At 37.1% G+C, this 229,974-nt stretch overlaps 16 protein-coding genes and 1 long non-coding RNA gene across 17 annotated transcripts in view; 14 read left to right on the plus strand and 3 right to left on the minus strand.

Annotated features, from left to right (window-relative positions):
• The window catches only part of LOC146139384 (cysteine-rich venom protein pseudechetoxin-like), an 18,503-nt gene extending 6,832 nt beyond the window's left edge, over positions 1-11,671 (minus strand). Inside the window, exons 1-2 of the mRNA XM_083392420.1 lie at positions 11,632-11,671; positions 11,401-11,587 (exon numbers count right to left, since the gene is read on the minus strand). Coding sequence (XP_083248546.1) covers positions 11,401-11,587; positions 11,632-11,671 — 227 coding nt within the window. The remainder of the gene's footprint in view (positions 1-11,400; positions 11,588-11,631) is intronic.
• A 9,943-nt stretch (positions 11,672-21,614) lies between these two features.
• Positions 21,615-27,061, minus strand: LOC146139385 (uncharacterized). Its single transcript, XM_083392421.1, has 6 exons — positions 26,980-27,061; positions 25,862-26,048; positions 24,994-25,114; positions 24,546-24,661; positions 22,590-23,519; positions 21,615-21,810 (listed from the first exon to the last, which is right to left on the minus strand). Exons 1-6 carry the CDS (start codon positions 27,059-27,061, stop codon positions 21,615-21,617), a joined length of 1,632 nt encoding a protein of 543 aa, XP_083248547.1.
• Positions 27,062-41,696: 14,635 nt separating this feature from the next.
• LOC146139386 (uncharacterized) lies at positions 41,697-44,630 on the plus strand. The gene is made up of 4 exons (XM_083392363.1): positions 41,697-41,798; positions 42,883-42,989; positions 43,597-43,737; positions 44,413-44,630. The coding sequence occupies exons 1-4, from the start codon at positions 41,744-41,746 to the stop codon at positions 44,512-44,514; spliced, it is 405 nt and encodes a 134-aa protein (XP_083248489.1). The 5' UTR covers positions 41,697-41,743; the 3' UTR covers positions 44,515-44,630.
• A 2,774-nt stretch (positions 44,631-47,404) lies between these two features.
• Positions 47,405-49,115, plus strand: LOC146139387 (gamma-interferon-inducible lysosomal thiol reductase-like). Its single transcript, XM_083392099.1, has 2 exons — positions 47,405-47,688; positions 48,102-49,115. Exons 1-2 carry the CDS (start codon positions 47,422-47,424, stop codon positions 48,609-48,611), a joined length of 777 nt encoding a protein of 258 aa, XP_083248225.1. The 5' UTR covers positions 47,405-47,421; the 3' UTR covers positions 48,612-49,115.
• Positions 49,116-57,260: 8,145 nt separating this feature from the next.
• LOC146139388 (uncharacterized) lies at positions 57,261-58,228 on the plus strand. Its single transcript, XM_083393029.1, has 3 exons — positions 57,261-57,466; positions 57,593-57,736; positions 57,926-58,228. The coding sequence occupies exons 1-3, from the start codon at positions 57,299-57,301 to the stop codon at positions 57,992-57,994; spliced, it is 381 nt and encodes a 126-aa protein (XP_083249155.1). The 5' UTR covers positions 57,261-57,298; the 3' UTR covers positions 57,995-58,228.
• A 648-nt stretch (positions 58,229-58,876) lies between these two features.
• On the plus strand, positions 58,877-60,262 carry LOC146139389 (uncharacterized). Its single transcript, XM_083392954.1, has 3 exons — positions 58,877-59,111; positions 59,556-59,699; positions 59,899-60,262. The coding sequence occupies exons 1-3, from the start codon at positions 58,944-58,946 to the stop codon at positions 59,965-59,967; spliced, it is 381 nt and encodes a 126-aa protein (XP_083249080.1). The 5' UTR covers positions 58,877-58,943; the 3' UTR covers positions 59,968-60,262.
• A 7,807-nt stretch (positions 60,263-68,069) lies between these two features.
• Positions 68,070-75,959, plus strand: LOC146139390 (cytochrome P450 2H2-like). The gene is made up of 9 exons (XM_083392187.1): positions 68,070-68,398; positions 69,819-69,964; positions 70,170-70,278; positions 71,925-72,034; positions 72,478-72,599; positions 73,262-73,374; positions 74,497-74,641; positions 74,787-74,950; positions 75,180-75,959. The coding sequence occupies exons 1-9, from the start codon at positions 68,078-68,080 to the stop codon at positions 75,492-75,494; spliced, it is 1,545 nt and encodes a 514-aa protein (XP_083248313.1). The 5' UTR covers positions 68,070-68,077; the 3' UTR covers positions 75,495-75,959.
• Positions 75,960-78,959: 3,000 nt separating this feature from the next.
• LOC146139391 (cytochrome P450 2C5-like) lies at positions 78,960-85,602 on the plus strand. The gene is made up of 9 exons (XM_083392422.1): positions 78,960-79,250; positions 79,586-79,731; positions 80,023-80,131; positions 80,658-80,767; positions 81,667-81,788; positions 82,973-83,085; positions 83,429-83,573; positions 84,359-84,522; positions 85,288-85,602. The coding sequence occupies exons 1-9, from the start codon at positions 78,960-78,962 to the stop codon at positions 85,600-85,602; spliced, it is 1,515 nt and encodes a 504-aa protein (XP_083248548.1).
• Positions 85,603-86,823: 1,221 nt separating this feature from the next.
• LOC146139392 (uncharacterized) lies at positions 86,824-97,538 on the plus strand. The gene is made up of 3 exons (XR_014501316.1): positions 86,824-87,035; positions 96,687-96,750; positions 97,237-97,538. It is a non-coding gene; the product is annotated as an uncharacterized LOC146139392 (long non-coding RNA).
• Positions 97,539-99,260: 1,722 nt separating this feature from the next.
• On the plus strand, positions 99,261-105,429 carry LOC146139393 (cytochrome P450 2C5-like). The gene is made up of 9 exons (XM_083392423.1): positions 99,261-99,470; positions 100,157-100,302; positions 100,729-100,831; positions 101,350-101,459; positions 102,137-102,258; positions 102,595-102,707; positions 104,128-104,272; positions 104,549-104,712; positions 105,108-105,429. The coding sequence occupies exons 1-9, from the start codon at positions 99,261-99,263 to the stop codon at positions 105,420-105,422; spliced, it is 1,428 nt and encodes a 475-aa protein (XP_083248549.1). The 3' UTR covers positions 105,423-105,429.
• A 5,922-nt stretch (positions 105,430-111,351) lies between these two features.
• On the plus strand, positions 111,352-114,908 carry LOC146139394 (cytochrome P450 2C44-like). The gene is made up of 5 exons (XM_083392424.1): positions 111,352-111,388; positions 111,830-111,942; positions 112,375-112,519; positions 113,373-113,536; positions 114,594-114,908. The coding sequence occupies exons 1-5, from the start codon at positions 111,352-111,354 to the stop codon at positions 114,906-114,908; spliced, it is 774 nt and encodes a 257-aa protein (XP_083248550.1).
• A 7,578-nt stretch (positions 114,909-122,486) lies between these two features.
• LOC146139395 (uncharacterized) lies at positions 122,487-124,761 on the plus strand. The gene is made up of 4 exons (XM_083392425.1): positions 122,487-122,535; positions 122,973-123,055; positions 123,561-123,716; positions 124,559-124,761. Exons 1-4 carry the CDS (start codon positions 122,487-122,489, stop codon positions 124,637-124,639), a joined length of 369 nt encoding a protein of 122 aa, XP_083248551.1. The 3' UTR covers positions 124,640-124,761.
• A 2,704-nt stretch (positions 124,762-127,465) lies between these two features.
• On the plus strand, positions 127,466-129,454 carry LOC146139396 (uncharacterized). The gene is made up of 4 exons (XM_083391135.1): positions 127,466-127,632; positions 127,696-127,784; positions 128,413-128,553; positions 128,724-129,454. Exons 1-4 carry the CDS (start codon positions 127,578-127,580, stop codon positions 128,865-128,867), a joined length of 429 nt encoding a protein of 142 aa, XP_083247261.1. The 5' UTR covers positions 127,466-127,577; the 3' UTR covers positions 128,868-129,454.
• LOC146139397 (uncharacterized) lies at positions 129,406-132,331 on the minus strand. Its single transcript, XM_083392426.1, is given in 5 exon segments — positions 129,406-129,420; positions 131,133-131,244; positions 131,593-131,698; positions 131,701-132,091; positions 132,326-132,331. Coding segments are annotated over 5 exon segments (630 nt in total).
• LOC146139398 (calcineurin B homologous protein 1-like) lies at positions 132,318-137,092 on the plus strand. Its single transcript, XM_083391136.1, has 7 exons — positions 132,318-132,625; positions 134,053-134,125; positions 134,207-134,287; positions 134,659-134,768; positions 134,914-134,975; positions 135,501-135,623; positions 136,151-137,092. The coding sequence occupies exons 1-7, from the start codon at positions 132,559-132,561 to the stop codon at positions 136,202-136,204; spliced, it is 570 nt and encodes a 189-aa protein (XP_083247262.1). The 5' UTR covers positions 132,318-132,558; the 3' UTR covers positions 136,205-137,092.
• Positions 137,093-140,592: 3,500 nt separating this feature from the next.
• On the plus strand, positions 140,593-152,789 carry LOC146139399 (uncharacterized). The gene is made up of 11 exons (XM_083391910.1): positions 140,593-140,715; positions 142,844-142,955; positions 143,217-143,323; positions 144,103-144,207; positions 144,869-145,085; positions 145,976-146,074; positions 146,974-147,499; positions 148,129-148,262; positions 148,862-149,074; positions 151,253-151,388; positions 152,049-152,789. The coding sequence occupies exons 1-11, from the start codon at positions 140,653-140,655 to the stop codon at positions 152,125-152,127; spliced, it is 1,791 nt and encodes a 596-aa protein (XP_083248036.1). The 5' UTR covers positions 140,593-140,652; the 3' UTR covers positions 152,128-152,789.
• A 2,015-nt stretch (positions 152,790-154,804) lies between these two features.
• On the plus strand, positions 154,805-223,352 carry LOC146139400 (low-density lipoprotein receptor-related protein 6-like). Its single transcript, XM_083392976.1, has 30 exons — positions 154,805-155,036; positions 155,421-155,584; positions 156,187-156,422; positions 156,822-157,019; positions 157,478-157,824; positions 184,241-184,372; positions 185,063-185,263; positions 186,591-186,759; positions 196,289-196,422; positions 198,519-198,654; positions 199,377-199,587; positions 205,304-205,567; positions 207,725-207,951; positions 209,048-209,238; positions 209,762-209,900; positions 210,540-210,733; positions 211,319-211,509; positions 211,959-212,057; positions 212,441-212,545; positions 212,708-212,835; positions 213,947-214,096; positions 214,726-214,864; positions 215,460-215,583; positions 216,074-216,193; positions 217,023-217,322; positions 217,930-218,071; positions 219,654-219,843; positions 220,323-220,742; positions 221,058-221,194; positions 221,752-223,352. Exons 1-30 carry the CDS (start codon positions 154,967-154,969, stop codon positions 222,599-222,601), a joined length of 6,108 nt encoding a protein of 2,035 aa, XP_083249102.1. The 5' UTR covers positions 154,805-154,966; the 3' UTR covers positions 222,602-223,352.
• Positions 223,353-229,974: the final 6,622 nt, after the last annotated feature.

A 229,974-nucleotide genomic window follows, 5' to 3' on the forward strand; every position in this document is an offset into this window, starting at 1 on the left:
GAAGCTTTATAGAAAAAGTAGACATCGTAGAACCTTCAAATTTTCAGACATGGCGTAGAGTGGTATGTAGGTGCTTTGTAAAAATTTATGAGGCTGCACTCCCGGGGGCCTTTGCTTGGGGGGTAAAAACCTGAAATATTGCGTTTTAGCACTTTTTAGCTAACGACAGCCATCTAGCAGCAGAAAAACTTTCATACAGAATTCGTTCATATTCGCTTGCTTTGTCCAGCTCGCGTCGCGACGAGGCGGCTGCTGGCATCCCTGCTGCGCCCTATTGTCCCGCGCGTGCAACATTTGTGTTGGAAGTGGCTTGCCTAGTAAAACTATGCACACGCGACTTGCCTTTCATAAAGAGGCCTCTCTAAGTAAAAAAACCTATTGCTCTTACAACACAAAATATTTTACCACCGCAAATTTAAATGCGAATCCTACAGGCAGTGTACACATCTCTGTTAGCACATGTTGTAATTGTTTCACCATTCAAACATATCAACACCAGGTCTAAGCAAATATAATTATACAAGGGCCGCAACAACAAAAAGCTTAAGTTTAACGCATTCTTAACGACGACGTTACAAAGCTACGTCATAACATGGCGTCATAAATAAATAAATCTTGCGTTTATTGGATTTAAATTGGCAAAACTTTCAATATAAAACGTGGCTTATTAGGCACATAAACGTGTTTGCATATTGCTCAAAACTACAGATTTAAACTCTGTTTCAACAGTGATTGCTCAGACCAAGGCATGGTAAAAATTTACACAGTAAAAGTTGGAAAAAGTATAGCAAACCATAGACGTTAAATCATTTAGAGAGAATGAAAATATTGACTTTTTAAACATGCTAGCTGACCAAAATGTGATAACATGGCCGTAAGCATTATCTACGTAAATTTTTATTGATCAAATGTATGTTTCGATCATTTGCCAAAATCTACGCCATATTTGAACCCCCTTCGCTTCAAAGCCATAAGTTATTATATTATTATACACAACTTATAATTGTGTGTAGATATGTTGGATTGGAGTAACATACAGAACAGGTGCAAATAGCAAATATTCTCCAAATACGATGTTTCCAATATTCTCCAAATCGTATTTCATCGTATTGTCGCGGTAATACACAAAGAGGTAAGGCCGTGAATAAAGTTTCACCCACCGTACAATTAACGGAAGGAAGCATTTCGAGTAGGGATGTTCAAGGCAGAATATCGGCGACACATTTATAATGCTTGCTTTAAATGCGGCGTCAGCATTTTTTGGGGCGACCAATTACTTCGCGATAAGCTTCGCCTAATAATTAAGTGTCAATAGGGTGTATTTACCGCCGCAAGTTTAAATGCGAAATCTTAAGGCAGTGTACGCCTCTCTGTTAGCACCTGTTGTGCATCTTGCTCCAACCAGCATACCAACATCAGGCCTTAACTTATCTAGCAAAACTTTCGATTTAATAGTTTGCGTATTAGGCACGTAATAGTGTTTTTCATATTGTTTGAAACGACAGATTTAAAGCCTGTTTTAACAGTGATTGCTCGGACCAAGCTATGGTAAAAAATTACCTAGTGAAAGTTTGCAAAAGTATAGCAAACCATAGGCGTTAAACCATTTTTAGTCTTTAAGAGAATGATAATATTTGATTTTCAAACACGTAAGCTGGTCAAAATTGAATAAAATAGCCATATGCATTATCTAAGTAAATTCTATTTATCAAATATATGTTTCGATCATTCCCCAAATTCTACGCCATATTTGAACCCCTTTCGCATCAAAGGCATATTTTAATTGGGGAAGTTTTCGGCCCATATCTGTTTTTGCTTGCAGAAACAAGTTAAGGAAAATGAAAAACAAAATATATAATATAAAGTACACAATACAAAATATTAAAAAAAAAATTAAAAAAAAAAAAAAATTAAAATAAAGTAAAAATTGAAAATAAACACTAAGCCCTGAAAATATATCCCCTGACAAAATATACAACAACCGCACCCCCGTCTAGTTCTTTTTTGGTTTCCTATGGTTTCCTATGGTTTCCTATGGTTTGTTTCAGACCGACTTTTGTCCGAAGCTTTATAGAAAAAGTAGACATCGCAGAACCTTCAAATTTTCAGACATGGCGTAGAGTGGTATGTAGGTGCTTTGTAAAAGTTTATGAGGCTGCACTCCCAGGGGCCTTTGCTTGGGGGGTAAACACCTGAAATATTGCGTTTTAGCACTTTGTAGCTAACGACAGCCATCTAGCAGCAGAAAAACTTTCATACAGAATTCGTTCATATTCGCTTGCTTTGTCCAGCTCGCGTCGCGACGAGGCGGCTGCTGGCATCCCCGCTGCGCCCTATTGTCCCGCGCGTGCAACATTTGTGTTGGAAGTGGCTTGCCTAGTAAAACTATGCACATGCGACTTGCCTTTCATAAAGAGGCCTCTCTAAGTAAAAAAAACTATTGCTCTTACAACACAAAATATTTTACCACCGCAAATTTAAATGCGAATCCTACAGGCAGTGCACACATCTCTGTTAGCACATGTTGTAATTGTTGCACCATTCAAACATATCAACACCAGGTCTAAGCAAATATAATTATACAAGGGCCGCAACAACAAAAAGCTTAAGTTTAACGCATTCTTAACGACGACGTTACAAAGCTACGTCATAACATGGCGTCATAAATAAATAAATCTTGCGTTTATTGGATTTAAATTGGCAAAACTTTCAATATAAAACGTGGCTTATTAGGCACATAAACGTGTTTGCATATTGCTCAAAACTACAGATTTAAAAAACTCTGTTTCAACAGTGATTGCTCAGACCAAGGCATGGTAAAAATTTACACAGTAAAAGTTGGAAAAAGTATAGCAAACCATAGACGTTAAATCATTTAGAGAGAATGAAAATATTGACTTTTTAAACATGCTAGCTGACCAAAATGTAATAACATGGCCGTAAGCATTATCTACGTAAATTTTTATTGATCAAATGTATGTTTCGATCATTTGCCAAAATCTACGCCATATTTGAACCCCCTTCGCTTCAAAGCCATAAGTTATTATATTATTATACACAACTTATAATTGTGTGTAGATATGTTGGATTGGAGTAACATACAGAACAGGTGCAAATAGCAAATATTCTCCAAATACGATGTTTCCAATATTCTCCAAATCGTATTTCATCGTATTGTCGCGGTAATACACAAAGAGGTAAGGCCGTGAATAAAGTTTCACCCACCGTACAATTAACGGAGGGAAGCATTTCGAGTAAGGATGTTCAAGGCAGAATATCGGCGACACATTTATAATGCTTGCTTTAAATGCGGCGTCAGCATTTTTTGGGGCGACCAATTACTTCGCGATAAGCTTCGCCTAATAATTAAGTGTCAATAGGGTGTATTTACCGCCGCAAGTTTAAATGCGAAATCTTAAGGCAGTCTACGCCTCTCTGTTAGCATCTGTTGTGTATCTTGCTACAACCAGCATACCAACATCAGGCCTAAACTTATCTAGCAAAACTTTCGATTTAATAGTTTGCGTATTAGGCACGTAATAGTGTTTTTCATATTGTTTGAAACGACAGATTTAAAGCCTGTTTTAACAGTGATTGCTCGGACCAAGCTATGGTAAAAAATTACCTAGTGAAAGTTTGCAAAAGTAGAGCAAACCATAGGCGTTAAAAACATATTTGATTTTCAAACGCGTAAGCTGGTCAAAATTTAATAAAATAGCCATATGCATTATCTAAGTAAATTCTATTTATCAAATATATGTTTCGATCATTCCCCAAATTCTACGCCATATTTGAACCACTTTCGCATCAAAGGCATATTTTAAGTGGGGAAGTTTTCGGCCCATATCTGTTTTTGCTTGCAGAAACAAGTTAAGGAAAATGAAAAACAAAATATATAATATAAAGTACACAATACAAAATATAAAAAAAAAAATTAAAAAAAAAAAATTAAAATAAAGTAAAAATTGAAAATAAACACTAAGCCCTGAAAATATATCCCCTGACAAAATATACAACAACCGCACCCCCGTCTAGTTATATGGGCCGAAAATTTATTTTCGGGACATATCTTGTTTTTGCCGTTATTCTTTTTTGGTTTCCTATGGTTTCCTATGGTTTCCTATGGTTTCCTATGGTTTGTTTCAGACCGACTTTTGTCCGAAGCTTTATAGAAAAAGTAGACATCGTAGAACCTTCAAATTTTCAGACATGGCGTAGAGTGGTATGTAGGTGCTTTGTAAAAGTTTATGAGGCTGCACTCCCAGGGGCCTTTGCTTGGGGGGTAAAAACCTGAAATATTGCGTTTTAGCACTTTGTAGCTAACGACAGCCATCTAGCAGCAGAAAAACTTTCATACAGAATTCGTTCATATTCGCTTGCTTTGTCCAGCTCGCGTCGCGACGAGGCGGCTGCTGGCATCCCTGCTGCGCCCTATTGTCCCTCGCGTGCAACATTTGTGTTGGAAGTGGCTTGCCTAGTAAAACTATGCACATGCGACTTGCCTTTCATAAAGAGGCCTCTCTAAGTAAAAAAACCTATTGCTCTTACAACACAAAATATTTTACCACCGCAAATTTAAATGCGAATCCTACAGGCAGTGTACACATCTCTGTTAGCACATGTTGTAATTGTTGCACCATTCAAACATATCAACACCAGGTCTAAGCAAATATAATTATACAAGGGCCGCAACAACAAAAAGCTTAAGTTTAACGCATTCTTAACGACGACGTTACAAAGCTACGTCATAACATGGCGTCATAAATAAATAAATCTTGCGTTTATTGGATTTAAATTGGCAAAACTTTCAATATAAAACGTGGCTTATTAGGCACATAAACGTGTTTGCATATTGCTCAAAACTACAGATTTAAACTCTGTTTCAACAGTGATTGCTCAGACCAAGGCATGGTAAAAATTTACACAGTAAAAGTTGGAAAAAGTATAGCAAACCATAGACGTTAAATCATTTAGAGAGAATGAAAATATTGACTTTTTAAACATGCTAGCTGACCAAAATGTAATAACATGGCCGTAAGCATTATCTACGTAAATTTTTATTGATCAAATGTATGTTTCGATCATTTGCCAAAATCTACGCCATATTTGAACCCCCTTCGCTTCAAAGCCATAATTTATTATATTATTATACACAACTTATAATTGTGTGTAGATATGTTGGATTGGAGTAACATACAGAACAGGTGCAAATAGCAAATATTCTCCAAATACGATGTTTCCAATATTCTCCAAATCGTATTTCATCGTATTGTCGCGGTAATACACAAAGAGGTAAGGCCGTGAATAAAGTTTCACCCACCGTACAATTAACGGAGGGAAGCATTTCGAGTAGGGATTTTCAAGGCAGAATATCGGCGACACATTTATAATGCTTGCTTTAAATGCGGCGTCAGCATTTTTTGGGGCGACCAATTACTTCGCGATAAGCTTCGCCTAATAATTAAGTGTCAATAGGGTGTATTTACCGTCGCAAGTTTAAATGCGAAATCTTAAGGCAGTCTACGCCTCTCTGTTAGCACCTGTTGTGCATCTTGCTCCAACCAGCATACCAACATCAGGCCTAAACTTATCTAGCAAAACTTTCGATTTAATAGTTTGCGTATTAGGCACGTAATAGTGTTTTTCATATTGTTTGAAACGACAGATTTAAAGCCTGTTTTAACAGTGATTGCTCGGACCAAGCTATGGTAAAAAATTACCTAGTGAAAGTTTGCAAAAGTATAGCAAACCATAGGCGTTAAACCATTTTTAGTCTTTAAGAGAATGATAATATTTGATTTTCAAACACGTAAGCTGGTCAAAATTTAATAAAATAGCCATATGCATTATCTAAGTAAATTCTATTTATCAAATATATGTTTCGATCATTCCCCAAATTCTACGCCATATTTGAACCCCTTTCGCATCAAAGGCATATTTTAAGTGGGGAAGTTTTCGGCCCATATCTGTTTTTGCTTGCAGAAACAAGTTAAGGAAAATGAAAAACAAAATATATAATATAAAGTACACAATACAAAATATTAAAAAAAAAATTTAAAAAAAAAAAATTAAAATAAAGTAAAAATTGAAAATAAACACTAAGCCCTGAAAATATATCCCCTGACAAAATATACAACAACCGCACCCCCGTCTAGTCTTTTTTGGTTTCCTATGGTATGTTTCAGACCGGTTTTTGTCCGAAGCTTTATAGAAAAAGTATACATCGTAGAACCTTCAAATTTTCAGACATGGCGTAGAGTGGTATGTAGGTGCTTTCTAAAAGTTTATGAGGCTGCACCCCCAGGGGCCTTTGCTTGGGGGGTAAAAACCTGAAATATTGCGTTTTAGCACTTTGTAGCTAACAACTGCCATCTAGCAGCAGAAAAACTTTCATACAGAATTCGTTCATATTCGCTTGCTTTGTCCAGCTTGTGAAGTGACGAAGCGACTTACCGCCTGCTGGGCTTTATTGTCCCGCGCGTGAGACTTTCATTGTGCGAAGTGTCACGTCTTAAACTGGGCTCGTGCGACTTGCATTTTAAAACGAGGCTTCTCTTTAGTAAAATTACTTAATGCTGTTAAGAAACAACTTATTTTACCGCCGCAAATTTAAATGCGAAATCTGGTGGCAACTCTAATCCAACATATCAACACCAGGCGTACACAACTTAAAATTGTGTGTTGATATGTTGGATTGGAGTAACATACCATACAGGTGCAAATAGCAAATATTCTCCAAATACGATTTTTCCAATATTCTCCAAATCGTATTTCATCGTATTGTCGCGGTAATACACAAAGAGGTAAGGCCGTGAATAAAGTTTCACCCACCGTACAATTAACGGAGGGAAGCATTGCGAGTAGAGATGTTCAAAGCAGAATATCGGCGACTCATTTATAATGCTTGCTTTCAATGCGGCGTTAGTTTTTTTTTCGGGCGACCAATTACTTCGCGATAATCATCGCCTAATAATTAAGTGTCAATAAGGTGTATTTACCGCCGCAAGTTTAAATGCGAAATCTTAAGGCAGTCTACGCCTCTCTGTTAGCACCTGTCGTGCATCTTGCTCCAACCAGCATACTACCAACATCAGGCCTAAACATCTAGCAAAACTTTCGATTTAATAGTTTGCGTATTGAGAACATAATAGTGTTTTTCATATTGTTTAAAACTACAGATCTAAAGCCTGTTTTAACAGTGATTGCTCGGCCCAAGCCATGGTAAAAAATTACCGAGTAAAAGTTTGCAAAAGTATAGCAAACCATAGGCGTTAAACCATTTTTAGTCTTTAAGAGAATAATAATATTTGCTTTTCAAACACGAAAGCTGGTCAAAATTTAACAAAATGACCATACGCATTATCTACGTAAATTCTATTTATGAAATGTATGTTTCGATCATTCCCCAAATTCTACGCCATATTTGAACCCCTTTCGCATCAAAGGCATAAGTTAAGTTGGGAGGTTTTCGGCCCATATCTGTTTTTGCTTGCAGAAACAAGTTAAGGAAAAGAAAAAAACAAAATATATAATATAAAGTACACAATACAAAATATTAAAAAAAAAATAAAATAAAATAAAATAAAATAAAAAAAATAAAATAAAGTAAAAATTGAAAATAAACACTAAGCCCTGAAAATATACCCCCTGACAAAATATACAACAACCGCACCCCCGTCTAGTTCTTTTTTGGTTTCCTATGGTATGTTTCAGACCGATTTTTGTCCGAAGCTTTATAGAAAAAGTATACATCGTAGAACCTTCAAATTTTCAGACATGGCGTAGAGTGGTATGTAGGTGCTTTGTAGAAGTTTATGAGGCTGCACCCCCAGGGGCCTTTGCTTGGGGGGCAAAAACCTGAAATATTGCGTTTTAGCTCTTTCTAGCTAACGACTGCCATCTAGCAGCAGATAAACTTTCATACAGAATTCGTTCATATTCGCTTGCTTTGTCCAGCTTGTGAAGTGACGAAGCGACTCACCGCCTGCTGCGCTTTATTGTCCCGCGCGTGAGACTTTCATTGTGCGAAGTGGCACGTCCGAAACTGGGCTCATGCGACTTGCATTTTAAAAAGAGGCTTCTCTTTAGTAAATTACTTAATGCTCTTAAGAACAACTTATTTTACCGCCGCAAATTTAAATGCGAAATCTGGTGGCAACTCTAATCCAACATATCAACACCAGGCCTACACAACTTAAAATTGTGTGTTGATATGTTGGATTGGAAAAATATTCTCCAAACCGTATTTCATCGTATTGTCGCGGTAATATACAAAGAGGTAAGGCAGTGAATAAAGTTTCACCCACCGTACAATTAACGGAGGGAAGCATTGCGAGTAGAGATGTTCAAGGCAGAATATCGGCGACATATTTATAATGCTTGCTTTAAATGCGGCGTCAGCATTTTTTCGGGCGACCAATTACTTTGCGATAAGCTTCGCCTAATAATCAAGTGTCAATAGGGTGTATTTACCGCCGCGAGTTTAAATGCGAAATCATAAGGCAGTGTACGCCTCTCTGTTAGCACCTGTTGTGCATGTTGCTCCAACCAACATACCAACATCAGGCCTAAACAACTAGCAAAACTTTCGATTTAATAGTTTGCGTATTAGGCACATAATAGTGTGTTTCATATTGTTTGAAACTACAGATTTAAAGTTTGTTTTAACAGTGATTGCTCGGACCAAGCCATGGTAAAAATTACCGAGTAAAAGTTTGCAAAAGTATAGCAAATCATAGGCGTTAAACCATTTTTAGTCTTTAAGACAGTGTTTCTCAACCTTTTTCATCCCAGGGCGCACTCGTAAACCTTTCAAAACGCGGCGGCGCACTTGACGAGCGAGTCGACTGCTAACTTTGTTGGGATATTTTGTTTTATGCTGGCAGTTGTTATTACATCAGGCTCCTAATTTTATTATCTATAAAGAAGCCTGCCGAGTCGGTTAAAAATAACCCGACTCCAACGCTCGAGTTCGACTTCGGCCAAATGTGCGATTTCGTCAAATTCTAAGTCCGGCTGCCACTCTACAGCCTTTATTTCACCCATGTACGCAACTAAATTAAAGTGGATTTTCAACTATGCCCTCATAGGGGTGTCATATATCCCATCCACCCACAAACCATTGCTGGAAAATATCCACCATATATGCTATTCCGCCTTTTCAATTTGCAGTTGGCCGCATTATCAGTTTTAAAATTGTTACTGCGCACGTCGGACTCGGGACTCAGGTAGTCCGACTTTAGAAAAACAAATCGACTACGGTACGTCGAGTCTCAAATATGACTCCCGACTCCACAGCCCTGCTTTAAAATACGATGTGCTTAATGAGACAGGCATACATAAAAAAAAATTGAAATAGGCCTTTTATGTTGTATATTATAAAAACACACAGTATGTTAGTTAGAGTTCGATGGAAACACAGAATAAGCCCCCAAAGCAACAACATCTAACTCGGAATAAATCCAAAATTTAACGGAATAAGACCTAAATGGACAAAATAACGCCCAAAATAGTAAAAACAGGGTATGGCCTGGGACGGTTAAGGGACATCTTCTTGGCATCGGCCGTTTTGGTGCCCTAGTTTAAAATGCCGTTAGGGCGCCGCTGTTTGGCACTGTATTGGTTGCCTCTGTTTGGGGTTAGGCGCGAGTAATGGGTAGAATAAGAATTTGGTTTATGGTTCAAATTATTAGGGGAGTTAGTGTTGAAGTCATGGGTGGGGTTTGGAGTTAAGTAAAAGGCTGTAAAGGCGTTATTCTTGCAGTTTAGGCCTTATTCGGACGAATTTAGGTCTTATTTTGATTTAAACGTTATTACGAGTATTAGGTATTATTAGTCCTATTTTGGTCTTATTCCGAACTGTTTTTTATGCCGAAATTGATGTTGTTTTAATTGCGGTCTTATGGCGAAAGCCCCACTAGATACATGTTACAAAGTTCCTCTTTCTTTGTTAGCGAAAAGCCCACATCAACCATTGGGACTTTAATAGGGGCTACGAATCCAGTCATATTGCTCAGTGTTTATTCACAGAAAATAGTGACTAGAGTTTATTTACAAACATAGTCCTTTATTAAAAAAGATAAATCTAAATGGTCATCTTTGATTAAAGTATCATTTCCAAATAGCCTAATTTAACTTTCCCTCTCTAGCTTTTTTAAGAAAAGCTTTAATTTTATCTGTGGATGAGTGTTTTCATTTTGATTCTGCATTGACAATTTTAAACTATTCAAATGTTGGAATATGTCATTTAAATTTTTAACTTTGAATTCCAAATTTGACCAACGCCATAATAAAACCCACGTTTTCGGCATAAAATCCAAGTGGCCTAAATAACATCCTCATCCGCAGGAAATGAATATAAAACGATTAGGCGCCGCCACCGCCTTATAAGGACCATGTTTTTTAAACGGCGGCGTTTGTAGACGCTGTTTTGACACTGGACTGTTGGTCCGATAGGGGTTTGGGTATGTTATCTATTGGTCCTTTTTCGATCTTATTCCGAACTGTGTTTTATTCCGATGTTGATGTTATTTTGGTCTTATTTCTGGAATCCACTTTTAGTCGAAAATTCTAAAATAATACAGAATTTTTGTAACATTTTTTCCCATTTTCTCGCGGCGCACCTGGCAACCTTCCGCTGCGCACCGGTTGAGAACCGCTGCTTTAAGAGAATGATAATATTTGATTTTCAAACACGTAATCTGGTCAAAATGTAATGAAATGTCCATACGCATTATCTACGTAAATTCTATTTATCAAATATATGTTTCGATCATTCCCCAAAATCTACGCCATATTTGAACCCCTTTCGCATCAAACGCATAAGTTAAGTGGGGAAGTTTTCGGCCCATATCTGTTTTTGCTTGCAGAAACAAGTTAAGGAAAATGAAAAACAAAATATATAATATAAAGTACACAATACAAAATATTAAAAAAAAAAAAAAAAAAATTAAAATAAAGTAAAAATTGAAAATAAACACTAAGCCCTGAAAATATACCCCCTGACAAAATATACAACAACCGCACCCCCGTCTAGTTAGCATAGTGTTTTTAACTATAGTGTCCCTTAGAAATTATACTCTTTTATTACTGATATAACGTTTTGACAAGCAGGCAAACTACATCTTGCTTGTTAAATTTCCACCTTTAATAATCAACCTTTCTTTTTAGCAAGCAAAACAAGGCAGTTTTACTACAATGCACACTATGACGCAATAATAGAGGTTCGGACAGTGTGACGTAATACAAATTGATAAATGCCAATGATTCCGTTACAAATAACTTCTGAAACAATTAAAAATTAAAAAAAACAATGGGCTACTTGATGTAGTCTGGGCCACATAAATAGGTCTCGCGGGCCGTATGTTGCACGCCTCTGCTTTAGGTCATTTATATACCTACTCTGCGTGTACGCTTGCCAGCTGAGCGAGCGCATTGTCCCAATACATCTGCCTCATGTTGCTGGCCATTGGATTGCTGACATTCCTGCGTAGGCTGTTGTGTTTGTTCACAATCTCTTGCTGCTGTTCGGCCGTGATGGGATAAACAAAAATTAGGTCACCTGGCACTCTCTTCTGCCGCTGGCGACCTGCGCATAAAAAATTAACAAGCCATCTGGTGGCGCTGGTTTACCTTTAATATTCTTTTCGCTCTGTGAGTGACTTGCTTTCATTTCGAAAGATGTCTTTATTTTGCTAGATATAAAGATTAAGCTAAATTCAACATGTTTTGTGTTTTGATTTAAATACCCGATTTTTTTAACTAGAAGTATTGCTGTTTAACCATTTACGATTCAATTTCTTACCGGGACGAAATTAAGCGGAACCAAATTGCTAAAGCAGCATAATTCAGACGTATAACCGCATAGTTCAGCAAACCAAAAATAGGTTTTTCTGGTATATATTTGTTTGTCCAACGTTTCGGCTAACTGTTCAGAAAACCTTCATCAGGGAATGACACACATGGGCAACAACATTTCCCTGATGAAGGCTTTCTGAATATAGTTAGCGGAACGTTTGACAAGCAAATGCATACCAGAAGAGCTTGGTTTTAGCATATTAAGCCTGGTAGCAACAACATGTTTATATTCAGTGTATAAATAAATTACAAAACCAGCATAACTTAGGCGCAAAAATCGTTTTTTAAAGGTAGTGATATTGGGTTTTAAAACATTAACAGCAACAAAAATACAATTCTCGCTATGACTTGTTGCGATGTATTGCGCGCTTACTGCGGCGACCAAGTTACACAATTTAAAACGTTATCAAAAAATTAAAGCATAAAAAAATACATGTTAAGCGCGTAAATTGTCGTTTGTGCAATTACAAAAGCAGGTAAGCCTGTGTCATACTTTCTACCACGTTTGGTTCGGCAAAACCTCGATGTACATTTCTCGAAGAAAACCAACACAGAAAAAATATTGCTGCAACAGCGTAATGCATCCTGTTCGGAATTGGGTTCAAACTATTGGAAGGTTTTTGCAAAATTACACATCCAACAGGCTAAAATTTAAAAATATTAAGTTGAGTTAGTTGTTAAGTATAAATAAAAATGTGGTTTATAAGTTCTTGTTTGATTGCACACCTTAAATCCAACAAAGCAATTCGATAATGGATCAAATTTTAGCAATATGCTATATAGTACAGCACTATGAAAAGCGCGAGTAATTTAATGACTAAATTGTTCTAATTTGTTGTAAAAAATGTTTTTAGTGCTACCACTATACTGATGTCAGGTTTTTGCTGATCTACCAGACTTCTTAATCTCACTAAAACAAGACCAACATAAATGTGAACGCCAAAGCTGAATATTTTCTAACTATACGGTCGACAGTAAACTGCATTAAAAGCATGTTGTAGAGTTGTAGACATATCGCTTATTAATACACCCACCGTTAGCCATTTTTAAATTAACATTGTCTTTTAGCTGTTTACACCAAACCTACACGTTTTTAAATCAGCGGCCAGTCAAGGACACATCCGCTACAAGCAATGTCACGTGACTCAGGTGTGTCAACGTCACTTCCGCTTGGAAAACGACTAACGATATAAGGTTTTATAAAAAACAGAATCATGTCCTCATATTCCCGCTTAACAGTGAAATCGCCTGATTTGATATATGACGTCAGCATACATAGCGGCCGACTGTAAAGTGGCCACAGGTAGACCTTTACTTAGATACAATTTACTCAAGGATATTTTCGCTCTTCATATTTACGTTGGTAAATCTTCCGGGGGGGGACAAAATATAATAATTTCAGTAAATCTTGCAGACAGGCTAAACTACTAAACAGAGGGGGGTGTAGACAAACACGTGTATATAAAAAGCAATAAATTGGTCAGGAACCACAACCAGAAAATTGGGTGCTATAATCTGTGTATCGCAGAAGGTATTGTACCATATGAAACATACAATCTAAAAGGAAATGCGATGTAGGTGCCTACAAATTTTATTTATCACTTGAATAACATTGTTTTTCGACTTGGTAATGGAGGCTACTCAGCATTATAGCCAGCCTTTATAAAATACAGCAAAATCAGAGCAAACTAAATGGTCGTTTAGAAAAGTTTACTGTTGCTACAGTTGAACAGCCCGAAACAAGTTGAACGTAATTTACCAAAGCTTTTGTTAATAGGAAAATGGGCTCCTAAATACGTCACTATAACGAAGGCTTCCGGTAGCTATTCAATTTAGCATGACCATTAGTGGTGACGCTTGATAATCACTCTTGCCAAATAAAGAACAAACCGATTTGCGGTGACTGCCATACACAAAAGAGTAGGCCCTTTTCTGACTATTTGCCAATGAAGGCAAACAAGGATTTGTCGGAACACACGATAAGATGTATAATGCAGCAATATCTAAATCGAAGTTGTCTATCATACAATGGCATTACGGCCAAAAACATAATAAAGCCGAAAGCGCAGTAATATCTAAGACAGAATAAGATCTAAAATCGTCTGAAACAAGACCTAAACTTGTATGAATAAGTCGCAAATTCATCGGAATAAGACTTAAATTTCTCAACACGATTAGAGTCAACTGGACTGAAAGCGACCGTTTGGTATCGACGTTAGGGGACCCAAATTTGAAGGGCGCCGTTGAAGGTTGTTTGCCCCTGTTAGCGGTCAGGGTGGATAATTGGTGGGGTTAGATTTGGGTTGGTGTTAAAGTAATTGGGGAGTTAGAACTCAACTGTGGGGTTAGGGTGGTGTTAGAGGCTATGTGAAAGGTTTTTAGAACCTAATCCGACTATAACAGTATTTAATTCCGACATTGTTGTTATTCTATTTTAGGTCTCACTGCTCAACCCCTTTTTTATTTGAATAAGAATATGTGTACTTCTACATACTACCCGAAATATCATTTATAACTATGTTCGCGTAGCCTTTGTAAATCACATGAATGCATAACAGCCGAGGGATATATTCGACAAAATCATTTATGTTTGCCTAATTTGTACATGGTAGGTTTCGCCAAATTTCGAAGGCAAAGTACAACCTGACAAATTTTTGTACCATACTTTGTAGGAGAGAAACTTTGAACGCTGGTTTTTTAAAATATCTATTGCATACCTTCACCCGCATCCATTTTTCCCATTGTAAGTGAAAACAGGACAATCGTCGCTGCCATTAAAAGCTGCATGATGGCCACCTTGCTTATGAACAAAACGAAATGGTTCAACTGTCCAAATCTATAACGGAAAAATCATAATAATCGTGTAAACAAACAATGTTTAGTAAAAGAGTAATACACAATCAAACATTCCCATTAAGAGAACTATGGTCAGCATGTTGGCTTTTTACGAAAACTGTCGCTCCAGACATTTGTTATTTCGTAACATTGTTTTATAAGATTATGATTTTGCGTCACAGGTCAGCTTAAATTATAAATAAACTAAAACGAAGTAACAACCAAATTATATCGTTAAGCTTTATTCCGAGTTAGCCACTATTTAGTTAAATAGTTATGATAAGAAATAAAGTTAAAAAATCAAATTGTAATCAACGCACCTGTATGAGAAGATTGTAATCTCAGAACAATTAACAGTTTTACGATACAGTTTCTTGCTGCAAGTAAATCGAAATCACACATAGTTTAAAATATTAAATAGTAAATTGCAACCAAAGCTTGAAGATGATTGGGGAGTTTATAACGTCCAACCGTAAAATACAACTAATTCTCTTAACTGGTGTATCCTACAATACGACTCATTCTAGAGTATCCTAAAATACGACTAATTCTAAAAAGTATCGTTTAGCCCTGTAAAGGGGAAACGGCCAAGCTTGGAAATCATTTAAGCAATTTGAGTCTCTCAATACAGCGGCTCTTACAAACACAAATGGTGACTTGCAAATGCACAACCTAAGATAGATTCAGTGCCAGGAGCAGTCTGCATGTAAAATGGCGCAATGCGGTTTAAAGTTTCGCAGAAATCCAACGGCAAGATGCATTAATTTAACCAAAACCAATTAGTTGTTAAATATACGCTTGATCAGTCCCATTAACAATGGCGAGAACCTGTACGACTTCTTATCTGTTTAACTAAAATCGGAACCCCTAATACATACTGTTTTCGGTCAAATATTATTTTTGCTATGCCTGACGCAACACTACTTTATTGGTATATCGTAGAATTTGACCCTTACGGGACAGTAAAATAACGTTTGAAATTTGTAAACCTTTGTGTTTCTTTTTGCATTTCAAAGTCTGGTTTGTTGAAAATCTACAGGGCCGAGGTAGTTTTGCGTATTTTTCTGGATTAAATAGACCCAGCGATTTGTTGTATACGTCGAAGGTAAATGATTCACGGAATTCAGAGTTGCAGGAGACAAAAAATTTCGCCCAAAAACGTAGTTCATTAAAGAGAGGTTAAGCATTGTTGCGAAACCAAGAAAGCTTAAAGTGAGGTCACATCCAATTTAACGTTCCGGTCTGTTGATTGAGTTGGAAAAACCCATGCCACGTTCAATTAACATCACGTATCAAAACAGCAACAAGTCGTAAACTTTACACGACTCAGCGTTGTTGACAAACCGGGTGCGAAGCGTAAAAAATAACCTTTTAACTGACTCATTTTACGGATTGATCTTTTATGTTCGTCAGTCGTGATATTATTTTGCACCTGGCGAATTTTCTCTTATGCGCATAGCGTTGTGAGTCACGTTTTTCTAAACCAGGGGATCTCAAACTTGGGTACCCGTAGCTTATCCCAGGGTGCGCGGGGTAAATTTCGGGGGTTCGCGAGCAAGTTCTTTTACTGAAGTGTTTCTTAACCTCTTTTCTCGACGACCCAAATTCTAAGCGTTGTATATAAGGCAAAGAGTCAGCGGCCAGATTTGCTTTACTAAACTTTTTAAAGCTTAAAGTGAAAAAAATAAAAATAAAGACAGTATAGAATTAATAAAGTAAATTTTAATAAACATATAGGATATATCTTCGTTTTGCTTCCGCAATTTTTCCGCAAATTTAGGCAAAATCTTGCTGAGAAACAATCACAATAAACCTATCCACATAAAACAACTTTAGTCGGCGACCCAACCAAATCAAACGGCACCCAAGTTTGCGTCGCGACCCATAGGTGAGCGGATGTAGGGCTTTTGTCTAAGGAGCTTGAAAAAGTTCAGCAATATAAGGAAGTCATACCGTGACGTCATAAAATAGTTCCTATTGAAAACGCCTGGTGTCCTCTACGAATTAAAATATGCTGGTATACATTACAGTCTAATCGCGCAAAATCAGTTTGTTTGGTGTAAATTGGGTAAACTAGTAAAAAATGTTGCAATTATAGGCCTATAGGGAAAGACCTCAATCACTTGGGTACGCCCTGGTTGCAGGTTAGTTTGCGAATAACATTTCCTTAATAGTTAAATTTTGGTTTTACTAACTTTATTTCCTATAGTTATTGCCCAACCTTGGCCAATTTGAATAATTTAAAAAAACGATCTGTAGCTTATTTAACTTTATTTTGGCGTTGTTATGTTTCGCTTTGCATGTGAGGCGTATCTACAAATCGACTTGCAAAACAACACGCGGGTCTCTATTGGAACACAAATTGGCCGCCATGTTTTGTTACGTCAGGGTTGCGATTGCCAGTCGAGCGAAAAGCGATAAAATCTTACGCATAGTTCTAGGTGCGGTTTTGCAGGAAGCGTCAAATAGAGTAGCAGTTTCAAAGGCAATTACCACGCCTGAGCGTGAAGCAATTTCCTGAAACCTAATACTGTCACTAAACGCCTCATGTTGTCGAATATCACTTTTTTTGCCAAGGGGACTTTTCCGTGTATCCAGTGACGCGTCTATACGTCAAAATTTTTTTTGACTTTTAAAAAGACCACTGGTTGTCATGCGAAATGTCAAGCTTTTAAATGTATTTTTAGCGGCAGATGTTTTCGCCTTGCCTTTTACACTGGACGACTTTTGAAAGTTAAAAATATGTCCCTTTGAACATAAAGTGCTTGGCATCCTATATGTGTGCATTTACAAACCCCCACGAAAACACGATTATTACAGCTTAACAGGGTCTAAAACTGATAGCTATATTCTTAGTCAGTAAAAACATTATAGGAAAAACGAAATTTCGGCGCGATGCTTAGAACTGCATAGAGCTTATTTTTCCTTCAAGCGGGATAGGCGAACTTTTTAAGACGCCGAGATGAGCGGCCAGATAAGCTCATAAACGCAAGTTTCATAGGTTATTTTTAAAACTCTCTTTTGTACTGTTCACTCCTTTCGAAATTAAAGTACTACAGAGTCTGTAACTGTAATTTACCTTACACTTCTGAAACTACACGAGCAAATATTTGTTAAAATGTTTTGATTTAATGCTAAAACCTATAAGCAAACACATGTTTACTTGATTTTTCCTATTCCTTATGTATTTAAGGCAATTCTATAATTAAAACAACGTTTATAAAACTTACTATAGAAAAGATAAGTTTAAAAAAATATCGGGCTACGAAGAAACGCTTACAACTTAAATTTTACTTCAACAATCGTCACACCCAAGCATTTTTTAATGTTACTTGCGGCATCACGTATATACTTCACTGTTAAAAGCCTCTACTTTCGTATTTTGCACAAGACTATCTTTGAAGTGAATAAAAAGCGTTTTAACACCAATACACTATGCACATACACCACAGGTAATGTATACTGCGTAGCAGTAATGGAGCTTGGTGACTCTGTTGTATTAGGCCCACTTACAGGAAAACCACTAAAAGTTCACCCACGTACATTTACAATTGTTCTATTATATGATTGCGCTTACTCAAAATAGTATGACAAAACGGCCATACCGTTTGACCCAAAGTATCTTCCCGACGAAACGCGCGCTAGTATTTTTTTTACAGTTTAGCAACCTTGAATCAATACGAATCAGTTGGACACGATAATTAATTACTAAACGTTTTTGTTAGTCGCAGAACAACTATCAATACCCTTAAACATGTAAGTATGGCCTAAAATAACACATTTCACTAAAGACTTATTTGAATGTCAAAATAGTGAAAAATTCCAGCAGGCTTTAATATGTGTATACGTGACCTTGACCAAATATAATTTCTGAACGAATAACCTCTAATAATCAATCAAGCAGTCCATAACAATATTTAACCAAGCAGTCCAAACTGGGTTTGGTGCCTTTCAACCTTTCACTGAGTTTTATACGCTAAGTTTACACAATGTGTTTCGTCTGTTTATATGAACTGTATTCGATATGTAAATTTCAAAACTATAATGCAAACACAATCCCCGGCTGAGTTTCACATTACCTCAGAGAACACGCGTGAAACAGAAAAAAATGAAACATTCTGTTTATCATTGTCAAACCAGAGGGGTGATGAAAGTTTTATTAAACTGCACGCGTCGCGCCACTGAAAATGCAGAGAATCCCTGTTGGAATGACGGTTCCCCCGACTATGTCTGTTAGCGATTTACATCACTACACTAGGTTGAAACGAGATCATCGATGCGCATATCCGCCGCAGACATGTAACACGCCTTCGATTTGCCAGCATAACATCCGTTTAAAAACTGGCGCAGATACCAAACCGAGTGACTTTAAAAGGGTAAACTTGCTTGGGGGTATAGTGTTGCCGGTATAGCATTCAATGTTGGCTTGAATTTGTAAACGCGACTTCATATCATGACGGGATGAAAATGTTTAGGGATGACGTCATCGAGTTACGTCACGACGTGACTTAACAAAACAATTAATCCTAAAACATTTGTTGTTGTTGTGCCTTAAATCAGACAAAAAGGTAGTACAAACAGATAAAAGTTTACGTGATTCCACCCCTCCCCCCCCTAAATGGGGTTTACATATGGATTTTTATTGCAACTTTCAGGTTGGTTTGTTTACAGTTATTTAGATGGCGTGATTTTGTGACGCAAAGTTAAAAACAAATCCTACTCAACAGGAGGAAATGGTAATTTGAAGTCGGCTGGTGTCAGTTGACCTGTTTTCAAAACACGTGGTAATGTGCAGGCGCGGATCTAGTATTTCAGTTTGGGTAGGGCCATGAAATTTTTTCAGATATGACGTCACAATTTTTTCAGATATGACGTCACAAAAGTATACCATTGCGTGACGTCATAATTCAGGTAAAAATAACATCGGCTGGCCGAATAAACTAACTCCTGCAAAATAACGCGAAAAACAGACCTTTTGAAAGCACAAAAAAGTAATAAGGTTAGCCTCTACAGTGGGCCGGTTTCCTAGTTTGACCCGGTATGAAGCATATCGCTGAAAGACGCTACCATGTCTATTCACTCTATTGTCTACACATCTTGCTTTTTCCCGAAAAGGCGAGAGCAACCGCACATGCTTCCGAAAAAGCGCCGAGGTCACGTCGCAATTAAACCATAGCGTTGTCTGCTGCGGTCAGCTGTGGTTCTTTCATGACACTTCTCTCAATTTTTAATTTACTGTAGTTGGTTTTTGCCAAATAAGGTTGCTGAAATGAGCAAAATTCGCTAAAAACAATTTGCTGAAAAGAGCGTATACTTGGTTTAAAATTCGAGTCCACACGTCGCCATCCCCCTACTACTATTAAAAAAGTGTAATAAAACTACTTTGAGAAAACGCGATAAAGTTTGATAGTTAATCTATTTTAGTGTTTGTTAACCATTTGGGGCACACCTGGCGAGCGAACCGAGCGCGATTTTTTTGGTATACCGGTATTTCTCTTGAGTTTTGTGTTTTTGTTATACATTTAAAAACAAATGGTTAAAAAATGTTTGTTGATTATGTTTGAATACGTTTTTTGTTTGTCCGCAACGCACTTGGCAGCTTTCCACGACGCAACAGTAAAGAAGCGCTGATCTAGTTCAAAAAGAGCATCAAAACGTAAACACACTGGATGTATAAAGATCATTAGCGCGAAGCGCGAAAATTTTTTGCATTTACACACTTAAAATAGTCAAAAAGTATTTAAAATGGACTCGTGTCTAATTTGTCAAAGAGGCGGCGGGCCGGATGAAGTATATTGGCAGGCTGGTTCTGATACAGATTTGCATTAACAACAAAAAAGCTTTTAATTGTACTTGGATATAAGTTAGTTATTATATAGTCGAGGTCAGCGTACGGTCACTTAAGCCGTCTCTGCAAATCTGAAAAACGCCGCTTTGCGCGAGTGCGCGAAACGAATTTTAACATTTTTTTGAAATATTCATTATATGGCGCCATAAGCTCGTACACCACTACTAGGCTTAAAAATGTGTCTAATTTTGGCGAAAATAGGCCATACTACCTAGGGAACCGCGAAAATAAGCTGCCTATTAAGTAAAACAAAATGTACATATTTTTTAGTTTTGGGGGCCATATCGCCCCCCCCCCTAGATCCGCCCCTGGTAATGTGTACGCGGTAGTTATGTAACAGCACGGCAAAACATTTCACGCAGTAGTTGGAAGCAGATTGCAACTATATATATAGACTTGTAATGTATTCACTTTAGCGTTTAATTTCGCGGATTCCATGGGCCTTATGATCTGTTAAAGTTTACCCACACACTTAAAGCATAATGGCTGGACGTTGAAGTAAGACGTAACAAGAATATGAAAGCCCATGCAGAAGTAGGTATCATTTTAAACGTTTCGATTAACTCTTCATTCATCTTCAGCACAGAAAATGACTATGTCGAAAAATAGGTGAATATCTACCTCTGTATGGACTTTAATATTCTTACTATACGTTTGTCCGTACAGCATAAGCTTCGCCCCGAATGCTCGTTGAAATAATGAAACGTAAAGGCGACTTATTTCTTTTTATATACACGTTGGTGGCTTTCTTACTGTCAATTAAGGCACCAATGCGTTTGTTTAGTGAATTTCGTTTCAAAACGCTTAGAAATAACAATAGTTTCTGAAGCTTATTTGAATATTGGTAACACTTGCTTTTCTGGGAAATTACATAAATGTAGATAGAAACTTAAATCACTCGATTGTATTTTTTTTCTGCCCAGGCTACATTTAAAATCTAGTTCTTCCTATATGTAAATGTGGTTTTATACCTATATCATGTTATCATTTTGAAACCACTCTTAAGCAGCGGACTAGCGGCCAAGCAGAAAAAAAATAGTTTTTGTTGAAAAGCTTGTTGAGACCTGAGCTAAATTTAATAAATATCGTTAACATTCGCCTTGTTTCGTATATTTGAAGTATAATGGAGCGAAAAGTTACAGCAAACAGCGCCTAGCATCAAGCAGGGCATACAATTTTCGTGACTATAACTACGATGATTACGATGCCAGTTAAAACCAGCGTAACAGCAACAACTGGTCCGCTGTCGTCTGCAGAGCTTGTGGTCGTAGCTAAACAAATAAGAAAAAAGTATTTAAACGCTCAAATATACATACAAAGGAACAATGCAAATAAACTCTTGTAACGCGCTATAGATCTTAACGCTTATCTATAGAATCTAGTTTGGTTGACCAAGTACAAAAACAAGTGTAGCGGAAAAACGAAATAACAAATAGTGAGAATAAATTAGAGCAAAAGTTAGAAAACCCAAAATAATTTGACATATCTAAAAAATATCAAGTGATAGAAACGGTAGCCGTTCGATACTAGGGTTGTATTGGTGTCGGTCAAATAATAAATTAATATAGAAAGTTTAGCCTCGATTTCCGATTAACCCTGAGAATCTACCTTGAAGGTTAGTTTAAGAAAATAGTGGTTGAACAACTAAAGGTAACTAAACTGACTGTTAAAGCAAATTTTGCCAAATTTCGTGATAACACAGGTTTAAAATATTAACCCAATCGTTTTGGCCGTATAATGACGTCATATTGTACTTTTTATTCAAAATTTGGGGGATCAGTATCGAAATAAAATATCAAGTAACGGACAACCCGAGTTAAGGGAACTGCAAAACCTTTTTCTGGTTATTTGTTCCTTTAGATTAAGTAAGAAGGCACACACGGATAATTAGAGCCGAAAAACAAAACGTGTCAAACTATGCAACACGTAAAGGAACGCACATTTTGACAAGTAATTAAGAAGACTTAAGGAATTGTGAATAAAAATAAAAAAAAATTTATAAAACTGAAATAATTAAAAAAGGCGTTAACGTTTTCTTCACTCAACTTACCCACGATACCCGTTGTAACTGTGGTTGTTGCTTCTTTCGTTGTTGCTGCTGGAATTGTTGTTGTTGGCATAGTTGTTGTTGGCGTGGTTGTTGGCGTGGTTGTTGTTGGTGTGATTGTTGTTTGAGTTGTTGTTGTTTGTGTGGTTGTTGGTGGTGTTGTGGTTGTTGTTTGAATTGTTGTTGTTTGTGTGGTTGTTGGTGGTGTTGTGCTTGTTGGTGTGGTTGTTGGAGTTGTTGTTGGTGTGGTTGTTGTTGTTGGCGTGGTTGTTGGTATGGTTGTTGTTGTTGGTGTTGTTGTTGTTTGTGTGGTTGTTGTTGGTGTTGTTGTTGTTTGTGTGGTTGTTGTTGGTATGGTTGTTGTTGTTTGTGTGGTTGTTGTTGGTATGGTTGTTGTTGTTGGTGTGGTTGTTGTTTGAGTTGTTGTTGTTTGTGTGGTTGTTGTTGGTATGGTTGTTGTTGGTGTTGTTGTTGTTGTTGGAGTTGTTGTTGTTGGCGTGGTTGTTGTTGGTGTTGTAGTTGTTGGGGTTGTTGTTGTTGGTGGTGTGGTTGTTGTTTGAGTTGTTGTTGTTTGTGTGGTTGTTGTTGGTATGGTTGTTGTTGGTGTTGTTGTTGGTGCTGTTGTTGTTGTTGTTGGAGTTGTTGTTGTTGGCGTGGTTGTTGTTGGCGTTGTAGTTGTTGGGGTTGTTGTTGGTGTGGTTGTTGTTTGAGTTGTTGTTGTTTGTGTGGTTGTTGTTGGTACGGTTGTTGTTGGTGTTGTTGTTGTTGGTGTGGTTGTTGTTTGAGTTGTTGTTGTTTGTGTGGTTGTTGGCGTGGTTGTTGGTATGGTTGTTGGTGTTGTTGTTGTTGGTGCTGTTGTTGTTGTTGGAGTTGTTGTTGTTGGCGTGGTTGTTGTTGGCGTTGTAGTTGTTGGAGGTGTAGTTGTTGTTGTAACTAAGTAAAAAAAGTTACATAAATGTAAAACGGGGTAACTGTAAACGTTTTATTTTGATATATAGGCAACAATCGCTCACCTGGCGCTGCTGTTCCGGAGCAAAGCTGGTCAACACAAGTCAGTCCGATTTGACATTCGGAACACGTGGTGCCGTTCTTGTACGGATTCGCCACGATCGTAAGGCTGCCATGCCGTCTGTAAAGCATGGAGTACACAGGTTTTTTTTTAAGGTTTGGTTTGGGTAACCGCTAAGTAGTTTTAAAAGACCGCAAGTGTTTCATTTAAATACCAAAAAGTTGCAAGTCCAAAATTTGGGAAACCGCTGGAGAAATTTGGTTGACCGTTTCGGTCCCCCAAAACACCTTAAAAAAACACTGGGAGTACATACTAATATTTCCTTAATTTTGATAACGGCTTGATAGATTGTGAAACACAATAATGTTAGCGCTATATTGGTTGTATAGAGTCATTTTTGTGTTATACTCTTAAGTTAAGGAAAAGTCAACAATTCTACCTAATTCTGTTTTAAATTTTTGAAATTGGAAATAGACAAATTTGCTAACGATTAAATAAATGTTCGTCTTAAGCAAATTTGTCTTATCAAACATAACGTTGACTTAAACTTACAATATATTTCCCGCCGGCCCATAGTGGCATACAATGATGAAGCCTTGTCCATTACTCAGAAGATTGCTAATAAAACAAAAACACGTTTTGACCGTTTTGGAAGGCCAGTAATAAATTTAGATATTGCAAAACAGGTTCAAGAGAATACAAGTTGATTTTTTTAATTTAGCGTTTATTGAAGATTTCTAAACACGCAAACACACATTGTCACAAGTGTCAGTAACCGCATTTTTTTAATAAAAATACATTGCAGAAAGCCAACCTATCCTAGCCGAACACAAAATAGGATGCTTCGTTAAATAAACGCTCATAATCTTTTTTAAATAAACGCTTATATTCGTTTTTTAAATAAACCCTCATATATTGTCATTTCGACTAAAGTACTTATGCAAACTTACTTGCAGAGGGCATAGGCGCACCCAATCTTGTACGAAGTGGCCCACACAACCTGTGTGTAATGACCGCACTTTTGACCAGCAACACATAGGCCGGTGAAGTAATTGTAATAGGACACCTTAAAGAAAAAGACAAGGTCAAGTTGTATCGTATATTGTAGAATAAATATCATGAAGAAAAGTCTTTATGTTTTCAGTTACGTCCACATCCAAATTTGAACCAACACTCTTCATCGATTGATAGTTTTTTTTAAGCTAACGAGATATGATAAATTTTGTTCAGACCCAATGTTAATATTCAAAATGTCGTGTATTGAGTTTCTGGTTTCCATGTTGCCTTATAAGTTACATCGACGGTTATAAAAATGTTGCCGGTGAAAGTGAAATATGTCAATGTCTATTTTCGAGTGCTGCCATCCACAAAAACAAAGCCAAAGAAATGACTACAAACCTCATTGAACCAGTCTTGGACTATATTGCTTGGGTTGACAATTCCTGATTTCGCTATGTTTTCGCCAACTGACGAGAACTCCGCTGTGCTCAGACCAGAGCTGTGATCGAAACTACATTCTCTGTAAAATCAAAGCCCGTAAGAAATATAGTTTCTGTATAGCAGTCGGTTTGGTAGCCTGTATAGGAAGGTCTTGGTATCATTCCTATGCCGATACCCCATATTTTATGCAAACTAAACGCGAAAATTACTATGGTCACGAAAGACCATTTGATCAATTTGAAACGAGGATACGAAATAATTTCATGTTGTTTTAACTAAATTTAAAAATTACTTTTTAACGTTGAAAACGCAGAATTAGTTTGCAAACTATAGCTGAAATGTTTTGGTCTGCACTAATGCCACCCTATAGTATCGGACGGGTACCGGTAATATAACTATAGGAATGAGTTATCGGTTCCGATCATATTTTTGTGAAACTATACTCTAAATAGAAAAGCACGCCATGTCTTATGCTGTATTAATTATAAAGGTAAAGTTACACCGAGCACTGTTAATTAGGGGTTTCTTTAATGTCATAAAGCTAGGTAAACCCAGATGCGTATTAAAAAACAATTCAAAATAGCGAGAAACCAATATCGTCGAACAAGATTTAAACGAAGGCAAGAAAGAAGAACTTGTAATATTGTTTTAAAATATTTTAATACTGTCTGACCTAAATTGCTAGCTTTGTTAGAGTATTCTGCTGTTATACTGACCAGAAATTAAGTTCGACATTTATCTTGCAAGGGCCAAGGTGATTTCCATTATCACATATTCAGTGCAACGAGGGCAAGAAGGCAATTTAGGTGCATCAATTTTAACCGACCTGGTATAGTTGCTTGCAAGATCAGCGAGGGCTGTGTCCCAATACATCTGCCTCATGTTGCTGGCTGTTGGATTGCTGACAGTCCTGCGTAGGCTGTTGTGTTTGTTCACAATTTCCTGCTGCTGTTCGGCCGTGAAGGGAAGAGCAAAGATAAGGTCACCTGGCGCTCTCTTTTGTCGTCTCCGGCCTGCATAAATTACCCAGAACCAAATAATAAAATTCAAAGTTCAAAACCAGACAAAAAATTTTTTTGACTTTTTTATCATTTTTAATTTTTGTTTTAATTTTTATTTATTTTATTATTACTTTGCCATGTATATTTATTTTCGTTTACTTATAGAACGAATATATTCCTTTAAAAAATACCTGATCCTGGTTCTAATCGGATTTTAAACTTTTAATTTTATTTGTTTCTATACGCGTCAGCTGAATAACGATCAACAAGTAGAAATCTGCTGTCAATGGAGTTACAGTCAATACAGATACGCCATTTTATAGCCAGGGATAGTTACTTTTCGTTGTCAGTTAAAGTGGCCTTTCGACTGCTTTGTGCCGCAATTTGGTTGCATAGGGTTCGTCGTGGCCCTTTTACAGACGAGTTCTAAGCAAATAAAAGTTGTTCTGGCTACCTTTTTAAGAGTGTTTTTTTTGTAATAAATCACTAAAAGCAACTCTAAGGGGTTAACTCGTGCCTAGTGACTCGCTACTCGGGTTGACGGAGTTGGTTTGTTTAACTAAAGTCGGAATGGAAATTCGAGACTCGAGTAAGACCCTCAAAATTACTCGCGAGTCCGACGTGCGCTTGCGTTTCGGAGTCAATTAGGGACCACTTAAGCCTCACATTGTAAATCGCAAAAGTAGAAGAGCATAGAGAGTATAATATTTTTTACCCGACAGGGATTGTTATATAAAAGGAATATAAAAAATATTGCTAAATTTCTATCCCAGTTTACCCAAAAGAATTCGTCGAACTCGACACAGAATTGTTTTATTTGGCAAGAGTCATGACGCGAGAGGCAAACTCGCCCTATTTTTTCCTTGTGTTATACGAAGGCGGGCACATGTTTCGTATTCGGGTTATTTTTAACCGACTCTGTAGCCCTGCTGAAAGTACTGACCTTTAGATTGAATTACACCGCCATTCAGATTTTGGAAATTCCATGTGAACAGAATGATCGTTGCTATAAGAGTTAGACGCATCGTAGACTGGAAAAACATAAAATAGGTTATTTAACACAATGTATACGCAATAAGTTGGTATTAAGTTAGTTGGGTGGTTGTTTGCTTTAAATTTCGTACCTACCTTTTGTCGATGATCCCTTATCCACGTATTAGGCTAAACACGTTCTAATATTGATTTCTGAGTAAAAGAAAGTACAATTATTGATTGCCGTTGACTGAAACGTAAAGATACACAATATGCATTTCTGTGAAGGCCTTTCTGAAATCGTACTGGCCAACGGTAGCGCCTTATATAAAACACCTTCGTGGCAGAACGATGATCCCGGTGTAACCGGAGGTCGTGAGTTCAAACCTCACCGCGGGACAGTTGTTTTTCTAGCCTGGCCTTGCTTGCGCTATGATCCTGTTTAGGCTGATTAATTTTGGAAAAGCCTTTCCGACTGCTTTCTGTCGTCTGAAATCGGTTACTTTGTTCTGTAATGTTGGATTAGCAAATTTTTAAACAACGAAATATTGTCATTAGAAAAATGTTATCCGTTCGTAATTATCCCGCAAAAACAAAATCCTTTGAACGTGCTATAAACATTACAGTTGCTTTGGGTGCATTTGCAACTATAAATGGTCCACATGTTTTGTACCACAATGCAGCATAAATTAAACAGATAGGCATTTAAAGGATAATTGGCTTATCACATATCAGAAAATTTTAAACCTTACTGATCATGTATATCATTCCAAATAAATACCAAGTTTATACTAATATTTTATCCAAGAACCAACTGCAGATCGTTCCAAACGAGTTACTTTTCAATCGATTTAATTAATATTATTATAATTGCCAAGGCAAAGAGTTCCAAGTCTTTTGGAAAGCTCTTGTTTTAAAATTCTGCACGACAATTTCTCTAAAGCTATTGTTTTCTTTTTCAGAGCAAGGCAACTTAAAAACGTACGGGCTTCGTTAAAAGAAAAAATGCACTTTTAAACCTCGATTTGATTTTTTCCCCCGAAACCGGACAAGCGCCAACCTTTACTCTGAACTTAAAACCTTTTGTTTCGCGAAGTTTTTTGTGTCCAAAACGTTTCGCCTCAACAGTTGCCCAAAATATCAGCCTTTGTCGTGTGAAATGCAGTTCAGATAGGTGGAACCGTTGCGACATTTAAAGCCACCGGTTTCAGGTCTGCTGGCTAGCGTTTGCAATTAGCTAACCTGAGCCGAACAAGGGCATCGATCACCGTTTCCGCACGAATAACCACGCTCCAGTGCAACTAGCTATTACCCGGCGTTCGGTCTGCGAAGCGTAACCGACCACAGTTGTAACAAATAATGGTCTTGAGGCTAAAATGCCGGGGTGTATAGTTCTAGCCTAAAACCCCAGATGAATCTCTAAATGGGAAATAGATCAGGCCTATACAACGTAAGGCCCGTGGGAATGATTTACCCGCATATGGATGCGGTACACGAAATAATGTGAAATAGCATAGACTTGGTTGTGTATTGCGTGATCATACTTTATAGTTGCTGTAATGTACAGTATGGCGCAAAAACAAAGTGCTCAGTTTGGTCATGCGTATAACACTTGTATTGTTCTTTACTTTTTTCTACATACTGATGATGCCTCATTTTGCGGACAAAAATAGTTGTCTTATAAATGACTGTCTTTGATCAAGACAGGAAAGTCTAAAGAAAATTTGCTCCCATTTGAAGTCATTGTCGTCATTTAGATGTAAGGGTTTGGTTATATCTTCTTGTTTTAAACATTCAGTTTGCTCGGTAAATTAGTTTAGTAGTAGGCCAATTAAGAAGTGAGCAAATCTTTCAGTTCCGGGTTGAATTGCAAGATTCGCTATATATAGTTATATACGTATACTCACTTAACGTGTGGAGAATTTTTGCGTAGCGATAGTACGCGGAGTATAGTCTGTTGTTGGGGCTACAACACAGCAAGAATATGTAAAAGCGTGGTTAGATCAACTATCATTTCTTATTCCGTTTCCAATATCTTTTCCGTCGTTTGGGGGAAATCTGTTCAGGTCGAAAGCGCTATGCATCACATGGCTTGTGGCTTATAAACTCTAGAAAAGCAATTCGATAAAATTAGACTGTGAATGAGTCAAGTATCCTTTCAATTAGAAAGTTTTACCAATTCAAATCAAATAAAACATTTTTGTTTCGCTTCGTGCAATTATGCTGTGTTTGAGCTGAATACTTAAGCACGAGCTCGATCGACAACATCATATGTTAGTTACAATAAATATTATATCAGTATACTGATATAATCATTATACATACTGATATAACCCTCAGTATGCGGTCTGCAAAGTTTTTCTTAGCTTTTACGGCCTTTCTATTATTTTAAGTTCTACAGGCCTGGTTTAAATCGTGGCTTTTAGATCCAATTCCCAAATATTATTTGTTAAACGAATGGCGTAATTAAATAAGAAAGGGCTAATACATTTTTCGTTGCTTACTGCAAATTTCGTGTGTCGGTTTTCTCTTTCACAAAATGGCAATGACGAAGGAAAACTCGAAACCAAAAAAAATGTTATAGCAATGGAGCATGAATACATTTTGCCGTTCAAGCCGTCGCACAACCGAACGTTTGTAATTGTAGCACGCCGTGAAACGCAAATCAAATCGGCGGCTTTTGTTGTGGAGTTTCGTCAAATCGGGGAGCTCTTACCAGCTGTAAGCCAAGGAGCAGCATACAACGCACAAGCCCAGGTGCTGTGCAGACCGCGGCTATAAAGAAGGCAATTTCAAGGGTCTTTAGCACACGCTTGGATAGAGCCGTTTACCGAGGACTCAAAAGCTGAAGGCCGCTAAAGGTTGCCTTGTTTTATGTTCAACAGCTTGGGGTATCGCGTTTTTTCGCTTTTGCGGTTGTCGCGACTTACCTGCGGTTTTTGCTGGGGCAGATAGACCTTGTCGCCTTCTTTCGCGCGATAAGGTTAACTCAATCAACCTGCGACCCTTACTAAAACACGGCGCTTTACATCAAAACCGTGGCTCACTGATTTGTTTGTGTGATTTTAAGTGACATATTTCACAGTGCACGCTGACTATGAATTTTCTTAAAATTGAAAAAAGCTTTCAATGCAATCAAGTGAAAAGTCTCCTTTAAAATGCTTCTAATGTCTTGTTTAATGTGCGTCATTAGCTTTATTTAAATACATTTAGGGGTATTCATCACTGTATTACGATTACCATCCAAATTTTTCGCCAAAGATCTTTGACTTACAACACTTTCTCATAACCTCGTTAATTAAGTCATCTAACGCGAAATATTGACGGCCCAGATACTTGTGTGAAAATATAGTGAAAATATCCTTTTCCTAGTCGTATACATTCTGGAAATTGGCGTAATTTAGAACTGTTGGCGTGATTCTTTGGCGGCCACAAGCACCTGAAGGAAATTAAATGACTCTTTTAGTACAAGTTTGCCGAACAGCTTGTATTAATTTATGTATATACGTCAATGGTTTATGAACTATGTGGTATCCGCGAAAACCTAGAAAGTATATTCAGAGCTTTGCGAAACACTTTTTATCGTTATACCAATCGACAACTTATGTGCACAATAAATATAGTTTCTCTATCGCTACTGGTTCGAAATTTGTGACAAATGCTTGACTTCTTTTTTAACTTATTTTAAATCTTTTAAGGGGCCGCCATATCCATGGAGTCGAACCGGTACTAAACCGTATATTTTGGAAGAACCTGAACCTTAACCGAACCCAACCTGTGAAAAATATCTGTTCACTCCAGCATGACGTCACAACTTGTATTATACTAAGTCGAGTTATGCTATATTCGAAATTTTATGAAAAAAAATATTTATTGAATAAAATGTCCAAAGAGTTGCTTGTTTTAAATACGTCATAAAAAATTAAATTAATTACGAGTGCTAATTTTATAAGTTTTCTCTACATTTGTCAACGCAACAAGTGTATTCAAACCGAAACTTTATGAACCGGTTTTAAAAATAAATTTAGTTAAAGCGGATTTGAACCGGAACTTTGAATTGCTTAGAACCAAAACTAAACCAGATTCCGAAAAACATCTTGAACCCGAACGGAAGTTACACCGGAATTGGCAAAAAGTTCGACTCTCTGATTCTTATATTCAAAAATAATATAAACTATGTTGTATTTAATGTTTTTATTTATTTAAGATAATTGGTTTGTTGTAATACCGGATTGTTAGTGTATCACCAGTGGTGTGTATCACGTTACGGCGTTTTAGTCTATCAAAGGTCTTATAACATGCTAAAATTTTAAAGCGATCCTACGTTATTATAACAGTGCTATTTTTTCGCAACCACTTCTCGCGAATCAGATTTCGAATAGGGCCAGCGATAACACACTCTGATGCAGCTTGACACTAAACGCATCAATCTTTCGACAATTTGTCGTTAATTTGCGCAAACTGCATCTCGGCGAACTAACCGACACTAAAGATAAGACAGAACGGTAATGTTCCACTTTTGAGCCAGTATATGTGGTTGAAAAAGGCAATTTACCCAGTTGTTGGCTGTCATTTGAGTATGGGCATCCAAGAGTCAACGTTCGCAGTTGTGACGAGCTAAATTCGCAATCCAGGTGCTTAGTGCGTAGGCTTTCGGTGTAATAACTTTCTCTAATTATGACTTGACTTATAATTTATTGAAAAAGACTTAACAAATGACTTAACTGCCTTTGCACAAACGCAATACATGAGTTGCTTATGTTCCTATATCCCCTTTCCTTAGCATTCTCACGAGACAAGGAGAATCCTAAGAGAAGGGGATATAGGTTTAGTTTTGAACACATTCGTATTATAGCGCCTAATTTTAAGTATAATACCTCTCCTAATTAAACTTTAATAAAATAAACGAACTGTCTATCGTGTTCTTAAAATTACTTATTTATAGCGTCAGTTTAGACCAGCGCTTCTCAACCGGTGCGCCGTGGAAGGCTACCAGGTGTGCCGCGAGCAAAAAGAAGAAAAAATAATATGTTTAACATATATATATATATAGAAATGTATATATATATTACTTTTCCATTTTGCTTAGCTCATTGATTTCACAGTACTTCCAAGTAGAAAACATAATAAGACGTACAAAGTAGCAATATCTTAATTAGATAATCTATAATACCATAATATTAAGACCACCGACATAATAACGCCAAATTCGCAGTAATCACGACAGAATAATTCGCAGTAATCACGACTAAAATATCGCGCCAAATTCGCAGTAATCACGACTAAAATAGTCTAGATAAGGCCTTAACATGTCAAAATAAGTCCCAAATTAATCTCAATAAGACTTAAATAGACAAAATAACGCTAAGAGTGTAGGGAAAGGGTATGGGATATTTTGGGGCCATTTGGCTGGCATTGGCCGTTTGTTGTCGCCATTTGGGCGCCGCTATTTTGGCCCCGGATTTTTTGCCCCTGTTTTGGCTTCAATTGGGTTAGGGTTGAAATTATCAGGGAAGTTGGTTGCAGTTATGGGTGGGGTTTGGGGTTAGATAAAAGGTGGCATAAACCTTATTTTTGCAATTTAGGTCTGATTCCGATTTCGTCATTATTACGACTATTAGGTATTAGTCTATTTACGCCTTATTCCTAACTGTATTTTGTTCCGAAGTTGATGTTGTTTCAATTTTGGTCGCAAGGCTGGAGATCCTTTAAAGATTTGCAATTATAAAACCTATATAATGAAAATTGACACCAATTTAAAACAAATGCCGGTACACCTCAAAAATTTCGCGCTCGCTACGCTCGCAAGCTGCGCCGACAGGTTTTTATATGTCTCTAGATGCGCCCCCAAGTAAAAAAGGTTGAGAAACACTGGTTTAGACGTTTCTTTATGATGACACATTTTGACGTAAGTTTGTGACGTCATTTTACGACGTAGCTTTGTGACGTCATCTCGGATAAAAATTTATGACCCCAAACCAAAATCTTTGGACCCGCGATTGGGGAAAATTTTTAAGTAAGCAATAAATACATTTCTTGGCGTTTTCGTTCTTAAGCGTACAAATGTTTATATTGCTAAAATTAAACAGCGTTACACGGTTTAGTTGTAATGAGATCCTGTCGCAAAAGGGTTTTTGTGTGCGGCGAAATAGACACTGCTGTTATATGGATTTGACAAGGGCATTTTAACTGGCATGGTGTTGACCCCTTGATTCAGGCTCGGTACCACAGCATAATGTTAAGTTTTACATATTTGGCTAAAACATAAAACCAGGGCTGCGGAGTCGATTTAAACTAACCCGAGTCCGACTCCCGAGTCCCGAGTCGGGGTCCGACTCCGGTCAAATGTGCGATTTCGCCCAGGCCCGTATTCAACCCTGACTCTACAGCCTGTATGCCGCCGATTTACGTAATTCAAATAACGTGGATATTCAGCAATCGACTTATCAGGATGTCGTATAGTTCATACACTCACAATACATGGTTGGAAAATATTCCACCAAATGCTTATCCACCTTTACAACTACCAATTGGCGGCTATATTACTTTTAAAATTTGGTAATGCGCATGCGCATGTCGGATTCGGTACTCGGGTAGTTTTACGAGGTCTTACTCGAGTTCCGAGACCGAATCCAGCAAAACAAACCGACTCCGACACCCGTCGAGTCCCGAGTCAGACTCCGACACCGCAGCCCTGCAAAAAAACACAGTGGTCTCCGAACGCTAGATTTGGCAATCTTTTCACTGGACCGCAAGCTTAAATGCCTGAATATTTGTCCCAATGCGCAAATTACCGCAATTCAACAAATATACACCGAGAAAAAAAGTAATTTGTAAATTTTAAAACGAGTAACAGCTCATGGTGACGTTATACAGCTTATGGATGGACACGTAATAAACTCATTTTGACGTCATTAGACAGCCTCGTCGATTAAGGGGCGAAGGAAAACCCCCCACAACCTCTGTTGCAAGATATGCGCTGTTTTACATATGGCCATTACAACTGCACAACCCGGAACACGTCGAAAGTCGTCGTACGATTTGCTGGAAAAAAGAGCAGAGCTTTTCACTTTTCAGTACTTGCGATTGGTCCACGTAACACGCTGAGCAAGTGGTTTCATAAATACAACAGTCGGGTGTGAATCAGCTAATCCGCATTTTAAACGGCAAGCTTGTCAAAAACTGGGCGACGTCATTCGTTATCTGTGCGACGAATTTGTAAAATAGCTGATGCTATCAAAATTCGTCGATTCATCGTTTTTGAAAGGTCGGTTGCGTTTGGGATAATTACTTCCACATTCAGTCTATGGAGATGTCATATATTTGACCTTCAAATCCGATACCGATAACCGTTATTGTGACGAAAAAATCCAAAACCAAATGACGTCATTATACCGTCTTCCTGAAGTAGATTCGGCCCAAATGAAAACTTTAAAAGAAAATTATTTTCAGCTTATTAGGCCGAAATTTGCTTTGGCGTAAAAAAGTCATTATCTGTAGTTGTTTGGAGCTAAGCTGCATTAAAAGTCATGAATTTAAAAAGTTATGGCGAAGTTAACAAAAAAACTCTCAGAAACGCTTGTGTCGTCGTTGTGAAACATACTGTTTAGTCCGCACACAGATTTACTTAATTTTTCATTTTAATAAAAATAATACTTACAAGAGTGGGAATTACACTTTTTCGGTTTACGGAACAACTGCTTTCTCATCACGCATTAGGTTAATAAAACCGAAATAAAAAAGAAGTTTTGCTATTTCATGTATTTTACAATTATGATGCATTACTTTAAAAATATTTTGTAATTGTCCTGCTAAGACTAATTTTTTTATATACAGACTTCAAAATGCACTTGAAATGTAAGGCTAAACACTTAGATGTAGCACGGTAAAAACAGGTCACGCTGGTGCCGATCTAGCGTTTAAATTGCAAAATAGGATGCCGTATTCTGACACTACTCCTTATTTTTCTCCAATGGAAAGTTATATAGAAAGGTGAATTTTGGTTATTTGAACAACTAGCACAAACAATGTTGAAATTGTTTTAAATATCGGTATTAAACTTTTGTTTTGATGACAATACAATATATGGTACAGCATTATCTAAGTATTTGAAATATAATTTTTTGTCTTGAGTGATTATTCGTTTACAGGTAAACAAGGAAAATCTACGTTATAAAGTTAGAAGACAGCAGACACAAAAATACTGAAAATAAAAAAAAATAAAAGCATCGCAATAACTTGTAGATAATGCGTTCACAATTGGAAGATAGCGTTGAAAATTTAATTTTCCACCCACGCTGGTAGGCTGTTACCCGGGAGAAGCATGTTTAAAATATTTTGAGCCTTGAGCCTTCTAAAACCAGTTCTGGACACCATTGAAGTCTGACATACGTTGGTAAAGGCATCGAAGGGTGTTAAACTGACAAGCATTCAGCCTCGGGCAGCAGACAGTTGTTTTGCACAAAATAAACATGCAGGTAACTTCGTCGTATATGCTAATGGAAAGGGGCCAAAGCCTATCTCGAACAATTTTAAACTGTGTGCAACTTAACACACAGAAGAATGCTGCGTACAAAATTGGGCTAGCGGTTGAATTACAGTGCTGTGAAACCGGCTCAATTTGCAGGAAATTTGCTTATCGTTATCGATCCAATCACACAAACGTCCTGCCGAGATCTTGACTCTTTGGAAACAAATTGCTGACTTTAAGAAAAGGTCGAACCGTTTGACTTTTTCCGGTCAGGTTCGGTTACGATTGCGGAAAAATTAACCAAAACCGGTTCCTAATCTTCCGGTTCGGGTTTGGTTTGACTCCCTGCTTTAATACGAGCCAGTGATCTACTTTCAGAAGCTCACGTCAAACTCGAAGCAAAAGTTACACGTAATGCGTTCTTTGCGTGACCACGTTGCCAATAGATACTGCGGTTTCTAATAGATTGAGATCGTATCTTGGTCAAGTTTGTACATACTGTATATAAGCATGTCTGGACAAGACAGGCAACAATTTTTGGCGAGTTTGCGAAAAAGTCGTGCAGTCTACGGCTTGTAATGTGTGCTAATGCGGTTTGGTATTTACTGGCCATTAAGTTATTCTTCGTTAACTTGAGGGCGTATAGCATAGGTTATACCTTATGACGCCTGGTCATTTGCTAAGAATAAAAGAATATGGTTTAAATTAATGTCTAATAGAAACTTGCAATAGATTTTAATTCCAAAGTTATTCTTCGTAATTTTTGGTTAACTGCGAATAAATTTGTTGGATTGAACTAGAAAATCCCAGTATTTGAACTCATAAGATTCATAGCCATAAAATATCAATTAATTGAGAAAAACATAGTTCATATGTTAAATTTTACTTTATAGTTTATTTAAATGGTTTGGTATAGCAGTGTTAGACAAGTTTTCCACGCCCAAATTAAATATTTTTTAAAGTAAACCGAAGATTGTAGCTGCACATCTAAAAGTTGTTTAACTAGTTCTGGTCCTGAGTTTGAGTGAGACCGTTCGCGTATAAATGTCGTTCAAATCACTTAAATTCACTTAAGTTAGTTTACAACTGACTTTACATGGACTTAGGTTATTTTAAAAATGACTTGACTGGGACTTACGTCATTTCAAAATGACTTGTTACAACACTGCCATGAATACAGAGCTTTCCAAACTGGGATGGCCAATCTGTCCAGGATTGTTTCTTAGAGATCGTGCTGGTGAGCGTTTTTAATTCTTTGTTAGTACAAAACTTCCTTTTTATTTAGATCAATAAAGGAATACCTCAACAACATCCTTGAAAACAATGAAGATTCTCTTTGTTCTCGGTTTAGTTGCATTGTCTTACGCTCAAGTGCAGAGTAAGTTAATTACCTTTTCAGTATATGTTGGTGTTTTTCGCCTAATAATTCTGTTGCTGTTATTCGTAGTTGAAGTCCTTTCGCCAAGTGTTTTATGTGCAGTGTACAACCATAGCCTGTATTTTCAAGTTAGTTTAGTATTCGCTGTTCCTAAAATATGGCTTGCTTTGTTAAACTGTTGAAATTGGTGTGTTGCGCCTGCCAGCATTTTGTGTCATACGATTAGGCCTCTTATAAATAGAGTAGTACCCACCATTTGGGCTTACTGCACTTTATAGTAAAGCTTAACCTGTAATATAGCATTGTTTTGAGTGGTTTACTGTAATGTCACAATCCATTACATTAAAAGAACAACACGCTGACTCTGGACAATTGAGAAACGTTTTCGTTAATAATTGCACTATAACTATACAAAACGAGATGGTATAAGAGGGTTATAGAACAATCCAAGAGTTAAAATAATCAAAGATGAACATATTCCCAGTATCTCTGGACATTATAAAGCGCTTCTCGGATTGCCGACAAACAAGATGGTTACCGCATAGCTTTTAGTATTCTGCCGTTCGCACAAAACAGTGCTGGGCTGCTATTTTTTGACACAATCTGTTTTCTTAAGATATCTTCGTGTTGGACGCAACCTCGGAATCAGAACTACCGCCAATACCGAAACTTTCGGCAGGACCAAACACTTGCTTCGCCGGCGAAGAACGAAACGGGGTGGTGACCAGCTTCTCAGTGGTGAATTGCAGCTTCTCAGACGTAAGTTGAACGTATAGGGAACCTCGTGTTCGCTCCAATCGGACTTTGCGGAAGACTCGGCGAGATTCGAACTGGCGACCCCGGACAAACAGGATTGTTATTCTACTAATTAAGCTATATCCACGCTTTGTAATTTGCCAAAACGAATAAATGGTGACCCATGCTGCGTGCAGCAGATTAGCTCGCCTGTATAGCTTTATTTAATTAGATTAACAGTGCGTATAGTCGAGAAAATGTTATCTATATTCCGAGAACTTTTTGTGGGATATTACAAGGATATTTTGTGAAAAAAGGTAATTTAAAAATACCTCATAATTTATTTGTAAATTAGTGACAACATATTTTTATGCTATTGATCCAAATTTTAGTTTCGGTATAAGGTCAAGCCTAATATTTCCTTTCAATATAAAACGATATAATAAAAGCGGATTCAAGCTTTACGCAAGATGATACCTAACTTTTTGTTAGAATTCGACGTGCCAGACAAAGATCGAGTTAAACAACGGCAATGTGATCATCAACCGGCAGTGCAAACAGGCTGAAGCTTGTGAAAACAACAAGAAGAACAACATCCAACAGTGCTACTCGGAAGACGCCATCGCAAAGAACGTAAGTTGGAACCAATATATAACACCTTTAACTACTCAAAGTGTATCCTGTGATTCGATTGTTGAAAAAATTACAACGACATAACAAAAATTAGGATTTTTCAACTTAAATGTTTTTTTGATAAAAACTATTGTGGGCATATTGTTTTTATGCTTCCATGTTTGCCTTTTTTGTGGCAATTATGGTACTGGTACCATAATCATAACGACGAAAACGTTTAATTTAGGTGCGGATTTTTTTTAAACTTGCAGTATTGATATCGAAACGAACTAGGTGCACTTTTATTCGACATTCGAAAAAAAAATTGTTTTCAGGTGCGCGTGTGCTTCCACTGCTGCGCCCAAGCGCAATGCAACAACTTTAAAGATATTCCGAAGCAGAACGGCGACGAGGAAGTGAACGTGGTTTAGGATGGAAGGGATGAGAAATTGCTCCGGCGAGAAAACGGAGTTGACGAACATCTCGGCCTTAAAGCGTCAGTTTGATCGCGGTGTAATAAACACATTATAAACTTAAAGCAGTTCGACTGGTTTGCAGACAAAATAAAATAAATGATCAAATATAATAAAATAAAAAATTGATCAAATAAAAAACACATGAATAATAAAATCCATTTCTCCGAAAATACAGCAAGCCGTTTTAAAATTAAAAGTTTGCCGCCGGATTTATTTTTCATAATGAATCAAAGTTTTTAGGAAATTAAAAAAATGATTTTTCCACTTAAAACATGTTTTTGTTTAATTTAACCTTAATGAAACAAATGTTAGATAAACAACGTTATAGTTGCTACAATGCTAACTTTCAAGATAACTAAGAATTATGTTTGCTAGCAATCCTCGATTGACTTCATATAACTGGGTTCAGCAACAATGTATAAAAAGTTGCGACAATTTGATAATGGTTTGCAATTACAGTTAGGGATTGTTAAGAATCACACATAATAAGGACATAAGTCACAAAGAAGACATTTCACAAAAATTAAACAAAACAATATGTCAAAGATTTACACCTTGAAAATAAGGACAAATCTTAGACTTAAAGACGGTAGTGTTGTAAATAAATCATTTTGAAATGACTTGAGTCCCAGTCAAGTCATTTGTAAATTAACTAAATTTGCGTTAATTCATTTATAAAAAAACTTTTGAGCTATTAAAAATGTTAAATTCGTCCGGTGAGCAATAACTCAAGTAAAAATCATCCGAAACGTAACATTGAACAAGCATATAGTTTTGTGTGCAAAACTTAAGATAAATCAAATTTTATGCAATATATGCTTAATGCAAACACTTTATTTCAAGTCATTTGTCTAAGTCAAGGAAGGTCATTAAAAACAGTGAAGTCAGTAAACTTGAGTCCATAAAAGTCATTAAAGTCGTATACTACTTGAACATAAGTAGGAGTGGTAGCTAGTATACCTCATCAATTAAGTTGATCTCCATGTCGGCCGTTATTACGTAATTGCTTTTCTCTCAAATGCACCTGGCAAATTCGAACGATCTGAAAGTAACACGTTTGCGAATTCGCGTTGTTATCTAGTCTTTTGATCTTGCAATTAAGCTTCCAGCAATCGGCGCTTAATCTGCAGAAATTGTTTCAGGACCAACCTTTATAAGAACGTGCGTACACAACTTTCGGCGGCATATTCAGAATTATTTGGCGAGATTGCGAAAAAAGGCTATGCCGGCTGACAATCACTAACGTTTACATCGTCGTTCAGCCTTAACTTGTAAACTTGTAGGTGTTTCTTGAGACAGGTGGCTTTCAATTAGGGTCTTAGGAAACCTATATATCCGAGTTAGACTTTTAAAGTTTATTTTTTTAATTTTCGTTGTTTATTGTTATTTGAAAGTAATTAGTAAGATGAAATTGGAAGTCTAGCAGCAACTCCGCTTACAGATGTGCTTGTTTCAAATGAGAAACATGACAAATCAATTATCTGTAACAAATGTCCTATATTGGATGCTAAAAAATAAAAAAATGTACAGCTGTTTTATGCAATCATTAGGCCATGTGCTGTATCCCATAAATCTTCAGTTCTTTGATCCCTGAAGTAAAGCACGCAAGATTTGTAGCTGTGTGATAATGAGTTGTTTTGCCGGTTTTACATTTAATCCGAAGGCAAAACGAATGTATGGGAATAATCGCCCATACATTCGCAAAAAGCACGTTTTTTATTTTTATATTTTTTGGTTAGGATCTGATGATATAGAATATAATTTTATTAAATTTTAAGTGGTTTTAGGATTAAAGAAAATTAGCACCTGGACCCAGACTTTTTGTTACACTTGAGGTAGATCTTGAAAATTAAGCAAAAGTAGAAACATATTTATAGTTGCGTACATATATAGCCTAAATATAGTTAAATATGCATAAAAATTGGCAAAATTCGCTTCAGTTTGTTCAATACCATCTGGGAACACCGCCTAAACTAAAATCCACAAGTTGAATGCAAAGCACAATGGGCGTCCCAACACCCATATCAAGCATTTTTTTCGCTGTACGCTCGATTAGTCGGCCAAATTTATTTGATTCGAGTTGAAGGACACACCTGTTTATCTGGTTCGACTGCAATCGTCTTTCAAAAACACTATGAATTTGAGGCGCTAACCGGCACTTGAAGGACACTTGTTTAAAGTATTTAAGAACAACTCGGTCAAGATGTTGCGGTCTTATGTTCAAAAGTTTAAAATGGAAAATAGGATAAATTAAATGGGTTACCTTATTCCCTTGTTTTTCTTACGTTTTATTGAAAACATGGCATCTTGCATAACCGCAGCAAATACACGATCCATAAAAAAATAAAAGCGTTCAAGGTACGTCAAACTGGCGAGAATTGAGCCTCGGGCACCGGATTGGCTAGTTGCCGCTACCTTTGCTTTGCACAAAATAAACTTGCCGCTAAATTTTTGCATGCTAATGGAAAGACGTCGTATGCATTAACGTTGGGTGCTGCGAAAATGGCGCAATTTGTAGGAAATTTTTTCTTATCGTTATCCCACCAATCATAAACAAGATTCTGCACAGACATGGCTTCGCACAAAAGGCGCTTTAAAAGGTTCACCACTGACTGAAAAGTCGTTTGAGTGCAACGGAGTAAAGATGTGCACAAGAAGTTGTAAAGTGAAAATGTAAACTAGGTTCGGATACTCTTTGTCGTTAAAGTTGATATAATTAAACTGTGAAATCAGGTGGCACTGTCTAACGACAAATTGTATTAAAATCTTGACAAGCTATCGCACAGCCGTGCTTAATTAGGTCAAAGTAGAAACTCTTTTTTGAAGGTATAGTTGCGCAATCGCAATGTGTTTACTTATATAGTTTTTAATTTCATGGCTTTTACCGAGCGTAAGGTTAGAAGCACTCTTGTGTACATTCCTCAGCAAAGGACTTCCAAACCTTGCTGAGAGATGACATAGATTTGCCTGTAAGAAGACATTTTATTTGTTTGCCATTATTAATATTTTGGTACATTTTTGTTTAGGTTAATATAGTATATATATCAACGACACTCTTGAAAAAATGAAGATCCTTTTTGTTCTCGGCTTAGTTGCATTATCCTACGCCCAAGTGCAAAGTAAGCTAGTTAATTTTCTGTAATATAATTTCCGCCTAGACAACACAGAGGTAATTTTTTTAGAGAGTGTATTATTTGCACTCTTTTAAATCCATCGTGTTTATAAAATATGACTTTCGTTTGAGCATTGTTGAAATTGTTGAGTGTAATTTTATTTTTGTCCCGAGACATGCGGTTGGGATTTTAAATTCAATGGTTGTAGCCCAGCGGTTCTTAACCACTGGGCCATGGCTTACTAGTGGGCCATGGGAACATTTTGAGTGGGCAACCAGACCAATTTTTAAAGCTAGATTTAATGAAGAATTAAGTTTTATTTGTGTCACTACACTTAATTTTACAGAAATAATGGATTGGGAAGGAATTTAGAAGGAATGGTAATTTATTGTTTAGCCGCAAGTATCTCACTAATACGGTTCAAGACATAATCTGTTTTGAAACATGTTCTGCTGTTTTTTGGTTTAAACCTATTTTATAGTTGTTTTTTTCATAAACATTTATTGGGCCACAGATTTTTTGTGCAACAAAAATAGGCCACGAAATAAAAAAGGTTGAGAACCACTGTTCTAGCCATTACTGCATTACAGAAAAGTCTACCATTAACTATTGTAATTTTTGCTGTGCGGTTTACTGTAATATCAAACTAAAGACGTTAAAACAAAACAGGTCTATGGTGCACCATGTATGAATATATTTTCTAAATTATTGCACTCTAACCGTTAACGGACACATATTTTAAAAAGCTTACAATAGAGCAAAGGTTAAAGTAATAATAAAAAACGAAAATATTCCTCGGTATACATTTTTCGTTTGGGCATCAAAAATCGCACCCCGTATTGCAATGGCATAAGGTGGAGTACCACCGGCTTGGGACAGCAAGATTAGAAAAGTGCGCCCATTGTGAAAAATTGTATATTTTATCATATGCACATCACGAAAATATGCTCGCATTATAAGGTGCATTTTGTCATGTGCACATTTTGAAGTAATGCGCGAACGTTTCAACTTGTTCGGCTTGATATTCTGTCGTTGGATGAGAATAATAGTACGCTTTGCTTTAATTTTGACGAAATCTTTTCCTTTGAAGACATCATCGTGTTGGAACCTGGCCCGGGAAGACCAAACACTTGTCTCGAGGGCGAACAACGCAATGGGGTTGGAGACTTCGAAGTCGTGAACTGCACCTTCTCAGATGTGAGTTAATCCTTTAGGTCGAAAATATAACGCGTACTCGCCACTGTGGGACTTAGGATGATGTGGCAAGTTTCGAACTGATGACCTCGGTCAAACTGGGACGGTCGGCAGTTTAGGAGTATTCCATGACGACCCAATCTTGGTCAAGTTGCATTTGGCATATTAAAATATTAAAATAATTTTACTAAACTGAATTAATCCCGATCATTCGAGAACGGTTAACACATATAGTCATATATCTATATGCTCTTTGGAGCATGATGGTTGGAGGTTTTAGTAAGACGTAATAAGAATATCAAAGCCCATACAGAAGGTATCATTTTTGAACGTTTTGATTATCTTTTATATCATTTCCAAAATCTATATGCTTTTGTAATTTTTTTTGTTGGCTATTGCAAGAATGTTTTTTTTTAAGTTTATTTTAAAGTATATATCTAATAACTTATTTCTATACAAGCGTCAACATATTTTGTAACGTAAATCATGCATAAATTCGTATTCCAGGTGGACAGATTGAGGTCAAACATATAGTTTACTGTAAGAACAACAATATAATATGGCTGAAAAAACATATAGACAAGGGTTTTGAACCTTGATTTTTTGTCAGAATTTGGCTTGCCAGACCAAGATCGAAGTAAACAACGGCAATGTGATCATCAACCGACAGTGCAAACAGGCTGAAGCTTGCGAGAACAACAAGAAGAACAACATCCAGCAGTGCTACTCGGCAGACGCCATCGCAAAGAACGTATGTTCTGTAGAGTAATGGTGGCTTATGCATGGTGTAATGCACGAAGTTCGATTGATTGATTACCAATGTACAAAAAAGGACCCTAAAATTGGATCATTTTTAGCCTTATTAAATTTCCCTAGTCGTCGAAATTCAACAGGACACAATTTTGATCTAAACACTTATTCCCTACAATTTGAGTTAAATTTTTTTAAATAGTTGTCTAAAAAAGTTAATCGTAAAAAACGTTGCACAGCAGTTGTTATGAGTGTGTGAATATTCAAAAAATAAATATATATTCGAAAGGGCTATATTTTGCATTTAAAGAAGCGATTTTCTCACTAAGAGAACTTTAAGAAAAAATGAATTTTCAAGTTAAGGTAGCTTAGTGCATTTTAAAGCCAACTTTACCCATTAAAAACATCCTTAACCAAATGTGTATATATACGCATATATACACATATATATATATAGAACTATTTTTTAGTTGCGAGTGCTTTACCTCGATGAAATTACCTGTACAGGCCATCGAAACGTCGGCGTGTATAATAAAAATCTTGTCAAAACAACCATGTATAAGCTATACAAACCCCAGGAGCCACAATACAGTGCATTCTCTTATACATAAGTATTCCTAACGATTCCATTGAAAAGCCTTCTCAAAAATATAATTAATGTTCTTTCTTCTGCTAGGTGCGCGTGTGCTTCCACTGCTGTACCGAGGGGCAATGCAACAACTTCGAAGAAATCCCGGAGCAGAGCAACGGGGAGGAGGAAGTGATCGAGGTGGTGTAGTGGGAGCAGAAGTTCCTCCTGCGAAAAAACGGAGTTGGCCAACATCTAGGTCTTTAAGCGTCCGTTTTATCGCAATGAATAAACTTAATATAGACTCAAACCAGCTCGTGTCGTTTGCAGCTCAAATAAAATGAGATAATAAAATACCTTTTTCCGGCAATACAGCAACGCGTAATAAAGTTAAACATTTACCAACGGAATATTTCTTATATCGTACACTCAGCTTTATAATAACTTGAAAAGCTAAAACATTTTGCAAGCTTTTTTTATTTGAATTTAGCGGTTATGCAATCCTTGCTACAAGCATATATAAATCGTTATAGCATCTCCTAGCTGTCTAAGCATTTTGTTTGTTAACCATTCGTAATTGACGTTTTAAAAAGTTTTCAGTGCGAACTATGAATTCAGAGTTATAAGGCAGTTTGTATATATAGTTTGCATTTTCAGTAGATAGTGAAAACCCAATATTTTATAAACAGCAACATTTCATTTAAAAAATAACAACAACAACTGAATAATTTAGACCTTAAAAATAGAGACAAGCGGAAAGCATAAAGAACATTACCATACGATCAGTTTCCCTAGACGTTTTCATCGCAGTAGCCCGAACATCAGAATTCAAGATTAAACATATCTTGCAAATGTTTCATTTTATTTCTAGGAAATTAAATTTATACTTAAACAATAAGCACGTCTTATAACATTGGCCAGTGGTCAATACGTGACAACAGGTTGCATAGTTTTTGCACTTGTCAGGCACGAACCATTTGTTCTCTATATACATTGTTTTGGGAGGAGGTTAGTAGCCTATAGTTGCCATTTTCACGTTGTGAATTATGAGTTCCACTTAGTTCTATTAAATTTCGGAAAAGGTGAACAAAGTGAACAATCATTTTGTGGAGCTTGACCTTGTAAAAAAACGCTTGACCTTGTTACTTAATCTTGATAGATTTAGCTTCTGCAAAAGCAAGCAATTTTAACTGCTCAAATAATCTGGCGGTTGCACACCCTGAAGCAGTGATATTAAACACGGAAGCCCGGCTAGTGGGAACATTTTGTGCAGTGCGCAGCAGGTCATTGCCACCTTAACAAAATTTTAGCCAAATTAGCTGTGCGAACTTAGCGCTTCGTTAAAATCATTTCAGCCCAATTCATGCCAGGTTTATTTGTTAAGTTTAACTGGATAAACCATAAATTATTCCCAGCATTTTTATTGCACCTATACTGTGTGACCAGAGGCTATGGTTGTGTAGGCTACCTACAAAATGCAATTTATGTCCATATTTAATTATGCAACTTTTGCATATTTGCGAGAATCCATTAGGTCTCGAATACAACCTTCACAATTGGATAAAGGATTGCTATTTTTAACGGTTTCTGTGCAGCCTTGCAGCTGTGAAGAGCTAAATTTCTGACGCAATCAACAGTTTTAGTAATGCACAAAAAAATCGTATTGTCTGACATTTTATGTGCGCGTGGTTCTGGTTTTCTAGTCTGACAAAACGAAATGTTTTTAATACTACATTAGGTGCAACAACTGGCATAAGTAAAATGACACGCTGTTTACAGCGTTATGCCTGCCTGAAAACGAAAGTACGCGTCGCCATTAGGGCAGCAATTAACTAAAATCAGCGATTTTATGCTTTGGGCATGTCAGCATCGAACATACTACTAAAACTGTCGCGTCTACAATTAGTCAGGCAAGGCAAATAAATTATTATTATTCAATTACCATGCTGAAGAGTAGAAAGGCTGACAGTAGACTTTCTACTGTACACATGCGTCATGCGCCGAGGATACAGATTTCCAGTAGTATGAATGCGACATACTCAAACCATCGTCACGCTTTTACATAATTTTATAACTTGATTACTTGCCTAGCTGTGCGCACATAGAGGGCCAATAATGTAGAGAATATTTTTAGCAGAAACGGTTACATTAGGCAGAAGCGAAGTGCTAGCACTACCAGAATGGAAATAACTAACGCAAACTATTACGCAACATGATTTATCTCATGCGTGACGACAATCACTGTCTTGCTCAGCACACACAATAACAATCAGTCGAGCTGAACACAATTCATGTTTGCCTTTGATCAGTAAGCCTACAGCTGAAGTCTGCAAGTAAAAAGGCTAGAGGGCCGACACGGTTGCAGCACAGCGGCCTAATAGAAAAGGAAGTGATTAAAGTCATATAGTATGTGACTATTTCCTTGAACGTTTTCATTTTAAGTAGGGGCTGTACTTATTGCTGAAATACATGCAATATAACAGCATGCAGAATAGTGTACTAAGATGACCTGAATATATATTTAGTTGTATTTATGTAAAATGTAACAGGTAAGGTTGAACATAGGGACAATTGTCAGCTTATGATGTATCTAGTAGTCGCATTATGAAAGATAAACGCAATTAGAGTGTGTTCTTGAACGCTTTTGTTGGCGATAAACAATTGAAAAGCGCGATGGGCTTCGTTTAAAAGACTGCACTGTGTTTATCATATTTTTCTTTCGGTTAATCACTTGAAAGCCTGTAGGCGAATTTTTATATCGCTATGTGTTAAATCTACAACGTAGTTATTTAATTAGCACGATACGAAAAGGCAGTATTCGCTAATAAAGCACTAACTTTAATTTTGAAAGAAATGACATTGTTTTACAGTTGGTAAACAACTATATATACTAAATAACAATGCTTGTCACTTCAGTATTTTTCTTTCTGTGTTATTTTCTCCAAAAACGTTACGATGGGTTTTTAAATTGCTGTTAGACTGTTATAGTATAGCTTATAATTAGCAAAACATACGCCAAACAAAAACAAAACAAAAGCCTTGATTCGACGTCAACGTAACAAAAACACAACCTCCGTTTTCACAGTTGTTCTTAGTTTTTTCAGCCAAACAAATAAAATGAGACAAGTACTGATTCTGCTGGCCTTGGCCGCTTACGCTAGCGCCTCCTGCGAAGTCCACCCGGAGTTCTGGTGCAGCTCAAGAAGCGTTGCAAGATCTTGCGGGGTTGAAACAGCCTGTGACCAGTGGTGGGAATCTCAGGCCGAGGCCAAACCGGTCGAGATCAGCCTCTACTTTGAGTCTCTTTGCCCTGGATGCCGCGAATTTATCACCACAATGCTCTGGCCCACTTGGGAGACCTTTATGTCGACCGGCATCATGAAGGTCATTACAATGTCTAGCTATTTCGTGAACTTAAATGGACTGAAGTTCTTGTATTCTTTACATTGTATTGATTTAGAATTGGAAAAAAGGCTTTTCGTGCTTTTCACATGCCATTGTTTTTAGATTTTAGTCTACTTAACTTTTGTTTTTAAGTGAATCACTTAAGTTTCATGTCACTTAACGGGCGGAATGACTTGAAATGACTTTAGTTATTTGGGTATATGATTTGATTTCGACTGAAGTGTAAACTTTTACGTTGTTAAACAAACTTTTATCATCTTTAGTAAATGCGTTAACTGTCCATCTGCTCGAACTTCTGGGCTGTGTAATTCATTACCAAGCTACATTACGGATCCGTCCATAATGTACCTACGGCAGGCTTATTTAAACAATTCTGTTCCCCATTTTCACAGGCAGACATGGTGCCCTACGGTAACGCGCACGAGACGCCGGGCAAGGGCGAAAACTGGCAGTACACCTGTCAGCACGGCGCTGAAGAATGCACCGGCAACCTGATCGAGAACTGCCTGCAGAAGTACACCGGGCACAAGTTCGCCGTCTACTTTCCGATCATTCACTGTATGGAGAGCGCCAAGGACCCGATACAGGCTGCGGAGAGGTGCATACGCGATGGCAAGCAGGATTGGGCGGCCATTAGCAAGTGCGCAAACGGTACGGAGGGTAACGCTCTCATGCACCAGTCCGGTTTGAAGACCGAGGCGCTTGAGCCCAAGCACACTTACGTGCCTTGGATCCTGGTGAACGGCCAGCACTCTGAGGAATTACAGCAGCAAGCGCAGACTGATCTGCCTAAGCTACTGTGTGCTACTTATGGCGGCGAGAAACCTAAGGAATGTAGCATGCTGTCCGAGCAGAGCTCCGAAGAAATTCTCGCCAGAGAGCGCAAAATTGTCTTGATTTAATGTGACTGTTGAGAACCACAAATCAATTAATTTTGATCAAATTATTGGGAATCATTTTCAACATATTGTCACCTTCTTTCGTTTGATCAGATATAAATTGCGAACTGTTGGCCTATCGAATGCTACTTTATTTTCACCTTGTTGTCACTTGGTCGAATAAGACTCTGCATGTGTGTTGCCTACTTATTTTTTTTCACTTTACACTTCGTTGGACAAAGTAGCAAACCAACCACTTAACCATGAATGTTTTACAAACTATTCTTGTATTGATTAAACTTAGGCCTTCGTTTTACTGCGCTTCTTTCTATATGCGTTACAACCCCGAAATTATTATTGTGTGAATTAGCATAGCCACTGTTTGACTGCATTTTATGTGGCAATTTGAAGCTCAGGTTGTGTACGCATTTTGACCAGTTTACATATCAGTGTTACTTATTGTTTTGTGCGATATCTTTTCGATTACATTGCCGTTCGTAATTCCAGTATCGTCCACATTGTAGTACAATTTACCACCCATTTTTCGCTACGTGAGTCGAAAACTAATAAAGTTCGATCAAATCGTGTACTAATGTAGGTTAAACTCTGGAACCCATTCAGGCCTTCGAACTGTACGACCTTAAAACGCTTTGTATTGACACACTTTGGCAGGCTATTGTCACGCATTGTGACGTCAAAATAACCAGTGTTTCCGCGCTGCACTGCAAAGCGGAAAAAGTAATTGTGATTCAGCAAATTTGGCGACGCGTCACCGTTTGGTCTTGTGACTGACTCGGGCGAGTTTACAAAGGCCCTTTGTGCGACGCTCGGCTTTTTTGACCAATCTTTTCACCAGCATTTCCTATCCCTGTTGGTACTTCGATAGTTTCACAATGTTGTAATGTCTTAAGTCAATGGGTGGCTGATGAATAATACTTAAGTCATAGTTTTTATCTCACTTAATTTGACTTAAGTATTTCATCGACTTTGACCTAACAGTGCAGTTGCACTATTCTGAACCGCTTCCAGCGAGAAATGCAATATGGTAGTTATCTATTGAAGTTAATTCATCACTAACACCATGCCGAGAAAAACTAAAATATAGCATAAATGCACTTGGCTCCGGAGCACGTATGGTAAAATAAAAATTATTTATTCAACATGTTTTATTGCATTTCATAATTAGGTCGATTATCTTAGTCAAAAACATTTACACGTTAGGTCAAAACTTGTCACAATTATTTGGTCGAAATCTGTTAGAAATGCACATAAATCGTTTACAAAATTAAAAACGAACGTAAACGTTTGAAATTGTTGCGCAGGTAAAATTTTATTATAAACATTTAGTTTTAAAGGTGTTGTGAAAAGGCCTATTTTGTCTTATGACTGCAGCGTTCCATTTTGTATTGCGAATCGTTAATGGTTAACGCGTCGCAATCCATTGCATACGCACCGCATTCTCTAAAATCAACAATTTCTGCGTGAACAATGCAGTTGCACCATGCAGTAGGTACATAGAAAAAATCGGGTGGTATTTGCACTCCACTGTTTGCCATTGTCAAATGATTGTGCGCTACCTTATAGTTTGCAATCTGTAGGTAAATCTATTACTTAGGTGCTTAATTTGCCAGCTTCAGAAACAATCGTTTTCTATTTTAAATCATAACTCAAGTTCTCGACAAGTTTACCAAGATTTTTAATTATGTCGTCTTTAAAATAGTTAACTATATGTTTCGATTAACAATGGCGTTGTAGACCAGTGGTTCTCAACCTTTTTGGTTCAATAGACCGTATTTTTATGGTTTGGCTAACAGCTGTCGACTCCACCAACTATTTCGTCCTAGAGACCAAGTCACCAACTGTTAGATTCCACTTCCATTCCAAACTTTTCCTATTATACAATAGTTCTGCGGCCTATGATAACCACCAGAACCTACAGCAATCAAGCAAGCAAATTTCGCTCTTTTCGTCTTTTTGATTTGTTTTCATTTTCAGTAAAGCTTTAGACTGGTTTAACTGTAAACTCGTTTTAATTTTAGCCTCTTTCTAGTCGAGCAAACTTTTGTGCTGAATCAGCATATCTAGCTAGTTTTACTGTGCTCTTTTCGAGAACTAATTTTGTTAAAAGGATAATGTCAGGTTTTACAATTTTTCGAAAATTATGGTGATTTTACGTGAGTTGGAAAGGAGTGATTCTTGGCGATAAAATAAATCAAATAATGCCGGGTTCCCTTCGTATTGTTGACCGACGCTTTGCTAATTTTATTTTTAAAGGACATGAGAACAAAAGGCAAACAAATAAATCGACGAGAAAACAAAGTCATTGCCCCAGTGCCAAGTAAAGACAGAACAGCAAATCGGCCCATTAAAACTTATAGTGCAGTCTGATCGTCCTTATTCGTTTGTTGAGGAACCGAACATTTTGTTATGTTGAGTAAATAAACTGTCTACTACCAAACTTGGTTTCTTTTTGTGGTAAGCACTTGCTTATTGACTTGATTAAAGCGAAAAGAGAAATACTTGTGGAATTCATAACACGGTATTTTGAGTATAGTTAGGAATACGTTTAAGAAGATTCCATCTTTGATAAAGCAAGATTATAAAGCGAATTAGACATATTCTAGTTATTTTATCTATTTTGTACTTTGTAGTGCTTTAAATATTACCACCTAAAATCGAAGGTCGTGAGTTCGAACCTCTCTGCAGGCTAGTATACTATAATGACACGGAAGTCGTAATCATTGGTCAAAAATAAGCTTCATAAGGGCTAGATCGCAGTTGTTAACACACATATGTGTACAAGTTTCATTTTTTATCGAGTTCAAAAAAATCTCGACCTTAAAAATGCAAAAGGAAAAAGCAAGATTAGCCGGTCTGGAATTTACCACAAAATTACTTCAAATCATGCTCGCGGCTATATGTCAATTTACAAGTGGCGCTGACATGTAGAATGCTTCGGCTTTTGTTTATGAATATGAATAGCATCTTTTAAGAACATGAATCACACCGAACGTATATTTTTAGTGAAGCTTATGTACCAAAAAACACCAGATATACAGACGATTATAGCAGTATTTTAGAACTAATTGCAGCAGTATTATAGAACTAAAATATATTTATATTTACTTGGTCTTAACATGTATTGCTTGAGCTGAAATTGCAGATAAAAGTGTTTGTTTGAGCGGTTCAGTGCGAAAAACTAGTCGGATTGAAAATATTCATTTAAAGAAACAGGCGTTTATTGTTAAATCTTTTTGTAGCAACAGTAACTCACAGAATGGAAGCAATCAAGTTTTCATTTTGAAGTTCGAAAACATTTTTTATAATAACAATATTTGTTTGCTTGCTTGAGATCGGCTTAGCGCAAGAGATATTTCCAACAGAAGAAGACAATGATAATCCACATACACATTGCATAATTGGAAAAGAGGGAGTTGACGGTTGGAACATGAGAATTAAATATGTCGGTGGACTTGGTCGCGGAGAGGTTGGGAGATTTTTGTGTGTTGATTCGGCGTATTAACCACTATTAAAATTTTACTGCGTTTCGAATTTGTTTTTAATAATACGCAAATAAATTTTATAATTTTGGAGCATATTGGTTGGAGGTTGTAGTAAGACGTTGTAGTAAGAATAACTCTTTATTCATTTCCACAATTATTCGAAACGTTCAAAATGATACCTACTTCTGTATGGGCTTTGATATTCTTATTACGAAATTATATAATGAAAATCGAACAGTTTTTGTGTGAATCTTTAATACTAGAACGGCAAAGCTTGTCAGACACGGTTCGAAATAAACTGAGACAAGACAACAATCTTTCGCAGCGCCAAATCGTCAAATGCCTGCTTGAACGAAGCTAAAGACAATTTTAACAGATGTTATTCCAAAGAAGCCTTTAACAAAAGGGTAATTCAAAGTGTTATGGACCATGAGATTGATTTTGTCTATTATTGATAACCAGATAAGAAAAAGCTCTCGGAAATGATAAACTAAATTGTACTACTCAACAGGGCTGCGGGGTCGATTAAAATAATATAACCCGAGTCTTACTCAGGCCAAAAATATAACCCGAGTCCGACGTCGAGTCCGACGTCGAGTCCCCAACTGGGCTCCGACTGTACAGCCTGTGTTTCACCCAGTTCCATAGCTAATTTGGGTTGATTGTCAGCAATCCTTTTATTGGGATGTCATATCATTCATTCACTTACAATGCATAGTTGGAAATATCCACAATATGCTATTCCACCTTTACAATCTACAATTGGCGACTATATCAGTTTCAAAGTTTCGAACTGCGCATGCGCATGTGGACTCGGGACTCGGGTAGTTTTACGTGGTCTTACTCGAGTCCCGAGTCCGACTCCAGCATAACAAACCGACTCCGTCGAGTCCCGAGTCCCGAGTCCGACTCCACAGCCCATCTACATTAATGGACATTTATGTTTGTAAAATGTTTTTACTTAAGGATTTAAAACCAATGCAATCTTGAATCAATAAATCTGTTCTTATGCAACATGTATGTCATGCAGTTATCTAAGTGTACATATTTATAAGTAGGGGTGATATTAAAGCAGATTTAAAACAAATAGAAACATGATTAAATGCTGAAAGACACACACATATGTGTTTAATAACAACTGTAATTTAAACCCTCGGAAGCTGCTTTTTGACCAACGATTACGGCTTCCGTATCATTATAGTACACCGAAAAGCCATTGCAGACTCGCCGAATCTGTCGATCGAGATCGACTACTGTGACTAAATGCTGTTCTTTATTTCAAATCACTCGGCCTAAAAACACGTATTTGATCTAATGTTTTTTTCTGCAGGTTCCTGTCTGCGTATTTTGCTGTTTTACAACAGAATGCAGCGTTCTTGTACCGCCCATGTAAACTTTGAGGTTACTGTGACATGCAAAGAGTTTAAAATTATAATGCTGTTACACTACATGCTATGACCATTTCGTTACTAAACTGTTACGATACTTGATATAAATGATGACACAAGAAAAGGTGGTATTCTTTAGTCGTAATAAACCACCTGACGGTCGTTAAATCAATAAAAAAGTGTAACTCTGCCATTTACACCTTTGGCCAACGTTATACACAAAATTAACAATCAAACCAAGCAAACAAATAAGTTTTTGGTTACGCTGGCTTTTGACTGCAGGTCGTTGTATACAGCATTGTTCTTATGATTATATTTTCGTTTTCTGTTGGCCACCAAATAAACATGCTTTGTTAACCTTAAAGAAACGCGTGCACGTGTGTACACCAGCGCAATTGGGTATAGTAGCCAAGACACGTTGATGAAAAACATATAAACCTACAAGAGTGAACTCGGGTAAAGTAGGTTGCAAGCCTACCACTGTGTTTATCGATTTCATCTATTCATCCTGCCCAATACAAAACAAGGAACCCAACAAAGAACAGTTTTAGAGGGAGGTTAGTACGAGACCTTAAATATAGAAAATTGTATTTTGTTAACTAATTTGTTGTAAACAAGTCATTTTCAAATGACTCACGTCCCAGTCAGGTCATTTGAAAAATAAGTTAATCCAAGTCAAGTCAGTTGCAAAAATAACAAATCAAGGTCATTCCGAGTATTTTGAACTATACGAAAATTAAAAAAAAAATTACCGCTCCGCAATTCTAATTCATTTTTTCGCATATGTATTCCGGCTTTTTACGATACCGGTACACATTTCAAACAAGAATATACCAATTATTTGAATAAATTTTGTTCGCGTTGCTACCTGAGTAGGCTATAGTTGAACTCAATTTGAATTGCACAAATATGTAGCCTACGCGTTATTAGGAGTTATTCTACTAAAATGCCTAAAAGCTACACATTTGTTAACAAAATTGTGAGGGGAATATATTACAGTCCGCCGAGAACTTGCTGAGTTTGGTTTGGCTCACCAATAGTATAGTGCACAGCCACACCAAACAAATTGCGCAGTAAAACTTGCTTTTGCGCAACGTAAAATGAAAATATGTTCACTGCCACAGCAGTTTGAGCTTTTCGCGTTGGCCTTTTTTCGTTGAAGTTTGTAGCTAAAAGCATTTAAATAATTAAATCCGCATTGACGATTGTGACGTAATAAATTACTTTGTGTAATCGGTTTTCATCATCCATGCTGTCTATGTTTTTTTATCTAACGTGGAATTAAATGTATACTCAGTAACATCAAGCTTAAAGAAAAAAAAAAGTTTAGAACAGTGCCGAACACAGCAGTCGGGTGTTTGACAATAATTCGGGCAAGATTTTAACACAATTGCCGTTTTTACTTGATTTCTGTGCAGCTGTGGGGTCAATAATGGCCCTCACAAATTAACCAAATCATCTTGATGAATGCGAACGAGCGAATAGTTCGTGATTATTGATTGTGCGCTAAAGGCATCACGCATTCTATTTATTTAAGGTAAACATTTTGTCAATTTAACGACCGCTTTGTTGCGATATCTTTGAACATATTTAACTGGATTGCAGTTGCTAGTACAAGCTTATTGAGAATATTTGTTTCATGATGTCACGCTTTGTGACGTCATCTTTAAAATTTTCACGCCTCGCCTCAATACAAAAAACATTGATCCGCCGAGGGCCAATGCCAACACGGCCTTAAAATGTTGTTGCGCACTACACACAATAGCCGCGCAGTAGAAAATTTTCTTAAAGGGAACACTGGTTGCTGCCCCTGTTTTAGACAGACAACGTGAAGAATTAAACACACAAAAAATTTGCACATTTCAGATTCCTAAACAATGTTGGGCATAGGTCTTTACGAATTCAACAATATGGCCTTTGAAAACAAAGTTTTTTGCAATGTCAAGTTTAAAAATATTATATTTGAAAACGAGTTTGGATTCTACAACATAAATGATTACTAATCGATCTATATCAAATTTTCAAATCTTTTCCGAAATTGGCATTGCAAAAAGTAATCCAATGAATGTGACGCCTTTCTCAGTCGCTTAAGTTTTATGATTAGCGCTGCCTGTTTTAGCGGTTGTTCTACTAAAATGCCCACAGCCTTGAAACAAAACATTGATTTTTAATAAATCGACCCAAATTAAAAGACACATACAATTTCCTTTAAAAACGCATCTACTTCAAGCTTACAAAAATATTACCTCACCTAGGGCTGGCCAAGCATTCTTTCTAAAGGAAAACCACATTTAAATCATTTTTTCTTTCAGACTTTTAATTTTCACCTAACAGAGTCGACCGTTTCTGGCGTTGTTTTACATACCGGCCAGCATTGGTTGGTGTTTGAAAATGCTGACAGATTTAAGAGCTTAAATTGTTGTTAGTGCTTGAATCAGTATGTTAACAAGCCTTATTTTATAGCAAGTAAATGCCATTTAATAAAAACTTGAAAATTCATAAAATGTTCATAAAAGCTAACTGTTTAAGCTTCTTTACACAATATGTTGTTGTCTGATAAATTTTTAATCCCTTTTCCCGGCTACAAACGGTTTTTTGTGGCGAAATAAAACAGCGTTTCTTAACCGGTGCGCCATGGAAGGCTGTCAGGTGCGCCGCGAGCAAAAGGAAAAACAATGTAGGCCCTATTATGGAAAACACATGTTTTTCACTTTCCTATTGAGCTTAGCTCATTGATTCCACAAGCCTTTAAAGTAGAAAACGCAATGAAACCTACAAAGCAACGATATCTAAATCAGATAATTAATCTATAATAGGCTACCATAGTAGGCCTATTAATACCACCTATATAATAACGCCAAATTCGCAGTCATAACCACGACAGAATTAGATCTATAACAGTCTAGATAAGACCTAAACATTTCCAATTAAAGTCCAAAATAAATCATACAAGACTTTATGCGCAATGCGCACTGCTTGCTGAACAACTTTGCAACGAAAACATCCTACCTGCAGCCCTAAAGGTCATCAAATCATCTTGATTCATATTAACTTAAAAAAACATTCTTGTTTTAGGTTCGTGTCTGCATTTTCTGCTGTTTGACAGATCAATGCAACGATTTGGATTCAATACCAGCGATGTAAATGCTGCAGTTGCTGTTAAACTGAAAGATTGCAAAGAATTGTCGCCCTGCTTAATAAACGCCAGTAGATTTGCCAAATAAGCTGTTTAATAAAACCAATCTTTGTTGAACATCCAAACATCAACAACGCTTGTAGGGAAATGCCGATTTAACACAATCATTACTGATTGAAATTGAATATACTTGTGGTTTTCAGTCGAAATCTGAAGAATGTGCTTGGTGCAAATATACGGTTTTGTTTTAAAGTACGTAATATATTATTTTATGAGATTTATGTCAATAGTGTGCACGGAAACACTGCAGCTGGTAGCATCAAAATTATTTGTCGCAAAAATTGAATCAAAACCAAATATTACAAGTAAATGTTTGACCACACCTTAGACAGGACAAAAATAAATAATTTGAAGTGATCAATTTTGATTGAACAATAAATATGCCAGACTTGTATGTTCTTCTGTTTATACAAAACAGCAACGGGCCACAACAATTATTATCTGTTGATTTGCTCTGTTTTCATTTACCGTGTAAAGCTTTCCTCGAAGTAAGTTGCCTAAGGCAAATAAGAATAGAATCAAACACGTAATGAACTCTCGTGTGGGATACAAGTAAACGTTGATCATTAGACTCTATACAGCCGAAGTTACAGACGTTTTCAGATAACACACCTGGAACAAATTATGCACATTTCAATATTTGCTTGGTTGATTGCCTTTGGTTTGGGACAAGCAATGATTCGCAATAAAAGGGGTTTTCATCATCCACATAACTACTGCATAATCGGCAAAGCTGGAAGCGACGGATGGAACCTAACAGTTGGATATGTCGGTGGACTTGGAACCGCAGAGGTAGGAAATTTAAGTAGAAAGATTGGCTGCAAGATTTGACACCAACTCTTTTTATAATGTCAAAACAGCGAACCAAATAACTCAATAAAGGTTAAATTTTGTTTAGATTTTGTTTATATTTTCTAGAACGACAAGGCTTGTCAGACAAGATTCGAAATAAACGGTGACAAGACTATTATTTATCGCAGCGGCAAACGAACAAAGGCTTGTTACAATGAAGCTAAAAGCAACCCGATCAGATGCTATTCCGATGATGCTTTTACAAAAAAGGTAAATAAAGATTTGTTAAATATTTGTATTTTTACATAATATTTACAAGCTGTAATTGAGTTAAAGGCATAATTGATACATGCTATCTGAACAACTTCGCAACCAAAATATCCTGCTTACGACATGTCAGATGAAAGATCATCAAATCAATGTGATTCAGATTTAACTTTAAAAAAAATATTGTTTCAGGTTCGTGTCTGCATTTTTTGCTGTTTGACAGATCAATGCAACGATTTCGATTCAATACCACCGATGTAAATGCTGCAGTTGCTGTAAAACTGAAAGATTTCAAAGAATTGACGCCTTGCTTTATAAACGTCTGTATATTTGCCATGGAAGATTTTCAGAAAAGACAATCTTTCTTGACCCTCTAAAGCAGGGTTTCCTAGCCAGAGGTGCGAGAAGAGTTTCAAGGGGTGTTGGGAATCTCAATCAGACACAGAAAATATATTACTGTAATTTATTTCTTTGTTGAATTAAATGGAAAACTTTCTCACATTTTGGCATTGTGTTATTGTGTTATCAGTAACTTGTAAAAAAATAAATTTATAATGGTTTTGCTATTTAAGCAATTCTAGAAAGGGGTGCGAAAACTGGTTGTTGATTTAAAAGAGGTGCAGCAAGAAAAGGTTAAGGAACCACTGCTATAAAGAAACATTAAACAACGTTTGCAGGGAAATACAGATTTAAAACAATCATTACTGACTGAAATCGAAAATACTTCTGATTTTCAGTCGAAATCTGAAGAATGCTTAGTGCACATTGTGTTTTAATTTAAAATACGTAGCATCTTATTTTTTTGCAAGATTTGTGTCAAATATTGTGCACGAAAAACACTGCAGCAGACTGTAGCATCAAAATTATTTTATCGCAAACATTGAAGCAAAACCAAACATTGCAAGCAGATTTTTGTCCACACCTTAGAAAAGACAAAAACAAATAATGGGAAGTGATAGATTTTGATTGAACAATAAGTATGCCAGACTTGTATGTAAATAACTTCTTCTGTTTATACAAAACAGCAACGGGCCACAATCATTTTCATTTAACGTGTTAAGCTTTCCATGAATTAAGCTGCCTAAGGCGAATAACCATAGAATCAAACACGTAATGTACATACATGTGCTAGATACAAGTAAACGTTGATCATTAGACTCTATACAGCCGAAGTTACAGGCGTTATCAGATACAACACGTGAAATAAGTAATGAAAATTTGCATATTTATTTGCTTTGTTGCCTTTGGTTTGGGACAAGCAATGGTTCGCAATAAAAGGGGTTTGAATCATCCACATAACTACTGCATAATCGGCAAAGCTGGAAGCGACGGATGGAACCTAACAGTTGGATATGTCGGTGGACTTGGAACAGCAGAGGTAGGAAATTCAAGTAAAAATAATATAGCTGCAATATGTCCTCTTTGAATAAAGAGAAGACTACAAGCTTATGAACGTTTTATTTGATTCCAGTAAATATATACCTCGACATTTCAACATATATATTGTTAGAATATACGGAATTTAATATTCGTGTCATCTTGCCAACCGAGTTTAAAAAGAAAAGTAAAGTTGTAGAAAGATTTTACACGTAGACATTCTTTCTTAAAAAAATACACTGATATACAACCAACTCTTCTATGTTTATAATATTAAAACAGTGAGCCAAATACCTCACAAACGCCCAAATTAAGATTTTACAGGTATAGGGATTTTTTTGAAAAATGTACACTTAATTTGACACAAACTATTTTCCTAATATATAAACAGTTAAATAAATAACTGAATAAACGTCCAATTTTGTCTATGTACTATATTTTGTAGAACGACCACGCTTGTCAGACAAGATTCGAAATAAACGGTGACAAGACCATCATTTATCGCAGCGGCAAACAAACAAAGGCTTGTTATAATGAAGCTGAAAGCAAACCGATCAGATGCTACTCCGATGATGCTTTTGCAAAACGGGTAAATATAGCTTTGTTCAATGTTTGTAGTGGTTTTAACACATTTGCTCGCGGCTTCATAACATTTAAAAACTATTATTGAACTAAAGGCACGATTAATACAACTTTGCAACGAAAACATCCCGCCTAAGATATGCAACTCCAAAGATCATCAAATCGTCTTGATTCATATTTAACCTAAAAAAACATTCTTGTTTCAGGTTCGTGTCTGCATTTTTTGCTGTTTGACAGATCCATGCAACGATTTCGATTCAATACCACCGATGTAAATGCTGCAGTTGCTGAAAATTGAAAGGTTTCAAAGAATTGGCGCCCTGCTTTATAAACGCCCGTGTCATTTTACTTAAACTTCTAACAAACTAATAGAGCACTGATTTGACCACCCTTTGCCGATCATTGTTATGCTTTTTATCCAATATTTCCAACATTTGATTGTATGAAAACAAAACTATTTAATAATGATAATTGTAAACCAAACCGATCGCCTACATTGCTTGTCCAACCAATGATAAATAATGCGCATTATTTGTGTCGACATCTGCCTGGCAAAAAAGAAATAATCTTCTGTTATGCTACCAAGTTTTTATTATCTGATAAAATATGTACTGTTTCAAAAATGGAAAATGGAATCACGTAATGTGAGGAGGCTTTATACCATTGTTTGTTGTATTTATTTGAAAATATATGTTATCCTCGAGGTTAGAGGATGACCGCTTGTAGGTGGAGGTCAGCAAGTTGAACACATTTAGTAGTGTGAAATTGTACAATTGAACTTAGTTTTTTTTAAGTAATTTATTTTCAGTACCGATTTAGAAAGTTGTCCACGGAAACAATTTCGTCAGGTATTAAAGTTAGTTTTGCATGAAAAGTTGGTCCTGTTTTACTAAAACAGAAGAATGTGAAAGAAAAAAACTAACTTTAGATTTACCACAAAGCCTTCAAAAATGCCTTTAAAAAAGGGGGGAAATACCCATTTTCTTGAGATCTGTGATGCTGACGTCGCGTTGTTTATTAAAAAGAATTACTGAAAGTGTCTAGCCCAGTGATTCTCAACCTTTCTTCTTTCGTGGCCCATTTTCGTTGAACACAAATTCTGTGGCCCAGTAAATTTTTTTGAAAGAACAAACTATAAAAAAGGTTTAGAGCAAAAATAGCGGACCATATATCAATAAGTTTCTGTCACGCTGACATTCTTTTTCAATTCGTGCCCAAGCCATTATTCCTGTAAAATTTAGTATAGTGACACTAATGAACCTAAATTCTTCAATAAATCTAGCTTTTAAATTGGTCTATGGCCCACCTTAAATGTTCTTATGGCCCACCAGTGAGCCATGGCCCACTGGTTGAGAACCGCTGGTCTAGCCAAACTAAAACACCTTAGCAAATATCTGTGTGACGTAAAATGTTATTGGCTTGATTAGTTTTTTGTGTGTAGTATATCAACATAAACGTAATTTGAATTCTTTTCCACATAGGACAATTTTGATACTTGAAAGTTTAAACAAATCATTTACATTGCTAAAACAAGTCTTACTTTGTTTTGCACCTCGATACGATGCTAAAATGCTGTTGTATTAGATAAGCTGTTTTTGTCGTTCGAACGTAATTAATACACATCGCATTGGAACAAAAAATACACTCGGGTTTCGCTTTTCTATCGGACTTATTACAGTCGAACCAAACTACGAATTCCAAAACTTGCTATAAACCTGTCACAACGTACGCACTTTATCAGCCGTAAGTATCCCACCTGACAAGTAAAACTCATAGTTAAAAACATGAGCAAAAACAGCAGCAGGCGTTTTGTTTACAAAGAAAAATATATTTCGCCAAGTGGCTTCATCAGTTCCGAAATACATTTTTCTTTTAAACAAAACGTCTGATCCTGTTCTTACTCATGTTTTTAACTATGAGTTATATGGTCCGTAAATTTATTTTGGGGACATATCTTGTTTTTCCTCACATTCTTTTTTGGTTTGCTATGGTGTGCTATGGTTTGCTATGGTTTGCTATGGTTTGCTATGGTTTGTTATGGTTTGCTATGGTTTGCTATGGCATGTTTCAGACCGATTTTTGTCCGAAGCTTTATAGAAAAAGTGTACATCGTAGACTTACAATTTTTCAGACATGACGTAGAGTGGTATGTAGGTGCTCTGTAGAGGTTTATGAGGCTGCACCCCCAGGGGCCTTTGCTTGGGGGACAAAAATCATGTGACGTCATCGTTTTAGTTCGCTGTAGATATCTTCTCCTCTCTAGCGGTTGAAAAACTTCAATACATCCATATTTGCTAGCTTTGATCAACTCGCGAAGCGACGAAGCCACTTGGCACCAAGCTGAGTGTTTTATTGTCACTGGGGAAATAAGCCACGCGTGCGACTTGCCTTTTAGAGAGAAGCTTCTCTTAATAAAAAAACTCATTCCTCGTATAACACAACATATTTTATCTCCGCAAATTTAAATGCAAAATCTGGAGGCAGTGTACATCTCTCTGTTAGCACCTGTAGTGCTTGTTGCTACAAACAAAAATATCAACACCAGGCCTAAACAAACTAAAATTGTAAAAGGACCGCAGCAAGCAAAATGCTAAACTTGAATGCATTTTTAGCGACGACGTTACAAAGCTACGTCATAATATGGCGTCATACAAAAATAATTCTTTTGAACAATGCGTTTATTTCGTTTAAATTGCGAAAAGAATTTCGATTTGAAAGGTGGCGTATTAGGCACATAAAAGAATTTTGCATATTGCTCGAAGCAACAAATTTAAAGTCTGTTTTAACAGTAATTGCTAAGACATGGTAAAAATTTACTGAGTAAAAGCTGGCAAAAGTAAATAGCAAACGATAGGCGTTAAACCATTTTAAAAGAATGTTTATATTTGTGTTTTAAACATGTTAGCTGGCCAAAAGTTTAATAACATGGCATTACGCAATATCTACGTAAATTCTATTTATTAAATATATATTTCAGTTATTCCCGAAATACTACGCCATATTTGAAACCCTTTCGCATCTAAACCATAAGTTAAGTGGGGATATTTTCGGCCCATATCTGTTTTTGCTTTTTTGGGGGGGTTTGTTTTAGACCGTTTTTTGTCCGAGTTTTATAGTAAAAATATTATTCGTAGTGACGTTAAATATCCAGACACGGTGGAGGTCTATATTTAGATGACGTTTTAAGGATTTATATGTCTATTTACCAAGGGGACTTCAGCTGGGGGTAGAAATTGCAAACAAATTATGACGTCAATAATTTTAGCTCTGTACTCCTACCTAGCGGCAGCAATATTTCCTGAAAAGGATATGGATAAAAAGACACCGGTTATACAGACTGTCTTTAGACGTGTGTATTTTTATTTTTATCATTAATGCATTAGGCAAACCACAATATAATCAATTCTTTGAAATTGATCACTTCACTCTGAAAAACACGTACCACGGTATGTACCGGCTACGGTATGTTATGGATTCTACACTAAAACTAACATTGTATAACCTTGTAGCCTTAGTATGATTTAGCTTGTTTTAAGGGAATGGTTGCGCATTCTGTAAGATTTACAAAATTCAACCTTGTATCTCATGCGGCCCTTTGTAACAAACTTGCTCATTCTGGTTTAAATGTTTAATTAAGGCAATAAATAGCGGGCGCGATGGCGAAGTGGTTAGCGCCACTGACCAGCAATCCTCAGATCCGGGGCTCAACTCCCGGCTGAGCACTTTCCGCGCGGTGCTTGTGGGCTGAGCACCTGAAAACCGTAGCCCGAAGATCAAGCAGAGAGCGCAAGTCGCGATCAAGTTAATAATCTCTGCAACAGCGCGTCTACGAGCTGAGCTGGCGGCCGTGCAAGGAGAACATCATCTCCCACTACTTTACAGACTTCTATACATGCTAGTGCAATGTACGGTGACGCGTGCATTGTATTGTGATGTTTATGTAACGCGCACTCGAATATGTATGTAAGGCAATAAGTGGAAAATGATTTTCAAATATAAAATCATTTTTTCATATGTAATCTCAGCATATTATGTTTCATATTATGTGAAAATGTTTTGTGGAAAATGAATTTGTTTAAATAAAATATGTTTTAACAAAAAAATTTTTTAAGTAAAAATTTTATAAGCATAATATGCCAAGTCGCAGACTACCGCTTTACAGTTGCAGTCATTGGAGTTTAGGAAAAAACATCTTCAAAGTAAAAATGCACGTCATCAGCGTCGTTCATCCGCTATGTCACAGTCGGGCGTACAACCGCTCGACCTAAAAACCGCAGCTAAGTCTGGGGGAGTTTCTACTGCGCTGTTGCGGGCTGAAATGCTCTTTGGTTGGCCTCATTGTGGTAAAACTGATGCCTGACCGAGCAAGGCGGCAATGAAAACCACCGCGTGTCGTAATCTGATTTATGTTTGTAGTCGCGTACAAACTGCAGTTGATATGATTCTATAGGGACCTCCAACGCAGGCTAACAGGGGAACATGGCATCGCCAAAACAAAGCCAAACCAAGGGCAATGATGAGCCCAAACCAAAGGGGGTGTTAGCAATTTGCCAACCCCAACACCCTCTAAAAAAATACGTGAAGAAACGTTTGACATGCAGAACAAAATGAATTACGCTTAACGGGAATCGCAAGCTTCGACGCGCAAGCGATTACACAACAACGTTTGTGTATTGCTACACTACCATGAAAACCGTATTCGCAAGGATTATGAAGAATCAAAATTGTGATTTCCAACTGAAAAAAATCATTACGCAAAACCGGCAAAACGTTTCGCTTGCGTTGCTAAAACATAATGGACCATTATAAAGGAATGTAGTCTTTGAAAATATTGCCACAACATTTTGTGGTAACGGACATTTCGTTGAGCACTAACAGATTTAACGACAAAACCTGGTTGATGTCAGACCCGGTAATGAACAAGTCAAACGAAACAGAACCTACTAAACGGGTTGGGCCTGTCTTCTTGTTTTGAAAGAACTAAACCACTTTGCCGCTATCTCACAAGTGGAGATTGCACGAAACGCAGCCAAGCACAGCCGAACGTGAACTTCACTGTGACAAAAAAGAACCCGATGTTTCGCTTGACGAATATGTTTAGCGCTTGGTCGACGATCGGATTCTTTGTTCGCTTATGCAGTGAATGAAATGAGGAACTTTTCTATTGAGGACAAACTTGATAGTTGTCAGCCCTAACTCGCTTGTATGTTGATTCAATTTAGGTTTATTGAGTTTCGTACTTTTAACTATGACAGCATAAATTTTTTCGATGTGCTAAACACTCAGTTTAAATATACCGAATGTAGTTTGCTGTAGAATACGTTTTGTTTTTCTTTATTATTTATATTCGAAATTTATCTAAACCAGCGGTTCCCAAACTGGGGTCCGCGGACCAACTGGGTCCGTACATCAGTTTTACAGGGTCCGCAAGAAGATTAGTCTTGAAGTTTTTTCAACATTAGGCTGTGGCGAATGTTTTAAACATTAGTCTATGTCTATGTTTTAAACACTATCTGTAGGGCGATTATTTTTTTACTTAAAAAATAAGAAATTTTCACCTGAAAAATTAAAATTTTCGCAACTTTACCTAAAAATAATTTATTTTAACAAAATTTTGACCAGGTTAGAAATACGTTGATTTAAATGGCTGATTGTTGTTTAAAATACTGCATTAGCGTCTTCAACCACATGATTTCCAACACAAATCAGTTATTTTTTCGGGTTTAAAAAAAATGAAGACAATTTCAAAAAGCCGACTATAGTTTTCTTTTAATTTTGTGAAGGATTTATGTGCATTTTTATTCGATTTTGACTTAAAAAAATTCTGACCTAAAGGCGAGGTTAAGTGTTACTTTAAATCAGCTAGGCTAGACGTTGTTTGCATAAAGCTATGCTTGAATGAGGTTGTTATGTAGCATAGTGCTTTCATTCAGGTATTGTACACCCCCGGGTGTACCAGAATCATTAAGGATGTACCACATTGATGGGGTGTACTTGGGTGTGCAAAATACCACATAACAATGTACGCCTATGATTAGGTATCATAATAAATAAAAGGTTTATCACCACAATGACTGGTAACCAAAATATTTCTCTTGATATTTGTTATTGTGAGATACTTTACTGCATTTCGTACTCTGGGGTGTACAAGTTCTGTAGTAAACGTAAAAGTGTGTACTGTTTCAAAAAAGGTTGACAAGCACTGGTGTAGCAGCTGAGCTCAGTCGAACGTGAACTTTACTGTAACCACGAGAAATAGGATATTTTGTATGGGCTTGTCGAAGGATATATTTTCCTCTCGCTCGACCGTGAAACGCCGCATCCCCATAATGTTTAAAAAATGTATTAATAAAAATCTTACTCGTTTGAAAACAAAAAAAAAAAAAAATTGTTGGACTCGCCACGCACTAAGGAATTTCACCAATTTTATCTAACTAATTTAAATAGCTGCAGTTGTTTTTAGAAGCAATAATGCCGAAGGCGCATGTTAGGGTACAACATTGTCTTTAAGCATTTAATTACAGCAATTAAGTTCAGGTACGAAACGGAATTACTGCGCGACGCCCCTGGCAACTGAAATCGACGCACAGACTGTTTCCACGCACTGTTTAACGACCTTTGATTTAAATAAAAGCTAAAGAGCATCTACCTAGCCACTGTTAGCAAGATACGTTTTAAGTGACATTCGTCTTTGCTAATTTTAGCTCCGAGTGGAAGAACTTCAAGTTTGGCAAATGAGAGACGATGATAAACCAATCTGCAGAGGGTTATATGCAAGGCTTTTTAAATTTAAGGGGTAGGCCCGAATATTAAAGAATAATATCTTACAACTTGCGCTTTGAATCCTGAAGATCGTTATATATGGGTGAATAAAACAAATACAAGAAATGAGAAACTCGAATTCACAGCATCCAAAAATAAAATCGAATTTACAGCATTTTGTTTAAAGTAGCATTTATCTCATTTAGAATTTAAGTGTTTAATCAGAAATACCTATATATAGTCGATTTAAAATCATTTTCGGTGTATGACGCAGTTCTTTAGAGTCCGACTTTTGTTCCGAAAGCGTTGCGTTTCATGACTAAACTGCCACATTTTTGCACAACGATACAAGACATCGATCAAAGATTGGGATAGGTTTTAAGTACATTCACAATAATTCTAATTTAAAACTATCATTCAATTGGCCGGCAAATGTAGATTTAGCAAGAAATTAAATACGAAAGTGCACGTTTAAAAAAACGGATTTCTGTTCTGCTTGAGTCAGTTCGTATATAAGAATGTTTTTTATTCAGTCCTCGAAAATACAATCCAATAGTACCGCAAAGTAGTTCAGCATCTTCTAAAAATGCACCAAACACATTAAGAATTAGAATAACTCAAATTCGCACTGGCGCGGTAACGCTAAAATCTTAATGTTACATTAAAATACTTTGAAGTGAAATTAAGCAAACTACAACTTGTTTAAATCAATAAAGGACGCCATGTTGTAAAAATCAAGGAAATTTCCGTTTAAAAAGGGCCTCGAATATTTTAAGTTTGCGACACATTTTAATTTTTTTTAATTTATAAAAAAATGATGAAAAAAATTTGGCCAACAAATTCTCATAAAAAAATCTGCATAAATACGGTTGGTAAACAACAAAGTATTCTGATTGATCGATTTGAAGATTAATTTCAACAAGGATACTGAAGATCCCCTTATTTGGGGCTTGAACTTATGTTTAGCCACATATAAACAAATTTATTTTTTCATATTGTTTCAAAACATGTTTTTATACACTGTTGTCGTAGTCGGTCGTCAATGTATTTTTTTAATATGTATTGGTCTGGCAGCTGCCGGGTGATCATCGCTATTGGTTCTATTACGGTTTTACCTACTAACACGTAACTTTTATATAAATTATGTTATTAATTTCCTTTAACAAATTGCTTTTTGAATCAGAAAGAAACTTATCGCTCTCTCTTAACATCAAAAGTAAACCATTATTTTGATTCCTTATAAAGGTTCACTATTATAGCATTAACCCATGCTTATATTGCCTCATGTCTTAAAGAAAACACGATAATATTCGGGTCTTAGTGCACCTTACTATATATGCATTGGCTGTAAAATTATTAACAGTTTCTATATTTTGCGCGCGAAGCATCTTATCGTATATAATATGTTGGCCAGTATAAATTGCGGTTGTTTATATTTATAGAGTTTATCTTTATATTGGCATAGTATTTCATCGATGTTAAATGTTTATTGATAAAACATGTATCGCTTCAATTGAGTAATTTACAACTCGTACCTTCTATCCAAACTTATTTGCTGTTTTAAAGTTGCTTCCTGTTACAACGTAAATCATATATTTTGTGCAATACAGGTTAAGGTCTTAAATGAAAACAATACTGTATACTTTAATAAAAATGGAATGGCAAGAGACCATTTATAACGCAACTGCGGTTTTGTTGAGTTTTAACGCCTATACCTGGTTGTGTATTATCGGAATGCTTATCTGCATTAACTGGCGAAGGACGCCGCACCCTAAATTTCCTCCTGGGCCAAAAGGAGTTCCTTTCTTGGGCGTCGTTCCCTTTATGTCTGACCAGCCTGGTAGAGATTTTAAGAAGTGGAGCGCAAAGTATGGGCCCATAATGTCGGTTCGCTTGGGATACGAAAGTATTGTGGTTCTAAATAACTTCGATTGTGTTAACGAGGTAAATAAACACTATATACGGATCTGTTCATAAGTTTAATGGTGAAAATAACGGCCCAAATAGACATTAGAAGCGACATGCTTTATTTTCAAACGTTCGATGATGGATGATGGCATTAGAATTTGCCGAAACGTTTGAAAATAAAGCATGTAGCTTTTAACGTCTATTTGGGCCGTTATTTTCACCATTAAACTTATGAGGTAAATAAAGATTAGGACTTTGGATTGTAAAACTGGACAATGAATAATTTTTTTACACAATAATAAAAATCAAACTCGCCTTTATTTCCTAAATGTAATTAGACCTTACAAATAATCTGAAGCCCGTCCTGATGAACAGTTGTTACATCATGTATTACGATGGAATGCTTAACAAATGTACTTTAAACAGAAAAATGTCGATAGATTTATTACAGCCTGCCGAGAATTTTATGATTTTGGTTTTGACACGCAACTCAAAGTGCGGCGACCCTGTTCCAAAGCAATAATTTTTTGGTTCTTTCTACGTATTTCAGGTTTTGCAAAATAATTAGGTTTTACATCATTAAAATGAAAACGGCAAGTGGGACAAAACAAAATATAATCTCTTCAAGCTATATTGAGAATAGCTTGCTTTGCAAACCAATTGTATTTCCTACCATGCTATACACTGGAAGCCTTGAAACGAATCAGTCGCTAAAATGCAATTTAGGCAGGCTTGAAAAACAATTATCGTTCGGTGAGGTTCGAACTCGCGACCATTCGGCCACACCGGGACCGTCGCTCAACAAACTGAGCTACACAGGCCAAGAGACGAGCGAGTCGAGAAACAACCATGACAGCATTGTTTGCTGCATCAGGTTGTTATAAACCAGGGGTTCGTAAACTTTTTTTACCGCGGACCGCTTTAAAAAAATTTTGCTTCGCATGGACCAGTGTTTCAAGAAATTTTAAGAGATGACGTCACAAATTTACGTCACTATACAAATAGACTCGAGAAAGCTGCTGTTTTCGGTCCAAAAAATGTGAAAGTGAAATAGAGCCTCAATATATTCGGTGCAAAAACGTTTTTTCATTAATTAAACCATTTTCTTTAAAAATTTGATTACTTTTTAAATATACACTAATATTTCAATTAGGCCTTCATGGACCACTGGAAACTAGTTCACCCCCCCCCCCCCCCTCAAGGGGTCAATGGACCCTAGTTTAAGAACCCCTGGTATAAACAATCTCCCTTTGGGTCCATAGTACCACATCAATGAACGATACATACAAACACTGTGATGTAGCCCTTATGAAGTCCTTTGCAGATCAACGATAAGGCCTCAGCTTCGCCGTTGATTAAAAACCGACTTCGCAAGGACTAGATCACAATGCTTGTACATATATATTAATGTATCGTTTATTTCCTACCATGATTGAATTGCTAATAAATTTGACAGGCGTGTGTACAGCAAGGGCGTCTTTTCGCTGATCGCCCCTGGATCCAGTTATTCTGCAACTTATCGAAAGATAACGGAATCGTTTTCAAAAAATACGGTGAAGATTTCAAGGCGCAAAAACAGTTTGCCCTCAAATATCTGAAAGAGTAAGTTTCCACTACACTTATATTTTGAACTTGAATACATAAAATAAATCTGCATTTTAAACATTACTAATATCATGCATGTTCAAACTACAATATTTATTAGCATCTTCATACGCCCTCCAAAGACAAAAATCCGACTAACCCTAATACTCTGTTCTGTTCTGTACAACTATATTGTTTAAAAGATTTTCTTAACTGTTTCTAGACAGGGTCTTGGAAAAGCAAAAATGCAAAGCGTGATAAATGAAGAAGCGGACAACCTTGTCCAGTATTTGCAAAAACTTCAAAATACCAACAAACAAGTTGAATTTAAGGTTTTACTGTCTTTTAGTTGTCATAAATGTATTTTAAATAATAAATAGAACTATTCTAGTCGTATATATCACTACTGTAGAAGTTGGGCTCTCTGCATAGCCTGCAGCTACAGCTACACAATACACATATGCATATACTTTTAATATTCTCCGGTCGGCCTGTCGCTGGACCGGAGGTGTTCGTCTTGCATGAGACTTAGCGAGAATCAGGCGCAATGCAAGTGGGCCAGGGTTAATTCGAATAGCTGAACGAAATTAATTTAACAAAAATTAATCACAATAAGAAAAATACCTGATGCGCTAAAAATAGTACCTTGTTGGGATATGTGACGTACTTAGCCAAGTGTGGCGTTCTATAGCCGAAGTCAATACATTTATTTTTAGTGACATGTTAAGTTCCCACAATCATTTTTTGGTCAACGGCCATAACAGGCCGTATAAGCAAAATTACACCGATTTGGTAGAACATAGTATGTAATAGTGATTACAAAACCAAACTTAATGATATGATGCACATTTGGAGATAAATTAAGGCTGTATATTATATCCTGCCTCGAGCGTTGTTTTGTGTGCGTAAAGCCTCGTTGGGCAGTTTTGTTTTCATAATAAAAACTGTCCTTATCGATCGTTTGGTCATCTGCGTTGATTTCAGTTTTAGTCGTTTCAATAAAAAGTGAAGACAACTGGTTAAGTTAAAAAAAAACGTTTTCCGTCATTGGCAGCTGTTTGTTGCACAAAAATGTTTGTTTAGTGGATAGTCTGTCTTAGCAAACTGGGGTCCGCGGACCAACTGGGCTCCGTACAGCAGTTTCCGGTCTTTATGTTTTTCAACATTAGGCTTTGCGAATGTTTTTAAACATTAATCTATTTTTGAAACATTATCTGTCATCACTATTGTCTTTAATTATGCTTTATTATTTGATAATATGGCGTGTTTTTTGTCTCTTGTGACTTCATAAAGCATCTATTATGCTGTACTACTTGCTATCAGCGAATCGTTCGCATTAGTCAGAAAGTTGTTACATTAGATTTAGAAAGAATCGTGACTATCCTAGTGTACTACAAGAAACATGGGTCAACTGACCCTTAAATTTTTGTAGGGCCGGAGTTATCGTAGATTGAGGTATGTGATTAGTCCACGAAGCAACTACAAGTTGCACTTCAAAGCAGGGCTGCGCAGCTGCACTAGGCGAAACTAATAAAGCCGAGTTAAACCCCCGAGACCCAACTCCGACCAAATATGCTATTTGTCGATTCCTGAGTCCTGCTTTGACTCTTCCCATCAGCCTCTACTTCACCCGATTACGTAAATAAGGCGGATATTTACAAATCATTTATATGGGTGTCGTATAATTCATGCACCCGAAATACAGTGTTGGAAACTTTCCACAATTATGCTATTGCGCTTTTACGATTCAACTTGGACACTGCGCATGTCCACTTCGGACTGGGCACTCAGGTAGTTTATGCGGTCTTATTCAGATCCCGAGTCCAAAGTCCAACTCCAGAAAAACAGACCAACTCCGTCGGGTCGACTACGACTCCGCAGCCCTAATTCAAACAACTGTACATTAATTTAGTTTTAGTAAAGTTAATGCAATCCCTTATTTGGCAATAAACGGATTTATCTTTTACACGTTATAAAGCACACCTTGTGTCAAGCCACATCAAACGTCATCTGGAAAACAATGCTAGGAGCACGATTTGGCTACGACGATCCGAAGTTTAACAAGCTTTTGGAGAACTTGAAATTAATGTAAGTATGAATGCTCTAATAAAGAAAAGTGATTGTTAAACTCATACAAAATGATTGGGAAAGTTGTCGAACTTTATAAAATTGCCAAAAAATGTTCTCAAGTAATAAAAATCACTTTTAACATAAATTTTTAGTTTTGTAACGTACTCCGATGTAAAATTAGATGTCCAATATATTATTTCTTTAAAGTCTACACCCCATACCAGATAGTAGCATTACTGCTCAGCAATATTGAGGTTACATCGCTGCCGAAATCATGCTAAGTTTGTTTTGGAATTTCAAACCAATGTTTGCGACACTACGCGCGGTTGTCTTTCGAGAACGAAAAATTCATTTAACCATTAAAATGATCCAAAAAAAAACAAAAATCGCAACATAATTGACTTCGCGTGTTGCTTGCCAAAGTTTTGCAGCACTTCAAGCGATTAAATTGTTATCAACAGGGTCTCGGACCCAAATCATGCGACGAGGCAAAGCCTTATTTTTGTTTGGAGTTTTCTGGCCAAGTTTCCTTACTTCAGTGCAACGCAACAAAATGTCGACCAAAAGACGGAACATATCATGAGTATAATTTAGACCAGTGCTTTTTAAAATTGTTAGTTGTGTTCCCCCCTAGCATATATCTCCATATTTTATTAACCCTTGTCTTATAAAAAATAAATTTGTTTTTGGAAATTCTCACTTGTTCACTGAACAGTTTGAACACCCGAAATATCCGCCCTGCTCGCAAGCTATCATCCACTTCTGACGATAGATAGATATGTTTAGATAGATATGTTTATTGTTAGGGAAGTAAATTCCCAGGAAGCAGCGAAAGATCGTTAGGTCATCAAAGTCAGCTCCCTGACCGCAATATCACCCGAATACGTAATGGGCAGGTATACGAAATTAAATCATTAGACAACAAATTTAAATACAAAGAAACGGTTCACCCTTATTCACCCATAGTTGTAGCTTAGTTAGGTTTTTTGAACCATTCACCTGATTAAAAAACACTGATGTAGACCATAGTTGTACCTTAGTTAGGTTTTGCATAAAAAATTGAAGACTATAACATCAACAATAATCCAAAACACCTGTCGACGATCAAAAATTGTCATGCCTTGACGACATATTAAAACAAACTTCCAAAAAGTTTAACTGAACCTGATATCGCCATTCAAGCATAATTTATTTTTATCAAGCTCATTTTATGAATTTAATTAACGGTGACAAATGTATATTCAGGTGTAGTCCAGGAAGTTATAGATGAACATAAAAGCAGGTTTGATGCGGGGAACATAGAAGACTACATCGATGCATTTCTTCTGAAACAAAAAAACGAAGTAAAGGGATTCACGGTAAAGTTAAATTTAAATAAAAGCAGCGTCGATCGGCTTGATATAGATTTTGAAAACAGTCTGTGAAATTACCTTTAAAAATTTTATACTTGTTGATTAGGAGTTCTTAAACTATTTTAAAACCGGAACCATAAAATAGTTTTTGGTTCGCGCGGCAATATTTCCAACGGACGTCATTAATTGTACAACAAAAATACTTGTTATTCGATAAACTCAAAAACGTTTAATACTTGCTGTGGCTAAGCTGCTGGAACACGCAACGTTCGAACAACCTTTAACAAATGGAGTTGCATTCAAATTTTAGCGGAACAAGCATCGTCCCTAACAAATCAAGTTTAGCCCTGCAATATACCCCTGGTAAAATATAGCGGAATCCCGCTATATCCCCCTGGCATAAAATATAGTAGAGCCGCGCTACAACCCCCTGGCAAAAAAACGCATTTTTGAATTCTTAGCTGATTTTATTTAGGGCAATTTAGCATAACCTGTCAGGTGTTGGTACCTAACCTTATAACCCGGATAGAGTAAGCAAATCCTTAGTCATTCAAATCGATCATAGTCTAACTTACATGGCGATTATAGTTAAATTTTATAAAAAAAAAACAATCATTTGCACTACAAGAAGTCACTGTACAATGTTCACGTAGCCTGCTACGCGGGCAGTCCTGCTGGACGAAGAAAGGTTTTATAGCTGTGACGTAACAATTGAGGCATGCCTTAAATCATAGCTACTGTAAATTGAGGCATACCTCATAGCTCATGTTTTATGGGCGATTGTGCGAAAGAAAAAGGCACTCATAATACAGCATATGTAACTTTTGTGATCTGAAGAGAGGCACGGCACGCTTTTTGTTTGATCTGGAGAGAGGCACAAAAAATTATAGCACATTTCGGGTATAGAAACGTAACATTTGCTGAAGAAACGGAAAGACTACAGCAATTTACACAAAATTAAAGCACCTAAAACGTGCAATTTTTGCTTTTTTAGCAGATAATACTTATTCTTGTGTGACCATCTTTTTAATATAACTTTTGCTTTCCCATATGTTGTCAGGAGAGGCACTTCCTCTCCTTCCTCCCCTGACTGCACATCCCTGGTTAATTGATTATAATATATACCAGGGCGAACAACTAACTGCAATCTGCCGTGACTTTTTTGTGGCCGGTACCGAAACCTCCAGCACTACACTTTCTTGGCTTTTTGTTCTTTACATGAATTTTCCGAAACATCAACAACAGATTGACGAGGAAATTAGAAGCATTTTAGGTGAGAGATTAATCACGCACTATAGTCGAAACTAATTTTTTAAATGAAACTGTATTTAAACTAGGTTAACATTTCAACATTTCAAGATGTTAACACGTTCGCTACTTACGGAGAAAATCACTGATAAACCATTATCATCCTGCAGGATCTGCCGGGATTCCAACTATGGCAAAACGGACCGAAATGCCTTTTACCTGCGCATTTATTCAGGAGTGCGCGAGATTTCGCACAACAATACCGATGGCCATTCATCACTGCACCACGGAAGATGTAAAGCTCGCAGGATATGTCATACCGAAAGGCACGATGGTATGTTCGTTCAGTATTACCATGTAATTCTCATACTTGAATGAATTGCTGAAACAAATTGGTTGGTCGTATATTCACCATCGGTTTGCCGGATAATTTAGATTGCTTTGAATATAATGAGTGAAATTTCCGAAGATATCTTTCTCACTCTCCGATATATTACATGGCGAGCTTTCAAGCCGCCGCTTATACTTTCCTTTGGTTAGTTACGGCTTGCTTAATTTGCCAGGTGATACCGAATTTGCAAGGCGTACACATGGACCCACACGACTGGCCTGAACCGGGACGCTTTGATCCACACAGACACCTGGATGAAAACGGTCAATTCGTCCAATCCAAAAGGATCATCCCTTTTTCGATCGGCTCTCGCTTCTGCATAGGTGAGAGTATGGGGCGCGCTGAAGTATTCCTCTTCTTCGTTAAGATCTTGCAAAATTTTCGAGTTGAGAGTGCAAGTGGACACCCACCACCGCTGGACAAGGAAGTGGTCACGGCTATCGCCGCCCCGCGTGAATGTCTGGTCAGGCTGACGCCGCGCAACTAAGACGGTAGAATAGAGTTCCTCACCTATTATAATACAAACTAAGCTTTAGTAGCTTTATTCTCTGTACGAAACGCGTGGATTTAAGTAACAATTCACATTTATATAACGGTCAAACGTCAACGCATTTGAATCGTGCTTCGAATTCCATGACGGCGCCGTCCGATTCGACAAGTTTGAATGGCTTTAAGTATAGCCGAGCAGTATATAGCTGGTAGACGATATGACTTGATGCGAAAGTTTTACAGAGGGAAAAAACAACCGCTTTGTGCGTTACTTGCATTACGTTATTTTTAAGGGATATATCGGACTTCGAAAATCGCACTTCTGTCCACGGACGAGCAAATCTACCTTTATACCAAAACAATAAGGTACTACACCATACTCATCGAAGGATTTGCGAGAGTCGAGTTAGCTGATCACGTCAAGCTATGTAGGCCTACCTATCTATACTGTTTGGACAAAATACAAAAATAGAAATATTTTAACCCGACTGAAGCCACCCAAAAAAATTGCCTCGAGTGATTTGTTTTTGTTGAAGGATTTTGGTTGTAGGAGCAATCCCGTTCATGCTTTAATACAGGATTTCAAACGCGAACGTTGCTAAATTACAAGGGCACGGTGTAATTCTTTGCTTCGCTATGTGGATGCCAAACGCGCATTAGATTTCGTCGTCAGAAATAAATCGTTCCACATGTGAAAACGACATAAGCGAAAGTTCAAAGTGTAACTAAATTACAAAAAGTACTATTCGGCCAACGCAGCTTAAAGCCATTCAAAATAGTCGTATTGGGTGATATTGCGTCTAGAATTTTTCTGTGTTTTGCTTTGTTACAAATACTCCTAGCCGCCTTATGCATCGCGGAATTTATATTTTAAATATACTTGAAAATTAAAATTAGGCCATATAAACAGATTGTCGATTTACGTTAACTTTTGGTGTTAAAATAAAATGTTGATTTTGAATAATATTAAAATACAATGTTGCACTATTCTTTTATTGTAACATTATATAAAATTTCTAACATGCCTAAATTTAGTTTAGGCTATCTCATATTTGCATGGCTAATAGTGTAATAAAAAATGTGTATACTTTGCAACCGTATTATATTATAAATATCACCAAGTTATCATCCTCTTTTTGTTAATACATTTTTTTCATCTACTATAAACACCAATACATATTTGTTGCCATATATACTTGCTAGCACGGTGAATTCAAACATTTAGACAAGATATATTTTATTTCCCATGACCAGTGGCGTAAGGAAGGGGGTCAGTTTTTTTTTAGTTTAGCTTTTGCCATTGTATAATGCTGCCGTATTGAACACAAATAAATATTCTACCTTATAAATTCTGTTTTGCCTTATAAAATCTGTAACATCCGAAAAATTGCATTAAACAGATGATTTGGAAGAAATAGCATTTTGTAGAGTGAGAGTCGGAGTCAGACTCGGGAATTGCGACTCGAGGAATCGGTTTGTTTTGCTGGAGTCGGTTTCGGGACTCGAGTAAGACCACTTAAAACTACCCGAGTCCGCGTCCGAAATGCGCATCATCCCTATGTACCAAAAAACTGATATGGCCGCCAACTGGAAACTGTATAGGTGGAAAAGCATGTGGTGAAATATTTTCCAAAAATGTATTGTGAGTGAATGAATTATATGCCAGCCCTATAAGTGGATTGCTGAATATCCACGTTATTTTAGTTACGTAAATTGGTGGAATACAGGCTGTAGAATCACAATCGAAATAATCAACCAGTATCAACCATTGCTTCTAATGTCTCCATTTATTCGTGAAACCTGAAAATGACTTGCTGAACTCTGGACAACCTTTAAGGCAGTTCGTGATGCATGACTGCATCCAGCCCTGTTTACCGCCGAGCTCACAAAAGCGTGACTCTGTCGTTAAGCTGTCCTATTGCTGAGGTACAATTGTAGTTGCTGAAGGGACATACGGTATAAGCAAGGCAATGAAATTAAAAATTAGGTAGTGTGACTGTAGTTGAGCTCTATAGTCCAGGTATACTGCGTTAATTTGTTGGACATGAACACAACTAGTCAGTGAAGGAAAGCTGTACACAAGTTATATGTGCTTCGGGCGTTTTGAGGCACTCTAATAACTCAATATATTAATAAAACCAGCAACATAACTTGACGCAACGGGTTTGATTGCAAACAGATAAAGTTATTGAGTTGATTGCGAAAAGACAAAGTTATTCAAACAATAACGTCCAAGCCAGGAGGTTAAGAACTCACAAGGTTACATTAAGTTCACCAATATTAAGCTATTATATCCAGCGATTTTAAAAGTTTATTAGTTTCCAAACATTCTCTGAAATGTCTCCAACCGTTTGTACTTAAATATAATAGTTGCAAAATTTTAAAAACGTCTAGTCGTAACTAATGTTGCAGCACTTCCGACATTTAACACCGATTTTTTATATGTCATTCTCCAAATCGTGATCAAAACAACACAGGCTTTTAAAGCACAGCCGAAAGCCGTGGTAAAGCAATGCACGTATGCGTTCAAACGTTAACTCTAACAAAGGCCATTTCAGAAGTTTGACATGTGCCAGAGGCGCTAGTAGTAAGCTACGTTGCAAAATGCTTACTATTGTATCGCACAGGCGTACACCGACATTCGTTCACTGCACGACTAAGCAATATCATACTGTAACGAAACATATGGTCATTTTATTGCAAGGTGCGGCAATATACTTATTGGCACAATTGGTTGCTACCCAGGGGTGACATAAACACATTCCCTTACCGGTAACGCACGAACAATTTCAGAAATGACGTCACAAAGTTTCATTATAAACGTGACGTTGTAAAACGGGCAACCCTAAAACACGATCCTGTGAACAAATATAATTTATTCAAACGTGACATAGCATTTGCGAAAAGGGAACTTTTACCAACGTAAAAATGAAGCCTAAAAAGGCCCATGCTCTAAGGTGGGGGTTCTTAAACTTTTTTTACCGCGGACCCCTAATTTTTTTTTTGCTTCGCATGGGCCCCGGTAGACAAGAAATGCCCCAAAATGACGTCACAAAATAAATACACTTCATGACTATGTTATTTCGGTCCGAAAAATGTGAAAGTAAACTGCAGTCTAACTATACATTCAGTGCAAAATCGTTTAATTTTTGATTAAAGTGTTTTCTTTTAAACATGAATTACTTTAAGTATACACTAGTTTTTTAGTTAGGCTTTCATGGACCCCCTAAAACTAGTTCACGGACCCCCGGGGGTCCATGGACCCCAGTTTAAGAACCCCTGCTCTAAGGGCTGTATTGTACCAGGGTTTTAATATTATAGTTCCATGTTACATATATTTGATGTCACTTTTATGCTTTTTTAAATATATTATGGAAATTATGTAATAATTATCCTTAACGCCAATGTAATCTGCAATACAGGTTTAGGTTTACAAGTAAATTGCTGTCATAACTCAAAAAATATGCAGTTGCAAGAGATTATGAAAGACGCAGCGGTGATTCTGTTCAGTTTTAACGCCTATACCTGGTTGTGTATTGTGGGAGTGCTCATCTACATTAACTGGCGAAGGACGCCGCACCCTAAATTTCCCCCTGGACCCAAAGGAGTTCCTTTGTTGGGTGTCGTTCCTTTTTTGTCAAAGCAACCTGGAAAGGATTTTAAGAGGTGGAGCGCAAAGTATGGACCTATAATGTCGGTTCGCATGGGCACTGAAAGTACAGTGGTTCTGAACACATTCGACTCCATATATCAAGTAAGTTACAGGAAATGATTAAAACTGTTTTTTTTTTGTTTTTTTAAAAAAGGTTTCGCCTTAACAAAGGTATGGGACATACAAGTGATAAACATTAGTGTGCCGTAAGAAATTGATAAAACGTGTACAAAAAAATGTAACAAAAATTCGACACGTGTATTTACTTAAGGCTATTTTTACATCATTAAAATTTTAACTGTTGAACACATTTAACTTTGAGATTGAGTACTCACTTTGGAATGCTTGGAGCAGTAAATCTCCATCGGGTATCAATCAAATGTTTTTTTAGTATTTATTTCCCTGAAAGTAAATTTTTTACTTTATGTTGATTGCAGGTGTTTGTGCAGCAGGGACAGGCTTGCGCTGACCGTCCCTTCATTAAAATATTTTGCAATATAACGAAACACAACGGATTTATTTTCAAGAAATACGGCGACGACTTTAAAACGCAAAAGCATTTCGCTTTAAAATATTTACGAGAGTAAGTTATTACTGGGTTGAAATATATGTTAATTATGGAGCTTTATGATTGGAGGTAGGCTAGTATTTGGACATAGACTGAATATCATAGCCAATAATAATAAGTAGGCCTTAAAATCAGATGTTTGAAAAATGAATGAAGATTTATTCCAAACGTTAAAATATGCTATACCTACTTTTTAATGGGCTTTGATGTTCATCCTACGTTAATTTTGTTTTTTAAATATGCTTACAGCATAACATCAAAACATATTCGCCATACTATGGATGTTAAACAATCTATATTTTTTAGGCAAGGGCTTGGCAAAATGAAAATGCAAAGCATTGTAAACGACGAAGGGGACAGATTTCTAGAGTATTTAGGGCAACTTCAACAAACCGAACAACAAGTTGACTTTCAGGTTTGTATGTCTTTGTAATACCACCTTAAGTATACAGATATTACTAATGTCCTATTAAACTCAACGGTACTCACAAACACTTAGTTTCAGGGTTGCTTTCAGTTAATGTAGTCAGCACACTTTTGAGGTTGTAACAGTTACTTCATTCATTAAGCCTTGATAGAGCAGCTAAACTAAACAATAAGCTTCAGTAATACTAGATATTTATCAAAAATGTATTGCAGGTAAAACACAAAATCCTAAGTCTATCTATTTATTCAAATAAATTGAGCTAAGCCCGTCATTTAATAATTTGATTTGAAACAGACTTTCTGACTTGACTAGGCTAAGACTTGTTATTTGTTGAGAATGACTTGACTTGGACTATAGTTATTTCGCATTTGACTTGACTAGGACGTCATATAAAAGTAACTGTTTTGAACACTGCGACGAAGTAGCGTAATCTGTTCACTCAATAAGTCTAAGAGTAATACAGGCTTATTTCAAGTTTGGTAACATTGAATTAATTAACTTTTATCACACGAAGCACACCTTGTGTCAAGCAACTTCCAACGTCATCTGGAAAATGTTACGTGGTTCACGATTTGAATATGACGACCCGAAGTTTAAAGAGCTATTGTACACCCTGAACATGATGTAAGTTTAAAAAACAAACTAAGTGTTTAATTGTTATTATTACAAACCATAAACAATATAGAAAGACCGACTAGATTAAACTATAGCGCCATTCAATGAGCGACAGGTTGGGCCACAGTCCCTGAACTTGCATTTGCTAAGGTATAATAATCCACACATGTAGGCTATTGCGAGACTTTGTTTAGAAATATGCGAGGCTTACATTAATTGTTTTCTTTGGATTATTCAAGGTTACAAACAACGATAAAGAGCAACTTATTGAACAAACAGTGTCAAGATTAATAAAAATCTTGCATGTTAGTTTAAAAACTACATCGACGGTGTTACAAGTATTATAGCCTTCTCCTTGAATGAAACTTCCGCGATTAAGCGCGTTAAAAATGCGGTCACTGTAACTTGGCCAAAATAATCCCTCATAGTTTAGCTTTTAAAGCGAACGTACAACCTGGATTAAAATGTCAAATTTCCCTATTCTAATTATTGGTTTGTTTAACATAATAAGCAGCTTACGCGTTATGTATTAACTCATACTGTACTAAATTTTGTTCTACAACATTGCTTTGCACAGATAGTTTATAAAATAGGTTAGGTTTTCAGTTAAAATTGCTATGATAACATGTATAAAGCTTTTGGGATAATTTTGCAAAATTGAACACGTACTTTCTAAAAAAACGTTACGCTTAAAGCAACCTATTATCAAATCCTTATTAAACATAGAGTGTACGCAATAGCGAGTTGATAAAAAAAAAGTTGGGGCATTAAATGATCAGATTCTTGCTGTTTCATTTAGTACTCTTATATTATATCAAGCTGTAAAAATACTAAGCTGTAAAACGCAGAATGGTTCTAGTTTTTCTGTTTATATTTTCAAATAGAAAACCTTCTGCCATATATCGCAGGTTCACTGACCCCGAACATGCTACGAGGCAAGGTCTAATATATGTTTGGAATTTCCTGGCCAAACTGCCCTACTTCAGCACAACAATGCAAGATCTCGACGAAAAGATGAGATTGGTTTTAAGTACATTCGCATTACTTTTAATTTAAAACTGTCATTTAATTGGGATGTAGTTTTGACCAATTAACATCAAAATACGAAAGTACACGTTTTAAAAAATATTTCAAAACGGTGCGAATAGCGAAATATCTGGAAAGCAAATGTCAGTTTTTGTTCTGCTAGAGTCGGCTTGTGAAAGAATTTTTTTTGAGTTCCATGAAAATGTGGCCTAATCATACAGTAACGTAGTTCAAGCGTTTATAAAAAAATGGACGCTTATTGAGGGTCAAATTTTTAACTTAAAAGGTACGCGGTGCGCCAGTTTAATATCCTTGACCTATACTGAAAAAATTAAATCACTAAAATTCAAACGGCATACGGTAACGCTAATTCTTATATTACCTTAAAATGCTTTGAAGTGAAATGAGGCAAATTTAAATCAATAAAGGACTCTATGTTGTACAGATTATGGTGCAATCAAGGAAAGGTCTACTCAAGTAAAGTCTCCCATATTTTTCAGTTTGCGACACATTTTAATTTATAGAAATTTATGTACTCTTTACGCTTGACAGTGAAGCATAACATTGTTTATTTCCTGCTTTAGCTTGCATTCGTTGAAGTAATGTTTCGGTAACTTTAGCGGGTAAATTGAATTTAGAGTTAAACTTAAATTTTGTACATCGATAAAAAATGTCAATAACAGTCGAAACGTTATAGTGTGGACCTCCTTATAACCTTAAAGATCATTTTGGACGCCGTGTGTAGAAGTATACTAGTCTACCAAAGAATTCAAACCATAAACAACTGCAGTGTCCACCAAAATTAAGACTTATACGTTTTTAAATTAGGAAAACTAAGTACGGGTAATGACCAAAGTTAATTGATCCATATGTAATGGGTATTTGTTGTGGATTACTATTGCAGCATCGGAAGTATGTTAACATACTTCCCCTTTTTACCAAAAATAACAAAGTTTAAAAAGTGGCCAACGCTAATGTTGGTAGAACTTATTTCTAAGCCCTTGAGTCTAAAGTTTACTGCAGGCTAAACTTTTATTCACAGCGATGCATAATTAAACTTAGTATGACAATGTTTTTCCTATTATATGTTTGCTGAATAGCACTGTTGGTCTATCTAGAGCACTAAAGTAGTTACCCTTTTCATATACATGATAAATGCAGTTTAATCGTGGAAAAATACATCCTTAGGTAAATGCAAGGAAGACATTAACGAGCATAAGAAGAGATTTGATCCTGGAAACATAGAAGACTTCATCGATGAATTTTTGCTTAAACAACAAAACGGTGTCGAGGGGTTTACGGTAAGAGGGCACTAATTACAATTTCCAATACCATTAGGCAACTCAAAATTTGGTTTGGACATATTAAAGGGTTTCCCGTTATACAATACGCATGCCAAATTTAAACATGACGTTGTTTTTTTATTTTATGGGATACTGTTGTCTGTCAACTTTTTGAACACTTAACATCAGCAATTGAGATAAAACTTAGACATAATAAGGCACTCCATGCCTATTCTGTATAATTTCGCAATTATTCTTTAAAAAAGTATTGTTTGCGTTAATTTTTCCGTGCTTGCCGCTTTATTCCCGGTTTATATGTCCACCCACCATCAAATTGTTTAATTTTACTACAAACGTTTAGGACGTCCAGCTAACAACGCTTTGCCGTGACTTTTTCGTTGCCGGGAGCGAAACGTCGAGCACAACACTTTCTTGGCTTTTCGTTATTTACATGAATTTCCCGGAACACCGAAAAATCATCAACGAGGAAATAAGGACGGTTTTGGGTAAGACTTCACTTACACAGTAAAGAATATTGAATTACACCACGCGTGCCCATATATGGATAATATATAAGGGCGTATCTTTATGGAATCCAAAACCATTGGCCGCAGGTTTCTTCTTATCGATCACTGTTCCGCTGAAGCGTATTTAAAATCCTGAGTAAAACCAGGATCAGACATTTTTTTAAGGAACATATATTTCTTTTAAAAACACTATCTGATCCTGATTTTACTCGGGTTTTTAAACTTTTGAGATATTGTCTTTTATGAATCCTAGTGTTTTTCAACTTCCTTACAATTTGATTTAAAGTTTCTAAAAGAAAACTAATTCCTTTACAGTTCGCACTATTTTAAACATTTTTTACCAAACTTACTTTCTCTTTAAAAAATCATATTTCCAAGAAAATTGACTCAGACTTGCGTGCCTAAAATGCAATCATTGAATTTAGCATTTTTCGCAAGCCACGTGTAATTAAACGTACGCCGTAATTTAAATTAATAGTTTCTATTTGAATAAGGAACTGACGATGCCAGTATGAGCGAAAAATATATTTCTTTTAAAAAACTACCTGATACTGATTTTAATCTGGTATTTAAACTTTAGTTTTATTGCATATATGGATAAATATGTCTTTTAGGAATCCTAATGTTTTTCAACTTCCTTACAGTTTGATTTAAAGTTTCTAAAATAAAATTAATTGCTTTACAGTTCGCACTATTTTTAACATTTTTTACCAAACCGTTTAAAATCTAAAGGAAAAAAAAATTGAAATGTGATATTTCTACAGGCCCTGCTGGTTCACCAACAATGGCAAAACGATCAGAAATGCCGTTTACCTGCGCCTTTATCCAAGAGGGCATGAGATATCGCACCACGGTACCACTGGGCGCCCTGCACCTTACCACTTCAGACATTAAAATAGAAGATTTAGTTATTCCGAAAGGCACCAAAGTAAGTATAGGTGAAGAAATGCAGAAACAACTAGCACTGCTTTTTGAGGCTCACATTGTATTTATGTGTTTCCAGAGAGTGTGATCAAAACAGTGTTTGCGTTAATTAAAAAAACACTTTAAATTCGTCCTGTTTTTGGATTAATCATCAAGTATTAAGGCGGTCAAGAGTTTTTCTCATAAAAAATCTGCCTGAATGCGATTGGTAAAGAACAAACTTTTCTGGTTGATCGAATTGAAGATTAATTTGAATTAAGATACTGATGATTCCTTTATTTTGAAGTTGAACTTAATTTTCTAAAAAATAAACAAACTTGATAAATAAATTACAAAGCCAAAAAGGTCGAGTAGATCGACATCATCTTGAATAATATCTACTCGACCTTTGTAACCTACATTACAGATCCGTGCAAGGTGTACCCATAAACAAACTTATTTTCGTAATATATGCTTTGTCTGCTATAGGCATGATATATTAAAAAGATGCTCTTTCTGCAATTTCCACTTAGATTTTTCGACGCTTCGACTTCCCATACAGGACTCTTTAATTCCTCGATGAAACTTGGTTTCAGTTTTATGGTTTTGTAATCCGTTTATTAAATTAAAGGCTGTAATTTTTAGATAGGTTCCTTAATTCATTTGATCTCAGTCAAGGCTGTATCTTTTTAAATAGGTTTTCAAATTTATTTGATCTCAGTCAAGGCTGTACTTTTTAGATAGGTTCTCTAATTCATTTGATCTCAGTCAAGGCTTCACTTTTTGCCAGGTGATAGCGAATTTGCAAGGCCTTCACATGGACCCGACAACTTGGCCAGATCCGGAGCGCTTTGATCCCTACAGACATCTGGACGAAAACGGTCGATTCGTCCAATCCAGCAAAATAATCCCCTTCGCGATCGGCTCCCGAGTCTGCATCGGTGAAAGCTTGGCGAGAGTCGAGATCTTCGTGTTCTTTGTTAAGATTCTTCAAAGGTTTCGAGTTGAAAGCGCGAGTGGCCAACTTCCGCCATTGGACAAGGAAGTGGTTTCTACTGTCCTCGCCCCTCGAGAATGCCTAGTCAAGCTCACGCCGCGCACCTAACTTGGCTTGTGCAATAAAATGCTATAAATTTAACCCAGTGTTTTTCAACATTTCTAGATGTTCTTCTTCCACTAACCCTTTGCCACCTCCAATGTTAACGTAACAAATGTCTGAAGTAAGGTTTTTGACGTTATAATGAAAATCACAAATTTTACTTTAAACGATATGGCATTGGCCCAGTGCTTCCCAACAGTTCATATAACTTACTCACTTTTGCCTTTAACCCTTTGTGACCTTCAATGTTGACCTAACAGAAAAATACGTCGCGAAACTTCACAGGGCAGGTTATAATGAAAAGTACAAATTTGACTTATGTGTTTATTCACTGTAAATTGGAGTCCGATTTTGGGGTGGAAATTACAAACTCCAAGGGTGGAAATTTGTACAAGCGTGGTTATTTCCACCTTTCAAGTGATGTTGAAAAAAATGGACAACCTTAGGGATGGCATTTACCATGCTTCGTGTTTTGTTTAAGTCAATCGAGCTGTGTAGAGGATGGTTATTTCCATCATTTTTATGATGCACTAAATTTAAAACCCTAACGATGGAAATTACGATTTTTTAATTTTCGTTGCAGAAAATTATTCTCCAAGCATAACATATATATAATATAAATTGTTGCTTTCCTTTTTCTTAAGTTTTCTTATTTAGGCTACCTATTTACCAAAAATAAAGAAGTATATTTATATATCCGGGAATAAAGATGTGAAATAATTAAAGATATTGCATTAGTAATGGTTGCTTCAACATTAACCAAATCTCATGGAAAAGTACTTCTCGTACTTGCTGTTCACGCGGTTTCCTGCGAAAGGCAACAATGGCTTCCCGCTGATTCAACTTCGCGACGACCATTACCCGCACCCGCTGTCATCGCAATTTATTATATTGCGTTTTTTTCATTTTCGAACGGCGCGCATATTTTTAAACTCCAGACGCCCGATTGGCCGATATGCGGATGACATCACAATTGAGTTTAAACATTTGGCAACAGAAGTTTATAGTAAGTCAGGCAGCTTAGCGCTGGAGTTTCTCGTCTAGAGCTTGTTTTTTTTATTTTTGCCTTCAGCGCTAAAGATTAGGCTTGCTATCAAATATATGTTTAGAATAGTAGGCTAACTGTATTTGTAATTATATTGATAGGTTTATATAAAAATAAAAAAATTAAATTTATTGAATAAAATTACTTTTAGCGTGCACTAAATTTGTATCTAACCCAGGAAACATGGTTATTACATCTGCGGAAAAGTTTTAGGGCGCATCTAAAATATTTATACAATATGAGCATAAAATCCTGATTGAACACCTGGAAATCTGAAAAAAATACTGAAGATATCGGAGAAAAGTGCCAATAAATGCGAACTGACCTGTTGGGTTTAAAGCTTATAGATGTTAAAGATTTTCTAATTAGGATGGCTGCTCATCAAAATTTGCAGGTAAATAGTAATTAAGTTGGTTGAATAGCATAATATATAAAGTGCATGATTTTCATTTAATATTTTAGATGTTGGGCTCTTAATGTTTTGCTTTATACGTATAACAAAAACTTAATTCTTAATATCAAGTTGTTTGTTAATAAAAATGTTTAACCGCATTATTTTATGTCGCATGTATATTTAAGCAGTTCATCTTTGACCACCATTGTCATTTCGGCGAAATAATTTTTTACGCTTTTTTTCACACTTTTACGAACCGCTTACCATAAATTCATTATCTTTTGCTGAACTCATACAAAACTGATTTATAAATGATGATTTGCCTTAATTATCATCAATACATTTAGATTGTCACAACAACAACAACACATTTTTAAAATATATCTGCTAAAATCTTTGTTTTAGAATAAATTTTAAAGAATTTGCACACATCCAAAAGTTCTAAAAAATACAATGCAACAACAATAAAGTTTGCCTACCAAGCATTAGTCTCCTACTCTGGCCATCATATATTTCCACCGAAACAGCATTGCCGTAATCCATTAATTTTGCTAATATAAAGAAAACTCGAAAAGAGTTTTTGGAAAAAAACACAGATTTTGGGGGGTACATTGAGCTGGATTTTTGAAAACTATCTGCGCAATAAAATTTCCTAAAAAAATCCATACAACTACTAGAAAGTATTCTTAACAAGATAAGCGTAGTCTCCCACTCTGGTCATTCAGATATTTTCAGCGAAATAGGTTTTCCGTAGCCCATTTGTGCTTAAAAACAAAAAAAAATTAAAGTTTGGGGGTAGATTGGTCGAATTTTTAAAAACTAACCGCACATTAAAATTTCCTAAAAATTTACACACAGCTATCAGAAAGTATTCTTAACAAGATAAGCATAGTCTCCCACTCTGGTCATTCAGATATTTTCAGCGAAATAGGTTTTCCGTAGCCCATTTGTGCTTAAAAACAAAAAAAATTAAAGTTTGGGGGTACATTTGGTCGAACTTTTAAAAACTATCCGCACATTAAAATTTCCTAAAAATTTACATACAACTACTAGAAAGTATTCTTAACAAGATAAGCATAGTCTCCCACTCTGGTCATTAAGATATTTTCAGCGAAATTGGTTTTCCGTAGCCCATTTGTGCTTAAAAACAAAAAAAATTAAAGTTTGGGGGGTACATTTGGTCGAACTTTTAAAAACTATCCGCACATTAAAATTTCCTACAAATTTACATACAACTACTAGAAAGTATCTTTAACAAAATAAGCATAGTCTCCCACTCTGGTCATTCAGGTATTTTGAGCGAAATAGGTTTTCCGTAGTCTATTTGTGCTTAAAAACCAAAAAAAAATTAAAGTTTGGGGGGTACATTTGGTCGAATTTTTAAAAACTATCCGCACATTAAAATTTCCTAAAAATTTGCATACAACTACTAGAAAGTATTCTTAACAAGATAAGCATAGTCTCCCACTCTGGTCATTCAGATATTTTCAGCGAAATAGGTTTTCCGTAGCCCATTTGTGCTTAAAAACAAAAAAAAAATTAAAGTTTGGGGGTAGATTTGGTCGAATTTTTAAAAACTATCCGCACATTAAAATTTCCTAAAAATTTACATACAACTACTAGAAAGTATTCTTAACAAGATAAGCATAGTTTCCCACTCTGGTCATTCAGATATTTTCAGCGAAATAGGTTTTCCGTAGCCCATTTGTGCTTAAAAACAAAAAAAATTAAAGTTTGGGGGGTACATTTGGTCGAACTTTTAAAAACTATCCGCACATTAAAATTTCCTAAAAATTTACATACAACTACTAGAAAGTATTCTTAACAAGATAAGCATAGTCTCCCACTCTGGTCATTAAGATATTTTCAGCGAAATAGGTTTTCCGTAGCCCATTTGTGCTTAAAAACAAAAAAAATTAAAGTTTGGGGGGTACATTTCGTCGAATTTTTAAAAACTATCCACACCTTAAAATTTCCTAAAAATTTACATACAACTACTAGAAAGTATTCTTAACAAGATAAGCATAGTCTCCCACTCTGGTCATTCAGATATTTTCAGCGAAATAGGTTTTCCGTAGCCCATTTGTGCTTAAAAACAAAAAAATTAAAGTTTGGGGGGTACGTTTGGTCGAATTTTTAAAAACTATCCGCACATTAAAATTTCCTAAAAATTTACATACAATTACTAGAAAGTATTCTTAACAAGATAAGCATAGTCTCCCACTCTGGTCATTCAGATATTTTCAGCGAAATAGGTTTTCCGTAGCCCATTTGTGCTTAAAAACAAAAAATATTAAAGTTTTGGGGTACATTTGGTCGAATTTTTAAAAACTAACCGCACATTATAATTTCCTAAAAATTTACATACAACTACTAGAAAGTATCTTTAACAAAATAAGCATAGTCTCCCACTCTTGTCATTCAGATATTTTCAGCGAAATAGGTTTTCCGTAGCCTATTTGTGCTTAAAAACCAAAAAAAAAATTAAAGTTTGGGGGGTACATTTGGTCGAATTTTTAAAAACTATCCGCACATTATAATTTCCTAAAAAATTACATACAACTACTAGAAAGTATTCTTAACAAGATAAGCATAGTCTCCCACTCTGGTCATTCAGATATGTTCAGCGAAATAGGTTTTCCGAAACCCATTTGTGCTAAAAACCAAAAAAAGTTTAAGTTGGGGGGTACATTTGGTCGAATTTTTAAAAACTATCCGCACATTAAAATTTCCTACAAATTTACATACAACTACTAGAAAGTATTCTTAACAAGATAAGCATAGTCTCCCACTCTGGTCATTCAGATATGTTCAGCGAAATAGGTTTTCCGAAACCCATTTGTGCTTAAAAACAAAAAAATTAAAAGTTTGGGGGGTAGATTTGGTCGAATTTTTAAAAACTATCCGCACATTAAAATTTCCTAAAAATTTACATACAACTACTAGAAAGTATTCTTAACAAGATAAGCATAGTCTCCCACTCTGGTCATTCAGATATTTCACTCGCACAAGTTTAACTTTACACAAAGCTGCTCAAACAAGACTTGGTATGTTCAAGTAAAGCTTAACATATCACTACGTCACAATATATGACGTAACGCATTTTGGTAGATGACAAATAAAGTTGCAAGTTTAACTTGACACAAAGCTGCTCAAACAAGACTTGGTATGTTCATGTAAAGCTTAACATATCACTACGTCACAATATATGACGTAATGCGTTATGGTATGTGACAAATGAATTCATAAGTTTAAGTTACACAAAGCTGTTCCAACAAGGCTAAGTATGTTTATTAGAAAGGAAGATAGCAAAAATACAATAAACAAAGTTAAGACAAAACGGCATTAAATTATTGTTTAATTATTCGCTAGTCTTTACTGTTAATCAGATAGTAACGGTTATTAATGACGTCATAAAGTAAGTCCACCATAAAAATTTGCGCCAAAACCGGCTAAAAAAGTTGTCAAATAATACAATATTTACCGTGAATTTTGACATGTTACTTTGCAAAAACATAGTAAACAAATTTTGTTGACAAAACCTTCAGTAAGGCAAACATAACGACTGCTTTTAATTAAAAAAACGATTAAAACTAATAAAAAGGCATTAATTTTAAATATTTTGAACCGAACTTAATTATGCTTTTGTTTTCTGAGCTACATTTAGAAGGTTTTCACCAAAATCTCAAACTTTCAGTCGCTAATGTTTGAACAACAAGTGCTAAATGTCGAGCGAAGTACGAGACAACCTTGCGATGCAGACTCTCGCGTCCTTTGTTCGCTCACAAACCTTTTTTCTTGCTTTGTTCAAGTTTAACGGAACCAACGCTCGTCTTTAAATTGAAGCGGAACCGCTTCGGCCTAACCGACAAACATGGGCGTATCCAAGGGAGCGTGGTCATGCCCCCCCACCCCCAGCTGTATTTTCCGCTTAACTGAAAAAATCTGAGTTATGTTTTTAGTATGTCCAATCCTATTTTGCTAAACTTGTTTTAAACTAAAGGCGTCGCGTATCTCGGTTAACCTTCGAAAAAAAACAGCTTATCCCAAACACAGCAGTTCCTCATGACAATAAAAACAGTTTTGATTTATAGACACTATAAAAAAATACACTTTCGCCACATGCTTGTGGAACGCTTTAGGCTATATTTATTGAACTACGCAAATTTGTGTAAAGTAGATGAAATTGCGCAATATGCTTATTAAACTCCATTTACTGTAATTACAGGTTCGGTTGGTGTCAGATAGCAAGTTGTTCAACGCTCCCTTTGATAAAATACGCAAACAAGTAAGCTAGAACACACGACGACTAGAAAAGCGTCTAATGCAGCTAAGTACGCAACACTCTCTGGGTTGCTTGAGAGAGAAACAAATTTTCACTTCAGCCGGAAACCAATGGAAAACCACCAAATGTGACGCACGGACCTTGAGGTTGCTATAGTAACAGCCCCAGAGAAGGTCTAGGGTGTTGTTTTGGGTCACGGTCTGGTTCCCCCGGATAAATTCCTTCACGCAATGGTGACGATGTTGAAAACGTTGTGCTTTTATTATGTGTCCTTGATAAAACATACTGAGAGCAAGGTACAGTAGCAAGCACAGAAGCTGATACAACACGAACACACAAGTTTGCCGAAACCAACTACGTTAGAATGTTCAAATAAAAGTAGTTTCATCAGCAACAAATTCATAAAAGCCAATTACCATCAAAATTGGCATAATGAAGACAATTTAAGAGAAATACCGGTACACCTAAAAAATTTCGCGCTCGCTTCGCTCGTAAGGTGCGCCGCAACGTTTTCATACGTCTCTAACGTGCGCCCTTAAGCAAAAAAGGTTAAGAAACACTGGATTAAAGTAAAACTGATAGAAGAACATAAACATCCGCACCATTAACGTCACAAGTAACGTCATAGATCAAGTAATTTAAGAAACGTGTTCTTCCCTAACAGAAACAACACGTATTATGCAAATAAACCACATTACACGCGAAACGCAAAAAATTGCGCCTACAGGTTTCAGTTGGAGGAACATGGCCACATTTGGCGCGCGGGCCTAAACCAGGCTGTGACAGTGTAATTCTCAGCCACATAAACTTTTAAAATGAAGTGCAATGAATGCACGGCTATCATGCGGCCCACAACTACATGATAACAATAAACCATTTAAAACTCGCGGGCCACTAAAATGGCTCTGCGGCCAACATTTGGGTCGCGGTTCATAGTTTGCCGACCACTGCTTTAAAGGACCAAGGTAGGTTATACCATTTTTGCGTTTGACGCCATTTGCAAAATATTACAAAAAAAATTATTTGGTTAACACAAAATAAACGTGAAACCCTAAAATTACTTGCCACATATAAGCTTAATGAGGCTACTAGAGAGGTATGCAACCAAATGTACCCCCCAAACTTTACTTTTTTTTTGGTTTTTAAGCACAAAAACCTATTTCGCTGAAAATATCTGAATGACCAGAGTAGGAAACTATGCTTATCTTGTTAAGAATACTTTCTAGTAGTTGCATGAACATTTTTAGGAAACTGTAATGTGCGGATAGTTTTTAAAAATTCGACCAAATGTACACCCCAAACTTTAATTTTTTTTGTTTTTAAGCCCAAATGGGCTACGGAAAACCTATTTCGCTGAAAAGATCTGAATGACCAGAGTGGGAGACTATGCTTATCTTGTTAAGAATACTTTCTAGTAGTTGTATGTAAATTTGTAGGAAATTTTAATGTGCGTATAGTTTTTAAAAATTCGACCAAATTTACCCCCAAACTTTACTTTTTTTTGTTTTTAAGCACAAATGGGCTACGAAAAACCTATTTCGCTGAAAATATCTGAATGACCAGAGTGGGAGACTATGCTTATCTTGTTAAGAATACTTGCTAGTAGTTGTATGGAAATTTGTAGGAAATTATAATGTGTGGATAGTTTTTAAAAATTCGACCAAATGAACACCCCAAACTTTACTTTTTTTTTGTTTTTTAGGCACAAAAACCTATTTCGCTGAAAATATCTAAATGACCAGAGTGGGAGACTATGCTTATCTTGTTAAGAATACTTTCTAGTAGTTGTATGAAAATTTTTAGGAAATTGTAATGTGCGGATAGTTTTTAAAAATTCGACCAAATGTACCCCCCAAACTTTAATTTTTTTTGTTTTTAAGCCCAAATGGGCTACGGAAAACCTATTTCGCTGAAAATATCTGAATGACCAGAGTGGGAGACTATGCTTATCTTGTTAAGAATACTTTCTAGTAGTTGTATGTAAATTTGTAGGAAATTTTAATGTGCGTATAGTTTTTAAAAAATCGACCAAATTTACCCCCCAAACTTTACTTTTTTTTAGCACAAATGGGCTACGAAAAACCTATTTCGCTGAAAATATCTGAATGACCAGAGTGGGAGACTATGCTTTTTTTGTTAAGAATACTTGCTAGTAGTTGTATGGAAATTTTTAGGAAATTTTAATGTGTGGATAGTTTTTAAAAATTCGACCAAATGTACCCCCAACTTCAACTTTTCTTTGTTTTTAAGCACAAATGGGCTACGGAAAACCTATTTTGCTGTAAATATTTGAATGACCAGAGTGGGAGACTATGCTTATCTTGTTAAGAATACTTTCTAGTAGTTGTATGTAAATTTGTAGGAAATTTTAATGTGCGTATAGTTTTTAAAATATCGACCAAATGTACCCCCCAAACTTTACTTTTTTTTTAGCACAAATGGGCTACGGAAAACCTATTTCGCTGAAAATATCTGAATGACCAGAATAGGAGACTATGCTTATCTGGTTAAGAATAATTTTTAGTAGTTGTGTGTAAATTTTTAGGATAATTTAATGTGCGGATAGTTTTTTAAAATTCGACCAAATGTACACCCCAAACTTTACTTTTTTTTGTTTTTAAGCACAAATGGGCTACGGAAAACCTATTTCGCTGAAAAGATCTGAATGACCAGAGTGGGAGACTATGCTTATCTTGTTAAGAATACTTTCTAGTAGTTGTATGGAAATTTTTAGGAAATTGTAATGTGCGTATAGTTTTTAAAAGTTCGACCAAATGTACCCCCAAACTTTACTTTTTTTTGGTTTTTAAGCACAAATGGGCTACGGAAAACCTATTTCGCTGAAAATATCTGAATGACCAGAGTGGGAGACTATGCTTATCTTGTTAAGAATACTTTCTAGTAGTTGTATGGAAATTTTTAGGAAATTGTAATGTGCGGATAGTTTTTAAAAATTCGACTAAATGAACACCCCAAACTTTACTTTGTTTTAGCACAAATGGGCTACGAAAAACCTATTTCGCTGAAAATATCTGAATGACCAGAGTGGGAGACTATGCTTATCTTGTTACGAATACTTGCTAGTAGTTGTATGTAAATTTTTAGGAAATTTTAATGTGTGGATAGTTTTTAAAAATTCGACCAAATGTACCCCCAAACGTTACTTTTTTTTAGCACAAATGGGCTACGGAAAACCTATATCGCTGAAAATATCTGAATGACCAGAGTGGGAGACTATGCTTATCTTGTTACGAATACTTGCTAGTAGTTGTATGGAAATTTTTAGGAAATTTTAATGTGTGGATAGTTTTTAAAAATTCGACCAAATGTACCCCCAACTTCAACTTTTCTTTGTTTTTAAGCACAAATGGGCTACGGAAAACCTATTTTGCTGTAAATATCTGAATGACCAGAGTGGGAGACTATGCTTATCTTGTTAAGAATACTTTTTATTAGTTGTATGGAAATTTTTAGGAAATTGTAATGTGCGGATAATTTTTAAAAATTCGACCAAATGTACCCCCCAAACTTTACTTTTTTTTGTTTTTAAGCACAAATGGGCTACGAAAAACCTATTTCGCTGAAAATATCTGAATGACCAGAGTGGGAGACTATGCTTATCTTGTTAAGAATACTTTCTAGTAGTTGTATGGATATTTTTAGGAAATTGTAATGTGCGGATAGTTTTTAAAAATTCGACCAAATGTACCCCCAAACTTTACTTTTTTTTGGTTTTTAAGCACAAATGGGCTACGGAACACCTATTTCGCTGAAAATATCTGAATGACCAGAGTGGGAGACTATGCTTATCTTGTTAAGAATACTTTCTATTAGTTGTATGGAAATTTTTAGGAAATTGTAATGTGCGGATAGTTTTTAAAAATTCGACCAAATGAACACCCCAAACTTTACTTTGTTTTTAGCACAAATGGGCTACGAAAAACCTATTTCGCTGAAAATATCTGAATGACCAGAGTGGGAGACTATGCTTATCTGGTTAAGAATAATTTTTAGTAGTTGTATGTAAATTTTTAGGATAATTTAATGTGCGGATAGTTTTTAAAAATTCGACCAAATGTACCCCCAAACTTTACTTTTTTTTGTTTTTAAGCACAAATGGGCTACGGAAAACCTATTTCGCTGAAAATATCTGAATGACCAGAGTGGGAGACTATGCTTATCTTGTTAAGAATACTTTCTAGTAGTTGTATGGAAATTTTTAGGAAATTGTAATTTGCGGATAGTTTTTAAAAATTCGACCAAATATACCCCCAAACTTTACTTTTTTTTGGTTTTTAAGCACAAATGGGCTACGGAAAACCTATTTCGCTGAAAATATCTGAATGACCAGAGTGGGAGACTATGCTTATCTTGTTAAGAATACTTTCTAGTAGTTGTATGGAAATTTTTAGGAAATTGTAATGTGCGGATAGTTTTTAAAAATTCGACCAAATGAACACCCCAAACTTTACTTTGTTTTTAGCACAAATAAGCTACGAAAAACCTATTTCGCTGAAAATATCTGAATGACCAGAGTGGGAGACTATGCTTATCTTGTTACGAATACTTGCTAGTAGTTGTATGTAAATTTTAGAAAATTTTAATGTGTGGATAGTTTTTAAAAATTCGACCAAATGTACCCCCAACTTCAACTTTTCTTTGTTTTTAAGCACAAATGGGCTACGGAAAACCTATTTTGCTGTAAATATCTGAATGAATTGACAATCTGATTATATTGATGACAAAAAACGCGAAAATATTTAATTGTAGTTCAGTTTTATACGTCGTAGGCAAAAGAAAGTGAAATTGTGGTAAACGGCGTAAAAAATGTTAAAAAAAGCATGAAAAATTATTTCGCCGAAATGACAATGGTCTTTGACCTTCTGTTGGAATTTTTGCAGCTTTAAAAGTTACCTATTTTTAAAAAGTTTTAAAGTTACCCCTTTTCCCAACTGCTTCACATTTTCTTTATTTTATAAGAAATCTTTAAACCAGGGGTTTCCAACCTGTGGGCCATGGCCCCTAGGGGTCCATGAGGCTTTTTCAAGGGGGGCATGAAAATTGAAAAATATTTTTTTTAGTTTTTTATCTACTTCACTACAAAAAATTAAATTTAATTAACTCTTTAAGCTGCAAGAAGACAACCCGATTAGGCTTTGAGAAAGATAGTTTGACCATATTTTGGGCTAAACTAAGCAATTCATACCCTAAGCTTAATGAAATGGTCATGCCGTGACTGCTGCCTTTCCTATCAACCTAACGTTGTGAATGTGGGTTTTTAACAATGGTTACTTCTGAAGACAAAGCAGCGCAGTGCTAATTACATTTAATTGTGATTAAGAGTGTAACGTTTTTTGTTGTTTTAGTTTCATCAAGCATCAGTTTTGCCTCTGCAACTTTGACTTCCAAAAAGAGCCTTCTATCACCAACGTATGTTTTTAAACCTTCATTTATTCTGTGTAAATTTGGTTAACTACAACTACATTTATCTTATAAAATTATTTTAAAATGTTTAACCCTGATCAAAAACTTTTAATTGCACAAGGTAAAGCAGCTTTAAAATATGCTGTTGTAATAAATTTAATTTGAACGGGTAAAAAAATTAAAGGCATGTAATTTTCATTTTTAACTCATTAAACTCTTTAAAAAAGGAGTGCATTCACAGTTTTTTAAACATCTTAAAACTACTGCAAATTATCCTGTTATATAGATATGCGATACAACCACTGGCACTTTGGGGACCACTGGCATTAAATAGTAACCATGTGTTTTAACTTTTGTTTAGTAGTTTCAAGGCTGTGAGTAACCATTCTCAGATTAATTTTCGAAAACAAAACCGTAAAGTTTGGCCTGTTGGTACAGTTGAAAATTAATTTTTTTAGCTATTTTAATAAATTGTGTTTGAATGTTTTTCAGAGTACACCACTGATACCAGTGATGACACATGTCCGTGTCCACACCCATAGTACTTCAGTTTGCAAGCCAAAATGTTGGCTCTGCACATTGCACAACCAAGGTTATACTGCTATGCTTGTATAATGCTTACTTTTGTTTGGTGTCAGTTTCCTTTGCCGGAGTTTTAACATTTAGAAAAAACAAAGATTTGACTGTAAAAACATATAAGTATATACAATACATACATGTTTTTGTTTATTTCTTTGCCGTATGTTACGTTTACCTTTTACTATTCACCTCTGATACCAATCTATTTATTGTTACCGTACCTGAAATTGTTGTTAGTTTTTCGTACTTTACTCTCTAAACTTTTTCTTTCAATAAACATCACATCGGTATTATATGCGTGGTAATATCAAACAGGGATAATGGCCGAAACCGATTGACAAATATAGATAAATTTGTAGGATGGAAAATTCCATGCGTAGTACTATCAAAAAAGGAGGGTTGCCCAACCCATCCCTAAAGTTTGAAAGCATATAGGATGGAAAATTCCATGCCTGAAATTCCCATCCATGGGGTTGCTAATTACCATGGTGGGATGGAATTTTCCATGTTCGAGTGGACCACCCCAAAGCTTAACAATTTCCACCCCTAGGCTTGGATTTCAATTTACAGTGTTGCTTGTATTTGAAATAACATATACGCTCGTTTACGGTTCTGGGAGTACAACGCAGGCAAAATGTGGATGCATTTCTGTGAAAGCAAACTTTTTAACCCTGCTTTCCGATAAAATTTGGCAAACTGTCTTTTTGGGAAGGGGGGCACAGCGACCCCCGCTGGACATGAAATATAATTACACCCTGAACGGCTGTTTTGAGGAGTTGTATATTTTTGTATTCGAGTTGTAATTTACGATTGTTTCTCTGTTGAAGTTGCAGCACATATTAATTGCGTAACAGTATGTTTTTCTATTTGCTTAAAATTCGATTTTGTTATGCCGTTCAAGCAGGTGAAACGTTCAATTTTAACTGCATTAACACTGACAGTAATTATCTACCGATGCTATATTATTATTGTTTTTTTGAAAAATAAAACATGTTGATATTAAAACATGTTATCTTTGTGTAGGCTACCCTCTTTTTTGACAGCTTTGCAAAACTGATTATATTTGCAATTGTGCAATGCTTACATTACACTAATACAATGTTATTTTTTTTAAACTTAAAATTCATACATTAGAAAAAACACGAAATATTCACTGCCGATTGGTTGTTCTGCCTATATGTTGGAAAGAATGATGATATTTTATGATTGGATGATTTTTGATACGAGTTTTCATTTCATTATGGTTGGAGAGGAATTTGAAAGTTAACTATCAAGAAAAAGGGCAAAACAGTTGTTTTTAAAATACCGTTAATGTATGACGCCAATTGAACAGGAAATGTGCAATTGGCGTGCGCAACTGTACGCTTTTCTCACGTTTATTCATAAAGAACTATCACGTTTTGTCTTGGACAACTTCCACGTTGAATCGTGATAGTCTGTAATTATCTGGAAATAGTCCACACAATACGTCGTTCTTGGAAGCAATGCAATCAGTTTTCACCAAGACGTACACAGTGGCAGACGTAACAGGAAATAAAACTTATATGCGTTCAGAAAAACCTATATGCGTTTAAGAGTTTCCAATTTGACTTATCCTTTATTGATTAGAATTTTGACTAAACTGAGTAGCATTATAATAGGTCAACTTAGCATTGACAGGCTATTTTAATCTATATAACTTAATTTTATGAAATATACATATTTTATGTTGACACATTTATTAGGCGTTATTTATACGGCATCAAATGAGAAGTAAAACCCGATCTTTGATATACTTATTAACTGTACCTACGATACTAACCTATGTGCAGTATAGGCTCAGGTTTGTAATAAGATAACGTTGTATGTTAACAAAAATGGCATGGCAAGAGACCATTTATAACGCAACAGTTATTTTGTTGAGTTTTAACGCCTATACCTGGTTGTGTATTATCGTAATGCTCATCTACATTAACTGGCGAAGAACACCACATTCAAAGTTTCCTCCTGGTCCAAAAGGAGTTCCCTTGCTAGGAATTGTTCCATTTCTGTCAAGGCAACCTGATAAGGATTTTAAGAAGTGGAGCTTAAAGTATGGACCTATCATGTCAGTTCGCTTGGGCTCCGAAAGTGTAGTGATCCTGAATAACTTCGATTCCGTTCACGAGGTTTGTCAAACTAAAACAAGGCCTAAATGATTTAAGTTAAGCTTAAGTATGTTGCAAGGAATCTATCTTAAACATAGTCTACCAGGGAAAAACTTGCAATCTCCCATTTGTAATAAATAAGGCCGAATTTATAACAATTGAGGCGGAATGTGGATATATATAGAAGCATTCGTCATTTAGCTATCGATAACGGTAGTGTTTAAATATATATATCTTTTTAGTATTGTTTAATTTGTTTATATTTTTTTCGAAGATAGGTTTGGAAAAATGTAAATCAATTGTCAGGATATTGTATTTCCCCAAAAATGGTGCTGTTATAAATTCCAATTTAATATGTTGCTAATGTTTAAGTACAAATAAAGTTGTATTTAAAAAAATTTATATTTTTCATTTTCTAAATCAAACAAAAGTTGCGCGACAGGAAATTGTAAGCAGTATACAATTTTCCCTTTTATAAAAACAATTATTTCTTATATTAATTCACACTATTTATAAAATGAACAATTTAAAAACCCTGCTTTAAAACAAATAGTAACCAAAAATATTCTAAACTAAACGTCACTTATGGTTTTGCTTCTCTAAGCACACCAAAAGTTATTCGATTAAGGGTCATTGATGGCACCTGAAACAAGTATAAACCAATTTGTAATAGTTGGGTATCTTTAAAACAACGCATAACGTTGCAGGCGTTTGTCCAACAAGGCCGTTCTTTCGCTGACCGTCCCTGGATTCAATTGTTTTGCAACACGACCAAACACAACGGAATTGCATTCAAGAAGTACGGTGAAGATTTTAAGGTGCAAAAGCACTTTGCACTGAAATATCTACGAGAGTAAGTTGACACTGATAAGTTTCACATTTTACTTGTGGTTATCATACCTTTTTTCGAATACTAGAACCTGCTTGAAATCAAAATCGTGAAAAGTATGTTTCGCTACTATAAAAGTATCATTAGTATCTTAATTCAAATAAATCAATTTGATACTGATGATGCTTTTAGTAGCGAAATATATTTATCATATAAAATCTAAACAAGCTGATTTTCGGTTTACTAAGTTCTGTACTTAGTTTAATCTTTACTTGTGATTATTAGAAATAATAAATATTAGTGCAGCACATTTTAAAAGAAAGAAAATACGTTTTTCCAAACAAACGCTTTTACAAAGTCTCGAATCATCACAACTTAGTGCGAAATCATTCCAACACTCTCCTTGTGTTCTATTCTAAACCAATATTCACTGACTGCTGTATATTTTAGGAAAGGTCTTGGGAAAATCAAAATGGAAACCGTTATAAATGATGAAGGCGAAAGACTAGTGCGATATTTAGAAAAACTTCAAGACACTGACATCGACTTTCAGGTTTGTGCGTTTTTGTAATTGCCTCTAATATTTGTGTGAACGTGCGAAAGTCAGAGCCGGAATTTGGAAATCGCGACTCGTAAAACTATTTTAAAATCGATTCCGCAGCCCTGCTACTTAGAAACACTAAGCTTAAAACAAGGACTTTTTATAAGTTATGGCAGCCTTACATCACCCAATGCATCACATATAGCATGCCACCTAATGGGTGATCAATCTTAAAGATCTTTTGAACTGAAACCTGCACCTATTGGACAGCGCGAAAGAATTTTGATGCAAAACGTTAAATGAAACCATTGACTCTTTGATTACCTGTTTGCGTAACCTGCTTTAAGACACTGAATACCCGAATAGGCAACCAAAACATCAGCGATTTTCAAAAACGTGGCCTTAATTAAACCATTTTAGATTACGATACAATGCCGTGCAGCAAGATTATCTTCATTCACTTTAAATATACTTCTTATATCCACATTTTTTTTCTTATATATATTTATGAAACAATTTCTGCCCCCAAGCTCGCATTTTATCCGGCAACAGCGAATGTTATCTGGAAAACAGTTATGGGAAAACGTTTCGACTACGAGGATCCACAGTTCATTAAGCTATTGCGCACCTTGAAATTGATGTAAGTATATGCAAAAGATTGTAATACTGTGATACTCAGAAGCAGTGTTGTAAACAAGACATTTTGATATGACGTAAGTCCTTATGAACTCATTAAAGTCGAAAGTATTTTGCACAAAAAACAAGTCAAGTCCCACTCATAATCACAGAGCAAGTCAATTTAAGTCGGAAGTCCTCGTCATACAAATTGAACGTTTAACTATTAGATTGGTAAACTTAGATTATGAGCAATAATATAAACTCGAAAATAGTCCAAAACTTCAAATACTTGAGCCACGTGTAATTTCTTTTTGGTTAAAGAGTTAAGTCACAAGTAATTTGTCGAAACAACTTAAGTTGAGTCAGGTTATTTAAAAAAGAGTAACTAAAGTTCACTAAAGTCAAGTCATTAATTTAAGTCATTACAACACTGCTTAGATGAGATGTGTTGATACCCAATGAAAATTTGCTATTAAACTAGAAAACTATATTTTTTTAAAAGAAGTCCGAAGTTAATAATTTAAGCAATCGCATTTTGCTTGTGCGAACTTTATGTTAAATAATCGCTTTCGCGTGTTTGTTTCATAGTTTAACATTTTTTACGTTTAGAGTTTACCATAATAGTCGTAAACTTTATATCTAAAATTGCTGTTTAAATACACGGTTAAAACGTTAAACATCAACCCATTTATCAAACAGCCTCGCGGACCCAGAACACGCAACGAGGCAAACTCTAATCTTTATTTGGAGCTTCTTGGTTCACCTTCCCTACTTCAGCGCAACGATGAACAAAGCCGAAGAAAGGGCTGAATTCATTTTAGGTATTTTTTTTATAAATTAGACAAACTTTTGGCTGCTAGTTACTTAATAGATTTCGCCAAGTAAATATAGGGGCATATAGCAGGTGTGCTTTTGTCGGACCTGGATTTTATTTTCGGTAGCCATCAATTGTAACAATAAACATAGAAATTAAGTTGTATCAACTCATTTAAAAACGAGAGACTAAGTTCCATTAAGTCTGTTATTGTCATTAAAATGTCAATCTTTGTTTAAAGTGTTACCAGAACGTTGCCCGAAAATATTACCGTTTAAGGTAATTCAGTTTGCCATATATTTATGATAAACGTGATTGTATTGTGTAAAAAATCCATCTTAAGGAAAAATCCAGGAAACTTTGGATGAACATAAGAGCAGATTTGACCCTGAAAATATCCGCGACTACATTGATGCGTTCCTGCTTCAACAAAAATCAGGAGTCGAAGGGTTTACGGTAAAAGAAAACTAATTGCACGTAACTGCAACACAAGTGTTTGTAAAAAAAACTGGTATTTACAATAAAAAAAAGGAGTTGAAGTGTTAACAGCTAAGAAGATTTTATTAATACATTTCAATTGTACACCGAAAAGCCATCGCAGACTCGCCGAATCTGTCGATTAATGATGCAAGCAGAGCAAGCCAGAAAAACAACTGGCCTGCAGTGAGGTTCGAACTCACGACCTCCGGTCAAGCCGGGACCGTCGCTCTACCAACTGAGCTATTCAGGCTCAGAGAGGAGCGAGTCGAGAAACAACCATGCGTCAATACTTGCACATTTTGTTAGTACAAGCAACTTCACACTGGGGGATCATCAGTCCGTATCAATCAATGAAAGACACACAAACATATGTGTTTAATAACATCTGTGATCTAGCCCCTCGGAAGCTGCTTTATGACCAACGATTACGGCTTCCGTATCAATAGTACACCGAAAAGTCATCGCAGACTCGCCGAATCTGTCGATCTATGTTATTAAACACATACGTTTGCGTGTCTTTCATTACATTTCAATTGCATTGACTTATACACTTTAAACAAAAATGCTTATTTTAAACTAATTATCTTGACTGTAATAAAACTGAGATCGTCAACGATTCATTGTGGTAAAATACTGTACATTGTGATCCAGGCACCTTGCATCTTTTTGGGAATTTTATAACACCAGTATCAAAGTTGTGCCACACGTTTTATATGGAAGATGTCCTTTGCCAATAGAGGGATATGAACAAAATGAACAATATATATCATTTAAATGGGTAGACAAAAAACTTTTGCTTTACAGGGGCATTTTTATTAAAAAAAATAAACGGTACAAAACGTTCCAATCAATACATATGTTTAAAATACTTGAGTCACGTTAAGTCATTTGTCGAAAAGCTTTAAGTTTCGGTTCCCAAATTTTCTAAAAATTTTGCCTGGTCGACCCGTTGCAATTATTTTGATGTTTCACGGCCCTATAAATTCAAAGGTCAGTTGACCCATGTTTCGTGCAGTATAATAGTGCAGTCACAATTCTTTCTAATGTAACAACTTTCTAACTAGTGCTATTTTATCGAATAGTAATCATAACTGAAGATGTTAATGATGACAGATAATTATGCTTAAAACATGGACTAATGTTTAAAAACATTCGCTATCTCCTAATTGCGAAAACTTAAGAATAATTCTCCTTGCTGACCCTCTGAAACTGCTGTATGGACCCCAGTTGGTCAAAAAATATTATAAAAACGTTCCAATCAATGCCTTTGTTCAAAAGACTTCAGTCACGTTAAGTCGTTTGTCGAAAAGACTTACGTAAAGTAAAATAAAGACATGTAAACAAAATGAACGATATAGCTCATTTATATGGGTAAACGAAATATTTTGTTTTACAGGAGCTACAACTTAACACAGCGTGTCGTGACCTATTTGCTGCAGGAACCGAACCATCCAGCACCACTCTTTCGTGGCTCTTTGTGTTTTATATGAACTTTCCGGAACACCGTAAACTAATAGACCAAGAGATTGAAAATGTTTTTGGTAAGTCTTAAGCTAGATCGGTGGTTTTATACTTGTTTAGCCTGTGAAAACAAAAAAAACTACATTTTTTCAATACGGCAAGGTAATATCAAGTTCGGTGTTATACAGCATATATAAATAAGTCTCCCGGTTTTGAGAGTTCATGAATCTGATAGTAAAACTAAAATATTTTAAACTGCAGACCTATTTTTAGAACAATCCCACAAAAATACACATACATCAAACAAACTTAGCGTATTTCGTACAGCTAATATGTTCAAATATTCCTGTATGTAGGATCTACCGGGACCCCGACGATGGAAAGACGGGCTGAAATGCCCTTTACGTGCGCATTTATTCAGGAGGGCATGAGGTATCGAAATCAGACGCCGCTGGGCATACAGCATTGTACTACGGAAGAGGTGAAACTTCAAGGATACGTCATTCCCAAGGGTACAACTGTAAGTTAAACATACACATATCACGCTGTACATTCCTATTTGTTCTCTTTGTGACTTCATTGGCATTTTCAGCGTGTTTTAATTGTAGAGTTTTGTTTGCTGCTCTCATCATGGTCATCACAATTATTTTTCGCATAAACTGCACGTGCCGTTAGTTCTGTAGCCAGGTTAAACGTTTTCACTAATGTAATTGTAACACTAACGTAACAAGTTGTTTACCCGCAAGTCAAATATTCAATACTGGGCTTACGAGTGCCATCAAACAGTTGACTGCAAACTATAGTGTTGTGTTATTATGGTCTTAAGCTTTTACCTTTTTGAAAAGAAAGTATCAACAAATATATCACCAGCTAAACCATCCAAATTAATATCCAAAGGTCTTGTTGACTTTCTAGGTGATTGCGAATTTGCAAGGCGTACACATGGACCACCAAGACTGGCCCAATCCGGAGCACTTCGATCCCTACAGACACCTGGACAACAAAGGCCGATTCGTCCATTCCAGCAGGGTAATACCGTTTTCCATCGGCTCTAGAGTGTGCATCGGCGAAAAAATGGCGCGAGTGGAAATCTTCGTCTTCTTCGTGAAGATTCTCCAGAGGTTCCATGTGGAGAGTGCCAGTGGTCGCCCACCCCCGCTGGACAGAAAAGTTGCAACTGTGGTCGTTTCACCGCAGTACTGCGTCGTCAGGCTCACTCCGCGCAGTTGACTTTGACTGGGAGATAACGTACTTCCAAAGTTGTAAACAAATCATTTGGAAATAAGTTCCGAGCAAGTCATTTGTAAACTAACCTCAGTCTTTTCACACAATAGCAAGTCATATTAGAGTCCAAGTCATTAGTTGCTTAAGTCAAGTAACGCTCCAAGTTATTGACAAAAAAAACATAAAACAAATGCAATAGGTAAACCCGTCCGACTATAAACAATAACTCAATTAAAAATAACAAAAATGCAATAGGTAAATTGCTTTACGTTCAAGAATTATGATAAATAACCCAATTTTTAACAGTAAAATTTAAGTAATTTAAGAAGTCGAACGATGGACAGAGACGTTTACACGGCAATGACAGTTTGGACGGATTTCTGAATTCCATAGACGGTATCTTACAACTTTGTCTTTCAATTAGGGGTGGGGTTTGGGGTTAGTTTAAGTGTTGTTTAAGCCTGATTCTGACCTTTTAGTGCTTATTCCGACGGATTTAGGATTTATTCCGATTTAGACGGTACTAATACCATTACGTATTACTCCTAGTTTGTCCTTATTCCGAATTGTGTTTTATTCGGACGTTTGTGTTGTTCTTATCTCAGTCTTAGGCACAAGTCCGTTTAAAGCATGTGAGTTTCAGTACAAGGCAATAAGCCTATAACCTACGTAGTAAGATACATCACATTTAGTTTAAATAAAAAAATTGTTTGCGTTTCAAAAATGGTAAAACATTTTTCGGATGTGAAAAAAACACTTATATTCCTAACGTATTACACGCACATTTAGTTAAAGACATATTATTTTGTTCGGTAGTTTTTACCAATATGTATATATACGTGTGTGTGTGTGTTTTCGGTCCTTTAATAATGTAAACAAAACATGCTTTCCTGGGTGGAAGTATGAAACGATGTGTAGTGTAAAAATGAAATTAGGAGATCGAATTAAATCATATTCCTCTGTATATATCTCGACTCTGTAACATTTTGCTTTAGTTCGGTGGGGTCTAACTATATTTTTCGCGGGTAATGAGAAGTAATTCGTTGAACATGACGGGCAATGTTTTAAGGACGGATCCAGCATTCTGGTTTGGAGTAGGGGTCATGAACCTTGCATTATATTTCACAAGTTATACCATAGTTCAATTAATCTTCCAAAATGGGTTGTTCTCGAAAGAACTGGTGTTTAACTATACAAGTGAAGCTAGAGAACAAAAATGTGCTTAATATAATTATGGGTGTAACGCAGTGTTTCTTGAACTGGTGAATGGTTCACCCCAGGGTGAATGGTTCACCCCAGGGTGAATCAAATTTTTGCAGGGGTGAACCAACCAAAAGGGGTGAATAAGGGTGAACCGTCAGAAATGGATGATAGCCCTGGAGTAAATCGACTACTGAACTGTTGTTTTTTGGTGTTTTTTTGGCTTGTTGATTTGCACTGTGTGTATAAGTACAAAAATTTTGTGACTGTGTTTTTTACTTTTGTAGCTCTATATTTTGAGACTCGAGAATTTGTAGATATACAATGGTAAAACTTAGCTTGAGTTGATCTTAACAAAAATTAGAACAACCTAAGTCATTTTGTGCTACTATATAAGACGAGATAGTTTTATCATATTATGAGACAAAGGTGAATTAAATCTGGAGATAGATGCTAGGGGTGAACAAAACTAAAAAAGATTAAGAAGAACTGGTGTAACGCACCATATAATAATCATATTGCATAACTGTAGGCCTATAGAAAACGCATTAACTAAATAATTTTAAAGAAACATTTGGCAAGGAGTCCGAGTCCTCACAGATGTAGGTGGGCACATAGAAAAGGTGAAAATAATGCACACGACGGATTCACGCTGTCGAATTATGAATTCCATTTGGCATAACTAAAGTCGACGATCATTCACACAAAACGGGAAAAATTGAGCGTTTACATGATAAAGTTAGGAAAAAAACAATTGGAGGTGTCTTTCAAAGCTGCCAAGCAAAAAAGGAAAGAGTGCAGCAATGCGTCGCGTGGAGATTGGATCATCGGCCATAAAAATAATTCGAATTTTGCCGGCGGGCTGGTAGCTTAATCACACCGCTTTTGGTTGATAATATTAGCTTTGATGAAACTTTCTCTAAGAGCAGACGTGTGACACAGTGTGTTTCTACAAACGAATGTTACCACATATTAACGCATGGAGAAGAATAATGAGTTTTTATTAAGTTAGTAGTCTAGTTGTGTGGAATTTCAACGATAAGGCAAGAGGGTCTATATTAATTTAATGTTATGGTAAAGTTATTTTAAAGCTAATACAGAAGTTGGTAGCATTTTGAACGTTTAGAATCTTTATTCATTTTAAACATAGTTAGAATAAAACACTGAACCATGTTGAATATGAATAAAGAGATATTCAAAAGTTTTGAAATGCTATTTACTATTCTTACTAAGTCTAACTTCAACAGTTTTGTTCCTAAGTCACTTTAATATTTCAAAAAAATAAATATTTTCTTTATGTGGAAACACTGTTATTTTATAATTAGGCCTACATTCTAGTGAGTTTTATTTAAGTAAACATTAGTAAACGACAGAAAAATGCAACAGGCCGTGACCTATGGTTTAATACGCAATCAATGGACGAACAGTGCTTAACCTACATTCTTAAATAGGTGCATTCAGCTGCACAGAAATAAAATGCTTTTCTTTACAAATGGCTGAAAACTAGAACCCTTGAAAGTTCAAGCGCATCCATGCATATCGCCCGTCTTTCGAGATCTGACAGACAACGGACATAGCTGACCAAGCTGTATAAAAGTAAATTTGGCTTTCATGCTTTTAGAGATGTTTGATGTTTTTAGGACAAACTTTTAAAGATGAACGTTTAGCTATTCGTTATACCTTTACTATAATTAGTCTAAAAACACAATGTTTGCTCAGGGCAAAAATATAAGGGCGAGGCAATAGAAAGAGCTTGGTTGTATTGCGTTTAGACGAAAGTGTTCTTGGTGTGAATTTTTATGGAGTTTGAGACAATGAGGAATAAATTAGTATTTTTAACCATTTTATAGAAAAAAATCGAATTTATGTGTTTGTTTACAAGCTGTTTTTGCGTTCACAAATATACTGTTAAACTATATCCGATTTATTTTTGCTGGTATTTTTGTGGCTCCGTATTATATTAATTCTAAATCCGTTCAATATTTTACAATTTATTACATATGGTGTGTCCATTCTGTTACTTCTGTATTCTCACATGTAACATAGCCTACATTTAATAACTTATCGTGTAGCACAGGCTTTGCTGTAGATTATAACTTAAAAAACTGTCAAAACATGGAACTGCAAGAGACACTTAAAAATTTAGCTGTTGTTTTGTTGAGTTTTAATGCTTACACTTGGCTGAGTCTTATCGGAGTGTTTTCTCTTTATATCAATTGGCGAAGAACACCGCACCTCAAATTTCCCCCTGGGCCAAAAGGAGTTCCCTTTTTGGGCGTCCTTCCCTTTTTGTCTGATCATGCCGGAAAGAGTTTTAAGAAGTGGAGCGCAAAGTATGGACCCATAATGTCGGTTCGCTTGGGCACCGAAAGTATTGTGGTTCTCAATAACTTCGACTCCGTAAATGAGGTACGTCACACAATAATAAACAAGATTAAGAGTGTACAATTAGGATTCATTAACAGTGGGTAATTAATCCAAAGAAAGAATTTCGTTTAATAGGCTAGGGGACCTTTTTGACAACAATATGTGATGGAAATAAACCATTTCTTAAAAGCATATTTGATCAAGCCCTGATGAGGTCATGCCGGCCAACAATTACAGCACGTATATTTCTTTAGTATACCGCAGTGTTGTAAAGTCATTTCAAACTCAATCTTTTTCTCGAGTCAAGTCGATTTTCGTAGAAGCAATTCAGGGTTAGATAAGTATAATAACTGACCCATGGGTTCAAACTTATAACCCAAGCCATATAAGGACCGACGCATGACCAAGTGAGCCACGCCGTTTCAACAGTGAAGCAAGTTTAGTACCGTTGCCTGTCGTACGCTGATAGCATGAGCGATACTCTATCATGAATTCTTGCTAGTATAAACTAAAGTTTTGGATTTATTTCAACCTATCACCATTGCAGGCATTTGTCCAAAGAGGACGTTTCTTCGCTGACCGCCCCTGGGTTCAATTGTTTTGCAATCAGACGAAACAAAACGGAATTGTTTTTAAGAAATACGGTCAAGATTTTAAGGTCCAAAAACAGTTCGCACTCAAATATTTACGAGAGTAAGTTAACACTTAACTTGGACATTTTGCAAGTTGCAATCAAATATTTAATAAAATAATAGAGAAAATGACGACGCAAAATCTAAAAAATAGCATAGACATATTGCTACAATTTCAGGTAAGAATTTCGTATGACGATTTAATTCAATTATGGTAAAAGTAACCATTACAGGTTAATTATTTATAAACAACAAAAGTGCAACTTTCTAATATTAGTAGCTCGACAGAAACATTTTAAATTTTACTTTAGCAAACATCGGGTTATTACAATTGAATATTTCTAAAACAATGTAGTACGTTTTCTCGTAAATAGTCTAAGGAAAACTTATGTATATTTTTTAGAAATGGGTTTGGAAAAATGAATATCAAGGACATTATAAACGATGAGGGAGATAGACTTGTAAAGAATTTAGAGCAACTTCAACAGTCTGAAAAACAAATTGATTTTCAGGTTTGTGGGTCTTTGAAAATTTATTGATCATTTTTTATTGTAAAGATACAGGGGTAAACATGTTTATTTTGCCCTTGGAATTCTCGAAAAATATTTATTCGCCGACAGACTGAAAATTGAAGTGAAGCGTTGTGGTTAGAAGCATATTTTAAGTCTATGAAAACCATATTCTGTTACATTATCTCGCTATATATACGACTTAATAGCTCTAGTAGGTTTGGGTTTAGGTAAAATTACAATATTACATGTTTGATCTGTTAAAAGCAGTATACGCCTGATCCATAAACATTATATTTACTTAGGCCTAATGAATACGCCACGCCAAACATAAACCAATACGCCACGCCAAACATAAACCAAAATAAATTTTATCTCATAAAGCACACATTGTGCCAAGCAACGTCCAACGTCATCTGGAAAACAGTCCTGGGAGAACGATTTGAATACGACGATCCAAGGTTCAACACGCTTTTACGAAACTTGACCTTAATGTAAGTACCAATACCATATAAAATATATCTCATGTTGAAATGGAGCATTTAACGAAAAAGAGTAATAGAAAAAGAAAAAAAAAACGGTTTTTCGTAACAACGATGAACAACGATGCTTGAAAGTTCCCTGACGCTGCCAAACATATATCGACCTTAACTCCTAATAAGCCACAGCAGTATATATATTTCGCCAGCTAAGGCATCCTCAGTATATATGCCTTGCACCAGTTGAATTAAATTGATTCGTGATGGATTTTTACATTTTTTACCACGTAAAATTCACGCGCTTAATGTAACGGTAATTAACTTACATCACCGGGACAACGCAAGTGGTCCCTCACAGGTTAAAATTAAACAAAATAAAAAAAATGCCATATTTAACCTGGCAAAGAGTGTTTCGTTAAGTATATATACATTTTTAAATATACACATAAGCTGACTATGATTATGCCATTACTGAAATACTGCTGTCGTGATTTAGGTAATAGCAATTTTTTTGTAAACAAACCTAAACAATCATTACTTTACATTTTTACATAAGTTTAGAGTGGCAACTAAGTTTTATCGCAAAATATTCACAAACAAGAAATCAGAAGTTGGCGTTTTATTGCCATCACAGAATTAAAAGGTCGCCTTGTCGCCAAACAGGTTTTCGGACCCTCAGCATGCGACGAGACAAGGCCTAATCTTTATTTGGAATTTTTTGGCCAAAGTGCCCTACTTCAGTGCAACGATGCAAGCTGTCGACCAAAGAATGCTTCATGTAACAGGTATTGCCATTTAAAACTACTTGTTATTTACGCGCCATATAAAAATAATGATTAATAAACGGTATCTTAATTAAAGTATTTTATATTGGATGTAATCGTAAGGAGTCGACGATGATACTTTAAATACAGGGCTGCAGAATTGGAGCCGGACTCGGGACTCGGGCGTTTTTTTTCAGAAATAGGACACAACTTTAATTTCTTGGTTTAATGTTTCAAATTGATTCTGGAGACCTGAAAAATGCGAATAAACTTACGCTTTTTTGTTAAAATTTTTTTCACATCACTCTTAGAGACCCACATGACAGGTCTATTCTATATCGATTTAATTGTTAAGTACGTTAGTGGACAAAACATCCTTTTCATAAAACAAACCAATAGATACAAAATGTGACGTACTTCCACCAAAGTCGTATGATAAACGATGCAATAATTCATCTATAGGTAAAATGCAGAAAGTAATAGATGAACATAAAAGCAAATTTGACCCGGTAAACATTGAAGACTACATCGATGCATTTCTGCTGAAACAACAAAATGGTACCAAGGGGTTCACGGTAAGATTAGCTGCAATAACCAGTCGCTGCTGTACAGTGTACACGCTAAACTGAGTTTTTTAGTTGTAACGAGCATTTGGGACACTAATTCTAAATAGGCAATAGTTGTCTACTTCAAACCCTCTTGGGTTATTAATTACAGCTGATAAACACCGAAAGTAATATTATACCTTCATAAAAATAATAAAAAATGCTATGCTATAAGAGTGTAAGGGAAGATGCCATATTATTAAAATTGCGACTTATTCCGATAAAATCTCGCTAATAAAAAATGCTTGCAGCTATAACGTAAAGAAAACAAAGAGAAATATTTAATTTTTTTTACATTTAAGTCGTGAGAAATTGTGTTCTAAAAATTCTGAAAAGGCTTGTTTGTACATTGTCCTTTTCTATCAACCGCGTGTTAAACTGATTGAACAATATATTGTGCAGGACATCCAACTAATGACAATGTGTCGTGACTTTTTTGTTGCCGGGGCAGAAAGTACCGCCACTACGCTTACGTGGCTTTTTGTACTTTACCTGAATTACCCGGAGCACCACAAGATCATCGAAGAAGAAATTAAAAATGTTTTGGGTAAGAGATGGGATACAAACAGGGTTGGGAAGTCGGTTAAAATGTCTGACTTCGGCTACATGTGCGATTTCGTCGAGCCCCTAGTCCGGATCAGACTCTACAGCAGGGGCGGGCAACTTTTCCGATTGGCGGGCCAGATATGGGAAAATGAAGTACTTGGCGGGCCGGATTAAGTACTGCCAAATCTTGCCTGTTTTGTCGCATAATGGCGGTTAATGTTGTACTCTTTAAACACGGCCACACTTTCATTGCACATTCAACATGCTGATTACTACCCGACTTGAAGATAAACTAAGTGCAGAACTTAGTAAACCGAAAATCAGTTTGTTTGGAATTTAATGTTATAAGATTACAATATTTCGCTACTAAAAGCATCATAAGTATAATGATTTTAGTAGCGAAATGTGGCGAAATGAGGCCGCGGGCCACAATATCAATTAAGGCTGGAAACTGTCTGCGGGCCGTATGTTGTCCGCCCCTGCTCTACAGCATGCATTCCGTCAATTTACGTAAATGAATACTGTGGATATTGTAATCCACTTATGGGAGTGTCAAATATTTCATCCACTCACAATTCACAAAAAAATATCCACCATATGCTATTCCGCCTTTACAATTTTCAGTTGGCGGCCATATCAGTCGTAAAATGTTATACTGCGCATGCGCACGTCGAAATCGAAACTCGGGTAGTTTTTGTGATCATTTTCGAGTTCCGATTTATCAGTCCGGCTAAGCAGCCCGAATGCAAAGCAATTGAATCAAAAATCTAAAAAAAGGTCGTGTCGTCGTAGGTATGGAAACGTTTAGGAACTGTCCGAAGCTAATTTAAGAGAAAAGGAAATATTTTTTGCAGGATCGGCTGGGACCCCGACTATGGCAAAACGTGCTGAAATGCCATTTACGTGCGCCTTCATTCAAGAGGTCATGAGATATCGCACCGCAATCCCACTGGGTGTCCAGCATTGTACGACGGAAGAAGTAAAACTACGGGAATATGTCATTCCAAAGGGCACAATAGTACGTGGGTTAAAGAAATATTGCAGCTCCAGTCTTCTTGTACTTAAACAGGGTTACTAACAGCAAAACATAAAGCATAGTATAGATGCTCTGTCATGGTATAGTACTTTATCACTCGTTCAAAACTTTAATGCAAGCTTTTAGGTTAGCAGTGATTCTCAAACTGTCTTCCTCGATAATTGCTCGATAAATGCTGCTCCGGAACTTTTTATAATTTTGAAAATTAACTTATTAGTGCAACTAATAGGCATGCAGGCAAACATAAACATCTTTAATACACAATATCCATTAGAAAAATCATGGTATTATAAAATTTGATCATTGCGTTACCGTGCATAAGGGCGATAGTCAAGTTATGATATTATTGTTTTTGAAATTATGTCAAAATTGTTTTTCATTTTATTTCGGTACCGCAGGCTGACAAAGTAGAAGAACAACTGTTTTACATGATGCTTTCAGGCGAAATATTTAGGTTAAATTACCACAGGTTTTACTAATATATACTTATAGTTAACATCAGCATTAGTATAGTTGCACTCATGAAAAATTTAATTTACAAGAAACAAATAGGTCAGTTTTTAAATCAAATTTGACAATACTACATATTGATATTCCTTACGAAAAACATTCTCTAAATTATGTTTTGTTTGTAATAACAATCGAATGTCTAAAACCATATTCAACCCATGTCGGCCTTGACGTGCAGCACCAAGCTGAAAACTTATTGATTTATGGGCGCAAGCTACAATGCTAAAAGGTACTACAATTTACTTCTTTTAAAAATAGCTTTCAATCGATTGTTGTTAGGTGTAAAATAGGTTTTTGGGGGGCAAAGAACTCGTAAGATAGTAATTGAAAGAATGAATAGTGGATAATATTTTATTCCTCAATCAAAACAAGGTTACTATATTTGGTAAGAGGCTACAGTATCATTGGTCAAAGTGACCGATGTCATAAAAAGCATTTTAAACCTAAGACAAAGCACACAACTTAAAAATAAGTACATTTCCTAGACAAAAGGCGCATTAGTAATTTACAACCTGCCTATACTCATCAGGTGATGCCTAATTTGCACGGTGTCAACATGGATCCCAAAGACTGGCCAGAACCGGAACGCTTTGATCCATACAGGCACCTAGACGAAAACGGTCGATTTGTCCATTCCAAAAAAGTGATTCCCTTCTCCATTGGTTCCCGTTCTTGCATCGGTGAAAGTATGGGCCGTACCGAAGTCTTCCTGATCTTCGTGAAGATCTTGCAAAACTTCAAGATCCGTGGTGCAGGTGGCCGACCACCAGCGCTGGACAAGGAAGTAATCACTTCCTTCGTCGCCCCGCAAGAATGCTTAGTCGCGCTGACGCCGCGCTATTAGAATGGATACGACCGGAATTTTTTTAAGGGGGTGTTTTAACGGCTGCTGTTAACCCTGTACAGTATTGTACCACACCCAGGGAAGGAAAACCTAATAATGATTGATATTTTGTAAGTGCCTTGACCTAGAGTTCTTTCAGGTTCTTTTTAGAGTTCTTTTCAGGTTCTAATTTTTTTCGAGTTAAATCACAGCTTTTCATTTTTTCGTTTACTGAGGTGAGATTAATGATTAACGAATTTACAAGATTACGAAAAGCTTTAAACTTTGATTATATGAGATAAAAATATATTTTCAGCCCTTTTTTTACAAATTGATTTACGTAACAGCACGTCCTTTATTTTAGTATATCGTGGTTACATTTGAAACATGTATAAAGTGTAGGTATAGTGTTGATTGTCGAAACAAAAATACCATTCAATGATTCATGCTCATAATACGTGTTGGATTTGTAAATACAAAACATTTTTTTTATTTAATTGGTGTATAATTGCACCTCGCGCAACCCTTTGCTTAAAATACATTGCGAAATACATATTTACATTTACATTTTTTAACATGTAACCTTAAGAATAAACTCTCGCAATAGTTCTGTAAAATGTTAATTAATAGGTGAGATCTCTACGGAAAGATTGGTAATTTTTAGTGTGCCATTTTGTCGGTATTAAGTTAGGTACTTTGTATGCTCACAAGGTTATTTTTAATTCTACTACACAGATATATGAAAATTGCATTTTTGTCATCTCATTTTTCAAATGAATTTTAAATCAATTTCGAGTAATGCAACAAAACAGGAAGAGTTAATCGCAAATATTTTACCATAACCTATGTAACAGCATCACCACGCGGTGGATTATCTAAAATATATTTCCGCTAGGTGAAAAATATATTAATTTTTTTGTAAGGGATTATAGAATGATAATTTAATGATATGCGTTCTAATCAAATGGAGTGGTTTCATTTGAGCTTAGCATTTTGAAAACTCCAGTTTGAAAGAAATGGGACTCGTTCTGAATAACGTTAACGTAAAACAAAATAAACCAGTGATTTACAATCTCTAGTGAATTAAAACAAAGTTTGCTTCGGGTTAACCAGAAATACAGTAAAATCGGTCTTTCAAGTCTTACAGCAGTCGACAGTAATTAATAGAGGCCAATCTTTTGACTAACAATATGCTAGACGCTACCCGTAAGATATAATTAAGTAGACTAAAACTTTTCGTGCTTAAGTAATCTAAAACTGTGCCACATATTAATCAACTAAATGTTGAGATCACCTCTGATGATATATGTTAGTTTTGTCAAAAATTATTTAAGCTTAACCTATTGATTCGGTTTGAATCTATTTATCTAGTTAATATAGATTTCATATCAAACATTCTTAAATTTGATTTTTTAAGGAGCTTTACGTTTCAGTATCGAATTACATCTAAATTCCTGTAAGAAAAATCTTGGAGCACGGTTTCTTCGCCCGTTTAAAGGGTTCAGAGACTTTTTGTAACAAAATGTTCCATGCAGCCGCGCAAACTATTAACTTGTGTATGTGCTTGGGGTCCACATTGTTATCTAAACAGACATGGCGGACCACAAGCAAAGGCAAATTAAGACGCGCTGGGCTGAATGAAGGGTCTTATGGTGGCTATAGATGTTACAGTTGGCTGGGGATCATTCAAATTGTGTGCAGCGAAGGATTGTCACCTTGACGTAAGTTGTCCGTTCAACATTACATGTCGCTTTATCAACCCCGAGACAAGCAATAACCGTGGCTTCATTTCACAATATAAAACAGCTATAGATTACACAACACTAATTTGTGGTCCCTGTTTGTCTTGACATGAAATCAAAGCGCAAAGCGACCGGTTGATTTTATAACAATCTTTGGTGATAGTTCTTCCTATAGAATACACATAGTGTCTGCAAGGGTTTCTGTTTATTTATACTGAGCATCTTTTTCAACTCTGTGCTTTGGTTAAACTTGTTATCTGATGATCTGCATGACGTGCTGTCACAAAATGTCCAAGATTTTTGCAAAAGATCCGGTATACTGATGAGTGATGACGCTTGAATATCCGTTATTATATGAAATAGCAGTGGTAGAGCGACGAAGAATCATAAAATATCGTTGTTAAACACGCCCCAGCTATGTGCATGTATCATGTAGCTGCCAATAAGCACATACAACCAGACTTGGATAGATAATTATTTATGTATTTAGTTCGTTGTTTATATGCTGTTATAATATAATTTGTAAATTGCTTTTAGGATCTAAATCTCGTTCTATTTTAAATTTCGTTTCGACCAAAATGCTACTTTGTTCAAGGCTTATATTTTTAGTCGGGAAAATAAAAATGATTCTTCTTCAGATTTTACTGTAATTTCTATTTTTTGCGAATTTGATAATTTTATGATTGTAAATCTAATTTTTTAATTCTATATTCTATTCCAAATTAGAAGATCCAAAAAAAAAATCTACTTGTACCTACAAATAAATTTACGACAGTTTTGAAATTCAACACATTATCACCCCTAAAAAACAAAAAACAAAAAAACTTGTCTCAAGAACGCAAATGAGCTCAACGTTGTCTGGTTTTATTAATCTTTGAAGTCTTCAACCTGTTTGACTCACTGCGGTCTTGCACCTACGCAAACGACTTGTTGAGCGATTTTGCCTTGGGCAAAAAAACAAGTTTCAATCAAGACGGATTCGAACACATCGCAATGAGAGTTATTCTATGTTGATAAACTCGCACACGGCGTCAATATACAACGCAATGCACATTAAAGCTTTGCGCACGCTGCTAATGTATTTCCTGGCGCGTTTTCATACTGTGATTGAAGACAATATATAACGGGTTGCTTCAATTTTATCCTGAATGTAAAGCTTCAGCTATTAACGAAACCATGCAAAAAGGCACGTATTATTCCTTCCTTCCAAACAACAAATGCATGTCAATTTTTAATACCTGTCGATCCTCTTTGCTTACTGAGTTCTGTGCAACTCGTTTCAGCTATAAAACCATGTAATAAATATCATTTTTATTGTTATGTTTGTTTTAGTTGTTTTGAGTTTCAAAAAATGTGGTTTCGGGAATATCTATAGAAAGCTTGCATGTAATGGTGCATTTTTCCAAATCCAATGGCTAAGTTTGTACGAGGGTTTTATGAGCATCTTAGAAATGACTATATGTAGAGAGGATGGGTCAGGTTGGGTATTTTACTTCATTATACTTTTTGTAAGTACTTCTGCTTAAGACTGCGCATTTCGAGCTATATTATTATTTAGTGATTCTACGCGGGCCACACACATCAGCCAGAGGCTGGTCTAGGATTTTTCTTTTGCGCCTGAATCTTTTTTAGCGATGACGTCACAGAGAAACGCGCTAATTTAGCGTCTCCAGCTACTAACTTTAGGAAAGCTCCATTTGACAATCGAAGTCGTGCTAAATAAGCAACTGAATTCAAGTATAAAGTTCGCGCGACCAGTGATAAAAAATCCGTTTGTTAAGTTTAATCGACAAAGTTTTGCTATAGATTCTAGAAGAATGTGACGCATTTTGGAAGCAAAATGGTTCGCGCTTCGTTTGATATAGTGGTATTCATGAAGATTATTTTGGTATTCTGTATAAAAAAAGAAAATTCCAATTTCAAGTCAATAAAACGATATACATTTGTATAAAATATGTTTGTAAAACTTTCACTAGAGAATACCATGGTACGTACGACAGCTTTTTGGTAAAATTTCGCAAATAGAGGTAAAATGTGTCGTAAAGTCAAGAAAGAATGCAATTTTTGTATTCACTTGTTAAAAAAGTAAGTTTAAGGGCACCATAGGGACATTGATACAGAGGGTGTCACGCATTATCTTTTTGTTTAATCATACATGACAAAGGCTGCTATAGAATATTCCGTGTCTTCTTGAACTTGCCAACGTGATCTCTTAAAATGCCAAACACTCCCTAAAACTCAGTACCTCCACACCTCGGAAAGCGATAACATGATATGCCGGCGCTCTGCCTTTGCGCTAAAAGGTTTCTGCATCTCTTATGCAACAATGCATTATAACTTCACGCCTCTTTTCACTGCTGCAAAACACGTCTCCGAAGCTTATTTCAAAGAGATTGTTGATTTGATCTAAATTGCGACCTCGCTGCAGATTGCGGATCGTTCGAAATCACGCCCTAATGTTTCCGAAGATGTATTCTATCTTCATCTCAATCTGTCCATCACAAATAGGAGTGCCGATTGCAAAAGCACTTGTATCCATATGAATCACACTCATCGGTCTTAATTACGATCAAACATTAACTTGAGGAAATGGAGAAATAGATACAATCCGAATGTGCAGTAAAATTAAAGTTGATATTACCCATACAACCAATAGCGGGGTTTTGTTTCTTGTCCCTTTCTCATCTCAGGCTGTCTAGAGCCAAAAAAGCTATACAAGTGCCAACAACCAAAATATTTTACCATTCTCTGCTGGTATTACAGCTAAACCGTAAATATATACCTTTAAAATATTGTCAAGGTGTTAAGTTGTCGTGTAATGCATCGTTAAATAACGCCTAAGTGTTTCGTTGCCAAACTTTCAGTCCCGCCTGCTACCAAAATATACAAAAACTATATTTTGCATTAGGTTGGACTGCGTATAGACTTAACATGTAAACCAGGTTGACCATTACTGGGTGTTCGTAATCGCAGGGTTATAAACTCACACTGGATATTATGAAATGAAAGTATGATTGTCATTGCTTAGTGGTAATGTACTTCAACAACGTTAGTTGCCATGTAATCGGCAACACAAGGACGACTTTTGCCTGGAGCTTTAGTTTAGCATTTCTAAAGCGACAGAAAGGGCATTTGCGGCGATCTTATTCGGGATAAGCTCAGACAACTGCAGCTGGTAACACACACGTATTCCTATTGGTTTAAGTAAACGCCAAGCAATAATGGTCTGGCATATTTCCATAGAAGTAAAAAAAATGCTCAAAGTCCTTATTAGGCGAGTTTCAGCGCATAACGCGAATAGAACAAAAGTATCGTAAGCTCTATTAATTGCACAAGTTTGCAAAAATTGGCTGTCATGACATTCACATAAGGGTGTTAACCTACATGAGGAACATAAAATATCATACCCGAATAAGACTAGAAAACATTTCTCGCCCTAAAAATTCTCATTCTCGCGCTATAATCATTGGCGCCTTAATACCCTTATTTAGCAAAGCTGGGTGGTTAACTGCGGGTAGTACACCAGCTATAATCGGAAAGGTTCGAAGCATCCGCTCACATTTCTGTGACGTCATTAATCACTTTAAGTACGGGATTGAGGCTTTTTGACATTAAACTAGACTTTCTCCGTATCGTAAAGCACCATTATCGTTCTTCACCATTTACACCAAAGTTAGTTCAATATTTTCCACAAGTTGATTATCATGAAATTTACAAAACGATGTCAAAATTGTGCCTTGTTAAGTTAAACCGAACAGGACTAGAAAATTTATACCGAAAAAACGACTGGAAAAGGGCAAAATTTGTATTTGCATCGATGTCTTAAATTAGAAAAAATGTCATGTGATTTTGTCAACCGACAGATGAGAGTCTATTCCTCTAACACGCCCACCCTTATTGTGGAGTTAGTAAAGCGCATTTTAATCTTGAATAGGCGCAAACAGGTGTGCAGTGTGCTTGTTGTAAATTGCTTTGCTACAAAGAGAACTTACGACGAGTTCTGAGCAAAGAGTGGTATTGTGTTAATTTGAGTTGAGCAATAAGGAATTACAGTATTATTCGTAGTATAGCTGGGAGTCTGTACATCACCGCTTAATCGCATAGCCTGAAACATGGGAGCCTATACACAATACACCTATATTCTCTAAAAATCATTTAAGAGACGCAAGGATTTTGCACCACCTTGTTTGACATTTGTTTGTCTTCACAAGCGATCGAACACATTTTATCAGTCTTGACTTGGGAAATAAACAGTGTATTTCGTCAACTGTAAGATAAGAGCCTATATGCGTAACACGTCCATTCTTCTTTTGGAGTCAGTAAAGCGCTTATTAACGTGAAAAAGACGCAACTCGATGTTCTTTAGTGACGGAATCAATATTCTTAGCGGCAAAGACAACTTAGGACGAAATCTGGGCAAAAAGGAGTATGGCGTTTTTTTAATTAAGCCAAAATCAGTTGCGGTGTTAATCCTTATTAGCTGGGAGTAGCCTGTACGTCAGTCTTAATCACATCACTAGAAAGATGATAGCCTATACACAATACGCCCATATATTTCTGAGGGCGTCAGTTAAGCGCTTAGCAAAATCGAAGAGACGCAACGAGTCTGCATCAACTTGCTTAACATGCGTTTGCACACGCAAGCGATCGAACACGTGAGCGCCTTGACGGAATACCCGCAAATGACCGGGTAACTTTGAGATAAACGCAGCTGCACTTTGGCGATATCGGGCTTTCTATCTCAATTGACAGATCCAAGGCCAGATTAGTCGGCCACGAACACCGCTGTTGACGTGGCGCACCTTGCAAATGCGGGATTCGAAGCACATATCGTCAGCAGAACTTGAGAGCAGCCTAAACATCAGATTTGCGGTTGTAAGTGCTCCGCGCGTCTGATACATCGCTGTTGAGATAGCTTATTTAGAAAGTGGTCTCTGATTGTTTTTTCTATAGGCACTGCGTTCGTTATAAGGTTACTCATTTAACGTGGTGACATTTCGAGCGCCGACACTTCGGACGGGCCACGTATAGCAAAACCTCAAGGGAAACCGGTTCTTCGGCTTTTTCGCCGTATTAAAGGGGTGTTATTTTTTGGAAAAATTCAAATCTGACAATTCGTTTGAAAGAAAGTCGCGCTTTATGTGACAGTCGGACTTCCATAAGGATGTGAACTGTGTTCTGCACTATTTTATATAAGGCGCTTAAAGAAGGGATAGCTTTGATCTTTAACAATTGGTTCCATTTTTTAATTTACTAATTACAATAAAACTAATGATGGTGCAACTTTAATATATAAATATTCTTATAAGGCAAAATACACAGTCTTTTTTGCGACTTTTGTATTACGAGTTGTACCTTGTTTTTTTACTAGAAGTTATCGACGCGCGAAAACCTTTGTTCAAGGGCTACTTTATTGAAGGGTTTGCAAGTTGTGGGTTAAATGGCTATAATGAAAGCAGGCCATTGACTTTTAATTGTATTCTACTTTACATAGTTTTTGTAAACGAAATTTGAATCGTTTGCGAACTTTTGATTTCAGACTTTGTAAATGTCGAAATAAAATATATTTTAAAGAAAATTGCATTACAAACTGATAACGTCAAAGAATATACTTAACAAAAGCAAAGATGGCATCTTGAAGCTTGTTATAAGACTGAGGTTTATGACACATTTTGTGTAAAATTCCATTCGCGCTTATTAAACTTTGCGTCTGCATTTTATTCGTAATTCGCAGGCTCATTACCGGTTCAAAGACATCACACAAATGTGATTTCCTTATAGTATACCCAGTTTAGACGTATACGTATTCTTCTTTGCTTCTGTACAGGAAATAATTTCATTATTCTGACTATACAAAATGAAGGTTCTTCTGATCATCGCCTTGGCCGCTTTGGCCTACTCACAAGGTATGACAACACTCACATATTAATTTAAATATATATTTATATATATATATATAAACTGTCTAAGTATTACAACCTGTACTGTCGAAAAGAAGATTGCGACAGACCAATATCGAAAATTTGAACGTTTAAATTTATTATCGTAACTACGCCGCAGTTTTTATATCAATTTAAGCTCGTTATGGCGGATATGGCAAATTTGAACCTCATCACAACGAAAATCCCTTGATTGGTCAGTGATTTCCGTTATCCTCTATAAAGGCTTTTTGTGTATGCTACTTTTTGTGTATGCTACAAGCCTCATTGATTAAGTAAAATCGGATTGTTATTTTTTGAGTGATACATTTCGAGTCATAAACTCGTTCGCACTGGGCAAACATTTTACACGTTCGCACTGGGCAAACACGTTTCGTACAACTCTGCATATTTGTGCTTTGTAGACATCATAGTGACCGAATGCTGGAAGGGAGAGTCGATCAACGGAGTTGGAAATTTCACTCTTGTCTCATGCTCGTTTGCCAACGTAAATATTAAACGCCTAAAAAGATTGACTTGTTTTTGAAACCGCACTTGTTTTTGAAACCGTTTTAATTAAAATATATACTATAACTGATTGGGTCTTTAGCAGGTTTAACTGATTGTTAGATCGTAGTTAAAATAAACAAACAACCCAAAGAACTATTCTTAAGCATGAAAAAAACTTAAAATTGTTTTTTCAGCAATTTTCCTAAGTTCACATTTTCCGAAAAAACGCCAAAAAGCAATGTATATATGATCCCTTAACATTATTGAACAAATAGAGCTAAGCAAAAATTGATTTGTTGTTTCGATAACTCCACGATGAATCATCATAAGCAAAGCCAGTAACTAACTTTCATCAGGAATTAAATTTGATCATAATTAACACCAAAAGTATTACCGTACATTGAATAATTTACATACCTGATGAAAATTAGTTGGAATGATTGAAAAAATCTTCAACGAAAAAAAAACGACCAGTAATACAAGGACCCGGTGATTATTTACAGACCACCCACACATTGGGAGAGTCGTGCCAAACCAAAATCGAAAGCAACCAGGGAATGGTAAAGATCGACCGCGACTGCAAGGCCACGGACGCTTGTGAGAATAACGCGGCAAACAACCCGAGCCAGTGTTACTCGGCAGAAGCCATCGCGAAGGACGTAAGTTACCAGCTCGAAAAAAGCCGGGTCGAATTTGACTGAGTGTGTGGCGTGTTCACAAGCTTTGTGTTGATGGTTCCACGATTGCGTGATACTTGGTTTAGCATTACCCTTGCCCCCGACGCAATGTTTTCATGGGATTGGTTTCACGGTGACGTATTTTCATGGGAATTTGTTGTACAATACCGTTTTTTACGGCACTGTTTTTTCACGGGATCTGCTGGTTTCACGACTCTTTTCACGCCGCCATTTTCTAACGGGGATTTGATTTCACGATGCCGTTTTGCAGTACTTTGTTTCCTAATACTTTTTATGCGAAATTTTTGTTACAGAATTTGGTTTCACAATACTCTTTTTCACGTTTACACAGGGCTCTGCTCTCACGCTTCCGCGATTTCACAGTGTCATGTTTTTTCGAAACTGTGTTTCGTAATACTTTTTTTTTTTTATCCTACCTGGTGTTTAAGGGACCAAGTTCTGCAAAGCCGGTTTGCACGTGACTGGTCTTTATGTGACGGCATGCTTTTACGTGTCCACTGTCCAGTCATTACGTGCCAGTCTTTCACCAATGGAAAGCTGATTTTTAAATCGAAATAGTTTGTCGGTTGCTAGAGTTTGGATTTTCAAAATTTCCAAGCATAAGTTAGGGTTATGTGCTCACTGGCCGATTGGGATTGGCTAGACATAGCATAAAAATCCTGTTTCGTTGAGCTTTTGCACCGTCTGATCTAGTCAAATCGTAAAAGCAAAGAAAACAAAACTCCAGCTCAGAAGGGTTTTTCTTCACACCACTTCTGTTTGACAATTTAAAAGTTGCCCACTAAAAAATTGATGCTTTTCAGGTTCGCGTTTGCTTCTACTGCTGCAAAGAAACCCAGTGCAACATCTTCGACGATATCATCGAAGTCGTCGAGGTCGTCTAAATGCGAGAGGCAATGTGCGATCGAGCGCTGGATTTGACAATCTTTCTGAATCGTTCGTCGAACCTTCTCGAATGGTTGTTTGTTCTATCGCGAATAAAAATCGGTCGATAGCAAAACAAAAATGTTCGGTTATAAGTTTTTTAGCAAGAAAAAAAAAATCTAATACAACGTTGATCCTTAGCGCATCTTTCAGCAAAATATTTACACATACTACAGCACTATACAAAAGTAGTTGTCTTTGTTTATTTAAAAGCTATAACCAATTTAATCCACTTTGGAGCATAATGGTTGGAGGTTGTAGTAAGACGTAATAAGAATATCAAAGCCCATACAGAAGTAGGTATCATTTACAATTATACAATATTACAATTTAATCCAGTTTTGTATAAAAAGATTAAAATTCTGAGTTGCTTAGGGTTATGCAATAAAAATGTTCAACGTAATACAAATCTAGAGGGACTGGCCTGCCAAAGATATTTATTAGCGCTTGAGCAAGCCACCACGAAATAAACGCAAAGCGTGTAACTTCTGGGTTTAGCAGTAGCAGTAATGACTGTATAACGCTGTACACAAAAATGATTATCTGTATTAGAGTCTTAATGCCAAGTGTCACCGCGAATTTAAAGGAGAATTGTAAACCACAGCAAGACACGTCACCAAGCCGCACATAACGGTTTAAGGTTATGATTTTATTGAATTGCATGCATATGCACGACGAATCAAAAGGAAAAGTTTCAAGTCCTAAGGATAATTCTTGGCACAAAACAGAATGCAGGAAAACATAAATAAAAATTAATTTTTTTGTCGAAAAAAATGCACAATTCCGGTTTGACCACTTCATACGATGTTACACTGCAGATGACGTTGTTACACCAAACTGCGGCTAGCTCAATAACTTTTGCAAGCTATTACGTCAAGAGCTTATGCCAGCAAGCATATTATTCGTCATTAAAATCAGTAATGTCCTTTATTTTTACGGATATTAATTTCATAACAAAAATGCGGCAAAACCGTTTATCCTAGCAATTTTGGAAAGAAGTTAGCAATTGTGCAAAGAGTGATTTTTTTTCGACAATATAAAACTCGTACCTCAAAGACCAGCCTGCGGCAACAATTTGTTATTTTAAAAGGCAGCGAAAAAGAAACATACTATAAAATATATTATAGTATATATACCCAGCAAAACTGAGATATGCTACCTCAAACAAGTAAAAAATATTCTTGGCCCCACCTAACAATGAGTCTATCGTTAAAATTCAACCATAACGAAAGAATCATATTTTTTATAGAATTAGGTTTTATCCGAAGTATAATATGATCACCGATTACAGTTCAAATATACAAGCTGTAGAAACGTACATTCGCGCCCAATTGGTGCTAGACGTTTGTTTCTTTATAGTTCGAGCTTCTCTGTAACATTCGATACAATCAGGATGAAAGTCTTGAACTTAAGTTGGTCATATTATCAACGGACCCGTACAACGTATAAGACTATACAGCAGGGGTTCTTCAACTGGGGTCCGTGGACCCCTTGGGGGTCTGTGAATTAGTTTTAGGGGGTCCATGAAGGCCTAATTAAAATATTAGTGTATATTTTTAAAGTAATCATTTTTTCAAAAAAAGCAGTTTAATTCAAAACAAAACGGTTTTGCACTGACGGTATTTAGAGTCCACTTCACTTTTACATTTTTTATACCTAAATCAACAGATTATCTTAAGTTTATTTTTATTTTAACGTATATTTGTGACGGGTTTATTTGAATATTTTTGCCTATCGTGGTCCAACGCGAAGGCAAAAACAATTTTAGGGGTCCGCGGTAAAAAAAGTTTAATAACCCCTGCTATATAGGTATTAATAAAAGACATATAATTTTAATAGTAATCACACGAGATCAAGATGTGTATCCCAATGGTAAAAACAATTTGTTTTTTCACAGCATTGCCTTTGCAACTATAACTTTGACTTTGCTGTTAGGCCTATCTCCATAACTGTGAGGATTTTTTTTGTGATCCGACGACGTTGTAAGGTTCAACAGGGTGTAGCGCAGCAGCAAAGCGTGCGAAGGCATTACAAAGGTTTAAACCAACCTATACAACTGGAAGTTTGGCTTCTGTAGTTACTTTGACAAGAAACACGAAAATCTAGGTTGAAAATATCTTAAAAAAATATTTACAGTTAACAAAAAAAGTAAGAACTTTTTATTGTTTATACCTATTTTTAAATAAGAACTGACCAGTTAAAAAGTGCAATTATCCATTTTCTACAAAATACAAAAAGAGCCCGCGTAAGTGATGATTGGCTTAGGCAATATGGTAATAATATGTCAAATTATTCAGAGTTGAAATAAAAAAAAAAAAAATGAAAAAATAACTATTTTTAAATCCACCTTATATGAAAACAAATGTTAGACTTACGAACAAAAAAATAATAACATGATTTTATAATAGACTCGCGAGAAAAAGGGGGCCGATTCAACACGTCACCCCAAATTCGCAAATGGCTTAATCGTGACGTCCTCACAGTCACAGATACTTCCACGGAAGTGTCCAATGCTTCCCGCAAGTCTGAAAATTCCTTATGCCTCTGGGTATAAGACAGTGGCGGCGGCCGCAGATTTTGCAACATCGCATCCTCGCTTCACTTGTACTTACTCGGGTGCGCGGCTCAGCGGACGGAGATGCACTCTGCCCTATCAGGTTTCCAATCTGCGTTGACATATAACGCGAGGCGGCCTTGACTTTTGCGGCACAGGAGTGTCGTTTAATTATCCCTTGTTATCTGAAACTCAATATCCATCCTCGTCGATAAACAGTGTAGATCTGCGAACGGCAGACGCCTGCAGTTATTGTTGTTGTTCCGTCGGTGTGAGTCGAGTTATTATACCTTTGCTTTTAAAACGATTGCTGTATCCACTTACTCTCTTGTGTACGCTGCAAAATGAAGCTTCTCGTTGTTTTGACGTTGTTATCTGTTTCTCTCGGACAGCAGAAAGGTAAGAACTTCTCTTAAGCGGTCAAACTATACCAGAAACCATTAACGAAATTACACTTTTAAGACGAGCCTGTGGCTACAAGTTGCTACGTCGGAAGGCAGGAAAATGGAGGAGTGATGTCCAATGAAACGCAGACATGCGACTTCAACAAGGTGAAACATCATACTGAAGGGTTAGATCCACCAGGCAACAACATAACAGATAAATATCGCTTTTCTGGTTTAGATTTCATCTGATCGATTTTCATCTATAGGTTTATTATAAGATCAAAGTGTTGTGTTAAGAAAATTTGACAGAGGTCAGTATTTTCATTTTTATAGGTTGACTAAAACGATTTTGTAATGACAAGGTTGTTCTTCCAAACGATATTATCGGCAAAAAATCTGTTCAAAGATTGTACTTCACACTTCACAAATCAATCTATAGGCCTTTGTATTTGTTGATCAACAACAGATTTATTACGTTAAAAAAACTTTGCAGTAAGCAGATATTAAGACAAGAGTGATTTTAGTTTTTAAATATAGAATGGAATTATTGCAGCATTTCAATTTTTTTAAAGTACTTTGTTTCGCCTGAGAGACTTAAAATGCCGTTGAACAAAGTAACATTTCGGCCAAATTCAAACACGCAAGCAACTTTACATTTAGAACTAGCAAAGCAAATTACATTACAGTTAGGCACATTTTGTTGTAATTCATTGAATAAAAAAAAAAACCGAGTCTGTTTGCAGGTTAGAAGTAAGCTAATTCTCTTTATCAGGAATTTCATTTCGCATTACAGAAAATGTCGTGTCAGACGAAAATCGAATTAAACGCCGGTCTCAAGTTCGTCGACAGGCAATGCAAGAAAACCCAGGCGTGCGAGCAAAACACGAAAAATAATCCCCAAAACTGCTACGGATCTCAAGCTGTGAATAAGAACGTAAGTTAATCAATCCTCGACGTATTTCTAACCTATAATTTGATTGTGAAATTTTGTAAGGATGGAAATGGGCCTATTGCAAATTAAGATGGACTTACAAAAAAACAAATAATTTAATCGACCCAGACTTTTGTCACCAAAATGTAGCTGTAACAAGTAATTTTGTTTAGATTCGAGTTTGCTTTTACTGCTGCACTGAAGACCTTTGCAACAAATCCGACGAAATCAAAGTCATTCCAAAGGTAGAACCGCTCATGGACTTCCTTCAGCAAATAAGGGACAATATTTTTTATGGAGACGATTTTTACTTTTAAATAAGAAGAGGGAAACTGATCATATCTGATGGTTATACAAAAACTGTGCTCGGACTGTTGCTATATTTTGTACTACTCACTGTATACCCATGATCTTAAATTGTAGCCTAAACTGGTAGTTGTTATTTTTTATTTAATTTTTTTATTATACGAGTTAATGGGCATGCTTTTGTTTTATATTTTTCAAGAATTGTCGTGGAAAAGAGTTGTTAGGATTTATTTGTGAGGTATTTTCTGTATTTAATTTTACATATTTTAAACACTTATCGTTATTTAGTGCCTTAAAACGATTTTGTACAACCAAGATAATCTGACGAAGCAAGCAAGCGAATACAAAAGCTCTGTACAGAAGAAAAATAATTTTTGCTTATGTGTTTCTACTAGGTTTTAACGTAGAAACAAAATAAACACAAATATATGTGTGCCTTGGTTAAACTCCAAGTTCCCGTTCTGACACACAACCTTAAATACGCATGATTTCTATCTTAATATTTGCAAACAGCTTTTTTATATAATATTGCAAGATAGCATATCAGCATTAATTATTATCTACCTATGGGGAATAAGTATTAAATTTTATGATCAGTTGTATGTGAAAAACTTTAATAGAACCACGTATATCACACCTGCGCGAACTTGGCGCGCTGGAATAGGTTTTGGGCAATATCTCCGAAAGTTGTGACGATACAGAGTTGAAATTTTTACACAGTCCTTGTATTGGTTACACCTTTCCAGCAATCACACTTTTAGCGAAAAATATTGAAAAAAAATTAATATTCAAAAATATAAATATTAATATTCAGCGATATTAACCCTTAACTGTTGAGCCAACAAGTTCAAATTTTAACGATATAAACTAGGAGTCACCACCTTCAAAATGAGACATAAATCATGTTTAAATTCATTCGGACTGGGTGTTTACTGTTTCTTTGAAAATTCATAACTGCCCAAATTCGAAAAAACGCCTTTCGTAATTAATGTTCGCATAAAGCAACTAAACGGTCCGTTTGTTTCCCCACTTTTGTAGAAGGTACTTACGACTCTTGCCGGAATCAGATCGATGATTACCTCTAGTTTCCTAAAGAACGACTGATTCAACTCGCGAAGGCCAGACCATAAGAGTCATTAAATAACATGACTGGTTTGTAATTTAAAATCCAAATAAAAAAAGGTTTTTCATAATTATAAAAATAAAGCACAAAATATTAATTATATTATTGACATTTATCGCAAAACCAGATAACCCCATCATTTGAAACGTTAGCAGGAACTCCCACAACCACACAATTTGGATGGTACTGTCGCAACACGTCAGCACATCAAATTAATTCTTTGTTTTATCGCCTTAATGTTGCGTCATGAAAGTTTTTGTTTAAATTCGATTGCCGATATCTCTTGCTAGAGTTTGCAACGAATGCCTTGTTACACCAATTTTTATGCGTCAGAGCTGTATGTGATGTTACGTATATCCGTTTAATGTGAGCGCTTTGTTTTGAAATTCGCCTTATTGTCAACAATCCATTATTTTTAGAATCGAACGCCAGTTACGTCGCAATGTAGATCGAAGCGCTTTTGTTCAAGCCATATTTGGACAAAAATATTATTTCCGTCTATAAGAGTCGAGAGAAAAAGGTTTAGACCACGCCTTGTTATCACGTGATATTTTGTTAAGTATTATAAGAATTAATGACGTAAATCTTTCTTTATCGCAGAAATTTTCTTAACTGATTCTCGTCTATAAATAGCGTGTTCAATCAATATGAACCAGAGAGAGAGATAGAGGCTTATATAGCTTCTACTCTGACAGCAAACTTGAGTGCTTTTGTGACTGAACCAGTATCAACCAGTATCAACCAGTATCAACTATAGTATCAACCAGTATCAACTAGTACTGCCTAGTGCAGAGAGAGGCTTTTACAGCTTCGACTGAAGACAGCAAAAATTGACTGTTCATGTATCTGAACTAAATGAAAGAATTGGACCTGAATGGCCTCACGAAGACAGGCCATCTCAAATCTTGTAGGAGTGTGGTCGATTCATCTTGGCAATTATATAAATGAAGACTCATTAACCGAACCCACATACGCTACAGTACCATTCTTTACAAGAGCAACATTCCACACTAAAATCTTTATTCGGTCTATAGGCCAAACGACAATTACAAAATACCGGGATTTCTAGTTGCATTCTGTTGCGCCTTGTATTATTTTTGTTTCGTACCACGTCATTTTTTTGTATTCCTTTAGTTCGAAGCCATGTTGCTACCATGCCGCGTAAACTTTTCTCAACAAAGTTAACTTCCTCCGGCCGAATTCACAAACAAAGAGCTGCGGCGAATGTGATCGCGAATGGGCCACAGTTACCAGACTCGGACTGTGTTTGAACCTTCGGAAAAATGACCTCGATTGCTTTGTTCTGACATGAAATTAATCTCGATAAATTAAACTTATCTTTATCGGTGTACGCATGTGAGCAAGCACTATCATAAATAACAAGAGTATTTTCGCTAGTTAAAAACCTGTTCGACGCTGTTACCCAATGATTGTCGTGTACCTGGATGATTTGTACAAATGTACCTTTTGGTGTATACAACGGAGAGTTATCGCAGGAAAACGCCAAACAACTTTGAAAACCAGATACCTACGGAAATTGTTTAGATAATACCGACATTGCCGCGTCCATATGTAAGTCAGACAACCATTTACCTTTTTGTGTTATTTCTGCAAAATCTGTTTCACTTAACATTAAGCTTGAAGTAAATTTAGTTGCACAACAGCGCCGCGCTAAACAATTTTTAGGCATTTTGCAAGAGCAAGTTTGTAACGTATTGAGTTCCTTTTCCAAAGATCTTTTTGAGTTTTTGCAGCTGGGAGCTGGCTTGAAGGCGCCTGCATGTATTTTCCAATACTCGTATCTGGGGTTGCCACTCGCGAACGCTTTCCCGATTTTTCTTCTGGATCTGACGACTCGGTATTCGTTCTTTTGCGCTTTTCGCCTACCCTGACACCGTCCTTATATTCACGAACAAGGCCAACATGGCAATCGGCGTAAACCTGTGCGAACTCGTGTAAACCATTAAATTTTCTTCCCTGACACCTTGTTCTTTTTAACTCCTGCTGGCTCTTTTCCATGATGCCCTGAGTGCGATTATCTTTTGTAAACGTTTGTTCCGGCCTCTTTTGAATTTTAACGCGTATGATATCAAAAGAGACAGCAGCAAATTGCTAATTGAATTTAAGTTTCCATTCTTTGCTTCTAATTTGCATACTTTTGTCATATTTGCATTTTGGGTTGATTTTTGAAGGTCCACCGGTCCGCAAATTTTGTTTTGAAATTTTACCGGTCCGTAAGATAAAAAAGGTTGAGAACCACTGGTTTAAAACATCTGGCGCTTGACAGGAGTTGTTTGGAATTTTCATGTTAATAACAACCATATCATATTGAACGAAAGTACATACCTGCATACCTATTATGATACAACAACAGCTATCAGAGTAAAAAAATATAAAATATATTCACGGTTTTATATTTTACGCGACATATTTACGTTTTTTCTGTGTCGCTTGTCGCGTAATCATTTAACAGCAAATCAAAGTTCACCGTGAATGACTCTGCTTGTTTTTGTTTACAACATAGCTTTAATTAACATTACATTTCTTATTCTGTCAATATTCCTTAAATTTACTAAACTATGGGTTCGAAATCGTCATTACATCTCCAAGAAGAAGAGGTAGAGGCAATTCAAAAGGAAACTGGCTGTAAGTTGAGCGTTCTCTATTTTTCAATAGCCGGTATTATTGCCAATTCAGTTTGTAAAATCGGCGCTCTTTCACTATTGTACGTAAAAAATAATAAAATTTTTTTTTTCTTTAAATGCCGCATACCACAACACATATTGTTTGGGTTAGGGTGCGGGTTAGCGTTTGGTTGAGGGTGGGTCAAGTTATTATTAATAATAAACACAATATTACTTAACCCACCCTCACCCAAACGCTAACCCGCACCCTAACCCAAACAATATGCGTTGTGGTATGCGGTATTAGTATTATTTTTTTTTGCCTAACTTTTCACGTACAATACTGAAAAAGCGCCGTAAAATCCAGTTAAGTAATTTGTTTAAACGGCTGCTTTTCAAAACGGCTTAAATGTTCTTATTACATAAGTATTGGCGCTGGTCTAGAAAACTAGCACAATGCACATTATTAGGGTTAGCGTTTGACTTTGGGTTTGTCAAGAATTAAATTATTAAATAATAATAATAATTACTTAATTCATCCACATATAAACGCTAACCCAATTATTGTGTGTGGATTTAATAATTGTTACAACGCTGTTGTAGGATTCTAGACCAGCGCCTAACCATTTTTTTGAATCTATAGATAAAAGGCCAAAATTTATTTATTTTATATTGTAGCAAAGCAAACACACTATATAGCCACAAGGCCCACATGCTAATAAAAATTTGTTGTTGTACTTCACTACCTAAGCACAATGTTAAGACCTTCTTGCTCTTTCAGCTGCAGATACTTTGAGTTGCTACTTCACAATGTGTATACCTGCAATTATGTTTCACAGAATACACCTGCACCCCAATTTTTGTATTATGTGAAACAACCGGTGTTTTTTTTTTAACTCTCAGTCTAAATTTTAACCTGATCATTTGCAAACTCAGCCACAAATTTTACGAAGAATTGCAATGAAATAAATTCAGCCACAATCAGTCAATCTTACAGGCAAAACTTTAATTCACAGAACAAATTTTAGAAAAAACATTATTGCAGAGTTAGTCAAATTTTAGTAGTAACTTTCTACATTTAGGTACACAATGCACGGATCTGTAATGTAGCATAATAATGAATCTCAAAAGCCAAAATGGTCAAGTAAATCGACATCATCTTGCAAGACGTTTCTGATGATAAAACATTCCAACGTCTTTTTATCAAGTTGATGTTCATTTACTAGACTTTTGTTGCTTTCACATTATCAAGCAACTTTATTACAGCTGCATAATTTTACACCGTAGCATAAACATCTTTCCCGCAGAATATCCAAAGTTTCCAATCTGTTTTTTTTGCACAGTCAGCCTTAATTTTCGGTCGTTTATCCACAAAATCTTGTCACGTAAGCCCTAGGCCAACCTTCACCATCTGAAACCTAGTTTAACATGCATTTGTTTGCCTTTTAGTTCTTCCAAATCAAATAATCCGCCTCTTCACAAGATTTACTTGCCTAGACAAAGAGCAGAATGGATTTTTAACGTAAGATATTGCCTAAACTACTGCATTACGAAAATTCCTATACACGGTATAAAATAAAGAGAAAAAAATCCACTTTTTTAGGAGAGATGATTTTATACGGATACCTGAACTGGCAATCAATCCACTAGCAGACAGAATATGTGACTCCTTTTTCAAGGAAGGGTAAGACACAAGCAATATTGTCCTTTTCCCAGGCTTTAGTCATATTTATATCAATTTTAGTTTATACAGGTATGGCATTTAAAACAACAGCATACAACATAAAACCTGAAGTTTTTTAGAAGAAACTTTGTTTTAACCAGTTACATCCTATAAATTCTGGTGTGGTAGTTTTTAATATCCTCATGCTTGGTCTTAATGAAACCTCATTTAAAATGTGGCAGAATTGTGAACATCCAATGCTTTGTTGTTTTTCACTATTGGCAATGAAAAGTCATCTAATCATATATGCGTATAAACATATTCAATTGGATTTTAAATAATCACAAAATGATTATCCTTATATCTGTAAATGTTTCACATTTTATTTACAGCGAGGAACATGTGAACTTCCGTCAGTTTATGCGGACACTGGCCCACTTTAGACCGTGTAGTGCAAAAACTCCTGCTGATGCGCCAAACAGTATTAGGAACAAAATTAAGTGTAAGTAAAATGCTGCACTTATGCAGATTTTGTTGTATTATGATAGTGCATTATCAGCTTCATTGGTTTGATCAGTCGGATAAATTTCTTTGTTTTTACCACTGCAAACACCTGATAAAGTGTTTTTTATGCTTGCTTTTTACAGTCATCTTTTCAATCTACGATTGCGACAATGACAACACAATATCGAAGGCAGAACTACTACAGGTAAAAACTGCAGTCCTTTGTGAAAGTATAGAAAGCCATTATATTTGTAACTGCACTACATTAAAACTAGAGATCGACCCATATCACTTTTTTAGACCGATACTGATACTTGATTTTTTACAATTTTGTCAACCAATGCCTGATACCAATTTTTTATATACCTGGAAAATAGTAAAAACTTGAATTAATTCTAGTTTATATATCTTTATTAACAATTGAACTATTATTTTGCATATTAACTTGGTGTTATGCTAAAAAAGGTAACTTGTTTGCTACAGGAAAAATTATATCATCTTTTCGTACTGAAATATCGGCCAAAGTATCGGCCTACATTTTCCGATACCGATAATCGGTCGATCTTTAATTTAAACTGTCAGCTCACAAAAGGAAGTCTTGCATGTTATTTATCTGGTTAACAAATATCATAAGTTAGGATTTATTAACCTATGGCATAATTGGCACAATAAAGCTGCCAGTTGTGCAGTATTATTTATGAGGTTTATGAATGGTTGTTCTACTTTTAAGGTGCTTGAATTACTAGTTGGAGCAAACATCAGCAAAGAGCAACTTTCGCACATTGCAGAGCGAACCCTGCTGGAATGCGACACAAACAACGACCGGCAGATTACGAGCGAGGAATTTACAAATGTAATTTTTTTACAAATATACAACAGCATCTTGCCCTCTAGCAATACACATAATGCTGACGATAAAAGTTCTAAAATTTATAATAGCTTGAAGTGCACCGCTTCAACAAAAATCAGTCTAAAATTTTATGATGCCATTTATTGATATGGCGAAATGCATATTTATATTAAAAGTTTTAGACCTTGATGACTGATTTTTGTTCGCAGCGGTGCGCTTCTCAAGCTATTATTGATTTATACTATACGCTTTTCATGAGGTGTTTTTCTTTTATTTTAAAACCAAGGGAGGATTTTATCAAAGTTAAGCCTTTTTTAACACAAGTATTGATGTAAATTGATATAGAATTGATTCTTTGATTTTGAACACATCTATATTCGCCAGACATCTGACATAAAAAAAAATTGCAAGTGAATTGTTAAGCCTAAATTTTTTTGTAACTTATTCATTCCGATCTATGATTTTTTGGGGGGAATGTTGAATAACTTTTTACGCCAGAATGTTTAATTGATTTAAATTTTTGTTTGCAGGAAATGGCAAAAACCGAAATCGATTCCAAGATGAGTGTTCGATTCCTGGATTAAAGCAATACGCATCTCATCGCCCAATCCATAAACAGCCGTCTTCAATGCAGATTACGCTTTAAAATATACCGAGATTATGCCACAATCACTCTGGGTTAATAACACCCAACTTAACTCATTAGTAAATCGATACTTCAAAATGGAGTAGTATACTGTAATTTTGTATATATTATACGCCTTTTCCGCATTCAAGAGCGAAAATATCGGCCTGTAAAATTTATTTATTACGATGTGCGCTCTATATGCAGTAAAAATACCCGGCGTGAGCTTGCTTACGGTGGCTATATAATCAAGGAATATTTAAGAGGAAAATTTAGCCACGGCATCAATCAAGTTTGACGTTTTACCTTGCGGTTTTCTTGTTAGGTCGAAAGGATAAACCATGTTACAGCTTTTGGTCAAGTTCTGTACACGCCGGTAACTAATGTTGTGCGGTTATGTTTACTGTGCTCTTTCGACGCATAACTGCTCGCCGTTTATGATTTGGTGAAAGTTTTGTAGATTATTTGAACGCACACTTTTAACGGGTAGGAACTATTTTGACACTTTGAAAATCTTGTGCGCGTAGCTTCCCTGGTTATTTTTCGAAAAAAAAAACTTTAACAGTAACTTTACATTAAGTAATGTATATAGATATTATTTTACAGTCTATTGGTTTTATTTTTACGAGTCTTAAACTTATGTTGCAATTACAGTTTTTTTCGATGTTTTATCTTTCCAAACAGCTGTTTCAATTATTTTTGTGCGTTGTGTTTCCATAATGATTAACATTGTTCGCTTGACCAGTCAAGTCAGTATTAATCCCGTTATTATTATTATCGTTCTGTTGTGTCCTTGTGTAACTGCCCTTTGCTGTTTGGTCGCAAAAATACATGGATCCTTACCGCCGCCAACGGCTTTTGTATTCTGCAGTATATATTATTACCTAGTTTTTTGATATTTTTTTATATAACGTTTTAGGGTAATTTTCGCCACCACCGCCAAGGTGGAAGAAAAAAGTTTTCACGAAGTCGACAAGGTTATGCCAGTGCAGGTGTTGCCAATACGTAGTCTTCGCACTTTTTACGGTTTTGCTAGGTTTGCATAAAAAACGCCCAATTGTCAAATCACGTTTTAGTTTAAGGCAGTGGTGAAGCGGAACGGCACGGCTTAAAAAATGATATTTTTCACCAGGTCATCCTGCAATTTTTTTGAAAGTACATAAATTAGGATTTTAGTTGCATATTTCTGAAACGATAACCCGAGGTTTTCTTAAGGGTTCTTATTTTTAGTCGTCACATTATGACGTAACTTTTGCGACGCCACCTGCGTTCCGGCAAGAAAGTGATTCTACTTTCACCCCTAATTACTACAAAAGTGCTACAAAGACAAATATTATGAAGTTTAGTTGAAAAAACCTAACACAAACATCCTTTTCATAGTTACCTTATTTGCCTGTAAAAAAAATCCTGGAGATTAACGAATTTTCTTCAATTAAATAGAAGACTGCTGAAGACATTTGTGAAGTAGGTTATCTCATGGTAGAACTACAAATAACGTATGGAGGCTTAAACTGAAACATATAGCGACTCCGTAAGCTAAAAAGTGTAAAAGAATTTGACTATAGCATTAAATCTACGGTCAAGTTACTCTTTAAAGTTTAAATAAACAATTTTTCTACCGATGGGCATCAAACTCTAATCAAAAAAAAAAAATATGACTTACCAAAAACAATAAATGTTTCTTGATACTTGTGTTTTCTTGATACTTTTCGCAGCAACCACGCAGGCTTCAGCTGTTTGCGTGTACAGTTGAAACATTCCAATTAAATCGGGAAGTTTCTTGCGGCGTGCTTCCTAATTGGATTACTTGACTCACTGCGTGGAATTATGTTGACACAAAATGGTGGATTTCGGTTTACGGTGAAGCCATAGCTAAAATACGTCAAACTTGATTTCATTCCACATTCATATATAGCAGTCACACTTTTCCCGGGATAAAATTTTCTGGAAAAATGCTATTAGGTGTTGTTAATCCATAGGCAAGTTTGTTCAACAGTCAAAATCGAACCAAGAGTATGATTGACAAATCGTAATGCTTGTTTTGATTTTTTAAACAGCATTCGACTTTTTTCGTCATTAAATTGACTGCTCGTAGTCCGACTGCGTTCCATAATTAGCCGACGCCAATGATTTCCACCGATTATACGTTTTTCCCTAAATCCTACGCCCAAATTCCTCGATATACGCCATAAAGGCTATTTTTCACTGTTACACAGCTGTATTCTTCGACAAATAACGTTCTTAGTGTGGATTAGGGCGGCATTTAACGCCAATTGAGTGGAATAACACCCCTGTGCCAGACTTGGACAACTAGATTTATTTTAGCTTTTTAAAATTAGATTAGAATTAAAATTAGAGCATTTTAGTTTTTCCAAATTAGATTAGAATTAGAATTAGATCGTTTTGAGTTTTTTTCAAATTAGATTAAATTAGAATTACTGAATTCTTAAAAAATCAAATTTGAACTAGAATTTGAACTAGAATCACATTTAGTTTTTACAACCAATTCAATTTAATCACAATTTCTTCTTATAAGAACATGAATGGTAAATATATGTGTGCTAATTTGTATGCATTTTTTATACATTTAGCCTGTAAAAAATACATACAAGTCGTTCCAACCAGAAAATTTTAATTGAAATTCTCTGTTTGAACTGAGAGACTAAAAATGTCGTTGGACAAATTAGCATTTTTGGTAAAATCCAATAGATTAGAACTAGAATTAAAGCACACAACAATTCACAAATTAGATTAGAAGGAGAATTATCCGCATTTTGCTCTAATTCAATGAATTATAAAACTAGAATTATCTAATTGTCCAAGTCTGCCCTGTGCAATGAGGGTTCGTAGAAGGAAATTGCTAACTTGTTCGATTAATAAGACAATCTAACCTGAAATTTTTTGGTATATATACTATATATTGGTTAATAAGTTTATCAACGTACAGCCTAATATTTTCTATATACATTCATTTGCATAAAGAGTTAAAACACTGGAAAGTAATTCGATTGAATATGGTTATGCTCGTTAGTTTAGAGTTGGACCTAAGCTTATTATTAGGCCTATGTTTTATACCAAATTGTTTTTTTCCATCTACCCTAAACCTAAACTAAGCAAGAAGCCATATTAATTGTAATCTGTCATTTACAGTTTGATTTGAACTTGGGTAAAAGTTGCTCAAAGGGTTGTAATGTGTCACTTCTGTGATACGAGCCCCGTTGGTGGGCAACGTGGTAAGTCTAGAGAGTTTTTTAGTCCCACTCGACCGACAGATGGGGGACGTTGGTTTTCTGGTACCCTTTTCGCAGCGCCCCTCCAAGTGCTAGCTATTAGTTTCGTTGCTGAAACTCTTACCGTGGAAAATTGGCGATTAGCCGCGCGCGACCTACTAGGCGTGAACAGACTGTTTCGAAAGCTGCTGCTGCGGCTAAATTTTCAAGGCGACACGGAGAAAAATCTGTTACACATCGAGGCATACTTTTCCGCTATGATATTGTATTTGTATGAAAATAAAACTGGTTTAAAAGTATTGCGTTTCTAGACATGCGCTCTGAAAAATATACACACCAAAAATTGTAAAAAGTTTAAGCTGTAATGTTAGGGGAAAAAACGAAGTTAAAGAGAAAACCCTTCGCACTAGGTACTGCATTAGGAAAAAGTAGGCAAAATATATTATCGAGCAAGCAAGGCCTATATTACCTTCCGGCTACTCTTAAAAGTTAAAATCAAATTTTGGTAAACTAAAACTTTTAGATGAAATGTTTCCGGTGCATACAAGGATTTGTTTTTCACGTTTTATGTTAGATTGTTACCGATAGAAGTAGTTAATCGATACTAATGTGACAATTTATTGTCGCTATCGATTCAACTGATATCCGGTCACGTGTTTCAAGAAATATCGAACGTGACGTCATAATTACAACAGCTGAAATCGTCAATCCGTGACCGACTGTCTACTGACTGTTTACGATCTTCGAACGACGTTTTTGGTCGCGTTAGCTCGATTTAAGGGACTTTCTCGTTTCTCTGGTTTCTTCTGTCAGAATTACCTGTTCAGTTTATGTCGTAATCGCTTATTATATCGCTGGTGTATGAGAATATTCAATACGTTTTCAGTTTTACAGTTATACATCGCTAAAAAAACTTTAACTATAATCGTTGTGTTTTAAATTACCGGTACATAAAAAATTAAAATTTTTTTCTATGATTTTTGAGAAAAAATATGAAGTAAATAAATTAGGTAGAGTGATACTTTACCCACATAATTTCAGTGCTAGCGTTAGCCTTAGTGTGAAAACACCCAAATGATAACGTTTTTATATAAATTTGTTCTTTGAGTTTAGGGTGTTTGTATTTTTGTGGAGCGCAGTTATTACACAAACCTGTTAGTAAACTGGTGTCCTTAAAATGGATCTAAATGATGTCATCTCGATGGCGAGAAAGAACAAGAAGGAGGCTAGCAACAAAATGGTAGGTTTGAAAGAAAACGTATTTGTCGTTTTTTTAGAAACAAGTAAAGTTCAACTCAAGAATAATGTATATTTTGGCAACAGCAAGCAACAAAAAATCTGGCATATATGTAACTAGCAGTTTAAGGAATGGTGAAAGAGCTGACTTATATTCATATGAACTTTAAACGATGGAAAGTATGTCAAGTGCTCCAGCTATTGTTTACAACAGATTAAACCTGCTCCACAAAAATATGAATTAATGCACCTGATTTTCCTATATGTTGTAGCGTATTGAGGTCTGTAGTTAGGGGTAAGAGGTGCTGGCTCTGTAGATGACAGTCGACGGCTGCCTAAATCCCTTACAAGTCCTTAATCTGACTCCAGAGGAACAGGCCGCTAAAATACCTGTCCTTAACTTCTTGAACTCTAGACAAAGACACTTCACTCAGTAGATGTTGCCCGTCGAGTATATTCACAAATCTCAAAAACACGCGATAAACGGAGCGGTGATTCAAGCCTCAATTAGTAAGACGTATAAAATAGAATGAATGCGAAACATTGAAAGCGCACAACGATCACATGTATAGTGACGTAAAAGTAGGCAATACCGAAAATATTGCATGGTAAATGCTACAATGTTATAGTATTAGGGTGCACTTTTGACCTTAGTTGCCCCCAGTCAACCCGATTTTTTGGCAGTACACACATGGATAGATAGATAGATTTAAACTTATTTCGGAACAATGGTACCGGTACAGGCATGCAAAATTTGAAATAATAAAGCAGCGTCCGTAGTTCCCAGGGGGCCGCGAAAGACTGTTAAGTCATCTAGTCACCTGTCCCCTGGCTGTGATTCAATTCAAGTTCATTAGTTTTTCATATAAAAGAAAGAAATACGAATCAAGATAGGCTCCCTTCAAAAAGACTGTTCGTAAATACAAAACCAAATACATTATACACAATTAGCATTATATTTGAAAACTTATTAAACATTTTACTGGTACGCAGCGAGCCTACTGTGGAAAGATAATTAAATAGATTTGAAACTGTTTCGGCACAACGGTATATAGGCCTATATGCAAAAACTAAAAAATCGTCCATAGATTTCAGGGGACGGCTAAGCATTTTTACAAGAAAAAAAGAAAACGAAAACGAAACAAGATACTTTACAAAAAGAACTATTCGTAAGTACATCCAGAACAGAAATAACCAAAAATTTCATTGAGACCTGCCTTACATCCAGATGGAAAACATGTTTAGTAATGATTACGAGTTGCCCATTGCCCACTATGTCAAGTATGACAGCTGCACCATATTTTATAGCAGATCAAACTTGCACCACTACCAAAACACTCTACTGTAGCCCTGCAAACCCACCAAAGGGAAGTACGCAGCTCAAAATTCTTTGCGTGATATATCCGGAAGTAAACAAGATATTGATCAGAAAGATATCGCTCAGAATTTTAAACATTACTGAAAGCAACCTAAGTTAGCCAGCAATCAGACTTTAAAAAAAAAAACGTTAAAATGTTTATATTCATATTTATGAATATTAATATTCAGTCATATTCGGCCCTAAAATTAAAATGTGCCCTAAGTGACTTTCATAGGTTGACACCCGACCCCTAGAAAAAAAAATACGCAAACTGATTTTCTTATATTTTAAATCGACAGGGTTTACCTTTGATTTAAATTGGTGCACCTATTTACTCTGATTTTTCGGTCATGCACCTGTGTGATTGTCTTCTATAGTTTTTATACTGACCCATAGGTTTGAAGACATGTGGTTTTGTGTTATCCACTTTATAATAAATAGTTCTGCTGTTTTACTTCAAATGAAATTAGTTTTCTTTGATCCAGAAAGGTTTATTTTGGAAATTGTTTATATATATGTAGCTTTATAAACCAAAGTTTATAAAGTAATAAGGAATTTATTGAGAATTCTGAGTAGTGGTCATACATTGTCATAGCAGGTTTGTTCTGTTTGATGTTTTTCCATGTTTCCTCCTCACTGTATTTAGCTGTTAAACTGTACCAAAGAAAGTTTGATACATATCATTTGGAGGAAGAGTTGTATTTCAGTCTTATATAAAAAGTAGGATTAATACTAATAGATTGTTTTGGATATAAATATAACCATTCTTTAGAAAATTGGATATTCAACGGCGACCCAAGCCCCGAAAAAGATGGTCCGCAATGTCAACCCGGCTGCTGTAAAGGCTTTTCTGGATAGAAAGAAAAAAGAGGAAGAAAATCAAAGTATGTTTAGTCCTCGTTTAAAAAAAGTTTTTGTTTACGTCACAATTTACTTTCTTAGTTTAGACTGTGTTTGTCAAATAAACTGCACTAAATAGTTTTTTTAAAAGAAATAAAGTGTTGCGTTAATATATGCCAGATATGTCCATTTGAATTCTATATATATGTATCTCTTTCTATTAAAAGTCCTCCTATTGAACATGTTACAGTGCTGGATGTCTTGCTGCATTTTGTAAACTTTAAATATCAATAATTTTGTTTTAGTGAGTGTTGCAGCAAAGAAGAAAGATGCTCTGCAAAGACTTCGGGAAGACGCAAAACACACAAAGAAGGCTAATGCCATGGCTCGCCGCACAAAAGACAATTTACAGGTAAACAATTTTATAGTTCTTTAACCATGACTATTTTTCAACTCATGATTAGAAAAATTGTGTGTTTATAAATATATATACAATGACTACTCAATTCAGAATCTATCCTTGTGCAATGGGCAAAACATAAAACTCACCTTTAAATTATAAAACTGCCAAATTTATTTCAGGTGCGCAACTAGGGGACTGGCTTTTCTGGGGACTGCTTTGTCATGAAAGCCCCCTTACACAATCCAATATCAAGAATAAAGCACACTTTTTTTCATTTATGATATCAATTCCTTAATTTTGGATCAGTTTATTTTTTGCCAATTTTAAATCTGAAGGTGCCAAACATTTTTCTTGTGGCAGGTTTTGTCCTAAAAGCGTCATATATTGTGCCATCATAAGCTACTTAAATGTATACAGTATGTTTTTCACCTATTTAATATCAACTTAGTATCATATCAGTTGTATTCGGAATACAGTTTTTTTCACATTAAAGCAGATGCAAGGAAATTTGTCGATTATTTGTTTGACCATAGGTTCTAGCGATTTGCCAATTTAATCTTAATCTAAGGTAGTTTACACATCTATAATGACACGGATATAGACCAAGACCAATTTTTGCAAAGTACATTTTCACTTGGCTGGCCGGACACAAAGTTTGTTTTGTATCACAAAGTTATCTATATCATTCTTTTGACAAATTCTCGATCTGCACCTGGTGCCTTGTCTTCAAATACTCTTGGTTGTGCCACTGTATTTATTTACAATGTTTCCATAAATTTGGTCGATAGATTTACCGTGGTGAGGACTATCTAGGCTTGCACAAGAAAGACAAGAAAGATGATGTTGAACTTTCACCAGAAGCTGAGATGAGACACCAAGCTTTCATAAGAAAGGTATAGAACAGGAGTCCTCAAACTTTTTTTAATGGGTCGCATAAATGAAATGATTGAAAATATTTACCTCAATATGTAGCGAGTTCTATTAAGTTGTTGACTAGTTCAAATTTCATTGTATTAATGAGTGTATAAGAAAATCTTTAGTAAATTTATCATGGAATGGAGGAATCAAGATAACAGTCAAGATTTAGCTCACTGGCCCTGTTTCATATAAAACCAGGATAAATACACATGAATTTTGATATTTGTTTTTAGAAAATGACTGTAGTTTGTAATATTTCAAAATATTTACTGATAACAGTTTTAAAGTCAAATTGTTTAGACTATTTGTTATGTGGTTTACGATATATTTACCTCTTAAATGGTTGTTAAGCCTCTGAGTTTGCTAGTTGCTATAAAAAAGCAAAGCATTTATATATTATTATAGTTTTTGATTGAAAATGTTCCCGAATTCGTAACATGCTGTTTTTTTACCAAATAAAGGGTGTATGGAAGTTAAAGTTTCTTTAACATTGATTTTACAATAGAAACGTTTTTGTATTTTGAGGCAAAGCATTTATACATAATTACAATTAAGGTTTTTGATTGAAAATGTTCCTGAATTTGTAACATGCTGTTTTTTTTACCAAATAAAGGGTGTATTCGTATTTTAATTTAGATTGAGGCACAGCAGACAGCAAGGGGCATGTTCAAACGACCAAAAAACAACGACAACTATTCCTCGGACGAAGAGGACAGGAGAAAAAAGTTTGAGAAGAATCGCAAAAAGGCCAGTAAGGTGGCTGCCGGCTTAAACTTCAACGAGCTCCTTCGCCTTGCACAGAAGCAGAAGCCCAACAACTGTTCCTCATCTGAAGATGATTCTTCAGCCTCTGGTAAGCTTGTTTACACCTAAAAGATTCTGTAGTATGAATTTTTCTCATCTCAGCTATATGGCTGTCCCATAACAGCGACTCAGTCGGTACTCAATACCAAGTGGTAGTATCCGTACTCCTTTGATACTACTGTCTTTCTCAGCTATACGAAGGTCCAATATTATCTCACCAAAGCTGATACCTGACCCCAAGTGGTAGTATCGGTACTCGTTTGATACTAGTGTAGAATCAGGCTGATCTGATTCCAAATAATATTGGAATTTTTAATCATGTTTTGCGATCTATTGCAGTGATTTTTACTTTATGTAAATTTATTATTGTCCCAATAGTAACTTTGGTTCACACTTACTGTAGGAAGTAGAGGTATAACAGCGGTTCTCAAACTTTTTCAATTTAGGGCTCATTAAGTAACTGTCGGAAAAATTGTATGCTGGAAAAAATGACATTAGGTAAAATGTAATGAAATTATGAGTGATCTACTGAAGGGTGTGTATGTTTCAAGAAATTACCAAATAGTCCCAAGACACAAAGTTTGAGAACCACTCGGACTCAACCACTGGGTTTAAGCTTGTATTTAATTTGTAATTTACTACAGAGTTGTATTTTTTACAAAAAGTATCCCAATTTGGTTAAAACTTTTTTTTTTTCCTAAAACAGCGACATTTGATTGGTAGACTGTATAACAGTTAACTTCATTGAGAGTGAAGTCAAGTTTGCAACATTACAAAGTTGTTTATTTTTTAGATAACTTCTTTAAGGTTTTATTTAACAAAACAAAAACAAAAAACTTAGTAGCATATCAATACACTATTTACCAACCGTGATCGAATTAAAAAAAAAAAGGTTAAAAAAAAAATATTATTAAAACATTGTAAAAACGTATTTTACAGACAGCGATGACTCCAGCGACTCCGGTTTGACACCTGAAGAAAAATATCAAAGAGAAAGAAGGAAAAGAAAGGAGCTAGAGGCAAGAATGAAGGGAAAACGTAAGTGTTCAATTTTTTCCCTGATATTAGGATTTAAATTTAAAATGACTTAGTCGTAAAAAAAAAACTCCCAGCTGATGTAATTGTTCTCGTGCTTTAAGTGCTTAAAGTTAACGTTTTATTCCGTTGCATGCCCGGAAAAAAATATATTTAAGCGCCTGATATTAAACAGAAAAACCATTCACAACAAACCTGTAACGTTCGCCTTAGTCAGGACCGCAAAAACTTCCCAAAAGTTTGCGTAAGCCTACCCGTTTTCCATATATGCAAAACAAGTGTAGTTGTCTCTTGTTTGTTCTCACGCACGCTTTTCTTTAAGTAATATCTAAGTCAGTTTAAGGTTTTGTTTATTAGTTTTTAGATTTGCATATCGAAGGGCAAAAATTAAATTTATAGTTGGCAGTTGTATAACACTTGTGAAACTGACTGCGGCCTATTAATGACCCCTTATACTTGTGGCGCGACCCCCAGTTTGCGAAGCCTTGGCTTAATTCACAAGATTAACAAATATTTCCACCTTGAGAGCAGCCTTTCGATACTTGACATGACGTACCAGGGTTGCCACAAAGTCTTTCGGTCTTTAAAAGTCTTTAAATGTGAATTGATTTTCATTATTAAAAAGTTTTTCAAAACCCTATGTTTTTTTCAAAAGTTTTTTAATTTATTTCATTTCCAGCTGAAGAGGTTTTGAAAGCGCCGTTAAACAAACAATTCATTTTTTTAATTGTGTTGACCATGGCATTTGTACTGTTTTGTTTTCCGATTTTATTAAAAAATTGTCTAGCGTTCAATTTTAGGTCTTTTAAAACCTGCAAATTTATTTTACAAGATCTTTTCTTGTCTTTGTATTTTTTTCCCTAAAAATGTGTGTTTACCCTGCCTACGTTTTATTAAAACAGCCATCAAGCGAAAATCCAGCGACAAAGCTGCGATGCCAAGCTTCAAGATCGGAAAGCTCGACTCGGGGCTTAGCGAGGAGTCGAAGCGAATGAAGGTCCAAGCTCTCATGGCAAAATTCAAGAAAAACAAGCCGCAAGACGGCGCAAAAGACTCGCGATCGCCAAAGGCCTCCCCGGCGCCATCTAACGGCTTCAAGCGGCCGTCGAACGGCGACACTAGGCCGCCGAGTTCGAAAGACGGTAGTTTACGTAAGCGCGACAAAACGAAAAGGCCGCTGGACAACGTGAAAAAACTTCAGCAGTCCAAAATCGCCACAAGCTCGCAGTCACAAAGCAGCAAGTCCCTGAAACGGCAAGGACAGCCATCGGGGAGTACGACAAACGGTGTTAAGAAGCAGTCTAATGGCGGTGGTAGCGGTATGGCAAAGAAGACGAACCCCTACCTCGAAATGATGAAGAAAAAGCAGAAGGAGCTTGGTTTGCAAAAGGGTCCTTCGTATGCCGAGATGCTCGCCAAAGCTCAAAGGTTAGTTGAGCGAGGTTTTATTACTTGTGTTAGGTGTCAACTAGCATTGTGTTGTCAGCGTGTGTTTCCAGGGTCTTAGTTGCTGGTGCCCAAGTTGAACTAATTTTTTTTCCGATACCATCATGCCATCATTTGGTATCTTGTATCGACTATCAAAAAGGACTCCGGTTAAAAATTGAACCCGAGTCCGACTCCGGCTAAATGTGTGAATTCGCCAAATCCCAGTCCGGCTCCAACTTTTCAGTCTGTAATTCACCCATTTGCAAAACTAAAATAAGGTGGATATTTAGCAATCCTCTTGTAGAGGAGTCATATTTGGCCCATCGACAATTTTATGGTTGGAAAAAGTTCCACGATACGCTGTTTCACCTTTACAATTTTATGTTTGCGACCTTATCGTTTCGAAATGCACATGCGCACGTCGGAAGCGAGACTCTAGTAGTTTCACGTATTCTTACTCTAGTCGCGAATCCGACTCCAGCAAAACTAACCAACTCCGTCAAGTCCCAAATCCGACTCCGCAGTCCTGCTCTTAAACGCAAATGTTTTAAATTCCATCTCCAGAGGTGGCATTTTTTCGTTTTTTGTTGATGTTTACTTTTTCGCCAATCGACGCTTTGTTGTCATAGCAACGCAAGCAAGAAACCGCCCGCTGCTGCCACCCAGTGTAAGCTGAGCGTGACCAGCCAGGGGGTGCGAACCAACTACCCGGGGGTGGCGCAAGATGACGTCAGAGGACGGTCGAACAAGCACCAATCGAGACGTAAGTTTGCTCGGATTTAAAATAAACTTTATTTGTGATGTCGCAGTAATTCGCCTACAGATTTAACCCCGAAATCAAGTTGTATCTAAACAGAAACTAATATAAAATCGAAATGATCAAGTCCCAGTCAAGTCAACATTAGATGAGTCAACTATACAACTATAATCACTGATATAAATATAACGATAAATTTTAATTTTGTTGTACCCTATAGTTTATGAGCAATACCCGAACAGAACAATAACAAAAAAACAACTTTTAGCAATCTAATCGTTTCACTGTAAAAAAAATTATGTGTTAAATGAAACAATTTTATTTTAACCAAAATCCGAAAAGGCTTAAGTCAAGTCCAGTCATTTAAAAACAGTGACTTAAGTGCGAGACGTAATTCAAGGCATGTGCAAAACTTAGTCAAGTCATTTAAAAAAAAAATGACTTTCATGCACTTATGTCAAGTCGTTGACTTAACAAGTCATTTCAACACTGCTCAATAATGTGTTTCTCTCAATAAATAAATAATTAATCAAAATTTTTATTTAAAATATACGGCAAGCGAAAACAGCGAAAGACCTTCTTGAAAAAATGATTTCCCTCCGCAGCTCCACCCAACGGCGCACGGCCGCGTTCGTCGGCGGCGGAAGAATATCGGCGTCGCGCGCTCACGTCGGGTCACGTGCGTACCGAGGACGTGGCGCGCGTCCACCGGAGGGCGCAGTTGCTAGGCGACGACTTCGACGAGGAATCGGACGAGTACGATTCCGACATGGAAGGATTCATCGCCGACGAGCAGGAGGAGCAGGAGATAGGAGGAGGTGAGAGGAAAAAGTGGGAGGGAGTGGGAAAAGAGGGAACAAAAAAAAGTGGGAAAAGAGGAAGCGACAAATAGAGAAAGCAGCAGATAACAGAAAGTGAATGGAAAAAGGGGAGGGAGTGGAAAAAGAGTGATTGAGAAAAATAGTAAGGGTTTGGGAAGTAGGATCTGATACTCGACATTATACCAGGATGCCGATATCCGGTATGTTGCAGTAAATATGGGATATAGGGAAAAATCGCCTTGACCCTTGCAAAATTAATATCGACTTCAATTCCTGGTTAGTTACAGCAGAGTCTAGCAAAGCTGATGATTTAGGCCAGTGCTTCTTAAACTTTATTCGCGGCTACCCAAATATTAAGTGTAAGCTTTGGCGACCCAACTGTTTTTTGTTTTTTTCTTGTAAGCGAAATAAAAACTAGCTTCTTTCGAGCGAACAAAAAGAACTTCGAATTTTATTAGAATACATTATTTGTACTGATTCTTTCCTAATTTTTTTAATTGAAAAATCTTGCTCAGAAGCAATTTCAATTAGTATAAACATATGAACTACTGCGGTCGGCGACGCAAACAAATCAAAACGACCCAATTTTTGCGACCCATATGTTGAGAAGCACTGATTTAGGCGTTAGGCCAGAATATTTATAGATGTTAGAAGATATATTTATTTCGACGGTAAAGCATTGTCAGTATATTTAAATCAAGTAGAACATTCTATTTAAAGATAGACAGACGATGCTTTTGCCGGCAAAATATATATATATATACATATATCTTCTAACATCAATAAATAGTGTCTGGCCGGGATTACTGAAACTACCGCGTCCTGATCTGATACTAAATGACGTCAACACTACTGTCAAACAAGCAAATTAGAAGTAATAGAAAGGTTATTTTTAAAATTCCGCGTAAATGGGCTTAAATTTATTTAGCTTCAATGAGTTTAGTTACTTTATGTTTACTAAGTTTGATGAATTTACCATTCAAGTTAAAATCGTTGGATCGCATACCATGGCGAAAATGATGATATCAATTTCACAGTGTTGTAATGACTTGACTTGACTTAAGTGCACTTAAGTCACTGTTTTTAAATGACTTGACTTGACTTAAGTCTTTTGGACAAATGACTTGACTTGACTTAAGTCTTTTGGACAAATGACTTGGGTTAAAATAAATTGTTTTAATTAAGCAATTATTTATAAAACTGCGTTATTTATACCAATCTTTGCACATGAAAGAGTTTGCTTGTAATATGTTGCTTTTGTGTTATTTTTGACTTGAGTTTCTCATAATCATCGGAGGAGTTTGCCGGTTTTCATAATTTAAAGTTTTATTTTTTTGACAAGGGCTGGACTTGAAGTTGACTTGCTCTAATTATGACTTGACTGGGACTTGACTTGGGCAACCGATGACTTGGACTGGGACTTGACTTGTTATTTATTCAAAAAGACTTGACTTGGACTTAAGTTATTTTACGAATGACTTGACTGGGACTTAAGTTATTTCAAAATGAATTGTTTACAACGCTGCAATTTCATATTGGATTGCTATTGCTGTCACCCGAGTTTCGGACGAATATCGATACTAACACTTCGCATCGGATATCGGTTCAGATCTGATATTATCCGACAACCCTTATCGCACAAATTGATATAGGTTCCTTAATTTTTGCGTAAAGAAACAAAATAAATCCGCCAACTGAAAGTTACTCATACATGGACAAAAGGAAGGACGTTGCTTCCATGATGGATAAGGCACGTTCTAAGTAGATGACAAATATCGTTGCTTTAAAGCAGGGGCTCTTGAACTTCTTTTACAGCGGACTCTTAATTTACTTCGCATGAATTTTTGCTTCGCATGGACCAGTGTAGGCAAGACATTTTTAGAGATGACGTCATGCATTTACGTCATAATACAAACAGACTTCAGAAATTTGCTGTTTTCTGTCCTAAATATGTGAAATGAAATAAAGTCTAAATATAGTCGGTGCGAAAACGTTTTATTTTTAATATAGCCTACTATTTTCGTTGAAAAATTGTTTGCCTTTATATACCCTAATAGTTTAATTAGGCCTTCATGGACCCCCTAAAACTAGTTCACTTACCCCCAAGGGACCCGTGGACCCCAGTTTGAGAACCTTCAAAGTCTGTTTTCAAGAAACTGTTTCTCTTGCCCGCAGCTTACGGCGCCGACATCTCTGCTGCCATCGGCGCGATTTTCGGTTACAATAAGAACAAGTACGGACGTGAAAGCGAGTACGAGCTTTCCAAGATGGACGCGAGCTACAAGGATATTCAGAGTGAGGAAAAGCGAAGGTACTGATACCAAATTACAAAAACTAGCCCCGAACTACAATTTTCATCGCTTTGTAACCTTTTCGAAGTAATTTGCCAAATTGACTCCCAAGTCAAGCCATTTGGGCAAAAGAGTAAATTAAAATATTTGACCCTAAAGTCAAAATCCCGCTGGAATATGGTTTAGCTCGGAAACCTTAAAAGGTAGAATATCTCATTTCTATCCCCAAACTGTTGTATTGACTAAAGAGGTATTTAAACGTTATATTAAAGTTGGTGGTTCGCTATCAAAACTAATACGAAATTAAAGGGGTTTCGTTGTCCAATTTTTATATTTTACGCATTTTTCAAACAGTTTTGTTTACATACAATTTCATTTTAAACTATTTTGTTTTCGACAGTAAGCAACTTTCACAGTAAACACTAAACAGTCGTAAAAAAGTAAGTTTTTAAGGCGAAATTAGATGCCACTTACAATTGCTTCAGGACTGTTTTCTGTAGTGTAATAAAACTAGTTAAAAATATTTAACCTGATAATAATAATCAAAAAAAAATTCCTTCCTACTGATAACCAGGTCCCAATGGAATAACAGGTTAATGCCAAATTTACGCTGAAAAGCCCTCCTAGCGATTTTAGATTTAGTTTAAACATTTTACGTTATTTATGTTTTTTTCAATTAGTTTGCGAATCGCTCAAATCGAAGACGCGAGAGAAGCCAAGCTCGAAGAGGAGAGAATGAAGAGAAGAAAGAAAAGGTAGCGCCACCACGCCGACCCGGACATTTCCACTGTGACGCTCGGGATAGCTAACTAAATAATACCAAAGGCTGCTTTCACCATTCGTCCTTTTTGCTATATACGCTTTAATTTTACAACATCGACCTGACAAAGTAAACCAGACAAATTCCATCATATTATACTAATGTGTTAATCATATTTCAGTCGCATTTAACGTGTAGAATGAAGTTTGTAATGCCTATAGATCCTTGCCATTTTGAATGATTTTTGAAAACCAAAACCCTAGGTTCCGATACATTCCAACTATTTATTACGGTTATTGCAATAAGACAAACTTTCGAGCGTTTATTGCTGTGGCTTCCCAAGTAAATGCATTTTACGCAAATATTTGTTACTTTTCTCTTGTTTTACTTTATACGCGGTGCTGTAGGAAAATAAAGAGAAAATACTTTTGTTCGGTTTTTGATTGTTTGTGTGTGGCGTGTATTTATTGTTTCAATTGCTTTTAACGTTTTCTGCAAGTTCGCCACTGCTGCATTACTGTACCCGTGCAATTTCTGTTCTCGTTTCGAGCGCTGTATGAAACGTCGGAAAATTAAAAGTGCCTCGCATGTTGAGTATTGTTGTTGATAAAAACTATTGTGTCTATTAACCCATGTAATGCATTTTATCAGTGGGTTTTAAGTTTTGTTTAGATACAGTTTTCTCCATGTAGCTTTGTTTTTTGTTTATTGCCATTTATTACAGATGCAAAACGAATGTAAAAACACCTTCCGTGAATAGCTGTTGCTTCTAAATTTTTAAACAAGGAAACCTTCCGTAAACTTTTAGATTGGGTTCGTAATAGCAGAAATTAGATAGACAAGTCTTACCGATTTTAATGTTTTTAAATCGCATTAAAAATGTAGGCTATCCATACGTTAGACGTTTCAAATATCCCTGTTAAGCATTGCGTAGTGGAAGTAACCTATTGGCAATTTTCAGTTTTTTGTTTGGTGTGATAGTTTTTGCTTTTAGTCCATGGAGTGTTGTGAGGAGTAATGACTCAAGACAAAGACTTGACTGAAGTGCATATAAGTCAGTGGCGTAGCGAGCCGAAAATTTTGGGGGGGACCAATAAGTTGGAATTTTTTGTTTAGCTTTTGTCATTGTATTAACTGCCGTAACGAACACAAATTACAATGCTAGCAAACCGTTTCGAGCAGCAACTGACTGAATGTTAACGCAATACTAAAAATACAGTCAAAGAGGAAAAACTGTCTAAAAGTAGTAAAAGTACATTAATGTGTAAACGTAATATTAACTACATCGTTTGAGACGTAACAATGCATGACAATTACAGTGTGGCATGCCTGTGATCAAATGTTGTGGTACTGCTCGTAAATGCTACAAAACAAATTATTAAGAGTAAAATATTTATAAATTTTTTTTTTTTTGGGGGGGGGGCATGGCCCCTCAGGCGCGCTTTATTTTGGTGTCAATGACTTGAATTGGAGATGACTTGCTTCAACTATGACTTGACTGGGATTTGTCTTGGATCACTGATGACTTGGAGTGAGACTCGGCTTGTTATATTTGGAAAAGGACATGCGTTTTTGTAAAGACCAACATACATTTCAACACAAAAATTGTGTAATTACCATTTTGAAATTACTTAAGTCCCAGTCAAGTCTTTTGAAAAATAAGTTAAGTCAAATCAAGTATTTTGCAAAAATACCAAGTCAAGTCCTAGTCCAAGTCATCGGTTGCCCAAGTCAAGTCATTATGAAAGCAAGTCAATTTTAAGTCATGTCATTAACATGATAATAGGTAAAAGTAAACTGGTAAACTGTTAGAATTAGAACTGGTAAACTTGTCCATTCATGAGTAAAACTCAACTAACAAATAGCCTAACAACAACGCAATATACAGCAATCAAATTGTTTAACGTGTAAACTCGAGATGAATTTTTATAAAAATCACTCAATGTAATCCCAAGATATTTGACAAAATGACTTAAGTCAAGTCAAGTCATTTAAAAACAATGACTTAAATTCATTACAACACTGTTAATTACCTCCTGTGACTCAATCCGTTTTTGATTTGCTTACCACCAAAGAGATGGTGATAATCTCTTTGCTTACCACCAAGCGAGATTTCTGACTCAATCGTGATGAATAGCAGCGACTTTCTTTCTGCGCGAAGCAAGTTTGTTTTCCGATCATAGCAGTTAGCGTGTCTTCAACGCCGAACCCAACGGTTTAGTATAAGGAAAGGGAAGGAAGGTGCAAAAAATGCTCGTAAAAAGTAGGGCTTGAATGGTAGACGATGACTATATAAATGTTGTGAGCTAGTACATTTGCGTTTAAATGCTTGGCAGTATCGTAGTGCATTGTCAGTCCAGCATTTTTATCATTTTAGTTTTCTGATTTGGAAAGTGCAAACATATAAGCATTAAGGGCGCTGTTCTAGAATCCTACCAATTTTTACAGTAACAAAATACGAGTTGTTAAATTTGAAATTTCAAGAAAGAAATACAAGGAAGCATAAATATAAGTTCAATATAATGAGATGAGACATGCTGTATAATGTAACTTAAAATTTAAGGTTAGTGAGACCAATGAGATTCCACATGCTTTATTTTCAGAATATGGCCTGCATTTTTTAGTTTTTACAACAAGCATTTGTTTTTTTAACCTTCTTGTTTGTCTTTAGTGAAGCAGCGTTGATTTTAACACATCTGAATTGAAACTTAGACTGAAGCAAGATGGTTCTGTGGAATATTCACTGTCGAAAAAAGTAGCAAGGCTTCTTGAAACGCTTCTGTTTTTTAAACATTGCATATAGAAACTGCAGTTTACCTCATCACGAAACAGCTTAAAATGAATGGCTTAATTTATTCTCTTTTCTTTTTGCTTTTATTTATTCAAGTCCTCACGAAAAATGCACCAGGTGAGGTATTTTCCATTCTATGTATGTTCACCACGAGTGTTATATAATGCAGGAAACAATTTCGCTTAATGATTTCCTTTATTTGTAGAGGTTACTCTGAGTGCTTTGATCAAAATTCAACTACATTTCAGCAAAATGTGCTAGTTTTATTTATACTTTGCCATAATAGCCAAAATACATTTTTTGATCAATGTTGTTTACTGTTCTAAGAGATTAAATATGGATTTAGAATAACATACCAGGCCCTAAAAAATTTCTTAAGTATAATTTCTATAATTTTAGTGATACTGTACCTCTGAAATGCATTGGTTTAAAACCATTGCCTTTAAATTCTAGTAAAATGCTGTTTTTCGAAATTTGTTGATAAAAACTTTTATTTTCCAGGGTCGCCCGCCCTACTTCTTGCCAACTATGCCGATATCCGTTTAATTCCTGCCAAAGACCCCAACAATACGATGGTTGTGGTGAAGGGGCTGCGAAGAGTAGAAGCCTGCGATTTCCTTTATGAAGATAGGATCGTTTATTGGATTGACGTAGACTATGGAAAGGTACTGTAGGAAAAGTTTACTTCAAAAAATCCTGCAACCAATGTGATTTGTACATTTGAAGCAAAATAGTATAATAGGTTCATGTTTTTCTTTTTTAGCCATTGGAATCTAAATTTTTATAATCACAAAAACTCCTTGATTTTTACAAAACATTTTTTGATTTATTTGGGAACTTAATTAGATTTATAAGGTGGTCATTGACTGAGATTTTGCTCTGGTATAAGAGGTTGCCACAATGTCTTTACATTTTTAAGTTCAGTCTTTAAATGTCTTTAATTAATTTGCACATTTTAAGGTCATTGAAAAACCCTATATTTTTCCACAAGAATGGTCTTTGAATTTAGTATATGTCCAGCTTAAGTTTCATGCAAAGTGCCGTTGTTTTTCAACGATTTTTCATTGTTTTGACCATTGTATTTATACTGTTTTCTTTCATTTATATATATTAAAAAAACTTGAGCAAACCAAGGTCTTTAAATAGCTATAAATTGTCTTTGAAAATTCTTTGAATTTTTTTTCACAAAAATGTATGGCAACCGGCAACCTTGTATAAGAAATCTACTGCAAAAAGCCAAGACTTAGAGTTGTATCTTTGAATTCAGAGCAAGTTACAGTACGTCAACATGTCCAATCCCAAGCACAAAAAGATGAATGTGATAGAGTCAGGACTGGCTATGCCCGCCGGTTTGGCCTGCGATTGGGTTGGCAGAAAACTCTACTGGACTGATCCTGAGACAAAACGCATAGAAGTCTGCGAAGTGAACGGCACTTCGAGAAAAGTTTTAATCTGGAAATACTTGGACCATCCCCGTGCAATCGCAGTTGACCCTCATAATGCGTATGTTGCGCCTATTTTATTTATTTTGTTGTGTGTAGTGATGTTACTTAGTGTTAGTGATGTTACTTAAAAAGCTGTCTTGTGGAAATTGAATGTTAGTGATAAAAAACACTATTATGTATTGTCCCCTGGGGGAATAGTTTTATAAAAACACAACAGAAAAAACTGTGTAAAACAAACAAAAAAACTTTAAACCAAAGCTCTAGTCAATAATTCAAGTTTTATAGTTTATTTATAGTTTACACAAGTTATCTAATAGATCCGTTGTCTCATTTTTTATTTTTTATTTTGCATCACATAAAGTTGTAACAAAAAATTGTAGTGCATGAATCTTATGTCTATATAAACCTCACATAATCTTTCTTGGCCAGTAATCCAAATCTATATTTTTTTCCGCAGGCAAATGTATTGGACAGATTGGGGTGAAAGCCCCAAGATCGAAAGGGCAGGAATGGATGGCAGCAAACGACAAACATTGGTCGACTCGAACATTTACTGGCCCAATGGCCTTACCATCGATTACATTGAGGGCAAGATCTATTGGATGGATGGCTACCACTTGTTTATCCACAGAATTGACATGGATGGCTCAAATCGGCAAGATTTAGTTTTTTTATTGTTTTATTAAACTGTGCTATACTCCGTGTCTATCAAATTTAAGTTTATTTGAATTAAAAATCTTTGGTCTAGCTTCATTCTAAAAATGTGCTTTTCTGATTGATTAAAGTATGTGGAAGCTTTTTAAAATATCACATCAAACTGCTTTATAAATGCTTTGCAAACCCGTTTGGTTTTAGTGAATTTTTTTTGCCAAGTATGAAATGTTTGAATGTGTTTAATGTCACAGAATAAGCAGTTGAACGTAATCGTGTCTAAATTACCCTAACAAATTAAGTTTTGGAGTGTTTTTTCCTGTGCCTTAATTTAAAAAAATTTTTTCATCCATTTATCACAAATACCTATTTTCTTGTTCTAAACTCGTTGTTTTTTTGTTCTAAACATAAACATAATGTGCGTATTTTTCTAATATTTTGCTGTAACCTTGTGTCTTATAGGAAGGAAATAATCAGCGGACAGAACATTGAAAACTTGCCCAACCCCAAACCGAGGGTCAACAACGGAAGCAAGGGCAAGACGACCCTGCCCCCGGGGCCCAACAACCCCGCAAACGAAGATTCCCAGCAGGGTGACGACGTTGGCAAGGCAACTGCTGCCGGATTACAGCACCCCTTCGCGATTACCCTCTACGAGGATTACCTTTACTGGACCGACTGGCTCACGAATTCTGTTCACTCGCTACCAAAAAACGGAAGTGGACTTCCAAAGATCGTGAAAGACGGACGCAACGGAAAACTATCGCCTCTGGATTTGCAGGTCTACAACCCCAACCGTCAAAAACCGAGTAAGTTTATTTTTGTCTTATTCCGAACAAGTAACTGCTGCTTGGTCTACTTGTCCTGTTGTTTTTGGTATGGTGTGGTTTCTTGGATGTCAAGCAGTTTTTGAGTTGGTGCTTTGTAAAATCGGAGTAGAAGATTTGTTTAGTAAAGAAATAAGTTTAAAGTTCTCTTTTTTAGTCTGTATAAATGTTGCAGCTGTTTTACGTTTTATGTTAAATTTTCAACTAATGCCTTCTACATATGCAAGCGTAAGTGATTTCTGAAGGCTATCAGAATGACTTAAATATGCGCAATTTTTTAAAAAGCATCCCACAAAGCGTAAGGCGCACAGCAGAGCTGCTTCATACCGCCGACTTTCGCTTTTAAATTCAATCGGGTCGAAAAACGTGGCCCTTAGGTGTTTGTTTTTCTTGGCCATTTTAGCGGCGCATCGAATTGCCCGATTAGCGACGTTCCAAAGCATCGTAATTGATACCAAATCCTCCCTATCAGGTTGCCCGGCAATTACACGCGGGTTTAGTGCGCAAAAAAGACGGCGGGCCGTGGCGCATTCGAAATCCCGCAGGCTCTGTTTCAGTAAAAGATGCACTCACGTCACTACGTGTACAACAACAGTGTTCTATAGCCTTTGTAAATTCGTATTTGTTTTGACTCTGTTTTAGTTTTGCCTTTTTTGGCTGTTTCGGAATATTTGGACTTTGCGAACCGTTTTTCTGTCATGCGCAATTTTTTGACTACTTTTCACAGAGACGCTTAAAACACTTTCATAAGTTTTTTCCCAAACCGTGTTTTTCGACATTTCTGCTCTACAAAGCTGGTGGTATTTTTAGGCCGCCAAGTATTGTAGTCACTTTGAGATTTAGGTACTTATAATTAAACAACTTATGTTAAATTAATACATAAAACGCAAACAGTTTAAAATGCAGACGATGAACTGTGCTTTGCGTGCCCTTAACTTCGACTTAACTTCGCCTTAACCTCACTTGGCAATTTCGGCAAACTGCGGTAAGCCACGCCTTGAATTTTGACGAAAGATTACGCGTAATTTGGCCAGCTTTCATGGCTAAATAGAGCGCCCATCTCAGTTCTTCAAAGAATTTTAATACTCCACTGGGCAAAATTTTACTTAGCTACCAATTCAAGCAGCTTGATTTTTCCATCTTTCTCTGTTTTTTATTTAAAATTAGTTTAAAAATCGTTGGGCCAACAAACCTGGCGCCGGCTTATTGCAAATGGCCCGTAAAAACGGCCAGAATCCACATCCCCACATTGTGTGCGCGGTTTCCAGCTGCGACAGCAAAAGTGGGCCTTTTGATTAATCGTAGCTACGCAAACAAAGTCCCTTATATTCGCCCAACACCAGATAACTTCAGTCGTTTCGGAGCAGGTTATCCGACTATTTGCGCGTTTCTTTATCTTTGCCGATGGGCCGTTTCTTTACTTTTCGCCGTTCCAGCTTGCTTCATCAAACTTGGCCGTGGCTTGGCGGTAAATGTTGTATGCACATGGATTCCAACGCTCAAAAGTGTCTTGTATGCTTTGTCTCGGCCATTTCCACCCGTGCTTTACATGTCTGTGGTGTCGCATTGTTCGGACAGGATGGGCGACTTACTGTCGGGTTTTGCTCGCTTATATCCCGCTATAATCTGACCTTACAGTGCCTTTGTTTCCTTGATTTAAACACTCTCCTTTAACAGCAGTTCGTGTATATTCGCGAAAGTCTAGGGATAAGGGTTAAAAGCGACGAACGCAAAAAATCAAGTTATCCAAGACCTGTTTGTACGGTTTAAATTGGTTTAAAATTGACACGATGATGTGTAGGTATGAGGGCATTGAACGTTAAAGCAAAACAAATGAACATTTGCTTTTAAGTCCGTTAAACTATTACGCGCTTGCCGCAAAATTCGTTATCACGAAAGTAGTTCCGAAAAATTTACGCCGTAATACCCACTAGTACTTTTTTGACTTTGAAATCTATATAGATCTATGGTTCATTTAATAATTCCATATAACTCTATTGTCCCAAGCATGGTTTGAGTTGTTTCTCGAGAAAACGTGTAAGTTCTGTGTTGCTTTTGCACACTGACTGATTGGTGTATGTTTTTTCTAAAAATGAATTCTTACCTAGATGGTCAGTGGTCACCTTGTTTACTGGCCTAGATAGAATTCGATAATCTGTCTGCTAAGCTCTTTGATTGTGTCGCTTTCGATAAGAGGTTTTCCGGCGAAGCCGCGTCTCGCCAAACGCCTTAATTGTTTAATCTCGCCACCCGCCAAATCCTTTTCTGAGCTGTATTATAAACGTCTTGTCCGCTTAACCGAGTTGTGGTGGTCTTAAGGGGAACACACAACAAGACCTAGAAAGCAACAATATCTATAATGCCATAGTATTATAAGAACAGCGACATAATACTACTAAATACGCAGTAAAATCTACGACAGAATTGGATCTAAATCTTCTGAATACGACTCAAACCTGTCGAAATAAGTCTTGAATTCATCGGAATAAGGCCTAAATAGCTAGAATAAAGCTTGAAACTGTAGGGAAATGGTATAGAACGACCAGGGGCTATTGACCGTTTGGACCCAATTGTTTTGCCCCTGTTTGTTCAGGTTTTATTACGATTTATACGTTATTGCGACTATTAGGTATTAATACTATTTTAATTTCATTCCGAACTGTGTTTTATACTGACGTTGATGTTGTTCTTATTTCGGTATTAAGGCAGGAGTCGGTCTTAAGCCCAAACTGCCCACCAAACACGATATAAAAACAGTACACGCTGTAAATACGAATTTAAATTAAATAAGCGAATTAGTTTTTTTTCCGAACGGCGCCCCACATACATCACGTCGACCGAATGCCTAGCGTCCATTGTCGGAATCGACGCCGGCAAAAACAACACCGTAAACCAGGGGTCCGGAACAATTTTTTTGGCTCTGTGTGCGAGTCCTATTTGTTCTTCGAGACTAAAGGCCCTATTCTTTTAACGAACTCCGTAATTAAAGTTGCGCAAACTTAGCAAATTCTTTTTTGGTGTGCAGCATGTTCTGTCTTTATAAATGAGAACAAAATAATCGGCCCTGATCAATTTACTGTTTCTTGTCAACCTATAACTAGATGTTGAAAAAACATTATATGGCTCTCATGGAAATACAACCAAGAAAAAAAAAATTATGACCCCCTTAACTAAAAGGTTCCCGACCCCTGCCGTAAACTATAGCGTCAGTATCGATTAATCGGCGGCGGCAAAACGCACAGCAGGTTGTCTCCCCTCTCCCCGTTTCCGCCAGGCCGCGTCGCTTTACGAGGCTCCTGACGCGAATATATATGTCGCCGTGACGCGCATAGCTCACCGCCTTCCTCCTCGAAGACAGATTGCTGGAAGCTTTGGGTCGAATTCTGTAGCTAAGCGACCTGTAGCTAAGCGCTGTTGCTCTTTAGCAGATTCCCTTTCACGTCTTCGCTTTTCCGGCATCGAACGAATGACGTCATTTGTGGTCGAAAAACGACATTTTTTGGTCGTTGAATTTTTTGGTCGTTGAAGCCGTTTTATAACTTACTGGAACCGTCATGGCTGTGCTTTTTAATTAAGAAGCTAATTTAAAAGAATTTACTAAATAGATAATAACTAAATAATTTTTTTGGTTTAAACGAAGTCTTTAGGGGAATAAACAACTGGTTTATACACATTTAAATGTTTCTCATATACCTTTACTGCCATAACCCTTATATTGGTGTTTGTTTCTGCAACACGTATTTCCAATTTTCAGTTGTATAAAACATATTTACTCTTTATTAATGGTGATTCGGTTTAGAATGACCCGTGGTATCTCGTGCAAACGTTCACTTTTGATATGACAACTGTATTGTTGCAATTTCAACCAGGTACATTTCCGGCATTAATGGTTTGCGGACTTGAAGGGTATTTTCGATGAAAAGTTCAGAACTTGTGCAACGTAGAGATCATTTCACCTTTTTTAACCGTATATTAGCGCGAATCGAAAATATTGGCAAAAAGAAGCGGTTTCACCTTAACAACAATTCGGTTAAACGTATTTACGAAGACCCATCACAGTTCTGCAACGTAGATTACTTTACCTTATTTAACCGTGTATTAGCACGTTTCTAGTATATCGCTAACAAGAACCCCTTCCCGATCCTTCAATGTCATTTGTGCGCTGTTATCATGTCATTTCGGACGAGTACAATGAGTGAGACCAATCGTGCGACTCATCATAGCTTTGATGATGCCGGGGCCTTCTCTCGCTTGTGATGTCGGACCGCTGCGTTCACGAGATCTCTCAAAACATTCAAGTACAAAGGCAACAGTCTCGCCTGAGTCTCCCTACTTCTTTGGTGTCCGCATGCTCGGTGGTCCCACGCACTCGACTGCAGCGTTTCAAATGCCCGCTTACACTCTACTAACTCCCTATTGTCAGGCCTATTGTGTATTTTTCGACCCCATTTCAACCAGCGGTATAATTACTTTTGTTTCATTTAGGTACACGTTGCACTGATCTGCAATGTAGCTTGATAATGAATCTTAAGACAAAAACGACCAAGGGTTATCATCAGTCTTGCTGTTGCTACAGTTATTTTGTTAACCAACTGTGGCCTGTAAATGAAAAACAAAATGTGGCGCGTGTATGTTTTCGCATTTTATCTCTAAAGCCCATGGCGTCGCCGTTTAGAACTTTTGGCTATAAACACCTGCGTTACAACCTAAAGATGGCCCGTTGAACACCATAAAGAACAGCTTAGTGTTTTGTTAAAAGGCGGCTAATACTAAAAACAAGCGCACTGCCAAACACACCGCGCCACATCAAAAGGGTTTACGCGTGATTGGGGAAACCGGGAATTTTTGTGGTGCCATGTGCTGGGGTGGGTTAGGTGCAGGGTGGGTTGGTTAATTAGTCACGGAAGTCGAACTGGGAGGTTACCGAAGCACCAACAACCCCAAGTCTTTTATGTGGTAAGTCTTACTCGACCTCCTTGCTTGCACACTGTGTGTGTCGCCGTGATTAATTGAAAAGCTATTCAAATTAGATTTTAAGTTATGTTTCGTGGCGGTGCTTCATCCTGAAAACATGTTTCACCGTTTTACAGCGTGATTTCATTGTCATCGATGCTAGGTTAAAAGTTTTGTAGAGAATGGGGCGAAATCTTGCCGAAGTGGGATAAATATACATCTGTAATGTATATGACTCCTACAAAAAGCATTTGCAATAAAACAGGACGGAAAAGGTGATATGATGTGTTGAAAACGACCGCGGTCCTTCATTCCTTGTGGTTTGTCGTTCCACAAGTCGCAGGTCTCTGTTCCTCGCCATAGTGCCAGTGATGTGGTCGGCGTCCGGTGTTCTCGAAGCTTCTCTCCTCACCGCGCTTGTTTATCTTAGCGCCCTGTAACTCTCCCGTGCTGATCCGGATCAGTTGAGGTTGCTTGTGACTTGTGAGTTCCCCGGCTGACGAATAGCGGGACCTCCCCATGTATTTCTTTTTGTTCAGTTGTAAGTGTGGCCAAAGTTGAAACGCGCTGTATTTGGCTGAAAAATGCTTAGGGAGACAGTGAATTGTTGGCGGTCTTGTTTAGCCTAAAAAATACGAAACATAGATATATGTTGAAGCCAACTGGAGGTCAATATCAGAAATGTTTAAAATGCACGAAGAGCTATTCGAAACGTTCAAAATGATACCTACTTCTGTATGAGCTTTGACATTCTTACTATACGTCTTACCTTACTACAACATCCAACCATTATGCTCTAAATATAGCGTGTTTGGCAAGTCTTACCAGTTTACTACAAACTACAATACAACAAAATTGTCTAATTAAAAACGTAAAAAAGCGTTTTAATTTCTTCAAATATCAAACTTCGAAAAGCTTAACTTCTAACCAAAAAAGGCCAGTTAAAGCCAGATGTTTGATATCGGGTTAATAGCTAATTGCAGCATATAAGCATGTAAATTTATTTTTTTATTTTTGTTAATCCATTGACTGCCACAGTGTCATAGGCCTGGAACCCTGGAGTGTTATCGCGCGATTTTTATGCAACACCCCACCCTTTAAAGTAAATACTGCGTTGTTCGGGGAATGGCACCACTACATGAGTTCGCGGCCAAATGCACTTAACCGCTGCGAAGCACTCTATTTTGCCCGGAGATAACCGGTCGCATCTAATCCCAGCTTGCATAACTCGGTGTAAAAACACACGACAACAGCAGTTTTTTCGCATTTCAGAGAAACGCGACGGCCTAGCCGGCTTCGACTAATGGCCACCTTAGCGCCGTTTCCCGCCGTAGTTTGGCCAATTTTCTCCGGCAAATTGCCCGAGTGTGTGTGTCTTCGCTGTGTTCGTCTTGTCCAAACGTCGTCGGGAGATTTCTCGTCCAATTATTGCCCGATTCCCCTGTTCACGCCGTATTAACTTCATTTACTCCCGTTTGGCGAGCTGTCTTCTTTAGACGACGAATGCCTGACATTTTTCGAGCTGTGCTGAATTCCTGTTAACATTTAACGACCCACATCAACCTTATTCTCTAAGTTGAGCAGTAGAAAGACTTGGTAGGGTGAAATACAAGTCAATCTAATCTTTTTTATAGAATGAATTTATGGAAAAGTCGACTTTAAGCTTAAACATCTTAAATGCTGGTTCAAAACGATTTTTAGCAATTTGGTATACGTTTTGTACCACGTTTCTTAACACTGCTGTTTTTTGGTATACGTTTTGTACCACGTTTCTTAACACTGCTGTTTTTTTTTTAGCTCTACTTGAAAATTTTCCCTAAAATTTTCGCTGACTAATAAGTGTTCGCTTCAATTGGTTTGACGACCTCGCGTCGATTGATGCATTTCGCGTCAGAATTTGCCGGCGTGAAGGCATGAGCTGTCAGGTTGAGTTGCCTGTGTAATTGCGATGCTTCGTCTCATCCCATGGGGGACTTTGAACGTGGCACCGACGATCAAGTGTTGACAGACATGCACGATTCTACACAATGTGGATTCACCGCTCATAACTCCCTTTCATTAACACCCAACAGTTTCTGTGTAATCCAGGGTTGCTTAACCAGGGACACTAGAACTGTTCCTAGAGGGTGCGGGGATGCTAAATCTGACACAGAAAAATGTTACTGTAATTTATTTTCTTAGCTCAGTTCTAGAGGGGGGGGGGGGGGGGGGGGGGGGGAATTAGTTTGTGATTTGAAAGAGTGCAGGAAGTGAAGAGATGCCACTTTTGCAACCGTTTGCCTATTCGATATTTTCTCTATTTAACCCCTGGCGTTAAAAAGTATTCTTAAAACCAAAAAGCGCAATTTAATTTCAAGCTAAGACAGTTCTGTCCTGCTAAATCCACTATACCACATTTTTTGTATAACATTGGTCAGCCCTAGTCGCTGCAATTTCAAACTGCTCTATATTTTCGCTGAGTTGACAAAATGCCACGATAACAAGGTTTGTTCAACAAACTGCTTCAAAAGTTAACTAGCCTATTAAAACCATCGCGATTCGCGAGATAAGTGGGTTATTTCAGGGTTGCCACAAAGTTTTGAACCTATAAGTGTATTTTATTGGAATTCTTTGAATTTACTTTATGTGCGGCTTTTTAGTGATGTGTTCGTGCAGTAGTAAAACTAATTTTAAAACGTTTTTGCTATTTTTGCATTGATACAGTTTTGTTTTCGAAATGCATTCGAAACACATCGACTGGATCAATTTTAGGCCTTTGAAAATACGTCAATTTCTTTGTATGAATTTAATCCTTAAAATGTTTTGAAAATTCTGTATAGCGTATACAGTTACTTGCTCCTGGAACAAAACAAAAATAGGTGCTTACAATTTTAAGCCAAATTGTTGCGTTGTCATTTGTTGTTTTGCAAAATTACTCTGAATCCAGGCTAGATATATCGAAGCCCCACAGGCCACAACCAATATTGTTTTGATTTGTTAAATTCTAATTTGTTGTTGTGTCGTTTCAGTTATCAACAGGCTGACTGCATGACGATGGCGTGTAAGCTTTGGCGTTTTAAAGCGCTGTAACAAATGTTTATTTGGATCTTTTTGCCAGGTTGAAACTTGGATAATTTTTGTCAGTTGTTTTGTAATCCTTAAAATGTCTCTAACTAACTGTACCTTAGGTTCTAGACCAGTATCGTGACTTTTCCAACGATTGTATTTTCCGACGGGAGTACATTTGCGAAATAATCCGTACAGCATGAAGTTTAAATGCTTCCTTTACCAACGATTGATTTAATTAGAAAAAAACAAGCAAGAAGTGTTTAATGCCTCCCAAAACGGTTGCGTAATCCTGGGTTCGTTTTCGACCGATTCAAAAACGTCCGACGAGTTAGTAGACCTGTTATTACACGCCGGGTAAATTTAATTCCCGCAATTACCGATCATTTCTACCTTAGCGCACTTCCCGTGCACTATTCGTCAGCTATAAGCCCATTCGTCACAGCAGTCGGTACCTGGGTTAAGAGGGATTAGTCAGCAAGAGTGGATCTCCTTTTTCTGCGAGGTATTTATTCCGTCATGCCCACGGCTTGGATCTATTGTGGCAAGTCCCGTCTCTCTCCTGTCCAATTTCGTCGCCGCTGTCTTTGATCTGTGTCGCTGTTTTGATGTCTATCTGTCGTCTTTCACTCACTCGCAACGTTTACTACGTTTACGGCACGAAGGCGCTGACCACATCACAGGGACTGCGCGCAGCCGCTGCTTAGCCCGGGCAACTTTGGGCTGGTTTATGTGGCTGAGGTTTCCGTAGGGCAAACGGCTCTTATTTTGTCACCTTAGCGTTGCGAAACAATTCACGAAATAAAGATTAAAATGAGAGGTGCGGCTTAACCGGATGAAAAGGGGGAACATTTTACTAAACGCGTGACTGAAATAAATAAATCGGTTCGAGATAAGCCTAATGGTTTAAAACTTTAAATGGCCTTTATTTCAAATATTGGCGAAATTATCGCACTGGGAATGGTTGAGCTGTATAACATGAGCGAATCCCGCAACATAACATTTTTAATCGAGGTGTTTACAACGTTGCACCAAATCTAACTATCCCACGATACAGGAACGAGTCAACCAGCCTCTGCTGATTAGCGCCAACCTTCGAATTAATTTGCTTGGGCTGGGGTTTCCTAAAGTCAAACTTTAGCTCTTATTTTGACACCTTAACCGTTGAAAATTGCCACGAAACCAAGATTAAAAGTAGAATGAGGCTGGTTTTTAATCGACCATGTTAACCGGTCGAAATATGAGAAAATTATATGAAGAGCGTTGCTGAAGAAACAGTTAACGTTTATTGGGTTAAACGATTTAAGTGGTGCTTGCTGTAAACCCACCTTTATTTCAAAACCCGGTAAATATATTGGTACCGGGATTAGTTGAGCTGTGAGCAAAACGCTCGAATCAACTTTTTTACTATTTTTTGGCAATAAGAGAAACTCTGGAATCAACGTTTTAATAGCTTCCCCTGTTTTCAGTCCCTACTCCGGCACCTTACATTGGCAAATCGGATTCCGCAATCTGTTGAAAAATCGCCTCGAGAGCCTCTTTTTTGAGATCTTTTTTGATGGGCCACACTTCTCTCGTCGAGTGCCCGTAACGGCTAAACGCAACCCACGCTCGTGATTTCAAGCGCATTCGGCAAATCTCCCCGCCCCCGGGCGTCCAATTACGGCCCGAATATGGATTTTCATCGAAGCCGACAGTAATTGTTCCGGCTTGGAAATGTCAAAAAAGCGCAAAGGAACGCGCACATTTTACGCGCCTCAAACCCTTTTCGTCAAACCGTAAGGTCAAGTTTCCCGAAGACACTAAATTCCGCGCGCCTAACTCGCGGACCGGGAAAAGAGCGACGTCTGATTGGACACCGAAAACCGAGGCACGTGACCTCTGCGCGACCTCTCTGTCTCCTGTTTATTTCGTCACAGAGCCCGTTTGACTCTATTTTTTGGACTCGTGTCTTCGTGATGCGTTGCTTTTTGGTGTGCTTAGCAGCCGCAGACAACAGTCGATCCGTCATCGGGATTATATCTCCGCCTCTAGTTACAACCCGTCAATTTGCTCTTCAACTACGCTCTACGCTGAGTTAGGAATCGCCTTGAAAGCTTTAAAATTTTGAAGGCAGGATTTTGAAGTGGCCATGAAATCCAGACAAGTTTTCGGCGTTTAAGAAAATTCATCACTCACGGCCAATATTGAGAACAAGTGTTTATGAAATTAAGGTCTAATTGAGGTCATTTTCAACAAATAACCGATCCAGGTGAATAGTTACGCAAGTCAAGTCGTTCCGTTCTGAGTATTATTCCGTATGGCAAACATCAAAAACCAAACGAATTTGAGGACTTTTTTTTTTACATTTCATAAATTGACGTCATTACTTAAAGGTATTCATTCAACTAGTTAATTTCAAGTCAACTAATTTTTTTACAAAAGACCAGGTCAATCCATTTGCACGCAGTGACTTAAGTCATTGCAACTCCGCGCACGGCTAAGTTCGCGAGTATAGTAATAATGCGAAAAGTCGATTTGGTTACCCCGATTTTTTTCCGGCCCTAGCGCGCCACATTTTTGTTCGTCTGTTTTTAAACCGCTGTCGCGCCGGCGGACGATTTTAACCGGCTTAACGCGCAAACCCACTTAACCCCAAACAGTCGTTTCCTGGTCGAATTAGGGACGCTCCTTTTAATAGCTGCTCTCCCGTCGCGATCGCTCTGTGCGTCGAAGTCTGACTTCCCGCCGAGCGTGAAAATCCCTCGCGTCCCAATAATCATTTTATTATAAGCCTTTGTCTATCCAACATATTGTACTAGTCTTTGTGAATGGTCGTATTTGTCTAATTCCAAATAATCCAGTGTTTCGCAACCTTTTTTTGGCTTCTTGCACCCTACAGAAATTATAAATACTTCGCGGCACTCTTGCTCGTATTTCTAAAGAGTGGTTAATTGTAACCTTACAAAAAAACAGATTGAAACAGCACTTAAACTGTGCAACAAGGTTGAAAAAAGCCGTTTTATTTTTGGCAGATTTATCGTGCACAACAAATTGTATGAAGAAGCTTACTAATAGAGCAAAAAATAAAGTCTTAAAGAATTTGAATATCTCTCGGCACCCTTGAGCGTTAAAAATGGCACCCTTGAGTGCCGCGGCACCCCGGTTGAGAACCACTGGGGTAACCAGTAATCACTAATCAGGTGGCACTATATAAAGACAAATTGTATTGAATTCTCGACAAGCTTTTGCCTTATGATTACCTCACATATTATAGCTCACTTATATGCCGTTATCCAAGCGCTGCCGCCGACAATCTTGTCAGACAACTGGATGAAAAGAAATCACACACTTGTGGCTGTCTTTTTATTCCCAAGCGAAATTGCCTGTTGACTTGTAATGCGTTTTCGTCGTAATTCCACACTTGGGCCACCCACAGGCAAAACTAATAGATTATAATGTGTCACGCGACCGTAGAAAAACGATTGGACGTACTTAAAACTGATGGATGGTGTTATATGGATACATATTTTACTTGAAAGTCAGTATAGGATGCACTACAATGCGTGTACCATTTAAATGAATCGATGTTACAACATCTAGTTTTGTTAGGTCCCTAACTGTTGTTGCCAATTCAGTTTACATAATGTCAAATAAACCTTCTCGAAAATGAATTGGTTTTCCTCACTAAAGCATCTATTTTTAGACCACAATGTTAATTGCTATACGTGTTACCATTGTGTCAAAACGTCAGTTAAAATTGACTTACACTTTTTTTGTTCAAATTGATTCAAGCTGCTACTTAAAAACGTTTAAATTTATAAGGCCAATGTGAAATACCTTTAGTCACTTCGACGTGTTCCTATTTTTATTGTGTAAAATGGACAGTAACAAATAGATAAATGGACGTGCCCTAATTTGATTGACACTTTCATATTGAAACGTTCCCAGTTTTCGAACGTCAATGTCAGATTCCCTTCTCTAGTTATACGGTGTTGCCTATTTCACGACGCAGCCTTGGTCTCATAAACTTGTAAATGTTTACCTTAAGACTGGGCGCGATAATCCGCGATAAATTCGCCAAACCCCGAACACCCACGATACCGCCGTGCATCCCTGTCGTATTACCGCACGCACACATCCATTCGTCCCCGTCGTTTTTCGCTCAACTCCCGATAAAAGCAACAAGGCAGGATAAATGCGAAAACCAATTTGGCGTGACTAATCTTTTTCTTAGCGGGATTTCGGCGCTGGGCTGCGAAGTGCGAAATGGCTGCAGGGTCGACCCGATTTCTGTTTCGTCGGTCATCGGAAACCCTGTATGACGTCATTAATTGACACTGCGCCGTTTTCGGGTCAGTAATTACGCAAACAGAGTGGACCTCTTGCTGCTAAAGACGCACTATTGGTCGAAAACTGAGAATTCTTCGGTTTAGCGATACTGACTTTCGAGTTTTTTTTTATTTTAGGCTAATCGTTTTGTCTGATTTTTTTTCTAAAACTGTTTTATAAGTTATTTGTAATCAATGTGGCTGTTTGTGTGACTACGTAAGCACTTTAAATGTAAAACTCAATTATGCGTTTCTGAAGGTTTGGTGATGTTACTAGCTTCTTAATCGATAGGAAAATTTCAACGATGCCGACCGAAGTGAAAAGTTAATTTTCCACTGTCGAAAGTGCCCTTCGATTCTTGATTCCAGTTTATGTGATATGCAACATCAAACCACTTTTAGATTCACCCCCTTCCTGTTATGTACTTATGGCCTGTATGAAAGCGCCGTATTCACCGTATTCCGAGTTTGTGGGACATCCTACCATTATGCAACCGTGATTTCTGTTAATAAGACCGCTTACACTGGTTAACAGCGGAGAAAATTGGCACGAAAACCTTTCAAAGAAAAAGCAAGTTTTATTATGCAGCCACGCGCGTCATCCACAAAGCCGCATTGCATCATCGAATTGCAACGGATAAAATCGTCGGGACCACCCTCGATGGTTTCTTTTAAAAGCGGGATTGGCGTTCGGGTCTTTAACTCTCGGGTTTCTGTTTATCAGGTCCTGATCCCACGTTGCAAGTTTGCCTTTGCCTCAACCGCGAGCCTTTTGTGAGCTCCGAAGCCACTTCTAGGTGTATCGATGGTTTTTTTCGTTAAAATACGCACTTCAAAAGTTTGCCTCGAAAGAGATTCCTGCTTCACCCCGTGTAGTTTTTGTATGTCTTTTTAAAAATGAAATTAACTGATTTATTTTATGGAAAACAGAACAGATTCTTGCTTCATCCAGTGTAAATACCTAAAGGGAGTTTGTTTGTCCATTTAAGAAAAAAATGAACTATATGACCGTATATTCTATTTTTCAACCTTTAAAAGTAGATCCAAAACAAACCATTAGGGGAAAAAAGTTCTACTTTATTAAACAGTTCTGCTTAAAAATGCAAAAACAAACAAGAAATTACAATAACTCTATTTTTTTACCTTTGTGATTTTTTTGGAATTTACAATATTGAAAAACGATCAACAACAGACAGCGTTGGACCAGGCATAGATCGTAATATAAACACTAAAAAAAAATATTTTTACCAACTTTTAAAGTAGATTCACCAGACTGTCAAAAACGTAGAATTCATAGTAAAATTTCTACCTAAAACGAACATTTCCACCTTTTTGGTTCTACAATTATTGGTAGCGAGAATTGTTTAATCTTGCCTTATCTTAGATAAGCCACTGGCGTTGGTAATTAGGGATGTTCAAAGTAGAATACTAAGGTATTCTAGAATAATAGGTTTCGAATCTAGAATAACGAATCCAGAATATCGAATCCTAGTATAATTTTTTTAAATTATTTAACCTCGATTTTGTTTGGGGAAGGGATTTTTTGCTAACAGGTGTACATTATAATAAAAAATCTCCCATATGTAAATCTCCCATTCTTAACAACTGTAATTTGAAGCAGTTGTGGAAACTGTAATATGTCCACTGTCCAGGTTGTTGCCAAAACTTATATTTTTGTCAATAGTGAGAACAATGCAACACCGAACACAGAACTGTTTAGCAATTCGGTCCTGTTTTTGAAGCATTGTTGGGTTTTTGTGCTTCTTTTTTTGACTAAAATGATGTTATGCAGTCAAATAATGTACTGCAAAGAATACCTATTGACATAACGAATACTTGACAATTACGCTGTGCATTACAGTATAACCTCGCTGAAGGCCTAAAGTTGACCTTAAGTAATCCTATAGCGCATTTGGTCGACATCCAGCACCTCTTACAACGTATTGTTACGTTTGCAACTTAACGCATTTAGGGAAATTGGGAACTCCCCACCTGAACTTACACGTTAGTCGCTCGCCCAATAATGCTTGATTGACACCTAATTATTAGACGAACGTTATCGCGAGACGCGAAGTAATTGGTCGCCCGAAAAAACGCTGACACTGCACTAACTGGTTACATTTAAAGCAATCACTATAAATTGGTCGCCGCAGCGACAGGCCAACTTACCACACGCGTTTGTACAATTAGGCGCAACAATCGGCGGTAAAACATTAAATTATATCGGTTCCAATTACCCGAAATAAACGGCAGAATTGGATTCGAATCTCATCTGGATTCGAATCCAAGGATTCGATATTCTACTTTGAACATCCCTATTGGTAATGCGTTTAAAAGTGGATACAGGCAAAAGTTATCTTGGACATATTGCCCTCGGGGTAGGATCACCAAGCATCATCTCGCCTCCAGGAATGTAATTGCGGAATTTGTTTGTTGAACCAGTGGCACCTGTACATCGCAGACTCCGCGCTGTAAATTACGACCATTCTCTTGGAAATTTGGCAATTTGTCTCAATCCCCCCGTAATACGCAATTGCTTTGAGAGCAATTAGGCCAATCAACTTCTGATTTTCATTGGGTGCTTAGTATATAATCACCCCTTTGGTCGTTGGTGGGCGATGATTTCGGAAGCTTTGCCTTTAAATCTGCGTCGTTTGAGTGTTTGCTATCGAATGAACTCAGACAGCTTACATCGCAAAAGTTTGCCGGAGAAAATTATACCTACTTCAAGATTTCGCAAAGTGTAAACCATTTACATTTCGGCGGCGCGAATAATTTAAAAGCTAAATTAAATTTAAGGGATTGCATTTATGTAAAGCCTGTCATAGAGCCGTCTATGATCAAACCGACCATCAAGCTTTGCCCTTATGCTGATTTGCCTTCTAAAGGTCCCTTATGCTGATTTGCCTTCTAAAGGTAACGAACGTATCATATGCTGTTAAACGCCCAGTATTAATTTTTTATTCTTTAAAAATCCAACTTTTTTAACAGGTCGGCAATACCGTAAAATATCTTTTTACATTGCTTAAAACCGTCACAACTTTAATACCTCCACTAATAAAATATATCAGTAATGTATTCAGCTTTCCAAATATCGTCGAGCAATAACGCTATACTCTCTATTCAGAGATTTGATACCCACAGCATTGCGCACGCTTAATCCACCGATCAAGTTCATGCCGTGTTTCGTTGTTTTGTGTGGATTTGTGTTCGGAAATTACTGTCAGTTGCGAAGGTGCCTCTGTAGCACTTAAGTTAAAGCTGAAATTTACCTGAAAGGCTTTGTAGAAATAACAAGCTAGGCAACCTGACTTTGACGAATCGATTAACCCAAGGTTACCATGTTTAGCGGTTTTATGCATTCGGGCATTCGCGCATACTCCATGCAGTTGGTGCAGTCTTGTATATTTTCCGTAATTTGAAGTTTCCACCATAAAACTCTTTCAATTGGAAAATTGTTTTTCGAGCAAAATTTTATTAAAGTACACCAACATTTCGACCACCTATTCGGTCAATCTTCTTCAGGGCAACATTTTCGCAACTATAGGCGAAAAAATATTTATATATCAGATAACCAGACAAACAACAAAAAAAATGGACCACGTTCAAGTTTTTTTCGCTTATAGTTGCACTTATATTGCCCTGAAGAAGAGTGACCGAATAGGTGGTCGAAAGTCGAAACGTTGTTACTTTAAACAAATTATGCTCGAAGAACAATTTTACTATTGAAACAATGCTGCCAGCAAAAGTTTTTCCATAAAATTCCTTTCCTTGATGCTTAAAGGCTTAAACCGTGGAAGCGTCATTCGCTCCTCGAGGCATCCAACACTGTTTATATGGAGCTTAAGTGAAGACGACCATTAACGCTTGTCAATTGCCCATCTGCGCCACTGTCTCGGGTCTTTTTTTATGGCGTATCGCGGTTAAAAAATACCGCTGATATTAAGAGGCCACGGCGAGTGACTGGCATATAGCTGACGTATGTTGTCAGGGCGCAATTTTTTTGAGGTTGCGAGAAACACTATCTGTGTCATTACGTTGGTCATTCAAACTGAGCTGAAGCCCGTCTTTCAGATTGAATTAATTTGTGTTTTTTAAGTGTTTGTGGAAAAAAATATACCTGACTAGTACGAAGCATGCTATTTTCTAGTAATCTCAAAGCTGAAAACAAGTTAGACTTGGTTTTGTAAGTAAAGCCTTTCTTGGATTTTTTAAGCCAATCAATCATTGCATTACTTTTCTTTTTACGGGAATCTTTTATCGCCGATATCCGCGGCCGGATTTGTGTTAGTAAAATAAATCCTGCTGTAATCTGATGCCAATGTTTATTCGGGCTTTCCCTCCATTAGGGATTACAGTACAATTTTTCCAACACGTTTTTGTGCAATTTTAGCGATAAATCGAGTAGGTTACTATTACGCTTTTATCCATGTTTTTAAGAACTTATGAAATCATGAAACGTCTAATACCTGTTGGCGCGTATCAGGGATGCCCTTAAGTCTTTGAATTGATTTTCAAATCGAAAAGTTCTTGAAAAACCCTTTAATTTTCCATGTCTTTGAAAATATTCTTTAAATTGATTAATGTTGCATCTTGCACTATGTGTTTAAAAAGCACGGTAAAAAATATATTGTTGACCATGGCATTTCTGCTGTATTGCGTTCTCATTAAATTCGAACCACGTAAAGAAAAACAGATTCAAATTTTCGATCTTTCAAAGCCGGTAAATTTTCTTTAATACGTCTGTGAATGTATTCTAAATTATATCGTAAAAGTCTATGGCAACCCTCTATATAACCACTGTGCCTCCTCCGATCTGCTTTTTTAACCCCATGGCCAGTTCAAAGTGCGATAATGCACGATAAGAGGGTGAGAAAAGTTTATCGGACTTTCCAACCAACCCACTGCTACCCCTATCCCCAGTCACTGGCCTTCAGTGTCGAATGACTCGCCACTTGGCCGGGATTTCAGCGTTGACTGACGGCCGACATAAAGGCTTTGAAGCACGGCCTTGCGTCGCTGCCAGTAAAACTTAAAGCTAAAGCCTTTCCCTCCCTAACCCCGCCTTACTTCTCTTCAAGCCATCGTATTGACTTTCCCCTTTGTTTGCGCCCGCGCGAGCCAGGCCCAAGAAAAAACAACACTTGTTGACGGGGCCAGGTTGCTTGCTCTTGCTTTTTGCGCTGCCTATCGGGGGTCGACGACCCTCGGCGCTTAACCCCGTTTTAAGTGTTTTTTTCTTCTTACAGGAGTGCACCCCGTGGAGAAAGTTGTGCATTTTTTCGTTTTGAACCGGTTTCATATTCTTGGTGTAACTCAAGTGGCGAATATTATTTAAAGAGAATAATGGCAAACAGTTTAACTTTTCCAATACTTCTTACATAGTTTTTGTAAGTTCCCTTCAATTAATCTTTTATCCAAGAAAGGCAATTAGTTAATAAGTTACTTTTTTGTTTTTGACTGTATTTTATATTTATTTTAAACGTTGTTGTATCCCCGTTTATCAATGTCTCGTGTTACCCCGATGTCCATGTCGAAGACATTGTTTTAAACAATCAAATTTTGTCCCAATTAAACCGCGTCCCTCCAAAAAATAAAAAAAATTAAATGTTATCAGATACACAAAATACGTGGCGGTAAAAAGAAACCCGCAGAGGATAAAGGTTGTAGTTAAACGTATTGGATAAATATCAAACCCATACAGAAGAAGGTGGCATTTCGTGAACGTTTCGAACCAATCTTCATTCATTTTCAACATCATGCTATAAACGAAATGTTCGAAACTTTCGCAAAACGTTTCCCAGCATACCGCCATGCTTGCATGCGACTTGTTGTCTTGACCCCTGACACCGGCAGTGAAAGTGGCCGTTCGTCTAATTGCCGCGTTGACGGAAAACACGATTTGCCAGTGACGCGTTACTGCCATTTTCTCGCTTGACAAACTGCCCAAAAGCGGCCTGCTTCAGCTATTAACTGCCAGCAATGCGGCCGTTTCCTATCGCCCAGCCAGCGTTTAAGACGCAGCAAATTCCTGGCTTTTTTAAAGGTTGCCGAAGTTAATAGGCTTTGAATGGTTGGCAAGTGAAACGATCCCATAGAAATCCCTCAAGTCTATTTCTTTTTTTTACGTAGTTTATGTCAGATTCTTTTGTGGAACGAAATCTCTACATTACGTCGTCTTTAACCGTAGCTTACTTTGATTTGGGAATTTAAAACCGGTCTCGTATTTTTTGGGAAAATTATTGTTTCAGAAAGCAATAATTATTGGCAATCATAGCCATCATCGATTTTTAGGCTTTGTAATTCTGGCCTTCGTTAAAAGTCAAACTATATGGCTCTTTAAACCAGGACAAAATTCAAAACTTTTTTTTAAACAATTAAAAACGTATAAACGCGCCTTAAGTTTGCTTTCAAAGTAACATTGCTTAAATAGTTTAACTTACGTCAAAGCCCTTGCCAAGATCCGCCTGCTCGATTCTGATTGGCCGGCGTTCGGTTTCGCATCGCTGCGCACCCAGTGGGTCACGCTAAATGGACCAAAATCAAGCATTTGGGCGCCTTTTTGCGCCGCACGCCAACGCGATCAGTTGAAATAACAATCGACCGGGCGTTTGGCCAAGCTTCAACCCGATCTCTTAACTGTGACGTAGACTGACCGGTAAGCCGGTCATTTCAAGCAGAGACTTCAAACAATAGTCTTCTATGTTTGGGTTTTAGGTTAAATTTAAAAATATATAAAACAGAAGTAACCAGGGCTGGGGAGCCACCGTAAAATAGCATTAGCTCCGGCTCCAGCTCCGGAGCCATAAGGCAATTATTAAATGGCTCCGGCTCCAGCTCCGGAGTCGTAAAACTCATATCCTTTGGCTCCGGCTCCAGCTCCGGAGCCATCAAATACACACCCAATGACTCCGGCTCCAGCTCCGGTGCCACCAGTCACTTATTCAATGGCAAGTTTTAAAAATTGCTTTTGGCTAAGTAACGTTGGAGATGGAACAAAATATAATTTCTTAGCTTTAGCACCACAAATTGAAAAATGGCTCCAGCTCCACAAAAATAATAAAAATGGCTCCGGCACCGGCTCCAGCTCCACAAAAATAATAAAAATGGCTCCGGCTCCGGCTCCAGCTCCACAAAAATAATAACAATGGCTCCGGCTCCGGCTCTGGCTCCAGAGAAAATGCTTAGCTCCGGGCTCCGGGCTCCAGCTCCGGCTCCCCAGCCCTGGAAGTAACTGAGTTTCCAGTGCTAAATATTTTTTTACTAGCACGAAAAATTACCTTGTGCACTTTAATTATTCGTATTTATTTAACATTATAACACTATTATCATTTGCTAAATAGTGGATTCTAACATTTTTTTATTAATTCGCGCTTGTATCATTTAATATAGGGTTAGGTTTGTTTAAAAGTTTTCGCACCTCGATCGAGATATATCCAATGATGAAATGGTTTGCGTGTTTCTGTTTTTTCAGTATCTAGTTTGCTAGTTTGCAAATAGTAATGACGTCAATTGTTAGCGGATCACGATACTTTTTGTCCAAAATATCGGTTATCGGACTCCCCTATCCCCGATCTTGTCCAGGTTTTCTTAAAACTCTTGTTGTTTTGGGTTAAATTTCTGTGTAAACCAACTAAGGCGTCTTCGAAAAAAGTGATCGGTCTCATTTTCAGGTGCAATCAATTCCGTTTGTTCCCGACGGGTTTTAGCCGTTGCAGATTAGAAGTAAAAACCAAACTTATCTCTTGTTATGCTTTCGAATTAGCCGGGAAGCAATCCTAACCGCTTTGTAGCCGCCGTTTTTTTCGTTTTGTTTTGTGTCGCGGTAAACGCGTGCCACTCTCCAAAGCCCGCGTCTTTCTTTTCGCTTTCAGGCAGAGGATTACGCTAAATACACCAGAGTGTTACGCACGTTGTACAGGCGACCTATTTGCCCAACCTCGCGTCACTGTTTCTCAGCTCTATTAAAACTACCTGATTGCCCGCGGTGAAAAGGTCAATTTTTGTCGCGGCTTTGTTTTGTTTCTCTAAAAACAAAACAAACTTACCGCCCACAGGCCTTTCCCCCCCCCCCGCCTTTTTCTAGGCTTTTTGTGTCACAAGTAGGTCGATCAGTATCGGTATTTGTCCGACACCAGAGTCGGTGGTATTATCGACCATATTCTTTCCTTCACAAAACTTCGATTTCCCCCCCTTAAGATTGTTAAAAAAAGTCAGTTAACGAGCAACGACTGAAGGCTTCAATAACGATCAAAAACTTCAATAACGGTAAAGCAATTTTAAGCCTATTAATGTAAAAACAACCTTCGAAGGTTGTTGAATTTATTTTAATTTGTTTGTTTGGCGTTGGTACTGACGATATTTTGTATCGGTTTGGCGCCGTACTTTCAAAATGTCGGGTTTTGATTTCGGAATGAAATATTAAGTATCTGATGACCCTAACCTCGAGCAAAGTGCATTTATATTGTTCTCAATTTATTTCCATTTTTAACGTTGTTGAACACCATGAAAAAATATAAGTTTCCGTCAAATGTCGCCTGTGCCGTTATCGCGTCAAATATATTTGCCTATTGTTGAAATCCTTAACTTGCCTATACGTTGCGTTAAAAACAACACAGACACAGTCTCAAATACCAGGTGGTCACGCAAGCCGGTCAACAGTGGTGTGGAGTTCATTTAGGCTCAGATTAGTCATCCCAGTTCCGGAGCTAGTCCCAAAACCCCATTTCCATTCGCGCGCGCTTTACCAATGAAATCACTACGAGATTGCGCCCAAACAAGCTCCTACATTCAAAAGGCCTTTTCAGTGGCAGCCGCCCCTATCGGCAACAAACAAATCAAACAGCGCTGACTGCTCCAAGCTAAGCTAAGGCAAACAAGAGGTACAAGGCTTTGCGACATGACTTTGCCAGTTGTGACGCGCATGTGGCGACTTGTGTGCCTCGACACGCCGATTGGCGGCCGGGAATGTTGGTCTTCTTTGCCATTACAACGTGTTTTTGCTTGGTCTTGTTCCGGTCGCGTGTAAATGAGCTTCGTGTCGCCTGTGCAAAGGCGTAGCCCCCCCCCCCCTAAATGCGTTGCGGGACATTGTGTTGGGTTATGCCTGTCGTTGCCATGCCCGATTTCGAGCAAAGTATGTTTTGACGAAATTTTCTGTCGCCCTAGTTTGGAAACCCGCATGCAAGGCGATAGAATATGGCAATAGGTGGGAAACAATTGCGACAAATTGCCTTGAAAATATAATTTTGCTTACATAGATGTACATTGCATTTGGATGAGAAATATGTTTAAAACTGTTTCGAAAACATTACTTCTTTTCAATTGTCCATAAAGTGAAATATCAGAAATTGTCTTAGATCTTCAATCTGACGAGTACATATAAAGTCTAAAAGGGTCTTCATTTACTAACTTCAGTTTGCAATTTACTGTGTTGACTTGGATCGTATATACTGGATTCTAAACAAATTGGGGTTAGATTAAATCCCTTGTCAAGAATCCTAAAAGTAAAAAAATCGTAAAGTTTAATCCCGAAAAATCATAGCAATTTTTTTAAGATATATACAACCTTTTACTAACCCTCGAAGAAAAAGACCCGGTTTGCGTTTCAACTTTTCCAAAACTTATCAAAAGCCAATGGTTGTTCGTCCCTTGGTACTTACTGTTTAAATCATCTAACTAGTTATTAGCCACTACTGGTAAGTAAGTTTTAAAGCCCATATGAACAAGCCTGGAGTTTCCCATCATTCTTCTACCGCAAATACCAGACGCAGTCGTTCAGTCAGTCCGTTGAAACACAGACAGGCCAATACCTCTCCCCCTTTGATCTATTTTAGAGCGTCTCTGGCCGCCGCAAAGAAACCGCCTGAATTCATTCACCCCGCCGCCTTACCCACCCCAAAGATGCCAATTATTCCTCAAACAGCCCGCCGCCCGAATTACTGTCACAATTGCGCGCATTACGGGGCCAATTTGAAGGCCGTAAACGTCTGCGATTCGGCCGCTAAAAACGGCGTATGTGGACAGATGCGCTTTTTGTTTCAAGCGGTCAGGTTTAAAGATTTTTACTTGGAAGGAAAGCTGTTTTTAGACGCTTGTAAACGTTGCGTTTTGTCTTTTTCGTTTTGCAATAAAACGTCGTATATATAGAAGCAAAGGCCACGTAATACGCGTTTCACTGGAATCGTAAGGGTATTTGCTGGAAAACTTCCATCGACTATGATAAAATTTGACCAATGGTTTCACCAATTGGGAAATTCTTCTTCCGGCAATACTTGTTATTAAATATACCGACGTTTCGATTGGCTAAACAGAAAATCTCCCTAAGTGTAACCCAGAAGAAGCAGAATATTCAACGGTTTTACACTACGCATACACCAAACCTGGGAATGTGCATTTCCACAAAAAAACGGAAATCGCACACCACACTTCTGACAGATGAGAGCTCCCGTCCAAACGGTAAAGTGACGTTGATTATAGCTCCGTCGCCAAACGCAGATGGTCTTAAAGCGTCCGCCTGTTTGGATTGCGTATTTGTGTTTGCTCTCTCGCTCGCAATATGCGACGCATGCTGAAGTGAACACAGTCGATCTCTGCCAATCCACGATTTATTGCCGCCCCACTTCCTATCAAGTCGCTATTAAAATTCCGAATCTCCCAGGTGTTCCATGTCTGCTGTCTTTCTTGAGATGCCATATGTACGACAGGCTTTGTTTAGTTTCTTGATCGCAGGGCTACAAATTTTTGTTGTACGGTCTGTGTAAATTTTCGTTTTTAAGCAATGTATAAGTTTTATCCTCGAAACTTGGGCGGTACATTAAATTTTCCGTTGAACAAACGAGCAAACTTACTTCTTAGCGGCAAGACCATTAAACTTGTGACCAAACTTGGTCTACTTGATAAATCTACTTGTCTAGTACGATGAATTATAGCGATAAGCAGCTACTGATTTGACTATAAGTTTGTAAATTGCTTGTTTCTAACTTGGTACAATCATCATTAACGTTCTTATTCCTAGTTTTTCACATGGCCAATAGGGGGTACGCGACCAGATAAAAGGTTTCCAACCACTGTTTTAAAATCATATTTAACCACAAAAAATAGTGCTATGAGTTCTCCGTTTACACATTAAACGACCTATAATAAAAAAATATGCTGTTTGTGATGGAAGCGTAGTTTTATAACTAAGGTTTAAGAAAAATAAGTAAATATGAGCAAAATGCTTTCTTTTTAAACTAGGTAACGCGACCAAAAAAAGTTGAGAAATACTAGTTTTATAAAATCACCTTTTCCAACTATAAAGGCTACAACAAAGCAGGCCAAAAAGGTAGCACACAGCACTGCACAACACAGCGGTGTTGGCGGCGGCGTCAAAAAAGACTTCACTCTCCCGGCGGGTCCTTCACTCGCGCTGGTTTATACAGCCACATGGGAGGCTCTAAAATGAGCGCGCCATGGCCCTCGTTTGATCTGGCAGACCGGAGCCCGCCTCTCGTGTGTTAGCTCGCTGCTTTTCTCCGAGCGCTGAAGGACGTCCAATAAAAGTTCTAGCGCGGTCTCTGCGGCCACCGAGATATTACATTACGCGCCGCCGCGATCAGTCTCTGTACTCTCTGTGTTACCCCAGACCATGCGACTATACGAACCTAGATCGTTAATTTGGCCTGGTTGACGATGAACCACGGTCAATCCATGACGTAACACGTGGAATTTGTGATAATATTGAGATTTTAGTGCTGAAAATAGAGTTTAGATTAAAAAGACTACATAACACCCTGACTTTTGAAGTCGTATCGTTCTTCCGTTGAAAAGCATTTGCTCAACCATTTTTTTAGGATTTAAGATTATAGACTTGAACCAAGCTCGTAATCGACCAAACGTCATCTTTGCACTTGGCTAAATTGGAATGGTGGCTTTTGGCGAAATACTTTAGTGTTCTTGCCTGACATATTCGTCAGTTTGATGACAAATGTCATGGAGCTTATGTGAAATATTTGCCTACAAATGTATGAATTATTCCCTAACCCTCCACCCAAGATACTCTAATACCCATCAATCATAAAATCAGAGGATTTTTTAATAATTGTAAAGATATTGTTAAAACGCCATTTTAGTTCTATAGATTGGAATTAGAATAACCCAAATGTTTTGCTTTATCTCCGATTCTTATTACCTAGGGCCCTAGAATATTATTTTGTAAACTGTTTATATTTGCTAACCCCAAGCAGTCTGATGAATGTAAATCATTTTGGAAATTGGAAAATGACTGTGCGATAAATCAAAACCTTCTTTATGTCTAGCATAGAATGTACATCGAAAACCCGTTTGCCTAGGTTAATATCACATAACGATTAGCCCGCTGCTATACAATTACAAACAGTAATACCTGTGTTGCAGCAATTTTGAGCAAGCCTACCGTTAAACGCGTCATAATCTTTCCCGCTAATAAATAAATAAATAAACATGTGGCATTCGATTCTCGAAACGCGCTCACCACGGATTCATTTCACCCAAGCGTTCGCTCACCCATAATCCGGCATTCCTGCAAACAAGACAACGCAAAACAGCTTTGCGGCCAAACAGCGCTAAACGGCCCGTTTTTGCGGCCAATGCGATTCGGTCGGCACCTTGTTTGCACTGTTTTTTGTGTAGTTGTTTTACCCGCAAAAGAAAAAAAGTGTGTAAACCAGACTGCCAACTGTTGAGCGGCCGCAAAAATGCCCAAAAATAGAGTTTAAAACAAGGCTAAAAAAGGTTCCGGCCTCTGAAATTGGCCACGAATGCTGCACTGCAGAATTCTTCACTACTTCCGTTTCGCGGGTTGGCAAATCCTATTTAGTAGATAAACCTCGGCAAATCCTATTTAGTAGAGCTCGAGAGACGGCTTGTTGACTGTTTACGGTTGTGTGCTGTCGACAGCGGCCGGCGTTTACCGAGCTGTTCGGAATTCGGCGATCATAATTCTGTTTTCCCCGTCCAGGTATATTTAGGGTTTAAGCATTTGTACCTCCCCCCTCATATGGAAAAACAATGCAACGATTGTCGCGATTTTGGAAGTTTGAACTTGGTGTTCAAATGCAGCAACTGCGCGATTTTAGGGTTCCTTATATTTTTGCGTCTATTATTAAACCATAACTTTAATCTAAAAATAATAAAATCCTAAAAAATGGAAATCTGTGAAGATTTTGTTCTTTGCTTATAGCTTCCCTGCTTTCAAACAAATCCAAATGTTAACCCTTACTTACCCAAAAATAGTGCAGACTTTTATACAGTTCTATGAATGCCGTCGGACGAAAAGTCGTCTATTTCGAAATGTGAGCCTATATGCAACGAAACTTGTGGTTTAGCCACAGGCTATTTTTGTTCTTACAAATTGCTTTCGGTAGTCGGTAGGAAGTCGCGTGCCATCCATGAGTAAAACTCCATTTGTTTATGTTGCATTCTACTGTGCTAGATTTCTTCCAACCTATTGACTTTATAGTATCGGTACAATTGTGGTTTCAATCCCGGACGAATGCGACCTATTTCAGATTCAATGTCCGCTCTGTGTACCTCAGTTTCAAAATATTGTGACAGCCAGGGCGGAATAAAGGCTTTGCGTGCGTGCACCGCTTTCATTCAAGTTACGCTGAATGTGTTTTGTATTCAGATCTTTGAAGGTCGTTTGGTTGGTTTGCGAAAGGCATTTGACGGGTATTAGTGTTCAAAGGCTTTATTGCCCAATTTTTATTTACAGTATTTTTTAATGACCATATGATTTCTATTTGAAGTTAACCTGTATTTTTGTACTACATGCAAAGTGGTAATTTTTCGTTTTTCAGATAACAAATTTAGGTGCTTTCTAATCTCTAATTTTTGTCTTGTTCCCCCCAAATAAATTTTTATTTAAAATGAAGCATATTTTAATAACTGGCTGTATTTTGTAGCCAGACGTTAAAACCATTATGTTGAAAATGAAATAATATTTATTCGAAAGTTTTTAAATATGTTACCTACTTCTGTACGTGCTTTGATTTTCCTTCTACATCTAAGCATTTTCAGTTCTATTTAGTTTAAACAAATCGTTAAATTTATTTCGTTTGTTTCTTCAGAGCCGAACCCATGTGGGTCAAACAACGGGGGTTGCTCCCATCTGTGCCTGCTCTCACCCCAGTCCCCTGGCTACACTTGCGGTTGCCCCACCGGGGTCAGCATGATGCCAAACAACAAGATTTGCAGCAAGGGTGAGTCAATTTGAATGTAGTTTTTGTGGACTCATTGAAAACCACTGCCTACAACGTTTTTTTAATATATATGAAAGAAATACATGATCATAAAGATGGAGCAGTGGTGTAATTGCTATGCAACAACGCCCTTGGAACTTTAAATCTCAATACCCCTGTTTTTGTTCGACTTCCTTTAAAATTTACCTACCTAAAGCGTTTAAAAACTCGAGATTAAAAAAGCAAACTTTGTTTCTGATCCATTTTCAAGGTCATTGCTGAAAATGTGACCAGAGTGGTGAAAAAATTACTTTGTCACAATGAACCACCCGTCTAGAACAGTGTTTCCACCTTTTTGCTATCACGCCCCTATTTGTAATTGTCCTAACTCCTAAGATGCCATTGCACCCCCAGATATAAAAAGTGATGTACAAAAAGGTTTTTAGTTTGCACATCTGGCATTATTACCAACCAGATTTTTTAAGCCATGTTTAGTAAATAAAAATTATCAAAAATTTTTTGGTGCACCGCATGTTTAGGAAACATTTAAAAAGGGTTTTTTCGTCGCGAGGAAAAGGTATGAGATTCACGGTCGTAAGACAATTGATTAACCTACAGAAAGCAAATATTTCTCGGTTTAAAAAAGTGCGGATATTTGAATTCAATTTTCCAAAGAAACGGTTTAGACCGTTCCTTCTTCAACCGTTCCAGGTCCCAAGGAGTTTCTTCTAATGGCTCGTCGCACCGACATCCGGGTCATTTCCCTGGACACGCGCGATAACACCGACGTGCTGGTGCCACTGGACATCGTTCAGGACGCGGTGTCGATAGACTACGACCCTGTGGAAGGATTCCTTTACTGGACTGACGACGAACTGAAGGCAATAGTTCGCGCTCGCCTTAACGGTTCAAGTAAGGAACTTTCATTTGTTTTGAGAAATTGAGTTTTTAGTGTTTTATCTGTTCGTTTTGATTCCTAAAAACATTATTGCGGACAGCCAAATCTATTCAAATGTGGCAAGGTTTGAACCTTGTGCGGTGAAATTTCCTTTATATATTTTTAATCATTTTTTGAGTTTTTGATGCGCGAAACGCAAAATTTACGCTAGTTGTAGGCTGCCAAATTCGGAAAATTTTTGCAAATTTCCTAAATTTTTGTCCACCAAAAGGTTGTGCACTATTTAACTTGATGATGTTAGGACTGTTTATCAAAACAGGTATAAAACATTTAATAATTTCTTAAAGTTTTAAAGAAATATTTATTTCGCCTTACGAAAAGCATCATCAGTAGGCATCAAGCAAGAATCTTCTTTTAACATTTTAGTGTTTGCGGGAGATTCCTTTCTTTCAAAAATGTTTCAGCCTATTTAAACATAACGCTTTTTCTCTCTCCTGTCGCAAAGACACGGAGCAGGTGTTCCAGTATGACCGCAGGTCGTGAGTTCGAACCTTACCGCAGGCTAGATTTTTTCTGTCTTGACCTTGCTTGCACAAAATCGTTAATTGATTAAATGATTTCGCTCAGACCCTCTAAAGCAGCGGTTCCCAAACTTGGGGTCCGTACATCAGTTTCAGAGGGTCCGCAATGAGAATTAGTCTTTAAGTTTTTCAACATTAGTCTATGTTTTAAACATTATCTGTCACTTTTTTTTATCATTATTGTCTTTAGATATGCTTTATTATTCGATCTCGGGTGACATCATAAAGCATCTATTGTGCTGTACTATATACCTGCTATCAGCGAATCGTTCGCATTAGTTGAAAAGTTGTTACTTTAGAAAGAATCGTGACACTAGTGTACTACAAATCGTGCAATATTGTACTACAAGAAAAATAGGTCATCTGACTCTTGAATATTATAGGGCTGCGATATATCAAAATAATTGCAACAGGCCAACCAGGCAATTTTTTTAGAAAAGTTTGGGAAACGCTGCTCTAGTCTAAAGGCTCCTGATACCAAATATGTGCTATTAATAAGATGTCTCCAATCGCAAAACACTCTTTTGTTGTTGGTTTTTTTGCATACGCGAAAAACGTGAAATTTCCTTTTTTATATTTTTTTTAATTTGTGAACGTTGGTCGAATGTTCGAATACGCCAAAATATAGTCAGAAAGATTTAGAATGACGTTGCCAATTATGCCAGATTTTTTTTCAATTCCTTTAGCAAATTTTGCGATTTTTCCAAAGGTTATATACAGTGTCTAACTTTAATGTGTTTTCTCCGTCCTGCCTCAAAAGACACGGAGCAGGTGGTGACCGACATTATGGAGCAGTCGGACGGAGTTGCGGTGGACTGGGTTGCCAGGAACCTTTACTGGACCGACACAAAGCGAGATTGCGTCGCTGTTTCAAGACTGAACGGGACCTCTAGGAAAATCCTCATCGAGACTGGGATGGACGAACCGAGGTAGGAAAAGTAAAACTCTTGGCCAAAATTAATAAATAAATAAATAAATAAATAACTAAAAGCTTTGCATATAACCAGCGTGGTAATTGGCTGGCGAAAAAAATTCGGACAAAAACAACAAGTTTAAAAAAAAAATTTTTTTCGGGTTACATAATACATAAAAAAAGTTTCGCATAACCTGCTTGTTGAGTTAAAACATTTCGGGCAAGTCCACCAAACTAAACAAACAAAATAATTTAGAGCCGCTACGCAGTTTAAATTCCTGCTCGAAAGGTTTAGCAGGACGTGCTCTTAAAGAGTTCGTTCTCTTTAACTTATAAAAACAACAAAAACTTATTGTGCAATTCAATGAATACCAGCCTTCATCTGGTATTCAAAGTATGATAACCGTTTATATGTCGCTATATATAGTAACACAAAACCATAAAGCATTTTGTGAACTTTTCGAGTAAATCTTTTTTAAATTTTTAGTTTGGTGAAAAAAGCACTTGTCAAAATTTTCTGTTAAAACACGGAAATTATTAAAAATATAAATTTTTTTCGCGTGCTTGTTACTGCAAACACCTTAATACGATCTATTTTTAGCACCTCTATTTGCCAGCGCGTGCCAGACTAACCCCTCGCATCTTTCATTAACCCCCTACCCCAACACCGGCATGCCTACCCCCGACCCACTTTCGCCCCCTAAAAGGTCCCATATCGCGAGACAATCGATGATCCGATTTCGGCTCGCCTTAGTGAACATGAAACGACAAAATCAATATCCTAGCCCCACTTTCAACCGCACAACGCCCCCTTTTCGTGCTTGGGGCTCCCTATTCGGCAAATATGAGTACGTGGGTTTGAAATGGGGCGGCTCTGTTTACCCCACTCTCACTTTAAGGGTCGTTTCGTTTGATTTACTTTTATCAAAAAGTGTCGAAAGACGAAACTTGACCGACCAGTGCTTGGGCGTGGTTCGAGGATGTACACACCCCACATTAGACAGCTTTGCAAATACACTAAAGAGACTTGTATATGCGTCCTAGTGTAAATTTGCTGAGCGTCTTGGTTTTTTAAGCTGTTCGAATTATTGATTGTAAACTTATAGAGCACTTGAATTAGTGTCGTATTTTTATTCTGATGGCAAACCTTGTCTCAATTACAATTTAAACAATGCCTGGCAGCAACAGTATATTCAGTAAACCATTTTCACATATTTATACCTTAGTTCACATAGCTTCTTCAAAACACGGAAGTTTCCTAAAAATTGGTGAAAATTCTCTTGTTTCAGGCTTTTTGCAGTTTACTTGGTTCCGTGACTTGCTCTGTAGGTTCCCTGAAAATTCAATTTAAACTTTTTTTCTGTTTTTAGGTACAATATCAAATTACAAGAGGTAGCACAATATCCTAATTCACCCCTTTTTCCTATTTTACTTGGCTGTGTTTTTTCCCAATATTTCGTTCCATTTCCACCGAAAGATGCCCGCCGTCAAGTAGCCGTATCGAGTTGCGTGCCCCATAAATACCCCGAGTACCCGCACCCCTAAATTAACCCTAAACGTCAACTTGGGACGCATGGTTTTGGCCCCAAACCGTGCCAACGCGTCGTCACGCTTTGAAGCTCTTCGTAACAATGGTCGATTATGACGCGTAAACAATCGTGCGGTAGTTGTGAAGGAGGTAATGGTGCGGAACTGTTGCGATGTGTGAACTGAAGGTTTACCACTATACTTTGAATTAAACTCCTTATTTTAACCCTACCTTATTGCCTTCTAGCACCACCAATCCCGATTGCTTTGCATTATGCAATCGGGTCTATGGCGTGGAATGCTCGTCCAAAAAATTTACCAGTGTGGCCATGTAGCGTAAAATATTTCCGATCTACTGAATTTACAATTGAAAATAGGCCTTTCTAGCATATATATTGCAAAATTTCAGCAAGAAAATTATTCGTGCAAATCTTTGGCGGTCACAAACTTTGGAATGCAGTCGCATCACCAACCATAATTTTTGGTCTATTTCCGCTCCCAGTTGACATTTTTTGCCTAATTCAACCTTAAACCAGAAGCGATTTTCACTACACCTCAGCCTCCCCTGTGTGTCCATTCCTACCCGAATCGTCGTTTTGCGCCAATTTCCTGCTCATATCCGTACTTTTCCACTTATATCTATTTTCGGTCTCAAATGAAAAAACATAGCGAAAAACCGCTCGTCAATTGGCAGTTAAAGTCAACGAACCATTGAATTCCACAATTAATCACCCAACCCATTCCATGAAAAAGCTCTCTTTGCTTACTGTTTGCTAGTGGCCCCAGGACGCGAGGCGAGTAAAATACCCATTTCGTTATAGCTAATAAGCCAGTGTTGTAAACAAGTCATTTTGAAATGACTTAAGTCCCAGTCAAGTTATTTGTAAAATAACTTAAGTCCAAGTCAAGTCTGTTTGAATAAATAACAAGTCAAGTCCCAGTCCAAGTCATCAGTTGCGCAAGTCAAGTCCCAGTCAAGTCATAGTTAGAGCAAGTCAACTTCAAGTCATGTCCCATAAAAATAAAGCGTTAAACTATTAGAATTTTTAAAAACTCGCATGAATATGAACAATAACTGAACTAAAAAATAAGGAAAACGAAACATATAGCAAGTAATTTGTTTTTTGTGCCAAAATTTGGACAAATAGCTCACTTTTATAAATAAAATACTTGAACAAATGCTTCATTTCCACCCAAGTCATTTGTTCAAAGTCAAGTCAAGTAATTTTGCCCAAATGACTTAGTCAAGTTAAGCCATTTAAAAACAGTGACTTAAGTTCACTTAAGTCAAGTCATTGACTTAAGTCATAACAACACTATAATAAGCAGAATAGAAAGGTAACGTTTCCATTCTACAAACATCTTCCGGACACGTTTTTCAAGGTTAAAAAACAATATCTAGCGTAAAACCCTTACGTGTAAGCGTCACGAGCCAAGGTCACGCACTTTTCGTCTCAAAAACGAGCGGCGACAAGGCAGTGGGCAGATAGCAGATAATGGCCTTTCCACCAGTTGCCTGACGAAAGCCATGCCTCGATAACAGGGTTGCTGGCCCATTGCCAGTTGCCTTAGTGGCCTTAGCTACGTTGGGCGCCATCAACGATGACTCCTTACCCTAATCAACACTTTATCTCGGGCGCAACAAGCTTCGCATATCTGTGACAGTGCAAGACGTGTCTTTCACGCAGAATTCTTTAAGTTTTTGACGCTAAGTGCGACGTTTGCGCCTCTATTATAGACTTTCTAAAACTTTTGCGTGTTATTTTTTATGTAATAAAACTGCTGGGTAGTTTCGATGGTTTTTCGTCGAAAATTAAGTTTCGACGTCGATTATTTATAGACTTGGTAAAACTTTTGCGTGTGTTTTTATGTCATAAATCTGCTGGGTAGTTTCGATAACTTTAAGGTAAACAGCGCACATCAAACTAATAGCTAAGATACATTGACTTGCCCTTAACAGAACGTCACATTTGGTACCTTTTAAAAATTAGCAAATCATGCAATCTAATTTGTCCTGCTGACTAACCACCCATGCAGTGAGAGCGTCACAGAATGCGCAATATATCTGTTTAAATTTAATTGAAAATTTTGGAGCATAATGGTTGGAGGTTGTAGTAAGACGTAATAAGAATATCTCAACATGTTGAAAATAAATAAAGAGTTATTCGAAACGTCCAAAATGATACCTACTTCTGTATGGGCTTTGATATTCTAATTGCAAATTGTTCGTTGACTTCGAATGTAAGTTAAAACACACGCATCAAAGGAAACATGCTATAAATCTGTTCGTATACCTTTGGGAATCAATCATTTTAGCAGTATTTATTAAAAACTATTTGTTGTTCGTCAAACTCCATTTCAAACAACGCAAATGCGGTCGCAACATTGTTTTCCAGTTTTCAGTTGTCGGCTTAATGCGGAGCTCAACAACATCTCACGTTCGGCGACGTTTTCGTGTTCTTTTGTACAGCCGCGGTCGTTTAAAGTCGCTCAATTAAGATCGAGTTTGTTGAGTAATTCGAGTTCAAAGCGTTCAAAGCCGTCTTGATTTCCCGCGAGTGTTGAGGCATTTAGCCCGCGTAGACTGTTGGGTTCGCCCGTAATTAACCGACAAGCCAGACGCTGCCTTACGTTAGCATTCCAGTACAGATGGACGCTTAAATGTTGTCGCAAATCCTGATTGTTGAACGAATTTTTGTTGCACGCTACTTTTGATGCACAATTAGTTTTAGTGCTCGCCAGTAGGCTATATCTATTTCACGCGAAGCGTTACGTAGTGTTGTAAACAAGTCATTTTGACATGACTCAAGTCCCAGTCAAGTCATTCGTAAAATAACTTAAATTTAATTCAAGTCTTTTTAAATAAATAACAAGTAAAGTCCCATTTCAAGTCATCGGTTGCCCAAGTCAAGTCCCAGTCAAGTCATAATTAGAGCAAGTCAACTTCAAGTCCAGTCCTTAAAAATAAAACTTTAAACTATTAAAATTAGTAGACTCGTCCAATTATAGGCAAATTAATGAATTTGTAGGCAAAGTGTTGGTTTTCAGAAAGGCTAGCTTGCCTCGAGGTTCGAACTCGGACCCCGACCATTCCTAGGCCGTCAAATGTACACACCTGTATATTAGTTACAATCTAATAACGCTTTCATTTTTTTTTTCGATTACGCTTTCTACTTTTTGTTTCGTGTGAATAAAAGCACGTATAGTTGTGCCGAAGAAAATACACATTTAATCGACAAAGCGCCCGTAAATGATATATTTTTCGCTATTGATTATCACATACGCCCAGCTCTATCTAAACCCAAACTACAACTTGTGAACATCTAGTTGTTCCAGGTGGTGGCACCATCTTTTGAGGTACTCTATCAGTGCCTTGGATTACAGGTAACAGGTAAAGTATACTCTCTGTCGCTGCGCCTCGCGATAGACATCTGAAATCTCTCGCCTAATCGCATTACAGCTTGCGCGACACAGCACAAGTACAGCCCAGAGGGGACGCTTTGCAGGAAAATGACTCTCATTTGTTTTTCTGCCGAGCCAAATAGATTCAAGGGAAGTAACTGCAATAAAAAAAACTAACGACGCCTTGTCAGGTTCCCACCAATGGTAAATGCAATCTATAGAATGCTATTTTGTTTGCATAGATATCTTGTTTGTAGACGGAGAACAAGAAAAATTAAAATAGATGCCGGCCAAATTAACTAAATATTTAGTTTCTCTTTTTTTTTAAGTATCTCGATCCGTTGCGATCCGTTATCAAACAACTTCGTCATCCTTTTTATAATTTGAAAAACAAATCGTTGGTTTAAAAACATGCCTATTAAATGTTTTATTTAGTAATTAAGTCAAAATTTTCTTTGACTTCAGAAGCATAGTTACCTTCGATTGTTTATTTATCATTTTATTAGAAATTGATCTTTTATAATTTAAAAATCACTCACAAATAATGGCTAAAAATACTACATTAAATTAGTATCGGTTTGAAATCGATTTCACTCTAGTGACGGAGGAATATAACCTCTTTGCAGTGGGTATCGGTCGGATCCGATATTATCGGACATCCTTAGTTCAATGAGAATTTCTTGGAAGTGCGGGGAAATTTCCTAAATAAATCCAAGTAAAGTTTGCCAAAATGCTCGATCCCTCTTGCGTCTATGACCTTTTTCGTCGAGCATGTCGCGATATTCTCTGCGGACTGTTGTCGCTCTTTCCTTCTTTCCATTACCGCGCCTGTGAAGGCCTCTTGTAAATCTTCGCCACAACGATGCTTATCCGCCCAGCCCTACTGCTGTTGATGCTATTTTAAGGTCAGCTTTGCGTTTTGGACTTTCCAATGCAAATTTGTCTGAAGTTTATGTTTTCTACTGTTTTTGTCTTTTGTCGTCCTCCAATTCTTCCTTTTGTCAGTTTAAGCGTCTGCCTCAAAATTTGTGTTTGTCTTGCTTTATCAAGCTAAAGATTCTTATGGTAAGCATTAACCCTGTGCATTTGCAAGGATCGACAAAGAAATGTTTTTTTTTAATTTCCGCTATAAATAACGCATTCAATGGAAAACGATTAATGTAATAATCCAAATGTTGTGCTTTTTGAGTGGTAATAATCCAATGTACGGTAAAATATTACATGTCGGAGCCTTAACAACCGTTTTTATACTTAAGTCTACTCCCAAAACATCAAGTTGTTTGACGTAGTAAGAATTTAAAGCCCATATACAGAAGTAGGTATCATTTTGAACGTTTCGAATATCTCCTTATTCATTTGAATGTTTAAAATCAATTAGGAGTTATTCGAAACTTTCGAAATACCTTCTACAGTATTGGATTTCATATACCTACTACGTAAAACTACACCCTCCAACCATTATGCATCTAGCTGTTTGTTTTTATCTTTGACAAGTTAAAGATTTTCCGACATCAACTTGTGTACTTTGGAGTCTACGTCTGATTTCGACGCAAAAAATCACTCTCTTCTAACGCGTGTGGTCGGAATAAAAAATGTCGTTAAAGGAGAAAGGCCTGGCGATTCTATTTCGCCTCGAAACGACCACCCATGCTAAAACAACGCAACATTGGGTTTCGCTAAAGCTCGTTAACTTAACAACTCTGCAGTCTAGTTGCGCAAATCAACGACCAATGTACTGCTCGTCAAAACGTCCCAAGTGTTTACCGGAAATTAACGACCCTTTCCGCGCACTTTATTGCCTCTTTGTCGTTTGGCGTAAATTAGTGTCAAGCTAAATACAAGGATTTTGACAGCTGTTTTGGCGGATATTGGAGTCGAAGACTTCCGTGTTAATCGATCCTGACACTTGTCTGAAGCGAATTGTTAGATCATTTTGTCTTGTGCAATACCTGTAGTTCGAAAAGCAGTTATAATGTAAATGTTGGTAAGAGAACTTACAAGTTCTACCCAGATTGGAAAATTAGCCTCAAGTTTTTCGATAAGGTTAGGGTTGGGTCACCATTTGTTCATAAAGGATGTACAATGTACATTAAAGCCCTGGGAAAGTTTGTATCGAACTCTGTTAACTTGTTATCGTTTAACAAAGGAAATATAAAAATACTATTTAACAAAAACTGTAGTGAGCTATATGAGTTGTCGTAACTCCGACAACATTTGATTTGTGTTTTATCTTCATTGGGGCAATGTGTCTCAGGCAGGCAACATTAACCCAATGGCCGCATCTTACCCCCACACCGTAGTTTGGAGACCCATGGATTATGTCAATGATTTTTAACGGTGTATGGTTAATGGCCTCTTATAGTGCACTTAAAATATTTCCTTAAGGTTTTACCTCTGTTGTTTAATTAGTTTCAAGTTTGATAGTTTAGCAATTATATACAGCCTAGAAAAAAAATCCATTCTGCGGTAACTAGTTGAACCGTTTGAAGGCACTGATTAAAAGGCCTATCATAATTTGTTACGTTTTGTTATTTTTTTTATTATAGATTTAAAAATGTATTTTTTTATTGTGAATGGGCTGAGTGAAATGTTTCGCTCTAAAAACTTATGTCATCATTCCTTGGCTACAAAATGTTTAAATAAAATAAACGCGGCCACTAATATTTTCTTTTTTATGCAAAGCGAAATGCTTTGGTTCTCTTTTTTATATACGCAATGTTATTACCCCATTTTACAATTAGGTCTTGATGCCCAACAGATACTTTATCGAGTTTAGGACAGGTTTTACACTTTCCTGTAAGCCTATAGACCTGTACCAGCCTTGCATAACATTTCCCGTAAACCTCAAGTTCTAAATCCCCATGTTAACACCCCATTTACGCACAAATATTGATCAAGCCGCCGCAGGGCGTCAGTTGAACCACACCAAGGTTAAAACCAACCACAGAACAACCTCTCGCACTCGAATCAACACTGCAGCATACGTCAATATGATTTATATCCTCATTCGCGTCTGTACCATGTACACTTTGCTGAGTCATGTGCCAGGCGACTTGAATTCGAATTAAACCCTTTATTGCCGCCACGATTTTCTTGCGCCACACCCTTGGTGTGTTTACCCACAACCTGACCCCAAGCCCCCTTAAAATTACCCGGGGAACTTAAAAAATTTGTTTTCTTGCCTGTCCCGCATTGCCATGTGTTCCTTCTAACGCAACGTTTTATAACCGCTTTAGAAAACTTTGCCCAAAAATGTTTTCGATACGAATAATGGAAAGACAAATTTGTCGTCTTCAAGAATGAAGCCTATTTGATTTGATTTAAAGTTTAAAGAATTTTAACTTAGAAATTAATTTGTGTGCACTTTACACCTTTTTAGAATGCGGGAGTATTGGGGTCGGCCACTAGTGGATATATAATAAGATCAACATGATTTTTAGTAACAACAAATACGCATTTCTCCGTCTCACAAATATAAAACTAGTTGTGTAACACGCCGTGCTTTTATCGCATCCGACAGCATTGCCACTAAAATGACTGGGGCGCATTGATGCGTCTATAATTGGCCTACAGGTCCCTACCTTTGCACACGTGATAAAAGGCTTCGGCATCATTGAAAATCGTTTACAGGCGCCGACCGCGACCGCATTTTGTTTATCTTAGCCTGATTTTTTTGCGATTATAGTCTTTGTGAGGGAAAGATTCCTCGCCTTTTCAAACCTCAACCCTTTTTTCTGGCCTATCTGACTGTGCGAGCAATTGATTTACGTTAGTCACTGAAAGGATGTACTCATGGCCACTTCTGACAGGCGTGCGATTTTCGGAGTTCAAGATAGAATGTTTATTTTATTTTGATTGTTGAGCTGATTTTACTTGAGTTTATATTCTTAATTTAGGTTTGATTTCTCTCTCCTCCAAAGAATCAAATTTTCTGTTTGTTTTAAACGAAATATAAATTCCACTGCTTTACTCAAACTAACTTAACACCACACAACTAATGAGGCACCGTTGAAATATAAAATGTCCAGCAACATACGGCGTTTCAATCGATAATCGCTTGCTATTATTTGCATATACATTTTTATAGCCATTAAAAAAACATTTTATAGCCATTAAAAAGGATCGTTACGTTCGACAATGCAGTGACAAATCATTGAAAAAGGCGCTTACATAAAAATCGAATAACCACCCTAAAGTTAAGGTGACCGCTGATCTTTTACCTACTCACGAGTCCCACTATGGCTAAGTGTGCAATTTCGTCGAGCCCCGTACCCGACTCCGACTCTAAGGCCTGTATTCACTCATTTACGTAACTAAAATAAGGTGGATTTCCAGCTTATAGGGGTGTATTATATCCACTCCCAACACTTGGTTGGAAAATATTCAACCATTTTGCAAATACACTTTTACGATTTATAGTTGGCAGCAATATCTGTTTAAAAGTTTGGAACTGCGCACGTCGTACTCGGGACTCGGGTAGTATTATGTGGTCTTACTCGAGTTCCGAGTCCGACTCCAGCAAAACAAACCGACTTCCTCGAGTCCCGAGTCCCGAGTCCGACTCCGCAGCCCTGCTTTAAAGTATTGTTGAATATAAATATCCGTTGTGTTTGCAGAGCGATCGTTCTCAACCCGACAGCAGGTCATATGTACTGGACCGACTGGGGCGACAAGCCTAAGATCGAGAAGGCCAACTTGGACGGAACAGATCGCGACATTCTGGTCGGACGCAACCTCGTATGGCCAAACGGTAAGACTGCTGTGAAGCGTTGGTGAATTTGTGCTCTTGGGTTCGTGCGTGTATGCGCGTGTTTTGCTTGTAAAAATAAAACTCAGTAAAAAAATACAGTCGCTAAATACGCGAAAACAATATTCACATCCGCTATCCCCATCCAAGGTTTTTAGTGTTAAGTATAGCTCCAATACTGGCTCAAACAAACCGGTAAAAGTGTTTCATTTAGCAAAGTGTATCCAAACATGTTAATGGTACATTATAAGTATATAACTTAATTATAGCATAATATAATTGTACTACATTGCATTAATTCTAATTCTGTGTAATAGGTAAACTTTACAGGATAAGACATTTTCACAAGCAGAAACCTTGTGCCTGTGGTTCAAAAATTCATGAAAGTACATTCTGTTTGTTATGTATGTGAATACGCTTTAAGTGTCTTTATATGTATAAGATAGCTATTTTTTTGGACTGGTTTTGAATTTTTTGATGTAATATAAGAGTATACTAGATCCTTGTTCAGGGTTAAAGTTGAGTATTTTTTTCTGATAAATGACTGCAAATGGCGCCGAATTAAAACGTGTTTTCATGGCTTTCATTTTAAATCATGATAGCCTTTGAGTTTTCGGTTGATTTTTTCTCAAAGATCATCCATTTTCCTCTTGTTATTCACTGAAATGCAAGGTCATGCTTCATACACGCGCCAAACGCAATAAATCTCGCCGACAAACGATTAATTCCGCTCTACAGTGTTATCCATCAACATCTGGTCGGTCAAATGTGATGTACGAGGTTATTTGAAGCCTTCGCTTGTTTATTAAAAAATATATTGCGGCCATCTATCCACGTGTATTGATCAATCGAACCTGAAAAGGCGATTCAGAGTGACTTGGAGAAATTTTTCGACGCTTTTAAACGTCGGAAAGTTTATTTTGCGGGCGTCACAAGGGCACTCGAAACGTCAACCCCTTCTAACTTCTGTCCTATTGCTTTATATACTAAATACGCCATATGAGAAGCTTGTTTTGACGTTTGCGTGATTTAATCGTTCGGTCGCGGATTAAATTTCCGCTCTTAGAAATTAAACATTTATGTTTTAGCACTTGCTACCTGAAAAGTGGTGTCTAAATCCGCTTTTGTTATCAACGGCTTTTAATAATATGTTGGCAAATATCAACAGCGATTACCGGTAATCGTCCGTACATTTTTCTTTCGGCCTTCATTTTGTTTTTAAGTATAAAAAAAAAAAAAAAGTCCTTAATCCCTGTTTGTCTTCGTTTAAGTATTTTCCGTGTAATTCGCTTCTATCATGTGCATATTTACTACGGCTAAGTGCACGTCGTCCGACTTCAGATATTGTTGTCTAATCAAGAAATGAGGGATTAATCTTGTCGCGAAAAACAAATTACGCTTGTTAGTTTCCCATTTTCGGCAATTACGCTTGCTAGTTTCCCATTTTCGGCAATTACGCTTGCTAGTTTCCCATTTTCGGCAATTACGCTTGCTAGTTTCCCATTTTCGGCAATTACGCTTGCTAGTTTCCCATTTTCGGCAATTACGCTTGCTAGTTTCCCATTTTCGGCAATTACGCTTGCTAGTTTCCCAATTTTCGGCAGTTATATATGCTTTTGTAGGCGGACTTCGATCTGGTCCTTCTGAATACCTACTGACCACTGTAATGTCAATAATTCAATTAGTATTCTGAAAGCTTCTTGGACGACCCATGTGTTTTTACCCCTTCTTAAAACCAACATTTTGACTTGCCCTATAAAAACAGTCCTAACTTACTTTTATTGCTCCGCTTAAAAAGCTACATGTTTTCTTATCGTCGGATCACATCTGTCCCGCTTGCCTTAGTTTGGTGAACCCTGTCCTAAACAATTGTTTTTATTCGTCTCGCCTCTAAACAGCTATATTATCAGTGTTGCAAGTCAAACGCGACTTGACTTCAGTCTTTTGGACAATTAAAGTTCTATTTTATGACAAAGACTTGACTTTAAGTTGACTTGCTCTAAATATGACTTGACTGGGACTAAAGTCATTCCAAAATAACTTGTTAACAACACTGACTATAATTTAATTATAATTCGGCTGTGTGTTGTTTTCCGAAGGTCTTGCGATCGACATTGAGGGTGGTCTTCTCTTCTGGGCCGACGCTGGAGTTGATCGGATCGAAGTGATCAACTTGAATGGGACTGGAAGGCGGGTTTTACTGGACGACCACATTCCACATGTCTTCGCACTCAGGTAAAGTCGTTTATTCTCGTTGAATCTTGTCGCCGATTTAAACGGTTTGTAACCATACTGCTGATTAAAATTACGATTTTCCAAAGCAAAAATTTGGAGCTTAATTTTTCCTTTAAAAGTTGAGTGATTTATAGTTTTTTTCCTGCACCATGTTTTCTGTGCGAAACGTTGCCACTGAAAATGGTTTTGTTTTTTAGAAACTTTTTCGAGATAAAAATAATTTAGACAGTTCCGATTTTAATCGGTCTTTAAAAAATTCGAACAAAACTATAAACAATTTTTGTACGTAACTAATTTCTACACAATTTACGTTGGTCGTAATTCACATTTTTTTTGGTTTTCTAAACTAAGCTCAATTGCAAAACGCAACTTTCGGGTTTATCGTGCAATTCTTGTTTGGCGTATGTAGCTTGACACCACGTAAACCCAAGCCTTATCCCTAACGCGAAAATATATGATTGTTCAAATATATTTTAACACTATGCGAAAAAAACAACCTAATACCAATATAAATTAGACTTTTTTAAATAAATTTGATGGAGCGCCCTAAACGCAATGTTTAAAACAAATCACTTAATGCGTGAATTATATACTTAGGCGTAAAAATAATGAGTTGACCGAACCAAGTAATATCTTCTACCAGTAAACAGCAGCTGCTCACCACTACGCTGAATAGACGAAAACGGAATAGTTAAAATAAAGCGTGTTTCTTTCTCGAGCAGTTACCTAAACGGTTATCTATACTGGAACGACTGGCAACGACGCCGCATCGAGCGAATGCAAGTTGGAAATCGTCTTTCACGTGAAGTCCTTATGGACCGACTTGGCGATATGATGGGCATTAAGGCTGCCAGCACCACTCCACTGCCCGGCACCAACCCTTGCGCCACCAATAATGGCGGATGCTCCCATCTCTGTCTTTACACGCCACAGGTTGGTGATTTTATCAAAAAGGTTCGATGCAAGGATTTGTTTTGACACTGATATGGGAATTTTTAAGCAGGACGTACGGCCTTTTGATAAAATACCATGTTTAGTCATTGCTATGATGAGATGGGCAAAATAGATTCAATGGAAACATTAAAAAAAAAACGTTTCACTGTATTAGGCCAAAACTTAACAGTTAAAGTTACTTTTGATAGTTTACTTTCTTTTTTCCGAAAAGTTTAGTTTTCAAGGTTGAAAACGCCGCGTGGTATCGCCAGCCATGACTGAATTGCACTATTAGCTTTGTTTTTGGATTGTTGTGATACTTGGTAACTGGTATCGGCTACGACGCCCTTGCATCGTATATTTCAAGTTAATTTTATTACTGTTGCTGTTTTGCGGATTTTACACGTTTCTTGTAAAGCTTTAAGTTGTGGTTAGGGTGCCTGGTTCTTTATTGTACTACGGATGTCTTATATTTTGGAAGAAAATACTGCTAGCCGATTCGACACTAACACCTTTGTTACTAAACACACGTATCCAAATGAAATGAAATTGAGTTAAACAAACGCCATGTCAACCGTGTGGTCTTTATCCGTCGTTTTGGTATTGAAATATTTGTTAAAATAGCTCGCCGGTTGTATGATAAAGTTAAACTGCTTCCTGATTTACTTCACACCTAGGCATTGACTCCCAAAAAGCACGACGGTTTCTGGTGTTTTTTCCCCTTCAGACATCACATCACTTTGCACGATCAAGTCGAAAACCTGAAAATTCCACAGACACCTGTGTAGTCGTCGCTATTCCATCACGTATACAACCACATATCAATAACCGTGTCCGTCCCCAAAACGGTCAACAAACACACACACAAGATAAGCGCGCTAATCCCCAGGCGAAGATCTGTTTGCGCATTTATACTGGCGTTCGTGCGAGCTGCACCGACCAAGGCTAGTTGGCAATACAGCGGGTCGGTTGAGCCTTAACCCGCTGAGCAGGTGCTGTTCGACCCCAAGCCACAGTTACAGCCGTACGACAGGATGCAAGATTGTTTTTGTGTTTGCACCTTGCCCCGCCGACAGCGCCGTGCGAATTAAAACCGTAACCCAAACTAAACATTTAAAGGAAAGCGTCTGAATATTCTTTTTTAAAAGCCTGCAAATGTGTCTTTTTTAAAAAGTCCTTGCAAAGGCCAAAATGTGGTACGAAAATTATTGTTCAGTTTTTTTGTTTGGTTGCCCTAAATTAAATTGGTGGTCGGTTTAGCGTAAAAGGTTTTAGAATTTTATTTTCTTATTAATGCAAATGTGTATTTTTTCCTTAAAGAAACCAAAATGTGGTACAAAATTATTTTTATTTTTTTCCTATTTTTATTGCCACTAGATGATCGTAATCGCGTAAAATCCCTTTAGAGACATTTTTTGTTCAATTTAGGTGAGTTTTTATATGTTTTTTGTTGTTGCGACTGAAAACGCCTTTTTTCATGGCACATTTCACACCATTTTGGAGGTATAAGGCTAAGTTTTGTCTTACAACGAGCATGTTATTTAATTTAAGATAAACGTGTACGTCGGGTTTGTAAAGTTTAATACCTTTCTTCCGGAAGTCCTGCGATTGAAGAAAGGTTATTTTTCATTACACTTTCGCAACGTAACATGTTAAGGATAAGTTTTGTTTCAAAGCCGATCTTTCATTAATCCTTTAACATCTGTTGATGTGTGATTTTAGTTTGATCAACGTGTACGTTGGGCCTGTCAAGTTAGTAGCTTGTTTCTTCCTTTCAATAAGCTAAATATTGCGCAGAAATTAAAAAAATATGCGCGCAGCTCAATGGGTGGTTTTTATAGAAATGTCATCCTTAAACAATCTCGAATGAAAATGTGCGATGGGAGATAGTTGAAGACACAAATCACGCTTTCCTACCGATTATGACTCAACCAAGAGTTATAACCTCGCATAAAAAACCTCCCTTTTCAAACTTCGAAAAGCCCGACTGCGGCCAATTATTATTATTTTCCACGAGCTAACCGAAACAAACTCCCGCTATTTAATCGCGAGTTCGCCAAGATTTTTGGCCGGTTTCCTTTTTTGAACGAAAAGCCTTTAAAACGCAGGGGCTGTCAATCACCGCCATATGTAACTCGGGTTTCGTCGAAATGCGCAACCTGAGTCCTGTTGTCTTACCGCGCGCTGCCGGGGTCAGGTTTTCGGGTGAGAAAAAGCTCGCGAAAGTTGCCTCGTTAATTCTGCCGCTTCCTTTGCTAAGAAGTGCGTTAAAGTGCTAAAAACGTGCTGTGCAACCGTTTTTTTACGATTCAGCAGCACTTATTTTTCTGGGGAGTCTTGTGAGGGAGTTTTAAGAGATCAAAGCAACGTCTTTCAAATACACTTAAATGATTAAAGCATGAGTGATGAATCATAGCGGGAGCACATCTTCCCTATCGAGACTTCACTATAATAAAGAATTTGACACCTTCTATGCAATAACACCAAATATGTATACAATAAGATTTAAATTTTATAAAATATGTTCCTAAGTTTGCATCTATAGACCTAAGACTCAAGGAAACAACCGTAAACATTTTAAATAGGAAGTTACCGACTAAATAATAAGACTTGAATGTTATAATTTAAGGCATTTTCTTAAGTTAGCATCTGTAGAGCTAAACGCATGAAATACAGTTCAAAAATTTTAATAGGGAGTTTACGACGAAAATATTGGTTTACTCTCCCGTAATACAAAAAACATAATTGTACGAAAATGTCTTCGTAATTTTTTTTTGTTTTATGTTGTTTAAGCACGTGATCGAAGGAATTAACTTGCTATTTGCTTCACACTTATTAGGGTTATTGAATGTCCATTTTTGCTGTAATAGTTTGTTTTTGTTTTGTGATCGCATGTAGACAAAACAGTGCCGTGAAATATTCACAAACCTTTTACGTATATAATGTTTGTGGCATTTTGCGGACGTAAACGAAAGCAAAACTATTCTGATTAAAGTCCCACCTGACAACAAACCCTATTTAAACCAGCAATACTTTGCAGTTCTACGCCAAAATCACTCTTTCGTTGCCCGAATTCAATTACCTATTCTTTGTGCCGTACGTCACCTCTATACTGCAAGTTCTTTGTAATGTGCAGGCCAGTTGGCCTCGTTTAGAGCAAGTATTACGCTGAGACTCCTAATCATTTCTATTCCTGCGAATCAGTTTGCACGCACGGAAGGCGAAAAAGACGCAGAAGCAATATTAATTAGTTTCTAAAACACACAGGGCAGCTTGAATTTCATGTCGCCCACTTTACAGGTCATGTTGTGCACCATTGTATACAGTGTGTCGGTATGTGCAGTGTGTTTGTATATACAGTGAGTTGATATATACCATGTTCCGGTGTATACAGGGTGCTGGACTGGTGTTTATAGCAACGCAGCAAATGTGAGAAGATTCCGCCCTGCGAAAGTTTGTCGTTGTTTTTCTGTGCGTCGCTGCATATCGACACTTGGCCCGCCTTTGTCTGAAAAATGCGACATCATTGTGCAAATTCCGCACAGTTAAAGAATGTTGAACTTAAGTTATTATTAAACTAATTTTTTTGTTGTTTTTTATATATATTTCAGTTCTATTATTTATTTTTTACCTTTTGTTTTTTTAACATTTTTTTTAATTGGGAGTTTTCATGATGTAAGAAAGTGCGTTTTAGCTTATTTTTTATTGAGAAATCATTGATGCTTCATTTTCCCTGTCCTGGGATTGTTAAAAATTATCATTAATTCAAATTGAGGTCATTAAATTTTATATTATAACAGGTAAAGTATAAAATTAAAAACAAATGTTTAAAACTGCTGACCAAAGCCGTCCGATTAATTTGGGGTCTGCACATTCACAGCCTTGTTATACTGCGATTGTTCGTATTCGGATAGTTCCCGGGTTTCAAATATTATTTTAGGACCACTCTTGATTTTTGGGAAGTCAAAAGTTTGGTTGATTTTTTTCGTAGTTTTCTGCCTTGTTTCAATTTTTTGTTCAAATTCATTTTAAACGTTTATAAATCGGTTGCCCTGCTGCATTGGCATATTTCACACTTTTTGAAAATGAAAAGAAAAAAGTTGAAGAACCGAAAAAATCACTTTAAAAAAACCTAAGGGTCTATTAGAGGCGTCGCGATCTGTCTGTTTCTCACACGTAACTTGAGCCAGGCTTAAAGGTAGCAACCTCGAGCCCACATCCGCTCTCACACCGCATACTTGTTGCCAATCTCTTACTTGTCACCCCTTACCGTTGTGTAGTATGCAAGGGCCCCTTCACCGCAGTTTAGCTCACTTGTCAACATGGCTCGGTGTGTCTGGCGTATTTTCGCATGTTGCAACACGCAAAGGTTGAAAAAAATCTCTGTTCTGCATTTTATAATTAAACAGCGTTTTAGTCATAAGGTACTAAAAATCTTAAGCATTTAAACTATTTTTGTACTTTTTAAAAAAACGCACTATTAAAATTTTGGAATATGGGGGTCACTGTTGATCTGCTGTAAAGGAATTTAAAACAAATTTTGACTAATACATCTCAAAGCCAAAAAGGTCGTGTAAATCAACATCATCTTGATAAAGGCTGTTTGATGTGTACTTGTATCATCACCAGTTACTATTAATATACAGTTAATACAAGTACATGTCGAAACGTCTTTCTCAAGATATTGTTAATTTACCTGAGCATTTTGACCTTTAGATTGATAATAATATAAGGCTACAATACAGACCCATGCATAATTTACCTATACCTTGACTCTCATTCCTGGTGAAATTGGTTTGTAAAATACCACCGAACCCACTGACCTAGGCGCCTTTGATGCACAAACCTAAAATAAATCACTCTAAATATCGTCAGAAATGCGTACAAGGTTAATTTAAACAATCCATTCACCTGGCGAAAAAAATCTTTGGATTAAAGGCGCGATTTTTCTTGAAAAGGGAGCTCTCATTTTCCTAATCCTTTTTACGTCAGTACCTTGGCGGGATTCAGATAGCTTTTAACAAGCTGTTCAAATATTGCTACTTTGCGTTTTAATTGCTTAAACAGGCTAATGTTGCCTTAACGCCCCGTCGACTGGCGTAAGATCGATTTGATTGGGCTGCTAAGGCGGATTGATGTTTTGTGTATTACTGCATACGCATGATTGCTTTCCCATGGTTTAAGAGTACAAAAAGTGTTTCTGTGACGCGGTCGCGGCCACCAACGGATTCAAGTTGTTTGTGTGTGTGGCTTTTCTTTTGCGTATATCACGTTTTTGGTATCAATTTATGGCCTTTTTTGAGGGATTTGCCATTTACTTGTTGCTGTGAGGTTGGAAGTTAATGTGATGGAAAGGTAGACTGTAAACCCTTAATAAATAAGCATTTAATATTACAACTTGCATTTTCTGCTAATTTCAGTTTTTTAGGAAGTTTAACATAATGTTAGAGAACAGTATTTACAGGTTTTACCCACCCACCTACTTACAATGTCATCTGAACTTCAGTTTGAATAAAATATAGGACTTTAGGCCGCCCGTAAACTTATGCGTAACAATTTAAAAACAGTAGCTGCAGATATAAGTAACTATAAAAATGCACTCCTCTTAAATCACAGCCTACATGCAGTTTCTCTCTATTCGGGCGCAGAACTCAACGCAAAAATCCAACACGCATCGTTCAAACTTACTTCAACAATCGCCATTGTTTCGTCACAGGGCCCGAGATGCCAGTGTCCGACCGGCCTAGAACTGGCTCCCAACCTACTGGAATGCATTGTTCCCGAGGCCTACCTTCTCTTCTCACTGCCCAACGCCGGCGCGGCCCACACGCCCGAAAGTTCCCGGGGCAGCATACGGGGGATTTCCCTGGACACGGCCATGGGCGATTCGCAGATTCCCTTCGAGAGGTCTGTCGATGCAATGAGGTTGGACTTCTCGGCAGCCGACGACATGATCTACTGGACAGACGTCAAAAATATGGTAGGTCGATGTGTGTTTACGTGCGTGTGCGTGTGCGTGTGTGCGCGCGTGCGCCACTTTTGTATAATCAACGGCATTTTTACCATGCAAAGGTTGAATCTTGGTGCTTAAACTTAAATTTCCACTAAAGTAGAAAAATAATGACAGTTAGTAACTTGGTTTTGTTCAAGTTTTTAAAGCAAAAACTCCTAGGTAGGACGCTGCTCTGTATGTACAATGTTTCAAGGCAAAATGTGTTTATTTATTTACCAAGATATGATTTTTTTAAAGTTATTTATATTATTTGTTGACACAACCTTAACTGGTTAACATACATATCTTGTATCTTCGATATGCTTTAGAAATGTTTTTTTTTTCGACAGACATATATTTCATTTACTCTTTCTAAGTATCTTTTTTGTGCTTTAAAACTGTTTTAATAACTACTCCCACAATAAGTAATAAACAACCTACCACAAATAAGTGAAATGCCCTATGAATTGAAACGTATATTTTAAGTCGGCCCGGTAAAAAGGCAAATACAAGACACACATTGGTAACAACAAAGCGCCATGTATAATTGTATATAACTAATGAGTTTATGCTGAGTATTGATTCAAAACTACGTTTTATTGCTCTACCAAACTACCACTTTGCAAATGTAGAACTTTTTTTTTATTTCACCTAAGGTTTTAGTCCGGCAAATTATTTTCTTTTCGGCATTATCTCTCCTCTGTAATAACCACGGTCGCACAAAACGCCACGCGCGAAAGCACCTTCATGACCTTTTGACCCCTCGCATTAGCGGCTTGTTTATTGTGACGACACATTGCTTCTCGTTATCTCGTCGACGCGACGCGAGCTTAACTCGTCTACTGTGAAGGGGACAACAGCAAAAAACGCGTATTCGCCGAAATTGTAACGTTTGGTTTGTCGGGCAACATTGCCCCCGGGGGCTTTGATTCTCCACTTAAAACGTTCAAATGAAGTCTGTCTTGTTTTTGCCCCAAATACGCACGAATTTGTCATTGGTAATTGCAGATCAAACGGTTTCGAATCTTCACTGTCTTGTGTGTATACGACACGCTGGGCGCCCTTTGACGATTAATTGTTGGTCGGAAAATGCTAAAATCTTAACTTAGGCTTTGAATCTAAATCAACAAGATAAACACAGAATTGTGTTTTTTCCTTTATTGGTATATTATATACATATATATTGGACTATAGTTGCAATAATGTTGCCCTAAATAGGATTTCCCAAACAGGTGGTCGAAACGTTGGTTAATTAATAAAATTTTACCGAAAGAACAATTTTACAATTGAAACAATGCCTGGTAACAACCATATATTCATAATAAGACAGAAATTGCACACAGTAGCTGCGTTGTGTTTTCGGTCTCTTTATACGGCAAGGTTCGCACTTATAGCTTAATAATGTTTTATGATATTCTAAATTTATTGGTGTCGCCCAGTTTGACGTTCAAATGAAGTTTACCTTGTTTTTTGCTACAAATACGCCCGGATTGGTCATTGGTAATTGCCGATCAAACGGTTGTGAATCTTCACTGCGTTATTATACGGAACGCTGTGTGCCCTTGACTATTAAGTGTTGGCCGGAAAATGCTACAAAGCTACCTTGACTTACACTTTAAATCCAAATTAACAAAAAGAAAACAGAAAATGACGGGTAATACGACAAAGTTTGCACTGACAGCTTGTTATTGTTTTAGGATATTCTAAATCTATTGGTTTTACGTTTAACCGAAGTCTGCTTTGTTTTTTCCCTAAAGTTATCTTTTTTTGCCAAACCGCTGCAAATGTCATTTATAGCGTTCTGTTTAGAGCCTTTTTACCATTTTGTCGTTTTATTTTTTTCAACAGATCTTAGAAAATTATTTGTGTTCTTTTCCGCACGCATTGGATTTTTAAATTAAACTTAAGGGGAGCCCAATTTGCCGATATATCGGCCGATATTTTGCTTCTACCGATATATCGCAATCGGTGCGAAATTATGAAATATTTTTTTTAAGAAAATTAAACAAATTTTCCCTTTTTTTTTCGGAAAAAGTCATCGCTATCGAGCATCGACAAACACGTCAAAAATCAGTTTTGGGTATCAGTCGTAAAAAGTGACATGGGAAGATCTCTATAGTTTCAACCTAACTTATCCTAATTCAGAAAATCTCGCGCGCCTTCAAGAACGGCTCTCGCGTCGAGGACTTCATCGACAACGGCCTCGAAATGCTGGAAGGGCTTGCGGTAGATTGGATTGGTCGCAACGTATACTGGTCGGACACAATGGCTCAGAGGATTGAGGTGGCAAAGATGGACGGCACCAGTCGACGACCCGTTATATGGAAGGGAATCGAGAACCCACGCAGTCTGGCCATGGACCCCAACAACGGGTAAGGGGGTTAAATTGAGTATTTTAGTGATATTCTGTTTTTTTTTTGGTGTTAAAATTGGCGGATCCTAGAAATGCCTGAATAAAAGCTGATGAAAAAGCTAAACATCTCGTTTTTACAACGGGTAAAGGGCCTTGTTTTGAATAATACCAATTTTGGATCGCGACCAATGGGCTGATAAACACGGATATAGTTGTGTTGAACACTTTATTTCCGTAACATAAGAACACGCGCAGTCTGGCCATGGACCCAAACAACGGGTAAGGCGGGTAAAATATATTTTTTTAATTATATGTTGTTCTGTTGTTAAAAATTGCCGGATTCTAGAAATGCCTGGTGAAAATCTGAGGTGACGTCATTTGTGTTTCATTTTTTGTACAATTGAACTGCGACTTAGCTTATTCGTGAACATTTCGTTTTGGATATCCATAAAACTATTAACTAATTGTCTGATCGTGTTTAAGTTTACCCCTTCTTGACTGTCACTAATCTACTTTTGGCCTTCGCTTGATCCCACAACATGAACTAACAATTATCCTTGCCCTTCATATTTCTAGCTACATCTGTCCGAAATGACGCAGCGCAGTTAATTTTTTATACCTCAAATTCCTACGCCTGGAAAAACTATATGCTATTGTTCATCAAATATTTGGTCTTCAGGGCAGTCATCCTTTTTGCAATTCCGTTCCTTGCTTTTTTTCATATGTCCAAAATACTAAAGTCAAGTCAAGCCAGTTGTCCAAAAACTAAAGTCCAGTCAAGTCATTTCTCCAAAAGACTTAATTCAAGGTCAAGTCATTTGTCCGAAAGACTTGAGTTAAGTCAACTCATTTATCAAAAATACAAAGTCTTAGGTGTCAAGTTATTTAAAAAACAGTGACCCAGGGGCAGTTAAGATGAGTAATTGACTCAAGTGATTACAACACTGTTTGCGGCTACAGATTTTCGAAGTTGTACACTAGATGGCGTCAGTGGTACGATATAGGGAGAATATTTGTTAAAAAAACAAATGGGATGTACTTCGGTACCCTACTTATTTACGTACTGTGCTTTTTAGTCCCAACAAAAGTTACCCATACCGTTCTATATCTCGCAGCTACATCTACTGGTCGGAGTGGGGTAGCGAGCCTCGCATTATGCGCGCCGAGCTGGACGGGAGCAACCCGAAGCAGATAAGCAGGGCTTACGACGTTGGACGAGCCAACTCGCTCACTATCGACTACAAGGAGCAGAGGCTTTATTACGTCGACTTCGACATCAACGCAATCGTGTCTACTGACATGACCGGTGGGTGGCGCTATTGTCGTTTTTTTGTGGCTAGAATAAACTGCATTTTTTACTTAATACTGTCTAAAATGGTACGGAACGTGGTCTAACTACAATTTGAAACGTCCTTTTTTGACACAGAGTGTAATTTAAACTAAAAAAAAAATATATACCAAACTAAAAAATAAGGTAAAATTAAATATAATACTGAAAATCAGCTTTTAACTCTTATAGTAACATTTAAACGAACTAGAATCTTAAATTACTTTAAGTCCAAAAAACTTATGGAAATCTCTAATTTTCTTGTAATGTAAATCCACGCCTTTAAATACAGTTTTAGATTTTTGTTTGGCCCATGCAACAATTTTAGCAATTTAGTTTCATTGGGTGAATTGGGTCATGTTGTTAACTTTTTACCAATGGAATTCGACCTCATGAGCCAATCACCATCAGAAATAGCAAATTAAAACCTCGAATTTTCTTTAGATTAACATACATACATACACACCTATGCTTACCTCTAATTTTGATTTTGCTTATCCAGGCGGCGACTGGAAAACAGTGGTTAACGGCAGTAGGCGAACCACCATCTGCTGTTTAACCCTGTACGGTGATTACGTGTACTGGTCAGACAGCAAGCGCAAGGTCATCGAACGCGCCAACAAGGTCACGGGAAAGTACAGGTTAGAAGTTGATTGCGTGTTTTCCCTTTTTCTGGCTTATTCCTACAATGAATAGGATCGTAACTTGAAACCACAATATCCAGCCGCTTTTTAATTTGTGTTGCTTTTTCAGTCTTTGTTAAAGTTCTGTCGTTTCAGTATTAAAATTGACATGAAAACCCTTGTATTGTTTAACTCTTATAACGATATCAACAAATCATTTGACTCGCCAGATCGCCTTTCGCAATCAGCTTTTACCAACTAGTTAAGTCTACTTACCTGAATCAAAAAAATTAAAGCAAAATGCGGCTAATTGTAATTCCAAACTAATTTGCGAACGCCTTGTTTGCTATAACTCTAGTTACAGTAGTTTCTAATTTGGGAGAAGTGAAACGATCTAATTCTAATTTAATTTAAAAAAGCCTAAATAAATACAGTTTTTAAGTCTGTTCGCAGAAAACACTCGTAACTTCTAGAGCATTCAGAAAAAAATCCGATAAGTTCCTTCCAAAACAATAAGTGAAAGAAAAAATCAGCCCTAATAACCCTGATATTTCGACAGTAGAGTTATCCAGAATAAAATCTGCCAAGCCCCAAGTTCTGAACGAAAAAAATAAAAAAATAAATAACCCTAATAATCGAACCCCGCTTTTTCGACAGCCGTGTGATCGAGCGAGGTCTGAGCGATCTTGACGACATGCTCGTCTACCACGCTTCACGACAGAGCGGCGTAACTTCGTGCTCACGGCTCAACGGCGGCTGTCAGCACTTGTGCTTGAGCTTACACGGGGGAATGCACACATGCGCTTGTCCGGCTCACTACACACTCAACAACGACAACGTTACTTGCACAGGTACAACATGTGTGTGTGTGTGTACGTGTGACTTTTCTTGGTGTTGAAAACAGGCCTGTCGAGTCGGTAAAACAACCCGAGTCCGACTCTGGCCAAATGTGCGGATTTTGTCGAGTCCCGAGTTCGGCTCCGCTTGTACAGCCTAATTTAACCCATTTACAAAACTCATATAAGATTGCTTTTCTGAAATCCACTTATACGGGTGCCAAATAATTGACCCTAACACAATACTTGATTTGTAAATATTCTACCACATGCTATTCCATATTTACAATTTACATTTTTCGTTCTCATAACCTTCGAAATTTGGTATTGCGCACTTTAGACTCGGGAGTTTTATCTAGTCTTGGGTTCGACTCCAGTAAAATAAACCGGCGACCATAAACGCATTTTAACGTTATCCTTAACTAAACTAACTACAATAATTTATTTATATATGGAATCCCACTGAACTCGTACCTTTGTCCTTTGGTACAACGCTATTCGCTTATTTGTACAAATAAAACAACCACCATTGAGGCCTTGTATACCTCCTATTTTACACTTATTATTTTATCCCTCACTAAAACTCTATCTCTTCAACAGCGCCTCAAAACTTCCTGCTGTTCAGTCAAACGACCTACATGAGTCAGATCGTGCTTGTGACCGACGACGGGCAAATGGGGGTCGTGCCGGGTGAGGTGATGACCAATAGGGGTTCGGGGACTCCCCCGCGCCGGGCCAGCGTGGAAACCCACCCCAGCGCTGACGCGGTGCTACCCATAAGGGGTATTAAGGTAAAAACAGCTATAGTTGTGCTTTTCGACTTTAGTCATTTCGTGTGTGTTTTTTGTAAGTTAAATTTAGTGTACCGTAAGGTCAGCTAACTCTAATTTGTTCTTTTTTGAAAGATTTTTGCCTTGACTAATTACCGGTTGCTTGTCGAATACTTCTGATAGAAAATGATGTTTTATTTGCTTACTTTTGTCTGTAACCCATTCTTATTAACAGGAACTGTAATGCGTTTGGCACTCGGTGATAGCTTACCTACTCGCCCTAGTAAGACAATTTAAATGCAAATATATTTTATTTTACATTTAACAGTTTTCGACAATTTTTTCGACTTTGGTGTACCAAGCGGGCGCAGTCTCCGACATGGAGATTCATAACGCTATTACTACACAATTCTTACTAATTCACAATTTATTCTTAGCAGCAGTGCTAAATCTACCGATTTTTTTTCTAGGACGCATGTGCAATCGACTACGACCCGATCGACCAGCGAGTTTATTGGATAGATTGCGTGCTCGGATCTATACAAAGCTCCCAACCGAACGGATCAGATGTAAGTATAGCTACGGATTGGAAATATCTTTGAAAAACATTGGCTTATTTTCAATACTCCATAACCTTTACATGAAAATGTTACACGCACATCAAGAAACTAGTAATTCAAAAAATGACAAATTGCTTGGGTGGGTGTCGAACTCACACCCTAGCGTATACGCGACCACTTTATCTACTAGCTGAACTATCAAGCACAAATTTCAATAACCTCGACAAGCACGTTGTATACTTGTATTTATGCCTATATCATGGCGTTGCGAACTGCGTGTTTACTTATTTTTCACTTTTATCCAATCTACAAACCTTGCTAAAAAATTCTGTAGCGCGTCTATTCCTGTTGTCGACCCTTTTTATTCTGAAATTCCTTTTTGTTATCAACAGCCGAGGGTTCTAGTTGCTGCCAATCCAACTTTACACAAACCTTACGACATCGCGGTCGACCCTTACAGCAGGTCGCTCTACTGGACCGACACTGTCAACAACACGGTAAGAATGAAATGTTGAAATACAAACTGATTTTATTTTGTAGAACTGACAGGCGGACATGTTTGACGTTTAAACACGGCACACAGAAGACCAAACTTTTAAGGGGCTTAAATATTTAATTTATGTTCCCGCTCTGCTTAAGTCAACTTTTTTCCCATTTAGATCAATCTGGTGAAGTTGAACGGGACTGTGATGGGCACGATATTGGCCGGACCCATTCGTCCCGGCTCCAAGAAGAAGAAAAGCTACGAAGCAATGCCAAGAAAGATCGCCATCGACTTTATGAGAGGGTGAGTGCTCCTTATTTACCGTCATGCAGTGGAAATTTTTACTAGGCAATTTAAAAAGTATCACTAACCTAAAAGTGATACGTCAAAAACACAACGTGGTCATTTGGATAAGGGATGTCTGATAATATAGGATCTTAGCCGCTATCCAATGATTTCGGCACTCGTTCGATACTATGGTGATCAGGGCTGCGGAGTCGGTTAAAAACAACCCGAGTCCGACTCCGTCCAAAAAATACACCGGAGTCCGAGTCCCGAGTCCGACTCCGGCCAAATGTAAGATTTTGTCGAGTCCCGAGTCCAGCTCTGACTCTCGAGCCTGTATTTTACCCATTTACGCAACTAAATTAAGGTGGATTTTCTGCAATCCACTCATATTGTTGTCATAATTGATCCACCCGCATTACATGGTTTGATTATTACACTTTTACAACCTACATTTTGCCGCCTTAACAGTTTTAAAATTTGATACTGCGCATGCGCACGTCGGTTGTATCGGTGTAGATCCCATACCAAATTGATATAAGAATGTCAGCCATGGTTAGCAACCAAACAGCGATCTATCTTCAAAGTCAAATTATTAAAACATATGGCACAACTAAAGGTAACTAAACTTGTTAACGCTATAGCAAGTGGTGGCCTAAAAAATGAAAATGAATATATTTTTTTTACTAATATTTGTTGTTTGAACATGGAATTTCGTCATTAGTATCGGGTATCGGTATCGGAAATCCCTAATAGGATGTAGCTGATTTTAAACAATAGAATAAGAAATTGAGCCCTGTATTGTGCCATTAAGTTTTGCCTACACACAACAGAAGCAACGATTCCTTTAAAATATTGTTAACTTCAAACAGTTTGAGCCTAGGAATTTGGCTGAGTACGCAGGATGTCGCTCGTACGTTGTAGAATAGCGCTTTTCAACAACCTGACGTTTAAGACGCTTCATTTTTCAACTCCGTGTTCAATCTATCTAACCTATTTGATACACAATTGTGCCTTTATTTAAAAAACATACGTGAAACCCAATACTTGCAATATACGCAATTGGCTTTGCGTAGAAAAGCGTCTGTTGAAACCTATAGTTGGATTTAACCTGTGTTTTTTGTTTCAGGCGCATATACTTCACTAACGCGTGCCGCGACGTAAGCGTTTGTCGCTTCAAGATAGTGAGGGCTCTTATGGACGGATCTGAACCACTGGTGCTCTTTAAGCAGGGACTTCACAACGTATCGGCACTGGCAGTCGACAGCAAATCGAACCGGTAATTTTTTTCTGTTTAAAACGAAATCGATGGGCAAGAAACGAAATTATTATGTCGAAAAGCATTTTGTTATGGTTGAAATTATATGATATTACATAAGATGCCTCGTGTCTAATTGTTTTAGTTTACGGAACGTATATACGAGTATTTAACAAATTAAATGTAGGGGTTCGTATTTGTTCAATTAAAATATAGTAGCCAAAACATTCAACAAAACGACGCATTTATCTCTTTTTGAGCAACATCTGTCTCACGATAATGATGGTACGAGGTATTTCCGTTCTGACTTATATTTTGTTATTTAGACAGACAAAACGTTATTCAAATATTAGTGTTAAAGCGTGTACGAAATTAGGAATTATTTGATTTTTCGAGATAAAGTTTTATTTTTTATACTTCAAGAGCGTACCGGACTACCGGTGTTTATTGTATAATGTCATAGCCATGAAGTAAATTTAACATTTCGTAACCTCTTGCCATATTCTCAGTTTCGTCTTCGAAATATTTTCTTAATACTAGTAACGACCCAATAGCGCGTTGCGTGTTATAAAACGTGGTACGATTGGCCTATCAGGGCAGGCTCAGCCGTTCTATTACCGCCAATCATCAATGGTTCAATCTTTTTTCAGGCTGTATTGGGCCGACCAGCAAACCATTGAAACCTCAACGTTGGACGGCAAGGACCCAAGGCGTTTTGTGGAGACAGGCTTGACTGACCCCGTTGGTTTGACTGTGTTCGGTGATAATCTATACTGGGTCGACGCACAGGTAAATTACACTTTTCAAATACGTGTTTTTTAGTGTTTTTGAAATTTTCATGCTGGCAATAACTTTGCTTTTAATTTTTTTTTATCTTGTAAAACAGCTTTAACAAAAAATCTCCTAACTTTAGTACCGTATTTTTAAGCTTAGCTATTTGTTTTTACAAGTTTGTTATAAATACTATGGATTCGGTGCTCTATTTTAATCGAATATAAAAGTCATTTGTATATTGAGATATTTTAGACTCAGTTTAAAATTCGAATTTACGAAATCTTTTTGCGTTAATCAAAAAGTTTTCTGATTTCTATAGCTTGTTTTTTTCTTACCCTTGACGTTCTGATGTATATAATAGGCGTAGGCGCGTACTAAGGGTCATCTGAACAGGCGGTAAAAACCGTTGTACTCATGCTCAGGGTTTTTTTAAAGGTTTGGTTTGGGTGACCGCTAAGTAGTTTTAGGAGACCGCAAGTGTTTCATTTAAATACCAAAAAGTTGCAAGTCCAAAATTTGGGAAACCGCTGGAGAAATTTGGGGAACCGTTGCGGTCCCCCAAAACACCTTATAAAAAACACTGCTCATGCTATTTCTTATTTTAACACAGGCGGACAACGGTTTGATTGAAGGAGCGAACAAGATAAGTCCAACCAACCGTCACAAGATCCAAGCTCGAATGAGAAACCTCAAGGATATCGTGGGCGTTACAGCGATGACTGAAGACGATATAAGTGAGGAGCAAATGTTAACAAGCATCATTTCTTAACTCTGTTATGGAATTAACTTGGACATATAGATTTTAGTCAGATTTTTTTTATATTTAAAATGACAAGCACACGAAAAATACATCATTGAGTCGACAATACATAAACTTTTTCTCCCTAGCTGTGTTGCCTAAGTGGACAAGTAAAATTAGAATGGAAAGTTTAAAATACACGAAGCCCAAAAACTGCAGGACTACAATTGTGATTCGTAATACGTAGATGTTTATCCTGTAGGCTGTTGTATCGAATTTCGGTGTATATACGACTATCCGTGAAACCGTCAACTTATACATAACATAGGAAAGCGAAAAAAAAATCGAAGTATGTTTGCTGACGTCACGGAAACACTGGGCGTTAAATATCTATTACAAAATCTAAATAAAAACTATGCTAACCGAACGCTAATTGCACACTACAACATCCTTTTTAATCTGTGCTTTTCCGTCCTTCTTCACAGAGCGCCACCCTTGTTCTACGGATAACGGCGGTTGTTCTCACATATGCGTTCCAAAGGACGACGGAACGACAACCTGCGCCTGCCCTAATCACCTGGTCGTGGTTGGAGACTTCTCTTGCGGTAAGCCCAATGTTGAGCGTATATAGGTTTTGTAGCAAGGCGTAAGATCCACAATAAAAGCTTCGCAGATTGATCGTTGGGAAGATTTTTCTCGTTAATTTACCTTGGTCCAAATAAAATCAATGCAATTTCGTTCAAAGCGTGTTCTTAAGATCTTTTCAACGTATTTTAGAGTTACTAATTGTGCAATGTTGTTTAAAGTTTAAACTATTAAAAAACTTAGCAAACACGCTATTTATACCGTGCATTTGTACAGAATAGTTCGTCAAGACAATGGCTAACGAATGTCTCAAACGAATTTCATGTTGTCTGTAACATTTTTTCAGTAGACCTTTAAAGTTAATATCACGCTTGCAACTTCGTTCATAATGAACAGTGCTTCAAAACTGGTGGTTCGGCCGTACAGTGGGTCGCGCAACCAATTTTAAGTGTCGCGAGTAGGACTACTTTAATTATGCACTACTGTATGTTACATCTATACGAATTGCACAATGCACATTAGTAACACATTTGTGCAGGAAAATAATGACAAAAAATACTGTGAAGCCGAATGGGCCGCGAAAAGATTTATTACATTAGATAAGGGATTACAGGCTTAAAAAGTTTGGACAATAATACGATAAACAAGGCCTTGTTTAAGGTTGATTTTACCAATGAAGCCAACAAATTCATATAAATTTAAGCTCCCCTAATATACGTAGCAAAATGTGAGTCCTCTAATGTGTCAAAGCGGAAAAAGTCTCAAACATAAAACTTAGTGTTTACCAGCGGAAGTACTATAATCCAGTGGCTAATCAAAGTATTGTGTTTGTCGTATCTCGAAACGCAGGCGAGCCTACCGAGTGCCCTGCCGACTACTTCACTTGCACGATAATGCACGACTGCATACCCAAGAACTGGCCTTGCGACGGTAAAGACGACTGTGAGGACGGTAGCGATGAAAAGAACTGCCCCAGCTGCAAGTCAGACCAGTTCCAGTGCGGGTCGATCGTGTCGGCCGATGACGGCGTCGCGGGCGCCAAGTTCCTGCATACGCTGGTGGCGGCCGGCGGTACTCAGTGCATTCCGAAGCACAAGCGATGCGACGGACATGACGACTGTGTCGACTCAAGCGACGAAATAAACTGCGGTGAGTGCATTAAAGTTTTTGAAGTAAAAAAAAAGTTTTCGAAATGAAAACCAAAAAATAAAGTTGTTTTAGTGAGAACCACAAAAAACGACCATTGATTGGAATTAGGGAAGTCCGATATCAATATACAGTAGGTTAACAACTAGTCAAACTTTTTAACTCAAGAAAATTTTGGCCTAATAAACTGAAAAATAACTTAATTTCACTTGTGCACTAAAAACATTATTATTATCAAGTGTTTTAATTGCCAATATTGGTAAAAAAGAGTTGTTTGATTTAGTTTTTATATAGTGTTTAGTGAGCAAAGAGTCACCAACAAAATGATTTTCTCAATTAAAAGTCAATTCAAATCTTTATTCGAATAAGTACATACAAACAAGGTTGTTATTAAACATCAATACAAGTACAAACATTATTGCCGTATAATATTAACTAACATGATAAGCTGGTGATATCACAAATATAGTAATACCAACTAAAGTCACGACAACTACAGTATCAAGACACCATGAGCTCAGTGAAGTTAAACTGCGATTCTTAGAAAATTTGTTACACAATTAAATTAATTGTAAAACACTTAAATTAAAGTCTTAAAACATGCTTTTAGATTGCAGTAAGAACGAGTTCCGATGTGCTTCTACTGGTGAATGCATTCCTGCATCTCAGCACTGCGATGGCAAAAAAGACTGCCCTAACGGATCGGACGAAATATGTCCGCCTTCGCGTAAGTTGTCCTTATACATTACGTTGTAGTAAAGTTGGTGAAATTACAAATTTACTAACATTCACGCAACATCATTTGTTAAAACATGAAAAGTTTTGAAAGAAAGGTTGATTTAGCAAGTAAGAATAATTTAAACGCTTTTTTTTCTTGTATCTTATTAACCGGGGTTATGAAAATATAATAACTAACTAACGTGTGATTAATAGCGATAAGGCGTTTGGTTGTTTATCGACTCCCTCCTCTCTGAGCCTGTGTATTGTGTAGCTCAGTTGTTAGAGTAACGGTCCCGGTATGACCGGAGGTCGTGAGTTCGAACCTCACTGCAGGCTAGTTGTTTTTTGTATCCTGCCCTGCTTGCATCATTGATCGACAGATTCGGTGAGTCTGCAATGGCTTTCGGTGTACAATAGCGATAAGGTTTTACTTGTTTAATTAAGTAACTTCCGTTTGATTTGTATGACGCTGATGTTTATCGTTGGTTTTCTATTGGTTTTTCTACCCTTGAACATCAAAACCTCCTACTTTAGTCTCGCATCAGGGATTCTCCCAACACTCGAACAACTTGCTTTTAGTCTCTCTTCGTTCGCACGCCTTCGGCAATTTCTCCTGGACCAATGACAGGCGTCGAAAGGGTAACACGCCCCGTATCGCTGACCAATCACAGACGGCCTTGTTGAAACCCATGCATTTTCGATCACAGTGTTTAAGCATGCTTAGAAAACGGATTTCTAAAAGTGATAGTTACAGGTGTTTTTAAAATGGGGTCCGTGGACTAATTGTGAAGGTCCATGAAGGCCCAATTGAAATATTGAGGTAGAATTTAACAAATTGAATGAATTTGTATAATCCTTTTTGACGCCTTCTCGCAAAGTATTTTAGATTACATTTCAGTTTCACATTTAGTGGTCCGAAAAAAGCAGATTTATTCGTCTGCTTGAAGTTTGGCCCTGGTTTCCGCTATCCGAGGAATTTTTAAGGGGTCCGCATTAAAAAGGTTATGGACCCCGGCTTCGAACGATGCTAGAGTGACTTGAGTTGTTAACATATCTACAAATACCACAATAAAGTGTTATATATGGCCAAGATTCGATTTCCAAAAAATCTCATCAATCGAAAATTCATCCATTTACATTTTAAACGTTTGCTCGATGAAAGATTCGTTGCTTGCTATCGAATTCACTTCCGTTATGCCATCTTGTGAGTTGACTTTCATTCTGAAACTTTGCATCCAAAGTCATACCTCGTTTGCCTGGGGTGAAATATTTCAAAGAAGTTAAATGTTTAGTATTTTGAACATGACGTTTTTTCAGCCATTTTGAACATGATTTTTTTTCAGCATTTTTAACCATGTTTTTTTATCATTTCCAAATATGATTTTATCTCAGCATCATAAACATGAGTTTTTTTCAGCATTTTGATCATAGAATTTTACGTGTTTTCGCTTTTAGTAAATGATCTAAATGGTATTTACCTCACAAAAAAGTATTGTTGTCGATCAAAGATAAATGTGAGATAATGCTTAACGTTAGCCGAAATGCCTTGTTCCGATTTCCATAGGTTTACCTTTTGATTTTTATTAGCTTTTTTTTAAGTCTGTCAAGCACCAGCAACTTCACTATTACAAACGAGCGCTTGTTTGACGAAGGAGTTGTTTTATATACAAACGATCCTCACACTTTTCTATTTGCAGCAGGCCCGGGTTCCAGCGAATCAGACAACACATACGTTATTGTGATCGGCATTTTCTGCGGCTGCGTTCTTCTCATTGGCATCGTCGTATTCCTGCGACACTGTATGGTGAGTCTTATCCCCCTTTATATAACTTTAGGATTAAAAGTACTGACACTCTGTTTTAATGTAGTATAGTCACTATTTTTGATCTCAACGCACACTAACTCAGACTCACAAAGTTTTGGCGCCTAAAATTGCAATTATATCTATAATCTCCGAAATTGCACAATACATCCTGAATTTTCGCCAACATCACTTTTCTGTCGGCAACTACGGTTTTACTGGATTATTTCACAGTAAAAAAAGTAAATTTCCCCATTTGTTCTCTATCCTCCAACACCTACTCGACAAAAACCCAGTCGTATTTTCACGATGTTTTCTAGTCAAAAATCATGGGAGATATAACACACACTGTTTTCACACACAACCACACGCGCCACACTCCATTTTAATGATTTTTTCCCGTGTTTTTAATGCGCACTGACTCCCGTCTTAAACCCAACACACTGATTTTTCTCTTAAAAACCTAACACCTTTGCTTCCAGGCGCACAACAACACCGGTTACGCGTCGCCAGTCGTCATGTTCACATCAGGAGGCCTCAACCAGAACGGCCAGGTCAATTTCCGGGTCAACTTTGAGCACAACGACGACTCGGCCAGCCAGGGGGGAGGCCGCAGTGAGCCCAGTGGAGCCAGCTGCGCCCCGGGACGCAAAAAGGGGTCCGGGACCGGCGGGGGTCAGCCCCACTCGACCATCAACGTGTCGATCGTTCACCCCAAGAGCGTATCTGGGTCGCGAGGGAAATTCCCGCTTCAGATGGTGCACCAGGGCGGCGCCGTGACCCCCTGGCCCGGGTTCCCGTACGCCCGCCGCGGCAACCAGACGGTGATGGCCGACCGCCCGGGAATCCCCGGCGCCTCGAGCAGTTCAAGTTCGAAGACGGTGGTTCAACGTTTCCCCGAGGTAGGTGTTTTGGTATTTGATGTAAGCAATTAAGCATGTGTGTTTATTTCTATGCCCCAAACTTTTAAATGAATCATTCTTACAAGAATTACTTTTTAAACCTTGACCGTAAAAGGCAAACTGTCAATATTTTGCTGTGATTTTATGCCCTGCGAATTACCGACGCTATTGTTGTCGACACTTGAAATTTTTGCTTAAATTCCTTAAACTCTTCGCAGACTTGCAACCCTCCACCGAATTACCGACGCTATTAGCTTAGTCAACTACTGTACTGATACTTAAAAAACTTTGCTCAACTTGCTTAACACCCCGTAGACTTGCAACCCTCCGCCATCCCCAGCAACAGACAGAGCGGATCGGAAGAGCGCCGATTGCTTCTACTCGTCAGATTGTCACTCGGGCAGCAGATCCAACTCTTCATACTACACGTGTAGAAACGGGCACAAGCACAGGTTGGTTGGGGCGAATTTTCTACCGTAAAGGATTAACAGCGATTGTTTTTTAGTCCTCTATACCTCACAGGTGAAATAGTCTGTCTACTTGATCGTTAAGCTAGGCTTGCCAGGACCTATTTGTGTTTAGTTGGACGTATTGCTGCGCTGTGGTGGGATTAGATTAGTGTAAAATTCGTTTTTTAACTCAAATTGACGTTTGAACTTTGAAGTTATATAGCAAACAAGCTTCTTTGTGTTTTTTAATTTTGATGTGTTTTATTATACGTCTAAGATATTAACTACTTTATAGGCAAATTTTGGCATACTAGATTCATTTAGTTTCTGGCCTATAAAAAAATTGGACAACTCAAAGAGGCAATTTCGTCCGAAGCGCGTGGTTCACTTCCTAAAGTTAATCAAACACGCAATATTCCCACTTTTCTCCAGTTCTCAAGCAAACGGGCGCAGCAACGGGCGCAGCAACCAGCGGCCAAAACCATTCGTTTACATTTGCCAGCGAATCATTACGTCACAGCTGCTCCTAACCTTTGTTGTTGCTTGTGCTCTTGCAGCAGACGCTCGCACCACCGCATCCCGGCTCCGACTCCCTGCACAACAGAGGATAACTGCGATGACAATGAGAGCTGCAGCAAGGCCGGAGGAGGGAGGAGTCACTCCGGAGGAGGAGGAGGAAAACGAAGCGGGAGCAGCCGCTCCGGAGTCAGCGGGGGAGTTCCCCAGGACCCTCCGCCGCCTTACTACCGCCACCACGCGTGCTGCTACCACTGCCACCAGCAGTACAGTCGTAGCGGAAGCGGATGCTACTCGTCGCATCGCGGCTACTGCGACGGCGTCGACAACTCTTCCAGCTCGTCGTCACGACACAATTGCAGCGAGGCGTCCGACACTCCGGACTGCTCCTGCTCCGGAAGCAGCATCCACCAGCATCCGGTTCCTCCTGCTTACTCGCAAGGACGCAGCCACCACCATCACCGGTCCAGCAAGCGTCGCTACCAGGCGCGATTCCGCTCCGAACTCAACTACGACTCGGACCCCTTCGCCCCACCTCCGACCCCGCACAGCCAGTACCTCTCCGAGTGCAGCTACACCCACGGCGAGACGACTGAAGCGGAGGAGCCGATGGATGACGAGATCCCTGAAGAGGATAACCTAGAGGTGGAAGAGATCACTTCACGGATGGAAGACTCCACGGACACCGACCAGTTGCTTGGAGATCATTCGGAGGAGGTCGCTTACCGCATCCCGATGATCGAGGAAGAAGATGAAGATGACAGAACCACTGATGACGCGGACACGGTGCTTCTGGCTCCCGGAGGAAGCGCATCTTCCCGGACGTCGCCTTCCATCACGGAGCGCAGCTTCTTTGCTCCAAATCCTCCACCATCTCCCGTCTCCTCATCCTGATCGAAATTCAGTCGACGTTGTTTTTTCACTCCTCCCGCCGTTGTAATTACGTTATTTTGTTTTCCGCCGAACGTTTTTTTTTAATTGAAGTTGAGTTGATTGCTTTTTATACATCATGGATCTTGGTGGAAAACCTGCAATTTTTATTTACATGGAAATTAAATGAAGCCAACGAATAAAATAATCACGTACGGAATTTTCTACTCTACTTTTGCAGTATTTTGATAATTAGCTTATAATCGTGTCCTGCGATTTTTTTAACACTTTTGCAGAAAAATTGTCAATTATTTTTTATTTCGTGTAAAACCCTATAAATATGTTTTTTTATTATTCATCGACCATTGTTTTAAATTGCGAATTTTTTTCTCGTAAACTAGCGTCACCTTTTTAACAGCATCTTCGTCAATGTGTTTGTGTACATTTTCCTCTTTTCTTTCGTCGTGTTTTTTTATAACGTGTTTGTTTGAGTTTTGAACGATTTTCAGTTTAATTTTTACCGAATTTTTTAACGGTTTGTAGCGATTTTTACGGTAACTTATCTGCCTTATGAGACTTTTGTAAAAACATACCATTTTGGTGTCCCGAAATTACCGACGTAATTTTTAAACTGCCCAGTTGCCAAAACGTTAATCCGACATAGGGAGTTTTTTGTGTTCTCATTACAATTTGTTTTTTATTATAATTTGTGCCAGAACGACGTAGCATTTAACGACGAGACCTTCCTAAAACTTTCTGGTCGATATAAAAGTGAAAAGCGAAAAAAGTGAAAAGCGGTGAATAAGCCCTGGTCCTTCCGCATTTTTGCGCTTTCCGCAAACTCATGCCTCGTCTTAGCCCGTCGCCCGCGCCGCGATTCGAACCCCCGACCTCACGCTCTGCGCCGCACCGGTGACACGCCAATTTAGAAAGTTTTTTTTATACTGGCTGTCTGTCATTCAACGAGCAAAACAAGAGAAATAATTACTTGTTTCTTTTTTCTGGGCCATAAATTTTTTTTTGTTTGATACACTGGTTTTTACAATAACGAAATTTTCTTTTTAAAAAATGTTCAAACCAATCGTAATCTTGACTAAAAAAACTTTACAATGTCTGAGAAAACTGACATTTTAAATTGAAACCTTTTCGGTAAATAAAATAACCAAATTTTCTGAATCGATCGTAAGCTAGCTGAGAATGATAAACTCCATAATGCCTAAAACTTTAAATACAGAACAAGATTTTAATAGATCCCCTCTCGGTGAATTAAATACCACATTTTCGCAATCGATCTGAATCTTGATTAACGAACTACAGATCACCGAAAACTCCAAGTGCAAATGTAATGCTTTTTAAACAGAAACACTGGTTAAATTGACTCTAGAATTCAAAACGTCAATAAAGAAACACAACAGACGACGCAATAAAAACTATAGTCGAAAAAAGGGTGTTTACGCTTCACGCGACCGTCTATATACCTCACCTGCCAAAGCTTTTACTACTATTGTTATCAGGTGCGCGCGGCTTTTGTCCGCTAATGCAACGCAAACGGAATGCCAAGCAGGTCATTTCTTGCGTTTTATTGCATCTGGAAAGCTGACAGTGAAAGAAATATTGCCGGGGTAGCCCATCGTGATTTACACGCTCTGTATTAATTTTTTGCCCGAAATCATTTAGTCTACAACTTCTATGAAGCTTCGTTCATTTTTATCAATTAATTTTACGACCATTTTTACCCAGTTTTTTTATCCGGTGCATCCAGAATATGCCTTGTCCACTTGCAGTTTTTCTAGCTATTTTTCGGTACGTTTTGCCGATGATTTATCGCCGATTGACCGTTTTCTAAAAGATGCAGAGCCGCTTTTGCTTAACGATACCTTTCCTCGCCTTGAAACGCGGAGATTTTTTAATCAGTGCCAATGTATTTTCGATGTTCGTTCATTCGCTTCTCCTTCGGCTTTAACTCGTATTTTTTTCGTATTGTTTGTCGTTGTACATTTTCGACTGCTTTTCTGTTCGGTTCGGCCGAGACTAAAATCACGTCAAGGTGTCCAAAGATTTTGATTTATTTTTTAGCGGTTGCTCGCACAGTGATCAACTAACAAGGGTTATGCAGAGCAATTACGGTCCGTGGAGCAGTTTTAGGGTTCCTAGCTTCTTACTAATGTAAAACGCTAAATTAAATAAAGCAAAGCATGTTAACTCATCTTAATAAAGTTTACTGTTTATTAATTTACATGTATTATTAAGCAACAATAACTAAAGCAGATAAACGACCCTAGAAAGCCCATTACACAGTAAAAAGATCTAAATCGTATGAATACGACATAAAGCTGTCGGAATAAGTCCTAAATTCGCCGGAATAGGGCCTAAATGGCCAAAATAACGCCCAAAACGGAAAGGTAGACGGTATGGGACGATTAAGGCATCGGTCTGGCATCGACCGTTTTGTTATCGACGTTTGGGCGCCCTGGTTCAAACGAAGCCGCTGGTTTCGCCCTGTTTAGGGTTATTTTTAGGTAATGGATGGGGGTTAGAAAATTGGTTAGAGTTAAAGTTTTTTTAGGGGAAGTAATGGGTGGGTTTCGAGTTAAGTGCCAGAAAGTGTTGTATAGGCATGATTTTGGCCATTTAGGTTGTTTGTTCGTCGGGTTTAGGAATGATTCAAAATTATACGTTATTACGACCATTCGGTATTATTCCTTTTGAATTATTAAAACAGTTATAATGCTCCACCATGTAAAATTATGAAGTTTGAAAAAAACGCTCATTTAATTCGTCGTACATTTTAAGTATTCTATGATCATGAAAGTTATTCGAGTGCGAAGTTAAGCAGATATTAATAAATTGTTTTTATACCAGGGAAAGTTGTTTTACGTTATACCAGGGAAAGTTGTTTTTTGTGGTTTGATAATGGAATATCTCTAAAGCAGTTTGTTGTGTTTCTATTTTGTGACACCAATGGTTACGTTAGATTCGCCGCTAAACCAATGGTTACGTTAGTCGCCGCGCGTTTTGTCGTTTCAGCCCACTACGATAAACATGGAGCGGATCTGTGATTTTTGTCTTGAGGTGGGGCACAACAGTTTTTTTTTATAACGTGAAGTCACAAAATTACGTCATACCGTGACGTCACGTAAAATATTTACCTCAGCGTCCGGGCTTATGGAAAAGGTTGAGTTTATCCTTATATAGAAAAGACAGAACCATTTCTTGCCTTCCACAAATTTACTGAAGAACAACTGCCACGTTCTCACTAAAATGCTGAATAAAGAAAACGTAGATTAGTAGAATATATAAAGTCTCATATAATAATCTCTGTTGTCCACAATTTTGTTTTCTGCGAGGTGTAAGGGATGTCTTTCAAAAAGATTTTAGGACAATTATTCCGAAAATAAAATTAATTTAAACAACCACAAAATGCCAATATTGCATTTAGGCTACAAGAATATTTCATGGATTTCGAGTGTATGGATAATCTCCTTTTTCATTTTGGTGCGAAGTTTGAAAGCAATTGCTGTATATAAATACAGTAATACTGCTGGTAGCCCTATACCTATAACTTTTATCTTATACATTTTTAACCTGGTGGCGTAGTTTGTTGCTCTTGGTTCTATGATTATTCTCCTATGATTTTTAATTTCTACCACCATGGTTTAAGTGTTTACATTATTTTGTATTCGTTTTTTAGAGACTGATGATGCCGTGATGGGCGAAATCCATTTCTCTTTTATAAACTAGAACCTATAGTGACTGATTTTGACTGAGACAAGAAAGTCTATACTGTTTTGCAAACATTCGAAGTCATTGTCGTCATTAACGTGTATTAGGACGAGGAGATATCTTCATTTTTACATATTAAGTTTGTATTGCTGGTAGCTGAGAATTATTTTTACTGATTTTGAAATTGACTACTGGCAATTGAATGCACCATTTTTTTTAAGTTTTAAATATTAAGGAAAGTTCAGAAAGTAACAGTTACACATGGATTATTCCATAATTTCAAAATACCTGCCTTGGTTACCATGTAGGCCTATGTGTTGATCGTACTGAATAATAAAAAGTAGCCTTAAAGTAAAACACGCGGCACACCTGACATGGTCTTACTATAATGCCACTTTACAACACGTGCATTTTTGTTCTAATATAATATTTTTTCGCCTCTGTTTGCACTATAATTTTCAATCTTAGTTGTTGTTGTTGTTGTTATTGTTGTAGTTGTTGTTGTACAAATTTTGTCTTTGTCATTTACAAAATACTTTTTATATTGTCTAATCACTCATCGTGGGCGGGTAACGGAAGTCACACGAAAACAGGTACAAGCCGGAAATTGGGCGGATTGTTTTAGGGCTTCAAAACCCTTAAAAGCAGATAATAAGGGAATATGATAGCCTACGTCAAAAATCATAACTATAAACATCCTATTCGCTCTCGGCTGCTTTGGATATTATCATATGTGCTTATCGTCGTTTTAGGTAAACTTTTGTACGTGTTCCGCTAAGAATTTTAAACCCCGTTGGACTGGTGTGCCGCAAGTGATTGTAGCGTCATAAGTAATAATTAGTGGATAATTTGGAATTTATCGTATTGCATATTTTTACCTCGTTTGTTTTCACATAAAATCTGTCTTTTATCGCTACGTAATGGAAATTTACCGTTATTTTGCCGCTCGTAAGAACTTTCTAACCAAAACATTCCCAGTAAAACGCGCCGTTATGTAATGACACACATTTTCGCTGCCCTAAAAATGTTTTTCGTGTTATGATACGTGACCTGTTTCCGACATGCGAAGTGTAAATATATTTATGTGTTGGCGTTTCGATATATCCAGTTGGTCGCCAGTCTTGTCTAGTTAATACAGTAAGCGGTTGAGTTGCTTGCCGGCTTCTGGCTGGCCAGCTCAACACCAGCCAACAAAAATTGTGTGGATTTGTAATCAGACTCAGACAATACCCATTGTAGAAGTTGGTGATTGTCGTGGTAAAAGAACATTTAATTGAGATTAATCAAAAACCACTTTCCACAAATTGGTGCCCCGAGTGTGGATCAAAGAACTCAAATTTCACGCATATCTACAAGGAAAGACGTCGAAACGACCGCCTGACAACTGTCATGTTTGGAACCTGCAAGGACCCAGCTTTTGGAAGAATTGATATCGTCGAAAGTTATGTCAAAAGACGATGGATAGCATCAAAGCTAAAGTAACCACCGCCCGGAATCATGGATTTCACAATAACTGATTCTGCCTAGTTTATCAGGTGAAAATCTTCAATACGCAAATTATGTATAGTCTATATCCATAAAGTCTAAATTAAAACGCCGATCGCAGGATCTTTTTGATATATTTAAAAAAAAAAGTTTGATTTTGTACTTGGATCTCAATAGTTTGAAATCAACGCGTTAAACTTGTGAATCACGATTTAACTTTGTTGTGCACGAAATAATTTCGTGTTAAATTTCCGAATTCTTTTAAACATTTGGTACGTTTTGGGTTTTTGTCTGGTTTTCTCTGATCACGCAGCAGCGTTTACACACGAGTTTAAATACCTCGTATCAAAAAGCATAATGATTTATCCACACGCGAAATATTAGCTTTCGAATCACAACTTTAGGAACACCCCATTTCCTGCCTTTTGTTGAAAGCAATAGTAAAAAACCAGCCACTTCAAAGCGTATTTTCTTGTGATGCATCGTTATTTTAAAACTTACATTGAACGAATTGTGTAAACAAATAAAAGGCCAATTTATAAGGTGATGTTACTCAATGTTAAAAATCAATAGAGTTTAATTCCGAACAAATAACTGCTCCTCCTTTCTTTTGTCTTCACAGTTTCACGTTTTTCACCATGTATGACGATAGGACATGAGCGAAACAAAGAGACAACAACAAAATGCCTGTCGATCGTTGACTTATCAACAGAAGAAAACATCTTTCGCTCAAATCGTATGAAGCACTTTCTAACAAAAGTCAAGTGTGTTAAAAAAATAGCAACCTTTCGGGTATATTGCGAATATCAGCCGCCGTGTTATATTCACGGACGGCAACAAATTTTGAGTGCGAGTATTTGCAGCGTCATGAGTAATAATTAGTGGATAATTTGGAATGTATCGTATTGCATATTTTTACCTCGTTTGTTTTCACATAAAACCTGTCTTTTATCGCTAAGACGTAATGGAAATTTACCGTTATTTTGCCGCTCGTAAGAACTTGCTAACCAAAACATTCGCAGCAAAACGCGCCGTTATGTAATGACACACATTTCCGCTGCCCTAAAAATGTTTTTCGTGCTATGACACGTGACCTGTTTCCGTCATGCGAACTGTCAATATATTTATGTTTTGGCGTTTCGATATACCCAGTTGGTCGCCAGTCTTGTCTAGTTAATACAGTAAGCGGTTGTGTTGCTTGCCGGCTTCTGGCTGGCCAGCTAAACACCAGCCAACAAAAACGGTGTGGATTTGTAATCAGACTCGGACAATACCCATTGTAGAAGTTGGTGATTGATCGTGGTAAAAGAACATTTAATTGAGATTAATCAAAAAACACTTTCCACATGATAAAAGCTTGCTGAGCACTGATGTAGTTTAATTTAAACTGTACATAGTAACTTTATGTTCTATGACAAAACATAAAATCCCCTAAATCAATGGAGCGTGCGGTTACAAAAAGTAAACTTTCTTTTTATGGTGGAAAACTTACCGTGAGTGAAAGTAAATTAAAAGTAAATTTGGCAATGCTGTATTTGGTCCTATGAACGCGTATGCGCTGCCGCTGGGTAGCTAATGTCATTAAACTGTTTTTTTTTTATCAACCGGCATAACCAGCGTTTTAGGTGCGCTAAAATGTTAATGTAATGTTAAGACATTTGAATAAAAAGACTATTATGCTAGTTTTATTCTATTAGTCACTTTTCGCTTGCTCGATGTTCGTGGGCAATTATGAATGAAAACGTATAAATAAATTATTTTTCTTTAGTAATATATGTTTATTATTAAGGTGTTTTTATTTCAATTAACAAAATAGTCAAAATATTGTAAATATTTATACGTTAGGAAAAAAACATGTCAAAATCATTTCAAGTCATTATCATAGGCGCTGGTCTAGAATCCTACCACTTTTTCATCCAGGGGTTTATATTGCTAAGCTAACAATACTTGGCTTAGGGTGAGTTAGCATTGGGTGGATCACGTATTATTATTAATCGTTTACAAAACTAAAAAAAATACCTTACTTAAGGCATCTTTTTAAAATTGTTGTTCAGTTAAAATTTTATCAAACAAAATAGTTGAGTTATTTTCAACAGAATTTTGGGTGTGTCATATCTTCATTAGAGCAATATACGGCATAGCGAGCTGGCAAAATTAACCACCCAGGCCTAGTTTATCGCATAAGTTTG

Source organism: Ascidiella aspersa, chromosome 6 (assembly GCF_963924565.1).
Source record: "Ascidiella aspersa chromosome 6, kaAscAspe10.2, whole genome shotgun sequence".
NCBI lineage: Eukaryota > Metazoa > Chordata > Ascidiacea > Phlebobranchia > Ascidiidae > Ascidiella > Ascidiella aspersa.

Bases quoted from the DNA above. Each gene is read 5' to 3' on its own strand.
- LOC146139385 (XM_083392421.1), bottom strand. From the start codon at position 27,061: ATGCGTCTAACTCTTATAGCAACGATCATTCTGTTCACATGGAATTTC. The intron at 24,662-24,993 runs GTTTGTAGTCAT...TTTTTCTTTAAG, and splicing joins TCCAAGACTGGTTCAATGAG to GTGTCCTATTACAATTACTT. The intron at 21,811-22,589 runs GTAAGTTGAGTG...TTATTTGTTTAG, and splicing joins AGTTACAACGGGTATCGTGG to CTACGACCACAAGCTCTGCA.
- LOC146139386 (XM_083392363.1), top strand. From the start codon at position 41,744: ATGAAGATCCTTTTTGTTCTCGGCTTAGTTGCATTATCCTACGCCCAA. The intron at 42,990-43,596 runs GTGAGTTAATCC...ATTTTTTGTCAG, and splicing joins TGAACTGCACCTTCTCAGAT to AATTTGGCTTGCCAGACCAA. The intron at 43,738-44,412 runs GTATGTTCTGTA...TTCTTCTGCTAG, and splicing joins CAGACGCCATCGCAAAGAAC to GTGCGCGTGTGCTTCCACTG.
- LOC146139387 (XM_083392099.1), top strand. From the start codon at position 47,422: ATGAGACAAGTACTGATTCTGCTGGCCTTGGCCGCTTACGCTAGCGCC. The intron at 47,689-48,101 runs GTCATTACAATG...CCATTTTCACAG, and splicing joins TGTCGACCGGCATCATGAAG to GCAGACATGGTGCCCTACGG.
- LOC146139388 (XM_083393029.1), top strand. From the start codon at position 57,299: ATGCACATTTCAATATTTGCTTGGTTGATTGCCTTTGGTTTGGGACAA. The intron at 57,467-57,592 runs GTAGGAAATTTA...TATATTTTCTAG, and splicing joins GTGGACTTGGAACCGCAGAG to AACGACAAGGCTTGTCAGAC. The intron at 57,737-57,925 runs GTAAATAAAGAT...ATATTGTTTCAG, and splicing joins ATGATGCTTTTACAAAAAAG to GTTCGTGTCTGCATTTTTTG.
- LOC146139389 (XM_083392954.1), top strand. From the start codon at position 58,944: ATGAAAATTTGCATATTTATTTGCTTTGTTGCCTTTGGTTTGGGACAA. The intron at 59,112-59,555 runs GTAGGAAATTCA...TATATTTTGTAG, and splicing joins GTGGACTTGGAACAGCAGAG to AACGACCACGCTTGTCAGAC. The intron at 59,700-59,898 runs GTAAATATAGCT...TTCTTGTTTCAG, and splicing joins ATGATGCTTTTGCAAAACGG to GTTCGTGTCTGCATTTTTTG.
- LOC146139390 (XM_083392187.1), top strand. From the start codon at position 68,078: ATGAAAACAATACTGTATACTTTAATAAAAATGGAATGGCAAGAGACC. The intron at 68,399-69,818 runs GTAAATAAACAC...TAAATTTGACAG, and splicing joins ACTTCGATTGTGTTAACGAG to GCGTGTGTACAGCAAGGGCG. The intron at 70,279-71,924 runs GTTTTACTGTCT...CACGTTATAAAG, and splicing joins ACAAACAAGTTGAATTTAAG to CACACCTTGTGTCAAGCCAC.
- LOC146139391 (XM_083392422.1), top strand. From the start codon at position 78,960: ATGCAGTTGCAAGAGATTATGAAAGACGCAGCGGTGATTCTGTTCAGT. The intron at 79,732-80,022 runs GTAAGTTATTAC...TATATTTTTTAG, and splicing joins GCTTTAAAATATTTACGAGA to GCAAGGGCTTGGCAAAATGA. The intron at 83,086-83,428 runs GTAAGAGGGCAC...ACAAACGTTTAG, and splicing joins ACGGTGTCGAGGGGTTTACG to GACGTCCAGCTAACAACGCT.
- LOC146139393 (XM_083392423.1), top strand. From the start codon at position 99,261: ATGCTCATCTACATTAACTGGCGAAGAACACCACATTCAAAGTTTCCT. The intron at 99,471-100,156 runs GTTTGTCAAACT...ATAACGTTGCAG, and splicing joins ACTTCGATTCCGTTCACGAG to GCGTTTGTCCAACAAGGCCG. The intron at 100,303-100,728 runs GTAAGTTGACAC...TGTATATTTTAG, and splicing joins GCACTGAAATATCTACGAGA to GAAAGGTCTTGGGAAAATCA.
- LOC146139394 (XM_083392424.1), top strand. From the start codon at position 111,352: ATGCAAGCTGTCGACCAAAGAATGCTTCATGTAACAG. The intron at 111,389-111,829 runs GTATTGCCATTT...ATTCATCTATAG, and splicing joins AAGAATGCTTCATGTAACAG to GTAAAATGCAGAAAGTAATA. The intron at 111,943-112,374 runs GTAAGATTAGCT...TATATTGTGCAG, and splicing joins ATGGTACCAAGGGGTTCACG to GACATCCAACTAATGACAAT.
- LOC146139395 (XM_083392425.1), top strand. From the start codon at position 122,487: ATGAAGGTTCTTCTGATCATCGCCTTGGCCGCTTTGGCCTACTCACAA. The intron at 122,536-122,972 runs GTATGACAACAC...TGTGCTTTGTAG, and splicing joins CGCTTTGGCCTACTCACAAG to ACATCATAGTGACCGAATGC. The intron at 123,056-123,560 runs GTAAATATTAAA...GATTATTTACAG, and splicing joins TCTCATGCTCGTTTGCCAAC to ACCACCCACACATTGGGAGA.
- LOC146139396 (XM_083391135.1), top strand. From the start codon at position 127,578: ATGAAGCTTCTCGTTGTTTTGACGTTGTTATCTGTTTCTCTCGGACAG. The intron at 127,633-127,695 runs GTAAGAACTTCT...TACACTTTTAAG, and splicing joins TTCTCTCGGACAGCAGAAAG to ACGAGCCTGTGGCTACAAGT. The intron at 128,554-128,723 runs GTAAGTTAATCA...AATTTTGTTTAG, and splicing joins CTCAAGCTGTGAATAAGAAC to ATTCGAGTTTGCTTTTACTG.
- LOC146139398 (XM_083391136.1), top strand. From the start codon at position 132,559: ATGGGTTCGAAATCGTCATTACATCTCCAAGAAGAAGAGGTAGAGGCA. The intron at 134,769-134,913 runs GTAAGTAAAATG...TGCTTTTTACAG, and splicing joins TATTAGGAACAAAATTAAGT to TCATCTTTTCAATCTACGAT. The intron at 134,976-135,500 runs GTAAAAACTGCA...TCTACTTTTAAG, and splicing joins CGAAGGCAGAACTACTACAG to GTGCTTGAATTACTAGTTGG.
- LOC146139399 (XM_083391910.1), top strand. From the start codon at position 140,653: ATGGATCTAAATGATGTCATCTCGATGGCGAGAAAGAACAAGAAGGAG. The intron at 146,075-146,973 runs GTAAGTGTTCAA...TTATTAAAACAG, and splicing joins GGCAAGAATGAAGGGAAAAC to CCATCAAGCGAAAATCCAGC. The intron at 149,075-151,252 runs GTGAGAGGAAAA...TCTTGCCCGCAG, and splicing joins GGAGCAGGAGATAGGAGGAG to CTTACGGCGCCGACATCTCT.
- LOC146139400 (XM_083392976.1), top strand. From the start codon at position 154,967: ATGAATGGCTTAATTTATTCTCTTTTCTTTTTGCTTTTATTTATTCAA. The intron at 209,239-209,761 runs GTGGGTGGCGCT...TTGCTTATCCAG, and splicing joins CGTGTCTACTGACATGACCG to GCGGCGACTGGAAAACAGTG. The intron at 212,836-213,946 runs GTGAGTGCTCCT...TTTTTGTTTCAG, and splicing joins GCCATCGACTTTATGAGAGG to GCGCATATACTTCACTAACG.